Below are 203730 nucleotides of genomic sequence, written 5' to 3' on the forward strand. Positions count from 1 at the left end.
GCCTTTTCTCTCAGGGCATAAATAGAAACTTTGGGTATAGAGAACCAGGAACCCAACTGGCCATGTGTGGGGAAAAGGCCCCTCCTATGTAATTGGATGTTAAAAAGAGGAAAATTTCTTTTCGACAGGCACAGGATTTTGGCTGAAGTTCAGCCACATACCTATTCTAAGTTGAATTTGGGTATAGCCCTAATAATTACAGTTACTCTTTAGAAAAAGAGCCCAAGAGGTTTACCTGGAGATTTTTTCCAGATGTAAGCAGGTATGTGAGAAGTGCAATAATGAAGATGTAAACCGGATGAGGCCATTTTGTGCCCCACAGTCTTCTCTCCAATCGCACAAATGCTGAGAGATGTTCCCCAGCAATCACCAGGATGATGCAACACAGCCATCTAACAAACACCAGATGCCTGACTTGCCTTACAAGCTGTAGTGTTAAAGCAAAGGTGGAGGGGTGGCGAAACACCAAATTTGAATGCCTTTGCAGTTATCAATCTGTCATGAAACTGCAATCAAACAGAAACAAACCTCTTGTTTCTGTCAGTTCTTGGGACAGGTCCATCATATGCCCTGCAGACCTGCTCTGGGTGTGGTTAGAGCACTCAGGAATCTGTTCCCCTCCTTCAGTCTCCAACTGCAGTCTCACTGACAGCGACATCAGTGAGGACGTCCCATCTCCACTCCCCAATCCCGGGCTCCACATCTTTCTAGAGGAGGAGAGATTAACTGGATCAGCAATGCCAGAAATGAAATATTTTGATCAAATGCATCTTTAAAATCACCTGTATACTTCCTTTTTTCCCATGTGGATCCAAAGAGTGGTTTATTTATTTTTTTCTGGGGTAGTAAAAGATATTATTTGGACCATTGGGGGAGAAAAGAAAAGAAATTCTCCATCACTGAAGTGTAAAAAAAAATTAAGGTGTACAATGTTATTTAGTGCTTTCTGAGATAAGGCAGTCACACAGCAGAATATATTTTGGAAGGGCAAATTTTACAGTTAATTTGAAATAAATAAGAAATGATATAACCACACTTTTATCTTTGTGTAATACCTGGTTTATTGAACTGAACACTATCCAGGTGGCCAGGGTCTACAGTGGAGGCAGCTCAGTGCAGAGTAGGGAGTACAGCCTTGGAAACTTTTGAACAAACTTCAACTTCAATTTAAGTTTGGTTGTGTAACTTAGGGACTTCCCAGGTGGCGCTAGTGGTAAAGAACCCACTTGCCAATGCAGGAGACTCAAGAGACATCGGTTTGATCTCTGGGTTGAGAAGATCTCCTGGAGGAGATCATGGCAACCTACTCTAGTATTCTTGCGTGGAGAATTCCATGACCAGAGGAGCCTGGCAATCCACAGACCATAGGATCACAGAGTGTTGGAGAAGACTCTTGAGAGTCCCTTGGACTGCAAGGAGATCTAAACAGTCAATCCTAAAGGAAATCAGTCCTGAATATTCATTGGAAGGACTGATGCTGAAGCTGAAACTCCAGTACTTTGGCCACCTGATGTGAAGAACCGACTCATTGGAAAAGACCCTGATGCTAGGAAAGATTGAAAGTGGGAGGAGAAGGGACTGACAGAGGATGAGATGGTTGGATAGTATCACGGACTCAATGGGCATGAGTTTGAGTAAACTCCGGGAGTTGGTGATGGACAGGGAGGCCTGGCGTGCTGCAGTCCATGGAGTCGCAAAGTCAGATACAACTGAGCAACTGAACTGAACTGAACTTACAGAGATTGCTTAATATCATTAAGATAAAAAGAAGTCCCATGGTGAGATCAACGGCCTTGGGAATAAAGCTTCAGGCAACCTCATCTTAACTCTTAAGACTTCCTTCTACCTCTCTGTAGTGTAAACCCTGACAGTGGCTTTTCTTTTTCTAACGCAAGTGCTGACAGAAGCTTCAATCACCAAGGCACCCAGTGTACTTGAAGGAAGGCTATCTCAAACAAACACATGGCAGCCTGAGGGGTCAAGACACATGTACCTCCCTAATCCCCATCAGGAAGCACCTTTGTTTTAGACATCTTGGTGGATTTAGATAACTGGCCACTTGGGTCACTTTTTCTTTTTCTCTTTTTCCACGCTTTAAATTCCAGCTGTTATGTTTTAAACTTGCCAATAAAGAGTGAGCCCATCAAACACTCAGGTTCCATCCTCAGTCCCAAGAAAAACAGAATCCCAGGCCATGCTCTCTCTCTCTCTCTCTTTCTCTCTCTACCTTCAACCCCAATGTGCATAAGTGTCCTCCATGCCTCAAGACCAACGAGAGCTAAGGAGGGTGGTTGGATAACAAGGCTAGGGTCACTGCCCAAAAAGAAGCTCTGGACTAAAGGCATGAGGAAAGGGTTTCAGTAAGTAAGGAGGGCAGAAGACTTCTTCCTGCAACCACTGAGTCAGTGGGTTGTTCCCAGATTGTCCTAACCCAGAAGACTGAAACAGTCTTGCAACTGGAAACCAACGACACCACCAGAGGGAAAATACTACAGAGGCCTCTGGTCTCTGTGCCCCTGCTTTACTCACGGCTGTAATTTTTCATCCCCTGCCCCAGTGGGATATCATGGTCCTTGGAGTTGCAAAGAGTCGGACACAACTGAGAGACTTTCACTTTCACAGGAATCCACCTCTTTGCAGGTGGCCGCTCTTCACCAGGGTGTCCCAATGCATGGCTAAAAAATTAAATGGACAAATACAAGTGTTGTGAACATCTAGCGCTGCACCTTCTAAGAACCCTGAGGCAGTACACCAGCTCCTTGAAAAATGCAAAAAAGCCCGTGGAAGCCCCGTGAGTGTTTCTCAGTGCTGGGGCACACCAACATGCCAAGACTCGGGTATTACACTCCAGAGGCCTAGAAGACTCTGTGTATGTTGTACTAGCGGATACAGATTCAATCCTCGAGCCATGCATTGGGACACCCTGGTGAAGAGCGGCCACCTGCAAAGAGGTGGATTCCTGTGAAAGTGAAAGTCTCTCAGTTGTGTCCGACTCTTTGCAACTCCATGGACTATACAATTCATGGAATTCTCCAGGTCAGAATACTGGAGTGGGTAGCCGTTCCCTTCTCCAGGGGATCTTCCCAACCCAGGGATCAAATCCAGGTCTCCCACATTACAGGCAGTTTCTTTACCAGCTGAGCCACCAGGTTTCCTGTACCAACACATAAGATTAAGGTGATGGAAGAGAACCAAGAAGTGGAAGCTAGAATCAGAAAGTCTACCTCAAATGAAATGCAAACTTTTCTTCAGACAGCAGGAAGGAGAGAGGGGAACTAATTGGCTACTGTGGGTTTTCTTATTCATTTGCGATGGGCTCTGAATTGTTTACTCATGGCTGCTGACAAAGGTCCGCATCGTCAAAGCTATGGTTTTTCCAGTAGTCATGTACAAATGTGAGAGTTGGACCATAAGGAAGGCTAAGCGCTGAAGAATTGATGCTTTGGAACTATGGTGCTGGAGAAGACTCTTGAGAGTCCCTTGGACATCAAGGAGATCAATCCTAAAGGAAATCTCCTGAATATTCATTGGAAGGACTGATGCTGAAGCTAAAGCTCCAATCCTTTGGCCACCTGATGTGAAGAGCCAACTCATTAGAAAAGACCCTGATGCTGGGAAAGATTGAAGGCAGGAGGAGAAGGGGGTGACAGAGGATGAAATGTTGGATGGCATCATCGACTCAGTGGACACAAGTTTGAGAAAACTCTGGGAGATGGTGAAAAACAAGGAAGCCTGGCGTGCTGCAGTCCATGAGGTTGCAAAGAGTCAGACACGACTGAGCGACTGAACAACTGAGCAACAATAGGCCTTAGGGTCCCCACTACCCACCTGTTTCTAGATAGGTACATGCACCCTGACACCCCCAAACCCTCACTCACAACAACTGCCTGCCAAGCATCCTGCTCCTGGCTGTGACCACCATCAAATGTCACCCTGAAAAGCAGACTGGGGGCTCATCTTCATCTTCCAACACAGCCCAGTTCCCACAAGCATGAGCAGACACTCTTCAGTGCCACACTTTTAAGGACAGACTGAGAAGAGGAAAATCTTGATCAGAAAGACCCCCTGTGGCTTCCCTGGCGTCCAGTGGTTAAGTCTTCACCTTCCAATGCAGGGGGTGGGGTTCCATTCCTGGTTGGGGAGCTAAGATCCCACAAGCCTGGTGGCCAAAAAACCAAAACACAAAACAGAAGCAATATTGCAACACATTCAATAAAAGACTTTAAAAAGATCCACACATACAAAAAACAATCTTAAAAAAATGCAGGGCTGCTGCTGCTGCTAAGTCGCTTCAGTCGTGTCCGACTCTGTGCGACCCCATAGACGGCAGCCCACCAGGCTCCGCCGTCCCTGGGATTCTCCAGGCAAGAATACTGGAGTGGGTTGCCATTTCCTTCTCCAGTGCATGAAAGGGAAAAGTGAAAGTGAAGTCGCTCAGTCGTGTCCGACTCTTAGCGACCCCATAGACTGCAGCCTACCAGGCTCCTCCGTCCATGGGATTCTCCAGGCAAGAGTACTGGAGTGGGGTGCCATTGCCTTCTCCGAAAAAAAAAAAAAATGCAGGGGAGGGCACCCAAAGTGCAGAAAGGGACTATTCAGCTCTGAGCTGGAACAGCTGAGGCCTCAGGGGCTCTGCCGTCTGTTCTGGAACATCCTGGAAAGTTGCTGGGGAGGCAAGGAGGCCACACTCTGGCTCATCAGAGGGCGTGGTCACCACACTGCACACGCAGCCTCACCAAGAAACCAAGGATGCGCCCGGCTGCCTCATCGCGTGTGACTTTTCTAAGGAGCCCCACTGGTGGCACCTGCTCACTGCACGTTTTGAAATAAAAATACCTGAACAAGCTGTCCAGCTGGCTCCAGAGCTCCCAGTCAAGCTAACACTCACAAAGGAGTTTGCAAAAGTCTCTGTGAGCTTTTCCCCGCTCTTCCCTGGTTCTCCACTCCTCCCCCGGGCACCTCGTGAGACGCGAGGAGGGGGTTGAACTAGAAGCCAGGGCTCACGAGGTGTCCCTGTGCCCGCGGAGAAGCTGACAGGACTCTTGAAGCGTCTAGTGAGAAGCAAGAGGGGAATGACAAGGTCAAGGCCCTAGAGCCATGATATCTGTGTCAGGGTCTTTCCTCTCCTCACTGGGATATTTACTGCCTGGGGCCGGGGCCATCCTCCCATCAGTAATCATTGTTAAAGCTCACAGTTAATGGAAAACATTAAGACTTAGTGCAAAGTTGGCATGAACATTGGGTTCACTGGGCTTTCCTTGTGGCTCAGTGGTAAAGAATTCACCTGTACTGCAAGAGACACCGGTTTCATCTCTGGGTAGGGAAGCTTTCCTGGAGGAAGGCACTGGCAACCCACTCCAGTATTCTTGCCTGGAGAATGCCATGGACAGAGGAGCCTGGCGGGCTACAGTCTATGGGGTTGCAAACAGCCAGACACAACTGAAGCGACAGCACCCACTCACTGTAGGTTCATCACTTCCTTGGCCATACTGACCCAAATGCTCCCCTCTTCATTTCCAGCCTTGCAGGGGTCCCCCTTAACCTTGAGTCCAGAGAATTACTATTACAAAGGACTCTCTAATTACAGGGCAGCAGTTTCTACATTTTATTGGGACTGCCATAACCATCCAAAAGGCCCTATAACTCCTAGGAGAAAATTTACGATCTTTGTCTCTTGAAGACATATAGCTTACTGTGTCTTTGAAATGTAAACACCTCAGGAGGCAACTGCAACTCTGCACACAATCACCTGAGACTGAAGCAAAGTGGACTAGATTTTGTGCAAGGAGTAATCAGCCTTTTAAAATACAAAATGCTGTAAAAGCTCTCTGTCCCAAACCTAGTCCACAGCCTCAAGATTACTTGTCAAGGACAAACATAAATCTTAAAAATCTTTTCCACAAATATTAGTAAAAACTTTAGCCATTGAAGCAGGTAACCTTAAATTGTTCTGCCAATTTGGATTCAACTATTATTTATGAACTAGTGAGTTTTATGTTGTTGTACCTGATTCATGGCTAAAATCTTGGAACAGAAGTTACAGGGTCTCTGTATCTGTCTGCATGTTTATGTATGTCTACAGATGTATGTTGTGTTTATATGATTTTTTCTCTTTCTACCTGCAGATGACATTGCCAAAATTAATTTATAAAAGTGTGTGTATGTGTGTGTGTGCTCAGTCATGTCTAGCTCTTTGAGACTCTTTGGACTCAGCCCACCAGGCTCCTCTGTCCACGGGATGATTCTGCAGGCAGGAATACTCGAGTGGGTTGCTGTTTCCTCCTCCAGGGGATCTACCCCACCAAGGGATCAAACCCATGCACGTCTCCTGTGTCGCCTGCACTGACAAGTGGATTCTTTATCACTGTGCCAGCTGGGAAGTCCATAATTTGTAAAAGAGCTCTACTTAATTGGCTTAAAAATAGGCACTTATGAATTGAGTATTCCTAAAACTCAGTAATGCAGAAACTAACCAAAATGTTTTTCAAATTCACATGGTCTGGAGTAATCTTTGATAAATAATTCTAGTTTAAATTTGCTCTAGTTAAAATAGGTATATCTTTAGAGTTATCAGCATTAAATATAATTCAGATAAACAACTTTTGTCCTACCAGGGTTTACCATTCAAACAAATTTATGTCAATGCTTACAAAATTTGTCAGCAAGAAACGTAGCTGGGTATAATGGCCATCTGTCTAATGAAAGTTCCTTAATAGTCTGAACATCATTGTTGGGAGAAAATAATTTAGATGTATGTAATTGAAATAAAAATGTAGGTCAACTTTGTAGCAATAATCTTGTATTATGGAATTTCTGCTTAAAAATAACTTCCCAAATCTCTTTGGTAACTTGGAACTTCAGAGTTTTGCTAAGTTAAACTAAATGATGGGAATTCATTGAACGTCTTGATGATTTCCAAATAAGAGAAAATACTGAAACAATGCTAATTACTCACCAAGTCTAAGGTTTATCTACTTTTAATCTCTTACTACAGTGCAACCAAAGATATTTGAGTCTCTTAGTAAACTTGGCTTTCACCACATTGAAAGATTGTTCTATGAGATAATGTATGCTTTTAGAGGGGCTTCACTCGTGGCGCATATGGTAAACAATTTGCCTGCAGTGCAGGAGATCTGGGTTTGATACCTAGGTTGAGAAGATCCTCTGGAGAAGGGAATGGCTACCCACTCCAGTATTTTTACCTGGAAAATTCCATGGATAGAGGAGCCTGACCTATTCTCAGGACTCAGAGAACTGGTTCAATGAGATATGGAGCAACCTACCGACTCAGGGCTTCCCTCATAGCTCAGTTGGTAAAGAATCCACCTGCAATGCAGGTGACTCCAGTTCAATTCCTGGGTCGGGAAGATCTGCTGGCGAAGGGCTAGGCTACCCACTCCAGTATTCTGGCCGGGAGAATTCCAGGGACTATAGTCCATGGGATTGCAAAGAGTCAGACGTGTCTGAGCAACTTTCACTTTCACCAACTCAGGACAGGCTCAAACTTTTTTACACCAGATGGCCCAAGATGTTAAAATATTTCACAATCTTACCAAATCTTTGAACAGATTCCCAGGGCTCCTGAGATCCCTGATCTATTTTCAGGACTGGACCTTTCAAGTTTAAGGCAAAGGGTACCTACAGGATTTCACACTACTGCATGTAAAATTATTATGGTTTTTGCTACTATAATCCAATTTACATCTGCAATTTCTATTTACAACATGCCCTACACCTGACTTTTAGCATATCAGCTACCTAGGCCTTTAATGTCCTCACCATTGACTAGAATGCCTGGAATCACAGGGTAGATTGTGATATAAGCCCTGACAGCTGGCTCTTCTTTTGCAACGTAAATGTCTGATTTAAGCTTCCATTGCCAAGGCATCCACTTCAAAGAGGGCTGGGTTGAATAAACATTTTGCCAGTCACATGACTGAAGAGCCAGGACAGGGGAACTCTCCCTCCCCACCCCTTCCACCATCCCCCTCCCTTTGCCCCGACCCTGGCTCCTTTGCTCTAGAGATCCTGATTGATTTAGATAACTGGCCACTTGGGCCACTTGTTTTTCTTTATTTCCCATGCTTTAAATTCTAGCTCTTAAATTTTAAACTCATCAGTAAAGAGTGAGCCCATGAAGCCCTAGGGTTCCACCCTCAGTCCAATATAAAAGCAGAATCCCAGGCTGTGTTCACTCATTCTTTCTCTACCTACAACTCCACTGTGCGTCCCGGGGCATGCCTGGTATTTTCCAGGGCTCATAAATAATACCCTTTTTGCTTCAGAGTTTCCAGGCGGTTATTGCTGAGGGCGTCTTGTAACCATAATAAGAACCACAAGGGTCTGGCCAGGTTTGGGAAACGGAGAGGTCTGTGGGAAACTTTCTAGGGCCCAGGTGAGTGACTCAAGGCATTTCCAGCCAATAGGATTGTCATTGATAAGCCTGCCTTCGCAACATTCTCTTACTTTGCTTTCTAGTTATTTTGACACCTTTCTACTCCCTTACCTTGTCAGAACAGTGCTGAGGTAAGTACTTAAAAATTACTGACTTGTCCTGCTGTTCACTCCTGAAAATCTGTCTGGTTCCTGACCAGCCTGGATGATAAGGCTGAGTGTGTGTTTGCTGAGAATAGTGGTGGTGGTGACCCTGCAGGGAGGGGAATTGCAAACCTTGAAATAAAAATGAGGTTCTCTAGCATGCAGAATTGACAATGGTGTGACTCCGTAACTAATCTAAAAATTAGGGTAAGTCTCAAGTAGGCCTGAGGATCTGATTTGGTTCCTAAATCTCCAGTCTCCTTATCCTATCATGGTTCCATAAAAGCCCCTTACTTGCATGATGAATTTATAGAGCCGCTTGCTTTAGAACTTACAATCACCTTTGGCCAATCCCTTTCCAGGTTGGTCCAGGACAAGGCTAGCCTCTGGGAGATATTGGATAGGAAGAGTTCTTTCCAGACTATTCTTTCATGGCATGTGGCATTTCTTCAGGTCCCACATTAAAATGGTTAAATTTCTATCAATTATGTAATACACAATAAACACTGGTAAGAAGTCATTACAGGATGCTTGTAAGCCTGTCCCAAGACTTTTTTTTTTTTTTTTAATATCAGCATCTTCTAGAAGTCATCTCATTGTTAAGATCTGGGTAACTGTGGCAGTTTTCTGATAAAAAAGAGTCACGATTTGGGTATATGGCCCTTTTGTACAAATCTCCTCTAATGGATTTAAAAAGAGATGATGAAAGAAATGGGAAAGGTCGTTATGTAAATTTATGCAGTGACATCTGTCCTCTAGTTTTTGGAATTGCTGAGATGAACCCTGCCATGTTCTAAAGAGGTAGTGGCAAGCACCACTGGGCAGTCTAAGGTTAACTCGGATATGTGAACAAGAGCTCAGGTGGTGCTGATTGATGAGAACCAGTTAGTCTTCTAGAACAAGACAAATGAGCGATGAAGAACAGGAATAGCAGAAAGACATGAAGTTTTAGGAAAACCATTTGACCCACTTCTACAGAGAGATAACCAGTGATGACAAAATAACCCATTTTGGAGGGTCAGATAGAAATGTCTTTAGAATTAATGCTAAATGATGTTTTTTCAGGGGAAGTTCCAAGGCAGTGGTTCTCAAACTTGAACACTCTAGAATAACAAGGAGAGCTGCTAAAACATAGACTGATAAGGTCCTACCCCAGAATTTCTGATGCAGTGAGCATGGGAGAAGGCCTGAAAACTCAGATTTGTAGCAAGTTCCCAGGTGACGCTGATGCTGTCATCTGGGGACCACACTCTGAGAAGCGCTGTTCTCAGGTACACTACATGAAGTCGCTGGCCTGTGAATTTTAGGATCCCAGGAGTATGACTCTTAAAGAACTGGCTGAAAAACAAAGTCCTCGTCACCTCAATTCTCCTCTCAAAATGAACAAATCAACACAACGAACCAAAAAATTAAACTAAAAAATTTTAATAACAAATAATACTATATTAAAACTCTTCCGTTAGAGATATTTAAGGGTGAATCATCTGTGAGCAGTGGGGAAATACCCCTAACATATCTCCCTGGAAACCAGTCCTTGACAACAGTGTAAGTCTCCTGTCAATTTCTTTAACAGAAGCCCAGGCATCGACATGGTATCATCCCTGCATTTTCAGCTATAGAGTTATCATGAGGCAACTTGCCAGAGTCCATGTCTTAAGCACAAAAATACATACAAGCTGCTGAAGATTCTGCAGAGGTGAGGTGAAGCTAGAATAATCCTGTAAATGTTTCCCTTCTCTCCAACCTTTCGGGATCCCAGGAGGACTCTCTTGGGGCCTGAGGTATGGAGAGTGGACTAGACCCTACTCTCTGAGAGGAGACCCTACTCTTAGAGCCCCACTTATGAAGGTCACACCAGATAAAGGCCCTCTCTACAAAGAGACACATCAGCTGGGTAAGGAGGTAAACAGAGCAGCCTGTGGCAAGCTCCAATGGATGGTCTATGAATCTGTGATAAAAATAAGAGAAGTCTTTAGGAATCAGAGAGGAAACCATTTTTATAAAGAAATTTTATTGAATAATTTCCATATACAATAAACATAGGAAAATGGTCTTTATTGAAAATTTCATGTCATTTTTCAAAAGTTTTGAATTGCTTAGAGAAATATTATTACAAAGCTGTCTAAGGCAAAAGTAGTATTTGACTTTCAGAAAAAACGCTAATCCCTTTCATCATACTCCGTATTCAATTCAATGAACATGGAGGCTTTCAAATCGCTATGTCATTTGCATTAAGAGTTTAAATTTATCTATAAAGTGAAAAGTTTGTACACATAGAAACATCCCCTAGTACAATACGAATTGTTGCCTTCTTCAGATCCGTTCTACCCAATTGTATGGACGTAACTTTTTTACACATCGGCAAAGAAACCTGTGTCTCCTAATGGTATAGGGAGGGCCTGAGTGCAGAGAGGGAAAGTCCAATGCATTTCCTATGTTAAATGGTATAACTCCCACAGATCACATACACCTCACCATATTGACTCAGTTCATTGCACTCCATATCCTGCAAAAATAAATCTAGTGCTCGACAGCTGACATTATTGCTCACTTATATTTTAGTAATATATTTCTTTAACATAAGACAGAAATACACTGAAATTCAATACCACTTAAACTCAAAAGCAACCTGAAATTAAACCACATGCATACACCCCACTTTCTTTTTGCAACGGAGGTTGCATTTTTCTTGAAGTTGATGCTGGAAAATGTGGTAGAAGAAAACTGTCTTTTCTTGAAACAAAGACCAAGCATTAGAAGACGAGCTTTTTGAAGGGAATGTTAAGCCCTACAATAAAACGGGAGGAACAATGAAAATCCAGAGTCTCTGTGGAGAGGGAGAAGCCCCTCGTTTATCTTCCTTGTCTACCCCAACACTGTGGCTTGTGTCCGGCAGACCCCAGGGCAGGCCACCACGTAAGGCAGGGAGCCACTCAAGAAGTGCTGTGTGAGCCTCCGAAGGATGGACCACACGAGGGACGGAAATATCCTGGGAGACCTGTTTCTTTAGGGATCCTTGGGTTGCTGGGAAATGCTGGGACTCCTTCTGTGAGGTCAGAAAAGACTTCTAGGATAGTATAGACGCTGAGGCTTCAAGGGTTTTAAATTCAGTGTCTCAGGGGAGTGAAACCTGTGAACTCGAGTGACCCCAGGACCTGAGGTGACACATCTGGAAGCCGAGGGAGGAAGAACACAATGTTCCCGGAATGGCAAAGGTGTGGCCCACATGACAGGGAGGATCACCAGGAGGTCAGGGCCTTACCAGGTGGTGTGCGGAGAGAGACAGAAGGATGTGGACATGACCGCAGTGACACTTGGATTGATCACAACTTTTCATTTTAGTTCCTTATGATTTCTTTAAGATTGTCACGTATTCCTCTTTCTTATTTTTGGTCTTGGCGCTGATAAGGAAAGATGTCAGTTTTCATAAGCTTTCAAAAATTTACAAAATATTATTTTTTAAAAGCTACACTTTGGGCTTAGCACCCAAAGCTACAAACACAATATATATCAGTCATACACTGTACCTTCACACCTGGCGGCAATACCAATGTGTATCACAATTGCTCAAAGCCATAAAAACCTTACTGTGCTCAATGACATCCATCCCACCAGACTAAATGTTATACAGCAACCGAGCCGAGCCAAGCTTCTTAGAGTAAAACCAGCCATCTTGCTACAAAGAAAAATTTCTGGCTCTTGGCCCAACTGTTTCCATACCAATCAGCTAAGTCAACCCCCTCTCTGCTTCTTTCCATTTCAAATGCCTGGGCTTTGGCCTTTGAGGCAATTAGAACCAGATCAGTTTAATTTTACAACACTGATCTTAATTGTACAGCAATACAGTAATTTTCCCCTGAGAGTGTCAATTATTTTACAAATATTCGAAGTCCGCATTTATACATAAAGAATAGGCAAGGAGAGGCTGAACAAATAGCTTGTCCCTTGTCACACAGCAGATTAGTGTCAAGGGTGGGACGCGAGCTCCTGGCTGTTTCTATTTTAAGCCCCAACATCCTCTAGGAGGTCACCTGGCCCTGTGCACAAGGTCCCCACCACCACCCCCGCCCCCCCCACCCCAGGCTCTGCTGGTGACTTGTGGTCAGCTCTTCTGCAGGGCTCTAGATATCTAGCCCCCAGGCTTCCTCCTCAGCCTTCTCTGCTTTCTCTCTTATTCTGTTTCCTTAATGAAGTGTGTTGTTCCCAATATTTTATTTTACATGGGGAATTCACCAAAATGCCCTTCCAGCTGCAGCCGGTATTAGGTGTGGAGGGACAGACTTACAAAAGGCAATGGCAGGCATTCTTCTTTTGTGAACTTTGGACAAAATGGGGCTCATCATTTTACAGTTATCTTACATTCCGATGTTTTCAAGGAAAAAATAAAAATAAAGGCCTAACCATGAGGTAATGTTTACTTCTCTGCCACAACACTCAGGGCGCCCCCTCAGATCTGGCAACAATTTAACATAAGGAAAGACTTTAGACCTTCACACCCTTTTAGTGAGAATAAACGACCTTAGCTCAAACTTTCCACAAAGCTGAGAAGTCTCATAAGACATCACTCCATCCTTATCTTAGGTGGATCTGCACAAATGCCTCCAGGCCATGTGTCTTGCAGGTCTCAACATCCCCACCACCCCCCAGCCCTGGTCTCCGCTTTGCAGAGCAGACCTTGATTTTCTTGTCTGAAGACCGAGCACCTTCTGCCTCTTAAGCAAGATGGGTCGGGGGGAATAAAAGAAAGCAAAGGAAGCTATGTGGGTGAAGAAAATAATGCCAAATGCTATGTAAGTGGCTTGTAAAGAAGTTTCATGAAGCTATCTCTGAGTTCACTCAAGATCTGCAGTTCCCCATCTAGTCAACAGCAAAATGCATGGATGGCAAGGGCCTCTGTTTAAGCAAGAAGAAAAATATCAATAGCATAAAACTGCCCTTCTAGTTTTGAAAAAATAGATCTGAGATAAACACTATAGGATTCGCTTTAATAAGCTGTGCATTAAGTACACTTCTTTCTTCCATCACCGCCTCCGGCCGCTTCTCTACAGCTCCAACTTGTCACTGGGGGCCGGGCTGCCCCCCACGCTGTCCCCCTGGGCGCCACTGCTCTCTGCAGGGGTGAAAGACAAGGATGCCGAGTTTATGCAGTATCTTTTGCCGGTTGGACGAGGTCCGTCGTCAAAAATGTGCCCGAGGTGAGCACCGCACTGCAAGAGAAGAGCAAACTGTAGGTCAACGGTATGTACAAAGCAGGCTTTGAGGGGAACTCACAGTCAGCGGTTTAAATGGATGACCGGCCTGTAGAGAAATGATGGAAACCATCGTGGATGATTTCTAATCTGCCTGTCAATAGCTACAAAGATGGTTTCTGGCAGGCTTTGCACCACATGCTGAGAATAAAAAAACACTAGAATTGTGCATATCAGACATCATTTAGGAGCCACTGTATTTTTTGATCTGTGAAGCCGCTCAGCCAGCTGAAAAATGACTGCAGTAATTTTATGAATTGAGTTGACCCTTGATCTCCCCTTGTAAGAAACATGGCAGAATAAAATCTCCGCCCCCTCCCATCCCACCGCCCCCCCTCGCCCCCGCCCGGCATTGCTTTTGGCTTTGGATGGGTGGGTTTCAGATATGCAGAAGTCCACTGTAAAAGATACTGTGTAACTGGCCATGACGGAAGTGCTGTTTGCTTTCATGGGCAGTAAAACTTAACATCAGAAAAGCACTGGATGGTCTTGGAACCCAGTAAAGCAATGGCAGCGTGCAATAGATTTATGTTACGGTCACCAGGACTGCAGCGTGGCAAATGGAAATGTCACTAGTCCATGCAATCCTTTTTTTTGGCCTTGGATAGGTGGGTACCAGGCAGGTTGCTTTCCTGCGTGAACTGGATCATGCGGAGAAGGAACAAGCTGTCGAGCTCAATCCATGCTACTGACTATCCGAAAAGCTGGGGAAGGAGAAGAGGCAGAGAGTCCAGACAGAGGCAGAGGAGGGATGGTTGGTTATGATGGCATTTAGGAGAAATCCAGCCCAGAGAAAGTGTCTCCAAATAGGCTGGCTCACCAGTCTGCTGCTGAGTGTGGCTCCAGGAGATAAGCGCACAGGTCACACTTACTACCTCCCACCCTTCTCAGCAGGGACAGGGTGAAAGGTATGGAGATATTGCTGCTGCTGCTGCTACTAAGTCGCTTCAGTTGTGTCCGACTCTGTGCGACCCCATAGACAGCAGCCCACCAGGACGTTAGTGCACCACATTCAAACAGGCTACGAAAACATATCGTTTGTTTGTCACATAACAAAGAAATCAAAGCCTGGGGCAAATGACCCCCATTTATTCATTCCATAAATATTTATGGAGCACCCACTTTATGCCAGGTACTGTCCCACACTCCAGAGGTACAGGCAGTGGCCTCATGGAACTTACATTCCACTGGTAGAGACAGAAAACACAAAGGTAATAAGGAACTATAAGCATAGTAGGTGGAAATAAACACTAAGGAGCAAAAAAACCCCCAAACAAACAAACCCACAAAAACTAAAGCAGAGAGAAAGTGATACAGATTGTCAGACTGGGAGCTGACATTTTAGGTAAGGTGGTCAAGGGTAGTTCTCCCAGGGTAACTTTGGGATAAGAACCTGGAGGAAGTGAAGGAGCAGATATCTAGGGGGAACATTTCAAGCAGATGGAGGAGTCAAGATTTAGGGAAGAATGCGAGAAGAGGCATAGAGATGATTTATTAATTCTTCTCACTGTGCTCATTTGGTGTATAAAACACTTATAAACTGCAGGGAAAGAAAGTAGGACTTGACAAGGGAATAGGGTTTTCTGTCCCTCCATACCAAACAGAGATGATGAGAGAGAAGTGAAGGACGATGCTTATTACAATAGAAAGGACTAGAATCTCAGTTTCCCTGTCGAAAGTGCTAAGCTCCATTCTCGAGGGTTCTCTATTATTAATAAATAGCACAAACAGCAACTTCGACTATATGGCACTTCCATGTTAAAAGTGCATTCTTATTTTACTGCCAACATACTGTGTCAGCTTATTAAAGAACTAAAAATGAACCCTGAACTGATTTGATCTATTGCCTGGAGAATATGAAACAGGCCTAAAAAACAAATCTTGCATTATTTTTCCACATTTTATGCAGGTTTAGGTAATATCAAGGCTGACAGCTCAGATTGCTTTTCCTTTCTATAAACAATTGAGGCCAAATTTTCAGGCATCAGCTGCTAAGATGCACCAGTGAAAATACATATGCTTACCCAATGGACACAGGAAAGCACCTATTTCTGCCTGCCAAAACAGTCAGTGTGGAGGCCAACAGGAACCGGTGCTCTCGGTGACCAGTACGTGTGCACAATTACTGATCTCACGTGCAGCTCCAGTACTTTGATCACTTGGTATCTGAGAGGTGGACTTTTCACATAAAAGCCTCAGATAGATTTTTTTTTTTTTTTAATGAGAGAATACAGTTATCTGGGCAAAAATAAATGATAGCGCCTTTATTAATCATCTCAAGCATATTTAGCGAATGGTTCTATTTATCTTACTTCAAAAATAAAGCATAGCAATGGTATACTTAAAGCCATTTTGTAGTATTTAGTGCCCAGATCATTCATTCCCCAAATCATTTTTTAAAAATCCAAATTAGAGTAATTTAATCTTTTGGACTTGAGTTGGTTATCAGCCTGCAGTTTCAGTTGCTAAATCTAACACTAGTTTTTTGGTTAAACCGTAAGAAAAACACAGATTCTAGATGTCCCTAATCCAGGCAAGAGAAAATGGGAGGGAGATTAGGGGGAGAAATTATAGTTGGGAAAAGGCAACAAAAATCATTAGCAAACAACTGTATGGGTTGGCGATGGGATGGGGTAGGGAAATCCTCAGAAAAGATGTAGGTCCCCTAAAAACAAGAGTGATTGCTTCATCATGCTTGCACAAGATGTTCTGGAAGATTCACTCCAGGCTCACATAAGTGAGGAAGGAGCAGTACAATACAATATTAGTCACTCAGTCATATCCGACTATTGAGAACACATGGACTATAGCCCGGCAGGCTCCGCTATCCATGGGATTCTCTAGGGAAGAATACGGGAGGGCATCACCATTTCCTTCTCCAGGGGATCTTCCCAACCCAGGGGTTGAACCCAGGTCTCCTGTACTCCAGGCACACCCTTTATGGTTTGAGCCAGCTGGAGGGAAAAGCAAGGTGTTCGTTTATATCTGTGCCACCACATACATGAGCTTCCCTGGTGTCTGAGTTTGTAAAGACTCTGCCTGCAATGCAGGAAACCTGGGTTCGATCCCTAGGTAGGGAAGATCCCCTGGAGAAGGAAATGGCAACCCACTCCAGTATTCTTACCTGGGAAAATCCTATGGACAGAGGAGCCTGGCAGGCTACAGTCCATGGGGTCATAAGAGTTGGACATGACTTAGAAACTGAACTACCACCGCCACCACATACATGCCCATCTGGCTGCCTGAAAAGTTGTAAGACCATTTGTCTGGAGGAAGCCTAACCACACTGTACATTTCTGCTTCCTCCCAGGAACACCCAGTCTCCCATAAAAGTTCAGCTCAGTTCAGTTGCTCAGTCGTGTCCGACTCTTTGTGATCCCATGGACTGCAGCATGCCAGGCCTCCCTGTCCATCACCAACTCCCGGAGCTTATTCAAACTCATGTCCATTGAGTCAGTGATGTCATCCAGCCATCTTGTCCTCTGTCATCCTCTTTTCCTTCTGCCTTCAATGGGTTTTTTCCAATGAGTTGGATCTTCGCATCAGGTGGTCAAAGTATTGGAGCTTCAGCCTCAGTCCTTCCAATGAATATTCAGGACTGATTTCCTTTAGAACTGACTGGTTTGATCTCCTTGCAGCCCAAAAGACCAGTACTCAATTTCTTTTAAAAGTGCACAAACCCTGAAGGCTCCTCCCTGAGGGGAACGAACGTGGAGCCCATTCTTTCCACCTTCTACCTCTGGCGGAAGGCTGGGATGATGAATGAAAGTTGTCAGTGACGCACTGTTTCTTTAGCCGCCAGCAGCTCTGCCTCCCCTGCCCCAGCCAACTGGCAATGTGTTGGGCTCTCTCAGCACACCTGGTTGTAACTGAAACAAACTGGTTGCCCAATGAAGAAATCTCTGAAACCTGCTGTTAATGATTTATTTCAGGGTAGAATCTTCGGTGTGCATTTGAAAGTTGTTTTACGGTGGTTATGTATTTCTTTCTTTTATAGGTAAAATACAAACTATGACAGAATATTCTAGCTCTCATTCTGAAGAAGCATGAGATAAGCATTGTTCAAAAGAAAAAATTTAAATTCCCACAGGAATCCTTTATCACCTAAGCCTCTCACTCGGAAAAACTGGCAACTAAAGAACCTGCAGAGAACAAAAGGAAAGGACACCCACCCCCCACATCCAAAAAAAGTGATTGAGCATCAAATTTAACATAATTCCTCCTTAAAATCTGACTGCAATTCTCAATTGTGTGCATAAGAAACACAAATAGTGCATTCAACCCAGTTACATATTTCTGCACTGATGTATTTCCAACTGTCTTAGAGGGTTTTCTCCCAGCTATTCCTAGGATGTTTTAGGCTTTATTGTTGTCGTTTTCTCTTAAGTGTTTGATCTACAAGATGAAGCGGTTTCAAAGCCGGGCTTTTACACTTGGGCGCATGGGGCAGGATGGGAAGGAGAAAAGAGTTTTAAGAAGAAAAGCAATTGACTTTGCCAGTAGTATCCTGTTTTCTCCCACCGTTATTGAAGACACTTGTGCGTAAGTAGGGCTCTTTTCCTCTGTGCTTGTGATATTAATCTTTTGCCAAGGAAAGGATTGTGAAGTCACCAGTTTAGCATTATGATTTTACTGAAAGATCAAGAAAAAGAGAGAGGGAGGGGGCTGTGAGTCTGAAACCCTATTGTAACACATGGGTATCTTTAATCATCAGCAATATATGAGTTGTCATCTGCAAAAGATTAATAAGGTTTGGAGTTTTACCCAAAACTGTTCAACTATTGAAAAATACTTTGTGTTGGTGGATATTTACCTTTCTGTTGATTTGGCTGACTTAGAACAATAATAATGATCTAAAACAAACTAAGGTACTCTACCATAGATTCAAACAGTAATAGCTGCAGTCATAAACAGAGTCCAGCTTGGGTAAACTCAGGGTTCTGGTGGTTTCCTCAAAGATTATTACAAAATGTTCAGTGATTTATTGGTCTCCCATTTGCTGCAGATGTAGAAATTTGATCTAAAGAAGGAAGAATTCCCCAAGTATTTCCAGGAGGGACTTATCTTGCTCAACTACAGCTTATATCATGCCAATCTTACCTCTTTCCACTGAATTTAAATTCCTGACAATGTTGCTTAACAGGCTGGGGTTGGACGTTTAGGGAGAAGCTGTGAAACAATTATTGATAGTCATCAGTGAAACTGGATTAGAAGCAATATATTTTTATCACTAACTAAAATGTAAGTTATATAAAATTGAGGAAAATTCTTTATAACTGAGAATTGTTAGGAAATTGCTACAGCCAGGGGGAAGATACCTACCTATACCCACCCCAAAGTGGGCAGATTTAAGATAATGTTCCACTTTGGAAGAGATAAGTGGAGTATAATTCCTTAACTTAGTAGATAGAATGGTAAAAGAAAACAAGTGTAGTCACAATGAACATCAGAATGTAAAGGATAACCAGTATCCTTCAGAAGCAGGAATCCTGATGAAGGAAGTAAAGAAGCTCTACTACCTTTGCTTCTTTTCTGTGTTGTTAACTTAAAGATCAGGTCCTTCTAAAAGAATCACTGTGTTTTAGAAGCACAGAGATTCTTTTAGAAGGACCTGACTGTAATACTTCTCTGGAAAATGATTATAGTACTGAATAAATCTTAATTTTCTCAATAAAAATTTTACTAAAATATTACAACCTAAGATGTCACTGGACACATGGAAAAGCTACAATGTAGTATAAAGAGGCAGGAGGCATGGCTCCCAATGTGTCATTTCTACCCAAATATGGGGCTTCCCTGCTGGCTCAGACGGTAAAGAATCTACCTGTAATTCAGGAGACCCAAGTACAATCCCTGGGTCAGGAAGATTCCCCTGGAGAAGGGCACAGCAACCCACTCTAGTTTTCTTGGTTGGAGAATCCCAAGGACAGAGGGGCCTGGCAGGCTACAGTCTATAGGGTCACCAAGAGTCAGACACAACTAAAGTGACTTAACATGCATGCATGCACCCAAACATGAGGCCTAACTGCATGGTTAAAGGCAGAGGAACCAGAGATCAAATTACCAACATCTGCTGGATCATCAAAAAGTAAGAGAGTTCCAGAAAAACATCTATTTCTGCTTTATTGACTATGCCAAAGCTTTTGACTGTGTGGATCACAATAAACTGTGGAAAATTCTGAAAGAGATGGGAATACCAGACCACTTGACCTGCCTCTTGAGAAATCTGTATGCAGGTCAGGAAGCAACAGTTAGAACTGGACATGGAACAACAGACTGGTTCCAAATAGGAAAAGGAGTACGTCAAGGCTGTATATTGTCACCCTGCTCATTTAACTTATATGCAGAGTACACCATGAGAAATGTTGGGCTGGAGGAAGCACAAGCTGGAATCAAGATTGCCGGGAGAAATATCAATAACTTTAGATATGCAGATGACACCACCCTTATGGCAGAAAGTGAAGAAGAACTAAAGAGCCTCTTGATGAAAGTGAAAGAAGAGAGTGAAAAAGTTGGCTTAAAGCTCAACATTCAGAAAACTAAGATCATGGCATCCAGTCCCATCACCTCATGGCAAATAGATGAGGAAACAGTGAGTGACTTTATTTTTTTGGCTCCAAAATCACTGCAGATGGTGATTGCAGCCATGAAATTAAAAGAGGCTTACTCTTTGAAAGGAAAGTTATGACCAACCTAGACAGCATATTGAAAAGCAGAGACATTACTTTGTCAACAAAGGTCCATCTAGTCAAGGCTATGGTTTTTCCAGTGGTCATGTATGGATGTGAGAGTTGGACTATAAAGAAAACTGAGCACTGAACAATTGATGCTTTTGAACTGTGGTGTTAGAGAAGACTCTTGAGAGTCCCTTGGACTGCAAGGAGATCTAACCAGTCCATCCTAAAGGAGATCGGTCCTGGGTGTTCATTGGTGGGTTTGATGTTGAAGCTGAAACTCCAATGCTTTGGCCACCTGATGCGAAGAGCTGACTCATTTGAAAAGACCCTGATGCTAGGAAAGATTGAGGGCAGGAGGAGAAGGGGACGACAGGATGAGATGGTTGGATGGCATCACCAACTCAATGGACATGGGTTTGGGTGAACTCCGGGAGTTGGTGATGGACAGGGAGGCCTGGCATGCTGCGGTTCATGGGGTCATAAAGAGTCGGACACGACTGAGCGACTGCACTGAACTGAACTGCATGGTGTGATTCATATAACAATGAAGAAGGAACAGGGGAGGAAGAAAAGGGGGGATGGGGGAGGGGGAAAAAAGGAGAAGAGGAAGAAGAAGAATTCTAATTACTAAAGCAAGAATTAGAGACCCATAGACCAAAAAAAATTACCATATTGCCTTGCAGGCAAGTTGAGTCTACTGGTTTTATCCACAGAAGCTCAGTTTATTGGTGTTAAGTTGGCAGAAAAAGGGTCTTCTTGTTTAGATGCTCCATCTTTACCATAAAGAAAGAAGCATTCCACATAACATGTCCAACTGAAAATGTTTCTAAGATACTGAAAACAATTAACAGATTTGTCATAACACAAACTCCTTTGATGCAATTCAGTCCAGAGAAATGACAAGCCATGTAAACTCAAAACACAAGAGTTTTATTAAGAGGAGAAGCAAATTAGATAAGTTACCATGTCAACATACAAAAGTTCACACACACAAAAAAAAGATGGGATAAGTTGCAAGTAGAAGACTACATCAACTGAGAGAATGAAAGGTAAAAGAAGATAAACTCATAGTGAAAAACAGTATTAAGTAAGTAAGATACAAGTGGTTTCTCTAGTACAGAAATCATTAAATCAGTTCCCCACCCTCCATGTCAAAATAAAAAGGATGAAGGAGAAAATGGAAAAGAGAAAACTAAAGAAAAATGTAAAACAAAAGAAAAATAAATTTCTGTGTCAAGCACAAATTAAAAGACAAAGAAACCGAAAGGCAAGATGCACACTTTTAGCTTAGTGAGCTATTAGCCCAAAGTGGGGCAGACAGGCCCACTCTGTCCACATGGGGAAGATTCCAGCAAAGATATTCTTTAGGGCTGGAACCTGATTATTTTCTATGTGGCACTTACTTCCCAAAGCATGCACTTTTGCACTTGCATTAATGGAACAAATTTCCCTCCCTTTCTCTCTACATTTAAGAAAGAAATGGAACAAATACCCCTTGCTCTTTTCTGTAAATTTAAGACTTTTATTTAAGAAAGGGTCAAGCACTTTCTGGGCTTTCCAGGTGGTTCAGTAGTAAAGAATCCACTTGCCAATGCAGGAGGCAAAAGAAACATGAGTTTGATCCCTAGGTCTGGAAGATCTCCAGGAGGAGGAAGTAGTAACCCACTCCGATATTCTTGCCTGGGACAATCCCATGGACAGAGGAGCCTGGCTATACCGTCTATGGGGTCGTAAGGAGTCGGACACGACTGACTACACACACATCACGCATCGTCAGCAAGATGCACTTTCTTACGTGAGAAATAAAGGTGGTGGAAAAAGAGGCTGAAAAGGAGTATTAGTGCTTTCCCCAACTGTACCCAAAGAACAGTAACAGTAACAGTCACTAGGCCTTTAACGAAGGGCTGAGAGCTATGCCCGGCTTAGAGTGGTGTCTGTTATGAGTGTTGCCCAATTTGGGCACAGTTTGTGGTTTCGTTTCTCTTTGGTCCCTGCAGGACACCTTCCTGACTGGTGTCACCTCAGTGGGTGGCACAGAGGAAGGAGGAAGTGTATCCCAACTGTGAACTTTAAGAATTAGTCACAAAGACTTCAGAGAGTAGGCCCTGAAGGAAAGGTGCCATCTTATGCCCCACTTTTTCTTTCCGTTTTCATATGACTTTCATAGAACTCAATGTTTGAAAATAGGTTCTGAGTGAAAAGAAAAGGAGCAGGCACATAACAGCTTTTAAGGCAGCTTAAAAAAATAAAGGGAAAAAACCCCCCACAACCATTAGCCTTAAGGGAGGTTTACTAAATACTATGTACCTAAGTTATGAATGACTACGTACCATCCTATCTCACTTTTTTGTCAAATATTTTAGATTCCTGGGTTGCTGCTGCTGCTGCTACTAAGTCGCTTCAGTCGTGTCCGACTCTGTGCGACCCCATAGACGGCAGCCCACCGGGCTCTGCCGTCCCTGGGATTCTCCAGGCAAGAATACTGGAGTGGGTTGCCATTTCCTTCTCCAGTGCATGAAAGGGAAAAGTGAAAGTGAAGTCGCTCAGTCGTATCCAACTGTTAGTGACCCCATGGACTGTAGCCTGCCAGGCTCCTCCATCCATGGGATTTTCCAGGCAAGTGTACTGGAGTGGGGTGCCATTGCCTTCTCCAGGTTCCTGGGTAGATATTCGCAATTTGCTTTTGTGGGAGTTATGAAAAATAAACATTCAATTGAATCCAGAACTGAATTGAATTAAACTAACTGCTGGGGGATCATAGGATCTGTTTTTTTGTTTTTTTCTTATTTCAACATGACTTCTTATGGTGCTTGTATCTATCTACTTACCTATCCATCTGAGCACCATAAAAAGCTCTGGAGCTAAATGCCCACATTCAAGCCTCTGTTCAATCTATGAATATTTACACAAGTGTTACTGCACTTCTTGTACCTCAGTTTCCTCCACTGTAAGATGAGACAGAATAACATGATCTACTCAGAAGGTTACTGTGAGCATTTACTTGGGGAGCTTTTAAGAACGTTGATGTTCAGAACTCACCCAGACCAATTAAATTAGAAATCTCTGAGGGTGAGACCCAGGATCAAAAAGTACCACTTTCTCGCTTAGACTCAGATCTGAGAAATGAGGGTGAATTGAAAATGTGACTTAGATAAGATATAAAGCCTACTTTTTCAAGGGAGAGAGTGGTCCTCATACTTAGAAGACAGTTCACTTGCCAGCGTTACTTAAAAAAAAATAAAATAAAATAGAAGTTCATCAGATGGTTAGGTTCAAACCAATCTTCCTCCCTACTTGGTAGTAAATATGCCACCTCTTCCCTAAAACTCCTGTGGCTGATGAACAGGGTTAAAGGGCAGGTGGAAGAATGCTGAGGGAGGCTCACATGGCAATCTCCCTGCTCTCACAGCTGCCTGATGGTGCCCCTCCACCTTTAATTTATACAAGAGACAGCCCCCAGCAATGCACTCTAGCATCAGTGAGTTTCGGTACCATAGCACTCAGACTTTGCTGCTGCTGCCGCTAAGTCGCTTCAGTCGTGTCCGACTCTGTGCGACCCCATAGACGGCAGCCCACCAGGTTCTGCTGACCCTGGGATTCTCCAGGCAAGAACACTGGAGTGGGTTGCCATTTCCTTCTCCAGTGCATGAAAGGGAAAAGTGAAAGTGAAGTCGCTCAGTCATGTCCGACTCTTAGCAACCCCATGGGCTGTAGCCTACCAGGCTCAGACTTGACGTTTCACTTATTTAAAGCAAAGTAGAGCAGGATGACCTACTCTGGACTAGAATATGCAGTTGCTCTAGTTCTATGTACAAGAAGGTTCTGGCCATGTCTCTGGGTTTAAGTTCAAGTTTCTTGATTGGGATGATAGATTAACTGTATTTTTGCCTCCTCAACACATGTTCATTTCCCCCTTAGATCCGGCACTGATTCAGTCAGAGGAGAGTGAAAGGAACATCCTTAGCAATGAGGATAGGCCTATTTCTAGGAGACCTATAGAAGGAATTATTTTCTCACACGTTCTCTCTCTGCCCTCGCACAGCCTGCCACTAAACTTCCTCTTCCTTCTGCTCTTATCCAACCTCCCTCCTCACATCCATCCAAGGAGAGACGTTTCTGGGGTCTTTGTTGACCATGTTGGGATCATTATCATTAGAGGTATGATGACTGAACAATGAGTGCACAGAACCACGTGGAGAGTAAATGTCAGATCACGTGAAGCCACGTAATGAAATCTTCATTCAATTCCCCACTGTATTGAGTCAATGAGAAGAATTTTTCCTACCAATGATTTTGTTTACTAGTGTTGAAGCCAGTGACTGACATTTAATAGGACTTGCTAAACTCCTCAAGACTGAGATATCATTAGGACTTGACAGAGACCTCATTGTGTTTGTCTGTCCCTTTTGTGATGGGTCAATTGGCCTTAGTTACTATATTTAGCACAACCAGGCATCTTGGAAGTGTTTGCAAAGCAGAATGAGAAACATTGTGGGTTTTTAGGTGGGGTACACTGACCTGAGAGCAGCTGGTCTCCACCCTGTGCATCCCATAGGAAAAGTCATCTGTGAATGTGACCGCATCAGAATTGATCACGTCGTGGAATGAAGGCCAACCTGGGGCAGAGCACGCATAAGAACCGAAACAGAGAGAGATACAACCATGGGTTAGAATGCAATTCTACAAGGAATACTAAGCATAGAAAGGAAATCTTTATTATATGAATCATGCTTAACTTTTTCAACCTGAAAAAAGAAAGGCCAAAGACTGAAGGTTAAAGTATTTTGCAAAAATGCAACTGTTTTTTAAGAATAACCTTTTCCTGACAACCAAACTAGAGTTGCATTGAGATTTATGTTTCATGAGACTCTCTTAGAACATCCAGTAGTTTTGAGCACATCCCCAAACTTACAAAGCTCTCTTTCACCATTTCCACTTCTTGTTCTTATCTTCAGAGTCACTGGGCATAGTTCGGAAGCACTATGAGTTTTACAGTGTGATTTTTTTTTTTCCCAAAACACAATCCAACTGGTCTGGCTGTTAACTTTAACTATTCCATACTTCTTTAGGAACCATACTTTTTTAGTACTTAGTTTGGATAGTTAAGGGCTTTCCTGGTGACTTAGATGGTAAAGAATCTGCCTGCAACGCAGGAGGACCTAGGTTCAATCCCTGGGTCAGGAAGATCCCCTGGAGATGGGAATGGCTTAACCACTCCAGTATTCTTGCCTGGAGAATTTCATGAACAGAAGAGCCTGATGGGCTACAATCCATGAGGTCGCAAAGAGTTGGACACAACTGAGTGACTAACACTTGGATAGTTAAATATATATATATATATTTTTTTAATTCTGTTGTTTCCATCTTAATCTAATTTCTCAGGAGAAGACTCTTGAGAGTCCCTTCGACAGCAAGAAGATCAAACCAGTCAATCCTAAAGGAAATCAACCCTGAATAATCATTGGAAGGACTGATGCTGAAGCTGAAGCTTTGAAGCCAATCCTTTGGCTACCTGATGCAAAGAGCTACTCATCGGAAAAGACCCTAATCCTGGGAAATACTGAGGGCAGTAGGAGAAGGGGTCAACAGAGGATGAGATGGTTGGATGGCATCATCGACTCAATGGACATGAGTTTCAGCAAATTCCGGGAGGATAGCAAAGGACAGGGAAGCCTGGAATCCTGAAGTCCATGGGTTCAAAAAGAGTCAGACATGACTTAGAGACCAAACAACAACAGGAAGTTGTCTGGAAAGCACAGGTGCTATCTATTGATGGGCAAGAGGGGTGCTCACTTCATAGAACAGCTACAGAGCGGTATTCCTCAGGAATCTCCAGGTAGAACCTCCTCTCAAACAGCATCTTTTTCCAATTTTCATTTATTCTAGTGATTTTTAAAATATGCATACAGCTTTAAAAAACTCAGTGGTAAGTAGACCTTAAGATTGTACACATGTTTATGAGTGTACCCAGGTTTTACGTTCGGTACTTATGGGCTTGTAAGTTTCCAGAAAATATGTCTGGAGTTACTGAGCTGAAGTCTGTATTCCTAAAATGATGAAAGAGGTGCAATATTGCTGAATTGCTTGTGCAATTCTTTTTCAGAAGCTAAATTTTTCCTGTAGAAAGGAGGAAGCCCTTTAAAAGCAGAGTACTTTGTGTTAATACACCTATTGAAAGAAAACAGAATGCAGATTTCAACAATATGATTTCCAGTTTCAAACAAAACAAATTAGCTCAGACTAGATTTTTATACTAAATTCTCCCAAGCTCCCCGCCCCGCATGCAACAGTACAGCTTTCATAGTGCTAGATTTAACACCTGGAGTTTAAACACTTTCCAATTCCTTGATTTTAATTTAAGATTGCTACAAATCACCAAAACCTTAACTTAGTAGATATAGGATAATAATCCACAAAACCTAATTATGCTAAGAAACGTCAGTATCCTTAAGAAAACTCATTTCTCCCCATTTTCTAAATTCCAGAGAGACTCTCAACATATTCTGGGCTACACGATTTGGTTTTTAATGATTACCTGAAACATTTCAGTGCTCTTCTTTGTTTAATGACAGAAGAACCAATCAGTTCAGTTCAGTCACTCAGTCACGTCCAACTCTTTGCAACCCTATGGACTGTAGCCCGCCAGGCTCCTCTGTCCATGGGATTTTCCAGGCAAGAATACTGGAGTGGGTTGCCATTTCCTTCTCCAGGGGATCGTCCCGACCCAGGGATCGAACTCGGGTCTCCTGCATTGCAGGCAGACTCAACCATCTTAACCACCAGGGAATCCCAATGTTTTAAGACATTGAAAAATAATTTATCTATGAAAAGAAAGAGAACATTCTGGTTTTTTTTTTAAAACCTTCTATGTCTTAACTCATTTGATTACAGTTTATAGCAACTAATATTATGAGAAGACATATTTGATTCAGCAGTAAACAGGTAAAGAGTCAGGAGGTTTTGTTTTTTTAAAAAATTTACCATAAAGCTACCTCCTTCCCCCACATACACATTTTCCTATTTCTAGAATTTAAAATAGATCCAGAGAAATATATATATATTTCCCACGCTACCCCTACGTTTTCTCTATACTTATCTTGCTCTACTCATCACACTACATTTGTGATTTGTTTTCATGCTTTCTCCCTGCTTAGGTGGTGAGCATTTTGAAGGTAATTGATTTCAGTATATTCAGAGCTGCCCATGATATACAGCACAGAGGTACAGTTGAGATGTTTATTAAACTGATTTCAACTTGGCTTATAGAAGAAAGTGGAATGAATATTTATAGTACATCATAGAGTCCATAGGAGGAGAGAACATAATCACACTCCTTTACAAAACCAGATTAAGGAATATCAGTTCTAATTTCTCACTAGACTATCCAATTTGGCTCAATTTCTATAATTAACCCTCTCTATCTATCCTTATTATTTATTTAAGGTGGTAAAAACACATAATGTTCGTCTAGGTTACTCACTTTACTCGGTTGTGCGGAGAGAGGGTCGGGGAGCTGAAGGAATAGTTATTTGCCAACTGTACTCAGGCAGGAAGTGGCAAAGCCAAAAACTAGAATCTGTCTTAATCTACAGCTGATTTAGTCTAGGCGCTCTACTTATGTTTCACTTTCTTCCTCAGTGAAGGGCTGAGAGGTCAATCATTTAAACACTCTAGCAGGAAGGAAGTTGTAGGTTTTAAGAATTATGTTTACGCCAGTCTGGATTAGTTGATAGATACACTGTTGCACTTAAGAGCCGCTAGGTGAAGGGAACAGTGAATGGGTACCCTCAGTTCAGTTCAGTTCAGTTCAGTCGCTCAGTTGTGTCCGACTCTTTGCAGCCCCATGAATCGCAGCACGCCACTCCTCCCTGTCCATCACCAACTCCCGGAGTCCACCCAAACTCATGTCCATCGAGTCGGTGATGCCATCCAACCATCTCATCCTCTGTCGTCCCCTTCTCCTCCTGCCCTCAATCCTTCCCAGCATCAGGGTCTTTTCCAATGAGTCAACTCTTCACATGAGGTGGCCAAAGTATTGGAGTTTCAGCTTCAACATCAGTCCTTCCAATGAACACCCAGGACTGATCTCCTTTAGGATGGACTGGTTGGATCTCCTTGCAGTCCAAGGGACTCTCAAGAGTCTTCTCCAACACCACAGTTCAAAAGCGTCAATTCTTCGGTGCTCAGCTTTCTTCACAGTCCAACTCTCACATCCATACATGACTACTGGAAAAACCATGGCCTTGACTAGATGTACCTTTGTTGGCAAAGTAATGTCTCTGCTTTTCAATATGCTGTCTAGGTTGGTTATAACTTTCCTTCCAAGGAGTAAGTGTCTCCTAGACAATACCAATTCCCGCATCTTCTAAAGACCAAACTGTTTAAAGGGAAAGTCCAAGAGTAATGATGTAAATGATGTCATCTAGTTTGGGATATAGATAAGATTTTTATCCATTTATCTAAAACAGCCAGGAAGATTCAAAAGCTCACCTTTAGGCAATAATATTGAGAAAACTATCTGCTCTCTTTGGGGTTTCTTCATTCTAATTCTTCTCTAATAATTGTGAATCACTGCCTACTAAAGATTTTGGGGAGGGGAGAGAACTGCTTTCAAATGAGCTATGAAACCAGACAGCTATACATTTTGCTTCCATGAATTAAATATTTATAGAATTTTCCGAAAGACTATTTCAGAGTTGAGCAGGGTGATCTGGAGCGACATGGAGTACAGGTTCTCAAAAGACTTCAGTGTTTCCGGGAACACTGTTGACACTTGAATAGTTTTTGTTATTTACCATAGTGCTACCTAAACATTGGAAGAGACACAAAACATCCCCAAATTCAGTGTCCCTTTGCACTGTAGAAGAAATATAGCTTTCAAGCAGGAATATTGGACATGTCACCCACATCTTAACTGGTGGAGACTGACAAAGAGAGCCATGTTGAAGTCAATAACTGTATATGATGGAACATATTTCAAAAGAGAATCACTGGTCAACTTCATCAGTAAGGTGAACAAAAGAGCATGTTGAGCCCTTTTGCTGCATCTCTCAGAACAAGCAAGCTCTATAGAAAGAGAATCCATCAGAAAGGTAAGTCCTATTGACAATCAAACTAAGAAGGACCTTCACCCAAGAATAAATCGTCTTATGGCAGAGAAGCCACAGTGATGACAGCACTTTGAAAGCGGAATTCCCTCATCATGTGTAAGTATTTAAAGGAGGAACTCTTCACTGCTGTAAAAATCCTCAAAGGAAACCCTGCCCCCACTCCTAATAATAAGGAAAGTGCTTCAAAGGGTGATAGGCAAAGACTGAAGCAATCTGGGTCTTGTTCAGAAAATTATCTTGAGCAAAAGAGGGGGGATGTGTTTTTGTCAGTTTTGACATTAAAGAAAGATCATCCATCCTCCTTTCTCTAGGATTTCCCTTTTGGTCTTCTCATCTAACAAAACAGTATTTGTTTTGGATGCATTCCATATACTTCTTAAAAGAACAGTCATGTGAAAACCTGTATAAACAGAGTTGACTCACCCTATCCCCAGCACATCCTTTTGTTCCTATTCAGAGTTTGGATAGGGGCTGATTATCATTTTATTTCCAGGACCATAAACTGTACCTTTTAGATATTAGCCTATTAATATCAAGAACAACTTATATTCAATAAATAGTTCTCCTTTCTAAGAATTATCCTCTCTCAACAGCAAATAATTACAAGTACTACACTTCATACCAACAAATTGGAATATGGCAGTTCTGCTTCAATTTTATCCAAACATCAGGCCAAATTAATCCGCAGACATAACTTGGTGCCTATGGTATATGCTGGTATAACGTGACACAAATCCAGGATATGTTCATTTATATCTCGAATGTAAGAGTAAGTGATCTAGTTTATTAACAGTAGGTCCTTGGTGCTTGCTACCACCTACACTAAATGGATTTTTTCTAGATTGCAGTAGGAAGAATGATTCCTGCTGACTCGTAATGTAACTTAACAAAGCTGCTTTAAGTCTACTTGAACCCAGAATTTTATAGTGATACAGCTCTCCAAAAGTAGTGTGCTGTTCACAGATTTAAAATGTTTCATTCCAACTGCTCCCGAGAAAAACTTCCTTAGCTCTCTCTTCCAACCTTTTCCTCCTTCCTCTCAAATATCTTCAAAACAAGTTGTTAAAACTAGCAACAGATTATAAACAAGCTGAAGCCAATTCCATCTGTACCATGTCTAGAAAAAGTGGCCCTCATTCCTTTACTCTTAATTTAACAAGGATGGCTATACAGCTTCCTCTTCCCCTACCCCCTCCTTCAACCCCCAGATAAGATTAGAAACCTCAGTAAATTAGCTACATGACCCATCAGTAGAACACAGCAGAAACTACCCATGACCAAGAACACACTGAATTGAAATGTAATGACAAGTATTTTGTTATCTTCAAATGCAAAAATAAGGCCACTTGGGCTTGAGTGATGGTTTAATAATGATGATATATATTTGAGCATGGTTTTGGTGAGACAAGTTGGAGATCTGCAGATATAATTTTCTGCGGATAGCAATTCTCACAGCTCTATAATTCTAGGACTGTGTTTCAAAATTTGTAGCTTTTAGTTTCTCTGAAACCAGAAACTATTAACCTCACTGACCAATATTTACCTTATTAGCTATCTCAAGCCAAATAATAAAATTCTCTGTGGAGACCTCTTAATAACAAAAATTGTTTGAAGCTTAGAGCTCTGATTCTTGCCCAGTCATTCACTTCAGTTGATACTTCAGCTATAACTTGAATAACTTCTTTTAAAGGATGATTCTCTATACCCCCTCAAAGACCCAAAAGTTTAATCAACCAAATACATGCATGTAGCAGAAAATCAAACTGTGCAAGATGACTCAGTGAAATGTTCCTTTTCAATTCTCCCCACCTTGTAGACAATCATGTTTAACAGGCTATTTATTTCTACAAAATATGCATATGCTATCTGATCCCTTCATTTTAAATCTGTGCTGTCCAATACAGTTGCAGCCAGGAACATGTCACAAGTCAAATTAAAATTAATTAAAATTAAATAAAATTGAAATTTCAGTTTCTTTGTCACACTAACCACAGTTCATGTAGTTCATGTAACAACAGTTACATGTAGTTAATGGTGATGACACTGGACAACACAGATACAGATACAGAATATTTCCACCATTATTTTCCACAAATAGAAAACATTTCACCATTGAACAGTGCTGTTTATGAACTATAAATTGATTCTTTCTTGTGAATTATGATTTAGTATTCATATTTACACTATCTCCCCTTCCTTCCCCCTTCTAATTTTTACAGTTACATTCCTTTTATTGATAATTCTTTTAAAACCTTGTTTGGTAACGTATGCTTCTTGAACTAGAATGTAAGTTGAATAAAGGCAGGGAGTTTGTTCACCTCTGTATTGCTAATTGGGTTTCCCAGCTGGGGGTAGTGGTAAAGAACCTGCCTGCCAGTGCAGGATACTCAGGTTTGATCCCTGTGTGGAGAAGATCCCCTGGAGAAGGGCACAGCAACCTGCTTCTAGTATTCTTGCCTGGAGAATTCCATGGACAGAGGAGCCTGGTGGGCTACAGTCCATAGGGTCCCAAAGAGTTGGACACAACTGAAGCGACTTAGCACATATTGCCAATTACTTAAAATAGTGCCTTCAACATAAGAATGTTATTTAAAAACTATGTAACGATTGAATGAATGCATGACTATCCTATATCTTAATACTGTTTGGCTCTCCTTAGTGCTCTGATCCTCCCTCCACCTACTGTTTCCTGCCTTTCCAGTGCCTAATCTTAATTAAGTCTTCTATGTTGTTTTTTTTTTTTAAGTTTTATTTATTTATTTATTTGACTGTGCTGGGTCTTAGTTGCAGCACGTGGGATCTAGTTCCCCGACCTGGGATTGAACCCGGGCCCCCTCCATTGGGAGCATGGAGCCTTAGCCACTGGACCACCAGGGAAGTCCCAGTCTTCTACGTTTTTATAGATTAATCCTAAAAGTTGAAAATGAGCAAGCAGCCTGTATATTATTATGACTATACATGTATTGCTTACTGCAGAGCTGAAGTGTTCTGGGATTATCTTTCCTTCTGGATCGTCCAATTGTCATAATCTCAGAATGCTTAAAATCAAACATTTTCCTGTTTTTACATTGCATCACATGTTAAAAGGCATGTCACGTTTTCTTTTGATTTTCTTTTAGACTGTGATTTTCATTATACAACTGTACAAAATTTTTCTGTAATTCAGTATTTCAATTTTTGAATTTTTAATTACAAATATTTAAAACACATGCAAAAGTTTACAGAATATAATAGGCATCCATGATTTAACAGATATTATCCAGATTTGACAGATAATAATTTAAAAAAATATTTGCTTCAACTTTTCTCATTTTCTAACAGAATGAAATGTTACAATTACAGCCAGATCAGCCTCCAACCTTCTTCCCTACTCCTATACATCCTGGTACCACAAAGATAATCATTTATGTACCACTCCCAACACGTGTGGAGAAGGAAATGGCAACCCACTCCAATATTCTCGCCTGGAGAATCCCATGGACAGAGGGGCCTGGCAGGTACAGTCCATGGGGTCGCAAAGAGTCGGACACGACTAAGCCACTGAGCACCCCCCCAACACGTGTTCTGATTCATTTTCTGCAATGTAATATCCATAAACAATATATAATGTTCTAAATGTTTAATGATTTATATAAATGACATCAAATCACAGGTACCTACTGGCAGATTATTTTTTCACATTATTCCTGGCCTCCAGTTATTTTTGTTTGTTTTTACATTGTGTTTTTTTTTTAACAGCATCATCTTATTTTTATATATGAAGTATTTCAAATATCCCTGATAATATAAATTAGTGGGTTGTTTTATTTTAGCTTTTCTATTATTCTCTAAAATATCTCTGCTCTCTCTAGGGTAGTTCTTCTCTCCGTCTTGGATTTTGTCTTTCATGCTCTTGGTTTTCTTGGTATATCGATGGTGATCTTTGGCCATTTCTCTAGGAGAATGGAGGTCTGGGTCAGTTATCTTCTGCCGCTATACTATGCAAGGTCCTCTGCTTCCAGGTACAGTACAGGTTTGTTTCCTTACTAGTCTTAACTCTGAATAGAAAAGCTGACTGGGAGCTCTGTGAACACAGCTGTCATTTGCTGGTGCCCAAGAATTTGTTAGTCCTAGAGTTCCCCTGAATAGCTGACTGCAGAATGATTCATTTTGGGGCACAACACCTCAACAACAGCACCAATTCTCCCAGACAGGCTGTTTAATATCTGAAGAGAGCAGTCTTCCAGGTTGTTTTCTCTTCCCAGATGACTGATGATCTGTCAATCTAAATACGAAAGTGGGGAAGATGTGAAGCTTGTCTAGCTGTTCTTTAGACTTTTGATTCAACACCTTGTTGTCAGTCCCGTTTGCCTCTTGATAATTCTGCTGGGCATATCAAAACAACTCTAGCACATGTTCCGAGCTGTATCTTTCTTTAATCAACCATACCCATTAATGCATTTCCCCGCATTTTTTTTCCCCTTGGGAAAATTGGTTACAATTTCTTGTCTGCTCAAGATCCCACTATTCCTCCCCCCAATCTAACTCTCTTTGCAATGGGTTTCTTTTCCTATTTAACTTCTCCTCCCTCTTCTTCTCCTCCTCTTTCTTCTGTTTTTTAAAATTGTCACTTTAAAGAGGTTTCCTGGGAGACAGGAAAACAAACATGTATGTTCAGTCTATCATCATGAACAAGAGGCTGAGATTCTTTTCAATAAACAAAATCACTGCAGATGGTGACTGCAGCCGTGTAATTAAAAGATGCTTACTTCTTGAAAGAAAAGCTATGACCAACCTAGACAGCATATTAAAAAGCAGAGACATCATTTTGCCAGCAAAGGTCCATATAGTCAGAGCTATGGTTTTTCCGGTAGTCATGTGCAGATGTGAGAGTTGGACCATAAAGAAGGCTGAGCGCCAAAGAATTGATGCTTTCGAGCTGTGGTGCTGGAGAAGACTCCTGAGAGTCCCTTGGACAGCAAGGAGATCAAACCAGTCAATCCTAAAGGAAATCAACCTTGAATATTCACTGGAAGGATTGAAGCTGAAGCTCCAATCCTTTGGCCACCTGATGTGAAGAGCCGACCCATTGGAAAAGGCCCCGATGCTGGGAAAGATTGAGGGTAGGAGGAGAAGTGGGTGACAGAGGATGAGATGGTTGGATGGCATCACTGACTCAATGGACATGAGTTTCAGCAAACTCCGGGAGATAGTGAAGGACAGCGAAGCCTGGCATGCTACAGTCCACGGGGTAGGAAAGAGTCAGACATGACTTAGCGACTGAATAACAAATGCTCAGTCTATCATCAAGAAGCTGAGATTCTTTTTAATAGACTGCAGATTTTAGTGTCTTGATCTAATAGTTTATGGAAAGAAGCAACAGATTTCAGGCATTATAATTTTTTCCACTAATCACAATTATATTATTTTTTACCTTACTGATAAAAAAATACCAAAATTAATGTAAGGTTTAGCAGCTTTAACTAGTTCAGATTTGACTCTGGCTAAAACGTGATTATGGGCTAACTAGATGAGATTAGCACTTACTTCATGACCTCTGCAGTGCCCTCTGGGTTTAGAATCAGGCAGGCAGGATAGTCTCCTCCCTGACCAGTTCAGTGGAAAGAAATTTCTTAGACTACTTTTCAACTTTGTATTTGCTTAATGTGGTTTGAGAATTTCTTGTGTTTTGGCCCTCCTGCTATAGCAAATATAAGGACAAGCATCCCCCATATGCTCATGACATGATTTCATTACTGTAAACAAGCAATAGTCTCAAGAGGAAAACTCTCAAGTAAATGGTTTTAACAGTAAGTATGACAAAAATAAAACCATTGGTTTGGGCAAACATTTTCCCTATGCTTCATTCAGCTTTAATGAGTGGTGTTAGTCGCTCAGTCGTGTCCAACTCTTTGTGACCCCATGGACTATAGCCCATCAGGCTCCTCTGCCCACGGGATTCTCCAGGCAAGAACACTGGAGTGGGTTGCCATTTCCTTCTCCAGGGGATCTTCCTGACCCAGGGATCAAACCCAGATCTCCCGCATTGCAGGCAGATTCTTTACCGTTTGAGCTACCCGGGGAAGCCCTAATGAGTGGTACCTCAAGCAAAAATGATACTTAAAGCAAGGAGTTTAGAATGTATATAAAATTAGAATCAATCTATAGATACTAAAAATCAATGAAGATAATGATAAATGAAAGTGAAAGTGTTGGTCATTTAGTCGTGTCTGACTCATTGTGACCCCAGGGACTGTAGCCTGCCAAGCTCCTCTGTCCATGGGGTTCTCCAGGCAAGAACACTAGAGTGGGTAACCATTTCCTTCTCCAGGGGATCTTCCTAACCTAGGGATCAAACCCAGGTCTCCAGCATTGTTAGCACATTCTTTACCGTCTGAGCCACCAGGGAAGCCCATGAAGATAAATAATGCTAATAAAATGTAAACACAATGTACTATAGCTCAGCTGGTAAAGAACCCACCTGCCAATGCAGGAGACACAAGAGACATGAGTTTGATCCCTGGGTCAGGAAGATCTCCTGGAGAAGGAAATGGCAACCTACACCAGTATTCTTGCCTGGAAAATTCCATGGACAGAGGAGGCTGGTGGGCTATATGTTGTCAAGTAACCCAATAGCTCTAAATGGCAGTGGGACTGTTGCTGGGACATTTTGAATGGCATGATGATGGGGAATCACATAAAGACTACATGATCAGATTTATGTTTTAGGAAGATGGCTCTGGAAGCAGGCTGGAGGGTGAGGGATAAAAGGGAAGATGAAAGCAGGTCTACCAGATGAAGACTATGTACAGGAATAGAAGTTCTAAATGAAGATGATTGCAATGGGATTGGGGATCAGGAGAGAGATTATGGAGAGACTGAGAGAGCACAGTTCAGATTGTGGTGACTGGGGTACCTGTGGGGGAGTGAAGGAGAAGGGCAGGGTCAGATTATGATTAGATTTACAGCTTGTATGATCAGTTGGATCATGCCCATCATGCATGTTTTCAGGGAAAATAACAAAATCAGTCTACTGTGAAACTACCTAGGAGGCAGAGAAATATGTGGGCTCAGAAGTGAGACCCTGGCTAAAGATACAGATGTGAAAGTCTGCAGAGTGCACAAGACAGTAAGACTAGAATGAGGTTTGGAAGAAGGAGAATAGGGTAGCAGTGGAGAATCATACAGGTATTTAAATGGTGAGCTGAAGAAGGAGTCGGCAAAGGAAAATAGAAGAGGTTCCAGAAAATAGGAGGAGGACAAGCGTACCAAAGGTATCAAAGTTTGATAATCAAGCGAAAGCTGTTCAAGGCTGGAGGGCAGACAGTAGTGACCGAATCTACAGAAAGGACCGGTCAAGTAAAATCTGGGAGGAGATTGCTGAATTCAATAATTAGGAGATCTGAGGAACATTAGGAAGAGACATTTCAATGTGATGATGACAGAAGCTGAACTCCGTTGGGTTGAACAGCATATGTGAAGTGGAGAAAGTGAACAAAGACGGCTCTTTATAAAGCCTGGCAGGGAAGGAAGGTAAGCCAGGTTGATGGCTAGTGGAGAGCATAATGACGTTTGTGCTAAAATATTTGGTTTCTTGGGGTCCCTCCTACTGATTCCACCTTTCTGTTTTTCTAAGGTGTTTAATATCTTACACTATTACTTTTCTATGGAGTTTTTGCAATAAAATGAGTGATATGAAAAATATTTAGACATGCTAAAAAAATCTTAAGCATTACTCAAATGCTCCTTAGCTTTCTGAACAGAAGTTGTACTTGAAGAAAGGCTAAAAGACTAAAATAGAATTCCATCCCCAGAATCGTTTTATCTTTAGTTTATTTTCAAGTTGTCTGTTGTTGTTTTGCTCCTAATATCTTTTGGTCTACCAAACTGAAAGTTATGAGTTTGTGTTTTAAATGACTATGACAATCTGTCCTGCTTTTTCGGTACAGTAGTAGGTGCTCACTAAATATAGATGAATAAATGAATCCAGAGCTTTAATTCTAGGTCAAGTTTCACTGTCAAACATGTTCACAGCACCCAGTACTTTTTCTTCAAAGCATGTATCATGGTTTGTGACTATTTATTTTTATGTGGGTAATTTTTAATTACTGTTTACTTCTTCTACTAAGCTCCATGTGAATATGACTGCTTTCTTTACTATTATATCCTCAACACATAGCTCATATAAATATCTGTTGAATGAATTAATTAATAAAGAAAATATCAGCACAAATTCATTATTTAACAACAAAATTGGACTGAATTAAAGGATTATCACTTAGTGTGGACCTGCCTATCACTATGCTGATCAGAAAAAAAAAAGATGAAGAGTTTCTACTATTTTGTTTTAGGCAATTTTTTTACAAATATCAAACTTAACATAATATGATAATTTTCCTGCCTATCAAAAATAGTGCATTTCCTCAAACTGATTACTAATAATCTCATATGTAGAAGCCACATAGACTTGTCACCTGTAAGGATTTCAGGCATTGGCATCTGTGAAAGGACAACGTGACTAAAGCCTGTCAAGAACACTGAGGTGTCCTTTGGGCAGCATGAACATCTGGTATCTATTCTCTTTGGAGATTAATAATGTAGCTGTACTGCAGCAGCCTTCGCTAATTCCTTTGAGCCCCACACAGCATTTTTAAATGGTTCCAAACACACAAGATCTCTAATTGGTATGGATTTCATCCACGGTTTCCTTACAGTCACAAAACATCTCAGAAACTCCTAAGCAGGAATTGACAGAGGAAAGCTTCCCTGTGCCCCTTTGTGAAGGCAGCTATTAATAATTTTTTTCAGGTTCAATAAAATTACCGAGCTCAAACCATTTCAACCAAAAAACTGGGAAGAGGGACTTTTATTTTCCCTGGCCTGAACACTGTCTCTTGCTACTTTAAATCAGAGTTAATGTTTTAAAAAATATATCTTACACATAAGTCAGTCGTAGACCTTTAGCATCAAAGGCTCTGAGCAACATGGCATGTAGCGGCCTGACCTTTGGCCATAATTTCTAAGTGCCATTAAAAAATGTCTCTCAAACTAGTTTTAAATTTAGTGTTGACCTAGTAACCTTGATCCCCAAACATTCAACTTTAGATGATTATTTTATTTTGTTCCAAAAGCTCTTCAGTCCAGTGAAGGCATCCATTAGGAAGCTTCACAAAGAGTTTCGAGTTTGCTTAGAATTTATTAGCTACATCGAACAGGAAGATGGTGATTTGGGTTGCTTGCTGAGTGAAGATTATTTACTGTGCTTAACTGACCTTAAGAATTCCAGGAGGGATACAGAATGGGGAAATTCAAAGAAATACAGATTCTATTCTCAGCGACAGGCAATCCAGACTAACAGTGAAATAATGTTCCATTCAACTGCAGTCCTGAATTGGGTCTATTCACTATATAGCATCTTTGGGGACTGTCAGACTATCACTTACATTCTTCAGTTGGGTACCTATCCAAAATTTTAGACTATTTCCTCTAAACATATATGCCTGATAAAAAATATAAGATTACTTCTAAGAGGAAGTTAGGTCTTGAACTTATTTTTCTTTTCTAAATTTTCTCCTGATGTTTTTCTCTAACTAAACTCTCTCTAAGCTTCTGAATAGGCTTTAGATCTTTATTCTATTATTACTTTTAGTAACCACAATATGAAATAAAATATTTCCTTGTTTTCATGAATCTATGATTCTTTGCTGCTCTATATCACCTTTTTTATGACATGTCAAAACTCAGTTCACCTACCACAATTTAAATTTCTGACAACCCATCTTGAAAGAATATTTCGAAACAGAACAGATTGCTCAGAAAAGCTATTAAAGACAAATAATCCAGAACAAAATGATTACTTAGAGTTGTTTACAAGACAAAAGATGTTTTTTCCTTTGTAGCAGACACATGGCAAAATTGAAGCAATTTATCAAACACTGTATATTCCTTAACATATTAAAATTTTAAAATAAATAGCATCAAAAAGACATGAAGCAAAATACATCAAATCAAGACATACTCTGATAACTATTCATTCTTTTAAAAATCCTTTAAGGAAATCTTTTGCCAATACCAAATCCCCATTACCTAGCTTTTCCTTTTCTTATATTTAATCATGTTCCAAAAAACTATATAACTTACTGTTTATAATAGATTTTGTTATGTTTTGTTTTTTTCTTCTCTGTATTCAGCCAGCTAGAATGTAAGCTCCCTATGTGTAAAGATAACTGTTTTGTTCCCAATGCATTCAAAGCTCCTACAAGAATGCCTGAGATTTAACAAATTTTGCTTAATGAACTTTCTATATATATTCCTGTTACTCTGAAAATCTGAGATTTAAAAATAATTCTTGCTTTGGTTTTAAAATACACAGCCACTGAAGTCTTTGTTATAGAATTAGTTATAGGGCTTCCCCAATAGCTCAGCAGGTAAAGAATCTGCCTGCAATGCAGGAGACACAGGTTCAATCCCCAGGTTGGGAAAATCCTCTAGAGGAGGAAATGGCTACCCACTCTTGCCTGAAAAATCCCATGGACAGGGGAACCTGGTGGGGTACAGTCCAAACAGTCAAACACTACTGAGTACACACACAATACAAATACATCGAATCTCTAGGTCACTTGATATGAGCCACAGTCAGCTCCTGGTATTGTTTTTGCTGACTGTATAGAGCTTCTCCATCTTTGGCTGCAAAGAATATAATCAATCTGATTTCATTATTGACCATCTGGTGATGTCCATGTGTAGAGTTGTCTCTTGTGTTGTTAGAAAAGGGTGTTTGCTATGACCAGTGCATTCTCTTTGCAAAACTTGTTAGCCTTTGCCCTGCTTCATTTTGTACTCCAAGGCCAAACTTGCCTGTTACTCCAGGTATCTCTTGACTTTCTACTTTTGCATTCCAGTCCCCTATGATGAAAAGGACGTCTTTTTTTGGTGTTAGTTCTAGAAGGTTTTGTAGGTCATCATAAAACCGTTCAGCTTCTTTGGCATTAGTGGTTGGGGCATAGACTTGGATTACTGTGATACTGAATGGTTTGCCTTGGAAATGAACAGAGATCATTCTGTCGTTTTTGAGATTGTATCCAAGTACTGCATTTCAGACTCTTTTGTTGACTATGAGGGCTACTCCATTTCTTCTAAGGGATTCTTGCCCACAGTAGTAGATATAATGGTCATCTGAATTAAATTCGCCCATTCCAGTCCATTTTAGTTCACTGATTCCTAAAATGTTGATGTTCACTCTTGCCATCTCCTGTTTGACCACTTCCAATTTACCTTGATTCACGGACCTAACATTCCAGGTTCCTATGCAATACTGTTCTTTACAGCATCGGACTTTACTTCCATCACCAGTCACATCCACAACTGGGCATTGTTTCGCTTTGGCTCCATCTCTTCATTCTTTCTGGAGTTATACCTCCACTCTTCTCCAGTAGCATATTGGACACCTACTGACCTGAGGAGTTCATCTTTCAGTGTCATATCTTTTTGCCTTTTCATACTGTTCATATGGTTCTCAAGGCAAGAGTACTGAAGTAGTTTGCCATTCCCTTCTCCAGTGGCCACGTATTTTTTTCATAACTCTCCAGCATGACCCATCAATCTTGGGTGGCTAAATGCCATGGCTCATAGTTTCATTGAGTTCATTCATCTCCTTATTGCAAAATTCAGACTTAAATTGAAGACAGTATGGAAAACCACCATTCAGGTATGACCTAAATCAAATCCTTTACGATTATACAGTGGAAGTGACAAATAGATTCAAGGCATTAGGTCTGATAGACAGAGTGCCAGAAGAACTATCAACAGGGGTTCATGACATTGTACAGGAGGCAGAGATCAAGACCATCCCCAAGAAAAACAAATGCAAAAAGGCAAAATGGTTGTCTGAGGAGGCCTTACAAATAGCTAAGAAAAGAAGAGGTGCAAAAGGCAAAGAAGAAAAGGAAAGATTTACCCATCTGAATGCAGAGTTCTGAAGAATAGCAAGGAGAGATAAGAAAGCCTTCCTCACCAAAATAGAGGAAAACAAAAAGTGAGAAAGACTATAAATCTCTTCAAGAAAATTAGAGACCAAGGGAAAATTTCATGCAAAGATGGTCACAATAAAGGACAGAAACAGTATTGACCTAACAGAAGGAGAAGATATTAAGAAGAGGTGCCAAGAATACACAGAAGAACTGTACAAAAAAGACCTTAATGACCCAGATAACCACAAGGGTGTGATCACTCACCTAGAGCCAGACATCCTGGAATGTGAAGTCAAGTGGACCTTAGGAAGCATCACTATGAACAAAGGTAGTGGAGGTGATGGAATTCCAGTTGAGCTATTTCAAATCCTAAAATATGATGCTGTGAAAGTGCTGCACTCAATATGCTAGCAAATTTGGAAAACTCACCAGTGGCCACAGAACTGGAAAAGGTCAGTTTTCATTCCAATCCCAAAGAAAGGCAATGCCAAAGAATGCTCAGACTACCTCACAATTGCACTCACCTCACACTCTAGTAACATAATGCTAAAAATTCTCCAAGCCAGGCTTCAACAGTATGTGAATTGAGAACTTCCAGATATTCAAGCTGGATTTAGAAAAGGCGGAGGAACCAGAGATCAAATTGCCAACATGCATTGGATCATAGAAAAAGCAAAAGAGTTCCAGAAAAACATCTACTTCTGCTTTATTGACTACGCCAAAGCCTTTGACTGTATGGATCACAGCAAACTGTGGAAAATTCTTCAAGAGATGGGAATATCAGACCACCTTACCTGCCTCCTGAGAAATCTGTATGCAGGTCAAGAAGCAACAGTTAGAATAAGACATGGAACAACAGACTGGTTCCAAGTTAGGAAAGGAGTATATCAAGGCTGTATATTGTCACCCTGCTCATTTAGCTTATATGCAGAGTATATCATGCAAAATGCCAGGCTGGATGAAGCACAAGCTGGAATCAAGAATGCTAGGAGAAATATCAATAACATCATATACGCAGATGATGCCATCCTTACGGCAGAAACTGAAGAGGAACTGAAGAGCCTCTTGATGAAAGTGAAAGAGGAAAGTGAAAAAGTTGGCTTGAAACTCAACATTCAAAAAGCAAAGATCATGGCATCAAGTCCTATCACTTCATGCTGAATAGATGGGGAAACAATGGAAACAGTGACAGACTTTATTTTTCTGGGCTCCAAAATCACTGCAGATGGTGAATGCAGCCATGAAATTAAAAGATGCTTGCTTCTTGGAAGGAAGACTATGACCAACCTAGACAGCCTATTAAAAAGCAGAGACATTACTTTGCTGACAAGGGTCCATCTAGTCAAAGCTATGGTTTTTCCAGTAGTCACGTATGGATGTGAGAGTTGGACTATAAAGAAAGCTGAGTGCCAAAGAGTTGATGCTTTTGAACTGTGGTGTTGGAGCATACTCTTGAGAGTCCCTTGGACTGCAAGGAGATAAAATCAGTCAATGCTAAAGAAAATCAGTCCTGAATATTCATTGGAAGGACTGATGCTGAAGCTGAAGATCCAATACTTTGGCCACCTGATTTGAAGAACTGACTCACTGGAAAAGCCCGTGATGCTGGGAAAGATTGAAGGCAGGAGGAGAAGGGGACGACAGAGGATGAGATGGTTGGACGACATCATCAACTTGATGGACATGAGTTTGAGCAAGCTCCTGGAGTAGGTGATGGAAGGGAAGCCTGGCATGCTGCAGTCCATGGGGTCACAAAGAGTTGGACATGACTGAGTGACTAAACTGAACTGCACTAGGTCACTTACAAATGTTTATTGAAGATTTTGATACCTGGCTGACAGTTTTCTCTCCATTCCAAACTGCTACCTACATTCTAGGGACCTCTATGAAGGCAACCCACCTAATAGTCCTCATATTAACAGCACTTTAATATCTCAGAAAGCTGAAACTAATCTAGTCCATGGAGCCAAGATCCTGTATTCAGCATGAGCCATGGGTACAAACTGAAAACATTCAGTAGCTTTGATTCTGACCACTGACAGGTTAATGCATTAAAAAATTAGAAGTCATCACATGAAGAAAATTGAACTTCAGATACATGAATTTGGCTAGAAAGGATTGTGGTACTGCACACATATTTTAATTTGGCACTGGATCATCCTGACAAAAGAACAAATGGGGAAAATTCCATAAAGATACAAGCACATCCATAGTATGTTCCAAGGGCTATAGGTTGATATAGCATTCTGTCAGCTGTGAGTGCAGTAATATTTAAGCCCTTCCTCACTAAACCAGTTGTAAATGATGTAAAGTGCAGTTGCAAAAGTTGGCTACTTAGTACTGAACAAACATTAGATAAATATTTGTTGAATAAGTGAACCAAATTGGATGAAGAAAGTATTAACAAAATTGTGAAAATGATATCACACTAAATCAATGTATATATTTATGACATTTTGATAAAGGTCACCTCTCACTTGTTTATTGTTGCTTACGTCCCTAGACCAGAGTACAGCATTCCATGGACTACTATCTCATGATAGTATGTCATGGGCACCTATGTAATTTCTTTTGATTTTTTTCCTGTTTGGGTAGCATAATATTTTAGAAGGTGTGGTCAGCATCCAAAGACATAAAGCACTCAACCATATACTACTAAAGTCTCAACCATATATTATTAAATAATCACCAAAATTATGGTCTTAAAGGCTATATAAAAATGAATTTTAATTGGACTTCCTGTATTAGAAAACTCCCTTGGGAAATTTCTCCAAGGTCTGGTGCTATATAAAAGGTCTTTTAAAATCTCCTCCTTTGATTTAAGGTATAAATCAAGAACCAGTAAAATAGCTCTTTGATAATTAATAGTCTTTATTTTTGTGCTTTTTTATTTGTAATAGCTCTTCTACACAAATAATTTTTACCTCTCAATTTAAACTCTTTGCTTAATTCCAGGTATTGCCCTGGGTCTCTAGCCTGCAAGATATCTTAATGTTATTACTTTTTAATGCTTTGTTGCTTGGCTCCTATTACTTTTCTATTTTAATTTTTTTTGAAGTATAATTGATTGACAATGTTGTGTTAGTTTCAGGTGTACAGCAAAGTGAATCATTTATACATATACATAGATCCACTCTTTTTTAGATTCTTTTGCCACATAGGCCAGTACAGAGTATTGAGTAGTGTCCCCTGTGCTATACAGTAGGTCCTTACTGCCTATCTATTTTATACCTAGTAGTGTGTCCTACTGGGGCTTCCCAGGTGGCACAGTGGTAAAGAATCACCTGCCAATGCAGGAGACGTAGGAGATGCGGGTTTGATCCCTGGGTTGGGAAGATTCCCTGGAGTAGGAGAATTCCATAGACAGAGGTGCCTAGAGGGCTACAGTCTACAGGGTCACAGAGTCAGACACCACTGAGTGACTAAGCATGCATGTAGTGTGCCCTATTACTTTTTAAATATGTCATGCATACATTTATTAACCATATACAAATGCATAAATGTGAATATATCTACATACTTTTAAGTGCAACCTTTTCCCCTCTACTTTCTTGGTCCCTTTCCTCATCCTGCAGGAAATCTATGTTAACAACCTAATAAGGATTGCGGCACAGTTTTGTCCATGTTCTTCTAGCTTCACAAAATCATATCTACACACACATAAACAGAAATGATCTAGTAGCTGCATCATATTCCACTTTGCAACCAGCCTGCAAATGACAAGAATGACTTTGCTTCCCACATCTGTGCCCAGAGAGTTGTCAAGTTGAGACAGTCTGTGACCAAATGTAACTAGTGATGAAAAGAAATAAAATAGTAAGAAGCTACAAACATTTCCTGAAAGCCAAATAGTCCACATTCTACCAGATGATTAATGATTTTTGTAAATGTTCTTTTCAATAAGAAATATATGTGTGAAATCCGGAGCTGCATGTCCCATGTGCAATGCACTTAAAAAAAATAAAAATAAAAACTTTGGAAATGATGAAATGATAATGTAACACCCAAAGCAGGGGTTCTTAAACTTTTTTTTTGTTTTTTTTGTCCCATGGGCTTTTTGGAAGTCTGGTGAAGCCTATGTACCATTCAGGATAATGTTTTTAAATGTATGAGAGGGAATACATGGGATTACAGAGAAGAAACAACCTTTAAATAGAATTATCAAAATACCAGGAAAACCCCCAAATTTCTGATTTAGTAATAAATGTATCTTTTCATTAACAAATAGAATTTTTTCTTTCACTTGAAGTATAGTTGATTTATAATATTGTATTAGTTTCAGGTTATACAGCAAAATGATGGAATAGACTCATTTTGACTAAGAAGGATGTATTAAGTAGAAAAAGTATGGAATTTGATGTTTAATTTACACACACACACACAGAACTGGGTTCAGTCCTAGCTCTGCAATTAACTATCTGTGGAATCTCTGATAAGTAAATACAACCTCACTGAGCCTCATTTTCTTCTTCTGTAATTTGAAATAGGAATATACTTCCTGAGATTTACTGTGGATTATTGAATAATGAATGAAATATCTGGATCCCCTCTAGAAAACTATTAATCTAAATGTACATACCAAAACTTCAGGATTTCACAGACCTTGAGTTACTAACCATGCTTTATCTTTTACTGCCACCTTGATAAATTGCTTTCTTATCAGAGACCTTTGCCTTCTAGAGAAGGAATCTTGCCTGAAAGCCCATCAATACTTTCCTAGAAACTTCCACAAATGTTACCAAAATCTTTCAAGGCGCATTGCAGGAAACATAATGACATGAACCTGGCTCATCATGCAGTGTAACACTCTACTTCTATAAATGAACTGGTGTAGACATTTGAAGAAACTTGATGTACTATTCCTTATTCAAAATTGATATTGTTCAGGCTGTAACTATAATGAAGTAGTATGACCAAATCTGAATTTACCATCCAGAGAAAGATGTGGATAAATGAAAAAGATTCAGAAGATAGTCACAAATACAAAAAAGAGTTCTTAAAAATGGCCTGTAGAAATGGCTAAAGAAACAAGTACCTGGATTATGTTGTCTGCAAAGAGAAAGCTAAAGAGTAAACACAAAATAGTCATGAAATATGTAAAAACATTTTAAAATATAGATTTGGTCTTGACAGAAAGATGAAGAAAAAAACAACAAAAATTTTAAACAGGAAAGTGCAAAGAATCAGAAAGAGTTCCTTACCTTATTTTATAAAACAAAAGTAACTGCATTGAAATAACAAATCAGAGGCTTGACTTACACATGCTTTCCTGCCACTGATGATGGCATCACCATTGTTGTGCTCCCACATCTACTTAGTCACTAGCAACTATGATTACTACGATCTTTAATTTCCATCCCTTCTTCTCCACCCCACATTCACCATCAAAATACCTATTTTCTATCTAGATAACAATTTAATTGGACTACCAGACAGAAGACTCTCCCTGCCCAAATCACTTCCCAATTCTACTTGTTGTTCCTCTATTTACTATCTCATTTATGGAAAAGATGAGGAGTATTTTCATGGTTGCATCAATACACCCAAGCTCATTATCACATTCTTCTTTCATTCATATGCTTTCACTTAACTGGAATTTTGCTCTCTCTAAATCCCAACCATTTGCTAAAACCTTGTTGAAGTCCTGTATGTTCCCTGAAGGGTTCTATAATTATTCTCCACTATTTCTGAATGTCTACAGTATTAGACAACCTGAAACCTACTCAATGACACTTTAAATTACTGTCTGTTGTTTTATTATGTTTAGGCTTATCTTCCCAACCAGATATTAAGCTACTTGCAGAGTAGGCTTCCCTGGTGTCTCAGATGGTAAAGAATCTGCCTTTGATGTGGGAGACCTGAGCTCGATCCCCAGGTTGGGAAGATCCTCTGGAGAAGGGAATGGCAACCCACTCCAGTATTCTTGCCTGGAGAATTCCATGGACAGAGGAGCCTGGCGGTCCTCTGTCCATGGAGTTGCACAGAGTTGGACATGACTGAGAGTCTAACACACACACACACACACACACACACACACACACACACACACACACACACGCACAGCAGACTATATTTTAAGGTTTCTGAATATTGGACAGAGGTTGTTCTAAAGAATATATTAGAATAGAGTGAGGAGGGCAGATCCAAGCCAAATCCTAGAGAAGATACCCAGAGTCAGGATTGAAAGATCACAGTAGGAATGCCAATTCCAAAGAAGCAGGACGGAAGTCAGAGGATAGAGCCAAGAGCTTGAAGTCAGATGTTGACATGGATGTACAGGTCCAGCTCACAGCTGTAGGTAGAGTAGACAATAAGGATCCATTTGTCCAGTTTTCAAAAAAGAAGAGTGGACCCCAGACACTGTAAATAAGTAGCCTTCAAACCAAAGAAGGTCCTACATAAGACTGGGCTGCAAGATTAATTAGGAAAGTTAACACCTTATAGAGCAATGATTCTCCACTACTGAAGATTTTCAGAAAATGTGTCAGACTTCGAAAGGAATGTAGGGAAATGATCAAGTTTCTCCCTGCAGATAAAGTAACCCAGAAAGCATGAGATGTGGCATTTAGCTAGGCACCAGGGCAATACAAGTAGAGTGGATCTGCTGTTGGGCTGCAGTGTATGGATCCAAGAGAATATCTTATAGAGAAACAAAAGCAAAGGCCACAAAGTAGACTCTGGTCAAGGAAGCAGCATAGAGGCAGAAAAAGATTTCCTTCTGTAGAAATCCAATGAAGTAAGTTTATGAAAGAGCAAAGGGTATTTTTTCAGTCAGGAAAACTATCAGCATCATACCACAACCTTTGAGAAGCATTATCAGTAAAGCAGCAGTGTGACAACATTCAGAAATGCCTTCCAAAACACCCCAGAGACAGTGCCCAGGTCTGCAGGCTGTGTGTAAGGGGTGGAAGTGTGCAGCCAGGATCTCATTCGGCACACAATGGGTAAACAGACTACAATGGGACACCAGAACTACTGAAGTTTGACCTTAAAGACTTCTGCTGAGGGTAACTGCGACTCGGAGAACCATTCTATTACTAGGCCAGTAATCCACTACACTGAGGGAAGCAGGAGGGAACAGGTGTTACAGGTTGTCCTCATCGGGGACATTTGACCCTGTATACGTTTCCCTGTGTCTGGCAAATGCTAAGGAATATCTTTTCCACACGTAATTTAATCTTTGTCCTGGCCTCCTTTCCAAGTATATGATGGAACAATGTCTGGTGTCCATCTGGTTACTATCTACCACTTGGCCCTGCAAGGACAAATCTAAATCCTGACCTATGTTGTGTGATGATAACTGCCTTTAGACTTCTCCACTCAATTGCTTCTCAATATAAATGGTTGTTCCACAGTGGTGACAGGATTTCCAAAATGGAAAGCTCCCCAGCTGTCCCCAGCACTACCCTGGCCTCTAAGCTCTAGACTTTCCAATGTCTGAAGTATTATTTGGGTTCTGACAGGATCACCCTAACTTACAACTATACACTTTCTCATGAGGGAGAATGACAAATCTTCCCTTAACAGTGTCCATAGTCACATCCTAATCTTCCTTATCTGGTAGTAATTCTCGGTGTTTAAAAAATTCTTTCACATTGCTTTGGTTATTTTAATTAGACTTTAGTAGAGTATACGAGGAACGAATGTCTTTTCTTCTTGCCGTTGTACCTTAAAGTCTAACTTTCTCCTCTTTAATCTCTAGTTATGATGGTTTGAAGAAAATTCTTGTATAAGACTTTGTAAAATAACTACTATTAAATAAAAGTTATAGCAAATTGCATTAGATAATACATATTTATATATTGTGATATTGTGATTTATAATAGTATAAATAACAAACCCATGTCTCCTGTGTCTCCTTCATTGCCACTGAGCCATCGCAGAAGCTCGAAGTGTTAGTTGCTCTGTTGTGTCTGACTCTTTGCAACCCCATGGACTGTGGCCCTCCAGGCTACTCTGTCCAAGGAATTCTCTGGGCAAGAATATTGGAGTGGGTAGACATTCCCTTTTGCAGGCGATCTTCCCAACCCAGAGATCAAACGCAGGTGTCCTGCATTGCAGGCAGATTCTTTACCATCTGAGCCACCAGGGAGGCCCTATTAATATTTATAATAATATAAATATACAAACCTATGTGGCCTCTCTCTGCAATACATTTACATATGCTGTAGTGGTAGACTAGATAATTATTAATTGCACAATGGGATTCTAGCAATGTGTCAGTACTTTTTGACTTTTATAATGGTCTTGCTGTAAGGGGTCACCACATGAAGTGGGAGGGTTAGACTGTGATATTGTGAATTATAATAAGAAATATATACTTGGTCTTTGTTCCGTTCCTGGCAAACCTAAAACCCTTGGAATTTCCTAAGTGATCAGAGCAACAAAGGTGTCTTTTGTCATTCCTAACAAGCCCCTTTCAACCAACCACCCCTGAGTTTATGTTAATACCATGACTTTTTAAGGCTGTGGGTTGGTTGCCAAGGGAAATCAACCACGTGATGAGAGGATTAGCTCCCTTCCCCAACCTCCTGGGGCTTCCCTGGTGGCTCAGATGGTAAAAGAATCTTCCTGTAAGGCAGGAGACACTGGTTTGAACCCTGGGTTGGGGAGATCCCTTGGAGGAGGGCATGGCAACCTACTCCAGTATTCTTGCCTAGAGAATCCCATGGACAGAGGAGCCTGGTGGGCTACAGTCCACAGGGACACAGAGTCAGACACAACTAAAGTAACTTAGCATGCACGCACGCATGCACCCCAACCTCCTGGGTGAAAAGAGGGGCTGAAGATTGAGCTCCATAAAAACCCAAAAGTATGGGATCAGAGAACTTACAATTGATTAACAGGTGGAATTGCTAGGAGAGTGGTGCTTAAGGAGAAGGCATGGAAACCCTGCACCAACTTCCCACATAACTGCCCTGTGCATCTCCTCCATCTAGCTGGACCTGAGTTATATCCTTTCATAGCAAACTGATAATCTGCTCAGCAAATGGCTTTTCTGAACTGTGTGAGCTGTTCTAGCATATTAATCAAACCTGAGCAAGGAGTCTTGGGAACCTTCGATTTATAGTCACAGGTCAGTCATCAGTGACAAATAACAACCTGGCCTTGCAACTGGTCTCTGAAGTAGAAGGTGGAGGCTTGTCTTGTGGGGCTGAGCCTTCAATGGGCCTATGGGCTCTGACACTGTGTGTGTGTGTGTTTGTGTGTGACTGTGTGTGTGTGTTAAGACGCTTCAGTTGTGTCTGACTATTTGGAACCCCATGAACTGTAGCCCACCAGGCTCCTCTGTCCATGGGATTCTTTAGGCAAGATATTGGAGTGGGTTGCCATGTCCTCCTCCAGGGGATCTTCCCAACCCAGGGATCGAAAACATGCTTCTTATGTTTCCTGCATTGGCAGGTAGTTCTTTACCACTAGCGCCACCTGGAAAGCCCAAGCTCTGACACTACCTCCTGGTAAACATTGTTAGAATTGAGTTAAACTGTAGGACACTCAGCTGGTGTTTCAGAATTGCTTGATGTGTGGAAAACCCACACGCCTGGTATCAGAATTGAAGTAGTGCTATAATAGAGTATTAAGAGTAGAGGATACACACACGCCTACATTTATTTTGTTGTTCAGTCACTCGGTCGTGTCTGACTCTTTGCAACCCCATGTGTTGCAGCATGTCAGGCTTCCCTGTCCTTTCCCATCTCCCAGAGTTTGCTCAAACTCATGTCTATTGAGTCAGTGATGTCATCTAGCTGTCTCATCCTCTGTCGTCCCCTTCCCCTCCTCCCCTCAGTCTTTCCCAACATCAAGGTCTTTTCCAGTGAATCAGCTCTGTGCATCAGGTGGCCAAAGGATTGGAGCTTCAGCTTCAGCATCAGTCCTTCTAATGAATATTCAGGGTTGATTTTCTTTAGGACTGACCGGTTTGATCTCTTTGCTATCCAAGGGACGTTCAAGAATCTTCTCCGGTCTTCTTCAAGAGTCTTTGGAACCACAGTTCCAAAGCATCAGTTCTTTGGTGCTCAGCCTTCTTCATTGTCCAACTCTCACATCCATACATGACTACTAGAAAAACAACAGCTTTGACTATAAGGACCTTTGTCGGCAATGTGATGTCTCTGCTTTTTAATATGCTGTTTAGATTTGTCATAGCTTTCCTTCCAAGGAGCAAGGGTCTTTTAATTTCATAGCTGCAGTGACCATGTGCAATGATTTTGGAACCCAAGAAAATAATATTTTATGTTTTATATACATTTATATACACACACAATTATTGGGATAAAATATACATAAATTTACCATTTAAATCATTTTTAGGTGTACAGTTCAGTGCCACTAAGTCTATCCACATTGTTGAGCAATCAACACCACTCTGTCTCCCAGAACTTTTCCACTTCTCAGACTGAAACTCTGTACCGCTTAAACAACTCCCCTTTCTCCCCGCCTGCCAGTCTGTTAACCACCATTCTTTCTGTCTCTGTGACTCTAGGTCTTTGTGAATTTGACTATTCTAGGTACCTCGTATACATGTAACCATATGTTTGTTCTTTTGTGTATGCCTATAATGTATTCAAGATTTATCCATATTGTAGCATGTATCAGATTTCATTCCTCTTTAAGATTCCAATTTGGGTATATACCACGTTTTGTATATCCATTCTTCCTTCAATGGACATTTGAGTTGTTTCCCCCTTTTGGCTATTGTGAATAATGCTGCCATGAATGTGGATGTACAAACATCTGTTCAATTCTGTTTTCAATTCTTTTGAGTATATGCCCAGAAGTGGAATTGCTATGTTTAATCTTTGAGTAACTTCCATACAGTTTTCTACACTGGCTGCACCATTTTACATTCTCATCAACAATGTTCAGGCATCCTAACTTCTCAACATCCTCTCCTACACTTGCTATTTTCTACTTTTTTTTTTTTAAATAATGGCCATCTTAATGGGCTCCGAATAGATTTTTTACTGAGTCTTTCTCATATTCACCAATCTCCTTATCTCAAATTTATTTAAGAAAGGGTGAGGTGAGCAATAAATGTTTGGACAAAGGCCTTTTTCACGGTATGAAAATACCCACACTGGCCATCAAACACATTGTCCCAGCATCACTAGTAAAATACAACAGTTAAGCTAGCAAGCTCCAACCAAGGCATCACTGAGTGGCACAGATCCGCCTCTAACTGTTAGAGAAAACAGCTATTAAAGAAAGGCCACACAAGGGGATGGGGCAAGGGCTACAGTGCCAGACATCTTTGTTCCTATCTTTACCTGCTAAGAAAGGTGTGAGTCAGTTCATTTACCTAAATCAGGATCAGAAGAGCCAGAGGAAAATTCAGATGAAGAAAGGAATTAACTGTTTTAAATGTCAGTTTGTGTTAACATACATCTCTAAAACCCCCATTTCAGTTCTCTTATTTTACTGTGGAAACATCAAGCTTTTAACGAATTTTTTTTTTTTTTTTTGGAATCCATTCATCTTTCCTTACCACAAAACTGTCCTGTGCCAGAATCTGGTTCTTTTCTCATGGGTCTAACATTTCAGCTTGTTATAAACAGCATATGGATATAGATTATGCAATGATAATGTGTGCTACATTCCAAGGACTTATATTTTCACATATAGTGAACAGAAAGTAATTACTGCATTGACTTTTTTCTCTGCTCTAAAAATAAGTAATATACTAATCAACCAAGTAAAACATTTATCTGATATGTATATTCTTTTATCTTCTTTTATTGATTTAAAATTTTTTTAAGCCCTTTGCTGAAAAATGAGAAAGTAGCCATAAAGCAAATATTATATAAGGTCCTAGATTTTTGGATAAAATTCTAGATTTGTTTTAATGACACCAAACATACTGATATCTAATAAAAGACTTCCTAGTAATCAACTACTGAATGATTTATTTGTTAAGAGTTGATGTTCTACTAGCCTTCCACTTTTTGTTTGTCCTAGGCTAGATGAATCTTGCCAAATAGCATATCCAGACGGACTTCAGTCTCCTCCGTGCTTGTTCAGCTGCCATTTATTATCAGAATGCAGTTAGGCATTATCTTTTAAAACACACAAAGACATGCACACGCAGATGAAGCTCTTCACATAAGTGAAGTGTGTATTAACAATAATCACTAAGAATTTCTGAAACTCACATGTCAAAAAGTATCATCTTCACTTCCCTGGACCTTTTAAATGGGAACACACAAGGGTTCTGGCTTTCCACTATAACCTCACTTTCACCTTCTTCAAAAAGAGCTAAAAAAAAAAAAAAAAGAGGAGGAAAAGGGATATCCAAAGGCATTTCTCATCAATTGCTAAATGGTCTTATATATTTGTAACTCTATCTCCTTTTCCTTTACACCAAGTGAGTGATGAAAACCTGATGGGACAGGCCAGCAACGCACTAATATCCAGTCACTGGAGGATATTCACAGAAAGAAACAAAAACAGGCACAAAAGGCTAATGCTGGGAACCGACTGCATAAGCAGCAAGTGAAAATATCTCCATCATGAGAGGAAGAGGTTAAAAAGTTTAAGGAAATTTCTGAATAAAATCACCAGAACTAAGGCAGTGAAAGGGATTCATTTTTCAATTTTCTTGAAAAACAGGACTCAATCTGTGACCGGGCCTCCCAGGTATTACATACAGACCTCAAGAATACAGTCATTTAGAAAGTAACTGCTTCAAGGAGTCCCGCTAAAACTACAAAGACGTGAAATTCCAGGCAGACACAGGAAATTCTTTGGGGAATAAAAGAATTTTATGACTCATAAGATTAAAATCTCCTGAATACTCACTGAAGTAATCTAATGATGTACTGTCACCAGGAAAGGAGTTTGATAAATTTATGTGTTGTGCGTGGAAATCTTAAGCAAGACAGCAAAGTGAACAAATTTGAACCTATATTCATTTGTAATTTTTCCTTTCAGGGTAAAACTACTAATAAGTTCAAGGATACCAGAATTTCTTATAGGGTCTAACATTTTATAGAATGCCACATTTTTAACTACTGGGATTTTTAAGCAAAATTTTATATCCTTTTTTTTAAAAAAAAAATCCATATGTTACTCAAGCCAGCCCAGAAGTAGGCCCAGGATTCAAATGTGGGTCATTTGGAAGGTTCTTTGTCTTCAAATTTAATACAATTTGAAAGAAGTTATAAGAGTTGAAGGTAAAGGCATGGGCCAGATGCCAATGGGGAGAGAAAGAAGGAGGTTGAGTTTTTCCTGGGGAGATCAACAACAACAAAAACCAGACATGGCATTATTTTCCTGACTCTAGACAAAGCTCAAGCACAGAAGAAAATCAGCCTCAAGGAACCTATCCTTACCTTAAAACATTTTCCATTTTTTCCTAACTTGATTCTAACTCAAAATTTTGCCTGTTCTATAGGAAATCCCCTTCTGGTAACAGGTTGTAAAAATAAAGCAAGCAATGAAAGCCCACTGTTTAATCTTTCCCAGGGACAAACACAGTATAATGTACAATATGTAACTATGAGTTAGATTGCAAATTACTTTTATTTAATTTAGTCTCGTGTTTAGCTTCACCTCTGAAATATCAGTCTGCATCCTTCTATTTTGGTTTGATTCTATAGTCCACTTTAAGCAGTAAATGTTTACATTAAAAGGACAAGAGAATGTGTGATGTATTTTAACTGTCAAGAGTGTTGTGAACAGCGGCAGCTGGAAGAATGTGTAGTCCACTTCACTACTATCCTGAAGCCTTTTAGAGACTTCAGATCAGCAGTTACTTCCTTCCATTGCTCATTATATGAGCAATTGTTTTAATAAAACAAAAACAATTCCATTGCCATCTCTGAAAAGTGTAGTAAGATTTCTAGAGTTCACTTGTGATCTCTGCTCTGGGTTCTACACTAACTTTCTGCTAGGGTGGAGAGTGAACTGGTTATGGAGTTTTTCTTTCCTTTTTCATGTTGCTGGTTCAGATGAAGACAAAAACCAGGAACAAATGCAAGGATTCCCATCCTTGGTATTACTTAGACATCTCTGACCCATGCTTGGTCCTGTTCCTCTGTAATCACTGTTAACATCATCCTGAATTCACTGTGATATGACTCCTGTCAAAGGCCAGCTCAGAAGACGAAACATTGGAGCCAAGTTGATTCCTGTAATGTTTCCAGATCTGGTGAAATTCCATAAATAAAACCAAGGAGGGATATGTTTAACATGCTTATAGCAGTGATTTTGGGCCTGGTGGGAACAGTACTGGGAAGGAGTGGATCCTAAGGCTATGTAGGAAGATGAAGACAACAAATACAGTTGTTGTACAGTCGCTAAGTTGTGTCCAACTCTTTGCAATCCCATGGACTGCAGCACGCCAGGCTTCCCTCTCCTCCACTATCACCTGGAGTTTGCTCAAATTCAAGTCCATCTGTTGATGCTATCTAACCATCTCATCCTCTGCCGACCCCTTCTCCAATACAGTGCCCATGCATAATTAGACCAGACCTGACACATCCAATTAGAGATATTTCAAGGTAGACAAAAGTGTACCTTATCCAACTCCCACTCACCTCTCTCTTTTATTTGGCCGCACCACACAGCTTATAGGAAGGCATTGAAAACCCAGATTCCTCACCACTATGCCACCGGGGAACTCCAAACACATCTTGAACCACTCTCCACATTGTGCTCCAATCACATTGGTCTTCTTTCAGTTTCCCTAACATATCAAATTCATTGCTTATCAGAGTCCATTATATTTGCTTTCTCCTCTGCTTAGAACATTCCCTTAAACTCTTTGTTTGGATTCTCATACTTCAGATTTTAGCTCAAATATCTCCTCCTCAATGAGGCTTTCCTAGAAATCCTATCTAAATTAGTGCCTCCTTCCCTACATCACCATTCCCTAACATGTGATCCTTTCCATTTCCTCTGCTCTTCTTATCGGATGTCATCATGTTTATTGGTTTACTGGTTTAGTGCCAGACACATATACACACTGGAATGTAAATGCCTTAAGATCAGGAGCCCTGCCTGTCTGTTTACCACTCTTCCTCTTGCTGCTAAAGCAGTAAATATTTAGTGAATGGATGTGTTTACCACTCTACCAGAGGCTGAGGGTAAAATATCATGAAAAGACGTAGATTCATCCTCAAAAACCTTATAAAGAGAATGGAGACTGGCAAGTAATCATAATAAAGTAAGATAATGCTTTTACAGAGGCATAAAAGTCTAGCAGAAAGAGCCTTCCTTCATATGCCTATCTTACTGGGAAATAGAAAGTCTATTCCAAGGGAGTGCAGTGGGTGTGCAAAGGCCCAGAAACAGCCACGTGCATGCGTGCATGCTAAGTCCCTTCAGTTATGTCTAACTCTTTACAACCCTGTGGACCGAAGCCTGCCAGGCTACTCTGTCCACAGGATTCTCCAGACATGAATACTGCCCTCCTCCAGGGGATCTTCCTGACCCAGGGATGGAAACTGCGTCTCTTATATCTCCTGCATTGGCAGGAGGGTTCTTTACCACTAGCGTCACCTGGGAAGCCCAGAAACAGCCATAACAGCACATAATTCCATTCTGTGGGAATCAGTTCAGGTTTTATAAAATATAAATTGTTAGGGGTGAGAGTGGGGAGAGAAGGATGTCACCTTGGACAGAGAGGGATCCAGGTCATGAAAGACCTTCCTTGTTATGCAAAGGGAGAGAGATTTCATTCTACAGCCAGTGGAAAGCCATTGAATACTCTGGACAGAGGGGTGACATGGCAGATTTACATTTTAGAAAAAAAATCTGATAACAGATTTAGGTGATTTAGAAAACCAAATTATGGACAGATAGCGAAGGGATAGCCAACAGAGTTCCAAAATAAACAGGTATCAGAAATAAGAAGAGGGATTCAACAGCAGGAAAAACTGAGACAAATCTTGCCGAATACTTAGCTTGTCTCTGAATGGCTTTATAGGCTGTGACACTCACCCATGGAGCAGCCCTCAGTGCAGGTTCTGGATAATAGTGTCTATCTTAAGAAGGGTTATAGGGACTGAGCTGCACACTGGATAGGAAGCTCTTCTTTCAATTTCAGGTATTTAATGGTGCCAGACTTTCTCTCTCCTGAATACCAGCAGGATTTAGAGGTAGAACGTTGCTATCAAACAAGGAATTCTGTTTCACGGCTGTGTGGACATTCCTCATCTTTTAGATCCGCCTGGCATGCTGCAGTCCATGGGGTCGCAGAGAGTTGGACACAACTGAGCTACTGAACAACAACAACAACAATGGTTCAGATGAAAAACCGAGAGTAAGAAAGACAACAGGGGGTTTGCTATGTTTAATCTTACCTCAAGACCTTCACAGAGAAGGCAATGGCACCCCTCTCCAGTACTCTTGCCTGGAAAATCCCAAGGACAGTCCGCTAAGAGTCGGACATGACTGAGTGACTTCACTTTCACTTTTCACTTTCATGCATTGGAGAAGAAAATGGCAACCCATTCCAGTGTTCTTGCCTGGAGAATCTCAGGGACAGGGGAGCCTGGTGGGCTGCCATCTATGGGGTCACACAGAGTCAGACACGACTAAAGTGACTTAGCAGCAGCAGCAGCAGCAGCAGCCGCAGGACCTTCACTGAGTCTCATTCTATTTCTTGGGAATATTCTCATTCAAGCCTCCCCCTCCCTTGCCTACATCTCTCTTACTCTTCCTCCAGGTTTCAGTTTAAAGCCAGAGACCTTCCTTGACCTGTTACTCTGAGTTTGCCTTAAATATGGACAGAGAGAGGGCCAGGTCATGAAAGCCCTTCCATTTTATGCAAAGATGGAAAGAGATGTCACCTTGTAGCCAAAGGGAAGTCACTGAAAACCATGGGTAAAAGGGTGACACGATCAGATTTGCTAGTTCCAAAAATCTCCTATCTCCTCTTTGTAATCATATTTAAAGAACCCATCCAGTTAGGGCAGGGCCTGAGTCAATGTTCTACCATACATATTAAGTGCCCAGTCCATTAGAACATTTGATGTTTAAAAGAAAGAATTAATGCATAAATAAAGCATGGTCTGATATTTGAACAAATGTGCCTAGTCTGGAAGGTAGGGAAAAGGGCATTTTAGAAATTTAAAGAGACATTTGTTGCTGCTTCATCACTAAGTCATGTCTGACTCTTTGCAACCCCATGGACTGTAGCCTACCAGGTCTCCTGTTCATGAGATCTTCCAAAGCAAGACTATTGGACTGGGTTGTCATTTTCTTCTCCAAAAGAGACATCAATAGATGAGAAACTGTCAGGTGCTACTTAGCAGATACAGAACACTAAATTCCTCAAAAGAAGTGGGTACCAGCATCAGTGTAATTAAACAGAGCTAGCGGTACTCTTAATAATGTTGCTTAATGAAAAGGCACAGCCATTAAAACATCATTCTCAATCCCATTAAGCCTATCCAGTTAATTAGGATGGTCTTGGGCTCCCTGGGGGCTTCCCTTGTGGCTCAGCTGGTCAAGAATCTGTCTGCAATGCAGGAGACCCCAGTTCGATTCCTAGGTCAGGAAGATCTGCTGGAGAAGGGAAAGGCTACCCACTCCAGTATTCTTGCTTGGAGAATTCTATGAACTGTATAGTCCATGGGGTCACAAAGAGTCGAATAGGACTGAGTAACTTTCACTTTCACTTTGGGCTACTTAGAAACCTTTGAACATGGTATACAATTTCAAAATCCACAGTAAGCAGGATGAAGAACACAGGTAAAGGCAAAATCAAGTAACCACTTATTCTTCTACTGAGGCTGCAAGATGAAAAAATACATAACATATTGTAGGTACTAGGGAGGCTATTGAACATTTTCAGTGAGAGGAAACTCGCTAATTTTTTTTTTTCTTATTAGCTTCAGTGATACCTAATCAGCCTGCTCCTAAATTGATGACACTTGTTTAAAGGAAATCTGCCAAATTACTGGGTAGCAATAAATGGAAATGGCTGAGCCTCTCTCTCTCACACACACATATACACACACACTAACAATAATGACTACGACATTAAAATTAAAAGGCTTTGGAATTGAGTGAAAATATGACTATAATAATGGTATCATGAACACAGCCCCGAATTCTTGACTAGGTTCTTCCACATGAGACCTTGGGGAAACCACATAGTGCCTTTCTAAGTTTGTATCATTTTTAAATGAGTGTTGGATTACACCATCTTAAATGTTCTTTATTCAGATGCTAACACTCTGTTCTTATAAAATCAAATCACAACAAATTACATCCTCTTTTATATATATGTATATGCCCTGGTGGCTCAGAAGGTAAAGAATGCCACCTGCAATGCTGGAGACTTGGGTTCGATCCCTGGGTTGGAAAGATCCCCTGGAGAAGGCAAGGGCTACCCACTCCAGTATTCTTGCTTGGAGAATCCCCATGGACAGAGAAGCCTGGGGAAGTCCAAGAAGTCCAGAAGTCCAAAAGAGTCAGACACAATTGAGCGACTTTCACTCACTCATATGCATACATGTATTATATATTACATCTGTTATATATTTCAGTTAAGTTTAGTCGCTCAGTCGTGTCCGATTCTTTGCGACCCCATGAATCGTAGCACACCAGGCCTCCTTTTCCATTACCAACTCCCGGAGTTTACCCAAATTCATGTCCATCAAGTCGGTGATGCCATCCAGCCATCTCATCCTCTGTCGTCCTCTTCTCCTCCTGCCCCCAATCCTTCCCAGCATTAGGGTCTTTTCCAATGAGTCAACTCTTCTCATGAGGTGGCCAAAGTACTGGAGTTTCAGCTTCAACATCAGTCCATCCAATGAACACCCAGGACTGATCTCCTTTAGGATGGACTGGTTGGATCTCCTTGCAGTCCAAGGGACTCTCAAGAGTCTTCTCCAACACCATAGTTCAAAAGCATCAATTCTTCGGTGCTCAGCTTTTTTCACAGTCCAACTCTCACATCCATACATGACTACTGGAGAAACCATAGCCTTGACTAGACGGACATTTGTTGACAAAGTAATGTCTCTGCTTTTTAATATGCTGTCTAGGTTGGTGATAACTTTCCTTCCGAGGAGTAAGCGTCTTTTAATTTCATGGCTGCAATCACCATCTGCAGTGATTTTGGAGCCCCCAAAAATAAAGTCAGCCGCTGTTTCCACTGTTTCCCCATCTATTTCCCATGAAGTGATGGGACCGGATGCCATAATCTTAGTTTTCTGAATGTTGAGCTTTAAGCCAACTTTTTCACTCTCTTCTTTCACTTTCATCAAGAGGCTCTTTAGTTCCTCTTCACTTTCTGCCACAGGGTGGTGTCATCTGCATATCTGAGGTTATTGATATTTCTCCAGGCAATCTTGATTCCACCTTGTGCTTCTTCCAGACCAGCGTTTCTCATGATGTTCTCTGCATATAAGTTAAATAAGCAGGGTGACAATATACAGCCTTGACGTAATCCTTTTCTGATTTGGAACCAGTCTGTTGTTCCATGTCCAGTTCTAACTGTTGCTTCCTGACCTGCATATAGGTTTCTCAAGAGGCGGTCTGGTATTCCTATCTCTTTCAGAATTTTCCACAGTTTGTTGTGACCTACACAGTCAAAGGCTTTAGCATTGTCAATAAAGCAGAAATAGATGTTTTATGGAACTCTTTTGCTTTTTTGATGATCCAGCAGATGTTGGCAATTTGATCTCTGGTTCCTCTGCCTTTTCTAAAACCAGCTTGAGCATCTGGAAGTTCATGGTTCACATATTGCTGAAGCCTGGCTTGGAGAATTTTAAGCATTACTCTACTAGCATGTGAGATGAGTGCAATTGTGTGGTAGTTTGAGCATTCTTTGGCATTGCCTTTCTTTGGGATTGGAATGAAAACTGACCTTTTCCAGTCCTGTGGCCACTGCTGAGTTTTCCAAATTTGCTGGCCTATTGAGTGCAGCACTTTCACAGCATCATCTTTCAGGATTTGAAATAGCTCAACTGGAATTCCATCACCTCCACTAGCTTTGTTCGTAGTGATGCTTCCTAAGGCCCTCTTGACTTCACATTCCAGGATGTCTGGCTCTAGGTGAGTGATCACACCATCGTGATTATCTGGGTTGTGAAGATATTTTTTGTCAGTTCTTCTGTGTATTCTTGCCACCTCTTCTCAATCTTCTGCTTGTTAGGTCCATACCATTTCTGTCCTTTATCAAGCCCATCTTTGCATGAAATGTTCCCTTGGTATCTCTAATTTTCTTGAAGAGATCTCTAGTCTTTCCCATTCTGTTGTTTTCCTCTATTTCTTTGCATTGATTGCTGAGGAAGGCTTTCTTATCTCTCCTTGCTATTCTTTGGAACTCTGCATTCGAATGGGAATATCTTTCCTTTTCTCCTTTGCCTTTCGCTTCTCTTCTTTTCACAGCTATTTGTAAGGCCTCCGCAGACAACCATTTTGCTTTTTGCTTTTCTTTTCCATGGGGATGGCCTTGATCCCTGTCTCCTGTACAATGTCACGAACCTCCGTCCCTAGTTCATCAGGCACTCTATCAGATCTAGTCCCTTGAATCTATTTCTGACTTCCACTGTATAATTATAAGGGATTTGATTTAGGTCAAACCTGAATGGTCTAGTGGTTTTCCCTACTTTCTTCAATTTAAGTCTGAATTTGGCAATAAGGAGTTCATGATCTGAGCCACAGTCAGCTCCCGGTTCTGTTTTTGCTGACTGTGTAGAGCTTCTCCATCTTTGGCGGCAAAGAATATAATCAATCTGATTTCAGTATTGACCATCTGGTGATGTCCATGTGTAGAGTCTTCTCTTGTGTTGTTGGAAGAGGATGTTTGCTACGACCAGTGTGTTCTCTTGGCAAAACTCTATTAGCCTTTGCCCTGTGTCATTCTGTACTCCAAGGCCAAATTTGCCTGTTACTCCAGGTTCTTCCTGACTTCCTACTTTTGCATTCCAGTCCCCTATTATGAAAAGGAAATCTTTTTTGGGTGTTAATTCTAAAAGGCCTTGTTATATACTTTGTATATATTAAATATAAATGTGGGGCTTCCCACGTGGCGCTAGTGGTAAAGAATCCACTGCCAATGCAGTAAACACAAGAGACTCAGGTTCAATTCCTGGGTCAGGAAGTTCCCCTGGAGAAGGAAATGGCAACCCACTCCAGTATCCTTGCCTGGGAAATTCCATGGACACAGGAGCCTGGTGGGCTACAGACCATGGGGCTGCAAAGAATCAGACACAACTGAGCAAGTGAACACACACAAATATAAATATACATGTAGACACAAAATATATATTATAAATAATCTAGTTTACAATAACATAAGCAATAGATTATGGTATAGCAATAATTATTTCTTCCCTTTCATTAATAATCATATACATATATTCTGTCTTTCTAAAAGGCATGTATGTTTGAGTATCTGAAAACTAAAAATAGCTAAGTATCTTTCAAGGGGAATTTTGTGAGAAGTTAAGCATTTGCTAATCTAATGATCAAAAGGATACAGTGATCCTCACAAGTTTTTCAAAGGTAAAAGAGTACAAAATTTGCATTCATTTCTGCATGTGGGATTTTAAGAAGGAGATCTGAGAATCATGGGTAGCATGTGTACAAAGGTTACACTGGTAACCATAGAGAGGACATATTTTATTCAACCACAGAATAGACAGTTACATAAAACTTATATAGAAAGAAACAGTACAAGTAAGACTTCCCTGTGGAAAGCTCACCTTCCCATTCCTCCAAGCATTTGGGAGAGATTTTTTTAAAAGTCACTAATAAAAAAGAATTAAAGCCTCCATGGCATATCCAGAGCTAGGAACACCTGTTTGTTCACTAGATTTATCTTTTACTTGTGCAAATGCCATTATTAGGTAAGTAGGAAAAACAGACTTGAATGCGGTATACACTGTATCTGAAAACAGTACTCTGTGGCTGAACCGTATTTATTTGAAAAGCCCAGTTAATTGAAAACCTACACAATGAGTACCCAAAAAATTCCCAAGTTGTTGAAACAAAATGAGAATGAGATCTGAATATCAAATATGCTACAAAAGGGAGGGGAGGGTCCAATGGCAGTAGTTCTAACAAACAGGACCCAAATGCCACAGTGTAAAAAGGTCTCCAGCAAGTTCATCTGTGGGAAAGGTTAAAACCAGACAGGGCAGCAAATACGACTCCTACATTCATTCATTCCAAGTTAATCTCTTTATCTCTACTTAGCTCATTTGTTAAAAAGGACACAAATAGTAACAGCTAGAAATGATGAGTGTTTAGTAAATTATGACAAGTATTAGCTAAGCTCTTTAGGTCATTTAATTCACTCAACAATCCCATGAAGCTGACACTATTGTTCTACATCAGTTTTAGCAGGAGTTAAGAGAGACTGGGCTTCCCTGGTGGCTCAGACTGTAAAGAATCTGACTGTAATGTGGGAGACCTGAGGAAGATGCCTGGAAAGGGAATGGCTACCAGCTTTGGTATTCTTGCCTGGAAATTTACAGGGACAGAGGAGCCTGGCGGGCTACAGTCCATGGGGTTGCAAAGAGTCTGACATGGCTGAGCAACAAACATAAACGACAAGAGATTAAGACTCTCCCAAGATTATACAAGCGACAAGTCCCTGAGCTGGGATTTCGTGCTCTTAACCATCTTCCTAATGAAACCTCAACAACTTTTGGTCTGGTGACAACCACAGAACATACTAAATAAAATATCAACTGTGTGAATTATTTATATCATACATATATGATGACATCTTTAATATAAAAAGAGAACTTACAGGGCAAAAAAAATATAAAATACCCAATTTAAAATGGGCAAATAATATAAACCAGTAATACATAAAAGAAAAAAGTTTAATAGTTGTATTTAAAAATATAAACACAAAGAATGCAAATTGAAACATTAATGAGATACTAGGTTTCAAACATGACATACATCATCAGGTATTAAATAGGATGAAAATATTCAATACTGAAGAAAGAGAGCAGGGAGAAATGGAAATGCCCACAGACTACACCTAGAAGTTAAATCACCACAAATTTTCTGGAAAACAATTTAGCAAAAACTATCAAAATCCTCTGAAGTGCTATAACAAGACAAGGAAACAGCACATATACGACTCCTGTTGTGGTCCTAAACAATCTGTTCTTTAAACATTAAAAAATAAAGCTCAAGACCAGGTAAGACTTACTCCATAAGAAACACCTATCATAAGCAAAACTTACAAAAGTTATTTTAAAGCTAAATCAATATAGCCATTGATAATGTGATTTAAAGTATAAGGTAACATAAAAAAGGATTTTATAAATGGATGAGGCATTTCCTAAGAAAAAAAGTACTAATAATCTGAAACCCAAATGCCCAATTATTTCAATGAACCTATAAAAGTGAAAGAGAGGAAAAAGGGAAAATTACATACACACACACACACACACACACACACCTGTTGTATCCATTACCAGTCACTCTGTGCTGGGCTTAATCTTTCATTCATGTCTGACTCTTTGCAACCCCATGGACTGTAGCCCGCCAGGCTCCTCTATCCATGGGGATTCTCCAGGAAAGAATACTGGAGTGGGTTGCCATGCCCTCCTCCAGGGGATCTTCCCAACCAAGGGATCCAACCCAGGTCTGTCACACTGCAGGCAGATTCTTTACCATCTGAGCCAGCAGGGAAGCTGAGTAGTCACTCTGTTTCCCCCTAGATCCTCTAGCTCTAGGCAACTACTAATCTATATTCTGTCTCTATAGATTTGACTATTCTGGACATTTCCTATCAATGTAATCATATAATATGTCCTCTTTCATTACTTTTTTCACATAATGTTTTCAATGTTCATCATGTTCATCATGTTCACCAGTATTTCATCTATTTTTATGGCTGAGCAATATTCCACTATATGGATTTACCACATTCTATTTATCCATTCATTAGTTGATGGACATTTGAATTGTTTTAGCTCTTATCAAAAATTCTGCTATGAATATTTGTGTACAAGTTATGTAGACATGTGTTTTCAATTCTCTTGGCTATATCCTAGGAGTGGTATATGCCAGAAGGATGATATGCTAATTTTGTTTAACATTTGAAGAGCTGCCAAACTGTTTTTCAAAGAGGCTATACCATTTAAATTCCCTGAGGCAATGCAGGAGGGTTTCAATTTTTCTACATCCTTGCCAACATTTGTTATTATCTGTCTTTTTTTTATTATAACCACCCTATTGTGTGAGAAGTGGTATCCCACTGTGGTTTTCACTAGCATTTTCAAAATGGCTTATTTTTTGCATTTTTTTCAAAAGTGCTGCTGCTGCTAAGTTGCTTCAGTCGTGTCCGAATCTGTGTGACCCCACAGACGGCAACCCACCAGGCTCTCCTGTCCCTGGGATTCTCCAGGCAAGAACACTGGAGTGGGTTGCCATTTCCTTCTCCAATGCATGAAAGTGAAAAGTGAAAGGGAAGACACTCAGTCTTAGCGACCCCATGGACCGCAGCCTACCAGGCTCCTCTGTCCATGGGATTGTCCAGGCAAGAGTACTGGAGTGGGTTGCCATTGCTTTCTCCATTCAAAAGTGCATATTTGCCATTTGTATACCTTCCTTGGAGAATTGTCAGAAGCAACAGTTAGAACTGGACATGGAACAACAGACTGGTTCCAAATAAGAAAAGGAATACGTCAAGGCTCTATATTGTCACCCTGCTTATTTAACTTCTATGCAAAGTACATCATGAGAAACGCTGGGCTGGAAGAAACACAAGCTGGAATCAAGATTGCCGGGAGAAATATAAATAACCTCAGATATGCAGATGACACCACCCTTATGGCAGAAAGTGAAGAAGAACTAAAGAGCCTCTTGATGAAAGTGAAAGAGGAGAGTGAAAAAGTTGGCTTAAAGCTCAACGTTCAGAAAACTAAGACCATGGCATCTGGTCCCATCACTTCATGGGAAATAGATGGGGAAACAGTGGAAACAGTGTCAGACTTTATTTGTATGGGCTTCAAAATCACTGCAGATGGTGATTTCAGCCATGAAATTAAAAGACCTGCTTATTCCTTGGAAGGAAGGTTATGGCCAACCTCGATAGCATATTTAAAAGCAGAGACATTACTTTGCCAACAAAAGTCCGTCTAGTCAAGGCTATGGTTTTCCCAGTGGTCATGTATGGATGTCAGAGTTGGATGGTGAAGAAAGCTGAGCACCGCAGAATTGATGCTTTTGAACTGTGGTGTTGGAGAAGACTCTTGAGAGTCCCTTGGACTGCAAGGAGATCCAACCAGTCCATCCTAAAGGAGATCAATCCTGGGTGTTCATTGGAAGGACTGATGTTGAAACTGAAACTCCAATACTTTGGCCACCTCATGCGAAGAGTTGACTCATTGGAAAAGACCCTAATGCTGGGTAGGATTGGGGGCAGGAGGAGAAGGGGACGACAGAGGATGAGATGGCTGGATGGCATCACTGACTCGATGGACATGGGTTTGGGTAGACTCCAGGAGTTGGTGATGGACAGAGAGGCCTGGCGTGCTGCAGTTCATGGGGTTGCAAAGAGTTGGACACGACTGAGCGACTGAACTGAACTGAAGTTTGTACAATTTCTGAAATTTTGTTTAAATCTAAATTATTTTGTAAAGCAGATACAAACTGAAGAGCTAACAGAAATTCTTTTTGAAATACATTTTCTGTATTATCCTTTTTCAAAAGTAATAATAATGATTTAATAAACCAATATGTTCAGTAGCACTTTAAATGAGTACTAACAAGAAATTTATGAGCTATCACTATTTACAGTAAGAGACACAAATCAAATTTTAAAATGTATAGTCTAATGATTTCACACACATATACTTTGCCAATCAAGTTAGTTAACACATTCATCACTTTTCACAGCTGACCTTTTTTTCATCCTAGTGAGAACATGTAAGGTCTATTCTTAGAATGTTCCAAGTACAAAAGTAGTATTATTATTTATGGCATCACCACACTGTACATGAGATTCCCCAGAGCTTATTCATCTTATAATTGAAGGCTTGTATCCTTTGACCAGTACCTCCCTATCTCCCCCATCTCGTAATGTCTGGTAACCACCATTCTACTTTCTATAAATTAGACTTTTTCTTTTAGATTATAAATATAAGTGAGATCATATAGTTTTTGGTTTATTCTAATTGAACTTAGGATAATGTTCAACCATGTTGTTGCAAATGGCATGATTTCCTTCTTTCTTATGGATGAATAATATTCCATTGTATATATGTACACCACATCTTCCTTATCCATTCATCCATCAACACTAAGGTTGTTTCTATATCCTGGCTATTGTGGATAATGCTGCAACGAACATGGGAGTGCAGATATCTCATTTCCTTCAGATATATGCCAGAAGTATGACTGCTGGATCATATAGTAGTCCTATATTTAAATTTTTGAGGAACCTCTACAATGTTTTCCATAGTGGCTATACTAATTTACATTCCCACCAATGCACCAGCATTCCCTTTTCTCCACATCCTTATCAGCAGTTGTTCTCTCTTGTCTTTTTGATAGAAGTCATTCCAACAGATGTGAGTCAATAGCCCACTGTGGTTTTGATTTGCATTTCCTTAATGATTAGAGATAATAAGCATCTTTTCATGTACCTGTTGGCCATTTGTATGTTTTCTTTGGAAAAATACCTATTCAAGTCCTTTGCTGATTTTTAATCAGATTGTTTGTTTTTTGGCTATTGAGCTGTTTGCTTCAGAGTAAATAAGTGATAAACTAACATTCTATAGAAGCAGAGTTTATGGGATTACTAGCAGAAAGAGCATCTCTCTCTCCCATCAATTATATAGGAAAGAATGTAAGTGAGGGGAGAGATATTTGTAGTTATAGGAAGAAAAGTGAAAGTGAAGTTGCTCAGTCATGTCCGACTCTTTGCGACCCCATGGACTGTAGCCTAACAGGCTCCTCCGTCTATGGGATTTTCCAGGCAAGAATACTGGAGTGGGTTGCCATTTCCTTCTCCAGGAGATCTTCCCAACCCAGGGATTGAACCCAGGTCTCCCGCATTGTAGGCAGATGCTTTACCATCTGAGCCACCAGGGAAGTCCCAAAAGGAAGAAAAAGTTGGAAGAACTCAAGCTTTGTAGCCTCAAATTTCTCTATGAAGTAGGAAGCAGGATTATTGCTGAGACCAAAAAAAGGGGGCAGGGTAGTAGAAAAGGGGATTTGAGAAAAGTGGTAAAGATGTAGAACAGTGCCAAGAAGTGATCTGAAATTAAAGACCATAAATCTCTAGTGGCAACTATCTAATAATTATACTCTTTCCTTTAATAAGGCCATGCATCCTGGTCTATTAATCCAGACCTCAGAGGGTACTGGCAAAAATGACAAAATGGTCACCACAGAGTCTAGGATGGATGGAGAAGAAAGTATAACAATGAGGGTCATAATAGACTGGGAAGAAAAGGAAGGGGCCAGAACACTGAGGTCAAAGAAGCCTCGTGGTTGGTTGGATTGTCCACATGGTCACTGAAAAGGCCCATGAGGATGGCAAGGATTAGAGTGGAGGTCCAAAATCCTGAAAACATGAAGGGCATTACAGAGGGGCTGATAGCTCACAACAGTGATGAAAGGCAGTGTGTGGTTGAATAAGATGAGTATGCGCATGCTCTTGGAGGGCACAAACAGAACCTTGTGTGCACCAGGACCCAGGAGAAAGGAGCAGTGATCCCAAGAGACTGACTCAGACTTGCCTGGGAGTATCCATGAGTGGACTCCTGGACTCATGAGTGTCCATGAGTCTCCAGCAGAGGTGTGGGTTGGTGGTGGCCTGCTGTAGGGTTGGAGCAGTACATGCATGAGACCTTTTGAAGGAGGTCACCATTATGTTCATTACCTCCACCATAGTTTGGCCCCAGGTAAAAAACAGGGAGGGAACACAGCTCTACCCATCAACAGAAAATTGGATTAAAGATTTACTGAGCATGGCCCTGCTCAGACCCAGTTCTTCCTTAGTCAGTCTATCCCATCAGGAAGCTTCCATAAGCCTCTTATCCTTCTCCATCAGAGGGCAGACAGAGGGGAACCACAATCACAGAAAATTAACCAATCTGATCACGTGGACCACAGCCTTGTCTAACTTAATGAAACGACGAGCCATGCCGTGTAGGGTCACCCAAGATGGATGGGTCATGGTGGAGAGTTTTGAAAAAATGTGGTCCACTGGAGAAGGGAATGGCAAACCATTTCAGATTTCTTGCCTGGAGAACCCCATGAACAGTATGAAAAGGCAAAAAGATAGGACACTGAAAGATGAACTCCCTGGGTTGGTAGGTGCCGAATATGCTACTGGAGATCAGGGGAGAAATAACTCCAGAAAGAATGAAGAGACGGAGCCAAAGCAAAAACAACACCCAGGTGTGGATGTGACTGGTGATAGAAGCAAAGTCCAATGCTGTACAGAGCAATATTGCTCTTTAGGTCCATGAATCAAGGTAAATTGGAAGTGGTCAAGCAGGAGATAGCAAGAGTGAACATCGACATTTTAGGAATCAGCGAACTAAAATGGACTGGAATGGGTGAGTTTAACTCAGATGACCATTATATATACTACTGTGGGCAAGAATCCCTTAGAAGAAATGGAGTAGCCATCATAGTCAACAAGAGTCCGAAATACAGTACTTGAATGCAATCTCAAAAATGACAGAATGATCTCTGTTTGTTTCCAAGGCAAACCATTCAGTATCACAGTAATCCAAGTCTATGCCCTGACCAGTAATGCTGAAGAAGCTCAAGTTGAACAGTTCTATGAAGACCTACAAGACCTTCCAGAACTAACACTCAAAAAAGATGTCCTTTTCATTATAGGGGACTGGAATGCAAAAGTAGGAAGTCAAACACCTGGACTAACAGGCAAGTTTGGCCTTGGAGTACAGAATGAAGCAGGGCAAAGGATAATAGAGTTTTCTCAAGAGGACACATTGGTCATAGCAAAAGCCCTCTTCCAACAACACAAGAGAAGATTCTATGCATGGACATAACCAGATGGTCAATACCAAAATCAGATTGATTATATTCTTTGCAGCCAAAGATGGAGAAGCTCTATACAGTCAGCAAAAACAAGACTGGGAGCTGACTGTGGCTCAGATCATGAACTCCTTATTGCCAAATTCAGACTTAAATTGAAGAAAGTGGAGAAAACCACTAGACCATTCAGGTATGACCTAAATCAAATCCCTTATGATTATACAGTGGAAGTCAGAAATAGATTCAAGGGATTAGATCTGATAGAGTGTCTAAAGAACTATGGACAGAGGTTCATGATATTGTACAAGAAGCAGGGATCAAGACCATCCCCAAGAAGAAGAAATGCAAAAAGGCAAAATGGTTGTCTGAAGAGGCCTTACAGATAGCTGTGAAAAGAAGAGAAGCGAAAAGCAAAGGAGAAAAGGAAAGATATACCCATTTGAATGCAGAGTTCCAAAGAATAGCAAGGAGAGATAAGAAAGCCTTCCTTAGTGATCAATGCAAAGAAATAGAGGAAAACAACAGAATGGGAGAGACTAGATATCTCTTCAAGAAAATTAGAGATACCAAGGGAACATTTCACGCAAAGATGGGCACAATAGGGACAGAAACGGTATGGACTTAACAGAAGCAGAAGATATTAAGAAGAGGTGGCAAAAATACACAGAAGAACAAACAAAAAAGGTCTTAATGACCCAGATAATCACGATGGTGTGATCACTCACCTAGAGCCAGACATCCTGGAATGTGAAGTCAAGTGGGCCTTAGGAAGCATCTCTATGAACAAAGCTAATGCAGGTGATGGAATTCCAGCTGAGCTATTTCAAATCCTAAGAGACGATGCTGTGAAAGTCTGTGCTCAATATGCCAGCAAATTTGGAAAACTCACCAGTGGCCACGGGACTGGAAAAAGTCAGTTTTCATTCCAATCCCAAAGAAAGGCAATGCCAAAGGATGTTCAAACTACCACACAATTGCACTCATCTCACATGCTAGTAATGTAATGCTCAAAATTCTCCAAGCTAGGCTTCAACAGTACATGAACTGTGAACTTCCAGATGTTCAAGCTGGTTTTAGAAAAGGCAGAGGAACCAGAGATCAAATTGCCAACATCTGCTGGATCATCAAAAAAGTAAGAGAGTTCCAGAAAAACATCTATTTCTGCTTTATTTACTATGCTAAAGCCTTTGACTGTGTGGATCACAACAAACTGTGGAAAATTCTTCAAGAGATGGAAATACCAGACCATCTGACCCGCCTCTTGAGAAATCTGTATGCAGGTCAGGAAGGAACAGTTAGAACTGAACATGGAACAACAGACTGGTTCCAAATCAGGAAAGGATTACGTCAAGGCTATATATTGTTACCCTGCTTATTTAACTTACATGCAGAGTACATCATGAGAAACACTGGTCTGGAAGAAGCACAAGCTGGAATCAAGATTGCCAGGAAAAATAACAATAACCTCAGATATGCCGATGACACCACCCTTATGGCAGAAAGCGAAGAAGAACTAAAGAGCCTCTTGTTGAAAGTGAAAGAGGAGAGTGAAAAACTTGGCTTAAAACTCAACATTCAGAAAACGAAGATCACGGCATCTGGTCTCACCACTTCACGGGAAATAGGTGGGGAAACAGTGGAAACAGTGACAGACTTTAATTTGGCGGGGGTGGTGGGGCGCTCCAAAATCACTACAGATGGTGACTGCAACCATGAAATTAAAAGGCGCTTGCTCCTTGGAAGAAAAGTTATGACCAACCTAGACAGCATATTAAAAAGCAGAGATATTACTTTGCCAGCAAAGGTCCATCTAGTCAAAGCTATGGTTTTTCCAGTAGTCATGTATGGATGTGAGAGTTGGACTAAAAAGAAAGCTGAGCACTGAAGAATTTATTCTTTTGAACTGTGGTGTTGGAGAATACTTTTGAGAGTCCCTTGGACTGCAAGGAGATCCAACCAGTCCATCCTAAAGGAGATCAGCCCTGAGTATTCATTGGAAGGACTGATGTTGAAGCTGAAACTCCAATACTTTGGCCACCTGATGTGAAGAACTGACTCGTTTGAAAAGACTGATACTGGGAAAGACTGAAGGTGGTAGGAGAAGGGGACGACAGAGGATGAGATGGTTAGATGGCATCACCGACTCAATGGACATGAGTTTGAGTAAACTCCGGGAGTTGGTGATGGACAGGGAGGCCTGGCGTGCTGCAGTACATGGTGTCACAAAGAGTCGGACACGACTGAGTGACTGAATTGAAATGAACTGTGTGTGCTAAGTCACTGAGTAAGATGGCAAACCTCAAAAGAGGAGTTCTTAACATGAGAAAGAAAAACTGAGGCCTTGAAGAAGGTTATGAGGATTGTTACTGACATTGCCTTGAAGGGTGGGGGAAAAATTGCAGTTGCAGGAAGAACCTTTGGACAGAGCCAAATCTCAAAGCAAGAAAATGAAGAAAGAAGACATTTTCCGAACAGACTTGAAGATAAATTAGAATGTATTCATAACGGAACGAGAGTTCCCAAGAACAAAGTAAAAATGGCTACAAGGTTAGCATGAAAGAATCATGAATAATAGGCTACAGAAGAACACAGAAGTAAGAGAGGAGCACCATGGGATGATTAAGCATAGTGAGAAGGTGAGACTTCTGCAAAGCACCATTTGCTGGAGACGCAAATTCATACCTATCAATTTTCCCGTAACAAGAAAAACATTCAAAAAGACATGGCCTCAGATGGGTCGTTAACAACATTATTTACTGGGAGGAAGAAATCAACCCTAAAGAACACACTGAATTAATACTCAGGGTAGAAGAATAGAGAGCTGTATGGTTTGTGCTACTGCTCTCTTATTTTTTGCCCACAATATTCAAATAAAAAGGTTTTTTTTTGTTTTTATAAAAGTATCAATATAAAAGGTTACTCCATCCAATTGAATTATGAAAGTGGTTTTAGATAAATTAGTCATTAATTGAAGCTGAAACTCCAATCCTTTGGCCACCCGATGCGAAGAGCTGACTCATTGGAAAAGACCCTGATGCTGGGAAAGATTGAGGGCAGGAGGAGAAGGGGACGACAGAGGATGAGACAGCTGGATGGCATCACTGACTCGATGGACATGGGTTTGAGTGGACTCAGGGAGTTGGTGATGGTGTGCTGCGGTTCATGGGGTCACAAAGAGTGGGACATGACTGAGTGACTGAACTGAATTCCTCAAAATTAATCTGATTTCATTAATCTGAGCCATTTTATGACAACACGGAAACAGGGGCCATTGGATAATGTGGTATAATCTGGGCAGTGCAAAACGAATCTGGTGGAAGAATCTTGTGGAAACTCCAGCTCATGCTTCCCTCTCTCCCAAGCCTATGTATTCACACTGACCCGGAAAAGTAACTCAGCTACAGTGGAGTAGAGGGTGGAGAAGGGGGCTTTACCTAATTCATCGGCCTAAGAACAGCACCATTTTCTAATGGACACAAAGGTATTGTATAAAGTAGGCCCTTCCTAAATATACAAATAATCCAGGGGAATGTATTGTCAAAGTCTTTTAAAAAGATAAGAACTAATAATAATTTGTTAAATATGTGAATTAATGTTTTCTGAATTTTTTCAACAAGAGTAAAAGCTAACAGTTTCCCAAAGAAATGTAAAATCATATTATCAGTCTACCTTCTTAGTCTGAGTCACTAAAATTAATTATTCAATTTATAGCTCAGTCACATTCAAAAATACTTCCATCATATTTTTATAGTATAGGGTGTGAAGAACAATTTTCTTAACATAATCCCAAAGTAAACATTATAAAACAAAAGATTGACATGCTACTAATAAAATTTTTTAAATTTCTGTAGAGAAAAAAAGTCTTAAAGTTAAACATCAAGCAATCAATTGGGAAAAATATTAAATGCATTATCCTTTTAATAATCAGCAATATCATCACTAATGTGTACCTAACACTTGATAAGGGATTTAACTATATATTATTTTATTTAGTCCTCATAACATTGACATAGGTATTATAAGTATTCTTGTTTTACAAATGAAGAAACTAGGCTCAGAGAGAGTATGTTACTTGCCCCAAAATACACAAAGCTTAAAAGACAGAGCCAGGATATAAATGATGGTCTGTCTGACTCAAGTCCCGCTCTTACTTCCAGCCACACACACACACACACACACACACACAAAGTTAATAAACAATTCAGAAGAGAATTACAAATGATAAATAATACATAAGAAGAAGAATGTTCACTCTCTCTAGTCATTAGAAATGTAAATTAAAAAAATGAGATCCTACTTTTCACCTATCGGGTTAATAAAGAAAATAGGAAGATGGTAATACTTAAGAGTTGGCCAATGTAACCAGAAAAAGATAATACTTTATACAGCTGGTGAGAGTATAAACTGGTACAGTTTTTCTGGAAGGCTAATTTGCAGGAAAACTAGAAGTCTTTAAAATGTGCAGACTATTCAGCCTTCATTTTCATTTATTTTATTTTTGTTTATTCACACTGCCAAATTTTTCCTCTACTTCCCTTTCTTCTTTGCCCTTCATTTTCAGACTATATTCTTTGTTGTGTCAGACTAACTCCCTGAATGCTTTTAAAATGAGATACCAATGTTGTACTACAATCCTGTCATCCATTAGCTCTACAATAGTCTTACACAAATAAACCCAAAAGTAGAAATAATGAGATAAGACTGAAAAATATCAGAAAATACAGTCTACATTAAAATCACATATATCTGCAAAATAGATAGTTCCTTTACTTACAACAAAACTGACGTGAAAGGTCTTTGCCATGTTAATCTTTGTGAAGTAAAAAAAGCAAAGTGAAACCCTCTCATCTCTTGAATTGCTGTAACATGTTAACTTAGCTAAGTACCCAAAAATAGATAATGGTATTTAAAAAGTTGTACAACTTGTACTCCAATCTGTTTAAAGATGATAATAACAGATCTTTAAATTTTACTTTACATATATTTAATTTTAAAATATTCTTAAAACAAAACTCCAGAGTTATAAAGGCCAAATTTAAACTATAACATGAAAAAATGCATATTTTAATACATTTTACCAAGTATTGTATGTAATATGTTCCACATGGAACATACTGGGTATTTGTTGGAAACATACTGGGTGTCAATACTGCATATTTGTTGCATAGAAAAGATGCTTATTAACTGTTTATTGAAGTACATATTTTTAACTGTATGATATGTAACAAGTTCTTTTTTTCCTCCATGAGAAAAATTCTTAGCAAATAAGTTATAATTAATTTTAAATCACACGTGTAAAACATTCAGCATATAAAAGAAAAATAGAAAGTCTACTCTTAATGGAAGCACACGCAAAGATCTTAGAACCACGTACCTTCTCATCAACTTCCTAACTTGAAAAACTGCACAATGCATTCTCTGCCTTGAATCTTTTTTGATATCAGGAGATGTGTGAATAAATAATCTACACATTAAGTACGTCACATAATTTGCTATCTAGAACCATTTCTGAAAGAATACCTAAAGAAGTACTATAGCAAAACGAAAACGTCTAAGAAAGATCAGGTCACAAGAAACAGTAATGAGTAAATAAACAGGTAAAATTAAATAGTTAATTCTAAATAGCAGTTCACAACATGGCTGTAACACTTAATAAAATTCTTAAGAAATGGTTTTTAAGAAAGTAGAGACATAATGAAAAATATTACAAAAATTTCAGATTGAAGGCAGCTTAAAGACACAGGTGTGTGTGTCTGTGTGTTAGTCACTTAGTCATGCCCAGTTCTTTGTGATCCCATGAGTCGGTAGCCATTCCCTTCTCCAGGGGATCTTCCTGAACCAGGGATTGAACCTGGGTTTCCCACATTGCAGGCAGATTCTTTACCACCTGAGCCACCAGGGGATCCCCTAAGGGCACAGAGGTCAGACACAAATCAAAAGTACTAAAATTCTTATATTGGGAGGACCAGATGGAGGTTTTAGATTTTAACATATTCCCTATATTAACAAAGAACACAAAGTCAAATAGGCTTCTTAAAGTTAACTGGTAGACAGATAAATATAAACTTACATTTAACTTACAACTAGAAGTTTTTTAAAAGGAGTAAAAATTTAATTAATCCAACCAAAGAGGGAAAGGAGAGAAAAGGACAAAGACAATGGTGTAATAAAAAGAAGACAAGATGTCATCAACAATACCAAATATATTGGTTTTCATAATAAATGTGGTCAACCAAATATAAGCAATTAAAGACTAATCATTTGGCATTAGTTTAGTAGACATTTATTCAGTCATCACTTGTGACCTAATTGTGCTTTGTGCTGGGGATAAATATAATAGAAAAATTAAACAGGGCTTCTAACCTCAAAGACTTTATAGGATAGGAAGTTAAAGGTTATTACATTCCATTTTGTGGAATTCCAAATTAGAAATAATTAAAATAAATGAACATATTTTTTTCCAATATGGAATTATAAATTCATATACATAGTTTTCAAAAAAATTGTACTATGATACCTGATTAAAAATTAGCTTCAGATTTGATCAGAAATCAATGTATGTTTTTATAAAAATGGTATACCAGTGGTGTCAGAGATTAAGAAACACAGAAACAGTGTAGGGATGGGGGTGGCATGATTGCCTTAAGTAGAAACAATCAGAAAAATTTATCCAGTTTTTAAGAAGATTTAATACTGGTTCATATAGTTTGCAACATATTTTGGCTTTGGTCTTATCCATCCTCCTCCTTTTCCCATCAAACACAACTTGTATCACTATGCTTTCAAAAGACAGACTGATGTGTTTGTTTAAGATGTACAGTATCTTTAGACCAAACAGACTTTTTTCCATTTGCCATTTTATGTAGTATTTACACATAACCTCCGTGAAGGAGCAAAATGAGGGATTAAAAAGACTCCCTCTAGGTAAATATGACAGAGGCTGAATACACATCATTATCTCTGGATAAAAAAGACAGAACAACTAGAATCAATGGGCAAAACTCCAAAATTAATAGTCGTATTTGCCACCTATTTATACACATTGAAAACATTTATAGTTAAACTCTCTAAAATGACTTATTTGCAAATGATGAAGGTCTGCCTAGTTGTAAAAGTAAACGCAAAAATTACATATTGACTGAAATGCTACCCTGCTTAACTGAAAACAATAATCCTAGTTCTTTTATGCTGAACTTAACCTAATAAATATTAACACTTCAAAGGATGTATTCAAGAGCAGCACAAAAGCTATATTTTAGTTGAAATTTCTTTTTAATTTACGCTGTTTTGGCTAAAAAGCAAGTACAGTTTGATAAGGTAAAACACAACTTCCAGTGGATTATATTATGAATGATATATTTTTCCTGTAATATTTTACTGGTTATAAATTTTAGAGCAGAAGCTTAAGATAGTGGTCATTAAAATATTTTAATCATCTTCAGTCATTAATCATGTCATTTTTACCAGATTTCCTTGCTAAGTTATTTGAAACAGATTAAAACATTTGCTAAACCATAGCTTTCCTGTTTCTGAACATCCCATATACAGCCATTCTATTAACTCAGTGAGAAATGCAGGTAACAGATAAATGCAGATGCTTTCATTTTTTTGGTTTCGTAGACCCATGATTTGTTTGGTGACACAACATATATATCAAAATTCATATTAATTAGGAAAATATCTTCTTGAAAAATCACACCTAAAAAGAAAGATTATTAAATCTAGCAGTAAGAAAAATAAATCATAAGAGAAAGTTACTATCAATCATATGATAAAAGTAAGACATGGTATCTTTCAGATTTCTAATAGATAAATCTGAAGTATTTTGAAAGAATAGAAAAAACTACTTTTTAATAAACTAGTTACAAGATAGAGATGAGAATTAGTCTAACTGCTTTTCAAACTGGGGAATTTCTAAAAGGTAATTAAGAAAATAATAGCTAAAACATGATATACTTTGGATTTCTACAAAACAAATCAGTCTTTTGAAAAATGATAAAAATATTTCCTTTAAAATTGGTTATAAAATAGAGAGTAGAATTAACCATGTGAAAATACACATGGTTGTCTTTAAATGTTGTCTTTAAATGTTTTCCTCAAATCTACAGTCATGCCTATTAAGTAACAAAATATTAAGCTGCATATCTTTAAATTTAAAATAATCCTCCTACCAAAGCATATTTGTTCATTTATATAATTTCCTACTTCAGGAAAACACATACATTTATCATTACTTTGCTGTCACCCTTACCACTGAGAAGTTTACAAATACTAAAACATTGTGATCAGTAACTAGCTGTTGAATTAATAGTTAAATCAACCACATAATTAAACTGACACTGGGATCTGTGATTATTTTTTCCTTAGGTATGTGCAGGCACACAAACACAAAATAATCAAAAGCCTCTCCCCCTTGGCCTTGTTAACTATAAAACAAACAGGTGGCAGAGAGAGGTGACTGTTGCCTGTTTATCATAGTCATGTGAGAATATCCTAACAGTAGTTTATAGTTAACTTCTACACTGAAAGTTGTTTCTTTTAGATACTAAATTATCTTAAAATAATTTACAAATGGCTTGCTTAAGGCAACAAGAAAGCTTTATCTGAGTGTAATCAACAATTTTGGAATTGAGTGTGGTTATATTAAACTTCCAAGGGAGGCTTCCCAGGTGGCGCTAGTGGTCAAGAATCCGCCTGCCAATGCAGGAGATATAAGAAACAGGCGTTAGATCCCTGGGTCAGAGAACCCCTGGAGGAGGGCATGGCAACCCACTCCAGAGAATCCCTGTGGACAGAGCAGCCTGGCGAGCTACAGTTCAGAGGGTAGCAAAGAGTCAGACACGGCTAAAGCAACTTAGCACGCATGCACATTAAACTTCCAAACTGATGAAATAGTATTCACTTGACACTAAAATTTCCCTTTTTATTCATTCATTCATTTACAAAAAAATATGAATCATTTTAACAAAACATCACAGTATGTAGTTCTATGAAATTTCTGTATTTTGACATGACTGTATTTTCATAAAATTTTATAAAATCCTCAGGTTACATAAAATCCATGCTAATTACCTAGAAAATTTGGGAAGGGGGAATTGTATTTCATCATGGATGAATTTCACATAATTTTAAAACTAGATTTGCAGGGAAATTTAAAATTCTTGTATATATTAACGCACATACTTGAAACTAAAGGCAATTTTAAGTTGTAGTATGCAGTATTCTTCTACAATCTTAAAAAACATAAAGTCATACAGCTAGAAAAATATATTAGTACATTGCTTAGAATTTAAAAACCAACAAATGTCTCAACGAATAAATCAGCAAAAGACATATATCTAGACAATATTTTAAGAAGTACTGCTAACTAAGAAACAAGGCATAATAAAAAAAATGAATTGAGTACATTTTCATATAGTATAATTTAAAAGGCAAAAATATAGATAAAAATTAATATAAAGCAAGCCACAAAATGTGACAAGTTTGAAGAAATTCCTACGAAGACAACTCTAATGTATCACATTTGAATGAGTTTCAATGCCCCTTTCATTTGTATAGTAAAAGTATATTTTACTTTAGTATACAGCAACACAGGGGGAAACTGAATTCATTTTAATAAAATATTGTAGCATAGAAATGAATTTAAATCCAATATGTTATCAGGATAATACCTCAAACTCTATTTTTGATTGATTGGGGAGCCTGGGGCTTACTAATTTGATAAACTCTAAAACTTAAGTCTTTGCATTGCTGTTTTCTGTTGCTATGTTCTGTTGTAAAATATATTAGTTGCTAGCAAATTTTTTTGTTATTTACATCTCTCACCCATATAATGGCCCTCCATCAATATCATGAATGATTTGGATGCAAGGTAGTTTATAGGTACATTTTTTGAAGAAAAGTATGATTTTTATAAGTGGTAAATATTCTGCATTATTTTGTAAGTGGCAAAAATACTTTCCTTTGCAAAACTCAACATTATTCCATTTATCATTCATTCATTCATCACTTATTCAACAAATCTTACCCCATACTACTGTGTAAAAACATACTGTTGAATAAGTATATCTTTAGTGTATATCAACTAAAGGTCTTTAATTTCAACAAAGGGCCTCTCTGGTGGTTCAGATGGTAAAGATTCAGCCTGCAATGTGGGAGACCTGGGTTTGATCCCTGGGTTGGGAAGATCCCCTGGAGGAGGGCATGGCAAACCACTCCAGTATTCTTGCCTGGAGAATGCCCATGGAGAGAGGAGCCATGGGGTCGCAAAGAGTTGGACACGACTGAGCGACTAAGCACAGCACAGCACAATTTCAACAAAAACAAAAAAGCAGTACAACTAAACTGGTAGATTACTAATTTGCAGTATTTGAATACCACATAGGCCACCTGACCACTTAAGTGATATATGTATTTGAATCTCCAAAATATATATATTGAAAATGCACTAAAATCCACTAAAAGTGGTCATCAAGCAAAAATTTACTTTGAATTTGTTCTTCTTTGATTCCTATCCAGGAAAATTAATTAAAAAATCAAAAGAACCTCTTGGAAAATGTTCTTCCCTATAGCATAGTTCTATAATACAAAAGACAAGACAAAACATTTTTTGAGACATAAAAAGAACTAAAAAGTCATTGTCATTTTAGATTATTTTAATATCAATTTTGATATAATAAGCAAGTGATTTCCAGCTTGCTTATTACTACATTTGTACTTATTCCTTAAAATATTTCATACTGTAAAATATCCAACCTTCTGAGCCTTAGTCTACTCATTTTTAAAATGGAAATAATTATTAGAATTCTTATAGATTAAATAAGTTAGTAAATATAGAGCACTAAGTACAATGTGTCACACAGCAATATAAAATCAGTGTTAGCAACTGTTACTATTATTATTATCCACAGAATTAGGTCCAAATTCTTTAATTCTAATAGACCGTCAAGTATACCATTAGCCCTCAACAAAAGTCCTCCAGTTCTGGCAAGTTGGTTTACTTACTGTTCCTCAAATATATTTTGTACCCTCACTTCTGTGGCTGCCTTCAACTGATTTATTATTTAAAATGATCCCCCTCTTTATTTCATGGCAAATAGATGGGGAAACAGTGGAAACAGTGGCTGACTTTATTTTTGGGGGCTCCAAAATCACCGCAGATGGTGATTGCAGCCATGAAATTAAAAGAGGCTTACTCCTTGGAAGGAAAGTTATGACCAACCTAGACAGCATATTAAAAAGCAGAGACATTACTTTGTCAACAAAGGTCCATCTAGTCAAGGCTATGGTTTTTCCAGTAGTCATGTATGGATGTGAGAGTTGGATTCTAAAGAAAGCTGAGCGCCAAAGAACTGATGCTTTTGAACTGTAGTGTTGGAGAAGACTCTTGAGAGTCCCTTGGACTGCAAGGAGATCCAACCAGTCCATCCTAAAGGAGATCAGTCCTGGATGTTCATTGGAAGGACTGATATTGAAGCTGAAGGTCCAATACTTTGGCCACCTGATGCAGAGATCTGACTCATTTGAGAAGACCCTGATGCTGGGAAAGATTGAGGGCAGGAGGAGAAGGGGACGACAGAGGATGAGATGGTTGGATGGCATCACCAACTCAATGGACATGGGTTTGGGTAGACTCCAGCAGTTGGTGATGGACAGGGAGGCCGGGTGTGCTGCAGTTCATGGGGTCGAAAAGAGTCGAACACGACTGACTGACTGAACTGACTGACTGACTGAACTGACTGACTGACTTTATTTCTATCTAAACTCTACTCTTGAAGACCCAAGTCTTGCCTTCAACAAGGAACCTCCCTGACCAATCACCATAGCCTAAAGTAATCCCCCTTCTTCTAAATTCTACTAGGACTCTATTACTGGAACCACCCATATTGTCCTATACCTACAGATACCTTAGTGTGTGTGTATATGAATCCCATCTCTCCAGTTAGATTATAAGCTCCATGAGGGCAGGAATTGTCATACTCATATATCCTCCACCATGTCTTAGGTATAGTAAATGCTCTACATGCACATGTGAGTTGACTGATCATGAGAATCAATGCAAAAGTGTCTACATACTGGCTCAATGCATTAACAACAGTATTCTGGACCTGAGAATGTTTAGAAACAAGAGACTACACACAGCCAACACAACTGCATGAATGGTAGCCAGAACTGGACCAAAATAAGCATCCCAACTTATACTACTTGGTAATAGCTCCTGGTACTTAGAAATAACATGCATGCATACATACTCAGGGGTTTAGACATGTCCGACTCTTTGCAACCCCACGGACTGTAGCCAGCCAGCTTTCTCTGTCCATGGGATTTTCCTAGCAAGAATACTGGAGTGGGTTGTCTTTTCCTTCTCCAGGGGATATTCCCAACCCAAGGATCAAACCCATGTCTCCTACGTCTCCTGCATTAGCAGGTGGATTCTTTACCACTGAGCCACATGGGAAGCCCATAGAAATAACATGGGTAAATCTCAAAAACATAGTATAGAGAAAAGCTATCAATGGGCTTCCAAAGTGGTGCTAGTGGTAAAGAACCCACCTGCCAAAGCAGGAGACATAAGAGATGAGGGTTCAGTTGCAAAGAGTCGGACATGACTGAAGCGACTTAGCACACATGCATGCATCACATGCAAGACTACATACTATATGATTCCATTTTATATGAAGTTAAAGAATAGACATCTAATCAATGATAATTGAAGTCAGAATAGTGGTTCCCTCTGGGGAGTAGTTATTGACTGAAGGAAAATATGAGGGAACATTCTAGGGTAAAGGAAATGGCCTCTGTCTTGGCCTGTATATTGAAATTGGTCTATATCTTAATTTTAGTATACTGAAGTGGTGGGTTAAACCATTAAAATTTTAATATAAGCTTAAATAGCTAAAAAACATTTAAATTGTAAATTTTAAGTTCTAAAGCTACTACCCATGGTCTCCTGCTCCAAGAACCTGGAAACAAAGTCTTAAGTAGCAGATTTGTAGTATGTTTTCCAAGTCTAATGGCAAAACTATCTTTTGTATGGATGGATGAGCAGATGGATGGATGAAGTTAAAGCCAATGAAAGTCAAATAAAGCCTCAATGGCCAGGATCATTCCTATTTTGAGATAGATAATTCATGGTAACTTTAACTCATAAAGCTAAACATTCAATTTCTGTTTCCAAACTTTGTTCTTGTCAACCACAAACTGGCACTTGCCATCTACCTCTACAAGGATTAAATCATGTGCTGCTGCAGCTGCTGATGTTCAACACCCTTTAAAGGAGTTCAGGGTAAGAGTAGAAATGAGGCACTCCGTGCTCAGGCAAAAACTGGCAGGATAGGTCTTCAGAAAGTTAGATATTCTCAGGAACTGATTTTATGAGCCCAATTCTTGTATCTCTTCATATCTAGAAAAGCACTAAAATCCTTCATGGTGACGACTATTTCTTGTGACTAGCAAAAGCTTCTCAGGACCAGCAGAAACTTTCTACAAAAAAAAAAAAAAATAAGTGCTTGATTGCATGTATTCCCCCTTTACCAAAATCATATATATATGTCCTTTCCCCCAGGTCTTGGGAACAGTCTCTCAGAGCTATCTGAGCTATCTGTCTCCTGGGCTGCAGTCCTCATATTGCCCCAAATAAAACTCAACTCGTAACTCTCAGGTTGTGCATTTTTTTTAGTTGACATTCTTCTGTGTGCAACAGGGTAACTTTCTGGACATGATCTCACTCCCTATGTAGGTCTGCCTTTAGGGTGATAATATACAATAGTAAGGAAATTTCAGCCCCAACATGAATGATTTATTTTTACAAATTGATAAAGTGAGTTCATATGGTAATTTTGTGAGTTATAGAGCTTGACTAGAGAAAAGAGACAATGATCATGCAGATGTAAGTATTCTGAGCCATGTGAAAAAAAATAGACTTCTCATTGTAAACAAATATATCTGAATTTTAGTTTCATTCATCCATCTTTGGGGTTTGTCCACATGAGTCCATCCCTGGGAGCTATTGAAGTATCTACATTTCTGAGTCTAAAATTTTAAGACTAGATATTGGAAAACAGAAAATTGACCAAGGCAATTGATACTAATATTTCAGGCCTCTTAAGAAGCTGCCAGGAACATTTTCAGTGGCCTACTAATGCTCACATTGTAATCATTTATAAATCTGTACTATACTTGGTATTTTTAAGGTGTGTTTATAAACATATTATGTTTAATTTGAAAAAAGATTAAATTTGATAATATATAATAGTACACATAGTAATTATACAAAATAAAAAGCTAATAACAGAAAACTTTAAAACAAAAGTTGCTCATTAAAATAACTATCTTATGATCTAATAAAAAGGACACAGTCCTTGCAACTTGAAGACCTGAAGTTCAGTCCTAGATTAGCCAGTTACCACTTATGTGGACTTAAGCAACTCAATAAACCTTACTGTATCTCAGAAAGGTAAAAATATCCCTGTGTATCTTACAAAGATTTTTGTGAATCTCAAACGATGAGATTAATTAGATGCTTTTCAAATGGTAAAGCGTTATGTAATATAAATATTTCTATCATCATATATCCATTAATATCACATCTGAAGTTAGGTTACCAAATGATGCAACTACATAGAAGGAATTCGATCCACTTAAAAATATAATCATACTAACTCTATAAAATATTTTTACTAAATAACTGATCTAAGGACATAAAGTTCTCCTGTGATAGATTCAATTTGGGGCTTCTATTATTCTTCTCTACCTATCTCCACACCCTTCACCATGTGATTCGGCAGTTCTGCCCACTAGAGGGAAGACAAAATACTTAACACCTGCATGACAAGTGAGAAGAACATGCTCTTTCCATTTCTTTCCTTTTGGCTTGAACATGCTACTTGCTTGGTCAATGGGATGCTACCAGATCTGCTGCAGAGACTTGAAATGCGCTTGCACAGTGGGGCTTGCCTTCTTCTCTTTTACCATTAATGATAAGACTTGTGAAGCAGATCTGAACCTAACCTGTGACTAGTTTATGTCAACCAACTCCTACCCAAGCCATAGATGTGTGAGCACAAATAAACTACTGTTGCTTTAAGTCACTGCTTTTTATGGTGTCTTTCACACTTTGTTACTGTGACAATCACTAACTGATAGGCCCAGTGATTATACAGAACATAGTATACTATATTTGTATGATCATTAGTTTAAAGGACCATCTTCAGGTTATTAATAGATAATGTAATCCATAGCCATTAATTTTATCATTTAATCAGAAGTAATCAGTGACTACTAACTATTTACCAGGGAATATTGTAGGCACTGGGCTATTCAGGGTATGGAACATTAGCTTCCCTAACAAACAGTGGCAAAATCTTAGTGGCCTATTACAGTAAAAGTTTATTTCCCTCTACATAAAGGCCAATGAAGATGTTCTTGGATGAAAAGCTCTCCTGAGTGGATCTCTTCCAAGCATGACTCAGGAACCAAGACTCTTTCCGTACTGTGATGCCATCATGTTCAACATCTACCTCTGATGTCACCTCAGAAGGGGAAGTGAGATGTGGGAAAGCTTACTGGATACTTAATCCACTTAGCCCAGAAATGACATACTCCACTGGGAGAATTAGTCATATGTCCCCACACAGATGCAAAGGGGCTGGAAACTAATCTCTGGCTAAGGAGCCACTTCCCAGCAACAACTCTACACCATGAAAGGGAAGGATAAATCTTAGGTCATTAGTTAAGCATTTCAATCACAGCTGGAGAACAGAACAAAGATTCTCAATCTCATTGAATTTTTGTTTATTGACTAATTATCTCACACTAGATACCAAATTTATAAAGGTGAATAAGACATGATTCATGCCTTCAAAAAAAGTCATAGACTTGGAGAGAAAGAGGGATCCACACAAATAATTATAGCAGATAATAAATGCTATAGTAAATGTAAATACAAGATCCAGTGTTTGTACAGTGGAAGGAATGATGAATTTCTGGGGAGGTGTTAAGGAAGACTATACTTAGTTGAGGGGGTGATGCCTGAGCTGAGCCTTAAAAGATAAATAAAATCTTGCCAGACAGATGGAGAAGTAGGGGAGGATGCTAAGTGGAGAAAACAAAGGTTTGCATCATATAATGGTGCAGAGCCTTTTTCCTTATAAAGTTATGGTATCAAGGGCAAGAGGAAAGAGGAAAACACTGGTATTTACAACGGTAAAACAGCTTCTTGCTTCACATATAAATTTGGAATAACATAAGTTACTTAATTGGGCTTCCCTGGTGGCTCAGCAGTAAAGAATCTGCCTGCCATTGCAGGAGATACAAGAGACGCAGGCTCTATCCCTAGGTTGGGAAGATCCTCTGGAGAAGGAAATAGCAACCCACTCCAGTATTCTTGCCTGGAGAATCCCATTGACAGAGGGGCCTAGCGGGCTACAGTCAATGGAGTTGCAAAGAGTCGGACATGACTTAGCAACTGAACAACAACAAGAAGTTTACTAATTAGAGCAGCTTTCATTTCAATGAGCACTGCTTTGGAATAATGTTCTCTACAGGAGGACAAGTGCAATCTGGCAAGACTGGACATGAGCAAGATGGCAAGCGCCAGAATATATAGAGTACCTAGAGCGGACAACACAGAGACGGTGATACTTAAGGAGGCAGAATTCAGGAGAAAAAATACTGAATGACAAATTGTCTCTCCTCTCAAAGTCTTTGTCAGGTAGAATAAAACAAACAAATAATGGTAAAAATGATGAATTGGGTTGATCCAACAACTATGTATCACACTCTTTATGTTGCAGAGAATATAGTTTTCAAGTCACCTACAGAAGAGTTACAAAAATTAAACAGCAACTAGGCCCCAAGATAAAAATCTAATAAGTACTGAACAATAAACTTAGTAAAAAAGTAATAAGGTCACATTCTTTGACCACCAAAGCAATGAAACTGAAAATTACTAAGCAAAAGTAGCAAGGACAAAATTTGGAAGTTCAAAAAAACACTTTCCTAAATAATCAATGTGTCCAAAAGAAAATCAAAATGGCAGCTACTTAAAATATTAAAAAAAAAAATCTCAGATCCAGTTAAAGCTTTGATGAAGGAAATTTATGGTTTTAAATGCTTTAATTGCAAATCAGAAGGAATGAAAACACAAAATTTAAGTCTATGACAATGATTATACATGTAATCCAAGAAAACCAATTGAAAATTATTAGAAGTAAAGAGAGACTTCACTCAGATTTATCTGCTCCAGCACCTCAGTACTTTGCCACCGTACCCTGCTGCTTCCTGGTTTTCAGTCCGTAAAAGGTAAATGAAGGGCTATGCTCCCTCTAAGTGCTTCCACACAATCCCATGAGATTGTTACAGAGGAGGTTGCCTGATTTTCCAGGCCAACCTTGAATACGATCCAGTAAAAGAATGAATTAAAAAATAAATAAAAGTGAAGAGAATGGTATTCACAAACATTTGTCATTGTTCTCTTCTAAGTTAATCTCTCTTAATGATAATCAAATGTGAAATGTCACTCCTTATTAAAAGCTATAGAAAAACTAAACACTAGCCATTAGCATTATTAGGTTGTTCTCTTAAAAGTGTTCTCTTTAAGGTAGAAAGCAGTGAGATTCTTTGAACAAAGTAAAGAAAGGTGAGTTTGTCAAAATTTAAAATATATTAGCTTATATCTAAATATCAAGAGTTCTTTAACACACCATCTGGATCTAAATTTAACCTCGGTAGCCCTTCTCAGCTAAATATGCAAAGAAATTCATGTGAATTTGTATAAAAGACCAACCAGCTAAGAGTCTATGAGAGAAGGAATTGTATCCCCTCTGCTCAGAGGTAGAGTATCAGCATCTGGCATATAGTATGCCTAATAAATATATGTTGAATGATGCCCAAAGACAGACTTCAATATTCTTACAGAGATTTATATTTTATTTCCTGGCTCTTTACTGTTAAGAGAACCTCAAAAATAAGAAATCTAAAATAACAAATTGATTTGTAGGACTGAAATGATATTGTCAACATATTCTCACATTTATAAGATCTGAAAATGTTTTCCTTACTAATATTTCTTGAAAAAGGCTTACTATGTGAGGCAGATTGTCTCATTTGCTAATAAACTTTCAAAATTCTAGTTCTATATTCAAATTCCCCATTTTCCTTCAATTTAGTGACCACCATTAACAGCCCACTCTATTTTTCACCACCCATATGTTTTTGCCTCAAGCTTTAACTGATTATATTCTTTGATTTCCTTTCCCTGGTGTAGACTCCTTTTCAACTACAGATCTTAAAAGCGACACTAGCTGCTTTTTGTTCCTTGGAGCTTTTGAGGGGTTTTTTTTTCCCTCTCTTTCAGGATAATTATATTCTGTTGTGCCTTTTATTATCGTGTCTTTTAGGATCTCCTAACCTTGTACACTCTTGGACTTTATTTAATAGTGAGCCCTCTCCTCCACTCTCCCCACTAAACCACGCTCATTAGGTTTCTTAATCCTCCATAATTTGCTTTCATGAAATCTTATACCTTTGAGTTGCTGTGTTCCATGAGCCCCTTTCCTTAGTACTGCTCTTCCAAGCAGCCCAGAATCAACAACCACTAAACATAAGCTTATTCACTTTCTCAGCCAACATGACTCCACAGGAAAAAAGAAAAATCTTTGTTTTGAATGTTTATGGACCATGAAACTATACCATTTAACTTGGTATTTCATTTTCTCACTCAAACACTGGCTGAGAAGGTGAGGACCACAAAATTAGACTCTGGGAAGTCCTTACCATACAGTTTTAACTTATAGGTTTCATGTTCTTCTTGGTCAGAAAACTACTCTATTTTAATAGAACAGAAATAACAATATCAATGTGGTAGCTAGTACCTTCTAACTATACCTTTTCCTCATACCCAGAATTCAGGAGATGAGAAAAAACATCTTTTTCCAGTTATTCTGCAAGAGTTCTGCTTTTCCGAATGGGTTGTTTTTTAAAAGACACGCTCACGTCACTGAAATTTGACTACACAGCCAACTTTGATCTTTTCAGCAATTCATTCTTTGCTCTGTCTTCCATTCTGCTCATCACTGGCCCCTTTGCTGATAGGTATGTATGGAAAGGCCAACAGAGCATATAGTCTGGGTTTTGTTTTAACTTGCTAAGGACTTGTGTGAAATTTTTAAAAACCGACAACAACACACAAAACAAAACCCAACCAAACTTGGTAGTGAATTGAAAGAGTTAATGAAGTTTCCAAAGGTGCCTAGCTTATTCGAGCAAAGTTTACACTTCAGCCCTGTGCATGTTAACTTGTGATTCTCCCCATCCAGATGATAGAAAGCAAAGCCAGTAAGTTCTTTATTTAATTGGTTTGCATCCACACACTGACCTCCAGGGCTCTGTTTACATAGCCTATCATGCAATATGCTCCACAGTTCTCTGCCTCTTTCAAAAGCATGTTTCTCCTGAGATTTGATATATGGCTTTCATGTTTAATCACTACACTAAACTCAATGCTCTGCTTCCTCCAGCATCAACTAACTTCCCTTCTTGTGAGGTGGGGAGAAGAGCACTGCCTCTTGCTACTTCTGAACATAAAAGGAAGTCTGTTTTACTCTATTAGTAAAATCACCAGCTACTCAGGATCATAGACAAGCAACATTAGTACATTAACTAGGAAACAGCATTAAAATGGAACCCTTAAAACTCCTTTAGAAACAAGGTAGGCTGATTGTTCTCAAATGGCAAAGCTAACCTTTAGGTCATCGGGTTATAAATAGAAATGGAGGTTAAACAGGATACAACTCGGTACATAGAGGACACAGCTAGACGGCAGCTAAAGTTTGCATCAAATTAGTCTTGAGGACAGAACAATTCTGGGGTTCTCAGATTAGAATTAATTCAGCACCTTCTGATTTTTTCTTAACCTTCACCACATGAATAGAACTTGCAACATCTCCAACTGAATGTGGACATGGTAATGTCAAGATCCTTTCTATAAGAATTTGTATGTGACTCAAATTTCTGAGATAAATGAAAACCTCAGAAAAATAACTGACTTCTTTCAATAAGTCAACACAAGTTACAATTTTCAGGTTTTAAAAATCACATGAAATGCATTTCACTTTAAGATAATTCAAGCAAAAAAAAGAAAACTGAAACAAAAGGCAAAGTATTGATAACAGTAAAAGCTAGATGATGAATGTGTATGTGCTCACTATACTATACCCTCTGCTTTTATATACAGTTGAAATTTTTTCATTAAAAAATTTTTTTTAAACTTTAAAAGTGAAAAGTTGTTTGTGAATCTGCTTTCATAGAAAAAATCTATACAATTTTGATAAGAAAAAATTAAAACACTTCCTAGGCTGATCATTTTGGTGTATATTTAAAAACTGACATTTTTCACCATGTGCTGACAATGAAAACTTTCCTTTCTTCCTTCTGAATCTCACTCTACAGCCTGAAACTCATTTATACAAACTGCAAATATGCAGTAAGCTGCATAAGTTGGGTCCTTCACTTGAAGGACCCAAGTGAAGTGTATACACACACACACACACATATATTTTTTTACTTTGAAATTCTTTGCTTTATGGCTAGTCATTGACCACACTATTTATTTTTTTTTTTTTTTTTTTTTTTTTTTTTATTTTTTTTTACACTATTTATTTTTTAAGAGCTTTTTTTTTCTTAGTAAGATCAGCATCTTCCTTCATTTAAAAATCTTACTTTGTCAGGAACACTGTTACAGTTGTATACAACATTAAACAGAGCTAGTTTACTTTCTGTATTTGATGAACAATAGAGAACCTGAACCTATTAAAGTCATATATTTAATTGTTCCAATATGCTACCTTATTCTAACCAAGATTCACATGCTATAGAATGCCAAAGAATACATTTCTAGCTTTCTTTGTCATGATTCCTTCTTTTGATATTAAGCTAAAAGAATTTATAAGAAAAAAGAATTACCTGATTCTTAACTTGAAACCATCTGAATTCTTTCCATGACATATTTAGATTCAAAATTAAAAGAAAAAATAAACATTTAATCACATTCCCTGTAAGATTTTTCAGAGCACAAAACTTGGGAGCTTTCAGAGACAGGCAGATGTTGTCCATGAAAGATGTTTAAAAAAAATTAAGACTTAGAAAAAATAAGAATCATGAACAAAATCTTTGGTCACAAGAGTGAAAGATGTGTGCCTGTACAGATGTTATAACTATTTTCATGATAAATACTAACCTTCACTGCAGGAATTTAGCAGCACATTTTAATTTGGATTTGAAAATTTAACATAAATTTTCTAACTTTGTCAATAGCTGCCTAATATTTCAGTTTTATACACTATTTCCAGGTTTTGCCTTCAAAATGAACCTAGTGGACTTTTTCATTTTTAAAAGTTATATTCCAGATCCTGTAGGCTAAAGCCAGTTTCTGATCTTTAAGGGATCTGACTGTAATTTTTTAGTAAATATTTGATGGCTGATTGGCAATGATAAAAAGACAGGCAGTTTTATGTAAAAATTAATCCTCACTTTTTTCCATTTCTCTTTTATTGTATTTGAATATTTAAACTATTTAAAAATGACAAAGACTTTTTACCCTATTTTGAATATTTTACCCTATTTTACTTCTATGAATCAATTTGAAAAAAAGTAAAAAGAATGGATACAATGCCATCATGCCTTTAGTCTCTACATCATCAACACTGTAAACCAGAAATGTTTACCTTCTATTATCACTGTTACATGTGATTCAGAAGCCCAAGAGCGCACAGAATGGAAAGATTCCTGATATCCCAGTTCTTAAATTGGGTAAAATTGTTAACTCAAACGTACAGATGTCATATTTAAAGGGTCTCACACCAAGTTGAAGAAATTCATTAAGCTATACAATAAAAGATACAGTTTTTGAAGAAGAAAAACATGTCAGCTCCTTAACATCACTATCAAAAAGTATAGTCCTTGGTTCCTTTGTGAACATAATAAAAACTTTTTCTTAAGTTAAAACATAGTGGAACTCAAACCAGAGTAAGAATGTTACTTTTAAATTCAATGAGTTATATATTTTTCTGCAAATTATTTTCTTCTGGAATTGAAAATTAATGTTTATTTATCTATAATACTTCGATAAAAGGCATAATTCCTTTGTACTGAACATGAGGTAATTTTTGTCCTTTAATTGTAAACACCATCAGAAACTCTGCAGCATGGAAATCTCAGCTAGTGACATAAGGACACAGTCAAATGCAAGGATTATATAGCTATATTCATGCTTAATGAGAAGAAAACATCCAATGAGGCTGATATGCCATTGTTTGTGAGAATGTAAATTTTGTCTTGACAGAGACAAAACAATGGCTTAAGGTGACCTTCATTTTCCATCACCCATCTCCCTGGCAAAACAAATTTTAAAAAATGAATAAGTCATGGACAAATTTTCTATTTCTATTGGCTAAAACCCTCTACAGTTTGCTGGATTAAATGTATCTATTACCCATATGTGATGACAAGTCACTTGCAGAGAACCTTCAAATTATTCAGGATTTTTGTCCACTGAGAGAATAACATTCTGTTTTTAGCAATGCGTATCTATGACCTTCACCTTTGCTTTTAAAATGAAACTCTGCAGATATAGTACTTATTTCAGAACCATCAAGAATCCCAAAGTGAACATCTTAATAACTTATGATTCCAAGCAGTCAATAGTCCTGCTTTGAGGTGGGGTTCATGTTTTGAAAAGAGACTGCCTAGTCTGTTTAAAATCAAAATGGTTCTTGATCTGATAAATTACTCCTCAGAGAATAATGTAAATAAAATATACTCAGAATAACATTATTAATATAAACATACCTGAACCGGAGTCAAATTTGGTTTCTGACCTGCAAAGGGAAAGAAATTTTTTACAATATAAAAATTGCTTATTAAACAGTAACTTAAGAGGGGGGAAAGATGTAATAGTTACAGATTTCAGTGCATTGGTCAACAAGTAAGACAGCTTTTTAAAATGTAAATATATATTTATTTTAACCATTTTAAGTGCATGTATAACCTTAGGTCCTCTAAACATGTACATATCCATAGAGATGGCATAGTATGGAAAAGATATTAACTTTTCAGCATTTTTTTGAGAGAGAAAGAGAATAAATTTTGTAAAACAAAAAAAAGGCAGCCAATCTTTACAGATTAATTTTTCAGTAATATAATAAAGCAATGTAAAAAACCCTCAAATGTTAAATTATCCTTTTTACTTGTTATTAAAGATTTTCAATTATTCAAAATCAAGTGATTTTTCACTAAGTTTTTCACAGAGTAAATGAACCTAGTAACCCCATACATTTAATAAGAAGGAGAAAAAAAAATCTGAGCCCTTGTGGGAACATGATGTTTCAGATATAGGTTAATACTGGTTGTAAATTCAGAAGCCTTTGAAGCTCTCAGTCTGGCTGTGGGAAAACTTCTGTTGGGTAATTACTCTCAAGATGCTGCTGATGTGCTGTCAAGCAGAATTAACCCTATGACTAGGCCTATCTACACAAGCTACTATAAGACAGCATTGTCTATATCTAGCTCTCAAACCAATTAGTGGGCATGCTCCAGTTGGATTTATATCACACATTAACAATCAATAGTATATATGTTCACAGCTGCCACAGCAAGATACAAGAACCGACCAGCAGGAGTCCTGTTAAAGGATGTTACATTGACAGAGAAGATTTTTTTTTTTTTCCTGGGGAAATGTAGTTAACTAAGTGGGAAAGGAGATTTCTTTGAAATTACGCCAGGGTACCAAAGCGCTTTTGGAAGCGGTGGCTTTCTTTACCTAAATTAGCTTCAAGAAAAGTCATCAAAGGAGGAAGGGGGAAAGGATAAGCAAGAAACAGGTTCCTTTGACATAAAAATTCATCTTCGCAAGTATTCCCAAATAAAGTTTCAGCTGAGGCTTCAACAGAGTCAATAATCATAAACACAAGAAATGATTATTATAACCATGGTTATCAACAACCACCACTGGAATCCAGGCTCGTATCTGTCTCAAACCCTGGCCCCACTATAATCCTCATCTCGATCCTTTTCTCAGGTGTCCCTGATTCCTGTTTCAGGTGCAGACCTACTTTCAGTTTTTGTCCTCTCCTCTTCTGGAAAGCCTGGCGTCATGCCCACTTTTTTGTTTCCCGCATCTCTGAGCGTAACCCTAAATGGCAACACTCACCACACATTGTCCTGCTGGTCTCCTTGCCTGTCTTCTCCACTAGACTATGCCTTACTAAAGTCCTCAGCCACAGCATCGGCCTAGTGCCTGGTGCTTATGCCTATAATGGGAAATGTCTATATTTCAACAAATGTCTATAGACATTTCAACAAATGTCTATAAAGGGAAATCCCTGCCTCCCCATGCATCCTGTCTCCCTCTCACCTGTATAAGAGGTGCTCTTCCTTCCGTCTAACATTCCCTACACTCATGTCCGAAAGGGCGCTCTGTCATCTCCCCTGAAACCAGGCTAGAGCAATTGCTCCTTCTTCCTGTTAAATCTTCAATATCTGAGTCTCCCCAGGTTCCTGCTCCCTTATGTATAGAAGAGCTCCAGAATTAACTTAAAATCCCCCTTCAAACCTGTGCCATACCCTTGTTATCCCTTTTTCTTCCTGGCTTTACAAGCGAGTATACTGAGAGGATAGACTCTAACCTATACTGCACATCTTTCCTTCCTAACCTCCCAACATAGTCACTCTTTGAACCACGAGGATATGTCCTTGCTAAGTTTTCTCAATGGCTTCCTAATAGCAAACCCAACAGCCCTGTTACAGTTCCCACTTTACTAAGCCTCTCTCCCACTAAAATCTTGCCTGAACGTTGTGCTATGACCTCAAATGCCACATGTACTAAACTGAATTCATTTTCTTTTCCCACAAACATAATTCTCCTGCTATATTTCCTATTCTTTTGAGTCAGAAATGATGATGCTGTTTTAGTTTTCTTCTGCACCCCCAATATCTAATTAGTCACCCAAACCTGTTGATTCTACTACCTTCCCCCTCCTCTCTATCCTCATTCTTACCACCTTCAGGCCTATCTTGGGCTTCCCTCATGGCTCAGAAGATAAAGAATCTACCTGCCATGCGGAAGACCAGAGTTTGATCCCTGGGTCGGGAAGATCCCCTGGAGAAGAGAAAAGCAACCCGCTCCAGTATTCTTACCTGAAGAATTCCATGGACAGAGGAGTTTCACCAGCTACAGTCCATGGGGTTGCAAACAGTCGGACACGACTGAGCAACTAACACTTTGGCTCAATCATCTCATAACCTGTATCCCCACCTCTCTTCCAACCCATCATCTAATCAGCTGCCAGGTGTTTTCCAAACATTAATCTGATCACATTATCACCACCACCCAACAACTGAGCAGAGTTTTTCCAAACTTAAAAGACAAGTTGACCCATGAGTGGATTATACAATTAATTTAGTGGATTATGACTAATATTTTTTTTAAATGAAGTATTTAAGAGTTATTAAAAAGGTGTATCAGGGGACTTCTCTGGTGGTCCAGTGGTTAGGACTCCATACTTCCACTGCAGGGATGCTGGTTTGACCCCTGGTCAGGGAACTAAGATCTGCTATGCCAAAAAAAATAATAAAAATTCTTCAACTGAATAAAAATGATAATACAACATATCAACTTTAAAAATTATATGGGAAAAGTGACAATTTTTTAAATGTGTAGCAGGAATTAACAGTTGAACAAATGAATCTGTAAATTAACAGAGGGCCAAAAACAAGATATAGTAACCAAAAACTCTATAAAATACCTCATTTGCAATATGAAAAATCATGTCAGAAACTGTTATTCCCCAGACCATTTTAACTCCTTCAGAGAAAGCTGGTCAACAAGCAAAAAATACACATAATGTACAGAGAAGCATTTTCACAGACTAATTAATGGCCTTAAGTATCAGCTTAAAAGAATATTTTCAGAATTCTCAGGCACAGTACTGCACCTTCAAAAAGCCACAACTGGGATTTCCTTGGTGGTCCAGTGGCTAAGACTTGAACTCCCAATGCAGTGGGCCTGGGTTCAATCCCTGGTCAGGGAACTAGATCCCACATTCTAAAACTTAAGATTCCAAGTTCCACAACTAAGACCTGACACAGTCAAATAAATAAATAAAAATAAACATTAAAAAAATCCACAACTCTTCTAATAATAATTAAAATATGATAATAAACTTTGTCAACAAAGGTCCATCTAGTCAAGGCTATGGTTTTTCCAGTAGTCATGTATGGATGTGAGAGTTGGATGGTGAAGAAAGCTGAGCGCCGAAGAATTGATGCTTTTGAACTGTGGTGTTGGAGAAGACTCTTGAGAGTCCCTTGGACTGCAAGGAGATCCAACCAGCCCATCCTAAAGGAGATCAGTCCTGGGTGTTCATTGGAAGGAATGATGTTGAAGCTGAAACTCTTTGGCCACCTCATGAGAAGAGCTGACTCACTGGAAAAGACCCTGATGCTGGGAAGGATTGGGGGCAGGAGGAGAAGGGGACGACAGAGGATGAGATGGTTGGATGGCATCACCAACTCGATGGACATGAGTTTGGGTGGACTCTGGGAGTTGGTGATGGACAGGGAGGCCTGGCGTGCTGCGATTCATGGGGTCGCAAACAGTCGGACACGACTGAGGGACTGAACTCACTGATGATAATAAAAGTGAATACTATCAGTTTTAGGGTTAGAGAAAACTGGTTCTATGGTATAAGTTAATTTAATTTCTATTGAATTTTACATATACACATACATGCACAGAGAAACAAAGCACTCCTCTATCATACTATGGACTCTGATCACCTCTACTCATAAATCCTCTTTAAGAAAGTAAATAAAATATAAATTGTGACATTGTACAGGAGACAGGGATCAAGACCATCCCCAAGAAAAAGAAATCCAAAAAAGCAAAATGGCTGTCTGAGGCCTTACAAATAGCTATGAAAAGAAGAGAAGCGAAAGGCAAAGGAGAAAAGGAAAGATATACCCATTTGAAGCAGAGTTCCAAAGAATAGCAAGGAGAGATAAGAAAGCCTTCCTCAGTGATCAATGCAAAGAAATAGGGGGAAACAACAGAATGGGAAAGACTAGAGATTTCTTCAAGAAAATTAGAGATACCAAGGGAACATTTCATGCAAAGATGGGCACAATAAGGGACAGAAATGGTATGGACCTAACAGAAGCAGAAGATATTAAGAAGAGGTGGAAAGAATACACAGAAGAACTATACAAAAAAGATCTTCATGACCCAGATAATCATGATGGTGTGATCACTCACCTAGAGCCAGACATCCTGGAATGTGAAGTCAAATGGGCCTTAGAAAGCATCACTATGAACAAAGCTAGTGGAGGTGATAGAATTCCAGTTGAGCTATTTCAAATCCTAAAAGATGATGCTGTGAAAGTGCTGCACTCAATATGCCAGCAAATTTGGAAAACTCGGCAGTGGCCACAGGACTGGAAAAGGTCAGTTTTCATTCCAATCCCAAAGAAAGGCAATGCCAAAGAATGCTCAAACTACCACACAATTGCACTCATCTCACATGCTAGTAAAGTAATACTCAAAATTCCCCAAGCCAGGCTTCAACAGTACGTGAACCATGAACTTCCAGATGTTCAAGATGGTTTTAGAAAAGGTAGAGGAACCTGAGGTCAAGTTGCCAACATCCGTTGGATCATCAAAAAAGCAAAAGAGTTCCAGAAAAACATCTATTTCTGCTTTATTGACAATGCCTTTGACTGTGTGGATCACAGCAAACTGTGGAAAATTCTGAAAGAGATGGGAATACCAGACCACCTGACCTGCCTCTTGAGAAATCTGTATGCAGGTCAGGAAGCAACAGTTAGAACTGGACATGGAACAACAGACTGGTTCCAAATCGGGAAAGGAGTACGTCAAGGCTGTATATTGTCACCCCTGCTTATTTAACTTATATGCAGAGTACATCATGAGAAACGCTGGGCTAGATGAAGCACAAGCTGGAATCAAGATTGCTGGGAGAAATATCAATAACCTCAGATACGCAGATGACACCACCCTTATAGCAGAAAGCAAAGAAGAACTAAAAGCCTCTTGATGCAAGCGAAAGAGGAGAGTGAAAAACTTGGCTTAAAACTCAACATTCAGAAAATGAAGATCGTGGCATCTGGTCTCATCACTTCACGGCAAATAGATGGGGAAATAGTGGAAACAGTAACAGACTTTATTTTCTTGGGCTCCAAAATCACTGTGGATGGTGACTGCAGCCATGAAATTAAAAGATGCTTACTCCTTGGAAGAAAAGTTATGACCAACCTAGACAGCATATTAAAAAGCAGAGACATTATTTTGCCAACAAAGGTCTGTCTAGTCAAAGCTATGGTTTTTCCAGTAGTCATGGATGTAAGAGTTGGACTATAAAGAAAGCTGAGTGCCGATGAATTGATGCTTTTGAACTGTGGTGTTGGAGAAGATTCTTGAGAGTCCCTTGGATGGCAAGGAGATCCAACCAGTCCATCCTAAAGGAAATCAGTCCTGAATAGTCATTGCAAGGACAGATGCTGAAGCTGAAACTCCAATACTTTGTCCACCTGATGTGAAGAACTGACTCATTGGAAAAGAGCCTGATGTTGGGAAAGATTGAAGATGGGAGGAGAAGGGGACGACAGTGAATGAGATGGTTGGATGGCATTACTGACTCAATGGACATGAATTTGAGTAAACTCCAGGTATTGGGTGATGGACAGGGAAGTCTGGCGTACTTCAGTCCATGGGGTCGCAAAGAGTCAGACACAGAGGAGTGACTGAACTGACTGACTGACTGAAAATATAGATAGGAACAAAGAAATGGCAAGTGTGAAAAAAGAATTCACATAAATACATACCATACAGGAAAGACAAAGAGGGGTGTTCATTCATTCATTCCAAACACATTCCTTATGTGTTTATTTTCATTCACATACTACGCTGTATGGTAGGAACACAAAGATGAATAAAGTAAGGTTGTATGAGGTATAAGATGCATGAATATAATTGTGTCTCCACAGAGACACATTTCACTCCTTGATTATATACTTATATCTAAGCTCAAGGCTATTCAACCAGTTCTTTTGCCAGCTGCAGAAAGATGGTGAATATAGCCCTGACGTTGCCATCTTCCAGTATCCATTCTCCCCTTTATTATTTTGGAAATAGAATCTCTGAGTTTTAGATGGGCACATGGCTGCTGAGGTAAGACAATTTTTTCTACACTATTTCCCACTTCTCCTATAGCTAGTTTTGACCATGGAACTAAGTTCATGTCAAAAGGATGCAAGGAGAAGCATTATGAGTTATGCCACTGAATCGAAACTCTGCACTTCTTCCCACTGGCAGGAGCATCGATTGTTTCCTGGAGCTAAAGCAGCCGTTCCTAGATCAGGAGAGAGAAGCTGATGGCAGAGCACCAGCCTTTGGCTGATGGTACAAGCACACTAGTAGCACCATATCAATCCCAAACGGTTACCATGTTTAAGCCATTATTATTTTGGAGTCTTGTCAGCGCAGATGTAACAATACTACCACACTAAAAAAAAAAAAAAAGGCTTAAACTAAACCTTTTGAATTTTTAAACCTAAAAAGTTTTTATGAATTTTAAAACCATAAAAAGCAGATGCTAGGAAAATTTAAGTATCATTATTATTTTTTTAATAATTAAAATATATAACATATGCATTCTTTTGATAATAAAGTTGTAGATTTTCAAAAGAAGGCAGTTTTAGTCATAGATTAGAGCTCTATAGTCCTGAACAAGTTTATAAAACTACTGTTCTCTATTTATAGGAAATAACCTAGTATCTAGGCTTCCCTGGTGGCTCATTGTTAAAGAATTTGCCTGTAATGCAGGAGATGCAGGAGACGCCAGTTTGATCCCTGGGTCAGAAGATCCCCTGGAGGAGGGCATGGTAACCCACTCTAAGGCAATACACTCTTGCCTGGAGAATCCCAAGGACAGGGGAGCCTGGTAGGCTACAGTCCATAGGGTCGCAAAGAGTCGGACATGACTGAAGCACACAACCCAGTATCTATGAAAGCTCTATGTGTATTAAAGGCAAGTCATTTTATTATTTTAAAATTTTTACTGCTCTTAAGAAGAATCCATGAAAGTCTCCACTGCTTTTTGCTTACTTTCAATTGTACTGAAAAAATTTAAAAGGGACTCATGTAAGTATGAACTACAAGTTAATGAAGTCAATGTTTCAAAAAGTTTCAGACAACATGTAGAAGAATGAGGATACTGTTCATACTATTTTTAATGGGTGTCAACTTAAGATTGTAGCTGCAAAAAGTTATTAGAGGGAAGCGATAGGAGGGGCAGACTGATTTTGCCTGTGTATTATATATGGCAACTCCATACCAAGGATTTTCTAGAACAGTCCAAGTCTAATAACCTATCCTGTTGTCCCTCATAAAAAATGGACATCAGAAATTCCAATATTTCAGGATCCTGCTTATAAGTCTAAGAATTTCTTCTTACCCCTACAAGTAATTCAAAGGCTCTTCTCAGACCAGAGGCTAGTAATAATGGCAGTGAATATTTATGCTCCTCTTTCAGTTACATAAACACAGTATGCTTCCTCTCCTTGGAAAGCTCTCTCTTTCTCCCCCTCACCCACTCAGTATCTCTTAACCCCTCTGCCTACTTAACTCCTAAAACTTTCTCCATTATTAGCTTAATTATCAGTTCTTTGAAGACAAGTGGCCAGACTAGATTAAATCCCTACAGTTTATACTTTTACAGCACCAGTCACTCCTTTGCACTCATCAGAGTTGTAATTCTTTCTACCTTTGTTCATGGAGTTATTTGATCACACTAAAAGAGTTCAATAATTGTGGCGGACATGACCTGTTATGTATGTAATCGCCAGTCGCCCTCTTCTCTGATAACAGAATTGAAGTTTTTGAAGGGTGCTAAAAATGTGACCACCTCAGGACTGAATCATTGCACTGAATCAACTGTGGCAATTCTAAACTCCTTTTGTCAGTGACTGATTCAAGGACAGGCGGGGAGGCCAGCTCTGAGCAGTGAGAGGTACAGGGAAGCCTGCACAGGATACTTCTTGGTTAGGTTTTTCCCTCATGAAAAGGACTGGGATGATTTAGGGAGAAAGCCCTTTTCCTACACTCTCCCTGTTTCCTGCCTTTTAAGTTATTATGTGAGAATATGACACTTAGAACTGCTGTAGCAACCTTGTAACCAGAAGGAAAAGACCAAGAAAACTGTAGAAATGCCAAGCCAGAACTCTGATGTCACTCCGATTTCAAAACTCTTTCTCTAGAGTTCCTGCTGAGTTAGAAAGCCAAGTCTGGCATTGTGAGGCCATTTTTGTGTGGTTATTTCTGTTACTTTTAACCCAACATATTCTAACTGATATTGCTACCACAGCAGTACTAGGTCATGAACTATCCACTTACTGTGTTTAAAACTTAGGCTTTTGTGTTATATTTTGATATATTTTCTTATATTTTGATAACAATGATGCTCTAAAACACAAAAGAGAGAAAAATATGCAGAAAGAAAACAAAATGAACTTAAATGTTTAAAGACATGTTAGCTACCACAACTGAAAACAAAGAGATAAAAATAAAAGGTACCCATTAACTACATGCCTAATTTTTTAACTAAAAAAAATATAAATTTAAAAACCAGAAATTTAGAAATGAAACTGATAATCATGAGTAGAAGAGCAAGATAGTTCCTCCTATGTTGTTGTTAGAAGATCTCTGACATGAGCCTGTTACTGAGAATGCTCAGGCTGCATGCAGCTACAATTCTTCATTTATCACTCTCACTGAGCACTGTAATTACTGCAGACAACACAGCTGTATAAATTCCTGCTCCCCATGACACAGTTCTGCTTCCACTGGTACTGTTTTTGTTTCTCATCTTAACCAGATCTTATCATTTTCACTGGGATCACTGACACCTTGGTAATCCAGAGACTTTATACAGCAGTAATATAGTCTATGAAGTGCTTAATACTGAGGTAACGATAATAGAAAAGGTAGCCAATGGAGACAGACAGATCAGAGCCCAGTCCCAGGTCTTCCACTTTCTATCCTATGTGATTTTAGAGAAGTTCATCACACTCTACATCTTGCTTTCACTATCTACAGAATGGCAGCAATGTATTTACACTTTAAAAAGTTTTGTATAGGTTAGACGGAGCTATCCTGGTGGCTCAGACAGTAAAGAATCTGCCTGTAATGCAGGAGACCTGGGTTTGATCCCTGGGTCTGAAAGATCCCCTGGAGAAGGGAATGACTACCCACTCCAGTATTCTTGCCTGCAGAATTAAATGGACAGAGGAGCCTGGTAGGCTACAGTCCATGGGGTCACAAAGAGTCGGACATGACTGAGCAACTAACACATACATAGGCTAAATGATAGGATACTATAAAGTGCCTAGGTCAGGTCTGGCATATATGAAAATCTGAATAAAGGGTAGCAATAAGGGGACTTTCCTGATGATACAGTGGATAAGAATCTGCCTGCCAGTGTAGGCAGATCGAACACAAGTTCAATCCCTGGACCAGGAAGACCCCACATACTTTGAAGCAACTAAGCCCATGAGCCACAACTACTGAGCCTGCACTCTGGAGCCTGCACTTTGGAGCCTGAATGCTGCAACTACTGAAGTCTGTGCACTTAGAGCCCATGCTCTGCAACAAGAGAAGCCACCATAGTGAGAAGACCAGGCATGACAACAAAGAGCAGCCCCCACTTCTAGAGAAAGCCCATGCCCAGAAACAAAGACCCAGGGGAGCAAAAATAAAGTAAATAAAATTTTTAAAAAAGAAGTCTAAATTTAAAACTTAAAAAATGGTAGCAATAACATTAAAGCTTGCAGCTACAAGTACAAATAGTAGTATTTAAACAAATGAAAATAAAATACTATACTATAAAAAGAAAGAATGCATTACGCTGATAGATGGGCTTCCCTGGTAGCTCAGCAGTAAAGAATCTGCCTGCAATGCAGTAGCCACAGGAGACAAGGGTTCAATCCCCAGGTCGGGAAGATCCCTTAGAGAAGGGATAGGCTCCCACTCCAATATTCATAGGCTTCTCTAGTGGCTCAGACAGTAAAGAATCTGCCTGCAATCCAGGAGACCTGTGTTTGATCCCTGGGTTGGGAAGACCCCCTGGAGGAGGGCATGGCAACCCACTCCAGTATTCTTGCCTGCAGAATCCCATGGACAGAAGAGCCTAGTGGGCTACAGTCCATAGGGTTGCAAAGAGTTATACACAACTAAAGCGACATAGTAGCACACAAGTACTCTGATAGATATCTTACTTGGGATTTTAATATGAGTGTCGAAATCATGTAGAAAAAAATGAGAGAACAGCAATAAAAATAACTGAAGAAACTGGAAATATTTAAGAGGGAAGACTAATGGAAAATAATATAAATGACTTAATTACACAATATAGAAATCTTGTGTGTATGTGTGTGTGTGTATGTGTGTGTTTGCTCAGTCACTCAATCATGTTCAACTCTTTGCAGTCCCATGGAGACTGTAGCCTGCCAGGCTCCTCTGTCCATGGAATTTTTCATTAGCTGGAAATAAAGACGGGTTGCCATTTCCTACTCCAGGTGATCTTCCTGACCCAGGGATCAAATCCGTGTCTCTTGCATCTCCTGCACTGGAAGATGGGTTCTTTACCACTAGCACCACCTAGGAAGCCCTACTGAAATCCTGCGTGTGTGCATGCTAAGTCGCTTCAGTCATGTCCGACTCTTGGCGATCCTATGGACGGTAGCCTGACAGGCTCCTCTGTCCATGGGATCCTCCAGGCAAGAATACTGGAATGGGTTGCCATGCCCTTCTCCAGGAGACCTTCCCAACCCAGCAATCAAACCTACATCTTTTGCATCTCCTGCACTGGCAGGTGGGTTCTTTACCACTAGCACCACCTGGGAAGCCCTATACAAATCTTATCTGTCCTTAAAACACAAATAAACCATTCTCTAACTAAAAGAGCTGCACGGTGGACTTAAGAGCATACTGGAATACAAATCAGGAGTCCTGGATACTAGTTTAGCAACCAAGAGGTCATTTAACTTATGAGCTGTATTTTTTTTATTAGTAAAATGAGACATTGGAAATTAATCAATGCTGCTCCACACAAACTACCCCATGGAGAGGTAAGCTATCTAAATTTTTCTGCAGTTTCCAAGAATGAAAAAGAAAAGAAAAGGAGAGAAGAGAGGGTGGAGGAAAAGTGAGTATGAGATGATAAAAATTTACCTCTGTAGAACTTGAACCTGCAGTTGAATAAGACTGAAAAAACAATTGTTAAAGTCATTTTTGGCTCCCCAGGTTCTATAATTTTCTCTAGGCCATATTGATAACTGCCTTATTTGAATTTCAATATCATTTCCTGTCTGTATGATTTATAGTACTTAATCATTTAAAATAATCTGTTTCTTGTGTAAATTTATATCTGTAGAGAGAACAAAGCTTTTAAAGTAAAGATTCTTTAGTTATTGAGAATAAGTTCAAAACACTTAAAGTAATAAACAGGGTTAAGGAGAACAGAATATACTTTCACATTAGAAGCAGAATTGTGTCCTCCCAAATTTCATCTGTTGAAGTTTTAAACCCTAGTAATTCAGAATGTGACTAAATTTGGAAATAGGGCTTTTAAAGAAGTAATTAAGTTAAAACGAAGTCATTCAAGTGGGCTCTAATCCAATATGACTGGTGTTCTTATGAGAAAAGGAAATTAGGACACAGACATACACACAGAGGGAAGACCACGTGAAGATAGCTATCCACAAGTCAAGGAGAGGAGCTGCAAAAGAAACCAACCCTTCTCACACCCTGATCTCAGACTTCTGGCCTCCAGCACAGTGAAACAATAAATTTCTGTTGTTTAAACCACCATCTGTGGTACTTTATTATGGCAACACTAGCCAACTACTACATCTCATTTCTTCTGTCAGCCATTTAACAACCTCAGACTTCCAATAAAAGCCCCAAACCTAGAAATTAGTTGGAAATAAAAATGTCTATGGATTTTACACACTTTAACCCATTTTAGGTACAAAATATATTTGATTTATATATTCTTCCTTAGTATTTTTAACCATATTCTGCCAAAGTGTTTTATCTGCATTGTGACCATTGGGCAGCTGCTTCTTCACATGAGTTGAGACCACCAGTAAGCACAGCAGAAGATGATAATCAATGGGCTCTTTGTCTTTTTATATCACTGTGGGAGGATGATCCCAATGGTTCTGCTTGGTCCTTTGACACTGACGCTGTACACATACTTGTCATATGCTCTCTGGAGCATGAGGTAGACTTGAGGGGGTAGTAAAGTTTACTGCTCTATATCAGTTTTACATATAATATTTGTTTTCTTATTTTCCCTGGAAATTTTATTTTCTATCCTAGGTTGTAATCAGAAAAAGAATGATAGAATTTTGTGGCTAGCAAATTAGTAATAGACACAATAATTGACAGATCTTAAAATTTTAGCGAGACAACAAAAGAAATTCAAATAAGAGCAATCCATGGTTGACTTGTATAGAGGCAAAGACTCTAGACATACCAACGGCCTCTGAGAAGATCAACTGTAGATGGATAAAAAGATAAAAGAGGATCAACCTCTACACTTTACAGAATTCTATAGAAGTTCTTTAAAGGGACAAGCTATATAGTTCATTAGAACCTAACTGCAATGTTGTTTTATAACAGCTTTAGTTATTAAAAATATTTTAAAATTTGAGTAATATTAAGTGATAGCTACAAGTCATAAAATAATCATTTCATTTCCTGTTTAGTAAGATATGTGAGTATACTATTTGATAGATTTATATTTTAAAAATCACTAGTTAATAATCTTAGGTTTAAAATAGATGTTTTAGTTGTTTAAGCAATATATTAATCCAAAGCCCTTCATTTCTTAGATATCACTGTACACAAACAGAAGAAGCAACACAAAATTGGAAGAGGAAAAAAAAAATTGGAAGAGAAAAACCTAAATTAAGAATAAAGAGATCATGGAGAAAAAGATCTGATTTCCAATCTTAAGTTTACTCCCTGTTTCTACAAAATTCTGAAATAAGTCATTAGAATTTAAAAAGTCAGTTATGTTTTCCATTTGTAAAGACAGTATCTGATACTCAACTATTGGGTGTGAGATCAGCTATAAGGATGTATTGTACAACACAAGGAATATAATCAATATGTTGTAATAACTGTAAATGAAGTGTAAACTTTAAAAATTGTAATAATTTTTTTAAGCAATAATACCTGCGACTCCATACAGTTCTTTAGAACAAAATTAATAATGTATGAAGCACAGGAAAATATTATAGGAATGAATTTTCCTTGAGAATTTTAGGATTACACAATTCAGTAATTAAACTGAGTATAGGAACTAATTTTCATTAAGAATCTTAAATTCATCCATCATTTCACTTAAAAAAATTTAGCATTTCTAGTTGGAGAAATTAAAACCCAAGGAAAACTTTCAAGGGAAAAATGGATGATAAAACAAACCATTGATTCTTTTTTCCATTCATCCACTAAACATATTTATTGAGCACTGACCATGTACAGCTATTGGTCTAGGCTCTGAGATACAGCAGAGACTAAGAGAGACAAAGTTCTTGCTCTCATGGAGCTCATATTCTGGTAAAGAGAGTCAGATAGCAAACAACTACACAAGTTAGACGATTTTTCATGGAGGCCAAAATAAAGTGTCATCTGTAGTAAAATCTAGTGGGTGTGGGATAGAGTTTAGGGGTGAGGTTGGGGGAACTATTTTAAATAAAGTGGTCAGACCTAGAGATTGTCATACTCACTGAAATAAGTCAGACAGAGAAGAAATTTCAAATGACATTCCTTATATGTGGAATCTAAAAAGAAATGATAACGGGTGAACTACAGTACAAATTTTTTTGTACTACAAATCCTGCAAAAAAATAAATAAATAAAAATAAAATTTTGAAGGTCATCAAAAATAAGGAAAGTCTGAGAAACTGTCAGAGTAAAAGGAAGCCTAAGGAGACCTGATAACTAAATGTTATGCAGTACCTTGATAGGATCCTGAAACAGACAAAGAACATAAGGGATAAAATAAAGAAATCTGAATAAAATTAGTGAATAAAAATATATCAATATTAGTTCATATATTATAACAAGCATACTAAACAAATATAAGATACCAATAGGGGAAACTGAATAAGGGAGTACATGGGAACTCCGTACAATCACCTCAATTTTTCTGCAAATCTAAAACTGTTCAAAAATAAAGTCTATTAAGAAAAAAAAAGAGCAAAGAGACCATCACACTAATTCAGGTGAAAGATTATAAAGATGATGATGAAGCAGTGGATATGGTGAGGAATTAGATTTAGAACATATTTTGAAAGTGCACAGCACAAAATAGGTCGATAGATTAGACAGGGGGGTGAGGAAAAGAGGAATCAGGAATGACTCTTGGGTTTTTTGCTCAAGTATGTATGGATGTGAGAGTTGGACTATAAAGAAAGCTGAGCGCCAAAGAATTGATGCTTTTGAACTGTGGTATTGGAGAATATTCTTGAGAGTCCCTTGGACTGCAAGAAGGTCCAACCAGTCCATCCTAAAGGAAATCAGTCCTGAGTGTTCATTGGAAAGACTGATGTTACTTTGGCCACCTGATGTGAAGAGCTGACTCATTTGAAAAGACCCTGATGCTGGGAAAGATTGAGGGCAGGAGGAGAAGGGGACGACAGAGGCTGAGATGGCTGGATGGCATCACCAACTCAATGGACATGAATTTGGGTAAACTCCGGGAGTTAGTGATGGGCAGGGAGGCCTGGCATGCTGAGGTTCATGGGGTCACAAAGAGTTGGACACGACTGAGCGACTGAACTGAACTGATCTGGATAATGAATAGTACCTTTATTTAGCATATGGGGGGAAATGAAAGAAAAATAGATCGTGCTGCTTCTGAGTCATTTTGCTACCTCAATTTTTTGCTAATTCCTGATTTATTCTTGTGAGCTGGGTGAATCAATAAGAAAGTTTCAAGCTGTATGGTCCTACATGGGATCTCAGATTAGTATAATTTTTTAGTATTTTTTAATCTCAAAGATACTACAAGAATGCTTTATAAGAGACTTTCCTGGTGGTTCAGTGGCTAAGACTCTGCATGCCCAGCGCAGGAGGCCTGGGGTTTGATCCCTGGTCGGGGAACTAGATCCCACATGCCACAAGTGAAGATCCAATATGCCACAACTAAAGCCAAATAAATAAATAAATATTAAAAAAAAAAAGAATGCTTTATAATAGAAAAGTATATAACTGTCTTAAAAAGAGATGATGCAAAATGTTTCTTGACCTATTTTGGAGACAAAAATTCATATTAAATCACCAGTTTCCCTAACTCCACATCAATGAGTCTGAAAAATGTATGATTACATCAAGCTTTTAAAAAGCACAGATTAATCTGGAAATCTATACTCTAAAATTCTCCAGATGATCGTGACAACCACTGACCTGGATGGCATAAAATAAAGAAAAAGTTTTCCTATTTAAAATAACAAAACATCCCACCTTCCTAATTATGTAGATTTGTTTCTATTAGTAATTTCCAAAATAAGTTTTTACCCAATAAGGAAGTAAATAAATCCCCATCACATTGTGTAAACTCCCACCTTCACAGATGGTTGTGCATCACTTTATAAAGTTATCTGTGAAGCACTGAACTAAGTGCCAAACAAGTAAAATATTTGTCAGAAAAGATCTAATCCCAGAGCAAAAAATGACAAATTAACCATTTTCTTGGTGAATTTCTTAAAAACATTTGATTTCAAAGCTATTGTTTCTGGCCAGATGAATCAAATGATAAAACTTTAGACTGTATGGTTTACTCGGACTAGCCTAGCAAATCACCTAGAAAGATTCAACACTAAAAAGATGTGTCTTGTGTCGTCAATAAATTTACATTCCATTAAACCCCCCAAGCAAAAATAATGCAAAAGACAAAGATTCAATATCAAGAAGCTTTCCTTTGAGTCTGGAAACCATGAACTGAAGTTCGTTAGAAGATCTGAATTTTCATTCAGTCATAGTCAACAGTATTTATGGAGTGCTCACTATGTGCAAAGCACTCTATTTGAAGGAAGAGGTCTCATTTAAAGTAGCCATAATTCAGCCCATAAAGCCCTTTATAGCTAAAGATCAACAGTTGGAACCTCAAGCAGGAGCAAGTGCATAGCTGGTTCATACTGAAGGATGCAAGTGTAATTTGGTCAGTGCTGCTCAGTTTAAGTTGAATGGGCCTTTGCAGTTTGTGTAAATTCTACTTTCTGGGTGGTCTTTCAGAGCAATCTCAAAGAGGGCACACCACAGAGGTACTGGAGTTAATTTATGCTTATGTAGACTATGAGTCATGCAACAGCCATTAACACTATATACTTAAGTGAGTACATAGAAGTAAAATGTGCAAATCTCCAGCAGCATAAGGCCAACTTTCCTTAGGGCAAAAAAAAAGAACTGCAACTGGAATGACCACTAAAAAACAAATCTAGACATAAACGAACAAAAGTATAGTTTGTTCCAAGTACAGTGCAAGATAATAAAGACAGAAATAGCAGAAGGAATCTTAGGTTACAGCCAGCTAATCCATGATCATGAAATAAAGGAATAATAAGTCAACATCTGTTTTGATGTTGACTCTCCCTTCCTTTGTCCACTCACTGGTGGTGGCACAATGCAGTAAGTGTTCAAAGAGTGGAAACAACAGCAACAGTAATAAGAGCTGCCATGAGTGGAACTCTGACTCCACGGCAAGCATATGCTAACTATGCTTACTTACACACAAGCAAAGAACCTAGCTACTCTCAAAAATTGAACATTAAAAACTTATCTCATAGCTGGATATTAATCTAAAAATTTTTATTTTACCTCTTGCCCAGAAATAGAAGAAATAGAAGTCAATCTTTTCTAAAGTTTATTCTACCTGTTCTTTAAATCTCTTTCCCTTGTTTCTAATACCTTAAATAGATCCCACTTTACAACTTTCTTCAATTTACCAAAAAAAAAATTTCCCTTGAGTTTGTTTTCTATCCAGTCACAAGGGATTGGCCTCAAATTCTTATTTTAACTATAATGATACAGCTATGATGACTGTGTTTTGGGGGATTATTCCAACTTCAAAAATTTTGCTATATCTCCACTTTAGCTTGTGGTTTGAAAACACCAGATTGTATCCTAAAATCTTCACAGTCTTCTTTTCACTACCAGGTCTACCAAACTTGTTTTCTAATATCACCAAACCCCAAGGGAACCCTACTCAATACTCTGTAAATGGCCTACATGGGAAAAGAATCTTTAAAAAAAAGAGTGGATATTGGTATATGTATATATATAAAACTGATTCACTTTGCTGTACACCTGAAACTAACACACCAATAAAATTTTTTTAAAAAACTGCTAAACCCAATGACTAATTCTCATTCTTCTGAGTCTCAACATTACTTCACAGTCTAGCTCATGTCTCCTATAATATCTATATATCCAACTTTGGCCTGCATAGAAAACTTAAACATCTTCTTGTCTACTTTGGCATTTCCCTATGTGTATTATCAGTAATGTTGGGCTCACTGTAAGTTTCTTAATTAAGAAAAGATTTTGTGGTAAGAAATTTTCAAAAAATACTACATACAACATTCTACTCCTAAAGCTCTACAATGAACATGAGTGAGTTGGGCACTCCTTGATTTTTATGATAAAGCAACCATTTGACTCATTTTCACTCAGTGTTTTCCAATAAGCAATCTTGTTTCATTCATCAAAAGAACTCTTTTTAAAATTTTTTTCATGGAACACATATTAACATATCATGGAGCTCCTATAATGTAGGAATAGTATTCTGATTAAACAGATACTCTGTAGAACATACTTTGGGGAATACTGATGCACCTGAAATTATAGGTTAAAACCTGAAATCCATCACGCTTCCAAAACTGTATTCATCATCTTTCTTCCCAAGCCAGGTGTTAAACATCAAATTAATCTTTAGTAACAGCTAAAGATTTGCACCAATCTCATAATTCAGACAGTTGATAAATCTTTTCAGCTCTTACTGTTTGTTGTCTGTAGTGTTTTTTCCCTCCCTTACATCATCCTATTGATGTCACCCGAAGGCAAATCTTTTACCAAGCATAAAAATTAGAGGAGAGCTTTAAAAAAAAATTATCCAGGCTCATCCCAACCTTGTTAAATCAGAATTTTGAGGGGAGAGGCTTGAAATCTGTGCTTTTAATGGACAGCCAGATTTGCAAACTGCTAAAGTAGACCATGGGCTTCCCTGGTAGCTCAGCTGGTAAAGAATCTGCCTGCAATGCAGGAGACCTGGGTTCCATTTCCATTCCTGGGTTGGGAAGATCTCCTGGAGAAAGGAATGGCAACCCACTCCAGTATTCTTGCCTGGAAAATTCCATGGACAGAGGAACATGGTGGGCTATCGTCCATGGGGTTGCAAAAAGTCAGACATGACTGAGCAACTAACAAACACACACACACACACACACAAAGTAGACCATGGGCTTCCCAGATAGCACTAGTGGTAAAGAATCTGCCTGCCAATGCAGGAGACATAAGAGACATGGGTTCGATCCCTGGGTTGGGAATATCCCCTGGAGGAGGGCAAGGCAACCCACTCCAGTATTCTTGCCTGAAGAACCCCATGGACAGAGGAGCCTGGTGGGCTACAGTCCATAGGATCACAAAGAGTAAGACATGACTAAAGCGACTTAGATGCACAGGCATGCAAAGTAGACCAAGAAGTTTCCATGACTCTTCTCCTCTGCCTAAACTAAGCATTTTTCAGTTCTCTCCCCATCTCTTCAAGTGACATGATTTGAGTCTCGTAACCATCAATAACCTCAGATATGCAGATGACACCACCCTTATGACAGAAAGTAAAGAAGAACTAAAGAGCCTCTTGTTGAAAGTGAAAGAGGAGAGTCAAAAAGTTGGCTTAAAATTCAACATTCAGAAAACTAAGATCATGGCATCTGGTCCCATTACTTCATGGCAAATAGATGGTGAAACAATGGAAACAGTGACAGACTTTATTTTCTTGGGCTCCAAAATCACTGAAGATGGTGACTGCAGCCATGAAATTAAAAGACGCTTGCTCCTTGGGAGAAAAGTTATGACCAACCTAGACAGCATATTAAAAAGCAGAGATATTACTTTGCCAACAAAGGTCCATCTAGTCAAAGCAATGATTTTTCCAGTAGTCACGTGTGGATGTGAGAATTGGACTATAAAGAAAGCTGAGCACTGAAGAATTGATGCTTTTGAACTGTGGTGTTGGAGAAGACTCTTGAGAGTCCCTTGGACTCCTAGGAGATCCAACCAGTCCATCCTAAAGGAAATCAGTCCTGAATATCCACTGGAAGGACTGATGTTGAAGCTGAAACTCCAATACTTTGGCCACCTGATGTGAAGAACTGACTCATTGGAAAAGAGCCTGATGTTGGGAAAGATTGAAGGTGGTAGGAGAAGGGGATGACAGAGGATGAGATGGCTGGATGGCATCACCGACTCGAAGGACATGAGTTTGAGCAAGCTCCAGGAGTTGGTGATGGACAGGGAAGCCTGGCATGCTGCAGTCTATGGGGTCGCAAAGAGTCGGACATGACTGAGCGACTGAACTGAACTGAACCATCAGTTGTTCTCTGAATGTGGTCCATTTTGTCTATAAACATTTTAAAGCAAGGGTTTTATACTGAACCACATAGTCTGGCCAACTTGTGAGATAATGGGGCTATCAATTATCTATTGTCTCCTGGATTTCTCTAGATCTGCCTTTATGCTGGACAAGCAAAATCATCTCCATGCTCTACAGCAAATTGCTATTTGTTAGAATCAACTCTGATCTGTAATAACTACCAGAATATGAATCACCCAGCAAACAGATATAACTTCCAAGGATTTTAAAGCATTACTTACCTAAAAGACCTTCTGATCTCTGTTCTAAATTAAGTGGCATGCCTCCCTTTCTCTACCGAAGTTTAGGTCTGAAAGCCACAATTTATGTCAATCTTTATAATATTTTCGAATCAGTGCTCCACATTTACAGAGTGTTTTTTCCACTTACAAAACATTTCAACATTATTTACTTAATCCCCTCAAAAGTTTTTGTGACATGGGTATTATCCTCATCTTACAAATGAGGAAATTAAGGCTCAAAGAGGTTAAGTAGCTTATTGAAAATCACACACAGTAAGTGAGGGAAGTTGTGACTTTAACATGTGTCTTGCACTTTAATCATACCTTTCTCCACTTTAAAATCCAAGTATAGTCACTTGGTCATCACCAGAAAATTAGCACCAATTAACACCAGAGTGTGATAGCTACCAGATGGTGAAATACTAAGCAAAAAGAGCAATCAACTAGAATCAGGGGAGGCATTATAACATAATACAGGAGCTAAGGAGTGGTGTCTTTGGGATAAGGCAGCCCTGAACTGGGGTCCTAGCTGCATCTCTGACTGCCAGTGTTACCTTGAGTAAATTACATGTCCTTTGTGAGCTTTAATTTTCTATTTCAGTTACAAAGAATAAAGGAGATAATTTTCTTTAAAGGGCTTAGTGTAATGTTGGCAGGTGGTAAGTCTTCGTTCAATTTTTTTTAAAACCCTAATTCAAACACAATAAACAGTTTACTAAAATAAATCTGTTCAGAAATAAATACAAACCTTCTGACTTTGGTGTTCCATCCTTCATCAGTTACCTCCAGATGTCTAGAAATAGGGCTATGTGAAGCCTATGGGAAGATGGAAGACAGTCACAAAGAGGGAGAAAATTTGAAATGATGCTTGAAGTGGAAGCATAGAAGGTTAGAGCTAAATAGAAGGTTAGAGCTAAGTGTAAGCTCTCAGTGACTGCCTCCCCTTGGTTATCATCACCATCACCAATCACATAGGGATAGAAGAGAGAAAAAAAAGAAGCAACAACTTACAAAAGAAGGCAGCAAGTAAAGTATCTACTTGAGATGGGAACAGATTATTAAATGGACATAATTTATATTAAACTTATAATTTAATCACATTCATACAGAATGTGAAATTATATTCCACTTCATTCTTTCAAATTATCACTGGAAAAAGGTAAACTTGGGAATAAAAAGATAACTAGTAAGGACCTACTGTATACCACAGGGAACTCTACTCAATACTCAGTAATGACCTATGTGGGAAAAGACTCTAAAAAAAAAGTGGATATATGTATATGTATAACTGATGCACTTTGCTGTACAACAAAAACTAACACAATATTGTAAATCAACTATACTCCAATAAAGTTTTTCTAAAGGATAAAGGTTAAAAAAGAACAAAAATCATCAAACCTATGTTCAACAGATATAAATAAATAAATTGGTGTTTGTAACATTGAGTAAAGGTAATATTAAAATAATATTTTTCTTATTGCTCCCCCCAAAATATGTTATCTTTTTTAAAAAATTAAAAGAGTAGATAAGCACACAAAAAAGTCACCTACAATCCAACCACACAGATAACTACTGTTAACACTTAGTATATAGCCTTCTAAACTATTTTCATATATATGGAAATAAATGTATTTTACAAACATTGGGTCATATATAACTATTGCTTTGTAAACTTTTAAGTTCGTTTAAAATTTCTTTCCAGATGACCAAATATTGTTTTGCAATACTAGGTAAAATGCCATATATATTTTCCCAGATACTTCATTTAGCTAGCCCCCTATTTTAGATATTTAAATTATTTCACAAAACGAGTGATTAAAAGCATTCTTGTCACTATATCATTATCTATAAACATGACTTTTCAGCATAAATTCCTAGAAGTGTATTTGCTAGATTAATGGCATGCAGACTACAAAGACTTTTGACATAACTTATTAAACTGTCCAGAAAGTTACTAGCAGTGCTAATTTCCCAGACCTTAACCATCACTGGATTTCATGATACTTGAAATGTTCACTAATTTGATATATAAAAAACTATTCCTCCTTTTACTCCTTTTTAAAAATTACTAACAAGTGAATAATTTTTGCCTATACTTATTACCTATATTTCTTATTTTCAAAAATATCTGTTTATATCTTCTGCCCATTTTTCCAATGTTTATCTTTCTTAATTGATTTGAATATTAATTTTCTGTTTGTCACATGGATTGTGTATATATTTTTTCCAGTTTGTTTACCAGTTTTTAAAATAATATTTTGATTTATAGAAATGTAAAATATTTAGGTAATCCAACTTAATATTATATACCTTTTCTTTTTAATTTCTGCTTTGGGAATCTTGTTTAGAAAAGCTTACTTCACCCCAATGTTATACCAATTTCCTACTTACAGTTTCCCCTAGGACTTGTATGGTCTTACTGTTAATATTTAAAGTTTTTATTCATCATAGACTTCATTGGATAAGATATATTTATAAGATACTGGGTTGTAAGATATTGAGGGTGGGATCTAAATTTAGTTTTTAAACACTTTGCTGGTTGCCCCAACACTATTTATGTATGTATTTCATTGATTCTATTTGGCACTTTTTATTTCATACATGTTAACATCTCTGAAATCTGAATGTGTCTGTCATAAACATTTCACAATCTACTTGGCAAGTTTTTTCTTTTCTTAGTGTTATTTGAAACAATAATAAATCCTTTAATTAAGGGCTTCTTAGATTTGACAAAACATAGTATTTCCTTCTAGTATTTCATTATGAGTTTCTTTTTTAATTAAAGAATGCACTTGGAATTTTTATAAAACTCTCTCCTGGGAATATACTAAAATTTTCCATAAGATATTCTAGTATTGAACTATTCATACATTCCTAAACTAAGCCCTACTTTACCATGGCATATTATTCTTTCAACACAGTGTTGATCCTTATATCTATTTTCATAAATCAGATGAGTCTATAGTTTTCCTTTGTAATGTCTCTGTCACATCTTGGTTTTAGAGGTATGTTACCTTTGTCAAAGAAGTTGATAAGCTTTCTTCTATTTTCTGTGATTGACACAGTTTATACTAGCATAGGGATAATTCTTTTTTCTGTAAAAGTCTAAGCTAGTTTGTGATAACTCTTGATATGCTATAGGGTTACTGATCAATGCATTTATAATTCTTCAGTCAAATTTTTTATTTTTAGAAAACTATGCTGAGATTTTAAATTCATGAGAATAGGGTTTTACATAGTATTCTCTTACATTATAATAATATTTTCTTTATCTGGTTTTATCCCATCTTCATTCCTAGTGTTTTGACATTCCTATGTTCCTTTCTTGTTTCTTTTCTTTCTTGATTAGACTTGATAGAAATGGTTCTCTTCATTGGTCTTTTTGAAGACCAACCTTTGGATTTACTTAATTCTAATATTTTATTTTTCAAGTTAATTTATCTAAGTGCTTTTAATATCTTTTCTTTGCCTCTGATTTTCCACCTGATTGCCTATAATGTGCCTAGATGTGGTTTTATTTGAATTCATCCTGCTTCAGTTTTGTAGCACTGTTTGAATCTGTGACTTGAGTTTTTTCCTCAGTTTGGGGAAATTCTTGACTATGTGTTTTTAAAATGTTGCTTCTTTCCCATTATTTTTTTTTCCCTTTCTGTGGCTCTAATATATTAAACCTGAAACTGTGTATCTTATATTATCTTACCAATACCTTTTATATTTCTAGCTCTCTTAGCTTGTCTGAATCTATCCTACTTACCTGTTTTCTGTTCATTAGCCCTGAATTCTTCTATGTCTCATACGATACTAAATTCATCTCATGTGTTTATATACCAGTTATTGCATTTTCAGACCTAGAACTACTTTATTCTTAACAATAGATTTCTGTTCTCTGGTGAAATTCTCCATCTTGTCATCTAATTTTCTTGAATATATTAATCACAGTTATTTTAAGTCTGTGCCTGATGACTTGACTATCTGGATATCTGGGCCATTTACAAACCTGTTTCTTTTGTCAATTTATTTCCCTTGGTCCTTTACTGTGGTATGCCTGGTAATTTTTGATGAATGCCAGACATTGTGTATGAAAAATTGGACTCTGAATGATGATGATGTAATCTTCTACAGAGGGTTTATCCTATTCTCTGATAGGCAGCTGGAATGGGGTGGGGAAGTGGGGAAAGATTAACTTAATCTAATCAGGGACTGAACTCAGTTGGGGTTGGGTTGCAGTTTTTGAAAAGTTTGGTCTACCTTTGATTTTTCCCCATTATACTGGTGTGCTAAAGCTCAAAAGAGTCTATTGTTAAAATTTTTAAAACTTTGGGATATAGTTGCTAAATGTAAACAATATTAAAAACAAATTATATAAATTTAGATACAAACTATAAACAAAGATAATATATACTCAAAATTCACCACTTCTAAATTCTTAACTAAATTTAACTGTTGTTCTATGCTATTTACATCTGTGTATTTGTATTACAAAAATACTATATAATGGTGTTGCTACACATCTCTTGTCAACTCCACATTCAGTAATGTGCGAGTTGTAACTTGAAATAGCCTATGGTGGAAGTATTTGCACCACAGAAATCAGCAAACCCTACAAATCAGGGTTTATCATTTTGTAGATTGTTTGGATCAATTGTTCTCAACTGTTGGTAATTTTGGCTGCCCCACCCCCACCCCAGGGTATTTGACAATTCTTGAAATTGTATTTGTTTGTCACGATGGTGGGGAGGGGGTGGGAGAAAAAGAGGGACAAGAGCTACAGCTATCTAGTGGGTAGAGAATAAGGACGCCCTAAACATCCTACAATGTATAGGGCAGCCCCCTATGACCAGATACTATCCAGCCCAAACGTCAATAGTACTGAGGCTGAGAAATCCTAGTCTACTGGCATTTCTGCTTCTAAACATCTGGAATCTTTACCTTTCTCCCATTGCCTAGAACTGGCAAACGCCTTTGAGGAAACCAGTGGGCATTTTATTGCAGTTTATTTTGTTGTTCTTGTTGTAATTTTTCTAGTGTTTTGAGTCACTATTTAGTTCACTTGTTTTTAATCTTTCTTATATTTAATAAACATATTTGACTACAAACTTTTCTTTTGATATCGCTTTTGGTAGCTGACCTTGTCTATTTTCACTTTCTGCTCTTTTCAGTGTTTCCTTGTAAAAGGTCCCAGCCATGGACATTTCCATCTCTCCCTTAGTTGGAATAGGTGTTTCTTTGCAGTTGCAAGCAGTGCTATTGTTGAAAGAAGCATCCACTAAAATTAAGTTCCCTGAGAAGTCTATAGATGTTACTTTGAAAAGTGTGGTAGGGGGTAACAATTTAGAGACTCCAAGTTTTTATTTATACTTCTACCATTCCAGTATCAACTTGAATCACTTAACTCTGCTGTTACTCTTGATTTACTGGAACTAAAGCCATTTATTTAACAAATAATTAAGTAGTCAGGATATGTAGAGTCTTAGCTCAGTTGGTAAAGAATCCACCTGCAGTGCAGGAGACCTGGGGTCAATCCCTGCGTTGGGAAGATCCCTGGAGAAGGGAAAGGCTACCCACTCCAGTATTCTGGCCTGGAGAATTTAATGGACTGTATAGTCCGTGGGGTCGAAAAAGAGTCAGATACGACTGAGCAACTTTCACTTTCATGCCCCTGCAGAGGGTGCAGATGTGGGCTGCAAAAATCCTATGTCATGACCTCTTCTCTCTAGAGGTTTCTAGATTTGTTAGGGACAGATTTGTAAATAACTAATGCATTAAAACTCTCAGGTACATCATCTAAGTTCCATTATCTGGGGAATTTAGAATCCAGATTAAATTATTGGATAGAAACTGACTTAATTTTAGATTTGTATGCTACTTATATTTTACCATGTAAATTTTTAAAGATGCAGTCTTCACAAGCCTTATTTATATTTATACCTTTATATCTTTTTAAAGTATTTTAAAATTAAAAAAAAAAAAAATCTTTTGACCTCGCTGCATAGCATGTGGGATCTTAGTTCCCCAACGAGGAATCAAATCCGCACACCCTGCATTGGCAACATAGGGAGTCCTAACCACTGGACCACCAGTGAAGTCCCTTAACTATTTTTTAAATTGAAGTATAGTTAATTTACAATGTTGTGTCAGTTTCAGATGCATGGCAAAGTGAATCAGTTATATATATATGTACATATGTTTGTTCTTCATAATCTTTTTCATTATAGGTTATTAGGACTATAGTTCCTCATAGGTCCTTACGGTTTATCTAGTTTATATATAATAGTATGTATATGTTAATCCCAAACTCCTAATTTATCTCCCCCCATCACTATCCCCTTTGGTAAGCATGAATGTCTTTGTTTTCTGTGTCTGTGAGTCTATTTCTGCTTTGTAAATAAGTTCATTTGTATCTTTTTCTTAGATTCTACATGTAAGTGATATCATATGATATTCATCTTTCTCTGACTTATTTCACTTAATATAATAATCTATAGGTCCATCCATGTTGCTGCAAATGGCATTTCATTCTTTTTATGGCTGACTAATATTCCATTGTATATACGTACCACATCTTTATCTGTTCATCTGTCTATGGACGTTTAGGTTGTTTCTATGTCTTGGCTATTGTAAACAGTGCTGCTATGAACACTGGGGTTTGTGCATCTTTTCTAATTATCGTTTTGTCTGGATATATGCCCAGGAGCGGGATTGCAGGATCATATGGTAACTATTTTTAGTTTTTTGGGGAACTTCCATACTGTTTACGATAGTGCCTGCACCAACAGTGTAGGAGGGTTCCCTTTTCTCCACACCCTCTCCAGCATTTATTATTTGTAGACTTTTTGATGATGGCCAGTCTGACAGGTATGAGGTGATACCTCATTGCAGTTTTGATTTGCATTTCTCTACTGACTGCTGATATAGAGCATCTTTTCAAGTGCCTGTTAGCCATCTGTATATCTTATTTGGAAAAATGTCTATTTTTTTATCAGGTTGTTTGCCTTTTTGCAAGCTGGATGAGTTGTTCTTTATATCTTTTATAGCATGTTTATGTGTTTATTTCATTTGGTACAGAAGTACTATCAGTTAGAAAGGGCTAATGTTATTCTTACCATTTTACAGATGAAAAAAATGAGGTGGAATGTTTAAGTAACTTGCTCACGGTTATGCAGTTAAGTCTGTGCTGGAACTTTATAAAATTTTATTTCCGCTTGGTACTTTGGATAGCTTCTGCACTTTTCTTTGATAATATTATGTGGTGGGTCACTTATTCATGTATAAGACACACTGAAGACATGTATCTGAGTGAAAACTTATGCAATTCTCATTGAACTGATGACCATGTTTTGAAAAAAGTATTATTCATTTATAAGAAGAGCAGCTTTGTGGACTGCCTCAGAAGTACTGGCTAAAACTTGTACATTATAAACTGTCTTTAAATAATTTCAGAGTCTGTGAACAGGAATAACAGACGTTCATTAATTTTCTGATGTATTTTCATATAATCAGGGTAAATTTACATGAGTTATAGTTTTAAAAGTTTTGCCTATTATGTTTCCCAACTTATTATCCATTCTAATTCACTAAGAAAAAACTAATCTATTTCTGTCTACATAGGAAAAATTAACTAAACAACCAGGATTTCGTTTAGGAAATAGAAGGCAAGATTACCTTTCCCCATTCCTCCCCATTCCAAGCACATATCTTCCCCCATTCCTCCCCATTCCAAGATACACAGACAGTCCTGTACCCAGTTTCAACTATCCAAAGACTTTATGTGTAATTACCACTTCAATTTTTCTATATATGTTTATGTAGTTTTTAATTAGAGAAATGCAGTTACAATTATCTTTGCATATTGTCAGACTTTGAATCATGCCTTACTATAGTTTTCAAGTTTCTCAAACTGGAGTTGTTCTTTATGTTATGCTATGCTTTTATGATTTTACTATTTATGCTTTTCTTTTTCTTCTGATGGTTTAATGATCAGGGTTAATTAGTCAGAAAAACTAACAATATTTTTCTCTCCCTATCTTTGCCAGTAGTTCCATGAAGTACTTTTCTTTCAATCTAGCTGTGGTCTTGCCCTGCCCTGAGCTTTCAGGTGATTTGAAGATAGAACAGTAATTCTCTATATTACAGATTCTTTTCCTGTACATCATTGTATGTATGGACAAGACAGGAAGGATCAATGGAATGAGAGAAGTCAATCTGGTATTCTCTTCAAAATAATACATGAGTTATTTAGATATAACAAAAGTTTAAGTCACTACTCAGAAATCTAGTTCATTTCATAATGGTTTCACTGTACTGGAGAGCTTACTTTGTTAAAGGATTTAGAATGAGGTGAAGGGCAATTCAGATCTTTTAAATTCAAGTTAAATGTACTTTGTTAAAGGTTAAGAAACATTTGCTAGAATTATGAGCAATTTCCAGCTAGAGTTCCATAAAAAGAAAGCTTGAGGTTAAATTCATGCTACTCTTCCCGGTAGAATTCCATAGTGACCGGCATGGTTTATGAGTAGATATCATATGGATAGGAAAAGGATTGGAAGAATGGAATTTGAATAGAAAGTAAGGATGAAAAACTCCTTCATTCTTCCACTATCTCCTCCCCCTCCGTGTTTCCAACAGATACACACACACACACACACACACACACACACACACCACTCTATCAGAAGAGGGAAAGCTTATGTTGAAAGTCTCCTTTAGTAATAAATGGAATAGAATAGTTGAATAAATTGTGTGTGGCACTGAACTGGAATTTCTTCAGTGAAATGGCTTATGTTCTTAAAGAGCTGAAAAAAGGCTTAAATTTTCTAGTAGCCTGGAATAAGATTGCACAGGAGGCGCATGTGAAATGCAGCATGTGTGAACAGTTTTGCAGCAGAGTCCCATCTGAAACATAGCAACACAGCTGGAGCAGTGACTCACCACGCTAACATCTACTGTTAACAGACAGACGCTCTTTAGTAAAGCCTGCACGGAGTGTCTTAGACTGTTGTGATGGTATGATATGTTCCTCAAACTTGGTCAGGCCACTTGAATTTAACATTGTTGAATACTTGCCATATACTTGGCACTTTTCTTACACCTGTTTGGTTTTATTTTCCCCACTTTATAGGTGATGAATTTGAGGTCGCACATCTGGCCTGATATTCAATTTGTCCCATCAATTGCTTTTAGCCCATGCTTGTTCTGATTGTTTGATAAAAATGAAGATATAAAGAAATTTCAAGATAGAAGGAAAGACATTTAAAAGAGCTCATGTCAGGTGGCCTCAATTTTCGCAGAAATATAGGGACAGAATTTAAAACAGAAAAGTGATAAAAAATTTGGAACACAGTTCCTTGAGAAGATGTAACAGGGGGTTAGTAGTGAAAAAAAAATGACTTTCCAGTTTTAATAACTTGAATCCAGCCCAGAAATCCAGCTGCTGCCCTACCTCACAGATGGTAAATGGCCTGATGGCTTCTTAAACACTGGCTACATCTTCCTGCTCAGATTCCAAGGGACTTCCCTGAGGATAACTGCCAGCCTGAAGCTGAATTCTTCTTAATGACCTGCCATGATGGATCTATTTACTTTTGATTCAGCCCTCCCTGATGCTGGGAAAGATTGAGGGCAGGAGGAGAAGAGGACGACAGAGGATGAGTTGGCATCATAGATTCAATGCATGTGGTGAGTTTGAGCAAACTCCAGGAGATAGTGAAGGACAGGAAAGCCTGGCGTGCTGCAGTCCATGTAGCAGCAAAGAGCTGGACACGACTGAGCGACTGAACAAGAACAAAAGCCCTCCTTAGATTGGAACAGTCTTCAATTTTCAACTTAAACACTATGACAGAGGCAGATTTTTCAAGGAATTGAGGTGTGTGTGTATGTATGTGTGTTGTATTTGTTCCTAGTATGCCGAGTAAAATAATCAGATATGAGTGATCAAAATAAAATTTTAAAACTTTATTTTCCTATAATTAACTTATTTCTTTCCTAAAAGTTTAAGTATTACTGTTTTAAATCCATGTACACTGTCTGTATGTTCTTCACAAGATACTTATCCTCTCAGTTTCTTCATCTATAAAATGTTTTGCTGTGAAGACTGAGTTAAATACAAAGGACTTAGAACCATAATAGGCAAGGAGTAAGTGCTAATACTCTTGATTATTATTTATTATTATTATTATCCTCATCGTTAGTGAATCTGTGTAAAATGAGCTATTAATTCAGTGCAAGGTCTTATTAGTAAACATGTAGAAAATAAAAACTGTCCTTTGTGGCTCCTGAAAACCTTAAAATTATCAGGAGTTGATTAATATGGATAACATTGAGGTTTATCAGCTGACAAGGAAAAAAGTTCCCACTGAAGCTATTAAACCCCTATTTCCTTTTCTTTTCAGCTCCAGAAATCTATCTTGTGAACTGTTCTGGCTAAATTCCCATTTTCATCATGCGTTTGTCTTATTCAAAGTCTCTCCACAGTTTATCTCACAAACTTCAGACGTGCCTCTGATTAACAAACAAATATTTGGTGGCTATTTTATGCTAGAGGCTAGATATACAAATAGATGTAAATAGGGCTTCCCTTGTAGTTCAGTTGGTAAAGATCTGTCTGCAACGCAGGAGACCCGGGTTTAATCCCTGGGTTGGGAAGATCCCCTGGAAAAGGAAATGGCAACCTACTCCAGTACTCTTGCCTGGAGAATCCCATGGACAGAGGAGCCTGGCGGGCTACAGTTCACGGGGTTGCAAGAGTCAGACACGACTTAGCGACTAAACCACCTGAGATATAAATACGACTAAGGCGTGGCCTTGTGACTGTGGAGTTTACTTAATAGTGGGCAGATGGGCAAATAAACAGATAATTACAAAACAAAGTGGGACTTCCCAGGTGGTGCTAGTGGTAGAGAACCCGCCTGCCAATGCAAGAGACCTAAGAGACACAGGTTCAGTCCCGGGGACAGGAAGATCCCCTGGAGAAGGGCCAGGCAACCCACTCCGGTATTCTTGCCTTGGAGAATCCCATAGACAGTGGAGCCTGGAGGACTTCAGTCCACGGGGTTGCAAAGAGTCAGACACGACTGAAGAACTTGGCATGCACTCACGCACAGAACAAAACAGAAAGTGCAATGAAGGAAGTGCATGCATACAAGGTGCTATGGGAGCAGAGATGAAGAACACCAGAGTTCACCCTGGAAGGCTCAGATTTGGCTTCTGGAGGAAAGGATGCCAAGGCTTAAAGGATTTCAAGCAGAAACTTAAAAGGCTTCGCTGGAGTCCCAAGGCTTCCCTATTTGGTCCTTTTTAACCCTCTAGACACTTCACCATTACTCCCAACATAACTCACCCCCCAACTCCTATTGCACCAGTCTCAGAACTGTTTCCTTGAAAAACCCAGTTTTGATCCTATCTCTAAGTCCTTACCTCATATGGCATTCTCTATCAGATATTCTCTGCCTGATAGTGTGTTCTCATCCCCTCCATGAAAACAGGCCCTACTGGAATACAGTCATATATTCTCCTATTACTCATGAAAGCACTGCAAACAGGTATGTGCAGATTAGTGTTATTTCTCCACAGTTTGTCATTGTTTATTGTTTATCATATCACTCCAACAAAACTACAAATACCTTAAGAAAAAAAAGGTTCACAAATTTATTTTGTTTCACAACACCTGGCAAAGTGTGAGCAAAGTCCAAGATGTCAAAAATACTTTCTGAATTAAATTATTTCACCAATGCCTTTTATGGTTTATCTGATATGCAGTAAATCCATTTTAATGAAAGTTTAGAAGTTCAAATAGCCAGAGGAGAGAACATTCTTACTTCTGTCAGCTAATTTACTAACTGAAAGTCAGTAGTACTATATGAGAAATAAACTTAGCTTGGTAGAATTTGTGAATGTGGAGAAAACGTGAACCATGGAATAAATTACGCAGTTGGTTTATAAAGCAGCCTGTGAATAAGGTTCTTGTACTTGGTAACCAGTAAAAAAGCAGTATATTGTTGAGAGGGAATGTATCTAGGGTAGAGTACAAGTTTGAATGGCCTTTTATGTAAGGAAGTATTTTATATATACATATATATATCAGTCAAGTAAATGAAGAGAATTATACATATATGTGAATATGTGCACATACACACACAAAATGAGTGTGAATAAGGTAACAGAAATGGCAGTTGGAAAAACAACCTTTTCATACTGCTAATGATAAGGCATTTTTAAACTCAGCACTTCCTTCTTATTACTTTTTATTTATCTGTTTTCCTCTCACTGTTATTTCTCCTATTGTTCCTCTATTTAGTCTTTTCTGCCGAATTTTCTCTCCTCACTCCCTCCTCTCTAACAAAACCTCCACACACGTTCTCATTCACACTCACACTAACCCAAGTCAATTGTTTCCCACACTTTGTGTTCAAAGTATGAAACCAGCTATATCAAGAGGGGGTCTGACAGTAATGCCATTAATTCACTAGACTACTGAGTGGCTTTCAAACTTTTGCTCACGAATCCCTAAAAGAATTTTGAATAAAACAGAGACTCTGTGCCAGTTATCAATACATTGCCTCTCACTTCTAAATGTATCTTCCTTATCTGCTTTGCTAAAATGGAGCTGGGACCTTTAAATATATTTTTTTTTTTGTCAGCCAACATGATCTTAAACTTTGTCAGTAGAGGGCACAGGAGAAGGATTGCAGGAGAAAGAGGTTTTTTCTTCTTGGTTTCAGTATGCTTTCTCAACAGGCTCCTGCAGAGCCCACTGCCTCCCTGGCATGTGGCTCACGTGGTGCATGGAGCGTCTCTTATCTGCAGGCCCTCACAATGGGGGCAGCTTCTCCAGCACCCAACTCCCTAGTGAACACAGCCTCTCTGGTCCCCAACACTTTGAGCCACGCTGCTTCTCTGGCGATGGCTCCTGTGACACCAGTATCTTCTCTGGAGCAAGGTGCTGGTTTCAGGGCCCAGGGATGAGCAGCACCTGGTGGCCAGCAGCCTCCCCTGGCACCTCCCTCAGGTAGTTTTGTAGTGGAGGGCCCCCAGTGAGACACTTCCCTGCAAAGAGCTTTCCCCAGCACCCCAGAGGGGAGGTATCCAGTAAATTCTAGGAGGCAGAATCCCAGAAAGTTGCACTATCGTAGCCCCACAGTGACTCCTGGGTCATCAGCCCCTGGAAACGGGGGCAGTTTGCAGGGGAAGCTGTCCCTTGAGGTCTGTATCAGCCCTAGGGGTCATGGTCACTTCCTGTATTTGCTGTCTATATTCTTCAGAATTTCTATTTGTTTCTTACCTACCAATCCCTCATCACCACCATCCTCTGTCACATGTAGTCATTCTCTGTATTAGACTTTCCTGTTCAAATTATTGTGTGGCTTCTGTATCTGGATTGGGTGCTGACTGATACACACTTCCTCATACATTTTAATGTGATGGCTAAAATTTCTCACCAAGAAGTTAAATAATTGAAAAAAGATAAATTATCTGGTGTTCTGAATATAGATATTCTTAAAATATATTTTTGTCAAAACCTTAGAGTGATGTATCTAGATCAGTTAATGAATGGAGAAGACTACTGTATAACCTGATTGCAAAGGCAGTCCTCGTTGTCTCAAGTAAATCAGATTTATTTCCTGTATACTCTTACATACACAAAGACTTTCATCTAAAAATTTTGAACAAATATGTCAATACATGTTTTCATGACACACATCTCACTTATGACTGGTAAAACATGGATAGACAGATAGATAGATGGAGCAATAGACAAGCAGACAGCCGGCAGGCAGACTGAGAATCTCCAAGATGAAATACTGTTTCACTTTTTTTTTTACCAGTTCAATACTTCTCAGTGTTTTATTTTTGGCCTGGTTTTCATGGGTCTCTCCAGAAGTAATGCATTCCTGAACTGTCCTTTTGCTCAATGCCTTAGAGATTTTTACCCTGTAATAATAAATCATAGGAAGCATTGGGATGGGTGGACGGTATGCCATCTTTTGTGAAGCGGGAGAAGGGGAACCATGACAGAGGAGACTGGAGGGATGAGGTAGCAGACTACAGACTCCCTCAGAAACAGAGAGCAGTTTCAGGAAAATGCTCGTATAGGGGCTGAGGACGAGAAAATCGCTTCCCTCAAAGCTGTTCATGCCCTGTGGACACCCAGGGTACAAGTTTTCCAGTATGAAGAAAGCACTGCCAGACCAAAGAACTACTGCATTCTATACTGAAGGCCAAAGAGAGATACTGTTCCCCCTAAAACTGACAAGAAACCAAGCGGGAGAAGTTCAGCATTTTGTTTTGTTTTGTTTTCATGTAATGTTGATTAAAAATATTAAATTATATTCCATAAAAATTTAGAAACTAAAAGCTTTCCTTACAAGAATGCTTAAGTTTCCTTTAGAGTCAATATCACATCAAATATGAAACTCCTGAACCCCACCAGTACCTATGGTTGGATAAAGGTCTTGCTTTTACTATTTGTGACTCAAGATGTCACATGGCTTAAATCCTTCATTTACAGTGGCTCTGTTTCTTATTTAAAACAGTAAGTTTTCCTTAGATCCACTACTTCACTGAATCATATAATAGGGAAAGAAATGAAGAATCTTAAATAAAAGCAAAGGAGATGTGGCCAATTTTTACCATTTGGGATATCAACAAGTTTAACATGGCTCGGCAACTGAAGTGTTATATCAACTATTATGACACAAAACTAAAGGTGATGAAATATAAAGACGTGTGTTTTTGGAGAGGAAATGGGTGACAATTTGAAGGGCTGGTTTTTTTAACAGAATGAATAAAGACATAAGAATTCAGAACAGATTCTCAACCAACACTAATGTGCAATAAGGTTTATGCAAGTTAAGGAAGGTTTTAAACTTTAAAAAATTTTTTTCAAGGAAACTACTGTTTCCTGTTATTTCTGGAAAATCTGTAAATGCTAGTGTTTTCAAAAGGAAACATTTGCGAGGAGATATTAAGTATGTTTTACAAGCTACACATATCAGATTCTTGTTTGTGCATTTCCCCTAAGAAATTTGTAATTCTGTTTTAAATAAATGACACTTACTCTCAATTAGTTTCTGTCTTTTTATTCCCCTAAATCAGCATCCCCAAGGGAAGTATGGGGCTCCTAGGATTTTTTCAACCTAAATAAATACATTTTTAATAAAGAGTTTTCTTTCTTGGATAAGATCCATTATCTCTAGAATACAATGTCTGACAACTATTCCATTTAAAAAAATCTATGTACTGCCTGTTTTATAGTAATCTATTGGGATCTTTAAAATAAAAGATTTTTGATCAATGCAAAATTTGAAACTCAGAGTATGTAATTTACTTACATATGTATAAATATTTGTTATAATTCCCACTTGACTTTCAATAAAGGTATTGCCCTTCACTGCAGAAGTGTGAATAATCCACTTGGTGGATAGTATTCAATCTGAAGGATGCACATAAAGAACTTCCATTATGGTCCAATAAATAAATTTAGAGCCATCACTTGGTGATAGAAAAATCAATAAATATAGACATTTTTATGTTCACCAAAATCTCTTTCATAGCTCTGCTAAGCACCTTGGTTACTGAGATGACCAAGTTAAAGCTAGGTATTTTAAAGATTCAAGTAACAAGAAATCAGCCAGTCTACTAAATTGGTAATTTATTATGAAAGCCAAAAATTACTTTTGTTTGGGGCTGGGGGGCAGGGAGTAGAAAAATTAGAAATAAGAAAATTTAGGAATGGGAAGATTTAATGTGAACAGGCAAAATCAAGTTTGTTACCATCTGTGATTTGCTCACATCCTTAGGTTTTTAATATACTTACTTAAACAATGGAGTTCCACAAACAACACATTTGTATATTCCAGAATCTTTGTGATGTATATATTCTCCTTCGAAGGCACTGATACACAATAAACAAAGCATAAAAAAAATTAAACAAAGTTAGCATTATTTCTTATAGAATGTATTTGCTTAAAATATATTTCTCTAATAAATCTTTCAAGGGCTTTTTGTCTTAAAATGAGAACAGACCAAACATATGGAAATCTGAACATTACTAATATATTTCAAATCTGTATAATAAAATGTGCATATAACTTACTCCAAACTAACGCAGGTTAAATTTTTTAAAAAATCAAGCCGCCTAGTTATGTAATGCTTAGAAATTTTTTTCCTGTTAAAAAAAAAGCTTGTAGTTCAGATTCACAGAGAAAAACATTATTACATGAGATTTCTGCTCCTCTACAGTGTCCAAGAACATATACCAGAAAATACAGAAGGGTCCAACACTTCAAGTGGAAGGAGTCTTATTTTCTGGTTTGAAAAGGAATATTGCAGCTTTAAGGGAATATTTTTCTAAGTTAACAATCTTAAAGGCTAGAAGGTCATTCAGCTAATACAAATCAGCTGTGCTAGCCCAACAAAAAGTCTATGTGCTCTGCAGCTTGTTTTTATTATCCTTTCACCCTCTTTATGAGGTCCAATTTTTTTATAAACAGAATTTTTAAGAATGACCTAATCTCTAGTTGTTTGTGTGCATTAAATCATTTTGCTGGTCATGTACACAACAGGACGAGTAGACGTCTCGGGCTGAGACCCAAGTCCATCTCTAGCTCCTTGTGGGGTGAGGGTGGACTTTGTCAGAGATTCAACATTTGGTCAAGTCAGTAAACAGTATATACTGTGACAGGAAAAGAGTGTTGCCTATTAACAAAGACCCCATGTGTGGTAAAGAGCTCTTTCAGTTCATGAATGAAAACAAGAAGTTACATCATTAATAAATTTGGATCAGAGGTAAGTTACTGCCTTATGCCAAGCTCCATGGTATAAATTAGACAACAAAATGGTCGGACTCTGGCAAGTTACCTTTGAGCTGGAATCAGCTGAGAGAGACTTTATTCACCAAAAACAGTCTTGGAAGTGAACAAACTCTTTTTTCAGGACTTAGGGCGAACTTCCAAGGACCAAAGCCATGTGAGGGCAGTTATTGAAAATTTTTGACATTCCAACCACAAATGAGCCAATAAATACTTTCTCCACATGTGCTTCAAAAAGAAACTGGAGTTGGGTAGAAAGGAACTAAATTATGCTACCTTCTTTTTGCAGCCAAAACATCTATACTTACAATGGCCACCTTCAAATTTTCAGCATCCTGGCAAAGTGCCATTCCCTCATGGTTTTGCTTACTATGATGTCTTCCCAAAAAATGTACCTAAATCACTATTACTTCCACACATTTTGTAGTAAACTAAAAACAGGCCCTTAACAAAAGCCTTGTGACTTTACAAAAGATAGAGTGTTCATTAAATGGGGGAAAGAATAAATAAAACTTAGTCTTAATCTAAACAATACCATTTTCAACCTTTTCAAGGACTAATTGGTAGACTTTAGCAAATAAGTGCAGAATCCTTTAAATTAAATGGCAAGGGAGAGGAATCAAAGGTTGGAGCAGGGGTACAGAGGATGAAGAAAACTAGCTCTTGCCTAACGACTTTTTCGTAAGCTCGCCTTACCTTTCGGTCCCTTTCTCCTGAGTGACATGGTACTGCAGGGGTGTTAGCCGCTTCCTCAGTTCCTGCTGGGAAAAGACCACCTTACAGTTCTTTTTATCCCTACATGACCCTGGAAAGAGAGAGGATATGGGAGAAGGAGGATTTTTAGCTTCAATTCTAAATAATTGCTTTGGCTGACCACCACAGCACAGCTTCTGCTGTCACTTGTCAATGACCAGAGCCAGTCCCTAACACACTCGACAAGCTTACCTGAACTGCAGTTATTTCTCTCAGTTTAAAAAGAAAGGTACTCAAGATTCAAGTGATTCCACTGGTGCACTGATGATGTGCCGTAGCCAAAGCTGCTAGCACGAGACAGTAAATACCCATTGAACATTCACAAGATGGGAATACATCCTTTATGTCTTCCAATACCTTGAACATTTTTTACAAACAAATTCAAAAAGTATAACTATTTATAAGCATTTCTGCTGTATATATAAGATGATGGGCATATTATGTTAAACAGTAACTCTCCATTCAATTAGTAGAAGAGCTTGAAACCTTCCTCATTCAATTTCCATCCTGGGTAATTTAAATACTATCCTAGTTATTTACTGAACCTGAGAGATGCATTTTTCCACAACTAGGAATTGCTATTCTTTGTGATTCTGTTGGGGCTTCCCCAGTGGCTCAGTGGTAAAGAATCTGCTGGAATGCAGGAGACACAGGAGATGTGAGTTTGATCCCTGAGTTGGGACTATTCCCTGGAGAAGGGAAGGGCTACCCACTCCAGTATTCTTCCTGAAAAATTCCATGACAGAGAAGCCTGGTGGGCTACAGCCCATAGGGTTGCAAAGAGTCGGAACAGCTGAAGCAAATGAGCACTGCACAGTGATTCTGTCGGAGGCTTCACTGGGTTCTGAAGAGTCCTTTAAAATAAATATCTCTTGCAAGACTGTATCTTACTGTGTTTAAATGGGTGAGAAACTTGTAACAGACTCCAGGAGAAGGCATGTATACTAATGTAGTTTCAAGAAGTTCCAAAAAAGGAGTGAGAAAAATAAGGAGGGTGGGAAAGACAAAGAAAAGTGAATGGGATTTTATTTACGGACCTACATTTTCCTTTTGCAAAGTATACCTAGGAAGACTTCACTGATTAAATGTATTTCAATGGTAAAATAATTTTAATGTGATTCTAATAACAATGTTAGCTTTTATTTCAACTTATATAGTCTGCAGTAAAATGTCCAGACAACACCTGCTTATATGTGTTATTCTGTCTTACCTGAACAAATGACTGAAGAGAAACACAGTCAGTCCTCTGTATCCACGGGTTACACAACTACAAACTCAACCAAACACAATGGAAAACATTCGCCACCCCCCTAAAATTCCAGAAAGTTCCAAAATGCAAACCTTGAGTTTGCCATGCTAAAGCAACTATTTAGACGGCATTTACATAAGGTATTATTACAAGCAATCTAAAGATGATTTAAAGTATAAAGGAAGATGTGCATAGGTTATATGTAAATACTATGCCAATTTATGAAAGGAACCTGAGAATCCTCAGATTTTGGTAACTGCTGCTGCTGCTGCTAAGTCACTTCAGTCGTGTCCGACTCTGTGCGACCCCAGAGACGGCAGCCTACCAGGCTCCGTCCTGCAATCCCCCATGAATACTGAGGGGTACCTGTAACTACAGACATGGCAACCCTTACTCAAGGCAGTAAAATTGCTTTTCTTTGTTTTTGCATCACAGGGTGAAAGAGGCATGCAGATGGCCCTACGTGCAAAAATTTCTACCATGTTTCGAAGTTACTAAGAGAAAGCTTGCTTAAGTTTCCAGAACAGTAAAAACTTCTTTGGAAACCTAAAGGAAATATGATTGAGGAGTAGAAATGCTTCCTACTCCTTTTACTTTAAGGCACCTAGTGTCATAGTATATGAGATCACTGGAATTATAACAAGAGAAACTTAACTAACCACTGACCCTGACTCTGGGATTGAAGAAGGATATCAGCTTCCAGAATCAGGGCCACCAGGACAGAGTGACTGATTCTCTATGAGAAAATATGGAGGCAGGAAAAGAGCAAACCAGAGCCGAACAGAAAAGCACACCTTTAAGCAGGCCTGGGGGTTGTCAAGCAGCACCTCTTCTGACCTTCCACAAAGCAAGGCTGGTGCTGCTCTGGTCTGAAAAGAGCCACAGGAATGAACAGCCGCCATGTCACTCACCTCACTGGACCCCACATTACACCAGGCTTTATCCAAATACCTACTACTTGCACTTTTTATATCTTCTAAGAGACAGATAGATTTCTGTCTGTTTCCCTGAGAACTGTCTGTCCGATCAGAACAAGCCTCTCCACAGCTTGAAAGCAGAAATGGCTGTGAGAGGTGAGTCCCCGCTCAATTCGCTACAGACATCTTAAAAGGTGTTTTTTGTTTCTGTTTCTTTATATGTTGGAAGGGTTGTATCTTTGTTGATTTTGTCCAGAAAAATTCATTAATTGCAAACCTAATATGACAAAAATATCTTGGTTAAAATTATTCTTTCCAGTGGCACAGGTAATTAAACTCTGTACAGTTAAACAATTCTGAAACAATTCTGTCCAAAATATTTTTGTTAATATATGTTCATTCATACAAAAAGACCAATTGTGTTTCCAAAGTTGAGAGAACTAAGCTACCCATCTGTATGTCATTTAGTACAAGAGAAGCAACTGCAGGTTTAAATTACATGGTATTGGATTGCAATTTCCTAACATTGGATGCTTTTCTGCTTTTTTACCTTGAGTCATTTACTAAGGAGTGTTCATAAAAAGTAGCTTAAAGCACAGATGCTTGCAAATCGTTTAGGCAAAGATGTTTCTCTCTTTTTCATTCTCCTCTCCAAAAATCTCTCTTTTTTGAAGAAAAAGAATAAAACTGTTGGTCAGTATTGACGAACCATGTCAAGTATTTGTACAAGGAGAAAAGGTAAAATTGAAAACATCTGATTGAAGTAAATAATACAAACATAAAAGCTTTGCTGGTGAATGAAGGGTATTGAAAAGACTTTATTTCATAGATTAGAAATTACTTTTGATCTAAACATTCTTAAAAACAGATTGTTTTCCACTATAAACCATCTCATTAGTCGTGCTACAGAGACCTCGTTTTAATGGCAAGCTTTGAAAGTGTGCCGCTGTACTCTTTTGTTAGGCTCCGTCTTATTTTGGGGGAGGGGGTGGGGGTAAAGATTTCATTCCAGCTTTCTTTGTTTGTCTTTCAAGAACCACTAAAGCAGTATTCACACAAATTTTGTAGGAATGTGCCCTATGTCATAGCCTACAAATTATTTGGTTTTGGTGCACTTAAAGGTCATCTTCCAAATTAACAAAATTTTCCTACATCCTGGCTTTTCAACCTTAAATATAAATATTGTTTCCTAACTGTAAGTGAGGTTTGTTCTTTAAGAAATGCTAGTGTTTATTTAAAGTTGTCAAACTTTGTACATTTTTATTCTTTGGTCATACTATGTTCTCAAAATAATTAGGCTTTTAAAGTGTGCCTAATAGCAAAAGGAAGTGTGTGTGGACTAGAAACAACTATTGTGATTTAATACGAAACAATGAGAAGTTAGTCAGATTTTAATAAATTTCTTGCCACATAGTTTAATAATAACATGCTTTTCTGGACAGTTGAATGCTATACTCTTACATTAGCTCTCCTAGCATCATAACCAAAACCTGGCATATATAAACACAGAAAGGCTTCACTTTTGTCTCTAATTTTCCTTCTCCCTATCAGACTCACTTTTCTAAAGTCATGTGGTGCCACTGTTAATTTCAAAGAAATCATTTCATTTTGAAATTCTAGAATAATTCATTGGATGGTTTTCCTTTACTATCTTCACTTAGGTACTGTAATTTTCTTATTACACAGGGTAATTTAACATTAGTATTATATGACATCTGTTCAATGACCCCTAAATTGACTTAGAAGTATGTTAGGAAAAGATTTTTCTCTTTATTTAAATGCTTAATAGAGTACTTTGAAGCCACAAGTGTGTGTATACACACAGGCAAAACGAAGCATACCTGAAAGGGTAATGTTGCTACCTTGGTATCTAATCATAACACCATTCCTTACGGAGTAAGTTTGGTATATATCAGATCCACCTTGAACCCAGCCCAAGGGCATTTATTTGCTAAAATATGCCCAAAGTCTCTTTCTATATCAAAGCTTGTTCCATATTGTTGCCTCAAATCCAGTATTATCTTGAATCAGAGTTCACTTTCTGCCTCTGTCTGCTTCCTAGTCATGGGACCTTAGACAAATGGGTCTCTCTCTACATACTACTACCCTCAGAAGTCTGCTATGAGAATCATAACAATTAGCAGTTAACAAACACTGTCTAAACAAATACAGTATTAAATTATCATTTTGATTACAGTGAATTCTGAAGTTAAAACTGTACTTTAGAAGATAACCAGATCGGGCATTTCAGTGTGCTAAAATATTTTATTGATAATTATTTTTCTAAAATAATTCTCTTGGGATAGTATTTTCCTCACAAGTTCTCTTTAAAAATGATTCAAACAAGAATTGGAAGAAGAAAAGAAAATTAAAATTTGAGTAACTGCTCTGTGCCAGACATATTTCTAGTCACTTTCTCATAACTACATTTAATCCTCTCAATAATTCTAGGAGGTAGATGTCGTGTCCATTTTACAGATACAGAAACTGAGGCTCAGAGAGGTTATAACATAACTTACTAAGGTCAAACAGCAAAAAGATATACTGACTCAAATCTCAGGCTGTCTGAGTGCAAAACCCATGGAAAAATTAAGCTACAAATTTCTTCTTCCTTCCTAAATTATATGATAACTTTCAACTTGAAAACTATCACTAACAACTAAATATAACAAGGGAGGAAAGTAATGATCACTATAGTACATGCAGAAAGTAAAAACACTTGTCTATTAGCCAATGCCTGTTTTACCTGGGTTCACTCCTTCAGCAGAGGGTCAGTGACAAGGTTCAAAGGGGATTCTCACAATGTCTATAAAATGTTGAAAGGCTTTTTAAATTCCTGTTAAGAAGTAAATCAAATCTGTAACCTAAATCTTAGGGCACTTTTCAGTCATAAATCTTGTATTTCAGTGTGAAAAATCAAAACAAAACAAAATCTAAAGATCCCATAATTTTAATTTTGGTCCTAGGATCAGAAAAAAATAAAACTATTATTTTCCCAATATAGTAAGTGAATTAGAGATGATAAGACTATCTTATTTTCCTTTGAGTAAAGCTCATGTTGAAATATCTTGCTACTATATTTAAAAATGGTATATTTCAATTTTCACTATAAATTATAATTTTTAGTCAGTTATTAGTCTGTCATTTTGGGAAGTTAAAGAAACTTTTATCCCAGAGGTAGTAGTGTTAGGAATTTCTAAATAAGTGTACATTTATAAAAGCCAAGTCTAGCCCATTTTTACAATAGAATATAAAATTATATACCATGAACCATTTTTCCTTGTGTTTTGTTTTGCATTCTAGTAATTTAATAAAGGTTTTTAAAAAAATGTATAACACAAGAAAGAAAAGCTTCATACTTGTAGAAGAATGCTCAATTCTTTTGATTTTTTTTCTTTCAGCATAGATCTATACAGGAAAAACATTCCTGAGATGAACATACCATCTAAGACATCATGACACTGGCTTCAGATCTGGGGTTTCCATGAAACTAGGGCTGCAGGGCTTACTTTGAGGACTACCGATATGACATTTTTCTTACTGGTTTTTTAAGTCATCAAAATTGTTGAGCGTTCACAGAGTACTCGGCTAAGTAAAACATTCATTCATTCATTCAACACTTACTTACTGAGCACCTACTCACGTGCACTCAGTCGTATCTGACTCTCTGCCACTCTATGGACTGTAGCTCGCCAGGTACCTCTGTCCATGGGATTCTCTAGGCAACAATACTGGAGTGGGTTGCCATTTCCTTCTCCAGGGGGATCTTCCCGACTTAGGGATGGAACCGTGTCTCCTGCCTTGGCAGAGAGATTCTTTACCACTGCCCCACCTGGGAAGCCCTGAGCACCTACTATATTCTGGCATTATTCTAAGTACTTAAGACGTATCTGTGAGCAAAATCAAGATCCTTTCATGGAGCTGCCATCCTAGCAGGGGTATAAAACAGATAAAACACAATGAAAATAAATAAGAAAATTATATAGCCTCTCAGAAGGTGATAAGTATACAGGATGGGGAAAAAAGGTAAAACTGAGCAGGACGAAGAAGACTGGGAGTGCTAGAAGTAAGGGCTATAACCTTAAATAGAATGGTCAAGGTAAGCCTCACAGAGGTGACATTTGAGCACAGCCCTGAAGGAGGAGAAGTTGGCTGTGCTACTATCTGAAGGAAGAGCTTCATGAACACCCGGGGGAAACAGCCAACGTGAGAGGTTGTTGTTGTTGTTGTTCACTCAGTCACGTCCGACTCTTCGTGACTCCATGGACTGCAGCATGCCAGGCCTCCCCGTCCCTCACTATCTGTAAGATATGTAAGAGATGAATACACTAAAAAGTTCCTAGTCCAGTGGTAGAGATGGAGACAAGTAACTACAACACAAATACTAAAACTTGAAAATGAATAGTGTAGATAGTTAGTTCAGTCACTCAGTCGTGTCCGACTCTTTGCGACCACAAGGACTGCAGCACACCAGGCTTCCCTGTCTATAACTCCCGGAGTTTACTCAAACTCATGTCCATTGAGTTGGTGATATCATCCAACCATCCTCTGTCGTCCCCTTCTCCTCCCGCCTTCAATCTTTCCCAGGATCAGGGTCTTTTCAAATGAGTCATTTCTTCACATCAGGTGGCCTAAATGTAGATAAGCAACAACAACAAAAAGAATATACTTTTATATCTGGAAATTTACAACTGCAATATTTTAGGACAGACATTGTCTGACATGACCTTTCTTTCTTCCAAGTGAAATCCTTTTAGCCAAATGCTATACTCAAAATAGCTCTCAGAGAGTATTTGGTTGAACGCTGAACACAGAATCAGAGTGCAGCCTCTGCTAGTTTGCTCTGTGTATTTAATGTCATCCCTTTCAGACTATCGATCATCACTCCCAATCTGGAGTCATGTGCAAGATACTCAGTAGATGTTCTTTGGTGATGCATTTTTGACAGGCCTAGAGAACAAAATCCTTTGGCCAAATATTTACCCTTAGGAAACATTTCAATAAATCTCCCCTTCAAAGTAATCTTGTAGGTGGTAGCAGGAAACATCCATAACTAAAGAAAGTATAAAATTAGTACCTTGACTTAGTTTTCATTTTTTAAAAACATTCTTAATTTTTACACTTAGGTTCAGTTTAATTTTGTCGGTCCACCATGTCCTAAATAAAACACAAAGAAAACAAAAAAACCCTCTAGGTCATAGGAATCAGAAGGTAAAGATCTTTTTCTTTTCTATATGTGAGAAAAGGCATATCTTTATTTCTCATAGTAATAATCGCATTTCATGCCTTCTTGCTGTTTTTCTATTATACTTCACATAAGACGGTTCTACCGATCAGTTTCAGCTCTGTTCTACTGATGCATGCACAGAGTTCTAATTAACATCAGTAGACATTATAAGCATGCCAAGGCAACACAGCATTTTAAACTTTTTGAATTAAACAAGACCATATGTTTTAGTGGTGCATAGTTGAATGATAAAATTGGTCTTCTGGTTTCTATACTGAAGGTTTGAATAGATAAACTAAGAAAATATTTTTACGGAAGTTTTCCTTCCAAGTCTACATATCCCTATAAATTCACCCCTACTCTGATCTTTCATCTGAATATCCTCAGTACTAGTGTATTTACTCTGCAGGGTACTATTTACATGAGCTAATATAATATTTTGCAATTATTCTCAAATATCTTCAGTTGTTTCTGCTTTATTTTCCCAGATTATAAATTCTTTGAACACATAAACTGTTGAGCCTAATATTAATTCATACTTTCTGCAACTATTTATTAAACATCTACAGTGAAGTAAGAACTGTGATGAGCACTGGAAAATTAAAAATGAGTAAGTCAAGGTTGCTGCCCCTAGGGGAACACATACTGTAGCAGTAAAGATAAGAAAAACAATCAATACAATGTCCAGTTTTATAGGAAAAATATATGTAAAGTTTTGTGTCAAGAGAGTTAACAAAGAAGACATTAATACTGTTAAACTTTGCCCACCAACATTGATAGGTCCGATTATAACTGGGATATAGAAAACTCACATTATTTGTAGAAACAGCATCTACAGGGTCAGCGGGCCAAAGAAGATTCAAATAGGGAAGAGAACTCTGTGTAAACAAGCTGATAGATGTAGTGTGATCAAATACATACAATGTCAAGATGGTAATCAGACGCTTTCATGTCAGTGGGATTAGTTAATTTGACAAAGTAAAATAGCCAGAATAAAATGTAGATTCTGATTTGGAAGAGGAAAAATTGGGCAGCGGAGAAATAAGGCAGTTTTAAAATTAAAAGGGAAATATGTCAATGTTTTCTCACTGCAAGTCAATAGGAGTAAATGTGTCTCCCACAACATCTTAAGTCTATTAATATGATTTCAAATTCTAGCCTTTAATAGTAAATAATCTGTAAGCCTGCATGATTTTCTTGAGAGGAGACAATGGAGATCCTTACCACTACATTTATCCGATGATACATTCACCTGAATGAACTCTATAAAATACAAACCACATTTTACATTTCTATCTTTTACTTGCAGGTTACAAAGTTTTAATTGTTGAATTCATGTGTAGTAATCATTTTATCAGTGTTCTCTAAGTGTATTAAAACAAACTAAAGAGTACTTATCAATTCTTCCAAATGTAATGCCAATACCAAGAGCAATGACTTTTGTATTAATGTGGACCATGAAGACTAGATTTCAGGGAAATATTTCAAACATGTCTTGATCCAGAAAGTATTTACTTACTTGCAAAGCATCTGAGTAAAAAGAGAATTTTTAAAGGCACTGCCATCATCAAGTGACAATAGTGGAAGAGAAAGTTACTTAACTTCAAGTCTAACTGATTGCAAGTGAAACGTCTGACAAAGTTAGCGTTCCCTGGTTTTAATATTTTTTTCTAGTATGGGTCTTCAGTAGAACATCATAGCCAGTATAGAAAAAAAAAATTAAAAACAGACAGGCTCATTTCCATTCTACATTTCTCATGCAATCAAAAAGACTTGCAAAAAATAGTTCTCTCTCCCATCCTCCCTCACCATCTTGGGAGCACAGACTGAAAGGGGAAGATGAGAAGTAACTACCCACAAAAAGAATGGAAAGGAGCCCTCTCTTAGATTACCATGAAGAATATTATTTCCATGTAACATCAAGTATACTTTTTTACAAAGAAACTAAAATCTACATTGTCTAAGAGCTCAGCTTTGTAAATGTCTAAAATTACATTATAGCCCAAATCAAATTTAAAATCTAAATTAATTAAGCTCAATGGACAGATAAGTCTGCAACTGTCACTCAATGAACAGCTAAATCTGAGTCTAGCTATACATGTATACATTCCAGAAAAATCTAAGAGATTCTGGAGAAAAAAAAAGTCAAAAAATTTACAGTTTTATCAGCCAGATAACTAAAGGCATAAGACTTCTTCTGAATTATTCAATATCTCCTTAAGGGACAGGAGGATAATTTCAATAATCTTTGCATCCCCAGAACCTTACACTATGCCCAGAAAAGAGTAAGTACTAAATAAGTGCATGTTGTATTTAAATATTTATTCAACTCTCCATTTTAATTATTGCTATTTAATTTTCTTCCTAAAGATGTTTTCTAAATGACAGTTCTGGCTGTTTCTTAGAACTTAGTTTAAAAACTGAAATAATATTTGCTCAATAAACCAATGAAATTTAAAAAAAAATAAATTATGGACTAAATTTTTTCTTAATTACTACTCTGAATCTTTTATTACCTCTCTAGAGTTCCACTCTCAAGTCTTTTATTATGACTAATATTCCATTAATTCTCTGTATTTAAGACTCTGAGATTACTTAATCCAGCATTCCGCAAAACACATCATGTGAAACACTGGCTCTGAAAAAAAAAAATGCTTACAGGTAGCTCCTGTTGGGGGTGAGGAGCAGTTTCCACAGTCAAACCAGATTAGGAAAATCTAGGTTACATGGGCTTTAAATGAAGAGTTTGTCCAGACTTTCTTATGCCAACGTGCATTATTGAATATGTGTTATTCTGACACACCATTATTTTACGTTTCACTAGAAAGGTAGAAAAGAGTTTTGTCAATCAAAATAGAGCAATACTTCCTTATCAAAATGATTTGTATGCTGCATCCTCATTACCAAGATGATGAAATGTGAAAACAGGTCATCTTAGATACGGTAGCATTCAGTTTCTCCATTTGATGATGGAATCAGTTTTATAGGCTATTAGTAGAACAAGTGTTCATAATTTGGGAATTGATAAACTTCTAGTCCAAAGCCCTTGTGAAGAAGAAAACCAAGGCCCAAAGATGTTGCATGACCTGGTCACACACCTGGTTAATGAGAGTGACCTCCTGTCTGCAGCTTTCCTCCTTTAATTTATTCATTCATTATATTCCTCTCTTGAACCAAAGCTCTGTTGTACATTAACAGGCCCATCTTTCCCTAACCTATGTGCCCACAGTCTGTTTCCACTCTCCCTGCCGCTACCCTCTCCTCCTACAATCTCCTGCTAATTATAACTCCATCTACTGCATTCCTTCAATATCCTCCAAAAGAACTGTCACTGCCTCAAATCCTAATCTAAGAAGTTCGTCAGCCATTCTGGTCAGAAAGATACACAATGCTTTTCTTATTTCTTCTACTCCTTCCTTCAGTAGCAAAGCAAAGGAGGAAATGTTTATATAGAATCATAAAAACATGAAGTATATAACTCCCTTTATTCTATAGATAACAAAATTTGGGCCCAAAGTAGCCATCTTTCTGAAAATGTATATTCCTTAAAAACAGGGCTCACGTTACTTACTATGTGGCATTATTTTGATACATAAGATGATGCTACTTATTCATCACCATTCATTCATTCAACAAATATTTACTGAGCACCTATTCAATAAGTGACAGATGACAGAAGTCTAGTTGCTAAGACGGCATAGTGAACTAAACACACAAAAAAATCTCTACCTTGCCAGAGCTTACTATGCAGGAACCATGGGTTTTCCTGTAATAGAAATAGATTTTGATGATCAAACCTATCAACTTTCCCAGACTTATTTGATGTCCCACCCCTGCCTTTTCATATTTTTCCAGTTTATTCTTCCTTATGGCCAGGGATTAAAGTTGCACAGAATGAATTTCTGGGAAATGTCAAGTAATGTTAACACTTGAGGGTAATATCTAATTGTGAATGATTTGACAAGAATGTATTTCATTCTAAGTTTACAGATGAGGAATAGGAATAAAAGGTACAAAACAGATTCTGGGGCTAGAAGGCAAGTTGGTGGTAAAAACAAACTAGTAAATGCAGATTATGCTTCCAAACTCATTCTTAACCAATACCAAAAACAGGATAGCAAACTCAGAAACTTGCTATGATGTTATCTAAAATTTGCATAAGGAATATTGACCAAAATGGAATATACTATGAACAGCTGTACCATTCTATGAGCCACCATGCATTTCTGTAACAAAACTAAATCTTAAAAACTATAGCTATAAAATTTGGGGTTTTATTTGCTTGCTTAAAATTTAAGTAATCCAGCAAGTTAGATTAGCAGTACATTCTTAATTTGCAATTATGTGGTTGAATACAAGAAATATATCTACTGTTGAAGGAAATGCTTACCATGGTAGTAACCTAGTAAATTTAAATTCTATAAATGTATATCTCTTAAAAGTCACCTAAATAACTGATATCTTTGTCATTTCATGGTAATTTTTATAACATGCATTCTAAAGTGACGAATACAAGTGCAAATATACTAGATGTAAGAAAAAGAGAGAGAGAAAAACCAAGAGAATTAAAATGAATGGGGATTTTAAATTTTCAAAGGGTTGATTTCAAATGCAAAGGCACAAAAATTGAGATAATTTGCCACTGCATCTCAATAAAATCTATTCAAAGCATTTTAAATTAAAATATATCTAGCAGAAGCAGCCATGAGAGATTCAATCTCTAAATAAAATGTTTAGAATGAAGCTACAAACTAGAAAAGACTGATGATGAAAATTCATCAAGTATCTAGCCACTTATTAGTAACTCCTTGTGAACTGTCATTCGCATCCCATTCTTCATTAAACACATATTTGCTAAGAGCAAAAGATGGCTTGTTTTAATAAATCCTTCTATGATCTGTTAGGTAAATTATTGTGAACATGTTTAGATAAACATCTAATAATTCTACCTATATGATTCCCAAAAGTCCATGCTGTCTTGATAAACTAACTGTAAAATTATCATTTGCTTTCAGAACTTAAAATATTTCATATTCAGTGGTCATTGTTAATTAGAGAATTTCTCAAACAAAATTAAAACTCTTTTGTGTTCATGCCTATTTTATCTCTGTTGCTACTACATTTTGTTATGTAGTTTATAATTATTAATGTAGGTGAAGAATTTATTCTATATTTAACAAAAAATTAACCAATTCCACATTTAACAAACCATATGCCCAACACCTTATTCATACATATGCATTTATCATTCTATAGCAATTTAGCCTCACGCACAAACGATTTTTAAAACTCATCTAATAATTAGATGCTGTACAGCAACTTTTCAACATTAACTAATACTTTATTATATCATGGAGTTATTAAAACACTTTGTTTTAGTAAAGAATATAGCTGTATTCGAGTACTCATCAACATTTTAAATATAATTTTTCTTAGCTTCCAAAAATATTTTCATTCATGCAAGAAAGGACTCATGCTTAACAGTCAACATGTTAAATTAATAACATTTTCAAGATTCTATAAAAATTCAAAACATAGCAAAACAAAATGTGAAATTTTCTTTAATTCTTGGGTGGTCTGCTGAAGAAAATTTAGCTACATATAAAACCATAAATTACTGTTAAATCAGCTATTTGGATACAAGATAAGTTAATTTATGAAAACGTGTTTTAGTTTATAGAAAGTCTACACATGAAAGACAATTTCGATGAGATGTCCAAGCACAAGGGAGTTGGAAGCCTGTTGAAAATGGAAAAAGGTTTTGCACTCTACAAATATTGTTTGAACATAATATAAGCAGAAAAAATTTGTAGTTTATAAATCCATGTGTTCTTAACTGAATATTTTTAACATACTTTTGTTAAGTTTTCACAATGCACCTAAGTGCTAATGATATCAATACCCTTTTAAGCTGTGAAAGAATGTAAACCTAGTGCCATCTACTGGGAAAAGTGGAGACCATTCAATCAATTAATTGCAAATTATTTTGTGAATTAGGGGAGCTGAAATCTGAATGTCTTTTTTTTTTTTAAGAACTCTTTGTTTCTTTAAAAAAAAAAAAATAGCCCTCCACAAGGCACTTTCAATTTAATCAAATTAAATTAGGTAAGATGAACATGTAAGAATGTGAAGCCAGAGAATAGAGAGCATTAAACTGAACTCGTGGGAGAAAACTTCATTGGTGACATCAATACAGAAATTGGAAATAATGCGTTCTGATTAGAGTTTTTGTATTGGTTTCAAGTGTATCTTTTAGAATACAGGTTCTGAATCTGTGGTCAAAGAGTCCTCAATTACAAGTATCAGAGTATCTAATTAAAAAATCTTGAAACTATATGAAAACTTGCATAGGTGCACATATGTTTCTTCTAGGTGCACATATGTTTCTTTTCTTCTGGAGAAGAAAAGTCATAACTTTAATTTTTTAGAACAATTTTTTTAGATTAAAGATGGTTCATGTTTTCAGGATCCAAAATGGTTAAAAAATAAAAATAATACAGAAAGCCAATCTATTCGGTAGGTGAGTAGCACACCACTGACTTCAATTATTTCTTTACAGTAAATACAAAGATAACATCAGATGCTATTAATGAAATATTGCCAACTCAGACTTGAATAATAGTACTTCTTACTTATGGATGTTGCTTTGGTGCATATATGTACTACTTCCTGTTTACAAATGCAGAACTTAAAGCCCAACAGACAATATTAATTTGTTCCAGAGAAAAGCAATCAAAAGAACCAGAGTTCTTACTTCTCATGTTGTTTATTTGCTAACTCATGTCCGACACTTTTGCAACCCCATGGACTGTAGGCTATAATATGTACTTATTCATAATATGTATAATTTTTACTTATAATATGTACTTATTCCCTTCTTCAAACAGTTTATCACCAAAACTCAAATTGCTGGAGAGAAAAAGTAAAAGAAATTTTGGATAAGATACTTTGAACCTGTGTTACCATTTTTTATTGTTATTTGTTTGGCTACAATGTGATTTATACCTAAGAAATCTACCATATTGTATTAATGCAATAAAGTGAGAAAGAGAAATTGGATTTTTTACAATATTTTCAAAAGGCACCAAACTATGAACTTTAATTTAACCTTCCCATTAGATTTATTTGAGGCTGAAAAGAGTCTCAGATAAATTTGTCCTCTCTGTTATAGCTATCACTTCACCTACATGTAAACTTTCCAAATGTTTATTCATTCATTTAACAAATATTTATTAAGTGCCAGGCACTGTGCTAAGCTCTGGAGCCACAGGCCCCTGATTCTTGGAGAGCTCTACTTAACCAAATGATAGTCCTACTTACAAACACCATTTGCAAAGTATCTGTCTTTAAGAGTTCTAATTTCTACATTAGAATATTATGACATAACACCTTTACAAACTGCATAAACTGCCCTGTGGCTGTTCAATTCACGGACTGTTAAACATGCCAGTGAAGTCTATAAGAGTAACAACCACATATTACGTGTATGACGTTAGAGAAAAGCACAATTTATCACTGTAATTAGTACTACTTAGACAAATACTTACTTGGCTGAAAACTACCATGATATCTAGTCTAAGTTACAATTAGACTTAATTTTTATCAAGCACTGAAACTATGTGTAAAACTGTGCTTCCTAACCCTTCCTAAGATAACCCCTTCAGTCCTGATTTAGAGGCAAGGAATTCTAATGTTCAAACACGGGAAATATTTCTGTCCTCCCACCACAACCAAGCAGATTTTTCTGTAAATTCCCAGCCATTAATTAGTACCGACTCTTAAGATCTGATTAACCCAAAGCCAAGTAAAAACAATGACAGTTCATAAAATCACAGAATTTCAAAACTGAAAAGATTTTCTAATTTAAATTCCTCATTTTAAAAATAAAGAGACTGAGATCTGGAGAGGTTTACTGGTATGTTCAAGGTCACACAAGTTAATGATAGAGCTGTGGTTAGTTCTCTGACTCCTATTCCAGTGCTCTTTTTCAATACATAAAAGAAACTGTTATAGGAAATTAAGAAGAGCGCTGAGAGAAAAAAAAAAAAAACCTTTAATTACAAACATGAGCAAACCATAACTCAGATGCACTTAATAAGCTCTAAATTGAAATTATGCCTATTTAAAAATGAGAAGAAAAGGAAGTCAAAGCTGAAAAATGATAGATCAGCCTTCTGGGATATGGCCTTCATACAGGTCAATCCAGTTATAATCAACTTTAAGAGCCTGCTCCAATTATTTTTCAGTTCTAGAATTATTTCGTATTGCATAATACCTAAAATTAGTAGGGTACTGGCTAGGAAGCCGAAATCTTTTTGATTTACAGAGATTTTTGTTGTAATGGGTTTTGACCAGGGAACAGTAAATTAAAGCAAGACGTCAAACTTTTACCTTAATTTCCTATATCTCCAATTTTGGCCTAGTCCCTCTCTACTTGAATAAAGTAATGAAGGCTAGAATTCCCATTTCAATTTCATTGTTCTTTTTCAAAATTTAAATAGCTTGTTTCACATTATTGTTGAACTTAGCAGTGTCTTCAACATATCTACTTTTCTAAGAGTAAAATTCTGTGAATTTGAGCAGACTCTGGGAGATAGTGAAGGACAGGGAAGCCTGGCATGCTGCAGTCCATGGGGTCGCAAAGAGTGGGACGTGACTGAACAACAACAAGAGTAAAATTCCGTTAGAGAAATGGACAGTAGCAAAGATTTTGCTGACACTGAAGTTATAAAATATGTGCACACTCAAAATTTCATAACACTTTAAAAAGTACAAGGTCCTTGAATGGCTAAGCAATTATGCAATACTACTCTACCAAATCATTTATCAAAGTAAAATAGGTTTACAACCCCTAAGCAAAAAAGACAGAGTCCATCTGAGCATCCATTAGTACTAGATAGTAAGAATAAAAGAAATGTGTTGTATGTTTATAGGACTTGAATTCTGGTTCAGTGGGATGCATGAGTAAAATAAAGAGATCAAAACAACAAACTGAGATGGCTATTTCTCAAATATAAAGTGCATTTGTGGCTCCGATTAAAGTAAAAAGAGTTAAGTGCAATATGGGATGTATTGAAATGTTTTTAAAAGTCTATTTTACTAGAAAAATAGAAAAAAGTATATATCTATATTGATACAGATGTCTACAGTGACCTAGTGAACATTTATATACAGTGCTTACTATATGTCAGCCACTGTCATAAGCATTTTTCACATCCTAAGCTATTTTGTTCTCACAGCAACCCTTTCAGGTGAGTACTATTATTCCCATTTTACAAACAAGGAAGTCAAGGCACACAGCCAGTTAAGTGGCAAAGCTAGAATTTAGATGTGTGGAATTCCAGAATTTGTGTGCTTAAGCATTGTGCTATAATGGTTACTTCTTAAAAATTATCATCTTTGTTGAATTTATCTTTAAATCATGTGGATATCAAAATTTAAAGACACATATTTTGATTAAACAATTTCATTATGAAATCTCTTAACTCTACAATTGTCATATTTCGAGTGATACCATGTTAATTAATAAGTTTCCATAAGTACTTGCCTCCTTGGTGTATGACAAACTAATGTTACAAGAACTATGCTAGTGCTCTCATACCTGGGGATTTTTTCCAGTGGGAAACATGGTTACATATTAAATAACTTGCATACTCCAATTATTATGTGCATGTGCATGGGTGCTTGGGTGCTCAGTTGCTCAGTTGAGTCTGACTTTTTGTGACCCCCATGGACTGTAGCCCACCAGAGTCATCTGTCCATGGGATTCCCCAGGCAGGAATACTGGAGCAGGTTGCCATTTCCTCCTCCAGGGGATCTTCCCAAACCAGGAATTATTATACAGAGTTCATAGTCATGGAAAAGTTTCACATAGCCCAGAAACAACACTGGTTGATGCTCTCCCTCCAGCTTACATACAATAAAAGAAATAAAACTTGCCAGTTCTATAACTTGAATTTTTCTCTTATCCATCCCCCTTCTTTCCACACCTAGTGTAATAATCATTGTTAAGGCTCTCCATGCTCCATGAGTCCCTCCAGCCTCAAGCTCTTCCAACATACTTAGTGGCAGCAGTACAGGAACATGGCAGGTTGGGAAGCAAAGGTGTCAGGAAGAGTGGTTGTGGACCCCCAGCATTAAGCTTTATTGACTTCTCAACACAAACAGACATAAAAGCTATTTTTTGAAATGGGCAGTGTTTACTATTCAAGTATAGCTTCAAGACAAAAGCCTTATACTCACTTCTAATTAAGCTGCCATCTCAACCTTCTCTTAGAAATATCTGGAACCAGCACTAACCTTCCATCATACTAAATCAATAAACATAAATGCAAACCAAGTCATTTTACTCCCCCTTCACCCCTTACCTAAGATTTAAAATGTTTAAAACATCATATAAGGCACTTTACAATTTGTCTACCTTACTTTCTTATCTCTTCTAACTTGCCCTCACCCACCCAAGCAAGCCACATTAAATAACTTGTATTTCTCTGAACATACCTTGCCTTTTCAGGTCTTCATGTATTTCCTACACTACTTCATATGTCAGAAATGTCCTTCCCCCTCCTTGGACATCTGGCTAACTCTTGCTCATAGTTTGAGATTCAACATAAGCACTATATCCTACATGAAGCCTTCCTTAAACTTCAGAGACCTTCCCTCCCTTCCAAAGATGTCTTCCCCTAAGGAAAGAGCTAGGACCATCCTCTGCATTCCCCTAGCATCCGAGGCATAAATACTTGAGTCTTATCACCACGTGGTTCAATGGACTTTACACAGTTTCAGCTCCATCTTGTGCTTGTTAAAGAAACTGGCTTGGAACACATGTGCACCCATGGTGGATTCATGTCAATGGATGGCAAAACAAATACAATATTGTAAAGTTAAAAAATAGATACATAAACTAATTTTAAAATAAATAAATAAATAAACTGGCTCGATCTTATTTATCATTGTATCCTCACTGCTTCACACAATGCCTGGCACTCATAGTTAATATTCAATGAATATTTAATGAGTTAGAATGAAATTCTCTATATAATATAGTAATAGAGACATGTATAACTAAAAGAAAATACAAGTAATATTGATAATAATGTTCACAGAAAATATCTGGCCATTGTGATTTTCATAACAAAATTATATTGTTAAACACAGGCAAATAGTAAAGTTTTGGAATTTTATGTCTCTCTTGTTTAAATGCTTAAAATCACATTTTTAAAAAGACTGGTTGGCGGTTCTAATTTAAGAACCTGTTAACACATGCTATAGTAGTTCTCTTAATTTGGTCATTGTTAAATAGAACATCTTTTCTTTGCAAGTACAATAACTAACTTTCTTACACTAAAGTTGTTCATTTTAATTTTTTTTCTTTCCTAAAGGAATGACCACATGTGGAATGAAAAGCATTTTCATTATCCTTTAACAAGATGACTGTCCTATTTTGTGTGATTTGGGGCAGTTTCTTATCAAGACTGCCAGCCTCTTATGAACATTATGATTTTCAGATGTGTAGTGTGCATTAAAGAATAAGAAGATATCATGAAATATTAGTGACAATTATATACTAAGCAAGGAAACTGGACAATGTTTCCAAGGGTTGTAAGGATTGTGGAAATGAATGTTACTCAAAATAGAGTGGTGATTTATAACCAATTTCCGTCTTCAAATTAGGGCGCAAGTAAAAGAAAACGAAATTTAGCAAAGCACTGTGGTGTATCATTTCCTGCAGCAGAAACACCCCCCACCCCGGACCAGTGCCCTCACTTAGTACAGCACAAGAAGCAGCAACCTGAGGGAAGCCCACAGGCTCGCAGGGCAACTGGCTGGCTCTTTGTCACCAAATGCAGCAGGTTGAATGCAGACATCACTGTGATATCTTCACCAACAAAACGAGAGGCAAAGAACAGGGGCAAGAGCTGAGTAGGAGAAAAAAAGAAAACAAAAACAAATTAAAACATCACAAATGTTAAACACATTCACTGCACAACTGATGGTTACGGTTTTATCCAGAACTGAACACACACACACAGTGCTAATAAATTGCAAATGCCTACTTTTCAGATGGTGAGCTTACTTTCAACCCAGGCTTATTTCTATCTTATGAATAAAATACACACTATATAATAGTGCAATCTGTGAACACATTTTGCAAGAGGTTGGAAAAAGAGACAAAGTTTAAAACAGTTGAAAGGAATTAACATTTACTGAGTTCATACCAAGTGACAGGAACTGTCTGGGGCCAAATACACATATATTGTGTCATTTAATTCTTAGAATAAACCTAGGAGGTAGGTTTTATCACCCAATGTATATGTGAGGAAGCCAAGGCTCAAAGGTCCAAGGGCACAAAGCAAACAGCCACTGGGGAAAAAAAATTAGAAAGCCTTGTTCTATCCAACTACAAAGTCCCCCTCTCTCCTCATACCACGTTGCCTTCTTCCAGCCATTATCGGCAAATCTGGAGAAGACTGCAAAATACTGTAAGATTAAGAGATTTCTTTTGTTAGAGTTTCATACTTTAAAAAAATAGAGAGCCAAATAACCTAAGGACAACTAGGAGGCTTCACTTTAGAAACAGCGTTATGTTTGAAGATGACATATCAACTATGAATTTTCATTTGATTTTATTATTTATAATTTCTAGATCAATTCTGTAACCAATGAGTTAAACTTTAAAGAAAAGTTGTTAGGATTTTCTTTAAAGTTTTAGACAATCTTTCAGTTGGTAAAGATTAACTTCAAATGAAGGTGGAAATATTAGATGAATAGTAACTTCCCATATTTTATTTAAAATTAACCTTACAAGTGCCCTTAACCACTAAATGTCCAAAAATGGATATAAAATTAATGTCTCGTTCATTTCCTGACCCTCACCCCTGACTCCTTCTCCCCCCAAATAAAAGTCTGTTCCTGGTCTCTCCTGACCTCCTCAAAGAACAAACACATAATAAACAGTAATATATTTGACCAAATCACTCTGGAGTATATCTGACAGAAATCTGCTTGTATTAACATGCCTGAACTCTGACTTCTCCAAACTAAACTCACTACAAAACCAAAACATTTTTGTGTTACTAACTGGAGACAAAAAGGAGGAAGAGGGAAGGTAAGTATCACAATGCACAGCCTGAAAGAACCATTAAACATAAATAAACATGTCATTTGCACGAGTGACTGCAGAGCAGGGGAAAGAGAGCATTCCTTTGGAGCAGACTACTGACTAATAAAAGATCAAAGGTCTATACCTCACAACACTATAAATAAAAATGTATTTTATTCCCTGTGACCTTCTCTGTGAGGAGTAAAGTGTGCACAGTGAATGTAATTACTTAGCAAAGCTGCAGCCTCATTGTGCTCCTGCAGTTGACCATAAAATGTCTTCCTATTCTGTTTCATCAACTGCTGTACCAGGCGGCCTGCGCGCCTACCGATGGCCACAGCCATCTGGCTTGTGTCAAAGCCAGCGCACAGGAAGAAAGGGAGTGATGTTACTCTGCAGGTCAGGCAAAGAACAAAGATGCATTCTACAATTAAAAACTGAGGGCCTCAAACACCGGGGGCCTTTCAGCGTGATATGACGGCGTGATTTAATGTTCTGACGCTTGCCTTTATTTCTACCCAAAAAGCCAGGGCTCCATCTAGTGGCAAATTAGTTTTGCCCAGTTTTCCTTAAAAGGGAACCCATCTATCTGTTTTAGCATCCAACAAAGCAGAGTAACAAAGTGACTACTTTCAGAGCAATCTAGCCTTTTTAGCAAAAAGTACAGTTTGTCACAGTGCTCTCCGTCCTCAAGTCCTACAAAGCATGCTATTTCATAGGTTAGGATTGTGAGGATAACAGACAAAGCAGCTAATTTTGCAAAAATGCACCATGTACTATAGTCTACCCTGAAAAAAATGTAGCTGAGATGGAAAGTGAGAAACATTACTAGAGAACGGCTACATGCCTCTGGATGCCTTGCTGAAATCAAACTCATAATGTTATACTCCAGGAAACAAAAGTTTCCTAGTTAATATGGCTCTAAATGTGACACCAGGAGCAATTCATCTATAGAACAGAAAATGGAATATTTTTATGGTTAAACGATGTAACAAATTTAGCTTAAACTAACATTTTCCACTTAGTTTCTCTTAGCTTATGCTTGCAATACATGAAATAAAATACGCTGACAAATCTAAACTGCAGAATACACTGGATGAAAGACGTGATATCATAATGGATGGGTGGGATCTATGAGATCAGATTGCCTGGGTGTGAATCCTGGTTCTGTCCCTAAGGAGTAGTGTCACCTTGGCAAAGTGGCTTACCCTCTCAATGCCTCAGTTTCCTCAACTCTAAAATAACAATTAAATCACTTAATTGGTTAGAACCACTTGGAACAACTCCTGGCACATAGTTTATGCTCACAAACATTAGCTCTTACTATTATTTAAATGTACAGGTATTCGGTTTTATTTTAAAATTATATGAATCAGAATTTCTAACAGTCTACTTATACTCAATCCTATTGAGCCTTAGCAGGCCATTCTCCAAACACAGATTCCTATTTAGGCCAGAAAACTTACTACTTTTGGATCGATTTCCATGCTAGAATAAAGACATTCTAAGCTTGGCAGCTGATGAAACCCTTGCCATATGACAGGCAGTATTCTAAGCATTTCACATTTATTAGCTCTTTTAATCCTCAGGACCTTAAAAGGTACATATTATCATTTTCCTTCTTTTAGATATAGAGATTGAGGCATAAGGAGGTTAAGGAATTTACCTAAGATCTCCTGGCTGATAAGAAGCAGAGCCCTTATGTCACTGGACTGAATGATTTAACAGATTTGAACCCATGCCATCTAGTTCCAGGGCCAGTGCTCTTGACCACTATAATTGGCAATGAAAAGTCTAAGGTTGTTACCAATTCACTCTACATGCTCTGACTCTATGTTCTCCTAATAGACAATGTGGCTGATAATAAATACTTAATAAAGATTCATTTAATTCAAAAAGAGGAACTAAATGATTTAGTTCCAGCGAAGAGGAACTAAAGAGCCTCTTGATGAAAGTGAAAGAGAGAGAAAAAGCTGGCTTAAAACTCAATATTCAGAAAACTAAGATCACGGCATCCAGTCCCATCACTTCATGGCAAATAGATGGGGAAACAGAGGAAACAGTGACAGACTTTATTTCCTTGGGCTCCAAAATCACTGCAGATGGTGACTGCAGCCATGAAATTAAAAGACACTTGCTCCTTGGAAGAAAAGCTATGACAAACCTAGACAGCATATTAAAAGCAGAGACATTACTTTGCCAACAAAGGCCTGTCTAGTCAAAGCTATGGTTTTCCAAGTAGTCACATACGGATGTGAGAGTTGGATGATAAAGAAAGTTGACCTTGAAAGAACTGATGCTTTTGAACTGTGGTGTTGGAGAAGACTCTTGAGAGTCCCTTGGACTGCAAGGAGATCCAACCAGTCTATCCTAAAGGAAATCAGTGCTGAATATTCACTGGAAGGACTGATGCTGAAGCTGAAGCTCCAATACTTTGGCCACCTGATGTGAAGAACTGACTCATTGGAAAAGACCCTGATGCTGGGAAAGATTGAAGGCAAAAGGAGAAGGGGATGACAGAGGATAAGATGGTTGGATGGCATCACTGACTCGACGGACATGAGTCTGGGCAAGCTCAGGGAGTTGGTGATAGACAGGGTTCCCTGTCTTAGCAACTGAAGAGAACTGAATTCAAGAAGATTATGTGAAGACTCGCTTGACTTTGAGTGAAAAAAGTACAGAGTTAAGGAAGTAAAAAGCCTGAGACATACTCAGACATCTAGATTTAATCTTTCTGTCCCACCACATGTAACTTCTCTTTCCCTTTCACCTTCAGATTTTTTCTCTACATTCTTTTGATGCACCTTGAGGATCTATCACCTAGAGAAGCCCAGGACTGAGTCCACTTGCATCTACTGGACCTTCAGTATGTTGATGATGCGGTACTTCTGAGGATCAAACAAACCCACACTTACTCTCCACACTACCCCCCCCCCTCCAAATTCAAGTTTCAATTAGCCTGCTTTCTCCCAGTGCGCCCCTTGAGCTGCCTGGATGAAGACCCTAGCCAGAAACAATCCTAGTCCAAAACAGGCAAAAGAAACACATTCTTTGAGTGATGACAATCTTTGGGAAAAGACTTCACATTAAACACCCCTTACAATGCCTGGTGGTCCAGTGGCCACAATTCCATGCTCCCAATATAAGGGGCCCAGGTTAGATCCCTGATTGGAGAACTAGATCCCACATGCTGCAACTAAGAGTTTGTGTGCTGTACCTAAGTCTGTGTGCTGCAACTAAGACTCGGCACGGCTAAATAAATAAATAACATTCCCTGGAAATCAATACGGAACAAAGACTGATCTCAGCTGGCCTTGGCCTACAACGGCTTGGAGCAGGGCTTGGGTTCCCAGCCAGAGATTGGGTCTGGGTCACGGTGGTGAAAGCAGCAGATCCTAGCCACTAGGCCAGTGTCAGTGACAAGGGCCCTGGCCTTCAGCTTTGCAGAAAAGAATTTCCACAAAGATAGAAAGTAGTGAAGCAAGTAAAGTATTTATTAAGAGGTAAAAAAAGAGTACGGTACATGTGGATAGACACATGGGCGGACTCAGAGAGTCGCTGAGTTGCCCCTTTGAGGCAGTCTGAATTACTTTCGTGGGGCACTTCTGTGTCTCCTTTGACCAGTGATGTTGATTTGCCTGGTTCACAGTCAATACTTGGTACATCTCAGGAACCTCCCACGTGTACTCTTAACCAAGATGGATTCTACTGAAGAGGCCTGTGGGTAGCCTGGCATTAGTTAGCATCATTCCCCTTTGACCTCCAAGGACCTTTTCTGTGCATGTATAGTCAGGGAGGGCTCCTGATTTCAAGAATGAGAAACATATGGTCTGCACAGGGCCCAGGCTCCTCCCTTAATTGTCCTGCTATTCTCATCTTGGAGTTTCAGTCCATAGGGAATGAATCTCCAATGGCTTTACTCTGGGGGGTGGTACGGTGGGTGGGGTAGCAGCATCATCTACCTCCTGCCTCAAGACCACCCAGAAAATCTATAGCTCCCCAAGTTTGTCCTCAACTTCCTCACTTTTATATTGCTTTTTGTTTGCCTTTTATGTATTTTGAATTGGAGGATAATTGCTTCACAATGTTTTATTGGTTTCTGCCATACAGCCACGTGAATCAGCCTTATTGTACTATTTTTGACTCAATAATTTCACAGGTGAATAACATTTATAGATAACCAACATGTTCTTTTTAAATGCTAGACACAATTTACACATCTTTCTAATCTCTCATAATATCTAATGCATCACTTTGGAATTATTCAGTGTTTAAAAATAGGGGTTGAACGATACCTAATGAGTAGTATGACACTATGTGTTGAGAACAGAATTAGATTACACAATTGTCTATAATTTTCTGCTTGAAACTTTTTAATGATTCCTCTCTGCATGTTGCAGGGTTTCCCAAACCCTGTTCTGAGAAACAGGCGTTACCCCTTCAAACAAAATTAGTAGTGGAAATGCTACCCAATAGCAAGGGCCTGCGAGGTTTCACAATAAATACACCTGCTTACCTCTGTCTCAGCTGGTGCCTTTCAAATGGTTTTGACCTTACAAAACCCCTTTCTTTCTTATCACCAGCCCACAGAACACATTCTGGTAAATCCTTTGGATCATGTCCAAATTACTGAACAAAGCATCTAAAGTTCTACATCTAGCTGCTGCCTAACCTTCAGTCTTTTCTCTTGCCATACTCCACATCCCACCCTACCCCACGTCCCTGCCATACCAATATACTCATTTGTTGTTCAGTCGTTAAATTGTGTCCAACTCTTTGCAACCCCATGGACTGCAGCACGACAGGCTTCCCTGTCGTTCACTATCTCCTGGACTTTGCTCAAACTCATGTCTATTGAGTTGGTGATGCTATCTTATCAGCACATCCTCTGCCGCCCTCTCCTCCTTTTGCCTTCAATCTTTTCCAGCATCAGGGTCTTTTCCAATGAGTCAGCTCTTTGCATCAGGTGGCCAAAAATAACTTTCTGCAAACAAGTTTGCTATTTCCTACTTCCACTTCCAAATCTTTCTTCATTCCATATCCTTCTCTCCTTTCACCACTCTCAACTCCCACCCCTTCTAACTTCTCCTATTTGAGTCCCCAGTGAAGCATTAAGCATGCTGTCACATCCCTTATTAACAATTTTTAGGGCACTGATTTGCTCACACCTCCCTCTTCTAGATTATAAACCTCTTAAGCGTAGAGACGGTGTCTTTTTCATCTTTGTATCCTAGTACCTGGCACCTAACAGCCATTCATGTATTGAGTGGAAGAATGATTATACAAATAACTGACTATGGAAGTGGTTGTTCAGGATCATCACTTCCCACCCCTGCTATCTCTGCCATCTCAACTGTTTAATGGTGCTTAAAGGTAAGAATCTGAGTTAAGATCAGTTGATTCCTTCATGGCAATTAGAAGTATCTATGAAGAGGTTGGAAGCTGAAAGTGCAATCTGACTTGAGATCTGAAGATAATTCAAATGTCCTATTTTGGTCAAAAATGTTTACTTCTCCATCTTTTCTTATCCCTAGAACGCCAACATCCAAAAATTTGACAAACGTTAGTTTGTTAGTTTTTTGGTTTGGGTTTATTTTTATTTCCTTTTACTTTTTTTCTTGCAATTAAACAATCATCTGCCAAAGAGAGATGATATAAACAGGAAAGCAGGGAATTCACACAGTTGATAATTAACTCCAAAATAAATGAGCTGATTGTGCTAGTGGATTTAAAAAGTCAAACCTAAAGGTCAAATCCCTTCCAATAAATGCCAAAAGAATGTCTACAGCAGTGGTTTTCCATGAGTTAGTAAAATGTCCCCCCCAAAACTTTAAGGGCCAACAGAAAGTTGACAAATTTGAATTTTGTCAAGTAAGAACAAAAAGCCCCAAACCCTAATCTCACCATAATTTCAGAAAAGAAAGATTATATCAACACCAAGAACTCAGAAAGCAACCTCAAGATAAAGAATGTTCTTTTGAATAATATATTTAAGTTTTGAGGAAAAACATTTCCTTGTTGCTATTATTCTCATTTCTTATGAAAAGAAGAAACTTCATCATGGGCCAGCATGTGGAAACCACTAATCTAAATGTCTATGATAAAGTTCTATACTTGGCACCCACTTTACACTCAGCTAATATTTGCTGAATGAATTGATCAACCAATCATTTACTTCTCAAAATCAACATGCCTAATTAGCTAGAATCTAGAATCGGGCATTTCTTTTGTTAGGCCGAGATCTTTTTGTATTTGTTATAAGAAACAATAGAATCCCAGCTATTCAGAATCTTCAATCTTCCAAACCACTCAGAGATAACACTTTTAAGATACCAAATTTTAGTCACCTCACCTGTATAAATTCCTACCACATGGAAAACAATGTATTAACAGCTGATGAATATACAGAGATATATGCTGTCAAAAAACATATTAGCATAGATGGAACCAAAAGATATGTACTCAGTGCCTTTACTGAGGCAGAAATAAAGTAAATGGAGTTTGAGAGGAAGGACAATTTCTTCCAGCTTAGGAGGCTGCCCTGGTGGATCAGAGGGTAAAGCATCTGCCTGCAAGGCGGGAGACCCGGGTTCGATCCCTGGATCCCTGGAGAAGGCAATGGCACCCCACTGCAGTACTCTTGCCTGGAAAATCTCACGGACGGAGAAGCCTGGTAGGCTATAGTCCCTGGGGTTGCAAAGAGTTGGACTTGACTGAGGGACTTCATTTTTGCTTTCACGTTAGGGGGAGGGAGTGGCAGGGTTATGAGGGGTTGGGGACCAAAGAAAAGTTACATAAAGGAGACTATTTCCGTCAGTATCTCCAGGATTAGCCACTTTTTAATTTCTTGATCTTAGCATCCCCTTACACGCCTGAAAAAATTATCAAGGACCCCAAAGGCCTTTCGTTTCTGTAGTTACACCCATTAATATTTACTATATTAGAATTAAAACATCCATTTAAAAATATTTGTTTATTCCATTTAGAATAACAAAAATAAAATAACCATACACATTACCAAAATGATATTTTCAGTGAAAAATAACTAGATTAGCAAAACAAACAAATATATATTTAATGGGAAGAGCTTTACATTTTTCTCATGTCAATCTCTCCAATGTCTGGCTTAACAGAAAATAGCTGGATTCTCATCTCTGCTTCTACATTCAATCTATTGCGATATGTTGTTTTGGTTGAAGTATATACATGAATCAAATCTCACCTCACTCAGATAAGTAGTTGGAAAATAGAGGAATATTTTAACAGCTTTTTCAGATAACGACAGATATTCTTCTTTGGTATTAACACCAAAATTCAACAATGACAGTCTGAAACTATGTATTATCAACGAACTTTTCATACTATTACATTAAAATTCATTGGTCTATTTTGCATTTTGACTGGATCTTTTAACTGTGTATGATTTTGTAACATCATGCACTGTTCATTTGGAAAACAATGGTTCATTTGGGTTATGCACATTTTTCACATGTTGACACATTTTGCTTTTAGTATCAAAAACCATATTCATTAATGTCACCACTGATTTTGTCAGGTACATCTTTAAATGTTGAGAAGCTGTCAAGCTCACAGTGGCAGATATATGTTTTCCAGAATTTTATTTTTTAACTTGAAAGTTCAGCTTTTATCATTGTCAACAAATACAGTCAGTTGTTTTACTTAAAGTGACAGAATCACTTTGTTCATTTTTGAGAAACTATCTGCCAAATATCCAATTTGTCTATTTTTTTTTTATTTATTCGGCTGCACCGACTCTTAGTTGTGGCACACAGAATCTTTAGTTGTGACATGAGAATTCTTCATTCTGGCACAGGGGATCTAGTTCCCTGACCATGGAAACCAGGTCCCCGACCTTGGGAGCGCAGAGTCTTAGTCACTGGACCACCAGGGAAATCCCCAAATATCCAAGTTTAAATAACCATAGGCTTCCCTGGTAGTTCAGAGGGTCAAGAACCCACCTGCCAATGCAGGAGACATAAGAAATGCGGGTTTAATCCCTGAGTCGGGAAGATCCCCTGGAGAAAAGAATGGCAACCCACTCCAGTATTATTGCCTAGAGAATCCTATGGACAGAGGAGCCTGGCGGGCTACAGTCCATGGGGTCACAGAGTTGGACATGACTGAGCAACTAACACATACACACAGTTCATCTTTCGGTCATTCTGTCAAGTGAAATGGTGTTTCAAACAATCATACCAGTACTTTTCCTGGAGACAACTTTGCATTGTGGAAGCACTTTATTAAAATGTATTTTTTGTTTTTTCACACACAATATTAAAAAGATATTCACTCAAGATCTAGATTTAATAAAAGTAATATAAATTTTACTACTTCATCAAAGACATTCTTAAGTGAAAATGGCCTTTTCTCCTATGTGGATGTTAGTGAAGAATGGAATGGCTACTAATAATAATTGTTTCCACTGCCTCACTTCATGCTAAGACACCAGCAGTTTCAACTGCTCTTGCAACATCAACCCAAATGTCAACACAGTGAAAAAGGAAAGTAATGTCAGCATTAGCATGAAAATAGTTTTGATTTTGTGAATCCTTTGAAAGGCTCTCAGATTCCAGGGATCCTCAGTCCACACCTTGAGAGGTGCTGGTCTAACCCTCTGGTTGACATACAGTAAAGCCCAGAAAATGTTTCAAAGCGCTTGGGTTTTTTTATGTTTTATTTTTATTATTTATTTGGCTGTGGTGGGCCTTAGTTGCAGCATGTGGGATCTAGTTCTCAGACCAGGGATTGAACCCAGGTCCCCTGCACTGGGAGCATAGAGTCAGCCACTGGACCACTAGGGAAGTCCCCATAAGCACTTGTTGAATAAGTGAACAGGGAACAGAGAACTACATTTATAACGTAACCCATGTTGTTTAGAAAAAAACAAGCGGTTAGAAAATAATACCAGTAGTATTTAGACCTCTTGCTACTTCTAAGGTAATTAGTTCATTTCCTACTTCAGATAGTCCATGGACAAATGCAAATGTAAAATTTTGAGTTATTTTATCAAATTGAGGAGGACAGTTATGACAGATTTCTGAAAGTAACAATCAGAACACTACAGCCCAATTTCCTCAGCACCACTCCTTGCAATATAAAAGTATATGTCCTGCTAAGGGATAAGAAAACAAATTGTGAATTAGTGCTATGTCCAGAAAAAGGAAAATTAATTTGTCGATAAGCTCCAATCAGTACTTTAGCCACCTGATATGAAGAGCCAACTCATTGGAAAAGACCCTGATGCTGGGAAAGATTGAGGGCAGGAAAAGAAGGAGGCAACAGAAGATGAGATGGTTGGATGGCATCCAACTATCTGATTCAACGGACATGAGTTTGAGCAAACTCCAGGAGATAGTGGAGGACAGGGAAGCCTGGCGTGGTGCAGTCCATGGGGTCGCAAAGAGCCGGACATGACTGAGCAACTCAACAACAGCAACAATATTTATTGAATCCATATCATGTACATGGTACTATTAATTCGTGTACTGCTAGTAGAATAATCAAGGAATTAGAACTTTCAGAAATACTTGAGAATAACAGAATTGTTATCATTAAATAAGTTTAGAACTAGAAAAATTCTTGACGAACACCTAAATGCATAGATTTTTGAACATGAAATGACCACTCAACAGAGGTAAAATAATTAGTTGAAAGGCGTTTCACAACAAATTTGTTTAAAATTGTCTTTAGATGCTGAAGTTTGAGGATAAGGTTTTTGTTTTGTTGATGTTGTTGTTGTTTTGAGGATAAGGTTTTTAAGAAAACAACTAGGATGTATTTAGAGTTATCTCTTTAACAATGTCACTTTCCTTCACTTGTTTTCTGAAGCATTTTCTTCAGAAACTAGAACTAGAACTAGCACCAGGAATGTGCAGCTTGGACCATCTGCTCCTCAGCCTATAAGTATCATCTGTATATGACTACGTTAAGATGCTGCTGCTGCTGCTGCTGCTGCTGCTGCTAAGTTGCTTCAGTCTTGGCCGACTCTGTGCGACCCCATAGACGGCAGCCCACCAGGCTCCCCCATCCCTGGGATTCTCCAGGCAAGAACACTGGAGTGGGTTGCCATTTCCTTCTCCAATGCATCAAAGTGAAAAGTGAAAGTGAAGTGGCTCATTTGTGTGCGACTCTCAGTGACCCCATGGACTGCAGCCTACCAGGCTCCTCTGTCCATGGGATTTTCCAGGCAAGAGTACTGGGGTGGGGTGCCATTGCCTTCTCCGCTATGTGAGGATATTGCTCATGAAATATCATCCATCATGTGTATTTCAGTGGAAAAAAAGTAGGAAAAACAATGAATTGATTCAAAGCTCTTATTTTGTCAATAGCAAAACAGAGATAAATAGACCTACCACAGGTCAGAAAGTCATTTGGGGAAAACATTAAGCTAAAACTCCTTTTATGTACATGTTGTGGCATCTACACTTTCTTTTTCATTCAGTTCACACAAAAAGTAAGAAAAGGACATAAAGAATTGTACCTAATATTGACAATGCGAGGGTTACTCTGTGTCCATTAAGAAGGTATAGCAATGGTATAATTAAAATAGAATTACGTATGTAAGTCCATCTTCTGATGTTACTTTTAACTCTACTAAACGCTATCTTTTTTCCAAGGATTCCTGTTTTGTAGTCCATGGAATTCTCCAGGCCAGAATACTGGAGTGGGTTGCCATACTCTCCTCCAGGGGATCTTCCCAACCCAGTGATCAAATCCAAGTCTCCTGCATTGCAGGCTACTTCTTTACTGTCTGAGCCACCAGGGAAGCCCAAGAATACTGGAGTGGGTAGCTTATCCTTTCTTCAGCGGATCTTCCTGACCCAGGAATTGAACCAGGGTCTCCTGCATTGCAGGCGAATTCTTTACCAGATGAGCTACCAGGGAAGCCCAGATATAAGTCCATCTTTTGATGCTACTTTTAACTCTACTAAATGCCATCTTTTCCCCAGGATTCCTGTTTTGTAGTCATCTAGTCAAATGCAGGCATTTATTCATTCTCACATTAATCTATTCTTAATATTTATTTATTTTATTTGGCTGCATCGGGCCTTAATTACAGCACAAGGGACCTTCGTTGCACCATGTGGGGTCTTTCATTGTGGCACACTGATTCTCTAGTTGAGGCAAATGGATCAGGAGTTGCACCACAAAGGCTTAGTTGCACCACGCAGACTTAGTTACCCTGCTGCATGTGGGATCTTAGTTCCCCAACCAGGGATCAAACTCAGGTCCCCTACATTGCAAGGCAGATTCTTAACCACTGGGTCATCAGGGAAGTCCCTCACATTAATATTTTAAAACTTCTATCACCAATACAGAATACAAATCTTTTTCTTCTAAAATATGCATTGATTTCACAGTCCACAGCATCTACATTACATGCGTTTCATCTAAAAAGTGTTTCTTAATATTTAAAAAGTGCCCACAGAAAAGCAAAACCCACGTAAACAAATCACTTTTGATTATTATTAAAAAATGCCTTCAGAATTTTTCAGTCTTTTTGACTGTTTCATTTTGTGTGTTTATGTAATAGTTTTCCTTTTCTAGTACTTGAGTTCAAGTTTAAACCTCACCAACTAGCTAGGTTTCATTTGACAAGGTTTACTCTGAGCTATGAAAGTCTCATTTGTAAGTCTGGAGTTTATAATAGTTTCCTTGCAAAACCGCTACTAGAGAAGTCCCTGGCACACACAAGTTCATGTCCATGTCTGTATCTAATATCATTTAATCTTCCCGTCAACCCTGAGGTGGGCATTCTTATATGTGGTAGTCATTAGTGCTATTTCCCCAACACTCTGAATCTCCATTTTCCAGGTACTTTCTGGGCCCCTGTGGTTGCATGAGACCATGTCACTAGTCCTGGGAGGAAGTTGTGAACAGAAATGATACCGTGTGCCACTTCTAAGACAGATCACTTAATTGCTGGCGTGAGGCTCTCCAGAACTCTCTTTCTCTCCAACAGTGACCAGCAATGTTCTATAATTAGATGATGGCTGCTCCATTAACCACAATCCTGGAGTAGGAGACGTGGAGCAGAGTTCCCATCTGACAGACAATGAACATGCAATACAAGCAAGAAATAAAACTTCAGTGGCTGAAGCCACTGGGATCTGGGGATTATGTGTTCCAGCAGAAACTAAGGTTCAGAGAATAACTTGCTTGAGGTCATATGGTCAGTATTGGAGACAGAATTTGAACTGAAGTCTATTTTAATCTTTCGTAGTACATTAAACATTCCTCAAGAGCAGGGACTCTTATTTCCCAGATAGCTGTCCTTGTTTAGAAAAACAACAGGGTCTGAAGGCTCAGAAGTCCAATGCCAAAGACAACGAGACCACTCTGAAAAGACCAAGGTCTTCCTCTCATTAGTCACCCCTTCTATTTCTAAACACCCCAAAGAGAGTCAGAAGATATGGCTCTCTTCTCATACTCAGACATAAAGGCTAGGAGAAAGCTACTTCACTTTGGATCTTCTGGAGCTAACAAATAAGTCCCAACCCTTCAAGAACTAGAGGTTTTCTTCACAATTTTTGCCATATCCTCATAACTCCTCTGCCTTATTATTTACTTAATATTTTCTGTAAGTTGAATTTAGCTTTTTCCTATGTGGTAATATACATGGAATCCCAAGTCTGATGTGTAAGCTGTATTTTTACTAATATCCATTAAAATAAATATACTGCTATTGGAAAAAAAGAATTAAAAATTTCACTCAGCTGTAAACTGACTGAGTAGCTTCTGATCACAACAAAATGATTGCTTATGAAGATTTTATTTTCTGAAGTACTGAAAGCTCCCTGGCCACTAACCAGGCCTGCTGAAGCTTCTTACTCATCTAAGAAGTCAGTGCCCAGACACAGACCTTAGAAATACAGTGTCCTGATGTTAATTAACCTATAAATGTAAAAAAAAAAAAAAAAAAAGATTCGTTTGCCATGACGCTAAAAAAATAAATGTTTGTCCTTCTCTGTGGCTCATGAATCATGACCCTGGCCTAAGGAAAAGGAATACTCTAATGGTTCACTTTTTTGACCTGGAAGTAAACAATATGTATAACAATGTAAGATTTTAGAGACAATGTATAGACAAAGATTTGGCTGTTGTTTCAGAACAGAATGTAAACATTAGTAACTTCATATTTTAAAACAAAAAGAGAATGTACATAGCTAACAAAATGTAAAGCATGCCCAGTAAGGACGGCAGAATAAAGGGTGAGAGTACTAGGACTCCCATCTTATGAACAGAAAATTCAGAGATACTAACTAGACTGAAAAATGCTAACTGGTCCTTCAGAATCCATCCTCCCTTCTTCCCATGAGTAACAAAAACTTCTGAAATCTTACCTGAACACAGAGTTATATTTCTCTGCCTCCTCTGTAGCTAATTGTGAATATGATAGTAAGCTCTAGCCAATGTAATGATATGTGATCTTTCAGGTCACATCCTTTAAAGACAAAGTCACCTGCTTTAGACTTCCTCTTCCTCCTGTTGTGCAATCGCTAAGTTGTACCTGACTCTTTGCGACCCCATGGACTTCTTCCTCCCCTGGGAAATGGCAAAACTGCGGCAGCGCACTTGAACCCTGGGTGGAAGCTACTTAATGAGAAAGGCAGACTTAACAGGCCATGAAGCAGAGCTTCCTACTCACCAACTCAACCTTGGGCTACTACCTACCGTAGGCTATCACTGGGGAGAAAGACAAACTTCTACTAATGTCTGTCACTCTACCTGGAATCTCACAACAGGTTGTCATGTGGCTACATCAAAAGTTGATGAGCAAACATATTATTTAATGTTGCAAAAGTGAACAATAGCGCTTCCCTTGTAGCTCAGTTGGTAAAGAATCTGCCTGCAATGCAGGTGGCCTGGGTTCGATTTCTGGGTCGGGAAGTTCCCCTGGAGAAGGAAATGGCAAGCCACTCCAGTATTCTTGCCTGGAGAATTCCATGGACAGAGGAGTCTGGCAGACTACAGTCCCTGGGATCGTAAGAGTCAGACATGACTTAGCAACTAAACCACCACCACCAAGTGAACAATAAGGGAATTTTAAAAATCAACAAACAATAAACCACGGTAGACATAAGGTAGAAGAAAGAGCAGATAAATACTTGTTTTTCATAACTGTATATTATCTGAAATTGATGAATCAAGGAATAGTGCTATAACTGTATTGACAAAAACTAGGGGATTGACAGAAGAATGATTTTAGAACACTGCTTCAGAAGAGTGAGGCAAAGATGAGAAGAGATAGAATGGGAGGCTGTTGCTTTTCACCTGAAGTTCCCTCTCATCAAGAACCATGGCAAAAACAAAAATAAAACAAACTTAGGCATGTAAAAAAGATGCAGTGCCTCAGTGGACCATTTCATCTAAAGAAAAACTTGCTATTATAGGCTGATCAAATCCTGCCTTACCCTTACAACTATAAATTACAGTTATTATCTATTGTTGTCATGTCTGACTCTTTGTGCTGTCATGGACTACAGCACACCATGCTCCTCTGTGCTCCACTATCTCCCGGAGTTTGCTCAGATTCATGTCCATTGAGCTGGTGATGCTATCTAACCAGCTCATCCTCTGCTGCCCCTTTCTCCTTTTGCCTTCAATCTTTCCCAGCATCAGCGTCTTTTCCAGTGAGTCAACTCTTCACATCAGGCCGCCAAAGTATTGGAGGTTCAGCTTCACCATTAGTCCTTCCAATGAATATTCAGGGTTGATTTCCTTTAGGATTGACTGGTTTGCTCTCCTTGCAGTCCAAGGGACTCTCTAGAGTCTTCTCAAACACCACAGTTCAAAAGCATCAATTCTTCGGCAATCAGCCTTCTTTATGGTCCCACTCTCATATGACTACTTGAAAAACTATAGCTTTGACTATACAGTTATCTGTATCTATCAGTAAAAGACTATTTTTAATGAGTTTAATATAAGTCCTAAAAATATGTATCTGTAAATCATGCTTCAAATATTTAAATTAGAACTTTGCCACCATTCCTGGAATAGAAAGTTTTAGCACTGGAAACTGCAAATGTTTGCTCTTGTATCAGAATTTTAGCATCCCTCCCCTCTAAGTTTACTTTCTTTTGCAGAAAGTAAGAATTTTCTCATGATAGTATGCCTTGTGCCTTGTATCTGATAAAGCAGATAAAGAACAAGTTTTATGAAAATGTAGTCCTATTCCACTGAAAGGTAAATCTTAATGGCCTTTATCAACTATCTTTTAACACTATGCTGAACCTGGGAGAAAGGTGAAGCCCTAAATGAGACCATAAAGTGAAAGATATTAAATATTTTGCATTATGTTGTTTCTACTTTGTCCTCAATGGTTTGTTTTCTTCATTAATTTTAGATGATTAAATCATATTTTAAAAAGCATTTAGGTATTTCATGTGCACCTCAAACTATTTATCATCTCCAAAACTCAATTTGTTTCTTTCTTCACCAATTTGTTATTTTTTCTGTATTCCTGATCCTGTTAAAAAGTACTCCCATTCCATACAACCATTAAACCCCAAACTTGAGAGTCATCCTCAGTCATTTTCTACTTTGATTTTTTATACTTAATCAACACCAAGTGCCATCAATTTTATTTCCAAGATACTGCTCAGATATATTCTTTTCTTTCCATTTCTCATCTAGAATATGCTCCTCCCGCCTCTATCCTGACTCCTGGTCACAGCCACTCTTCATTCTGCTGCAGCCATAATGTAAATTCACTCTGACCACGTCAGAACTCTGCTTCGTGTGCTTCCACAGTCATCAACAGCTATGAGGAAAACACAACCAACCTATTCTGGCATTCAAGACATATCAGATTCATTTCTCTTCCTGTCTTAACTTCAGACCCCAATACTCACTGTACATTATACAATCCATTAACTCTTTTGTCCTTTATCTCTAGTCCTCACCAGTGTCTAACCTTTAATAAGCACTCAAAAAGCATTTGTTGAGTGAATGAATGAATGAAGATTCTCTTTTGATGATAGTCAACCATTTATTGTTTCCTACATACTCTTCCATCCTCACCATACCACTTTTATTTTCCACACCATATAAAGAATGAACTCTTCATTTTTAACCTTCAAGAACAGTTTAGATATCATCTGCCCTAGGAAACACTTTTTCACAGCTATTCCTCTCACCTTTCTCCCCAGCCATGCCATTAGAAAATGAATCAATTCTGCCTCTAATACTTCCTACCTCAGTACCTCTATTATTGTATCTATTAGCGCAAGTTAGAATTTTAGACATATACACACCTCACTTAAAAATTCCTTGAGAGTAGTCAGCGCACTCTCCGACATAAACCACAGCAGGATCCTCCCAGAATATTGAAAATAAAAGCAAAAATAAACAAATGGGACCTAATTAAAATTAAAAGCTTTTGCACAGCAAAGGAAACTATAAACAAGGTGAAAAGACAGCCTTCAGAATGGGAGAAAATAATAGCAAACGAAGCAATGGACAAATAATTAATCTCAAAAATATACAAGCAACTCCTGCAGCTCAATTCCAGAAAAATAAACGACCCAATCAAAAAGTGGGCCAAAGAACTAAACAGACACTTCTCCAAAGAAGACATACAGATGGCTAACAAACACATGAAAAGATGCTCAACATCACTCATTATCAGAGAAATGCAAATCAAAACCACAATGAGGTACCATTTCACGCCCGTCAGAATGGCTGCTATCCAAAAGACTACAAGCAATAAATGCTGGAGAGGGTGTGGAGAAAAGGAAACCCTCTTACACTGTTGGTGGGAATGCAAACTAGTACAGCCACCATGGAGAACACTGTGGAGATTCCTCAAAAAACTGGAAATAGAACTGCCATATGACCCAGCAATCCCACTGCTGGGCATACACACTGAGGAAACCAGACTTGAAAGAGACATATGTACCCCAATGTTCATCACAGCACTGTTTATAATAGCCAGGACATGGAAGCAGCCTAGGTGCCCATCAGCCAACGAATGGATAAGGAAGCTGTGGTACATATACACAATGGAATATTACTCAGCCATTAAAAAGAATACATTCGAATCAGTTCTAATGAGGTGGATGAAATTGCAGCCTATTATACAGAGCGAAGTAAGCCAGAAAGAAAAACACCAATACAGTATACTAACACATATATATGTATTTAGTTAATCAGTAAAGATAACCCTGTATGCGAGACATCAAAAGAGACACAGATAAATAGAACAGTATTATGGACTCTATGGGAGAGGGCGAGGGTGGGAGGATGTGGGAGAATGGCACTGAAGCATGTAAATTATCATAGGTGAAACGAATTGCCAGTCCAGGTTCGATGCATGATACAGGGTGCTTGGGGCTGGTGCACTGGGATGACCTGGAGGGATGGGATGGGGAGGGAAGTGGGAGGGGGGTTCTGGAAGGGGAAAACATGTACACCCATGGTGGATTCATGTCAATGTATGGCAAAACAAATACAATATTGTAAAGTTAAAAAAACAGATAAATAAACTAATTAAAAAATTTTAAAAAAGATTTCCACAAAATAAAAAAAATAAAACCCTTTGCTTATTTTTAAAATCAAAAAATAAATAAACGTTTTCACAGAACTGAACTCAAATGTCACTTCCTGTTTTCCCCCATCTCTGTTCATAATGTCCCAATTCCCTCAGCATAGAGTCCTATTCTATACCCAGGCAGTGCAGTAGACAGGAAAGGGTCAGAACTGGAGTTAAGTTCTGACTCTATCTCTTACCCAGCTGATAAATCTTAAGCAAATTAGTTACCTGTCTCTGATTCCTAACCTGCGTAATGTAGATCATGTCACTTATTTCATTAAATTTCAGAAGGATTAAGTGAGATAATATTTTTGAAAATAACTAGAAGACTGCTCAGTGAATTTTACTTCCCTTACTGAGAAGGAAAAGCTAGAAGAGGCCTGAGATACCATGTGGAAACACAGAACAAGAGAGAGTGCGTGTATGCATATGTGCATGTGTGAATGAGTATGACTATGTTTGTGTGTGTGCCTGCGTCTGTGTGTCTGTGTTGGAGCGTTTAATTAGTTCAATTTTGGACAGGGGAAGAGTGAAGTGATTGTTTAATACAACTTAGATAAGATTAATTTAAGATTAATTTTTCTACTTCAGTAATTATAGCTTAGCGATTGTCAAAAAATCATCTCTTACCAAAAGGAAAAACCTCGTTTTGCAATCAACTGTTTCAGTCAATTATATAAAGTGATATGACTTTATGCATGCACGAGGCAAATGTAATAATAAAACAGGAATCTGACAAAGTAAACTTTATTATTGTTCAGTCACTCAGTTGTGTCTGACTCTTTGTGACCCCATGGACTGCAGCATGCCAGGCTTTGGTCAACTCTAATTTGAACATATCAATAGCAGTTATAAAATATTGTTGGAATTCAATTAAAACTGCCATTCTTACTTAGAGATAAAACTATTCTAGGACTTATAACTAATTTTGCATCATGACCCTGAAAATTATCTACAACATCAGAGGTATTGAATTCCCAGTAGTAACCTTGTGACTGATATTGATTTGTCCCCTGGGAGGTGAGAATTCTACCACTGAACCGATGCCTTTGACTTGTTATATGAATGCCAGTAAATTCCATTGTTCCCAGGTCCTTCTTCCATAGGGAATGCTAGCAATATTTTATGTTCCATAATTGCAGTACTAATTACATTCAGATTATTCTATAAGCAATTTCCAGCCTTCTAATTATGTTTTTTTTGGTTTCAATTAAATGTTGTTTTGCAAGGGAAGGTTAACACCTTATATACAACAGTCTGTATTTCCCTCAGGTAATAAGAGAGCTCAGGAAACATGCATGCATATATTTTTCCTTACCAAAAAAGAAAAAAAAAAAAAAAGGTATCAACTCATGGATAGACTCTAGTCAAATGGCACATGAATCAAAACATCCTTAAGAATGACAAGTTAAGGGATAAATGGTCATAATAACTGAAGGCAGTAGATGTTATGTAATTAAATGAAAAAGATTAAAATAAAAATCCTTAAGTGAACATATAAAAATAATAGCAACAATCGTGTAGATCTATAGGTACCACTTTAGCTAACAAAAGCAGAGAAGGAGAAAAATAAAAGATTCCAAAATTCTTCCTGCAGAAAAGAGCCAAATGCTATTGAATCTTACTTTTTTTAATTTAATGGTTAGATTAGTTCAGGTTCAATAATGTTTTTAAACACTTGTTCAAGGTCGTGGAACCTAAAATATGATGTCACTCTTTCAAATCCCTATGAAAGATAAAAGCAAATAAAACACAGAAACCATATGCCAAAGACTGAAAATCAAGGGGAAAAGATCATAAAAAAGGTATAAAACAGCAAGACAAGGAACGTTATCAGATACGTCCATGAAAACAAAATATAAATGATTTAAATGCACCTGCTAAAAAATGACTCTCAAATAGAGTTACAAAACAAAGAAATGGCATAATGCAATCAAAAAAGAAAAGAAGCAGAGAGAAAAAAGAGAGATTGCACACATGCACACATACATGTGCAAACGTGAGTTCACAGGCACACAAAGACAAAGGTGGCAACATAAAAAATATCTTTTAAAAAAGAACTCACTCATCTTCTCCCTCAATCAGATTCCAACCACCTCCCACTAAAATGGTAAGCAGAATATAAAAACAGAGCAAAATCTACACCAGCCCTGGAAACTAAAATACAATAAACTTGTGTAAGATAAAGTACAGAGGATGTTTTAAAGAAAAGGCCAACTCCTAACTCATCTATGTGCAAACATTGTTCCTGCAAGTTAGTGAAGGAGAATCCAGGATTCTAAGGAGGAGGAGTCAAGGCCAGAGAACAGGTAGGTGGAAGGCAATAAGACCTTGATATCGGGCTCAGGGTCTGCCTAGACCCAACAGGTCACCTCGGCAAGCACTTTTGACACTGAAAGCCACACTCACAGGGGCTCTGTGGTGATGCTCAAGCCTAGCATTCCAAGGATTTGGGACGCACTGTCAAGGCTGACTCTTGAAAGAGACAGTGAAGCCTGAGAAATATTCAGGGCACTGCCTGAAAATTCTGATGTCACTTTATCCCTAGAAAAGAAATTAACCCTAAGGCAACACTTCTCGCTAGGGCCACCTCCGGTTCTGATGCTGCTTCCTTACTCGCTAGCTGCAGTCCCTGGAGTCTGAAAGTTAAACTGCTGTACACCTAAATTTTTGTCTCCTTCCCTTTTATCACCTTGAAAGATTTAAGAACACACCAAACTCAGAAGCCTCTCTCACTCACCAAACTGCGCAAGCCCACACTGCATTCATGTTACTCTATTCAACAAACAGATGCTGGGAACAAAGTGAGGAATGAGAGGCCATGGTCCCTGCCACCATGAAACTTACATATTTGTAAGAAAGATATTATTAGCAAGTGCAATAAAGAGCATGGAGAGGCAAAAGGGGAATAAAGATCCTATATAACAGAAGGAAGAAGTCTAGTTTGAGAGGCATAAGAAAGCCAACCTGCAAGTAGTGATATTTAAACTAAGAACAAAGGATAAGGCTGGGTTGCCCAAATTAAGAATGAGGAAATAAGTGTACCAGATAAAGAAAAAGATGAGCAGGAACCCTGAGGTAAAAGTGAGTGTAGCCCACTGAAGGTTATGAAAGAAAAGCAGTGTGGCTAGAAGGTGTAAGTGAGGAACAGATGGATGAGATGATGAGGCTGATGAGGCAGGCAGAAGAAATCTTCAAGCTATTATAACAATTTGGAACTTCATCCTAAAAAGAAAGCGAAGTAACTAAAGGAGAGTAACATGATCAGATCTTCGAATTTAAAAAGATTGCCATGGCTAAAAGGTGGGAAATGGATGGGAGTGGCATCAGAAGAGAGGTAGTGAGGCTAATTGGGAAGCTATTGTAGAAATCTAGGCAAACCATTGACACAGGGTATGAGACAAGAAATAAATTTAAGAAGATTCCAGTTCTGGCTTAAGCAACTGGGCACATGGTAATACCATCTACGAAGGTAAGGCACAAGGTGGGAGACATAACCTTGGGCAAAAATAATAAATTTTTAACCTATTAAAGGTACACACAACCAACCAAATGGAGATGAGATAGAAGCAAGTGGATATACAGGACTGGAGCTTAGATACGAGCTAGGTTGTGGGTAAATTTAGGGGGAACTGACTTATCAGGTGAAACTGAAGCCACGGAGTAAATAAGGCTGCCTAGGAAAATGTGTAAAATGAGAAGATAAAATGTCAGAGCTGTGAGGAACTTCAACATTCAGAGGTGAGCTGGAAGAGAAAGAACTAGCAAAGAAGACCAAGAAAGAGCAGCGGCCAAAGAAGGCAGAGGTCAAGGAGAGTATGTTCCAGAAAGACAGCAGTGATGATGAGATTAGGATGGTGATGAGGTTGCTAGCTAACATTTACTGTGAATTAATTCTGTGGAAGACTTTGCACTAAGTAACTCATATATGCTATCTCATCTAATGATTTCAATAGTCCATGTGGTAGGAACACTTCTATCCTCAATCTACAAGTGAAGAAACTGAGGCACAGATAATTTAATTAATTTGCCTAAGATCATATGGGCTTCCTTGGTGGCTCAGACAGTAAAGAATCTGCCTGCAATGCAGGAGGCCTGGGTTCAATTCCTAGGTCAGGAAGATCCCCTGGAGAAGGGAATGGCTACCCACACCAGTATTCTTGCCTAGAGAATTCCATGGACAGAAGAGCTTGGTGGGCTACAGTCCATGGGGCCGCAAAGAGTCAAACACGACTAAGCAACTAACACTTTCACTTTTTTCAAGATCATATATCTAACAATAACAGTGTTAGAAGCTAAGAGAAAAGACTGTTTCTAGGAGTGTTGTTGTTCAGTCGCTCAGCTGTGTCTGACTCTTTGCAACCCCATGGACAGCAGCACACCAGGCTTCCCTGTCCTTCACCATCTCCCAGAGTTTGCTCAAACTCATGTCCATTGAGTCGGTGATGCCATACAACCCTCTCTTCCTCTCTTGTCCCCTTATCCTCCTGCCCTCAATCTTTCCCAGCATCAGGAAAGATTTCCAATGAGTCAGCTCTTTGCATCAGATGGCCCAAGTATTGGAACTTCAGCTTTAGCATCAGTCCTTCCAATGAATACAGGACTCATTTCCTTTAGGATGGACTAGTTTGATCTCCTTGCAGTCCAAGGGACTCTCATGAGTCTTCTTCAACACCACAGTTCAAAAGCATCAATTCTTCGGCACTCAGCTTTCTTTATAGTCCAACTCTCATATCCATACATGACTATTAGAAGAACCAAAGGTTTGACTAGATGGACCTTTGTTGGCAAAGTAATGTCTCTGCTTTTTCATATGCTGTCTCGGTCTGTCATAGTGTTTCTAGGAGTGAGTGGTCAGTATATCAAATTCACTGAAGGAAGATAGGGAGACCACTGGATTTAGTGATATGAACACAATTGGTGGCTTCCATCAAAGCAGTTTCAATCGAATAGCTTGGGTGTTTCTTCATTTTCTTAGATCCTGTAGCCAATCCATCAGCAACCTATCACTTCTGCCACCAGCACCCTGGTCCAAACAGTTATCAACTCCTCTCTGAACCACTGAACTAGCCCTAATGGTCGACCTGCTTCCACATTTGCTCCCTGCAAATCATTCTCCACATAGCAACCAGAATGACTACTTTAAAATACATATTAGATATGGTCATTGCCTGTCCAAAAGCCCTTAATGGCTTCAATCACAAAGAACAGTATATAAACTCCTCACAATGGTGTAAAAGCCCCATGAGATCTGGCCCTCCCCTTTGCTTTAAAAAAAAAGATATTCTTTTCATTATAGGGGACTGGAATGTAAAAGTACGAAGTCAAGAAATACCTGGAATAACAGGCAAAGTTGGCCTTGGAGTACAGAATGAAGCAGGGCAAAGGATAATAGAGTTCTGCCAAGAGAACGCACTGGTCATAGCAAACACCCTCTTTGAACAACACAAGAGAAGACTCTGCACATGGACATCACCAGATGGTTAATACCAAAATCAGATTGATTATATTCTTTGCAGCCAAAAATGGAGAAGCTCTATACAGTCAGCAAAAACAAGACCAGGAGCTGACTGTGGCTCAGATCTGAACTCCTTATTGCCAAATTCAGACTTAAGTTGAAGAAGTAGGGAAAACCTCTAGACCATTCAGGTATGACCTAAACCAAATCCCTTATGATTATACAGTGGAAGTAAGAAATAAATTCAAGGGATTAGATCTGATTGACAAGAGTGCCTGAAGAACTATTGTCAAGAGGTTCATGACATTGTACAGGAGACAGTGATCGAGACCATCCCCAAGAAAAAGAAATGCAAAAAGTCAAAATGGTTGTCTGAGGAGGCCTTACAAATAGCTATGAAAAGAAGAGAAGCAAAAGGCAAAGGAGAAAAAGAAAGATATTCCCATTTGAGTGCAGAGTTCCAAAGAATAGCAAGGAGAGATAAGAAAGCCTTCCTCAGGGATCAGTGCAAAGAAATAGAGGAAAACAATAGAATGAGAAAGACTAGAGATCTCTTCAAGAAAATTAGAGATACCAAGGGAACATTTCATTCAAAGATGGTTCAATAAAGGACAGAAACGGTATGGACCTAACAGAAGCAAAAGATATTAAGAAGAGGTGGCAAGTATACACAGAAGAACTATACAAAAAAGATCTTCATGACCCAGATAATCATGATGGTATGATCACTTACCTGGAGCCAGACATCCTGGAATGTAAAGTCAAGTGGGCCTTAGGAAGCATCACTACGAACAAAGCTAGTGGAGGTGATGGAATTCCAGTTGAGCTATTTCAAATCCTAAAAGATGATGTTGTGCAAGTGCTGTGCTCAATACGCCCGCAAAATTGGAAAACTCAGCAGTGGCCACAGGACTGGAAAAGGTCAGTTTTCATTCCAATCCCAAAGAAAGGCAATGCCAAAGAATGCTTAAACTACCGCACAATTCCACTCATCTCACATGTTAGTAAAGTAATGCTCAAAAATCTCCAAGCCAGGCTTCAACAGTACGTGGACTGAGAACTTCCAGATGTTCAAGATGGATTTAGAAAAGGCAGAGGAACCAGAGATTAAATTGCCAACATCCGCTGGATCATCGAAAAAGCAAGAGAGTTCCAGAAAAACATCTATTTCTGCTTTATTGACTATGCTAAAGCCTTTGACTGTGTGGATCATAACAAACTGTGGAAAATTCTTCAAGAGATGCGAATGCCAGACCACCTGACCTGCCTTCTGAGAAATCTGTATGCAGGTCAAGAAGCAACAGTTAGAACTGGACAATAGACTGGTTCCAAATCGGGAAAGGAGTATGTCAAGGCTGTATATTGTCACCCTGTTTATTTAACTTATATGCAGAGTACATCATGAGAAATGCTGGACTGGATGAAGCACAAGCTGGAATCAAGATTGTGGGGAGAAATAGCAATAACCTCAGATATGCCAATGACCCCACACTTACAGCAGAAAGCAAAGAACTAAAGAGCCTCTTGATGAAAGTGAAAGAGGAGAGTGGAAAAGTTGGCTTAAAACTCCACATTCAGAAAACTAATTCATGGCATCCGGTCCCATCACTTCATGGCAAATAGATGGGGAAACAGTGGAAACAGTGACAGACTTTATTTTTTGGGGCTCCAAAATCACTACAGGTGGTGACTGCAGCCATGAAATTAAAAGACGCTTGTTCCTTGGAAGAAAAGTTATGACCAACCTAGACAGCATATTAAAAAGCAGAGACATTACTCTGCCAACAAAGGTCCATCTAGTCAAAGCTTTGGTTTTTCCAGTAGTCACGTATGGATGTGAGAGTTGGACTTACAAAGAAAGCTGAGTATGGAAGAATTCATGCTTTTGAACTATGGTGTGGGGAAGACTCTTGAGAGTCCCTTGGACAGCAAGGAAATCCAACCAGTCCATCCTAAAGGAAATCAGTCCTGAATATTTATTGGAAGGACTGATGCTGAAGCTGAAACTCCAATACTTTGGCCACCTGATGTGAAGAACTGACTCATTTGAAAAGACCCTGATGCTGGGAAAGATTGAAGGCGGTAGGAGAAGGGGACCACAGAGGATGAGATGGTTAGATGGCATACCGACTCATTGGACATGAGTTTGAGTAAACTCTGGGAGTTGGTGATGGACAGGGAGGCCTGGTGTGCTGCAGTCCATGGGGTCGCAAAGAGTCGGATGCGACTGAGTGATTGAACTGAACTGAACTTTGCCCTTAACTCTAACCTTTCTCCCTCTTGCACCTACCATAAAATGGTTTTCTTTCTGTTACAGGCCATGCTGGTTCCAAACTAAAAATGAAAGTTCCTAGTCTCTCTGGTTCATCCTGCATCCCCAGATATTAGGTGAGTTAGTGCCTGACACGTAACATGTGCTCAATACATATTTTTGGATAGATGGCAGAGAAACAGTGACAGCAAGCATGTAAATAACTTGTAAAACTACTTGGTCTCAGAGGATGACAAGTTGAGTAGGCTTTTTTTTTTTTTAAGATGAGAGAAATTTGAGCATGTGAGAGATGTAGTTCGACCCCTGGGTTAGGAAGATCCCCTAGAGGAGGGCACAGCAACCCACTCCAGTATTCTTGCCCGTAGAATCCCGTGGACAGAAAAGCCTTGCAGGCTACAGTCCATAGGGTCGCATAGAGTCGGACACAACTGAAGTGACTTAGCTTGCACACAATTAAGAGATGTTAGGAGATTATCCAAGAGCTTCCAGGTGGTGCCAGGGGTAAAGAATCTGCCTACAATGCAGGAGATGGAAGAGATGTGGGTTCAACACCTGGGTGGGGAAGATCTCCTGGAGGAGGAAATGGCAACTCACTCCAGTATTATTACCTGGAAAATTCCATGGACAGAGGAGCCGGCAGCACTACAGTCCATGGGGTTGCAAAGAGTTGGACACAACTGAGCAAGCACACCATCCAAAGGAGTCATAAAATCACAAAATGTAAGAGAAAATTAATTAATTTAGGAAAAAATTACAGTTACACCAAAACAGTAATCATAAAAAGGGATTTTATCTCTCTATGCCAAAGTTTTTTGGTCAATAACTTAAGGGGTTGGGAAAAATCCGCAATTTCCAGTCACTATCTAGAACTTCCCTTCAATTATTTTCCCTCATGATCCCTCTTGGTTATTTCACACTTGGTTATACCACAGACACAGGAAGTTCTGATTAGTAATTATATATGTCTGATTACTAAAATAATCATACTTAACAAAACAGCTTAGTTGGGAAATTAAAAGCTCAGGAAATTTGAATGATTCATATAAGGTCACTCATATTTCTTAAAAGTGGATGCCACTGTCTAAATATGAAGAAACTCACCCAAATTAGCACAGGGAATCAATGGTATCAATCCCAAACCACACACAGAAAGTGCAAAACTGAAAGATTTTTGAAGAACATGAAGAAGGCATAGTTTTTTCCTTCTAATTAGGATAAAAGAGCGATAATAAATCCCCAGAAATTGGAGGGAAAAGAGCACACCTGTGTAATAAAGTCACAGTCTAGGGACTTCCCTGGTGGTCCAGTGGCTAAGATTCTGCACTCCCTGAATGCAGGGGGCCAGAGCTCAGTCCCACATGCCACAACTAAGACATGGCACAGCCAACTAAAAAAATAAAAGTCATGGTCTAACCATGAAGCAAATTAAATTGGCATGACTTTAAGCAACTGGTACTGTACCAGAGAACCAATCTGATGTCTCAGTATGGCGATTCTTTTTTGAATGTCACAGAAACATTGTAATACCCTAAAAAGTTAAATGAGAAAAAAATGTAAGTAAAAGAAAAGACTACAGGAGGAGCGAGTCAGAACAGTATATGATGAAGAGGATGGACTCTGGAGCCAGACTGCCTGAATTCAAAGGACTTAATGTCTCTGTGCCTCAGACCCTAATCTTAATACATGAACTATTATAATAATATTTTATCTCCTTGATAAAGTTACCATGAGGATTAAATGAGTTAATATATGTAAATAGTACATAGTGAAACTAGTGCCTGGCACACAGTAACATTTGTATGTATTTGCTATTATTATTATCATTACTATTATTTAACATATGGATGATAAAGTATAAAAGCAATGGGACAAAATACAAAGATTTGATCCACAGGAAAACATAAGAGCCTTAATGGATAAATGTGCAAAGAGTGGAAATAAATGAAACAAAGAAAAACATATAGATAATGAAAGAAAAGGTAATCTCTAAAAATGAGTTATATACACCAATATGGATAACACAAATATAATGTCACAGGGTGGGGGGGAAAGCAAGTTATAAAGGTTATACATCAGCTAATACCATTTATGTAGTGTTCCAATATGTGCAAAACTAAACAATAAAATATGTAGGGATATATCTACAGTAAACCTATAAAGAAAGAGTTTATTAGTTATTTGTGGTAAGTGATAACTACAAAATACATGACTGTGAGCAATTCTAAACAAAGGGAAGATGGGCCTGGTGAAGGTCACACAGGCAACTTCAACATTCCATTCCTGAAGCTGAGTAGGGGTACCCAAACTTTTAAAAATGATTCTTTATGTCTTGTATAGATGTTATACACTCTTGTGTGTGTGTGAAATATTTTACAATAAAAAGAGCAAAAATTTAGTAATACATTTTAAAGGCAAGAGAAAACACTTTTCTATTTTTAACCTCTCAAATTAGTAGTTTATTTTTCTTTAAAAAGCTCAATGGAAGAGATTTTCTTCTTTAATGATAAGATCAAACTAACTAAATTAAACAGTTAAATATATTTCTAGGATGGTCAAAGTTAAATTCCACTAGCAGTGTACCCTGATAAAAGAGGACTTTTCCTATCCGAGATATATCACCAAGCCAAAACAATTCTTAGCTGTACATTTAGAACAACCAATGTAATTTCTCATGCTCAATTCCATTACTTTAGATGGGACAGTTGTTAATAATATGATGTTTCTAATACATTGTAACTTATCCTCTAAATAAATACTAAATCTTTAAAAGGGTTATGTAACTTTGCTATGGATCAAATTACTGGGCACAGTAGGGTACAAGGTTCAAATAGGATTTTAGTCTCAGAATAACCTTTATATTTAGTTCCACAAAATAGACAGCTTGAACCAAGTATAATAAGACAATACATAATTTTGTCTAATTTATTAATCATGTCACTGCCGTTAAAAATTATGAAAGCTACTTGAAGACTTTTAGACAAGCCATAGATTACAGAATCTTAATGCAAAAGCAGCATCAGGTATTCTCCATCCAAAATCCGTTCATTTTACAGGTATGAAAACTGAAGCATAGGAAGCTAAAATGCCTTAGATAAGAACAGGACTAGGAAACCTAGCCTTTCAAGCTGCTATCCAGTGACTATGCTGACTCCCTTGGGACATGAACATACATGCAATGTCAATGAGTCTGCAATTTTTCAACTGATCCTGCACAAAGGTAAACACCCTCTGCCTTCAGCCCATCTTTCTGGCCCCTTCTGAGTAGAAGGCATACTCACACACCAAGAAATCAGGAACAGGGCCAACAGTACATGCACTCTTTCATGCTCAGTACTGCGAGCCCAGAGCTCCAAAACCTTACTTGTGGTCCCTATCCACATTGATTCTCTTGTACTGTGCACCTTTCCTTATTTCACTCTACTAATCTAAGATAAAAGAAATACCTACCTATAATAGTCACTGGAGATCTCTCCCAACCCCAACCAAGCTCGAATACTCTGACAACCAAACACAACAGAAGCAAGAGAAACGAAATAATACTGGAAAATTCAGGGTTCTTGGATTTATATAAGGGCTGTCCTGATATTTGTTAAGGACTCTAACAAGGAGCATGGGTTTATTTTCAATGTTGCCTTAACATATGGACTGAAGGACTGATTTGTTTTGTTTGGATTTTCATTTTTTCTTTAAATAAAATAATTGACCCAATAAACTATAAAATTTCACTGTGTGATTTATAGTAATAGAAGACAGTCATGCCATGGCCATGACAGATTGCAGGAAAGTACTTCATACAAACCACCTACTGATTTTCATATTTATAATAACAGATCATAGCCCTAAAAATGATGCTCATACACCTGAAAATTTAATTTTTAAAAAGTGTTCATGTACTAATCCCTGAGACTATTTAATAGCCCGGCTTTAGCATAAGGTACATTGCCTAGCATAAAGCAGGCAACTGCAGTTGAAAGCAGATGTTGAGAAGGAGTTTTCCTTTCACTGAAAAAGTTTAGCTATGGCTCACATTTTCAAACAGAAGTCTCCCCCACATTCTGAAATGAGACGACAATGAGTTGCTGAAAGTTGAGACCAGAACCTCCCTGAGAGTATCCATAAAGCAGGAAATCGTGTTGTCTACAGACTTGTGAGTCATAATTTCCACCTATGTGTACTTTCCAAAATATGATAATGCACCTATATTTTAAAATATTCAAAATTTTACGGTGGCTGTTGGTTAGTATATATTTTCTCAGTCAATAGCTACTAAAACCACACTGCTAGCATTTCTTAAATGAGTTAGAAAAAAATTACTCTTAATACTTGGACATAAACATGTCACTTTAGGCAAGCATTATGAACAATGTACTATTTTTAGAAACAGAGCCAGGATAGACAGTTGGTCAGGAACTAGGCCTTGAGAACACACTTCCTGTACCAGCACTGTTTCTCTACTTCCCCTGCAGTCATCTCCATACTCTACAAGCCTCTCTATCTACAGTCAGTGTAAATAAGTCTTCTCAATGAAGTAAATTCCCTCCACTTTCCTTCAGGAAGTCGAGTATCAAGAAATTGTCTCACAGTTTACAAATCAGCACACAGCTAGGCAATCTGATTACACAAATGCAAGGTCACAGTTCTGCTCCAGGCTCCCATAGCCAAGCATCAGAGCCAGTGTATAGTGTGGCCAGTGTATAGTGTGGCCAGTGTATAGTGGCCAGGGTCAACTCAAGTGTTCAAGAACCTTGTAGGTGACACTTGAAGAGATAAGAGAAGCAAAGTATTCTGTAAGGAAGCAGGAGGGATGTGATTTATTATAAATTATTTTACTAGAGACTGGGAAAAGGGTACATCAAAGCTGTATATTGTCACCCTGTTTATTTAACGTATATGCAGAGTACATCATTTGAAATACCAGGCTGGATGACTCACAAGCTAGAATCAAGATTGCCAGCAGAAATATCAACAACCTCAGATATGCAGATGATATCACTTTAACGGCAGATAGTGAAGAGGAACTAAAGAGCCTCTTGATGAAAGTGAAAGGGGAGAGTGAAAAAGCTGGCTTAAAATTCAACATTCAAAAAACAAAAGTCACGGCATTTGGTCCCATCACTTCATGGCAAACAGATGGGGAAAAAGTGGTAACAGTGTCAGATTTAATTTTCTTGGGCTCCAAAATCACTGTGGATGGTGATTGCAGCCACGAAATTAAAAGATGCTTGTTCCTTGAAAGAAAAGCTATGACAAACCTAGACAGCATATTAAAAAGCAGAGACATCACTTTGCTAACAAAGGTCCATATAGTCAAAGCTATGGTTTCTCCAGTAGTCACATACGGATGTGAGAGTTGGACCATAAAGAAGGCTGAGCACCGAAGAACTGATACTTTTTAATTGTGGTGTTGGGGAAGACTCTTGAGAGTCCCTTGGACAACAAGGAACTCCAATTAGTCAGTCCTAAAGGAAATCAATCCTGAATATTCGTTGGAAGGACTGATGCTGCAGCTGAAGCTCCAACACTTGGGCCACCTGATGAGAAGACCAGATTCATTGGAAAAGACCCTGATGGTGGGAATGATAGAGGGCAAGAGGAGAAGGGAGTGACAGAGGATGAGATGGTTGGATGGCATCATACACTGAACGGACAAGAGTTTGAGCACACTCAGGGAGACAGTGAAGGACAGGGAAGCCTGTCGTGCTGCAGTTCATGGTGTGGCAAAGAGTCGGACACAATTCAGTGACTGAACAACAACAAGGAAATTGTCAATAATTATTGTATAAATAAAAATCTGAGCATGGCAATAAAAAATGCCCATAAAGAGACTTACCTGGTGGTCCAGTGGTTAAAAAACCACCTTGCCAATGCAAGGAACACTGGTTTGATCCATGGTCTGGGAAGATCTCATATGCTGTGGGGCAACTAAGCCCATGTACCACAACTAATGAAGCAACTATTGAAGCCCACACATCCTAGAGCCCATGCTCCACAATAAGAGAAGCCATCGCAATGAGAAGCCTGCACACTGCAATGAAGAGTAGCCCCCACTCTCTGCAACTAGGGAAAGGTTGTGCACAGCAACGAAGACCCAGCACAGCCATAAATAAACATGAAAAATCATTTTTTAATTGCCCATAAAGAACAACAACAACAAACCAAAGAGTCCTCCATCTAGTGGGTATCACATCTGCTTCATATTCTTGGGGAAGGTGAAGGTAGGAACTGGGAGGAGACTTAGCAGAACCTGTGTTCAAGGCCAACTGAACAACTTGGAAGTAGCCCAAAGTCCAGAGGAACAAGGCTTGGTGATGATAAAGACTTTTAAGGAGTTAGTTCCTTAGCTTAAAAAAAGATAAGAAGCCATTGAAGGAGATTAAGCAAAGATGTAGCAGCAACAATTTTGCAATTTAGGAAGGTCGTCCTAGCTGCAGTATCCTTTCCTCAATGTTTCCCAGGCACTATTTGTGGAGGGAGAAGATGTCATGTCCCCTAAGCAAGAAACGCTCATAAACAGAATGCCATATGCTGATCAGGCATATTCAGTTGGATCAAACTGTATCTTCTTTACAATGCTTTTCCTGGGCCCTTGTTCTTACTCCAGTCAACAAATGTTTCTTCCCCCCTTTATTTTTAGCCTTCCTTACTCACAAGCTTTCTCTACAGTTCCAGTCTCTCCAAGCTACAGTCTCACATTTCTAATTCTACGACACACTTCCACATGAATAGTCCACCAGCGCCTCAAATGCAACAGATCTAAAACACAACTTATTTTTTTACCCCCACCTACCAACCTACCCCGAGTTCACTTCTCCTAATTGCCCAGGCTTCACATCTTACCATCATCTTTTATTCATCCCTCTCTTTTCCCCTCTGTTTATCCCCATGTCCAATTAATTGTTTGTTTCTGTCTAATTCACTTCAGCAACACTTCTTCAATCCTATTGCCACTCCTGGCTTATGTCTTCATTCTCTAACAAAAACTCCTGTAACTTTCCCTTATTTGTCCAATGTTTTCCTTCCCAACTCAATTCATCCTCTGGATAATTAGATAATAATATATCCTATAATTCAACTCTGATTATGACATTTCCAGGACCAAAAATAACTTCAACCTCATAGCTTACTAACTGAGTCCAAATTTCCTAGCCTAGCATTAAAGCCTTCCATGTTCTAAGCCAAACCTAATTTTCCATCTTTGCACTTGATTTTCTCTCTATGCCCCCTCAAATATGCTCCAGTTGTTTCCTATTCCTGGTCAATCTGATCTGGGAAATATTGGGTACTCAACAAAAGTTGATTTCTTTCCATATGAGTTTGCTATATTCTCCTTCCCCATGCTATCTCAATTTATAGGAAAACATTCCATTATTCTGAATAATTGATTCTCACACAGAAAATTATCATATTCATGGAAAATCCTATAAAACCTAGAAAACAGATGGGAACCTTGACAAAGACGAGCAGTACGATTGAGCTTCAATGTCAAAAGAAAAAGGTAGTGACAAGCAGGATGCCATAGAAATTTCAGAACATTTGAAAAGTTAGAAGCATTACATGTGGGACAATGGGTGCTAACAGTCTACCAGAGCTCTTCAAGATGATTCGCTGGTCTCATGGAACTTACAATCCCCCGAAGAAGATTAATTAATACATACGGACTTCATAATGCAAGGTAGTAAAATCATGCTCCTGTCAAGGTACAAAATGTCTTAGAAGCATAAAAAAAATGAGAAATCCTAAGAGATTAAGAAAGCTTCATAAAATACCTTGCAACAGAGGCTATAAGGACTTCAACAAATCTTGAGAAAAAGGTATTCCAGGCAGCAGAAACGGTTTAAAGGAAAGGTAGAGGTGGAAAATGCTGCAAGTGTGAGAAATAGGAAAACAACTGATGAACCCTAGGCCCCTAAACTATTACTATTTTGAATGTCTCTAATGATCACTTACACAGTTTTAATGAATTAAGAGTGTATGAGCTATTTGAGCTCAGGGTTTTACTTCAATGAATTCCTGAAAACAGGCAGATGATTATCTGCAGGATGGATTAGTTGTTATTAAACAGGATTTTCACAACTCTGTTGGATCCTAAGCTGCGTTATAATCCCTGAGTGTGGTGTTGCACTCAGTTCCCTCCCAGAGGCTGGCTCTTCAGCATTCCTGCAGTGGTATGAATGAAAAGCTCTAACATCTTGGGATCCCACTGAAGGTGATACACTCTTCTACATACACATTGCAATCAAGGAAAAATTATACATACATTTTAAGGACTAGTAACCTTGTAATATAAAGTTTAAAAATGCAAAGTCAAACCACGTAAATGTTTGCATAGTACAAAGAAGTCTACAATTAGAAGAGACTGTAGAGAAAATCTAGTTCAACAATGTGACCCAAACTACGTCTATCTAGTTATTCCAGGAATTTGGAATCAGGGCTCATTGATTTAGTGTCTCCCTGTGCTTGGCACTGAGGGACACCTACATATCTAGAAACCACTGAGCACCCACATATGACTGTGAACACAGCGGGGGAAAGATCTCACACAGAGAGATCAATGAAGCTAAGAAAGGCAAGACTAGAGACAGAGGAAGTTCCAGGTTTTCCATTCCTAGTCCCTAATAAGGTCTGCGTGCATTTGACTTCCATCACATTCCTGTCTTTCTTGCTTCTAAAACTAGTTCAAGTTCATTGTTGTTACTTGGAACAGAAGCTTAAATGAGGCAATAACCAAAATCCTTCATAAGGTCAATTGGCTGATTTATTACTGAGCTACCTTTTCTATACTTTCTTCTCATTTGTATTTCCTTTAAAAGCCATAACCATGACTTTGGTATATTATAGAGACAAATACGTGAACAGGGATCCAGGACTGTGTTGAGTATTTTTAAAAGGAAAATCCATTATCTCCAGGACGGAGAAAATGTAGGAATCTTCAAGGTAAAGCCTTGAGGTATCTGCACAGCAATCAGGGATGCAAACAACTGGTAAATTTTTAAAAAACTTTTTATCTTGTATTGGGGTACAGCCCATTAACAATGTGATCATTTCAGTTGAACAGTGAAGGGATTCAGTCATACATATACATGTATCCATTCTCCCCCAAATTCCCCTCTCATCCAAGCCACCACATAACACTGAGCAGAGTTCCCTGTGCTACACAGTAGGTCCTTGTTGATTATCCATTTAAAATATAGCAATGTGTACATGTCCATCCCGAACTCCCTAACTATTCCCTTCCCCCAATCTTTCCCCCGGCAACTGTAAGTTCGTTCTCTAAATCTGGTAAATTAAAGAACTATCTGATTACTCTCCTATGCAAAGCCAATATAATTCTGAATAAACCAGATGAGTAGATCCAATTCAGTCTTCTCTGAGGCATGAGAAAAAGGTCATAACTGAGCACAGGGCATTTCATCTGGAATGCCCCAAGTGACTAGCCACAGTTCTCCCAACCATACAAAGAGGTCTGGGTGCTCTCCAGTGATATCCCTGACCCAAATTTCAACACCGAATACCAAAACATCTTAAGGCCTGGTTTAACTATTGACCCTATGAAATACCCAGCATTTTCTACTATTAGATAAGGGGAAGAAAGTAAGAGAAGGTTAATATCATGGCATTCTTTTCAGGTGTATACGTCTGTGTGATGGGGCAAGTATCAAGATTTTCCTGAGACAGATCCCGTCTCCCCAAAGCTGGATCCACACCCAACAGATTTGACTACAAGAAGACCAGTTAAACACGTCGAGCAAGTCAGAGTTGACAATCAGAAGCCTGGACCAATCTAGTGGGTGGCTCTACAGGTTTATATAAACAAAAACAATCCTGGAGGATCCTGGAGCTGGAAGGGACATAGAGACTATGTATAAATTCATCATTTTACAGAGAAGGAAGCTAAACATTGAAACCAAATTCATCAAACAAATCCCTAACTACAGTAATACAGGTGAGATGAAAATCAAAGGGACTGTGACCAGATTGTGACAGAACCAAAAAGATTATTTCCTAAAGTTTCTCTAATGGTTGAAAATTTATTTTTAATTATAAAAGAAATACTGTATTAGAAAAATCTATGAAAACTACTGTTGGAATATTTTTTTGGATACTCTTATTACTTAAGTTTAGCAAAACGGCTTCTGACCAAATGGGTTAGCATTTCAGTTAAGGTATTAGACCAAGCACCTTTAAAAGTCAAAAAACTGTGTGTTGATTCAAAAACCTATCTGATGTTGTGTATTTGCAACCTTGGCAGACAGGCAGTTTAGGCACTGTGACAAAACTCTAAATGGCAGAGAGTTGCTTATTTTAATATATATTTTTTAAAAATCCAGACATTCACATAGGGCACTAATAAAAGTCACCAGAAATTAGACTTATATGTCAGCTGGGACCAAAATAAAAAGAATAAATGTTTAAATGGTCCAAATATAAACTTGGTTTTCAAAATTGCTGGCAAGGGGCCATAGTACTCTGGATTTCAGTCTTCAAGGGCTGTTTGACCACAAGTATTAAGTCAACACATTACTGAGGGAAAAAAAAACAACTATATACTGTCTGGCAGTACAATCTGCCCTTTATCTGCAGCACAGTATATTTTAGAAGACCGCTGATAAAATGTGAAGATAGAACCTGTTGTGTCCCCTAAGAAGTGCTATTAAAGCTGCTTTTAAAGTGTAGATTCATTAAAAAGTAGGTCTTTTTTTAAAAACAATATTAATCAGAAGCAAACATGAAATTGATATTATTTAAATTAACATCAATAATCTGCACATACTAAATACTTTTAAAATCTCCTATCCATTTTATAAATTACATGAATCCTAAAGATTATTTTATAGACAAAACTAACTTTTAAAAATCTACTTTGCCACCATCACTGCAAATGGGAATAGGAAGCAATAGACCAGAGGGTGTTGAATATAATCCATACTTAGTAGAGTCAGTTTTCAACTAATTTATAAACCTTAGCTGTTAGCCATATCTTATTTTGACAGTTTAGATTATTGGTGGCAAAAACAAAAGCAAACTAAAATTTCCGAAGAAGTCTCAACTCTGAGAAATCATATTTTCTGTTCTTCCATTCCAGATAACATTAGGGATCGAGAAGTTTTGATGACTATATACTCATCACAAATATAAAACTTCCTGCAATTTGACATTTACCTTAAACTCTACATTTGTACTTTCAAATAATTACTTTTTATAATAATCTTATTCCACATTATTTAGAGAAAACTATCTTTAAAAATCGTCCTGTTAAGACTACAAAATTACCTCGCTTGATAGCTTGCAGTCCTAAACCAAATAAGGCAGGAACGGCACCTTTCGACCTTATAGTTGTAAACAGCCCAGGGTGAAACTTACAAACCAGACTCCTATGCCCTTTTTTCCGCTCAAAAACAAAACAAAACTGGTACCTGGAAAACTCGGGACTTTGTTCGGTTTTGGCCTATTAGACACCAGCCCGGCCCGCGGGAGCCTGACCCCGCGGCGAAGGCGGCGGTGCGCTTCTGGGCGCGCCCCTTGTCGCCACGCGCCCGCCGCTCCTGGCGCTGTCCCCCTACTCGCCCGGCTCCCCGGCGCCCCTCCCGGACGCGCGGCTGGAGGCGCGGGCCTGGCTGGCCGTTCCCACGCGCCCGGGCCCGTTATCTCAGCGGCAGCTGCGCAGGAGTACCCTCCTACACACACACACCTCCGCGCGGGGCAGGGGACTCCGAGGTGGTCCCCGCCGCGGACCCGCGCCCTCCCGAGCCCGAGGCGGCTTCCCTTCCCCAGCAGCCCTGCCAAGCCCCTCCCTCGGGGGCCCACGTCGGTCCAGAGCCTCCCTCCGGCTCAGGTTCGCTCCCGGGACGGGATAAGGTGTCAGCGACGCTGCCAGACGCCTCCCGTCGGCGGGGGCGAAGCCAGCCCTGACCTCCTTCTATCCGCCTCTCACCACCCGCGCCCCTCTTGGGCTCAGGAGAAGGGGGCTCCCGGCAGGAGGCTGAAGGGGGCGCTGCCCGCGCTCGCAGGGGAGCGGAGGTCAGGGTCACATCTCAACTCGGTGGGGTCCGGGCGTGAGGGCAGACAAGGGGTGGGGGAGCGAGCCCCAACTCACCGGACTGCACTGCTCCCCGGGCCGCGGCCGCGGCCAGGCAGAGGCTGAGGCAGAGGCAGAGCAAGAGGGGGCGCGGGAGGGTCCGCCGCGGGCTCATGGAAGTGCCAGGGAGCCGCCGCCGGCGCCGCTGTCCGAGCCTCCCTCCCTTCCTCCCCGGCTCCGGGCGACGGACGGGGCGGCGGGAGGCATGACGGGAAATTCCTGGGCACGGGCAGCCGAGTCCAAATATGAGCAAAGGGAGGACCGCGGAGCTCGCCCGCCGCGGACGGGGCCCGCTGCCCGGGCCTCGGCAGCCGCCAACTCCCTCCCTTCTCTGAATCCACCTCCTCCACGGCTGCCGCCCCGAGGCCGCCGGCCGCCGAGCACGACCGGGAGGTGCCCTCTGCCAGAAGGCATCCCTTTCCAGTGTTGGGGCCCAAGACCAGAGCGGAGCACCCCCCCTCCACGGGTCCCGCCTAAGACCCCTGAATTAGAAAAGAGAGGAACCATCACGAGGAGACCCGACAGCTAGCCAGGGACCCGTGGGAAGATGTCTAAGGAGTTTAAGGAGACTCCTGCGATGCCCCCCTCAATCAACTGAGAGCTCTGGGAGTAAGGGGATAAAAATATTTGGCAAGTGCTTCTCTTGAGTGTGGGAGGGGCAGGCCAGAGCAGCACTGTCAGTTATGCACACACTCAGGTGAGCCATCCTACACAGAACGAACAGGCATTACTGATCTAACACATCAAACCAGCCCTCTGCATTCCAGATGAGTGGGACCTTTACACCAAGGTGTGTGTATGGGTGTGTGTGTGCTTCGCCCTTAGCGAGAGTTAAAAAGGGGCTCTTCCCAAACTTATATTTGAATACCATATATGGTCTTCAACCCCTTTACACTAGTTTTGTATTTCTTTCAACTTATCTGAAGGGTAGTGTTGAAATTTATTCAAAAGGTACTACTTCTGACGACCGACCAAAAGTGTCAAGCCCAATGTTTAATCACAGGCCTAAGCCAATTGTGGCTTGACTTTTCTTTGGCACTGATAACTCTGCCAGCAATCAAGGCCAAATGACCTAAGCTTTTCAAGATGACATAATGATGTCAAATTACTATTTTTTTTTTTTTTTTTGCTCTCACTAATGGGACAGGCCCTGAAGATGTAGGATTATGTAATTATTTATAACCATTGTGATATGCTACAAAAATGATTAACTGATGCAAAATACTTAAGGGGTAAAAGTCAAACAGATTTAGAGGGTGGATTATTCTAACATGACCTAAAGTACAGTAATTTGTACATCACACTATTTGTTTGAAAATGCTATATTTGAAAATTAGAAACTTTATTTCAAAACAAATTCAGTTCTGGCATAGTATTAAGGCCCTGTATGCCAAAAACCAGTCCATTGGCAAGTGGTTCCCCTTAAATCATCTGGTACTGAGAAACACATCCCATGAATTATTCCTGGCAAATGGGCAGATTTCACCCTTAATGTACTAGCAGTGATAATGAGATGAAGGTCAGATAACCTAAGTAAACCAACAGTAAATAAACTGTAAAACAGTATATTAGGGATTTAAAGGACACATGGCATTATTCAATTTAAATACCTAGAAGTAGGGTATCTGAAAGGGAATATTCAGGAAACTCTTTAAGTTTCCCTCCCTTTCCTCTTTTTTATATATTTTGTATTATTGAAGCACTTTTCTTTTCATATTCACTTTTTCTTATTTCCCCCACAGCCTGTTAGTGCAGGAGACATAAGAGACATGGGTTTGATCCCTGCATCGGGAATATCGCCTGGAGAAGAGAATAGCAACCCACTCCAGTATTCTTACTGGGAAAATCCCATGGGCAGAGGAGCCTGGCAGCTACAAGCCATAAGGTCATAAAGTCAGATACAACTGAAGTGACTTAGCACGCACCCACCACAACATGTAGTATAATTCTTTGCCCATAGTTTAAATGTTTGTTTAAAAACAAAAGTAAAATGAGCACATTTTGTAGAATGATGTACAAGAGCTCCTTAAGTATAGAGAAAAGCTTGTTTCAAAGGATTGTAATAATTTTGTCTATATTTAAAATATTTTAGTTGACCTTAAGCACAAAATTACATAAAATTACAAAGAAGGCAGTATAACACTGCCTGTTACTATAAGTGGGGGTTGATTAATTCTGTCAACTGCTGACTTGACAGCGATATTAGCAACTGTTCTAAAAGCTTGAATAAATATGTTAAAGAAGAAAGTAAAGAACAGAAGTTCCCAAGTACATAGTAAGTGCCCGTCACTGTGCTAGTTGTTTTACACACAGCATTTTATTTAAATCTTCCAAATATCTTTGAGCTTTTTATTTTTTGTCCCTATTTTACAGATAAAGAGAGGCATAGATAAGCAAATTATGCTATCAGGAAGGGATAAAGTAGTATTGGAATTCAAATCTCATTACAAAGGATACATATACTCTTCTTACTCTTCTGATCTGCCCCATTTTCTCTACATTAGAAAAAAAAAATGGGGTTTTCAAAAACTGTATTCATTGAGTTCTTGTGGTTTTAAGTAACTAGTGTGCACTCAGGTTACCTCAAGTAACAGGGGTAAAGAAAACACGTGGAAATAAGGCCAGAGACTTAACCGGCTTGTCAGGTCATCCTTTGTGAGCCTGGGGGTGGGGGCCTGTGCCTTTGATGGGTACCAGAAACAGGAAAGTTACCACCCTCTGACCACATTCCTATGAGTTTCGTAGTTTAAATCATATATTTCCCAACATTTTCTCTGTTATTATAATCTTAATGACAATCATGTTAATATATTACCTTAAACTATGTTTGCTTTTGATATGTGCAGGGCCCTGTAAGGGCCTCCTGGGCACAAGGCCTTTGTGTCCAACGTTTCTTTGATTATAGGAAACAGCCTTCATTCACCCTCCGTGACCTTCCCTGAGTTCCAATGGGAGATCTAAGCAGTTTTTAACTAGGGAAGGGAGAGGATAGGAGACCAAGGAGAAACAAACTGTCAAGAGCAGCCTTGGGGCAAGGTCCTGGTTCCCCATCAATATATACAACAATATTTCTGAGCTGTTTTGCAGATACTGCAACTCCCTCCAGGTGGGAGAAGTTAACGATTAACAATGGTATACTGCCCACAGGCATGTAGACCCCAGACCAGTTGGACCTGAAGGTTGACAATATGGACTCTACTTAACTCACCACCAACCCAACAGAAGAATGTCTACGAGCTGATCATACCCTCTTTGCACAATTACTATAAAAACTTACCACTGCTGCTGCTGCTGTTAAGTCGCTTTACCACTCTGCGCGACCCCATAGATGGCAGCCCACCAGGCTCCCCCGTCCCTGGGATTCTCCAGGCAAGAACACTGGAGTGGGTTGCCATTTCCTTCTCCAATGCATGAAAGTGAAAAGTGAAAGTGAATTCACTCAGTCGTGTTCGACTCTTTGAGACCCCATGGACTGCAGCCTACCAGGCTCCTCCGTCCATGGGATTTTCCGGGCAAGAGTACTGGAGTGGGGTGCCATTGCCTTCTCTGAAAACTTACCACAGTCTTCCTCAAATTGGGACACTTGGTTTGAGGGCATGAGCCTGCTGTGTCCCCCTTCGCCTGGCACAGTAATTTGCTTAGTCACTCAGTTGTTTCCGACTCTTTTGTGACCCCATGGACTGTAGCCTGCCAGGCTCCTCTTTCCATTGGATTTTCCAGACAAGAGTACTGGGGTGGGTTGCCCTTTCCTTCTCCAGGTTTTCCCGACCCAGGGATCAAACATGCATCTCCTGCACGTGTGTCCTACACCGAAGGCAGATTCTTGACTGCTGTGCACTCTAGATACTCTTTTCTAACCTCTCCCCAAACTCTGTTTTTGAGATTTGATTCCACACTGTGTACAGAGAAGCTGAGCTTTCGGCATAACTTTTAAGACAAAACACTCAGAGGAGGTAACTACTTCCTCTGTTTATTATATATATATTATAGGGATGCCTCACCCAATCCAGTGATGTGCTAGTAAATATTTAACAACCAGATCTGGAGGAAGGAAGTCTAAATTGTAACAAAAGCCAATTTGTGTGGATGTCAATACTCCCAGCAACCTGAGTCTCTGGAGTCAAAGTTGAGAAGAGATGCTCTTCGCCCGCATGAGCCAGCCCATTTCACCACTCCCCAACTCCTTGTTCATGTCTTCGAACACAGCAAAATTCAAGTTATACAATCACAGATCCTTCTGCTTCTGCTCCCACTGTTAGTCGCTCAGTCATGTCCAACTCTTTGCCACCCCATGGACTGTAGCTGGCCAGGCTCTTCTGTCCATGGCATTCTCCAGACAAGAATACTTGAGTGGGTTGCCATTCCCTTCTCCAGGTGATCTTTCCAACCCAGCGACTGAACCCAGGTCTCCCACGTTGCTGGCAGATTCTTTACCATCTGAGCCACCAGGGAAGCCCACTACCAGATGCCAGTTCTCTAGAGCTCATAATCAAATGCCCGGGAGGGGAGAGTTTGATTCTATCACTACTGTCCCTCTTGGGGAAAGTTCTTGTATGAGGTTATCTCATAAGCCACTGAGTACCTCTGAACCTGGTGTCCTCTCCTACTTCTTCAGCTGTCGCTAAGAGGGAAGACTCACAGGGGACAGGGCATGGTCACCTGTACTAGAGAAACAGACTGGCGGCTTCCCTGGTGATCCAGTGGTTAAGAATCCACCTTCCAATACAGGGAGTGCAGGTTTAGTCCTTGGGCAGGGAACTAAGATCCCACGTGCTGAGGGGCTACTAAGCCTGTGGGCTCTTGAACCCACATGACGTAACTAGAGAAAAGCCCGAGCACCACAACTGAGACCCAACATGGCAAAAAGGAAGAAAGAAGCAGACTGTGTTGCTGCCTTTTTAGGGGGTTAAATCTGGGGCAGCCTCTTGAAAAGGGAATCTGTAAGCATGGCAAGCATTCAAGCTACAAACTCTCTGACATACTATTCTCACCTCTTTAATGAAATTCCCTCAGCCATTATGCAAAGCTTTGAGACAGCCCCCATGTCTTATACCCAAAAGAACATCTTGGGCAGATGCAAACAGGAAAATAGACACATTCAACCTAATATTATTCAAAAGTCCCAGGCAGGGTGAGAAACCGAGTTAGTACTTCAATTCAAAGAGCATTTATCAAGTATATTATTTATCAAGTATGTTTATCAAGTATATTATCCATATAGTCAAAGCCATGGTTTTTTCAGTAGTCATGTACAGATGTGAGAGTTGGATCATAAAGAAAGGCTGAATGCTGAAGAACTGAAGCTTTCAAACTGTGGTGCTGGAGAAGACTCTTGAGAGTCCCTTGGACAGCAAGGAGATGAAACCAGTCAATCCTAAAGGAAATCAACCCTAAATATTTATTGAAAGGACTGATGCTGAAGCTGAAGCTCCAATACTTTGGCCACTTGATGGGAAGAGCTGCCTCATTAGAAAAGACCTTGATGCTGGGAAAAATTGAGGACAGGAGGAGAAGGGGGCGACAGAGGATGAGATGGTTGGATGACATCACTGACTCAATGGACATGAATTTGAGCAAACTCCGGGAGACAGTGATGGACAGGGAAGCCTGGCATGCTGCAGTCCATGGGGTCGAAGAATCGGATACAGCTTAGACTGAATAGCAGCTGTTGTTCTAAACCACTAATGATCAGTTGGAAAGTAAGGAAATTACTTCATGCTGCTGCTAAGTCGCTTCAGTCGTGTCCGACTCTGTGCGACCCCATAGACGGCAGCCCACCAGGCTCTACTGTCTCTGGGATTCTCCAGGCAAGAATACTGGAGTGGGTTGCCATTTCCTTCTCCAGTGCATGAAAGGGAAAAGTGAAAGTGAAGTCGCTCAGTCGTACCCGACTCTTAGCGACCCCATGGACTGTAGCCTACCAGGCTCCTCCGTCCACGGGATTTTCCAGGCAAGAGTACTGGAGTGGGATGCCATTGCCTTCTCCGAATTACTTCATAGGAGGGTGTAACAGACTCTCCAGAAGAAAGTTTTTCTAACTTCACTCAATCCAAACTCCCAAAATTCTGCTTTCTTATCTTGCAAAGTAGAATGTTGTCACTCTCACCCCTGCTGAGAACACTGTTTTATACTGATGGAAGTATATGCCCCATGCCTCAAGGTGTTGCAGTGGGAAAAGAATTGAGAACTCTTCTCACCAACATGAAGGACACAGAGTCAATGCTGACTGGCTAAGGGTGACACTAAACATTTTCTCAGATTCTGAGGAAAGATTTCCACTTCCATGACACCCTCCCGACCCCCAGTCATCAAATGCATTAAAACAACAAGAACTCTTAAAGACAGAAGACTGAATTAAAGTGGGTATTTTCCTTCTTCTCTTGGTAAAATGGTTTGCCTGCATCTGAGACAGTATTTGTAAATTGTTTCCGTTGAGGCCATCCCTTTTGCTGATTAATTCTGAAGAGATCTGAAGAATGCATTCCCATGATTAACGTGTTGCCCGATTCTACCAGCTTTGGCTGTGGATATGCTACAACAAGTAATAAATATTTAACAACAAGAACTTCAATATTGTAGAGAATTAAGCAATCCTCTCTAGACCAGCAAAACTGCTTGGCTTTTGACAAGATTGTATCACATAAAGCAGCATATGCAAAGTCAGCTACACACACAGAACAAGGGGGCCGGAAGAGAGGGATGAACTTCCTAGTTGGTACAGGAAGATTCTGACAGGAGACTTGCTTCTGCTTTTTCACTCGGTCTTTTCCTGAGTGCTTCGTATATCCAAAGCACCTCACCACATGGTGTGTGTGTCCAGTGTTTAAAGGTGTGGTGTTTTCCACACAACTTACCCCTAACCAGCTCTTTGATGTGTTGTTCATCCAAAGTGGCTCCAACAGAAGGTAGAGGAAACCCTGGCTGTGTTGGGCTTCCTGGGAAATGGTATTTTGCCCTCCAAAATGGTGCTACATTCCAGGGTTTTCTGCAGTAGTTTTACCTTTGCCAGTAAAGCTTCTGGGACAGTGGGTAAGTTACTTAATTACTCTAAGCCTTGATATTCTTTTTTCTCTGTGTAGTGGAAAAATAAAGATACCTACCACTCATGATGTTTAGCCCTTAACCTCATACTAGCAAATGGTAAACCCTTAATAAATATCAATGTAGTACTAATGTTGTTAACTTCTATAGTTGCTCACTAACTTTCAATTACCACAAAGCCAGTCTTTGCCTTTAAGCCCTATCTAATATGATTTCCTCTGAAATGACTCATAGTTTCTCTTCACAGCTGAGAGTCCTACATTTGTATCCATAATCACCTCTTAAGGAAGTCTGTTCAGATTTAGTAATCCTGTCAACACATATTTTCTTCAAATTTACATTTTATATTTATACCCAAGGTTACTAATAGTAACTGTGTTTTCAAATATATTTTTAACTTTCTCAATAAGATTAGAAGGCTACACAAGATTCCTCAAACTGTTTTGTGAAAACCAGTTTTAGAATTGCCATCAAAAAATATAATACATTTTAAAAAATAGCTTCAACACAGGAAAATCATCTTTGCATTCATTCATTCAACAAGCATTTGTTGAATGCTTTTTATATGCTGGATAGACAATAAACAAGATAAACCAGTAAAATATTTAGTATGTTAGTGATAAACTGCTAATAAGAGAAATAAAGCAGAAAAGTTTGCTGAAAGTGTTGGTGTCATAACATTAAAGACATGGAAGAAAAAGGAAGCCGTGTGTATAGTGTCCGGGAGAGGGGAAATGGCATGTGAGAAGGCCATGCCCACAGCAGAGTCAGGCCTGCCTCATAGGAGGACCATCCAGGAGAAAAGGCTGCAAAGGAGCGTAGGGGGAGAGTTAGAAAACGTGGCCTGAGAGGGAACTATGTAGGCTCTTTTGAGTCCTTGCAAGGACTTTGGCTTTTATTGTGAGTGAGAAGGGAAGCTACTGTAGGGTTTTAAGTTTTGAAATTATCTGACGTCCTTTGGCTGTTCTGTTAAGGAGTGCAGAAACAGAAAAGAGGAGCAGTTAGGAGGTTCCTGAAATAATCCAGGAGAGAGGTGATGGTGATTTGGGAGTAGGGAGGAAGCAGTGGAGGTGGTGAAGAATGATCCAGTCTCAGAGAAATCTGGATAGAGGGGGGCACAAGATTTGCTGACAGATCAAGTGTAGATTGTGAAAGAAAGAGAAGTTGAGAATGCCTCTATACTTTTTTCCTTTTGTGGCTGAGTGTTGCAGAATTACCATTTCCTAAACTATGGATGACTTAGAAGGAGGTGGTGGGGTGGTATATTAGAAGCTCAGTTTTGGGCATGTTAAGTTGGAAATGTCTGTTAGACACAGAAGACTATGTTATTCTAGAGCAGTAAATATGAAAATAGCATTTACAGGAGAATGTCTGAGCTGCAGGTAGCTTAGAGAACAATCATGAGAGATCATGAGAAGTCCCCAGATTGAGTTTTTTTTTTTTTTTTAAGCCAGCAGAACCACTAAGAAGGTGAGGATTGGGACTTCCCTGGAGGTCCAGTGGTTAAGACTCCAACCTCTCTATTTAGGGGGGCATGGGTTCGGTTTCTGGTCAGGAAACCATGATCCTACAAGCTGCACTCCTGGCCAAAAGAGAGAAAAGAAAAAAGAAAGTGAAGCTGCTAAAGAGGTAGCAGGAAAATCAATAGCATAAAGAGGCCTAGGAAGCAACAGAAGCTTTTTTTTTTCCTCTTTCTTCAATTTATATGCTTAGGATATATTATTTGTGGAAAAGGACAAAAATTTAGAACCAAAATAGATGAATCACCATATAAAGTTATATCCTTTTTATGCTTGAGTAAACATAAAATATTAAAAATGATTTTATTTTGTGACTTATAAATCGACTCTCAAACCTACCCTAAAAAATAGTCTCTAGATTTCTGAGGAATCGCAGCACTGGAATACAAGTACTGTTGTGACCACACTGAAAAGCTAATGCTATAGGCCAAATGGCCAAACCCCCCATTTTTGTGACGTGTGAAGGACAGCTAAATGATAAGCCTACCACACAGCTCTAGGAATAACATCTCTTTAGAGACGGAGAGGAAATTTTGTGAGGCTCAAATATGTACAAAGTGGCTTTAAAACTGTTGTTTAAAATATTGGACAAATGTTTTTATAGTTTTTAAAGCTGTACTACTATACTTAGTCGCTCAATCATGTATGACTCTATGATCCTTTGGACTATAGACCATCAGAGTCCTCTGTCCATGGGCTTTTTCAGCCAGGAATACTGGAGTGGGTTGCCATTTTCCTCCTCCAGGGGATCTTCCTGTCCCAGGGACTCGAACACTGTGTCTCCTGCATTGCAGGTGGATTCTTTACCCATTGAACCATCTGGGAAGCCATTTTTAAAGCTGGTGATCATAAAAGTGGAAAGAGAAACAAACTTGCAGTTGGCAGATTTCTCTTCAAACTCTGGCTATGCCATGTGACAGCTGTGCATGACTTTACAGTTCACATCTCTGGGATTTAGTTACTTTATCTTTAAAATGAAATAATCCCTGCTCTGCCTATTCTGCAAAATGCTGGTGGAAGTCGAATGATTTAATAAGGGAGCTTTCAAAATGCTGATGTCTAAAGCAAAAGTCATGACTGAGGCAAGGTGCATTTTTCTAAATTCACCTACTTTTGTTTCTTTGTATAAGCCACAGTTCTCTACATAGCTTGAAGATAGCACATTGAGATCCCAATTGAAAAAAACAAAAGATCCTCTAAGGAAAATGTATATACCCACAAATCCACATAGTTTGGTATGTGATTAATTGTACACTGATTGAAAATCAGGTTTTTATTTTTTTTAATCTTTTAACTTTTTATTGGAGTTTAGCATTGTGATAGTTTCAGGTGAACAGCGAAGGGATTCAGCCATACATATACATGTATCCATTCTCCCCCAACCCCAACTCCCCTTCATCTAGGCTGCCACATAACACTGGGCAGAGTTCCATATGCTATATAGTAGGTCCTTGTTGGTTATCCATTTTAAACATAGCAGTGTATACAAGTCCATCCCAAACTCCCTAACTATCCCTTCTCCTTCTCCTTCTCCCTGGCAAACATAAGTTCATTCTCTAAGTCTGTGAACCTACTTTGTAAATAAATTCATTTGCATCATTTCTTTTTAGAAAATCACTTTGGAAAGAAACAGGAGTCACTGTGATTTCTTATGTGGAAGAGAAACCTAATGAAAGTAGCATCTAAAAAAATTTTAGTGTGTAGCAGGCTATGGGATAGGTCAGTAGAGGAGACCAGTGTTGGGAAGGCAACCCAGGCAGATGCAGAAACCCAAGCTTGAGGTAATGAGAGCCCCTAGTCTAAGACGGTAGCTGTGAGACTAGAGATGAACAAGGAGATATGAGAAGAAAAGAACTGCCAGATAAAAAACACAAGATGCCCAGATAAATTTGAATTCTAGATAAACACCAAATAATTGTTTAGTATATCCTAAATATTGCGTGGCGCATACTTACACTAAAACATTATTCATGGTTATCTGAAATTCCAGTTTAATTGAGCATCCTGTATTTTTATTTGCTACGTCTGGCAATCCTAGAGAGAAACTGGTGAACTTATTGCTACCCTCATCCCCATGTTTCTGAGGCATATTCTGAAACAACAAAAACGTAGGCAACATGACCACTATGAAATGAAGAGAGTCATTTAGAGCTAGTTCCAGCTCTTCTGAGGATCCTAAAGAGATCAAGGCATATATCAAACCATTCGTTACAGACCTATTTATTTTCCAGACAAGAAAGTTACTAATATTGTGGCTATATTCTATTCTCAATATATGAGTATTGTACTATGCAGTACAATCTATGTGAATGTGTGTGCACATGTGCGTGTGTTTAAGGTATGGGCTAATTAGCAAAAGAGCCACAGGCTTACAGTTGCCCTGGAGAGAACACTGAAAAAGAAATGTGAACTGGGGAACCCACAGTCCATCCATCATTTCACACACACACACACACACACACACACACACACACACACACACCCCAAGTACACATGAGACTGGGCCAGGGAATTTTTCCCTATGCAGCCCAAGCCCCTGGTCTGTCTTGGAGAGTGTGTGGTATGAGTGGGAAGGAAGAAGTTTAGACAACAAGATCCCTTTCAATGAAAAGTAGGAACAGTTGAAAGATTCAAAGAAGGAAATCCATTTGAAGTGATGTTATAAACTCGAAGCCAGGGGCATTGAAGGTGACTTTCTCCATCTAAAAGGTTAAGACCTTTAAGGTTATCTCCTGGGTAATGCAGGTGAAAATCCAAAATAGAGCCGCCAAACTTTAACCTTTCTTTCTCCTACTTTGTAATTTTTCCTGAAATTATCTTTACTAGGCCCTAGTGTCTCACTCTGTGGAGGCTGAAAAGTCACGATAGCAAGGAGAAAGAGGTCTGGTTTCAATACATTTTGCAGATATGGGGCAGACTAGGATTCACAACTGATGATCAACAGCACCCAAGAACAGCCCCCTGTGAAACTGGAGACCACAAAAAGCCCATAGCCCATACCTCTGGAGAGCGTTTTGGAGAAGACTGGTGGAGGAGAATAAAGCCAAACCTCATGATTGGTCCATGACTGCCCCTGAGCAAAAGTGAGTCTTGCAAATTTGGGGGTAATAGAAGCAGAACTTGGATACTGATTGAACTCTTATCAGTGATAGAGAACTTAGAACAGGAGCCTAGATTCTTCTTTTGTGATTCTTCATGGTGTGATGAATGCTCAGTAAATGCTGTTGACTGATCCTTTTTAAACTGGGCCTGGGAGGAAGGGTTTGAGGTTTGAAGAAGATTGGAGACAGTTAAGGAAGAATTCATGTATATTCAACTCCTATAGAAGAAACAAAAAGCAGCCTTCCAACGTTGCTCAGTGGTAAAGAATCTGCCTGCCAATGCAGGAGACATGGGTTTGATCCCTGGGTCGGGACAATCCGCTGGAGTAGAAAATGGCAACCCAATCCAGTATTCTTGCCTGGATATCCCATGGACAGAGGAGCCTGGCAGGTCCATAGTGTTGCAAAGAGTGGGACATGACTGAATACAGTACAGCAGCGGTGGGGGGGGGGGGATATGAGGGGTTGGAGGGGGAAACACAAGGTTTGAAGGGGAAGTTGGGAGATGATTAAGGAAGAATTGTGTGTGTTCAACGCTCACAAAGAAAACAAACTGACCAAATGAAAACTATTAGCCACTTAACTTTACACAGTTGTATAAAAAGAAAAATAAAAAAATTTAGTTCCTTCTAAAAACCATTATACATGTGTGTGTGTGTGTATATATGTATATATTGCTGCCTTGTCTTAGTTGCGTTTACAGTGTCTTTCATTGCAGTAGGCACAGGGACTCTCTAGTTGAGCCTTGAAGCTCTGGAGCTCAGGTTCAGTAGTTGTGGTGTGTGGGCTTAGCTGCTTTGTGGCACGTGGAATCTTAGTTCCCTGATCAGAGATTGCACCTATGTTCCCTGCATTGCAAGGCAGATTCTTAACCACTGGATCACCAGGGAAGTCCCATAAAAACCATTTTATTTGTTTTCCGCTGGTAACAATTATAACTGGGATTACAAGTAAAAATGGCTAGCATTAATGAAAACATATATCACAACCACAGCTCTGAAAACTCAAGATATTTAGTGGAAAGAACTCCTAAAGATACATTTGAGTGTTTAAAGTAAAAGCAAAACACGAAAACGACAAAAACATTTTCCAAAGCAATCAAATGATGCTCAGCTAATTTCATGTCACTTAACATCAATAAGGAAAAATACACTGGAAAATCTATACATTATGTAAGCAATGATGTTATTAGTATAACCAAGAATGAAATAGCTCTTAACTATTTCCAACTTTGCCTCTAAAATTCCTTTCATCTGATGGAAGAACATATTATTTCCTGTTCTTATACTCTGTGAGAAGTAGCACACCCATTTTAATGTCACTTTTTCCCCTGTATCAACATTTATGGGAGGAATTATCTTTGTGCTCTCAAGGTTGATATCTCAGATCCAGAAGTCATGTGGCAATGGATCTCAAACTTAAATATGAGAATACCTGGAGACCTTGTTACTATCCTGGGAGCTCTCCCACATACAGTGATTAAGGTCTGGTGAGGGATTCAGAAATCTGCATTTCTAACAAGCATCCCAAATGATTCTAAGACAGGTCTTCCACAGATCTTGCCCTGACTTAAGTAACCAGAGTAATTTTCATGTTTACTTTCCAACTGCAGAGGATAAGTTTAAACTCTTATTTTCTATAATGCCCATAAGAGGTGGAAAAGATTACAGGAAAACACATGACTATAAATAACACAGCTTTCATGACCTTTACAGGGAACTCAAATAACTGAAATTTTTGATTTATAATAAGTTTTCAAATGAGGCACTTCAAGATTCTGAGTTACTTCGTGAGTCATCAGTGATTAATCTTTCCATAGTTTTAACCCTGTGAATATTTTATTTTTTTCTTTGAAAACTGGTTATTTTTGAATCAGGTTCTAGCTCCTAGGTGAGTGGAATATGAAATTTTTCAAGGCATATCTTTAAAAATTACTCCAGGTAAATAGTAATTTTCTTACCAACTTCTCTAATATTAGAATATGATATACTTTATGATGTACAGCTCACCCGTGAATAATACAGGTTGTGGGTGGTGATCCTCTGTGCAGTCAAAAATACAAGTATAACTTATAATCAACCCTACCTATATTTGATTCCTCAGTATCTGTGGTTCTGCACCTGCCAATTTAACCTGTCATGAATCGTGTAGTACTGTAGTTTTTACTGTTGAAAAAAATCTGAGCATAAGTGGACCCATGCAGTTCAAATCCATATTAAAGTTCAACTGAACTTTATTTTTTTCTAAATATAATGAAAATAGCATACTTCTACAAATATTTGAATTTCATAGGGTAATATGTATTCCACCTATCTTCATATATAAGGTTCTGTTTTATAACCAAGTAATATTTTTTTAAATCATTTATTTATTTATTTTATTTTTGGGTGTGCTGGGTCTTTGTTACTGCTCACAGAATTTCTCTAGTTGCAGTGTACAGGCTCCTCGTTGTGGTGGCTTTTCTTGGTTCAGGGCGCAGGCACTGGGCACATGAACTTCAGTAGTAGTTGCAGCATGTGGTCTCAGTTGTTGTGGCCCACGGACTTAGTTGCTTCACAGCATGTGGAATTCCCCTAGACCAGGGATAAAACCTGTGTTCCCCACATTGGCAGGTAGATTTCTATCCAATGTGCCACCAGGGAAGTCCCTAAATAGTGTTTCAAGTATATTCAGCTGCCTGTGGGGGAAACCAAGGAAAGTGTTGATTTTTCCATGTTATTAAAGCATGGTGGGAGGCTTCCCAGGTGGCTCAGTGGTAAAGAATTCGCCTGCCAATGCAGGAGACACAGGTTCGATCCCTGGGTTGGGAAGATCCCTTGAAGAGGGAAATGGCAATCCACTCCAGTATTCTTGCCTGGAGAATCCGATGGACAGAGGAACCTGGCAGGCTACAGTAGTCCATGGGGTCACAAGAGTCAGACATGACTTAGCAACTAAACAACAACCAGTGGTTAGAACTCCATGTATACACTGCTGAGGGCACAGGTTCAATCCCTGGTTGAGGAAATAAGGTCCCACAAGCTGGACAGTGTAGCCAAAAAAAGAGAAAACAACACTTCCTCAAACATTTTTCCCTGCTTCATAGTACCTCCTGTGTTAATTTCTGTGTTTGACACTGTCTTACAGATTGTCATTCAAAAATATGATGCAAGTGCAACAAAAATTGACTATGAAGTG

At 38.8% G+C, this 203730-nt stretch overlaps 1 protein-coding gene and 2 long non-coding RNA genes across 7 annotated transcripts; all 3 read right to left on the reverse strand.

Moving 5' to 3' along the window:
- Positions 1 to 10532: 10532 nt before the first annotated feature.
- On the reverse strand, positions 10533 to 189074 carry MSRB3 (methionine sulfoxide reductase B3). 5 transcript variants are annotated; one of them, XM_081588841.1, is made up of 7 exons: positions 188910 to 189074; positions 150221 to 150347; positions 130980 to 131088; positions 129290 to 129367; positions 93312 to 93340; positions 24983 to 25080; positions 10533 to 13745 (listed from the first exon to the last, which is right to left on the reverse strand). In XM_081588841.1, exons 2-7 carry the CDS (start codon positions 150294 to 150296, stop codon positions 13581 to 13583), a joined length of 555 nt encoding a protein of 184 aa, XP_081444967.1. In that variant the 5' UTR covers positions 150297 to 150347; positions 188910 to 189074; the 3' UTR covers positions 10533 to 13580. The 5 variants fall into 5 exon arrangements, with proteins under 5 accessions (XP_081444967.1, XP_081444968.1, XP_081444966.1 ...); XM_081588842.1 differs by lacking the exon at positions 188910 to 189074 and adding an exon at positions 188230 to 188378; XM_081588840.1 differs by lacking the exon at positions 150221 to 150347.
- On the reverse strand, positions 157121 to 161594 carry LOC145545121 (uncharacterized). Its single transcript, XR_014081877.1, has 2 exons — positions 160417 to 161594; positions 157121 to 159590 (listed from the first exon to the last, which is right to left on the reverse strand). It is a non-coding gene; the product is annotated as an uncharacterized LOC145545121 (long non-coding RNA).
- Positions 189075 to 191237: 2163 nt separating the features above from the next.
- LOC145545120 (uncharacterized) lies at positions 191238 to 192250 on the reverse strand. Its single transcript, XR_014081876.1, has 3 exons — positions 192169 to 192250; positions 191707 to 191863; positions 191238 to 191386 (listed from the first exon to the last, which is right to left on the reverse strand). It is a non-coding gene; the product is annotated as an uncharacterized LOC145545120 (long non-coding RNA).
- Between the last annotated feature and the right edge of the window lie 11480 nt (positions 192251 to 203730).

This window comes from Giraffa tippelskirchi, chromosome 4 (assembly GCF_054371585.1).
Source record: "Giraffa tippelskirchi isolate mGirTip1 chromosome 4, T2T-mGirTip1v1.2.pri, whole genome shotgun sequence".
Classification (NCBI taxonomy): domain Eukaryota; kingdom Metazoa; phylum Chordata; class Mammalia; order Artiodactyla; family Giraffidae; genus Giraffa; species Giraffa tippelskirchi.

Coding starts and splice junctions, on each gene's coding strand:
- MSRB3 (XM_081588840.1), bottom strand. CDS start 189,006: ATGAGCCCGCGGCGGACCCTCCCGCGCCCCCTCTTGCTCTGCCTCTGC. Junction 25,081..93,311: donor CAAATTTGACTCCGGTTCAG/GTATGTTTATAT, acceptor GCTCTGCCCCAG/GTTGGCCTTCATTCCACGAC. Junction 13,746..24,982: donor TGGAGACCAGCTGCTCTCAG/GTCAGTGTACCC, acceptor CTTCTCTTGCAG/TGCGGTGCTCACCTCGGGCA.